Consider the following 286,901-nt stretch of genomic DNA (forward strand, 5'->3'; position numbering starts at 1 on the left):
TTCCAAGTTTTCTTCTCAATACATGTAGTTTACCTAGGGCCTTGTCATATATGTTATTTATATGAGTTTCCCAATTTAATTTCGTTGTAAGAGTGACCTCGAGATATGTGACCTCCTCGTATTTTCTTAGTGATATATTGTTTATTGTGTATGTAAACTGAAGCACATTTTTCTTGTGAGTGAAGGAGATACTGGTAGTTTTTGATGCATTCAGTTTCATCCCCCAAATGTTGCACCAATTTTGTACAGCAGCTAACGAATCATCTAGTTTTACCTGATCCTCTCTGGTATTCACTGTTGCGTACACTACGCAATCATCGACGAATAGGCGGCTGAACGCATGAACGAATATCATTGATGTAGATCAGAAATAGGAGGGGCGCGAGAACCGAGCCTTGTGGAACACCAGAAAAAACGTTGACGTAATCAGACGTAATATCATTCACAGCTACGCATTGCTTTCTGTTTTCGAGATAGTTCTTGATCCATGATACTGCTTTCTCGTGTACACCAATGGCAATTAGTTTAGTAATAAGCTCTGGATGAGAAACAACATCAAAGGCCTTTGAAAAATCTAAGAAAATGGCATCTATTTGGCTTCTGTTATTTATTGTGGTAGCTACATCATGGGTTAACTCAGCTAACTGAGTAATAGTACTTAGACCTGAACGGAATCCATGTTGCCGGCTGTATAGTAGGTTATTATTCTCTAAATGCAATATTATGGCCTTATAAATAATATGTTCGAACAAAAAAAAAAACTGGATGCACATGTTACTGGATGCACATGTTTACTGGATGCACATGTTAATGAAACAGATCTATAGTTACTTACGTCGAGTTTAGAGCCAGATTTGTGCACAGGTATTACTTTGGCCCTTCGCCAGTCGTCAGGTATCACTGAAGTTTCCAAAGATCGCCTGTAAATTACGTATAAGTATTTTGACGTCCAAACTGCATGTTTTTGCAAAAATGCATCTGATATGAGATCAAGACCACATGGTTTCTTTACATCCAGTTTTTGTAAGAGTCAAAGAATTCCTTGTTGGTCGATATCTATTTCAGGCATTGGATTCTTGAAATGATAATGTAGTTCTGTTAAATACAGATAGAAAAAATTCATTAAATTTGCTTGCTATGACGTCAGGCTGAACAAACGTCTCGTTTGAAACAGTAATCTGCGATACGGTGTGCCACTCCCTCAATAGGTAGCACCAGGATTTTTGTGGTTTATTCGTCATGTAAGAAGGCAGAGTAACAGTGAAAAAACGCTCCTTGGCCATATGTTTATCTTATATTGTAATAAGCGTACAAGATCTTGAAGGTCACGTGTGGTTTTCTTTCTGCGCTTCCTTTTAATTTTTCGTTTTAAATGTATTATTTCGCGCGATACCCAAGGATGTTCTCTGTTCACTCTTTTCTTTCTGGAGGGAATGTAGTTTTCTTCACAAAAGTGTACAATATGCTTAAAACGTAACCATAATACATTTAAGTCATGAAGTAATGAAACCTGTAGAAAGCAGGCGTTATATTCTGAGATAGCATTGTCATCCGCTCTTGAGTAATCCCTGATAACAGCAATCGATGGCTTAACGCGTTCACAGTTTCCTAAAATCGGACAGGAGAATACAATAGTTTTATGGTCCGAAATGCTATTTTCAACATTTAATGTGTTATTTTGAAATAGACTGCTTACGAACATCAGATCAAGCACAGAACATGACGGACCAGCTATTCTAGTCGGTTCGGAAACTAGCTGGTCTAGAGAGAAGGTAAATGACATGAACAATAGTGATTCAGCACTTTTTGCGTCGGAGCTGTTGTGCGAAAGATTAGACCAATTGATTCCTGGTAAATTGAAATCACCCGTGATAATAATATTGAAACGTGAATAAGTGTGTTGTGCAATGTAATCATGCATAACGTCTAGGTATTCAGGGGGCGCATTCGGAGGTCGGAATACGCCACCCAGAAATATGCTTTTTCCATTAAATGTAAGGTTACACCATACGCTTTCATGGTCAGGTATGCTGTTTAAAACTGTGAATTTTATGTTAGATTTAATTGCGACAGCTACACCTCCCCCCCCGCGATTCTCTGTCTTTCCGTATGAGCCGATAAGAAGGTGGAAACACTTCGGAATCCTGGACGCTTTCCTGAAGCCAGGTTTCCATGATGACTATAACGTGCGGTTGATGGGCTGCAACTATGCTTTCAAGTAGGCTTGACTTATTGACTACGCTGCGCGCATTCAGTGATAACACTCTGATAGATTTCGTGCGTTGTTGTCACATTCCATCGCAAGCTGCTGGGCCAGCGTGTGCAGAAGTTTTCGGTTTAGATAGATCAATTCTTCTGACCTCACACTCATTCCATATAAAGGTGTTGCCATTTATTTTTAGTTTATCAAATGACAGAGATACCTTTGCCCCTTTCGCCTTGTCACTTACTGCAGAACACCATAATTTAGCACGTGTGTCGCATACTTTCTTTGAGAAATCCTCGGATATTGAAATCCGGGTGTTTTTCACCTTGAAGCAGCTTGATAATATTTTGTTTTTCTCAGCGAAGTTGAATAGCCTGATAATAACGGGGCGTGTCCTTTGGCTTTGCTTTGTACCAATTCTGTGAACTCGTTCTATTGAGTTAATTTCTATTCCTAGGGTCTTCTTAAGTATACCGTGCACTTCTTCTTCAAGTGTTTTAACATCTTCATCAGAGCTCTCTCTTAATCCATAAATTACTAGGTTATTCCGCCTACTTCTATTTTCTAAATCATCGACCTTCGATGCCAGAAATTCTACTTGCATCATGGTAGATTTACAAGATTCCTCGCAGTGTACTATCCTGTCTTCGCATTCTTTCCATAATCCCCTTTCATTCTCAATAACTGTCATTATTTCTTGCAAATCTGCAACTATTGTCTCCACATGCTTGATATTTGAAGACAGTTGTTTCAGTGTTTTGTTCGTTTCCTTTTGTTCTCTTAGAATGTGTTTCATTAGTTCCCGCTGCGAACATTTATCTGAATCAGAGTAAGGGCCTGGATTTTGTTCGTCTCCGGATGTTAGTAACATTAAGCGGACAACATTAAAACAACCCCGCAAAATAGCAACACAGCATTGTGGACTTGGGAGCACCGTTAACGTTACGCCGTTGTCTCTAACTGAAGAGACTAAATGCTGGTCACTAACCTGTGCGATCAGCAAAAATTTGATCAGCATCCGTGCTCGTTAGGTGCTTCCAAGTCCACTGAAGGGAACGTCGAAAAGGCTGCTGCTTTTATCCGGGTGCCACGATGTCTCCGTCGACGTTACCGTGCTGGTCACGTGGTCCCAGTGCAGTGCACGTGGTACAGCTTCCTGCGACTTGTTTTGTCCGATGAAGCCAGCAGGGCAGACAGCCGGAGGTAGCAGTAGATAGGCCTGATGCAGTGCATGCTCAGACCCTGCGTCGACGAATCCGGTCCTCGGTCCGGCCATCTGTGCGATCAGAAAAAATTTGATCAGCATCCGTACTCGTTCGGTGCTTCCAAGTCCACTATGATATATGCAACTGAGTCTGTGTTAAATAATAATATGCAAGATAACAGATTATAATTGTATACTGGGAGTCATTTGACACAACTGTATTACAACTAGTTTCCATGTAATAACATGAAAATTTCTATATGTATTTGTGTTTAAAAAACTCTTATATCCACACTTTCTGCGTAATTGTATTGCTACACCAGCCGCTTCCGTGCCTGTCTGGGAGACCGGAACTTTGTCAAGCCGAAGAGATTTCGACTTTTTTCCCGGCTCTCCCTTTTTCACCTTGTATCCAGTGGTAAAAATAAAAATCATGATGATGATGATGTAGCAGAATATGATCACAGAACTGAAATGCCACTGTACTGAATTTTGTTAAACTGAAAGGCATTTGCATTGGGTTGAATGGGGTTTCGATGGGGGATACAAAAAAAGTTCGTACAGCTGAATAATTTGCTTAAGTGACGTTCAAGTGGTAGTTTACTGTATATTGGTTTTCTTGGATAAAAGATTTAGTTGGAAACAGTGCCTTGTATGTCCTCATTTTTTCTGAAACATTGCTCGATGAACAAGAGGCGCAAAGAGACGCCTTTCTATTTTGTCTCTTCCGACCTAACTGGCATTTGGCGAATACCTCTTGCGTGCGGGAGAAAGTAAGGAGGGGGGGGGGGGGGTATATTGGAAAAAATTTGGCAGCGTGTGGCTCCTCCTGGGGTGGTGTTAGAGGTGCGTATGAACCACTGCTTAGATAAATCGAACTCGGTACCTTTTTCTCAGTACAAACATTCGTGAATGTTAACTTCTTATTCCAGCAGTTTAAAAATGTCTGGACAGGCCCTATATCACAATGTCCCAAGCCTCCTATTTTTTTATTTAAAAGGACTTGAAAGCATTCGAACTTCAATGTTAATCAAAAGAATGTTACAACTTTCAATAGCAAGGGATTGCTATTATCAAGACTCCACAAAATGATGCAAAAAGGGCTGTTCTGCCATGAACAATTTTCAATATTGTAATTCTGAGAAGCGGTTATTAAGTTTTGAGGAGAAAGTTTGTTGAATGTATGTTCCAGCTTGTAAACCACGCACAAACTATTTGAGGGCGGTAAGAAGATTCTCTATTGTTTAATATCAAGAGTTGACAAACAGCCACAGTTCAGCAATGTCATGTGTTTTCTCATTTTGAAGAGCAAAAATTATTTCAACATATCTGAGCTATCAACACTACAATAGTAATGACGCTAGCCATTAATCAAGTGGGGTCCAAGATTACAATTTTTTTTCAGGGTGGGGGGCTCAGCCCCCCCCCCCCCTGAATATCTCCGGAGGGGGCTCGGGCCCCGGAGGCCCCCACATAGTCACCGTCTATACTGCTATGTTAACATGGATGGTATTATATGTGCATTTCTCAAGTGAATAAATTAAACAAAGTACACGTAGTTCATTTTCATGGGAAGTAACATTGAAGCAATCAATTTTGCGTCTTTCCATTTTAAGGTGAAAGCCTTAGATGCCTATGCTTTAAGGTCTCATTGTGAGGTACAGAAAATATCATGTGACCCAAGGAAGGCCAGAAGCGAACGAAAACATGTCCAGCCATGTATAAGACATGATTAATAATCATCAGAGTTATCACTATGTGGTACCTGTTTCCAAGTTCCTGTGATGATGTCAAAGGTTATTTCAGATACACCGCTTCATCACTATCATTATATACCGTTCTTTCATATGTGAATGCATAGCTTGTAGAAGACAGGTAGGTAGAACCATAATGCAGAATGGACCATTTGTTAAAGAATTGGTTTTCTTCAAATGACGATCCATCTATAAGATTTTTATAATGAGTGGGACGTTGCACCAAACTGGTAGCCCATGACGGTGAGGTGCTCATTGTTACCAACCTTCTAGTGAAAAAAATATACTTTCGAAGAACTCCCAAGAAAAGAAATGTATAGATATATATAGAGTGAAATGCACATTATTGCAGGGACCTGAACTTTAATCAAAGTGGTGACAATAGTGGTCAAAACTTTCTTATTATTTGTACTAATGCAATGTGAAGATGGGGATCACGATCCTGGCAACGAAAAATGAAAATCAATGATGACAGCGGTCATTGCCAGCTTAAAGAACTGTGTGGACAGACAGACATGGGAAACCAGCACTCACGTGGTGTCGGAGCAAAGCTGGAACTTATGGCTCAGCCAAATAACTTATAAGGGCTGTGGCGCACACGATAGCTGCGCGCGGGTATGATATACTAGAAATCATCAAGCAGCATCTGCCACATGGTGTTAGCGCATGCTGCCTGCACTAATAGATCTCCCACCGAGCTCCTACATCTATACGAATACACAGCTACAAAATGCATGCCAAGATGCAGGATCCATCCAGTAAAGGGAACAAATTCGCCAGTCGCTTAATATGACATTGACCGACACCTACAGAAGTCGCTTGATCATTTAAATAATTAGGTGAGAATGACTTGGTTCGACAGGCAAGGTTCTGACTGGTGTTGTCGCTTTTTGTGACTGTTGTCGCGGATCGCTTTTTAAGTCGCGACGATAGATTGGATTTTTTACAAGCACTGCTCCAGGAGGGCACATGCAACCGGAGGCCTCAGGAGAGGACCTGAGGTTATAATAAAGCAGGCGGCGCAGGATCCCCAGGGCACCCAAGGGGTAGTGGGGAGATCAAAGCTGGAAGCAGGATGGCCCGTAGGATTGGAGTGGCGGAGGCCTAAGCGTGCTGGACTTAAAATAAATATTATTACGTCCAGCCGCCAACTTGTGACGCCAAGACTTCTGCAACAGCAGTCAGAAGTTTGCCGTTTGACATACTAAGGCAGCAGCGGAAGCGGACGAAGACACAGAAACGTGAAAAAGAGACCCCACGCTACAAGTTAGTAGTATTTTAATATTTAAATTATGGCAATTGAATAACGCGCAACTGAGCCCTCTCGAAGCATTCGACGCATGGAAAAATTCGCGAGGACGGTAAGATACCAGTGTGACAGGGGCACAAACAAGGAACGAAAACGCACACACAGGGCAAACTGTGAAGATGCTATATATTTTGCTATATATGTAATATATGCTATATCTATCAAGTGACTAGTGCCATGCTATAATCTTCAAAGGTCGCAATGCTTTCGCAATGAAATTGTTGACAGTGTGCGCTGTGTGTGTATCTTGTGTTCCGGCTCACTGCTTATCGCGATCACGCCCGATCCTGATCGAATTTCGCGGTCGTGATTGACTTCTTTGGACAAAATGAGCGAGAGACCCAATAACAGTCGAGAATTTCGATCCGGATCGGTGCCGATCGCGATGAGAAGTATACGTGTGACACTGGTAGTGACAGGGCAACGCCATACCATACTCGCCTTCACGGGAGACCACTGACCAAACGACAACAATCGTTCGCGCCAGTGCACTGCGCCAGCAACACCCAAGGAGACGCACGAGGAAAACTTGTACGCGACGCTCAGATCGCCAGCCGACACAGGGCACGCCTAGGGACAGGACGACCAAAGAAACTGCTCCTCCGTGGTACCTAGGCAAAGGGAGAAATTTCAAGCGCGAAAGCCCCCAGATTTTCTCTCTCGCACCCGCTGAAACGACTGGCCAATCCCGTGAACTGGCGTTTCCTCTAATGACCGTCTCGTCGAAAAAGTGGGAACCACTAGGGCGTCGCCCTGTTGCTACTGGTCAATGTGGCCAGCGCAGTTCCTATTGAAATAGCTGAAAACAAGTACAAGCTACCTTATACTTTGTCATTTAAAAACGCATACCTGATGGCTTTATGAAGGTGATGCGTTAATATTAAGTTTACAGAAAGCGCTTGCTAAGTGCGCGACTTATGTTACTCTCGATGTACGTATTCATGCAATAAAGGATGACGCGAATTTCGGTTTTGAATCTGTTTTTTTTTTTATGCGTAGTAGTTTCGTACAGTTTAGGCTCGACATGCGATAGCGCGTCAACATCGGACGCTATGGCACATTCGTGCCTTTTGCGCCCCCCAAGCCCCGAAGTGTTCTGGCATATACCTTCACATGTAAGTAAACGAATGTACCTTCTTGTTCAGAACATCACGCGAGTAGAGAGCTCCTGTGATGCAGCACAATCGTTTGATAAGCATCACAGTAGAGCATTTTTTTAATGCGGAGCGGGGTTTTTATTTGCAGGTTTCCCTTAAGTAGGAAATTGCTGGACAGGTGCATCAGCGCACCGGAATTGTACTAGCGAATCCACAAGCAAGTCATAGAATCTTACTTGTTGCCCTTTGAACAGCCATGCTTCTGCAAACGCCACAGCAGAAAAACAGCCTGATGCCGAGTATTTCAGTGTCACGAAGCAATCAAGAGGCGCGTACCTAATACGGACGAAATCGAGTGCGTGAACCCACATATTAATAGCGTAGGCGTTTTATTAACTGTGCAATATTTTCAACACTTCCTTGCATGCCATTTCATGTAGCATATCTTTTGCGGTCACAAATTTGTGCAGCATGATCGACTCCGGGCCTGTATGGCCGTTCACTTGCACTTGATGCTGAGTCTTTTACATGTATCCATAAACTGCAAATATGCACATCAGATCCCTACGAGCAGTTTCAAAATTCAATTATTTTAGACAACATGCACATATGCAATACTCACATAATGTCAAATAACACAAAGCAGCTGGGACACATTTCTGTTGAGTATACTCACAGGTAAAATATCTACATCATGTGGACAGCTCCAGCTCATTTTCCTTAAATCAGTGTGTACAAAGGTTATGCAAAAATAATGTTTTGCTGGCGCACCGATTATTTTGCTGTATATTCAAGAGAAACCACGACGTTAGTGTAACATATGTTGTACATCACACTAATATGTGTTTTAATTTACCAAGTGAGATGAGTTACTTTTATGGCTCATTCAGTCAAATCACACTGCAAGCTGCATTCATCAATCATCTATTGGATTTTGCAAATGTTTAATGAAACATCTTTCCCTGTTATGTAGATATGCAATGGCAAGCCATTCTTTGGGTTCCAAAGGTAAAATTTAAGCTCTAAATTCGGCAGCAGGCGTTTGGTTTGTTGCGACACCACGTACCCGAGCACACGAGGGTTGGACCCTCCCGCGTGTAGCCGTGCGCGGCTTAGCCGTGTCTGGGGAAAGGGGGATCCTGGGGGTTGAGCTGATGCTGGGTGTTTGGACCTTTAAGGCCCCCCGGTGGAGGCAACACACCCCTTTGGCCTCTGCTTCACATAGACGGCACCCCCGGACTGACCCACCCGGGGGAAATCGTCAGTCGCCTCTTCCTGTCTCTCTCTACTCAAATCTTCGTCTTTCTCTCTCACTTTTGCCCTTTCCTGTCTCCTATTTACTTCATTTCATTTCCAAGATTCCGGGCGGCGAGGGTTAACCATGTGGGCGTGGCCTCCCTTGGTCATGGTTATATGGTTATAGCAGTTATGTATGGCTAGTGGTTTTTAATACACTCCCATGTTGGGCTCCATTGTGGGTGGCCAGCTTAGCTGCCGAAAGTATGCACAATTTCATGGATAGAACCCCCTCTTCAGCAAAACCTGATCGGAGGCCGAAAAGGCACCGGACCGAGGTAATGAACTTCAGTAAACCTAGTGATAGCTTCACAAAATTTTTTGTCATCACGTCTGAAACTGAACGAAAAATTCAAGACATATGTCCCCTTTCTTCATCGCCAAGGCACTTAACGAGTGTATTGGTGAGACCTACAAAGCAAAGAAAATGAATTCTGGAGACCTCTTGCTCGAAGTTATGACGGCTGAGCATAGCAGGCAGATTAAGAAACTTGAGAAGATCGGTGAGAACAGTGTGTGTGTCTCCCCACATCGTACACTGAACTACTCGAAGGGTGTGATTTCAGATGCAGAACTCCTAAAGTGCACAGACGAGGAAATCGAAGAAGCCTTGAGAGATCAGGGTGTTCTATGTGCAAGACGAATTAAATTTAGAAAAAATAACATTGAAACTCTGACCAAACACATTGTGCTGACCTTCAACTCCTTAACGCTTCCAAGTGCCGTTAAGGCCGATTACCTGTACCTTAGAGTAAGACCACATTTGTCCAATCCCCGCCGGTGCTTTCGGTGTCGGAAATATCGCCACGGATCCCAGTCATGTCGCGGACGAGCAACCTGTGCTAAATGCGGTCAATCAGACCATGGTGATGAAACGTGCACAAGCGAGCTGTGCTGTGCAAACTGCGCGGGCCAGCACGCGGCGTTTTCCAGGTCTTGTCCTGAGTGGAAAAAAGAAAAAGAAGTGATCGCATTGAAGGTACGGGAGAACATATCAAACATTGAAGCCAAAAAGAGAGTCGCGTTTGCCGATAGAGGTACTTATGCGCAGGCTGTGCATAGAGGGCGTGCGCCGCCGATGGTGTCAGTTGGAACACAAGTGGAGCTGCTGGACAAAGTGCCAGCACTCCGGCCCTCCTCACCCAGTGAAAAAACAGACGCTCGTAGCAAACCTCTCCCAAGAGGCCCAGAGGCTTCTGCTGGGGCTGACGTCAGTCAGCACGCGGTAGAGGCCACGAAGGTCTCACCATTGGTGCCGAAGGACCGCTTTCTTTCAAAGAAGTCGGCACCTTCATCAAGCACCATCAATGATGAACGCCCAAAGGGCGATGATATGATGGAAGTGTATCCGCCAGACACGAATCAAACAAAAGAGCCTACATCTGGTAGGCAAACCAAAAAGTCGGGTATTCCCCCTGGAAAACACAAAGAGGGTAGACTTCCGGTCATTCCCCCTGCCAAGGAGACGTGACCTGAAAAGCATTTTAGCAAGTTTCTTGCTCATTTACATATGTCGTCTTTGTGACCTTTTACATAGAATCTCTTCGTGAAGTACTTGATAATCCACATCATCAAATATGGCTACTATTGTGCAGAGGAACTGCTGTGGTTTAAGAACTAATATAGATGACATTTACGATCTTTTCGAGGACGCTGAGGCTTCTCTTATGTGTTTGCGAGAAACTCATTTGAAAGGTTGCCATAAACAACCTCTGCGTCGATATGGCATCTTTCGAAAAGATAGGGAACAGTCTTCAGTCGCATCCGGAGGAGTCGCTATAGTGGTTGCTCAAGGAGTCCCAGTACGTGAAGTGAAGCTTAACACCAACCTAGAAGCTGTTGCAGTAAAGGTTCAGATAGAAAAAACAATAACAGTATGCTCCCTGTACTTACCACCAGGTAAGAATATCACAAGAAAAGAATTAGAAGATCTCGTGGAAGAACTTCCAGAACCTTTCCTTTTGTTGGGTGATTTTAATGCTCATAATAACATCTGGGGCAGTAGCCACACTGACGCAAAGGGCAAAATGGTAGAAGAATTTTTAGACAACTGCAATTTGTATCTTTTTAATGATGGAAAGCCAACATATTTTATTGCTCAATCACAATCTACTTCAAGCATTGACCTCTCCTGTGGCACGCCGTCACTTGCTGGGTTTTTCACTTGGGACGTGAGGGAAAACCCACGTGGCAGCGACCGCTACCCTATTATACTCAAGCCGATCGACGCGCCTCCAACAATGCCAGCACGAAGACAGAGATGGAAGCTGGGTAAAGCAGACTGGTCTCTTTTTTTTTGGAAAGCTCCGAAATAAGGATTGATGATGTCATCGCACTCAATATTGACGACTTATGTGATGCTATAACGAAACAAATTTTAGATGCAGCTGAAAACTCCATACCACTTTCACAAGGGAAGCTTCCACGTAGACCAAAACCGTGGTGGAATGATGCATGTGATAAAGCTCGTAGGAAACAAAACTGTGCATGGTCTCGACTAAACAGGTACCCAACTTTCGAAAATTTATTGTTTTTTAAACAAAAGCGCAGTGAGGCTAGAAGGGAAAGACGGATAGCAAAAAGAATATCATGGGTGAAATATGTGAGCTCTATAAACAGTCACACAACAAGTAAAGTCTGGGAGAAAGTGAGAAAAATTGATGGTATTCATACAGAATACATGCTCCCTATATTTGACGAGGAAACGGAGCTTAATGGTCAAGCAAATGTACTTGGCGAGCGCTTTGCTGAAATTTCGAGTGACGCTCACTACACGCCCGAGTTTCTTAAGATAAAGGCCACTGCAGAAAAGAAAGATCTTCGGATATCACTGAATAGCACTAAGCCATATAACTGTCCTTTCACAAAAACTGAACTCTTCGATGCGATATATTTAGGGAAGAGCCATTCAGCAGGTCCGGACAACATACACTACGAAATGCTGCGACACCTACACATGAACACGTACGACACAATCCTTCACCTCTTCAACAGTTTGTGGGCGGAAGGCTATTTTCCAAAAGCATGGAAGAAGGCGATTGTTCTACCATTTCTAAAACCTGGAAAGCCACGCTCTGACCCTAACAGTTATCGCCCCATTGCCTAAACCAGTTGTTTTGGAAAAACATTCGAAAGAATGGTTAACAAACGGCTTGTGCATCTTTTGGAAAGTAACGGGTTACTTGATCAGTACCAGTGTGGCTTTAGAATCAATCACAGTACAATAGACCAGTTAGTCCGGTTAGAAACAAAAATCCGTGAATCTTTCGTCCAAAGGCAACATTGCGTCTCCGTTTTCTTTGACTTATCAAAAGCATATGATACGACGTGGAGACATGGGATTTTAATTGACTTGAACAGATACGGAATAAAAGGGCACATGCTTGGTATAATCAAAAGCTATCTGGAGGACAGAACTTTTCAGGTGATATTTGGCCCAACTTTCTCTAACTGTTTTATACAGAAGAATGGAGTGCCGCAAGGTGGAGTATTGAGCGTTACACTATTTTTAGTGAAGCTCAATTCGATAAGTACAGCTATTCCTTCTTCCCTAGTGTATTCCTTGTATGTCGATGACATTCAACTTTGTTTTTCCTCTTGTAATATGGCTACTTGCGAACGCCAACTGCAGTTACGTGTAAACTCTATAGTGCGATGGGCAAACGAAAATGGTTTTAAATTTTGCGCAGAAAAAACAATATGCGTACCTTTCAGTCAATACCGAAGGCTCACACCGGACCCAACATTACATATTAAAGGACAGCAAATCACAGTAAAGAATGAAGGTATAATCTTTGACAAGAAACTCAACTTCAAAGCGCACATCGCTTATGCCAAACAGAAATATCTCTATAAATTTAATAAAGCTCCTATCCCATCTATCATGGGGTTCAGATAGAATATGTCTGCTTCGCATATACAATGCAGTTGTCCGGTCCCAATTAGACTACGGATGTTTTGTGTACGGCTCCGCTCGAAAGTCCGCATTAGAGGTTCTTGATCCCGTGCATCATCTTGGACTACGTCTGTGTTCCGGCGCGTTTCGTACGTCTCCCGTACAAAGCTTGTATGCAGAAACCAACCAGTTGCCTTTGGAACACAGAAGACTATTTCTTGGAAACATGTACATAATGAGAGTACTGTCCTGTTCAACGCATCCTTGTAGACTACTATTTACAAGGCCGCGCTTTGAAATGCATTTTAGCAACAAACCGGCAATCATTCCTTCCTTTTTTATCCGGTACCGAAAGTTGAATGCGGACCTATGTTACGACGTAAGAAATAAATTCTTGCAAGATGAACCTTCTTTTGCTCCTTGGCAGATGAAACATGCGCAATGCGACTTTAGGTTAACAAAAAACAGAAAGCAATTTTCACCAAGAGAGGCGTTACTAAGCGAATATTTAGAAATCGAATCAGAATATAATTTTTGCATGAAATACTTTACAGATGGATCAAAAAGCAATGGCAATGTAGGCGCTGCAGTGACATCAAATCAATTTGAAAAACAAATGAGACTTCCAAGTCAGGCTACTGTCTTTACTGCAGAACTTCATGCCATTTCGTTAGCTCTTGAAGACATCCTGAAAAGAGGAAATAATTAATCTGTTATATTTAGCGACTCCTTGAGCTCTCTTCAAGCTCTCGCATCTAGGTTACCATGTAGAAATATTCTGCTGAAGAAAATACAAAATCAATACACAAAATGTCACAAGAGAGCTTTAAATGTCACTTTCTGCTGGATTCCTAGTCATGTAGGAATTCCCGGGAATGAAAGAGCAGATTTTATGGCAGCCCGTACCAAAGATTTGGAGCTACATGATGTTGGCCTACCTTGGCAAGATTATAAAGACACTTTAAAAATAGCAGTTGAGAAACAATGGCAGAAAGTGTGGGATCAAGAAAAACTTAACAAGCTTCATTGCATTAAACCTATTTTACGAGAATGGCGGAGTTGTCCCCATAGACAAAGATTTTATGAGGTTATATTATGTCGCTTGAGAATTGGTCACACAAGGCTGACACATAGTTACTTAATGAATAACAAACAACAACCAACATGGCAACACTGCGGTGAAATTTTAACCGTGCTACACTTTTTAATAGCATGTCCTGGCTTAGAAAAATGGAGGCAAATATATTTTAAGATCTTTTACGAGAAAAGAATCCCTATCCATCCCATGTTTTTATTGAGTGATGAACCACTCGAGCCATATGAAGATACCTTTAACTTTTTAAAAGCCACGGGAATTCTACAAGAAGTATGGCACATTTCACGTTTTATATTTTTACTTGGCCATTTACACCATTTTACAGCATTTGAAGAAATAAGCTAATCCGAAAAACATGTGTTTGGCGCATTATAGTCTGCACGGCTGCTGCGCCATAAAAATCCCAAATCATCATCATCATCAAGCTCTAAATTAAAGAAGACATCTCTAGTCGGAAACAACAAGCAAAAATGGTGAATGCATAGTATCAGAAGCCCAAGGTACAGAAATTATGAGAAATATCGAATGATCTTAAGGAAAGAATGGTATTTGAAGATGCAAGACTCTTTAGTGGAGGTCAAGCAAGTGAATATAGGTAGAATACTCTGCGAAATTATGCGAGTAATGGGATAGCAAACAAAGGGTCAGGAAATGCGTTGTTTTTCTACAAAACAAAAGCTGATGATTGTCATTACATGAGTCACTTTAGCATCATGAGACTGCTGCTTGATCAATTCAGAAACAAAACCAAAAACAAGCCACGCAAAAATAAAAAACAATTTAATGATGCTCTCTCCCCATGGGATAAATAAAAAGAAACGGATCACATCTAATGTGGACATATCATACACCTTGTGAAACACTAAAGGAAAAGTTCAGTTTCGAGCTATGGCACTTGCCGCATAGATGTGGGGGTCTTGCACCAATAGTGATAGTTACCATTACACTTAGAAATTGAAAGCATTCATGCAAACAAGGATGATTCTTTATATTTTCGGCTACCATTTCAAATGCCTCCACCAAGTGTTACAATGCTGCACGCAGCCATACTAAGAATCTCACCGCAACAACTGCAGGTAAAAATCAAAAGCAGTCAAAGTGCTGGTGTATTCTGGACACTACCTTTCAAAACTTTTAGGCAAGGACAATGCTAGGAGCAGACATGAGAACTGCATTTATTTCTATAATTCCCCATTTCAATGGCCTTTTTGCTTAGACAATGCCTACGCCTACCCTCAGCAGCTCCATCATGCAGACTCCGCAAGCAAAGAGGCCAGGAGGCAAATGCAGGTAAGGGGCAAGAAGCAATAGCACCGGTATTGACATTCATCGAATTTCTTTCTTTTTCTTACGCTGAGGCAGCCAGCACACCTCTAACAGCCATCTTGACTGCGGGTGTGTCATCAGATTCCTGTTGTACATATGTTCATAATAAACTTCAGTAAACTTGAACTTGAAAATAAACTTGAAGGCAAACGGGACATTGATGCACTGCTTTTTTTAATATTTAATGTACACATACAATATACGTTATACTTTGCAGTGGTATAGAGCGTATTTTGAAGCTTCCCTCTATTTTGCACCTTTAATTACGTATGTCTTTTGTGGCTCTCAATGCAGTTCATGCTGTAGCAGCTGCTTTGTTTGTGCATTGCACATTGGATTAAGCTTGTGATACCCACGTGTACAAAAAGTCTATACTTCTCTCATATATACAAAATAAGGTTCTATGTAGTATTCAGTGTTAAAAGTAAACAATCCCATAGTGGAATTTTCTTTGTTACAGCAATTCCTATGACAGTTATTGACAGGTTGACAACTTGAACTGGTCATTCCGTCATGGGAAGGAATTGTATGTATACATATAAAAAAGGGTATAGAATTGGGGCGGTACGAAAAAACGTACCAACACCGTCCTCTAGACCCACTCCTTTAAGGTACCGTAACAAAGCGTATCATGCATAAGGTTCATACAGGTAACTCTGATATTACTACATACGCCCGTGTACGCGAGCTACATATGCCATGACTCGCATTCGCGACTGCACTGAATGCCCTCCATATCGTTCTGGTTAATCGTGCTCACTGCACCGAGGCAAAAGAAAGATCATGAGCGCAGGTGCCGTAAAAGTATCTCGACCTTGCGAGGCAGCGCTGCGCGTGTGAGGGGAGCTGTCCGTGCGAACACCCTGGTGCACACGCGCCTCGGCGCACAAAACCTACGTACCGTTCTGTTTCGAGCTTTGATCCCCCCACTGTCCTTTGGTTGCCCTGGAGTTCCTGCGCCGCCTGCTTTATTATAATCTCAGGTGCTGTCCTGAGGCTTCCGTTTGTCGGTTACATGTGCCCTACAGCTGGATCAGTGCTTGTGGGAAAAGAAACCGATCTGTCATCGCGACGCTAGATTGTGACAGCTGCTTCTGCAGCATAACGCGCTTGGGCGAAGAGAATTACGAAACGCCAACGAGGAATCTGACCACAGCTTGGATCTCCTAACTCTTAACCTCGTCTAGTGACACTCCTGCAACAGGTGTAGGTGTAACCACTGAAAACCACATACCGCCGGAAACATCAACAGATCATCCTTCGGTTGCATAACTGTCACCTGCACGGCCAACATGGACCACACCCACACCATCCCGCAACATAGAATAAAGAACCAACTTATAAAGCCCGAACACACGGCTGCACCCACACAACAACACGACACTACAAGCGACACACCATGCTGCTACGCTGCTGCGATTTCCAGATTAAAACTGACTACTGTCACCAAGTCTAGCAAGCGTCTCAGGAACTGGCAACCTCGGCGCGTAGCAACATGGTGGCGCTCTTGGGCTTCCCGATTTCAATGCATGGGCCCTATGGGTAGCTTGTCCTCTAGAGTCAGTATAGTTACTCTATGGTTTGACGTCACACAGCGTTCCTCGTCGTTGCGCTCGCCTCCTCTCGATTCGCCAGCTGCGTCGCATGCCTGATAACATGTCGGAGGATTGAATAGGAGAGCTCGCGTGCACCGCAACCACAGTTATGGATGGATGGATGGATGGATGGATGGATGGATGGATGGATGGATGGACGGACGGACGGACGGACGGACGGACGGACGGACGGACGGACGGACGGACGGACGGACGGACGGACGAACGGACGGACGGGTGCTACACCCTTTGTAACGGGTGGCGGCTGGCGCAACCTAGCCTTTTACTGCTCCCTCTTTGTTTTTCCTTATATCCCCCTTCCCCTTAAACTGTGTGTTTTTACTCCCCCCTCTCCCAGAATAAATAGCTAAAACAGTATAGAAAACATTAGCTCCCCGATTTATGGTCTTATCTCATCGCTCCCTTGACTTCTTCTTCCAATCCTCTAGCCTCCCCTTCGTTACTGCCACGCTTTTCTTGTCTCTTTGCCCTCGTTCCACGGGAAAACCTAGTGCCCCCTCTATATCTGGCACTGTGCCCTCAGCCAGGGTAGGATGAAATTCTGTGCATCTCAGCACTATGTGCTCTGTGGTCTCAATTTCGGCTCCGCAAGCAGTGCTTAGAAGGTCCACGTCTTCAAATTTAGCCCTGTATGTTTTCTTTCTCAAAAACCCCGTCCTAGCTTCGAATAATAGTGAGCTGACCCACAAATAATCCTATGAGCTGTCTCTTTATCACCTGTTTTTGTGCCCTATACATAGCTAGCGCTAGCTTTCCGAGCATTCTCTCTTCCCACCTTTTTCTTTCCGTCTCCTTCACCTCCTTTCCCACCATAGGACCCTGTTGGGCCCCCTCCCTCGGCTGTAGGTACCCAAACCTCAGATTCCTAGTTCTGAGTGTCCACTTTGTGTTCAAACTTTTCATGTATAGATATTTGTGTACCTTTCCCGCCCATATTTTTCACCCAATGCTGCGAGTCTCTGTTCATATTTTCGCTTACTTATTGCCTCTCTACCTTCGAATGACGTCCGTCCCATGGCCCCCTGCGCTCTCTCGTTCGGTGTGTTTCCGTGCGCCCCTAAGGCCAACCTTCCTACGCTCCTCTGTCTTGTTTCCATGCATGCCTGAACTTCCGATTTCATGCACAGTACTGAATTTCCGAATGTGAGGCCATGTACCATAACCCCTTTCCGTACCGCCCTAACATCCTCGTACGTATTATACTTCCATAGTGCCTTGTGTTTCATTACAACTGAGTTCCGTTTCCCTTTTTCAATCATAACTTTTTCATGTTCTTCCAAGTACTTTTTGCCCTCACTTAGTCATATGCCTAAATTCTTGTATTTTTCAGCATGATCAATCTTAGTGTCTTGCATTACCAATGGTCCCCCCCTTTCTTCATTGTATACTATTATCCCACACTTCTCTCTACTGAATTGCAGTCCCAATTTTTCTCCCTCCTCTCCACATATCCTCATTAGTTCCTGTAGCCCTACTCAGGTGTCAGCAAGCAGTACAATATCAGCTGCATACATTAGTCTGGCTAGTACTTGAGTTACCTTCAGCCCTTCCAGCATATAGCTTATGTCGGTTCCTACTGTGCTCTGTTCTAGCCTCTTTTCCATTTGGCTCACGTAAATCATAAAAAGCAGGGTCGACAATGGACAGCCCTGCCTGAGACCACTTCTTATTTTAGCTGGCTTTGTAGTTCCCCCTCCCATGTTATCTCTACCTCGTTATCTGTATAAACTTGTAGGAATTCAACCAACTTTCTATCTAGACAATATTCCTTCAACTGTCTCCATAACTTTTCTCAATTTACATTATCATAGGCTCCTCTAATGTCTAAAAATCCTATCCATAGAGGTTCCTGCCTGGCTGCCGCTATCTCTATGCACTGTGTTATAACAAATAAATTATCATCTAGCCTTCTGTTCCTTCAAAATCCATTCTGCATCTCTCCCAAGATCTCTTCACATTCTGCCAATCCCTCCCATTCTCATTTTCGCCATCTGCGTTGCTAATCTGTATATGACTGATGTGACAGTTATTGGCCTGCAGGATTTAATGTTGTCCTTGCTTCCCTTGCTTTTGTAAACTAATTTTATTCTGCTCGATTTCCAATCCTGTGAAACATCTCCCCCTATAACTATTTGTTCCAAAAGTTGTCGTAATTTTAATTTACTTTTCTGGCCTAATATGCTTATCAATTTCTTAGGTACGTCATCAGTTCCTGGCGCTGTTCTCACGGGAACCTTGTGTTCAATTTTGTCCCATTCCCTACTTTTCATCCCTCTCTTCTCCTCCTCTTCTGTCCTGCCGTTGTCATTGTTCACTGTTTCGCTACCCTCTGGCTCTGCAAATGCTGCCTCTATTGTTAACCTAATATGTTCCTCAGCTTCCTCTCCCTCTACCTTTTTTCCTTCTAGTGTTGTCAGTGATTGCTGAACCACCTCCGTCTTCTTTCTCTGTTGCCTTATGTGTTCTCAAAACTTCTTAGAGGCATTTCTATCTTTCTTTAGTATCTCTAACAACCACTGTACCCCAGCTTTTGCTATCTTGGCTTGAATTAAGGCCGATGCTTTCTTTTTCATTGCAAGGTATTTCCCCCATATTATCTCCACATCTTCTGGTGGGGCTCCCCTTTTCTTTGCTGCTCTGTGTTTTCTGCACGCATCTTTGCGTCGCCCTATGGCCTCCTTAACTTGTCGGTCCCACCAGCTTTTCGGTTTATGTTTTCCCTGCTTACTTCCCAGTTTCCTAGTCTGTCTATTTTCTAGCTCTCTTTTAAAATACATACTAACTCATCGTATGTCCATGTCCTTTGCGGTTGCTTGGATATTATGTTTTCAATGTTTTTCTCCACTTTTTGCAACTGCCTGTCATTCAGTTTGCTTATATTTTTCCTTTCTTTAGTTGCTATCGGTGGTACTGCCCTTCCAAAACTGATTTTGATTCGTTTGTGACCACTTCCCAGGCTTTTTGTACCTTTCTCCTCAATTTCCATGCCTCCCAACCGTTCACACAGCTTGTAGGACATTAGGCAGTAGTCGATTGTCGAGTGGGAATTATTTCTTTCCCATGTTATCTACCCGTCGCATTTAATTTCAGTATTAACTATTACAAAATCATGGGCCTCACAAAAATCTACTAACAACTGCCCTGTTGCACCTGCGGCCTCGTCAAAGTATTCAAAATGTGCATTCATGTCCCCTAGGATGATTATCTCCTGTTTCATAACTAATTCCCTGATGTCCTTGGCCATACATTTGAAATGTTTTGCACTCTCCTCTTTCGAATAATGCCCCGTTTTCAGATACACAACTTCCACGATTGTCTCTACATTTCCCACGGTGCCATTGAGCCACATGTGCTCACTGCAGCTCTCCCTTAGCCTTTTCCAGTCCTGTCCCTTCACTAGCGCACCAAGGCCCCCTCCTCTGCGGTCTTTCCCTTTTAGAGCGCAGCTCTTTGGCGTCCGTTCCTGGGTTTCGCGTCGTCGTCGTCGTCGGCGTCGTCGTCGGCCTCGTAACCAGCTCCGCCCCCCTTTCATCCCCCCAGCGCTAGCAGCGACCGACTGATACCGCTGGATGCCGCTGACGCCGCTAGAGAGTCAAGATAACGTGACTGCATAGAACACCGTCGCCGCCATGCAGAAAGAGGAGGAAAGGGTCCCCCCCCCCCCTGTTCTTGTGTGGCGGATAGCTGGGGTTGACTCACTATCGCCGTCAGCGGCATCAGTCAGTCGCTGCTATCTCTTCCCTCCTCCCTTTATCGTGTTGTCCGCTTGCTGCGCGCGCTTCTGCCCCCATCGTTTGCCGCTGGGTGTACACGCCGCCCCCCTCCGCTTCCGCTTGTTGGTTGCTCTCGACGGCGGCGATGAGCCTCCGCTTCGGCGGCGCGAACTGCAGGGTCTTCTCGGCGGCGGCGATGAGCTTCTGCTTCAGCCTCGCTTACTGCTGGTTGCTCTCGACGGCGGCGATGAGCCTCCGCTTCGGCGGCGCGAACGGCAGGGTCTTCTCGGCGGCGGCGCTTAGCCTCTGCTTCCCCCACGGCTGTGACAACCTCGCGAGGCACTTGTATAGATCTCGTCTTTGAGAATCAAGCATTGGTGTACCAAGTCGAACATATATCAGTCTATTTCTCCGACCACAAAGCTTCCTTCATGACTGTCAAGAACTGTTAGTGGAGTCTTTGTTAAAGGAATACGTGTGAAAAATAAAAAAAAAATTATGTGATAGCGCATACATGTGTTGCTCGATTTCTTTGCCTCAATCTATCCAAAAGGTGAAACAGCTTATTTGCTGCGCTCAAATTTCGCATTAGGAAGTAACGTAATCGTCGGTAATTTTTTCTGTTGCACCCTACCCAGGTGTACCCTGCAATGAATGGTGGCTCTTCCTCATCTCTTAAATGGGTTTCGGCGACTCCGTCAACCTGAAAATTTTCCGTTTGTAATTGATCTTCTATTTCGTCCCACTTGATGCGATTTCTTCCCCCCTGCATGTTGATGAACCACACATTTACTGTCTTTTTCCTCTTCCTCCTCCGTGCTCCTGTCCTGCCCTCCTCCTCTGTCCTTTAGCGTTTATATTTTGGCATGCCGGGTTGCCCTGCGTGCCTGTAAGAAAATCTGAGCCCTACGGCCCACCCTCGTTCTTACCTGCCATCCCGCAGGTGTGGTGCAGTGAATGCCATCCGGGCCGAAATGGGGGAAGTTTGTCCCCCTTATCATTCTGTTCACATCCACTACATCACACCTGAGGGATCACCCCAACTACCTAATGATCACATTGGCCGTCCCCACCTGTTCTTCAATGAAAGGGCCCTGTCCCCTGACCTCTGGGACAGTACACAGGGCAACGTGCACCGCCTCAGAGGTCGTCCTTAGTTTCGCCACTCCCTGTTGAATCTGCCTCCCAGCATTCACCCCCTATTCTGTATGACGTCATTCACCCCAGCGTGCAATATTGCTAGGTTTTTTTCCCTCCCTATTTTCCTGCAGTTTGTTTTTGGTTCTCTCCGCCACAACTTCGAATCCCGCACCCGGCATGCATTCGACCTTCACCCGTCTGTCGTACTGAACTGTTCTGAGGAGTGCTGATTGCAGTCGCGATACATTGGAGCTTCCAACGACCCCGGCCTTTCTGTCTTCAGCCCTGTCTTCAATCAAATCCTGCCTCCCTCCTGTCTCTGTCCGCCAGGTCCTCCCTGCCTCCTCGCCTTCTCTGTATCCTGTCGTCTCCTCCCTCTGTTCCTCTGTCTCCCGCGGCCCCTACGTTAACGTGTCCGCCCTCCCATTCTGCTCCACTCGGTGATCCTCCCGCTTCCTTTTCCTTCAATTCCTGTTGTGCCTCCCTCTTTGCTTCTCTCTCTCTCACCTCTTTCAATTGTTTTTCCAACTGCTGTCTTTTCACTCGCTCCTCAGTCAATTTCCGCTCTAAAGCTTCCGTTCTTGAGGCATACTCCCTCTCGACCCTTTCTTCAAACTCTGCGCGTTTCGTTTTTTTTTTTTCTCCAATTCCTCCTTTGCCCTCTTCATTTCACTCTCTAGCTGCTTCTCCAACTTCTCTATCACTCAACACAGCCTGCACACGAAGCCGTTCCCTTCCGTCTCCACCACGGTTTTGAATACCGTTTCATCCAAATAATACCATCGTTCACAGCTCTCTCACTGGACGCACACTGGACGAAGTCCCCGCCTTCCTCCTTGGCTTTTTTAGCAGGCAGTCCCATGAATTCTTTTGTCCTACTGTTATTTAACAATGTAAAAGCTAGGAATAAAAATTTACTATAATAAAAGCCACTGGAAACCTCTCGAAGAACAAAGAAAGCTACTAAAGTAACTAAACCAACAACCAGCCCTAACAATGAATTTTTTAGTCCTAACTGTTATGTGTTGGTCCCGACCTGCTTTATCGCCCTACTTTGGCGGAGTGCTCACCTGGCTTCCTGGCGCCCCAATTCACTACAACTTACGTTTCTATGCTGGCCCTATCTTTATTCACATTTCCCGCCGCTGCAATTAGAATTCAAACAGAAATAAAATCAGAACTTAGCTGCCGTCATCCGTCCATCCGTCCATGCGGTCCTAACCATAGACCATGCTGCTACGTTCGCCACATTAAAACTGACTACTGTCACCAAGTCTAGTGAGCGTCTCAGGAGCTGGCAACCTCAGCGTGTAGCAACATGGTGGCGCTCTTGTAGTTCCCGATTTCAATGCGTGGGCCCTATGGGTAGCTTGTCCCCTAGAGTCAGTATAGTAACCCTATGTCCACAATAGAGCACATAATTTGTGCGAATCGTGCCACCATAAATTATCACGAGACGTTCATTTGAGGGATCGCCAGTCGTTTGTGCGTAGGCGTAAGAGCGGGCACGAGAGAGAAAATCTGGAGGCTTTAGGGCTTTAGCTCCCTGAATATATGACTCAGCTTAGGCACTACGGAAGAGGTTTCTAGCGCGTGTTGCATGCGGTTGTCCCCTAGACATGCCAGCATTGCGGAGTGGTCTAGTTTGTTTACGCTCCGCCGCTGGCTGCCCGCGCGGTGAGGAAGTGGGCACGGACGCCCCATTTGGGGATCGCTGTGTCTGAAGGGGTAAGGTTCTGAATGGTGTTGTATAAGTCGCGGGTCGCTTTTTTCGTCGCGACGATAGATTGGATTTTTTTACAAGCATTGCTCCAGGTGGGCACATGTAACCGGCAAACGGAGGTCTCAGGAGGGCACCTGAGGTTATAGTAATTAGCAGGTGGTGCAGGATCTCCAGGGCACCCAAGGAGTAGCGGAGGGATCAAAGCTGGAAGCAGGGCGGCCCGTGGGTTGGGACCGCGGAGGCCGAAGCGTGCCAGGGGGTGTTCGCATAAAAATTGGCTGTCCGCGATGGTGGACAGCCGTGCACGCGCAGTCTTCGGCGAGCCCCAACCCATGGACCAGTCCGGGTTCTAGCTTTGGTGTCCTGCAGTCTCCGACAATAATGCGAAATAATGACACGTTGTTAGAATTAGTAAAAAACACGATTGAGTAAATATAATTACGTCCAGCCGCCAACGTGTGACGCTAAGTTCAGCACTGCCGCACCCCGCGACTTCTGCAACATCAGTCATAACCTCGCCTCTGAGGGTACGTCGGACAGACTTTCTCGCGCCTGCGGTGCTGGTACTGGGTCAGTCATCGTTACCGGCGGCCTTTCAGTCACTTGCGTTCAAGCGCGGTTGCTAAGACGCTCTGCCTTCTGGACTTTCAATAATGCGGCCCGGCATATATTGAATATCTAGAGGGCAGAGCACAGCGCCTTAGCAACCGCGGTTTAACGCAAGTGGCTTAAAGGCCGCCGGTGACGATGACTGATCCAGCAACAGCGCCACAGGCGTGAGAAAGTCGGTCCGACGTACCTTCAGAGGCAAAGTTATCACCGGTGTTGCAGAAGTCGCGGGGCGTGGTAGTGCTGAACCTATAGCGTCACAATTTGGCGGCTGGACGTAATTACATTTATTCAATCGTGATTTTTACTCATTGTAACAACGTGTCATTATTTCGCATTATTGACGGCACCTCCGGGACACCAAACAACGCCTCTGCGCTTGCCAGCTAGGGGTGTACCAGCTGTCCGCTATCGCGGACAGGCAATTTTTTATGCGAACACCCCCTGGAACGCTTCGGCTACCGCGGCCTCAACCCACGGGCCGCCCTGCTTCCAGCTTTGATCCCCCGCTACCATTTGGGTGCCCTGGAGATCCGGCGCTGTCTACTTTAGTATAACCTCAGGTGCTGAGACTTCCGTTGCCGATTACATGTGCCCTCCTGGAGCCCTGCTTGTATACGTCCACGCTATCATCGCGACGAAAAAAGCGACCCGCGATTTATACAACACCAGTCAGGACATTGCACCTTCAGACACAGAGATCACCAAATGGGGCGTCCGTGCCCTGCCTGCAACCAGTGTGGAAAGAGCAGCCAGCAGCGGAGCGTAAAGAAACTCGACCGCACTGCGAAATGCCGGCATGTCTAGGGGACAAGCGCATACAACACGCGCTAAGAAACCTCCTCCTTAAGTGCCTAGACATAGTCATATATTCAGGGAGCAAAAGCCCCCAGATTTTCGCTCTCGCGCCTGCTCTTACTCGCGCATGCGCACAAACGACTGGGGATCTCTCAAATGAACGTCTCGTGCCTTCGCTTCTCTGGGGGCGAGCTCCACCACTGGAAAAGAAGGCGCCACCGTCGGCGTGACGTGGCATGAGGGATCACCTGGACACAGTGGCCGCTTCGGCTGCTTCGGAAGCGCCGCAGCGAGCTGAAAACGAGTTTAAAGTCCCACCTGCTGCGCTGCGGTTCTGATTTAGTGGTGAGGCTTTCCCGCCTATGCTGTCTGTTTAACAACATTTGAAATCACTATAATAGGTAGTGGCTGCCTTTGGAGGCGTTATTAGAGTTGTAGGACGATCTCGCCGCTGGCATCCAGTTGTAAGGTTTGTAATCGGGCATGAACTATGTGGTAGCTGGCCCATGCCGTCGTCCAACTCACCCACGCTTGGGACGTGGTTGTAGGAAGTAACTTGCTTTCATCGAGAACTAGGAGTACAGGATTTATTTACATTAAAACATGAGATACAATTCAGCAGTCTAGCATGACTCCCAAATGGAGCACGCAAGACGAAGCACACAGCACACGAGCTCCAAGCACCAAGCACACTCCTAGCAGCCGACGAACTGCTGCTTAAAAAGCCTCTGTCCTCCCTAGCTCGCTAGGGGAGGGAAAACTGCTGTCCAAACTTCGTCCAATCGGACCGCCCACAGTCGTTGGGGCGTAGTCGACGCGCCTTTGAGGGGGAGGGCTCACACACTCACATACGCACTTTGGATGCCTAGAACCCACCGAGTTTAGAGGGTCCTCGTAGCCAGATTGTCAAGCTTACCCCAGCCGGCGCCTCTTAATTCCAGAGCTGACTTCTCCGGTAGCCGACAGGAGTGTCAGCAGACTGTGATGAATCCTGGGGCCCGAAGAACGCACCGGAAAACACCCTTTGTTAGAGAAGCTCCCTTGCTGCAAATAGACCACGAAGGCCACGGCAAATCAACCAACAGTACGCGGTCCGCCAAACGTAGCCAGCACTGCTGCCGTCGATGACTCTCCGAAGGATGCGCATGGTGGATTAACGCTGCCGTGGTCTCCAGTTCTCCAAATGAAGTACATGGTCGGTTAGCGCTGTCGTCGTCACCGGTTCTCTGAAGAACGCTACCCCCGCGGGTAGATCGAAACAACTGCAGCGGGCTGAGATAGCTTTGCAGAGAAGTAACCCTGTAGGCCGATCGTAACAGCGTGCAGCATGGTAGGCTACTGCTCGGTGCCACAGTGCCGGACGTACGCAAAGGAGCCCGGTGTCAGCCTTATTCACACGTAGCCGCAGGACAAGAAGCTGCGTGCAGCTGGGCTTTCGAAACTTAGAACCGGTAAACAGCCATCGGCTACAACTCGGGTATGCAGCAAGCACAGACGCGAGTAATATTTCTGCTACGGCGCCGAGAGTGCGATGTTCGGTGAGTAGCAGAAAACGCGCAATGAGACGTTCGCCCGCGCTCAGCTGCCCGGCGCATGTCACGACGGTTTGGTCTATGAATTTGTTGATGCTAGAAAATGGCAAGTTTACTGGAATGTAAAGGGAGTAGTAAAATAAGAAGCACATTAAGCAAAGGCATATGGCATATGGTCATGTTTCTGTTATGATTAACGCACTGGATTACGAAAAAGAAGCAGCGCGAAATCGCCCGCTCACTGTATACAGTGCGACGCAACTTTAGAAATAATATTAAAACGTCCAAGAATTTGGAAGAAAAAAAATATTGAATCACCGTGACGGCACATCACAGTCGCCGTAGGCGTCGAAGTCCCTTGTTAAAAGAAGTTGTTTTTGAACAGCTCTGATAACATCCACGCAACAATGGTTGCTCGTGGTCTGTCAAATGCTCATATTATGCGACCTAAAGCTCACAGTACGGTGCGAAAACGCTCTCAGTGAAAGCGAAACATTGTGCGCGGATATGCATGCAGACGCGTAGTCTGTCGCCGCGAACCAGTGCGATCGCTGCATGCATTGAGGCTTCGTTCTGTTATGCGCCATTTCGTTATACAGACCGCCCACTATAAGAACATATTTCACATAGTTTGTGCTCAGCGATTGCCGACCTTTCACGCAAGCCGGTACGGGAGACTCCATCGCGGCGACCGCGCGCAGTGGCTTTCACTATACGTATTCGGTAAAGATATGGCGTCTGTAAACGATTCTGTGCTTTCGGTTTGCCCAAGGTTATTATTTCGACAGTAATAAAGTTCCCTCGTTTTGAGAGTACTTACAGAAATGTACAGGAGGGCTGCCGCGTGGTGTTCTTATCAAGCGCCGTAAGCCAAACCTGTGAGGAGCGCGCCGCGTGATCCCTCATGCTACGCAAGGGAGGCGCTTCCGACAGATGGCGACTCCGTAAGTCCTCGCCTGCGGCTCGCGGACGCTCCTGCGCTCGAGGCTTCAGCGACTTCGTTCGTAGCTAAGTACTCTTTTATCTTTATTAGCTAGTGTTTTGAAGTGTTTTCTTTTGCATGGAGTAGGGGCGCAAATTTTGAACTCTTAGTAAGAGTAGTAAACGTACCGGCTTTGTCTAGGTCTGCCGGCTCCCCCGTTAGGCCTAGGTGGTAGGAGGGACCTATTTGACAGGCTTATTTAATTCTTTCAGCTAGCTCTTCGGATTCTTACATGGGGTAGGGAGTGATAATTCTTTATTTTTGTTTGGGATAGCGGTCGAGGTCGGCTTTGCTTGAGTGATTTGGCGCACTTGCTCGTTGGGCCCAGGGACTTACCTAGCGATGAAATCGAAGAACGTGAAGGCCGTGGGGGACGGGGAGCAAGTGCAGTGCGACGAGTGCCTGCGATGGTGCTTCCTCGACGAGACTAAATCCAGAATTTAGCAGACGCGGAGGGGTCTAGCTTCACGTGCAGGTCGAGCGAGGGCGTCAGGGAAGCCGTCCAAAAACTGGAAGGGAATTGGGCGGCTAAGTTCGAAGAGCTTCAGGCAGACCTGCGGGAGGAGCAGGGGAAGCGGGTAGCACTGCAGGCGAAAGTTGACAATTTCGTCAAGGTGGAGGCGGCCCAGGCCGCGCAGTTAGTAAGGACCGTGGCTGAGCTTGAGGAAGAGAAAGAAAGGAGCGCCAAACTGGAAAGGCGGCTCGACGCGCTTGAGACGCGGGCAGCGGAGAATGTCGGGTCAGGACATCAAAGCGGTGGCAAAAACTCAGAAAGTAGGGTAGACCCTACAGGTGAAGTGGGAGGCAGGGAGCCAGAACAAGCGGCCGTCAGCTCGCCGCCGGTGTATCGGCACTGTTATAGTGAAGCAGCGCAACACGCCCCGAGTGAGGCGACGCTGCAGCCACAGGGGCGCCAGCGGGCGCAAATGGAGGGACAGCGGACACAGGCTGGAGGCGAACGGTTCGCAGGCAGAGGTGTCCTGGTGATAGGGGACTCCAACGTGGGGAGGGCTGAACAAGGCTTGATGGCGAGAGTGAACGCTGACGGGCGAGTACAGGTGGAGGCGCAAGCGGGCAAGGGCATGGCGGAAGCAATGACCAAGGCGCGGGAAGTGGTAGGGGACAGCACGGAGAGCAACAGCTTGGTCATTATGTATGCTGGGCTCAATGACGTGCTTAAGGGGAGACGCTAGAACCTTGAGAGGCACATTGAGACTGGGCTGAGTAAGCTTAGAGAGGCCTCCGGGAGGGTGCATGTGACCATATGCACTATCCCAGAGGTCCAGGCCCAGACTTACCAGGTAGAAAGGAGGGTGTTTGAGGCCAATCGGGTCATTAGGAGTCTGAGCGGACGACTCGGGTACAACGTGATGGAGGTCAACAGGGACGTATACGGAACCGGCTTCCGGCTATTTGTGCAGGATGGCATTCACTACAGTGGTACCACTGGCAAAAGGATAGGGGGCAGGATGGGTCGCCAGGCAACAGCTTTTTCATGGGGACCCCGAGCCCTGAAAAAAGCAGTGTATGCGTGGACGATTCGAGGCAGGAGCCACAAACAAGCAAACATCGGTACTGTAGGAGAGGCGACAGAAATAAGCACCAGAGCCAAATTAAGTCAGACATATGGTTCATTAACATGCAAGGTGGCAGAAATAGGCTAAAATGGTAGGAAATCGAAGAACAACTAAGGCAGGAGAACTTAATGGTTTATGGGTTTGTAGAGACACATCTTAGGGACATGGAACAACCGCCCTGTAACCCTGATTATGCATAGGAATACTGCAACAGAGTGCAGGGTAGTAGAAAGGGCGAGGGAATTGGAGCACTCATTCATAAATATACAAATTGGCAAAGGGTCAAACAGCAATGCAAGGAGCACTTATGGCTAAAAGGAAAAGTAGCAGGGGCGAAAAAACTTCTAGGCTTTGTATACCTTTGGACAGGATCAAATGCTAAAGAGGAAAACAAAAAAAAATGTTGGACTGTATAGCAGCGGACATCAATGAGCTAGGTAAAGGATGCGAGATAATTGTATTAGGAGGCATGAATGCGCCTGTTAAAGATATGGATGGGTACACAGACTCCACAGGTAACATGCTGCTGGATATGTGTGAGAGGCTTAACTTAGTTGCCTGTAACTCTACTGAAAAGTGTGACGGGATCATAACATGGGAGGTAGGGGGTCGACACTCGACAATAGATTATGCGTTAATGTCACATAGGATGTACGGTAGATTAGGAGCCATGATTATAGATGAACAGGGCTCCAGAAGTATAGGTAGCGACCACAAACGTATCAAGTTAAGTTTTAAGAGGGAAACTAAAGCACGTACGACGCGTGAGGAAATGCTAGATGTGGTTTTCTTACTCAGAAGACCAAGTGAAAATAGCAGCCGAACAAATTGAAGAGGAAATATCAGAGGGTACTGAAACTGATTGGACTTACCCAAAGTTAATGAGACTATTTGAGCGTGAGCTAGGTAAGGCGCGAGTCAGGAAAACAAGGCAAGGGATACGAAAACTCAAGAGATGGTGGGATGAAGAGGATAAGAAGGCCATAAAGAAACTTCAGGAAGCCTCCAGGGAACACAGGTATTCCAAAAGTAAGGGAGAACCTGAAGCAGAAGTATAGAGGAAGTGGGTAAACTACATAAAATGCAGAAGGGAAGCATCATATTTGATCGACGAGAAAATCAAGACAAAAGGGTACCAATGGCTGTCAGAAATAAGCAATAAACAGATAAACAGCCAGCTAGGAAATTCTGGCAACATCTGACCTCCTTGGGTAATAGGACAAGCCTAGAGCAGAGGTATATAGTAACAGCTCAAGGTACTCGGTTAGAAGAAAAGGAGGCAATGGAGTATATAGGAACCATGATGAGGGGAAAATTTACAGAACAGAGAAGTGGTACATGCAGTATGTCGGAGAGGGATAGCCCGGTCAATCCACTGCTTTCGCTTGGACAAAGAGAGTGGGAAAGGGCCGAGAAGAGGGTACCAAGTAGCACATCGGCAGGCCCCGATGGTATTCCAATTATGTTAATAAAGAAATTGGGCCTGAAATCTAAGAAAGCATTAAGGGAGGTGGTGAGCAAAATGCTAATGGATAGTAATGTACCTGACGAATGGAGGCTAAGTAGGATGAGAATGATATATAATGGAAAGGGGGACAAAGCGGACATAAATAACTACCGGCTTATAACAGTGACGTCAGCAGTTTACAGGGTGGTTATGCAGATTATAAAGGACAGACTGCAGGCATGGGTAGAGAACGAGGGGGTACTTGGAGAGCTACAGAATGGGTTCCGGAAGTATAGGAGGCTAGAAGACAATCTGTTATCACTTACACAGTGCATTGAAATAGCTGAAAAGGAACACAGACTCCTATGGCTGACTTTTTTGGATATCAAGGGAGCCTATGACATTGTACTTCAAGAGGGCTTGTGGGGCATTCTGGAAACTTTAGGAGTGCAAGATGGAGTAACCAATTTCTTAAAAGATATCTATAAATGTATACGGGTAATTATACAATGGGAAAAGCAGGTTTCAGTGCCTGTGATGATTCGGCGGGGGCTTAGGCAGGGGTGCCCATTGTCACCTCTGATGTTTATGCTGTACCTACAAGGTTTAGAGGCCAAAATACAGCAAAGCGGAGTCGGCTTCAACCTATCATTTTTCAAACAAGGAAAATTGATTGAACAGTCATTACCAGGACTGATGTACGCGGATGATATTGTATTAATGGCTGACAACGCAGAAGATCTGCAGGGATTGATGAACATATGTGGTACAGAAGGAGACAGATTAGGCTTGAAGTTTAGCAAAGAAAAATCAGCAGTGATGATTTTAATGATAACGTTTACGACGAGCATAGGATACAGGAGGCCGCGCTGGAGGTAGTCTATAAATACAAGTACCTTGGGGTGTGGATAAATAATGGCGTTGAGTATCTGACAGAGTACGAAAAATATCTAATGACCAAAGGTAACAGAAGTGCAGCGATTATGAAGAGTAGGGCACTGTGGAACTACAATAGGTACGAGGTAGTACGAAGGATAGGGAAGGGGGTAATGGTTCCAGGCCTGACTTTTGCCAATGCATTTCTATGTATGAGAGCAGAGACCCGGCAACAGTTGGAAACTAGGCAACGTGGTGTGGGTAGGCTCGCTCTGGGATCACATGGCAAGACACCAAATCTTGGGGTGCAGGGGGATCTGGGATGGCCTTCTTTCGAGGGCAGAGAGGCTAGTAGCAAGGTAGCATTTGAGGAGCGATTGAGAAAAAATGGGGGAAATGTGGTGGGCTAGGAAGGTTTTCAGTTACTTAGACACGATGAATGTTGACACATGGTGGAGGAAGCGAACTAGAAAATTGACAAGCAAATACTTGGGCAGCAGTGGGGGGACAGATAAGGAATCATCCGTCAAGAAAAAGGTTAAGGAGACGGAGAGGGGTATGTGGAAAACAGAAATGCAAACCAAATCGGCATTAGAGACATACAGGACGTTTAAGCAAGAAATAGACAAAGAAAATATTTACGATAACTCTAAGGGAAGCTCATTGTTGTTTGAAGCCAGGACAGGTGTACTGCGAACTGAAACGTACTGAGCCAGATACCAGGAGATAGATTTGTTGTGCGAGGCATGTGGAGAGGAGGAGGAAACGGCTGAACACCTGATACTTGCTTGTAAACAACTTCACCCTGCAGTTGAGTACATTGTAACGGAGAACTATCCAAAGCTTTGGGTTTTAAAGACAGTGAAAGTAAAACAGACTTTGAACGGGTAGAAATAACTAAACGGAGGCTATCTGATTGGTGGATAATATCAACGCAAAAGTAAAGGAGTAAATACGTAGGTATACATGCAGGCACGTACCCAAGTGAGGCCCGGGGGGGCCCGGGCCGCCCCCCGAAATTAAGTGGCATACCCCCCCCCCCCCTATCTGCCCACGCCACCACTCCTCACACACATTCCTAAAGCGCCGACAAATCAATCTACTCGGCAGTCAACATTTTGCTGCCTCTTACAACTAAAGCAGTGTATGACTAACTTCCGTAGTTTTTTTTTCGACGTCAGTTAACCGAAAAAATCTCCCTGTGAGCCATCCAGTGCAAAAAGGCTCCAAAGCACATACCCCTGTGGAATCGGGAACCTATAACGCGCCATTTCAGAATCTCTGGGATGGGCCCACGTACGGGGAGTGCTTCACCTCGACCGCGGCCCGGCATTGCACTACCTACCTTCGAGATGGACCCACGTATGGCGAGCGCTTAACGCCTGCTTCACCTCCGCCGTGGGTGGGCCCGGTATTGCAATATATTCAGGATCGGCCTACGTGTGGGGAGTTCTTAATGCCTGCTTCACCTCCGCCGGGGGTTGGCCCGGTATTGCACTATCTTCGCGATCGGCCTATGTATGGGGAGTGCTTAACGTGTGTTTCACTTTTGCTGCACGTCGGCCCGGTGTTGCAGTACTTACGGGATTGGCCCACGTATGCGGGGTGCTTAACGCCTGCTTCACCTCCGCCATGGCTAGGCCCGGTGTTGCACTACTTTCGGGATTGGCCCACTTATGCGGGGTGCTTAACGCTTGCTTCACCTCTGCCGAGGGTCGGCCCCTTGTTTCACTAATTTCGGGATTGGCCCAAGTACGCGGGGTGCTGTTCTATTCGGCTGGTCGGCCCGATATTGCACTATATTCAGTCCGACCCGCAGCGGAGGTGAAACACTTTGCTTTTCGTTTGAGATATTTGACTGTCGTCAGCTTTCGCTGCCATTCCATCTCCACAGAGTGGAAAGGTTGTCAAGTTTTTCACTCCTTTTGGATGGCGGTAGTTATCGGCATCTCCTGGGGTGTAGGGGCCAGTTTTCTCAGCGATTCGGTGCCCACGCGATAAACTCAATATGAATTCAGTTGTCACCATCTATTGCAACAGGCAGGGCGTAGTTTATTGTTTTAATCATAATATTTTACTTTATTTATGATGCCCAACACAATTTTTATGTCACCATCTATTCGACGATCACGCGCATCGCTGTTACTATGTTAGTTCAACCTTCTTTGTTTAGACTGCTCCAGGGGCCAGGAAAGGGACTCTGTTCATAGCCACCTGGTCTGTATGCTCGTGGAACGAGTTGTGGCCGGAGAAAACGCGAGTTGCGTTTAACTTTTCCTTTTGCTTCATTATTTCCTCGAGTGATGGCTCGCCGCGACGCTGGCAGATCCTCGGAACCATATATCCACGATATGGTTTAGATAAGGTGACAAATAAAATATTGCGAAACAGCGTCCATCATCAAACCCTGCATTGACCGTTCAACCCATAAGCAATATGACTGTCACCCCTTACCTCGTCTGGTTTTTCCCTAATTGTACAGCACTGTTCGTGCAAAATTGGCAACTGGAAATAAGAGTCGCAAGGAGATGAGAAATTAAGCGATCTACTAAGGGAGAAAGCTAAGGCAACAGCCAAACAGGGAGGACAAGCGAAAATGGTTTGTGAAAACATTTATGGATCAACATCTTTTTATTTAAAAAGGAAGTAGAGAAAACGCCGCCGGAAGTGGAGAATAATTATGTGTGTTTTGAATGACTCTTCTACAGTTATCAATCGAGTCGCCTGACGTATCTACTTCCTTGCTGTGCTAACGGGGGTGTTTTTCTAACCTTCCTCGGTGGGCGCAGTATGTACGTCTAGAACCGCAGCGTCCTGCGCTCTACGCCGTTGTACGGGACTGGTGACCTCGCATCCTTACGCAACTTCCCAAATAACGACACGAGTCGGTTTTGGCGCTTGGTAGAGCTGTATAGGAGGGATCCAAAAGAACTGTGATTCTTCCGCAAATATACATTTCTCTATAATTCTTCCAGAGCTAATTCAAAAAACGCTACTACAAATCTATATTTTGCACTTTCGCTGCTTAACTTGTTCTTGCCAAGGTTCTTCCTGCACATCATTCATGCGCGAGTCCATTTGATGTGGTTCTTCTTTTGCCAAGAAGAGGTGTATCTCACAGGTGTACCTGTGAGATACACGTAATTTCAATTCTCTTTTGCGGGTTTACGTGGCTTTATGGCGAATGGTAGGTACTTTTCACATTTGTACTTGTAAAAGTACCCTCCCCCTCATTTGCATAGAAAAGTTATCTTGGATTGCCCCCCCCCCCCCCCCCGAAAAAAAATCCTGTGTACGTGCCTGTATACATGCATATATACCATTCATGGCTAAATACAGAAAGAACGGCTTGTACGCAGCAGACGACGGAAGCAAGAAGCGTTTTCAACGGAATAATCGTACGCTTTGAGCTAACTGCTTTACTTTTACTGGAAAGGAAAACAGTTTTAATTTATCATGAACGTGAGGTTCAGTGCCTTCATTTCAGTTTTATAAGCAAAACGTCAAGTTTACGTCACGTTACGAAAGCAAAACAAAGACATCAGCGCCATTTTGTAAGCGTCGCGCCTACGTCACGCTTTGAAGAAAATGGCGGAATTTCCAGAATAAACCGTAGTGACTGTGGGTCACTTTAGCTGTGGTGAACGACATCATCGCCAGCACTATCGCCAGCGCTTGTGTGAACATTGTGCTAAGGAACGGAAGAAGGTATCCCGGTGCGTGTCGGCACAATGGCTTAATATGTGGTTTGGTGCCGGTGTGCGTTGTGCGACCTTCGTTCAATGATCGATGCCGTGCCGTCGTGCGCGAGTTCGCTCAAACAGGGTCTAGCCACTGGTCTAGTCTTTCACGACTCGAGTGGCGTGCAACAGCTGCATCATGCCAAAGGAAGACGCCGAACCGCCGCGCTGCGCCGTGTGCGGCCTGCAGCGCGCCCCGAACGCCGTGCTGCTCCCTTTCCCTGACCGGCGCCAGTCGAAGCTCTACGGCGCCTGGCTCGACTTCGTGCGCGGCTGCCCCGGCAAAAGCAACTGGCTGCCCGACAGTCGCACCGGCTTCGTCTGTACGTTGCACTTCACCTCCAAGTGGCTTAGGCGCACCACGGGCTCTGCCTACCACAACAATTCACTGTTACTTAGAACCGCCACGGTGCCCACGCTCTACACGAGCCCGGAGAAACGCCGCCGCATCGCCGAGGCCAGCAGCAGCGCTGCGCCCATCCAGGCGGTTCGGGGGCCGGACTTACAAAGTACCTCGCTCGTGAGTGTTCTTTGCAATTGGCTCGCTCGGCGTCGGGATTGGTTAGATTTTCCCTTACGAACAAATCTAGCGCAAGAGCGCCTTTGTGACGCAGGGTTTGGGTGCGGGCTAGTTGGTATTCCATTGAAAAATTGACTGCAACGTGTACATAAACAAAAGGACAGAAAGAACGACGACGACAAGCGCCCGTCGTTCTTCTGGTCCTTCTGTCTATGTACGCGCTGTAGCCAAGTTTTGTAAATATGGTCCCAGATCCGGTTGCACGTCCTTGCCATCAATCAAGCTTTCTTTCTACAACTCATTAAATACTTGCAAAATACCTAGACCAAAGCATATGCGACTAGCACGTGCTTGAATACAGAAAATGACATGCAGGTCAGTCACGCTCAACAAGTTGGAACATCATTTAAATGAACAAGGATTGCTTGTATGAGTAAGAGTTATGACATTGAATTGGACAAGTAGGAGCGTAAACATGCAAGGTCTAAGTGTTTGAGAAACGACATGGTCTTTTCGAAGAGTATGTGCACACAGGAATGTGGCGAGACTGCACTAGGAAGAAAGCATCAGGAAATAAAATGAAGCAGATTCAAAACACATGGAGTCTGAAACAAATGTTTGTGCGTTAATTTATGTACACACTGACTTTGGTACACATGATTATAGGAGGATTACTCAAGTTGTCTGAGTAATTTGTTTTTTTATGAGGCATTGTATAGATGTTTATTTTACATCTTGGCACTGAAAGAGAACACTGTCATGGTCATTTCGCAGCATGACACTTTTCATGCCATGGTAGTTAGGTCTTCCAAAGCAACCCGATGCATTTTGGGAGGAGATATTGCAAATATGGAAAGCAGAGGCCTGTGAATGGTGAAACACAAGTCGTCCTGGCATACATATATCCATAGTGCGCCACCTATAGAAGCGCCACTGATGGCCATCTAGTGGGTAGTTTCAAAAGCAAACTTCTGAGCAGTAGCTGATGACAACCCTTTGCAGCACTGATGACTGAAGTTTGCGGCTGCGATTCCTCTTTTGTTCGGGTGCCACACGGCTTGTTTTGTGGTGACAGCTGCAGGAAAGGCGCAAGCCTCCATGAAAGCAGACATGTACACAATGTTACCAGAGTTTGGGACAACCTAGTCCGCTTACATGGCAGATGCATCCTGCAGACAAGCATAACGAAGCCCGGTTACAAAGTGGAAATAGTGTTAAGTAGCCATTTCAATTTGTTAATTATATCTCAATCATTATCTTTTTTTTAATTCTACCCTGCTGCGTTACTGTTGATGCAGACTTGTATCTCAGACAACTCAGCTTGGTGCAATGCCGGCACACACTGTAGTGAACTTGCTAGCGGTGAATGCACATGACATCATTGAATAACTGCCATGAAAATTGCCTCATGAAGAGCAATTGTGAAATTGTTAATGCAAATGCATACATTAATCAGGCCAGTCACCAAACGCACAGATGAATAATAGTGTGAGTTAGCACTGCACCGCCGTTGCATACGCCAACAAACTGCCCTTCATAGAAATGTTTTCTCTGCTTGAAATTCTCTTAGTGACCTGCTTCGAAACTTACGAAGCAAACGTCTTACCAGATTATGAGTATATTTTTTTTATGTTACTGAAGAGAGAAGCCGTATGTTATATTTAAAGTCGGAGCAGCGCCAGCGAAGGTAAGTGGACGCTGGCGGCAAGGCCGTCCTTTCCAGCATAAATGTTGCACTTCTATGCCACAATGGATATTAACAAAAAAATAATATGATCACCAAGTGCACACGAAAAAGGCACCAAGCTGTGAAAGATACAAAGTACTCTGTGCGGTAACTCCGCAGACAGCAGCAAGCTTTATTGACTTCACAAACGACTTGGAATTCTTTCAGTGAAAGTGGAACAGCAATACCATATGGAGCAGCTAACAGCAATCCTCGTCCTGAGCTACCTCTTTTCTAAAATATTTTGTAACTAATCAGTGTCGAGGGTGTTGTCAGGCAAAAAGAATAAAGCTGTTAAAGAAGCACTTTATCATTCATTCATTCATCCAACCAGTCTGGTAAAACACAATGTGATTTAATCCAGCTGCAAATGAGGTGAGGTGAAAACCTTGTGCTTAAAAAAAGTTGACAACAGTTCTACAAAAAGGTGAGGCATGCAGACAGGACACAAGAGGAGAAGTGAACAACACGAACGCCAACTGTCAACTGATGGGAGCACCGAGGCGAAAAAAACAAGAAAGACACAAAACTCATCTGCACAAGCTCTGGAATGGTATCACCACGTGTCAGTCGGGTACATGTACCGTTCTACGGGAGAGATAACTGTTAAGGCACTTAAACTCTTCCTTATGTAAAGTAATCGAAGGCTTCGATTACTTTTTGCATAATGAATCCTTACCAACCAGCTCAGCTTTTTGTCGTTCTAAACAGTTCTGCATGAAACAAGTAGCAGCAGTTCAACATGTGCGAAGCCATGCATAAAATAGATCCAATAACATGAAGTGCATGACAGCTGGTGCGACAATTTAGTGCATTGCATAAAACCAACAAAACCAGTGCTTGCAGGCTGCAGCAGCTTTAACACACAACACAAAACACTCGTGCACTCCAGCTAGAGCAAAATAGTAAAGAGGCAGCAAACGGTAGCGGCAAGGCATGGTGGACAAACTGAACTGAAATGTGGCTATGTTGGTATCAACCCTGTCACTCACCCAAGTAAACATTGAGTGGGACAAGCTTCACAGTGACAGAAAGATAGCATGGGAACCAGAAGTTTTCTACCAAATGGTGGTGCTCCATTGCTCCCACACGTGAGGCCTCGCAGGGAATGAGAAGAACAGTGTCACTGGCGACCTTTTAGGGATTCGAGCACCTCATCACACAAGAGTTGCTTTTCAACATGCCTTGAAGCTTCAGCTACCACACACACGTGGTGGGTGTTGTTTATTTCACTTCGAAAATGGGAATAAAACAAAATCATGAGCAATGATGCAGAAAACAGCAGCCGATGGGTGCCTCCTTCCAGAGCGCACTTAGCAAGGCCATCACCAGTGGCGCATCCATTGGCACACTCTACACATATAATTCATGAGCACCCCTCACAGAAACACGATCGCTTGCTTCCCCCAATCTTTGTAGATAAAGGGGCACCAACTGCACACCACATATCTCTTGCATAAACACTGGCGGCCATTTGTTTTCAGGTTTATATAGGTCCACGTTGAAGTCACCCATGATGATGATGGACATCATCTTGTCCTATAAAGGGACACTAAAGGCAAATACTAAATCAAGCTAAAGTGATAGATTAGTGCTCGAGAATCTCTAGGGCATCAATATAATTGTGAACAGAGCCTTAATAATCGAAAAATTGAGGTAAATGCAAGACATGATTACAGACTCCCTCGGGACATGCAAGCACTTGCCCGATGATGAAAGCCCTCCCCAGTGAAATTCTGTCACTAGTGCTCAACTACTCATTGCTAAAAACATCCTGGTGTTATATTGTAAGACGAAAAAAAATGCTTCTTCGGTTCTATTTCATTTTTAGAAAAAAAGAACTCATTGACATTGCTGTTGACAACGACGCGAGCGGTCAAAAGGTGTCGTTTGCGCTCGACTTAATTAATTGATGAAATTATGATGATGATTAATCGGAATCATTGAGGTGCTGGGGAAATTCCTTGGGTCGCCACCAAAGTCCATCGGAAGGGCTCTATCTTCTTTTACCCCTTTCAGTGGGAGTGTGTTGCATAAGTAGTGAAGCATAACAAAGTATTTTCTTTTTGCAGGTGCGATGCTATTATATTTTACATTACACAGTCTTTTTGTTTGTGGGATCATTTATTCGGCTGCCCAGTCCTACATAAAGCCAACTTTGCCTTGAGTAGGCTGCAAAGAGTTCTGATTATCCATTTTCGAAAACCCGCCTTTACAAGTTGTGCACACAGCCTATGCTGTTTCGTAGTGTTTTTCTTCTGGATCCACACGGGCAGGCAAGGTTCACACACAACCATCTGTTACTTAAAGAACGGCTTTCAAAGATGCTGACTTCTCTTAACTGTGTTGCACATTTGAAAGACCAACTGCAACGAAAATTCACTTTTCATAAATTTGTTGTAAGCGAGTCATTCATGCTATTGAAGCAGTCTCGGAAAGGCTACAGGGCTGCTGTTTGTCGAATTTCCTTATCAAGATCCTTTGAGTAGCACCCAAGCAGGCGATGCATGCACCTGGTGGTTAGCAGAAGTCCGAGACCATGGCCTCGAATATTTGCAGTGCATGGTGTTCTGGAGAGTCATGCTGGCCCTCAGTGCTCTCAATTCTGCATCATAAGCTTGAGGAACAACATAAGCAAATTTTAGGAATGGAGGGTTCACTGGAACACATTTCTTCGAAGTACGACAGGCTACTGAAGGCAATTCAAACACAAAAGGAAGGGATTAAAAATCTGCAGACGACAACCGTGAATCGAGCTGCGAAATCAGACAGTCTGGCAGATGAGGTCGCACAGATGAAACTAACACTTGAAAGTTTAGAAGAGTACTCTCGGAGAAGTAATATGAAAATCCACGGAATACCTCAGTCAAACATTGAAAACCTGAGAGATATCTTGAACAATTGGGCTGGAAAATTGGGTCTGACTAAGCCAATGGATGGACAGCTAGAGGCAATTCACAGAATTATAGAGTTAGGACAGGGTCAACTCCGTCTATACTGGTTAGATTCTCTAACAGTTCAATTAGAGATGCATGGCTAGCCGAAAGACTTCAGCTAAAGTTCGATAAAATCTTCATTAATGAAAACCTGACATCATATGCGAGGAAGTTGTTGTGGATGGCGAATAATGCAGCTAAAGAAAAGTCGTACAAGTTTGCGTGAGTGAAGAATGGTAAAGTACTCGTTAAAAAACAAGAATGAGCCAGTGTTATCAGAATTGAAAATGAAGTGAGTTTAATGAAAATGACGTATACATGGAAGTAGAATCTAACTCAATTAAAGGCTGAGTAAATTACCGGCAGAGATACACCTGCGAGGTTAGATGGTTAGATCTGGTTAGAACTGGTTGGATGTGATTATCCTTACTGAAGTGAATGTAGATGAAACCAATGCTAAGTTATATCAGATAAAAAATTTTGAACAATTTTCGGTATGCCGTCACGAGAGAAGAGGAGGAGGTGTTATAATATACGTTAGAAACAATTGGCTATGCAAAAGACTGACCATAACTATTAAAGAAGCAGAGATACTACTGTTATCAGTCGAATGTGCACATACATCATTCATAATGAGCACTATCTACAGACCACCAGGTGCATATAGGCACATTTTTGGGGGAATTGCAGTGTCTTTTAACGACACTAGAGAAAAACATAACATAATTCTGGTAAGTGATCTCAACATAGATGCCTTTTCTACTACTAACAATTATGTCAGTGACTGTTTGACTCTCATTTCAAGTTATGGCTTAGAAAATAACTTCACAGGAGTCATGCGAGAAGAATTCTTGGGGAACAAACTTACGACGTCATGTATTGACCACATACTAACACGTGTTCCTAGCATGCAACCTGTAATAAGCATTGTAAAAGAAAAAGTTGCTGACCATTATTTAATTGCTCTCACAATGTTCAGTGAGGACTTCCCCCTTTCACATGGGGAAACTAAACAAGAATTCCATATCTTCGATAACCAGAAGATTGATAGATTAATTAAAGAATATCATTGGGACACTTTATTAACACTAAATTATTTACAAGCATATGAGAAGCTAACTGGCATATTTAAATCAATTTATGATAAAAAGCAAAAGATAATTACTATATAAAAAAGGAAAATTGAAGAACCATGGATTAACAATGAAATTAAAGAGTTAAGTTACATCAAAGAAAAGCTGTGGGTGCCAAAGCAGGGCTAATCAATTAGATGTACAGTTAAGAGAAGAATTTAGGCAAACAGGAAATAAGGTAACAGCTTCACTAAGGCTAGCAATGAATAAATACTGCAGTAATAAGCTAAACGAGTGTAAATTTAATTTGAGAAAATCGTGAAAGATAGTTAATTCGCTAACAGGCAGACAAGCGAAATGCAACATAGACGAAAGCATAAGACATAATTTCCCCAGAAGACAAATGGATGAAAGAGCAAACGACTTTAATAACTGATTTGCAAATACTGTTAAGAAACTTCAGGAAAATTCCCCTAGGGCTGCATGTGACATAATAATAATATCAAACGTCAACTCTGCATATTTGAGTGAGGTAACTGATCTTGATGTTTGGGATGCAAAACATGCACATGAATGTTTTATAGCCTCTTCTGCAACATATTGTCACATGCTATCCTTCTACTTGAAGAGGAAGGCCCTGTTTCGTTCTTTGAGACTTAAGCGCCATCCATGTCAAGTTATTATTCCAAATTCTGACACATAATTGCCAAATTTTCTTATTATGGTGTGTTTTTTTACAGGAAACAGCACAAAATATTTTAAGTGTGTATTTATTTAAAATCTCAGCCATTATTACAAAAGTGAAGTTTAACAGCATTATGCCATGTACTGTGAGATACTCGCTCTTACGGGTTATTCAAGTGGCAAAGTCAGAGCAGCTGACTTACTCTGCGAGTAGGCACCTCTTTCTGGCACAGAGCAGTGCCTCCAAATTCACAATTGGAACACAAGCCACACTGCTGGATGACGTAGTATGAGAGAGGGAGGAGTTCTCTACCGGATTCATAGTTACCCAGGATATCTTATCCATGGTCACACGCTTCCACTCTTCTCTACCAGTGTCATCTGCCTGTCTCTGGCAGCTTCAGCATCACTGTCTGCGTCCAATTCATTGCACATATCAGAACTTGAAGAATCTGAGTCTGGGATGTCACTATCAAACACCAGAAGCCATGCAGCACACCTTGACATGTCATGCATAGGGTCCGCCATTGGCACGAAAAAGATAATGCACACATAAAAAAAATATGTCATGCACAGTTCCAGTCCAGTCTGCCGATTTTCAGGGAGTGGCTTCGACTGCTCCATGGAATGATCACTGCTCGTAATCTGCTCTCAGTCTCCCACTGGAACATGCATTTGTACCCTCACTCTGTCATTTTAACACACTTGCTCCAAAAAGAGCTTCGTCTTTGCCATTAGAGTGCATCAGTAGAAGACGAGCTGACTGCATGGAGAATATCAGCGTCTTCTTCACTTGAAGAGCAGTGCACTCCACCTTCAGAATTCATTGGCGAAGTCATTTTTTCTTTTCTCTGAAGAAGCCAATGAAGTTTGAGCTGTTAGCAGCGCCATATTTGTTGCCAACTTGTTTTGCTTGCTTCACCAGAATAACTTATTTATAATAACTTACTTATAACTTATATATAACTTACTTATAAATAAGCAGTTATAAATAACTGCTTATTTATTTAGTTGGTAGTTGCTACAAGACATACTTGCTGCAAACAAGATGCACACAAAACAAAGACACATACATTGCCTGTGTTGTCGGATGCGTGTCTTTCTTTTGTGTGTGGTCATATGTGCAGAAAATATGTCTTACAGAATAATCTTGCTCCTGCTTTCACTGGATCGTCTGCTGCCAGAAGCACTGAGACGGAACCATCTCATTTATGACATAGCGAGGAAATAAAAAGTACTGTCGAGGAGCAAAGCTCAGCCTTGGCCATTTTCAGCAGAAACGCATGGACGAACACAGCTCATGCAAGGCACAGAAGGGGTTAAATTTTTGTGAGCCATGGGTGGTTTTATGTAAGCTTCAGCTGAGATATTATTGCATTTGTAACTTTTAGCCTGTAGGTATCAAGCAGCAGTTTGCCGCTGAGTTTTGGCGCCGTACGTTACAATGAAACCTGTTCTCGGCACACTATATTGTGCATGGTTGTTGCATAAAAAAAAAGTTGTAACTTTCTTTTTTTACCTACCATTGACACTTGTGAATGAATCAATAAAACAAAAAAATGCTATAAGTTTGGCAGAAACATTGGAGGGTGATTGTCATAGTCAAGTTGTAACCTCAAAGTATAGACCTGCTTAGATATGCTGCTGGGCACATTTATCAGTTATCTATGTTGGTCAGTGCTGTGAAGTGTGTGTTTGATGTAAAGTTGCCCTGCCTGCAGTATTTGCCTGAGTTACAAACCACATGAAAATCATTTCCAGGACAGATACCTTGCACTGGTATCACGGTCAGCCCATGAAGCCACAACCTTCGATTACTAGGACATGGACATTAGAGAAGCGCAAGCGGACAGCACTGATCCACAGCTGAACCTTTACTGCACAATGCATGAACACCCAAGGGAAACACTAAAGGTGCTTAAAAGAACCCTAAAACAGTTTGGCTCTAGACCAATTTAGAGTTAAAAAGAAAGAAATGTATCATTAGCGCATTCTTCCCCGTTGTATTTTTTTGCGCAGGAACCTTTCAATATGCATAGGCAACAATGTTCTGCCATTCCTTGCTTGACCTGCAGGCTTCTACGAACGCCAGCCACCGCCAGCTGATAGATATGCACGACGCAAACCAGCTCTCAGTCAACAGTGGCCAAGGCTGCTCTCGCACCTGGGACAGGAAGCCAGACAGCTGCCTGACAGTGGGCGGCCACTTCGCCAACTCGGTGGACCTCCCCACGCTGCACGTGAAGCAGGAACAAAGTGGTTGTATTTCCATAGCTAGTGGCAGTAGCAGCACCAGCAGCACCAGCACCACTGTGGTTGCCAAGGTTTGTTCAACGCCATATGTCTACACAGCCATTGCAGCCTTGAGTTATAGCATGTGAAGCATGCAGATCACTCATTATCATTGACAGTGGTGGAAAAGTTTGCAGATGACATTTCGACAGGTTTCCTTGTCAGAACGTTGACTTAATAGGAGTCTAGAGAGAAAAATAGGTTTAGCTGTATTCGTATTATGACGGGGCACCACATAGATGAAAGTGAAGCACAATTTATAAACAGAGACTGTTTGCAGGAATCAGCTAGCACAAGACCGGGGTAAATAGGCTCATTATGATGATAATGATGAATAAGGCACAGGCTGGCAAGGACAGCTATTGGGAATTGCTAAATTTTCCAAGTTAACATGGGCCAAATACACAATTTTTTGGTTCTGGGGTCAAGGACTTACGGAGTCGCCATCTGTCGGAAGCACCTCGCTTGTGTACTATGAAAGATATAGCACTGCGCTGCTCATAGGTTTGTCTGTCGGCCCCCATAATAACCAAGCGGGAGCTCTCCTGGACATTTCTGTAAGTACTCTTGAAATGAAGGAAGCTTGGTACTGTCAAAATAATAATCTTGGGCAACCAGAAAGCACAGAATGGTTTGTGGACGCTATCTCTTTACCAAGTACAGTTGAACCTCGCAATAACGAAATCGGCGGGGAATGCGAAAAAATTCACTTGCACGAGAATTTAATTGTTGCGAAATGAGACAGCGCAGATAGATAATGCGTCGCAGAACAAAACTTTACTGTCAAAATTCTGTTGGCCTACTTTACCAAGCTTGCTCAAGGATATCGTCATGTAGTAGTGGTGGCAAAAAAACACAGCAGCAAAACTGTGAATAGCTTAACCAACTTTCTGTTGGGGGAGCCTGTGCCCACAAAAGCAAGTTACACTCAAAGAACCCCGCAGGGGCATCTGTGTCAGCAGCGTTTGGTGCGTTGCGACACCACGTACCCGAGCACATGGGAGTTGGACCCTCCCGCGTCTAACCGTGCGCGGCTTAGCCGTGTCCGGGGAAAAGGGGATCCTGGGGGTCGAGCCGATGCCGGGTGTCTGGACCTTTACGGCCCCTCGGCGGAGGCAACACACCTCTTTGGCCTCGGCTTCACGTAGACGGCACCCCCGGACTGATCCACCCGGGGGAAATCGGTAGTTGCCTTTTCCTGTCTCTCCCTCCAGCCCTCGTCTTTCTCAAAATTTCCACCTTTCCTGTCTTCTCCTGGCTTCCCTTTACTTCCAATTCTCCAGGCAGCAAGGGTTAACCTTGTGTGAATAGCCAACCGAGGTTATTTCATATTTGGTTATAGTTATGACGTACAGCTGGCGTTTACAGGACCTGTTCATACACTCCCTGTAGCGTCCCCTTGTAGGGCTCCACGGTGGGTGGCTGGCGTTATTGCCGAAATTTAAATTTGTCTATGGCTAGCTCCTTTCCTCGCCTTCCCGATCGCCCTCAGAAAAGAGGGTGCACCGAAGATTTCTTCCAGTTCTTTGGACGCCAAAGCCTGAACTTTCCACGGTACCATGTGATCCATTCAGAAAAATCCGATAAACAAGTACGAAACATTTCCCCTTTTCTAGTTTTCAAGTCCTTAACTGATGTCCTTGGTCCAGGCTGCAAGGTATCAAGGCTTGCAAGTGGTGGTCTCCTGTTAGAGCTGCATGATCAGAAACAATACGAAAAGTTGCCCAGTCTAGTATCATTTGGGGATGTTCCATTGACAGTAACTCCACACCGCACTCTGAACACCACCCGCGGCGTTGTCTCGGATGATTTGCTCCAGCTAACAGAGACTGAGCTCTTGGAGGGCTTCAGTGAGCAGAATGTTGTCAATGTGAGAAGAATTAAGATGAGAAGGGATGGTAAAGAAATTCAAACGAAGCACCTAATACTCACATTCGGTTCAAGTATTCTGCCCGAGTCTGTAGAGGCCGGGTACATCAAGTTCCGTGTCAGACCATATGTGCCGAATCCCCTAAGATTTTTCAAATGCCAGCATTTCGGCCACAGTTCGCAGAGCTGCCGGGGCCGCCAAACTTGTGCGAAATGCAGTGCCCTTGAACATGCCACTGAAGCTTGTGAGAACTCTCTCCAGTGTGTAAACTGTGACCGGAATCACGCCGCGTACTCGCGGTCGTGCCCCTCCTGGAAGAAGGAAAAAGAAATTGTGACGATAAAAGTAAAAGAGAATATATCGTTCAAAGAGGCACGAAGGCGGGTAGCATACCTGCCAAAGGAAAGCTTTGTCGAAGTGGCACGTCAGGGGGCAGCGTCACAACGGCCTCTGGCGGCTGCCCGACCCACAAGCAGTGAGTCGGCAGTTACGCCATTTGCCCCCATGGTGGTCGCAGCTAGCGCTACTCCACCAACCCAGCAGAAGGGACCATCAACCCCGAATGTGGGCGCAGCCGAGACTGCCCCAACCTCCCCGGCCTCTTCCAGCGCTGACAACAGCCGGCGCAGCCAAATCCCTCAGGGAGCCCCATCGACTTCCGGGCTGGTGGGCGCAGGGGTCTTGCCCTCCAAGGCAGGACTCTCTCGGGAAACCTCTCGCTCGCAAGAGCACGTGTTCGGTGCCTCACAAGAGGCAATGGACACTACACCTATCCTCAAGGCGCAACAAGCGCCTAAGGAGCGGCGAGTCTCCCTCGAACGCTCCAAAAAGGGCAAAACCCCGGTTACAGGGCCTCGAAAGAGCTCTGTGATCTAATCTCTGAAATCTCTGTAATTAATACTTCTGTTTCCATATACACAGCACCTATTTACTTCCAATATGGATACACAAATAATTCAATGGAACATCAGAGGTCTTCTTAGGAACCTTGATGACGTACAAGAGCTTATCCAAAAACACAATCCAAAAGTGCTGTGTCTACAGGAAACACTCCTAAAACCACAACAGACAAACTTTCTCCGACTGTATGTCAAGTTTCGCAAAGATCGCGATGATGCTGTCGTATCATCAGGCGGTGTTGCCATTTTTATTCATAAAAGTATTTCATGTCAGCGTTTACAGCTACAAACACCCCTTGAAGCAGTGGCGGTTTGAGCTGTTCTTCTAAATAAACTCGTCACCATTTGCTCGCTTTATGTACCCCCCACACTACAAATTAAACGAACATGAATTTCAGTCATTTATAGACGAATTGCCAGAAATTTATGTTGTTCTTGGCGATTTCAATGCGCACAGCTGCCTGTGGGGCAACTTTCGTATAGACGTGCGAGGTCGTCTTGTTGAACAGTTCCTTTTTTCTTCAGGCGCGTGCTTGCTGAATAAGAAGGAACCCACATATTACTCTCTAGCAAACAGAACCTTTTCTTCAATTGATCTCAGCATAGTCTCCCCATCTATACTGCCCAAACTCGAATGGAAAGTTACGAACAATCCTTACGGGAGCGACCACTTCCCCATACTGATAAGAACATCTAAAGAAAACGAATATCCTCCACAAGCTCCTAGGTGGAAGATAGACACAGCCGACTGGGAGAAATTTCGAACTCTCACTAGCATCTCATGGGCTGACGTGTCTTCTTTAGAAATTTATGCTGCTGTGGAGTATCTTACAGCATTCATAATAGATGCCGCATCAAAATGCATATCCGAAGTAAGTGGTTTGGCATGCAAACGACGTGTACCGTGGTGGAACAGCGAATGTAGGACCGCCCGTAAGAATCGGAACAAGGCGTTGGGGTTGCTACGCGCTTCTCCCACTGCAGAGAATCTTATCAACTTTAAAAAAGTAATGCCCCAAGGCAGGCGAACCCGCCGACAGGCCAGAAGAGAAAGTTGGCACAAGTTTTTATCGGGTATTAACTCGTTTAGAGATGAGGCCAAAGCCTGGAACAGGTTTAATAGGATTAGAGGGTGGCAGAAATATTCAGTCCCTCTGGTAAACACACAGGGCGATACACTGCAAGACCAGGCAGACTCACTTAGGGAGTATTTTGAGAGCGTGTCAAGTTCAACAAATTATACACAATCCTTTCTCAAATACAAACAAATAGAAGAATGTAAGCCTTTCATCAGAAAATGTCGTCAGAATGAACCATACAACCGTCCTTTTAGTATTGCAGAGTGTAGAGCTGCCTTGAGCGCATGCAAGAGCTCTGCACCTGGATCTGACAGAATAATGTATGAAATGATCAAAAACCTACACAATGACACGCAAGTTACACTACTCACATAGAACACTATTTGGGCTGTGGGATACCTTCCAACTGCATGGAAACAAGCCATTGTGGTCCCCGTTTTGAAACAAGGCAAAGACCCTTCCTCAGTGGCAAGTTACCACCCGATAGCCTTCACAAGTTGCCTTTTTAAGGTATTTGAAAAAATGATTAATCGCAGACTTTGTGGGGATGCGCGACTCTCACGCATCCTCTGATATGTTGTTTTCCCGTGGGCGCGTCTCCTGTAATCCGGCTTCGCCGCGTGGCATGCATAATGCTCGCCGCGGTCGATGTCGTTGGGGCGCAGTGCAAGAGATGGCGCGAGTGTTGCGCTGCTAATGCCGCCTCACGGCAGGGTTACTTCGGGGCGCAGGGCAGAACGGGCTGTCTCTTTCCCGGCGGGTCAGCGCACGGCGTGGACGTCCTGCGCGCGCGCTGCGACCCATGCTTCTGCAAGACCGCCTCGCGTGGCCGCCTTCGAACGCACGACCGTTGGCGTGACCGAACACGTGAACGACCAGGCGTTGGGATCCAGCATGGGGCGAACATATTCGCTCGCGAGGTCGCGGTGAGTCGGACTTCTAGATTTGTCGCGCGCCCATCGGCATGTTTTGTGGATAGCAACTCGGCTAGCAGGCATTGATCTATGAAAGGTGCAATAAATGCCCTTGTGATTGTTTGCACTACTGTGTTGTCGTTCCTTTGTCCCAGGAGTACGGGAGGAGAACTCCACATCTGGCTGCTCAACGTGGGACTCTTGGGGCATCGGATGATAGTTTTAACAGTTTTGCTTCGTTCGAGACCTTTGTTTGAACCGAAGCGTAGGCCTAGCGTGAATTTTGATCTCTAGCGTCGGCGGCGTGCTTTCTTGAGAGAGGTGACGGTGGCTGTAGTGTGTTTGAACATGTCAACATGCTAAGCCTTTTCGCAAGTGTTTTTTTAATGGCATTCGTCGGTACGAGAGCCACGTGGCCTGCATCCTTTGAGAGCCAGGCATAGCGCCCGCGGAGCATATTGGCAAGCCTGAAGCGAGTGAGTACGGAAGCCTCGTGGGTGGTCCGAATTTCTTCTGTAAATAGCTTCTTCTATCTCTTTGACTCTGATGAAGCTGGGCTCTGGGAGCCGGGGGGCCGTGGGCCACGGGTGCCACTACGGGCTGACTGGTATTGCGGCCTGGCACCGGGCGCTCCGACACCGTCTAGGACGGTGGGGGCCGTCAACTCGGATGCTGTGTGCACCGAGCGGAATAGGACCACCTCACAGAGCTGACGTCTCCTCGCGGCTGCCTGTTTTGCGCTCATTTTGGGTGTTGTTTTTGGATGCTGGTTGTTGTCAGGGTAGCGACGCTTTAGGCTTAAGGCTTTACGAAGCTGCCTGTCGCATGTGGAGTGACACAACCTGGTGGACCGTGGCATTGAGGTGTTGCACTTTACGTCCCTAATTCTAGTTAGCCTCGCACGAATTGAAATTACTCGTTCGACTCAAGAAAGCGAGCTTCGTTCACGTGAACTTAGCATCTGAGTAGCTGCCCGATCTTTTGCTAGCCGAGTTGAACATCGTACCACGTGGGCGATGCACATGCAGAATTCCTCTCTCTTGCACTACTTCAGTGTTTGCCGAGTGTGTTAAGTGTACGCAGCGTGATTGGAGTCGCCCCTGGCTTGCTGTCACCTGCACATCGCCTGCGCTGCTGCCCCAGACTACGATCAAGCCACCCCGGGTGATGGTGATGCTGTGGCCAGTTCGGCGCAGCGACTTCGGCGGCCTCCTGCAGCCAGCTCGCAACCCTCAGCGGCGGACAAAAGAGCCGGCGGTCACCGACAGCTACGGCGGCTCTTCCCAGCAGGGCGCGTCGGCACGAGCGACGCTTGCTCGTACCGACTACTGCGTCGTCGTTTCCGGATTCCTGGCCTGGCATCGTGCCGTTGAGCCTGCAAAGCTGCTGCCGTAACCGGCGGACGCCAGCGGTGTACCCAGGGACAATGTCGGCTCGCATGCTATGGACAGCGTGTCGACATTTCTTCGGCGCGGCCTCTGTTGCATGTGCTACCTTTTTCGCGAAGCACGCATTGATGTTAGACCGAGTGACATGTTTTGCCGGAATAGGAAGTGATTTAAGGTTGGGGGGATGTGGGGATGCGTGACTCTCACGCATCCCCTGATATGTTGTTTTCCCGTGGGCGCATCTCCTGTAATCCGGCTTCGCCGCGTGGCCTGCGTGATGCTCGCGGCGGTCGATGTGGTTGGGGCGCAGTGCGAGAGATGGCGCGAGTGTTGCGCTGCTAACGCCGCCTCACGGCAGGGTTACTTGGGGGCGCAGGGCAGAACGGGCTGTCTCTTTCCCGGCGGGTCGGCGCGCGGCGTGGACGTCCCAAGCGCGCGCGGCGACCCATGCTTCTGCGAGACCGCCTCGCATGGCCGCCTTCGAACGCACGACCGTTGGCGTGACCGAAAACGCGAACGACCAGGCGTTTGGATCCAGCATGGGGCGAACATATTCGCTCGCGAGGTCGCGGTAAGTCGGACTTCTAGATTTGTCGTGCGCCCATCGGCATGTTTTGTGGATAGCAACTCGGCTAGCAGGCATTGATCTATGAAAGGCGCAATAAATGCCCTTGTGATTGTTTGCACTACTGTGTTGTCGTTCCTTTGTCCCAGGAGTACGGGAGGAGAACTCCACAACTCATACATTTCCTTGAACTGAACAACATGCTTGATCCCTATCAGTGTGGTTTCAGAGAAGGGCACTCCACAACTGACCATCTTGTACGCATCAAAGGAAACATCCGTGACGCATTTGTACACAAACAGTTTTTCCTATCCATATTCCTCGATATGGAGAAGGCATACGACACAACGTGGCACTACGGAATCTTAAAAGAGACTTGTCAGAAATGGGCATTCATGGTAATATGCTAAACCTAGCAGAAAGCTGTTTGTCCAATCGTACATTCCGTGTAAAAGTCTACAATGTACTGTCACGCCCTTTTACGCAAGAAACTGGTGTACCCCAGGGAGGCATGCTTAGCTGCACGCTCTTTATAGTGAAGATGAACACGCTTCGTGCTTCATTACCACCGGCCATTTTTTACTCTATCTATGTGGACGACATTCAAATAGCTTTTAAATACTGTAACCTCGCAGTGTGCGAGAGACAGGTACAGCATGGTTTGAACAAAGTATCAAAATGGGCAGAGAAAAGCGGATTTAAAATCAATCCTAACAAAAGTTCTTATGTTCTTTTTACACAAAAGAGAGGCCTGGTCTCGGATCCTTGCTTAGAACTGTGGGGAAAACAGATGCTTATCAACAAAGAGCACGAATTCCTAGGTATTATACTTGACGATAGACTCACTTTCATTCCACACATCAAATATCTGAAAGAAAATGTCTAGAAACAATGAACTTAATTAAACTTCTATCTAAGACTACGTGGGGTAGTGACAGAAAGTGTCTAGTGAATCTCTACAAGAGCCTAATACGGTCGCGATTGGATTATGGGGCCGTAGTGTATAACTCTGCTGCCGCGAGCGCGCTAAGGATGCTGGATCCTGTCCATCATCTAGGTATCCGCCTAGCCACTGGCGCTTTCAGAACAAGCCCGATCGAAAGCTTATATGCTGAATCGAATGAGTGGCCGCTACACTTGCAGAGATCATACATCAGCTTTACATTTTTTCTTAAAGAGCACTCCAATCCTGAACACCCATGTTTTAATACTGTTACCGATATGATGTGTGCTACTCTTCCACAACCGTCCGTCTATAAGACAGCCTTTCTCGCTGCATGTGAAGGAGCTTAGCGATGAAATGCATGTCCCACTCCTCGAGCTTCCCTTAATGCACCTAACCAAGCCCGTACCTCCTTGGGAGTAGCAGGTGATAGAATGTGACGTATCCTTTCTAAAAGTCGCAAAACACGCTCCAGAGGTCGAAATAAGAATGCATTTTCTACTACTTCAGTACAAGCACTCGTGCACAGAGTTCTACACAGACGCTTCCAAGTCACATGCCGGAGTGTCCTATGCAGCAGTCGGTCCATCCTTCTCGGAATCTGGTATACTACACCCAGAAACAAGTATCTTTACGGCAGAGGCCTACGCAGTATGGTCGGCTGTAAAGCATATAAGGAAATAAAACTCCAAAAAGCCGTAATATATACAGACTCCCTAAGTGTGGTGAAGGCCTTAATGTCACCCTACAAACAGAAAAATTCTGTACTTACTGAGGTCTATTCCGACCTGTGCAAAGTTTATCTATCTAGCCAGCATATCATCATATGCTGGGTACCTGGCCACAGAGGAATCGAAGGTAACGTTTTGGCAGACCAGATGGCTACGTCAATTGCACCCCCTAGTGTTATTAATAATACTGCTTTGGTGCCTCTCACAGATCTGAAACCTTACATACGAAAAAAACTGCGAAACCACTGGCAACGCATGTGGGATGCAGAAATAAATAATAAACTGCACATTATAAAGCCACAGTTAGGTTTTTGGCCTTCCCCAACAAAATCTCGGCGAGCAGATGTCCTATTCTGTCGCCTCAGAATAGGACACACATTTGGGTCCCATCATTTTCTGTTTACTGGAAGTGAACCTCCAACCTGTGGTAGATGCGGTGAGAGGCTGACCGTCCTCCATGTCCTCTTGGAGTGTCGGAAAGCCGAACCTGAAAGAAACATTTTCCGCTTGCATACCGCTATTACATCCCTCTACACCCAGCTATGTGTCTTGGCAAGGAACCGCTTTTTAACACCAAGGCAGTCCTTGACTTCTTAAAGCATGTAGTTCTACACGTTATAAGCCCAATAAATTCACAGAGCATCCTCGCTTCAGAGGATGCAGCTGCAATAATTGTTTTGAATAGCACGTGCCTCCAGGCCCTTGTGTTTCAAGGGCTCTAAGGAGGCAGTAGTGCTCTAGCATATCTTATATAACCTGATATATTTTTAGACATCGCATCCTTCTTTTTAAATGCGTCTTAATGTTCATAGTACACGTCATAAGTCATCGCCATAATCTTATTATACAGATTTTACCCTCTTTAGCGCGACCATTTTTAACGCCCCTCTACAGCCACGTCACACTAACATCATAGAACTCATGATTACTCTGCGAACTCAACTGCGAACTCATTAACACGGACATGGTGCTTTTTGGCCATACTTGGCCCTTGCGCCATAAAACATAAAACATTCATTCATACACTCAAAGAACAATAATAGCAGCGAACACAGTTGGTGATCGTCGAAATCTGATCAGGGGGTCAAGCGTGTCGGCTTCCATCGCTCGTCAAAGGTTCTGGTCTAATCGCTGGTGCCCGGGTGTCTTCCAGAAAGTACTATACTATTCGCATGGCTCGTACAATCAGATTACGCAAGCTTTGGTGACGGCAGACAATGGTAACTGTCATTGATAATATTCAAGAAGCTTCTGGTACATGCAGGCATGTCTTGCGCTGAGTGATAACATTTAGCATTTGAAAAGCAGTCAACCGAGAAAGATAGACAAGTACACGTGTCAATTAATATGGAACTGCATAGCCAAAAGCACAAAGTGTGCCGCATGCGCTTTCGAAGATGCGATCACTTTTGCGAGATCTTGCATAACTCAGCACCAGACGCAGAGCAACAGCACTCCATACATGAGCAGCATTTCTCCAGCGCACGTTGTAGCCTGTAGGCGCCAACATGTCCGGTGCCGACCGCAAAAGTGATCTTATCTCGTGTACCCGAAGGCAATTGATTGAGATTGCGGCCCCTGCGTGCAAATGTACATCCGGCACCGAATTATCACGCCATGCCTGTCGGGTGGCACCAAAACCAGCTTCCTTGAAGCAAGGGATGCGAATTCCTAGACAATCGCTCAATTGCGGCCCGATGCGTGGCACTCCATGCTGCGACCACCATCTCAAGCGACATAAACAATCCCATGTCAGTGGGATGTGTATTTCCTTGTCTTTGCTACATTTTTCTCACCATGGCGCACATAGTGCACTGCTCTACATGCGCAAAAACTGTCGTCACATGTCGATAGCAACATGCATGCCGCTTCAGACGGGTTATCAACAAAATAAATGCTGGCCACGACATGTTTCCAGCGCATGCGATCGCTTCTGGTGCTTGGTTGTTTTTGTAAACAAAAATGTCAGCGCCCATGCAGGTGTAATGTGGTGGTATTTTACATAATTTTGGTGCAGAGAAATTACGTTTGAGCATACTTCAGGGCCTGCTAGCCGTGTGTGAGTGGGTGATATGCAGGTTTACGTTCCGGCAAATTTCATTGATGCAGAATTGTAGTAAAGCGACATTTTGTTGTGGAGGGGTACGATATACATGGAATTCTATGGGTGTTCACCGGTGATACAAAAATATTTTGTTGTCGCAAGAATTTAGTTGTTTTGGGATATTCTTATCTCGGGTTTCAAGTGTACGTACAGTGAACACTCACTGCACGCAGTTGCCGCGATGGAGTCACCTGAACCGGCTTCTTGTCTGAGAGGTTTACAGTTGACAGGTGAGGTCGACAACAAATGGAGCATAACAGGTTCACGCAGGTTCGCGGTGTCTGACTGCACGTCTGCAAGCATGCAGCAGAGCACAATGTTTAGCTTTTGCCATGAGTGCATTTTGGCACCATGGCGTGAGCTTTAGGCTGCAGCATATGAAAATTTGAGAGTACACAAGCAAACATTGTTGCGTGGACACTATCAGAGCTATTCGAAAATAATCGCGTTATAAATATGGACTTCGACGCCTAGACAGCGACTTGTGATGTCCCATAATGACAATTCAATTGCTTGCTTTTTTTTAAATTTAAAGTCTTGGATGTTATAATATCGTTATTTCTCAAGTTGCATCGCACTGTATGTTTACTGGTTTTCTCAGTGAACAATAGTGTGCCCTCTGCTTTTCTTCTTAATCCAGTACGTTTCATTGTTTGGTGCTATGCAAGCATGAGCATATGCCATGTCTTTTTTAATGTACTTTTTACCATTTCATTTCCATTCCGGCGAACTTGCCACTATCTAGCATCAACACTTTCATAGACCAAAGCTTCATGACATTAGCCGGGCAGTACACGTGGGCGACCGTCTCAGTGTGTGCTTTCTGCTACTTGCTGAACATCAGAATCCTGAAGCCGTATCAGAAATATTCCTTGTAGGAGTGCTTGCTGCACACCCAAGTTGTAGCTGATGGCTGCTTGCCGGTTCTAAGTATCGCGATCCAAGCTTCGCGGAGCTTCTTGTCCTGCGGGCTCAGGTGAAGGCTGACACAGGGCTCCCTTCTGTACGTCCGACACTGCGGCATCAAGCAATAGCCTACCATGTTGGACGCCTTCAAAGGCAGCCACTACCCATTATAGGGCTTTCAAGTGTTGTCAATTACACAACCGAAGTGGGAAAACCTCCTCCCTTAATCAGAATCGCAGTGCAGGTGAAACTTTAAAACTTTCATTTTCAGCTCGCTTCAGCACTTCCATAGCAGCTGATGTGGCTGCTGTGTCCACATGATCCTTCATACTACGTCACGTCAGCAGCGGTGCCCGCTTTTCCAGTGGTGGAACTCGCGCCCCTTAACAGCTTGCTAGTCTAGACTTCCATCATTGACAATGTAATTGCAATGTCCAAAATAACAAATTAACCCAGCTTTCTGATTAATGCATGTGCTTATCATTATTGGCTATTCGATATGATATTCTAAGCTAAGTATTCATATTCGATTTCTGTAAGAAAATTTTGAAAGTCGCACCCCCTATCTTAAAGCATTAGCTGTTTTTAGCTCGTTGCTCAGTTTTGTGTCATTGGCACCATCCACAGTGGCGAGCCAATCCCAGAGATATTGGAGCCTACATTTCTTATGAGTATGTGCTACTGGGTATGTGCTATTTCCTCGGTGTTGACTTTACACCATCATTGTCGGCCATAGTTGCCATACAATGTCATCATTCCTGTCATACAGTTGTCGTCCCATTGTCTTCATTCCTTCTTCATCATTCCAACGTAATAAGGCTGTTGTCATTCAGTCGAGATTGTGGCACCATTGTCATGTATTCATTGTCATATACAGTTGTCATCGTGCCATGGTCAACATCTCATTTATTGTCATAGCGCTCAAGTGTCAGAGAGAAGCATAGCAGTTTAAAAAAGAACCCTATAAAACAACCTTCACACTGAAATGCCATGCAAGAGACAGGACCTTCACATCCCCAGACAATTCAGCTAGCTCGAGATTGGGAGCAAAGATGCCTATCCCACACCACAGCTAACACTTAAACATTCACTTCAAAATGAAAACCCGCCAACTTCTGAGAAGTGCCATGAACCACTTACAGTGACGCACATTATTATGACATGTGCACATACTGAAAAACAGAGACGAAAGCTTTTACAGAATCTCTATGACTTACACATCGCCTTTACATGCCTCCATACCGGGAGGTGATCCCCTGGTTTCTTTCACTGACTTGTTGAGCTTTTAAGAAGAAACCATTTTTTTGTACAGACTGTAAAGTAACGCAGCTTTCGCTGATTTAATATTTGATTTCTTAATATCTTGTGGCTGGCATAGCATGGCCTTAGTCGCTTTTGCGCCATTAAACCCAAATTACCTAATTAACTAACTTAAACATTCACGTTACACACTTGTAACTGCCCTGTGAGTTCTTTTTGATCGATGAAGATAAATTACATTGTGTTCTAGGAGAGCCAAAGGCTTACTTGCTAAGTTTCATAAATATTGAAGGCACCACAATGGCACAAATATGAAAAAATATTTTGAAATTCGTCACACTGGTGAACTAGTGCTGGGGTTTCGGTGCAAAATTTTGAAGAAACTCTTCTAATGAGCAACCTCTTACCACAAAAGATCGAAATAAAGTTTTGAAAGAATAGTTTATCCCTCTACAGTGATTTCTCTTAAGTGTTCCTTTAAGTCTCCCATGAACCCTTTGTCTTGTGCACATTGTGTTTTGCATCTTTGGGCTTGAACTTGAACTGCAGCCGTGATGCTGGTAGACAAAGTGGTACCACAATAATAAACACGGCATATAACAACACGCAGGAATACATATGGCATTGTGTTGCGCCATGCATCTTGGTCCTTGTAATGCTGTGAAGTTCCCCGTATGACAGATCAACCAGCCCACATCATCATCTTGAAGTTAGCTTGATGTTGGCTTGATGTTGTTTGCTCTTGCCCCTCACCAGGTTTGTGCTTTGCAAACAGACACGTGCAGTGCATGGATCATGTGGTAGATATCATGTCTGCAAAGTACCACGTGGCAGCACGACACTAAAGCTCCCAATATTTTGAACAGAAGCCACACATGCATCAGTGACATAGGATTGCACGGTATAATGAGATTAGGACATTTGAAAGTGTTGGTGGTTTATGCAAGGTCACTGCTGATGGCGATGCCGAAAAGAACTGTGGGCTGTCAGTCATGGACGAGGGGCTGGTCATGCAGGGTTTGTCATCCGACGAGAAGCTGGCTTTGAGTTTGTCACTCGGCAGGCTGAGCCATGTCTTCCAAGCTTTCTATTTAAGAGGAAGCTTTAGCTCGAGGCCAGCTCCAGCACCACCCATTCATCATCATCATCATCATCATCATCAGCCTAGTTACGCCCACTGCAGGGCAAAGGCCTCACCCATACTTCTCCAACTACCCCGGTCATGTACTAATTGTGGCCATGTTGTCCCTGCAAACGTCTTAATGTCATCCGCCCACCTAACTTTCTGCCGCCCCCTGCTACGCATCCCTTCCCTTGGAATCCAGTCCGTAACCCTTAGTGACCATCGGTTATCTTCCCTCCTCATTACATGTCCGGCCCATGCCCATTTCTTTTTCTTGTTTTCAACTAAGATGTCGTTTACCCGCGTTTGTTGCCTCACCCAATCTGCTCTTTTCTTATCCCTTAATGTCACACCCATCATTCTTCTTTCCATAGCTCGTTGCGTCGTCCTCAATTTCAGCAGAACCCGTTTCGTAAGTCTCCAGGTTTCTGCCCCATATGTGAGTACTGGTAACACACAGCTGTTATACACTTTCCTTTTGAGGGATAGTGGCATCCTGCTGTTCATGATTTGAGAATGCCTGCCAAACGCACCCCAGCCCATTCTTATTCTTCTGGTTATTTCAGTCTCATGATCCGGATCCGTGGTCACTACCTGCCCTAAGTAGATGTAGTCCCTTACCCCTTCCAGTGCTTCGCTACCTATCGTAAACTGCTGTTCTCTTCCGAGCCTGTTAAACATTACTTTAGTTTTCTGCAGATTAATTTTCAGACCCACCCTTCTGCTTTGCCTCTCCAGGTCAGTGAGCATGCATTGCAATTGGTCTCCTGAGTTACTAAGCAAGGCAATATCATCAGCGAATCGCAAGTTGCTAAGGTATTCTCCATCAACTTTTATCCCCAATTCTTCCCACTCCAGGCCTCTGAATACCTCCTGTAAACATGCTGTGAATAGCATTGGAGATATCGTATCTCCCTGTCTGACGCCTTTCTTTATAGGGATTTTGTTGCTTTCTTTGTGGAGGACTACGGTGGCTGTGGAGCCGCTATAGATATCTTCCAGTATCTTTACATATGGCTCATCTACACCCTGATTTCGTAATGCCTCCATGACTGCTGAGGTTTCGACTGAATCAAACGCTTTCTCGTAATCAATGAAAGCTATATATAACGGTTGGTTATATTCTGCACATTTCTCTATCACTTGATTGATAGTGTGAATATGGTCTATTGTTGAGTAGCCTTTACGGAATCCTGCCTGGTCCTTTGGTTGACAGAAGTCTAAGGTGTTCCTGATTCTATTTGCGATTACCTTAGTAAATACTTTGTAGGCAACGGACAGTAAGCTGATCGGTCTATAATTTTTCAAGTCTTTGGCGTCCCCTTTCTTATGGATTAGGATTATGTTAGCGTTCTTCCAAGATTCCGGTACGCTCGAGGTTATGAGGCATTGCGTATACAGGGTGGCCAGTTTCTCTAGAACAATCTGACCACCATCCTTCAACAAATCTGCTGTTACCTGATCCTCCCCAGCTGTCTTCCCCCTTTGCATAGCTCCTAAGGCTTTCTTTACTTCTTCTGGCGTTACCTGTGGGATTTCGAATTCCTCTAGGCTATTCTCTCTTCCACTATCGTCGTGGGTGCCACTGGTACTGTATAAATCTCTATAGAACTCCTCAGCCACTTGAACTATCTCGTCCATATTAGTAACGATATTGCCGGCTTTGTCTCTTAACGCACACATCTGATTCTTGCCTATTCCTAGTTTCTTCTTCACTGTTTTTAGGCTTCCTCCGTTCCTGAGAGCTTGTTCAATTCTATCCATATTATAGTTCCTGATGTCCGCTGTCTTACGCTTGTTGATTAACTTAGAAATTTCTGCCAGTTCTATTCTAGCTGTAGGGTTAGAGGCTTTCATACATTGGCGTTTCGTGATCAGATCTTTCGTCTCCTGCGATAGCTTACTGGTTTCCTGTCTAACGGAGTTACCACCGACTTCTATTGCGCACTCCTTAATGGTTCCCATGAGATAGTCGTTCATTGCTTCAACACTAAGGTCCTCTTCCTGAGTTAAAGCCGAATACCTGTTCTGTAGCTTGATCCGGAATTCCTCTAGTTTCCCTCTTACCGCTAACTCATTGATTGGCTTCTTGTGTACCAGTTTCTTCCGTTCCCTCCTCAAGTCTAGGCTAATTCGAGTTCTTACCATCCTATGGTCACTGCAGCGTACCTTGCCGAGTACGTCTACATCTTGTATGATGCCAGGGTTCGCGCAGAGTATGAAGTCGATTTCATTTCTAGTCTCACCATTCGGGCTCCTCCACGTCCACTTTCGACTAACCCGCTTGCGGAAAAAGGTGTTCATTATCCGCATATTATTCTGTTCTGCAAACTCTACTAATAATTCTCCTCTGCTATTCCTAGAGCCTATGCCATATTCCCCCACTGACTTGTCTCCAGCCTGCTTCTTGCCTACCCTGGCATTGAAGTCGCCCATCAGTATAGTGTATTTTGTTTTGACTTTACCCATCGCCGATTCCACGTCTTCATAAAAGCTTTCGACTTCCTGGTCATCATGACTGCATGTAGGGGCATAGACTTGTACCACCTTCAATTTGTACCTCTTATTAAGTTTCACAACAAGACCTGCCACCCTCTCGTTAATGCTATAGAATTCCTGTATGTTCCCAGCTATTTCCTTATTAATCAGGAATCCGACTCCTAGTTCTCGTCTCTCCGCTAAGCCCCTGTAACACAGTACATGCCCGCTTTTTAGCACTGTATATGCTTCTTTTGTCCTCCTAACCTCACTGAGCCCTATTATATCCCATTTACTACCCTCTAATTCCTCCAATAACACTGCTAGACTCGCCTCACTAGATAGCGTTCTAACGTTAAACGTTGCAAGGTTCAGATTCCAATGGCGGCCTGTCCGGAGCCAGGTATTCTTAGCACCCTCTGCAGCGTTACAGATCTGACCGCCGCCGTGGTCAGTTGCTTCGCGGCTGCTGGGGACTGAGGGCCGGGGTTTGATTGTTGTATTCATATAGGAGGTTGTGGCCAAGTACTGCACCAGGGTGGCCAATCCTGCTCTGGTGAGAGAGTGCGTTACCGGTTCTGGTCACCGGGATCAGGCCGCACTCCAGGCCTGTTTGTGCAATTTTCTCAACACACGGTTTTTTTTTTTGTATTTCCCGGTGGAGAATTGCGCGGCACCGGGATTTGAATCACGGTCCTCTTGCACTGGAGACGGATACTCTACCGTCCCCGCAGGAGTTAAATTAAAAATTGAATTATGGTGTTTTGCGTGACAAAACCACTTTCTGATTATGCACGCCGTAGTGGAGGACTCCGAAAATTTCGACCACCTGGGGTTCTTTAACGTGCACCTAATTCTAAGTACACGGGTGTTTTCGCATTTCGCCCCCATCGAAATGCGGCCGCCGTGGCCGGGGTCCGATCCCGCGACCTCGTGCTCAGCAGTCTAACACCATGACCACTGAGCAACCACGGCGGGTCCCGCAGGAGTTGTACGCCTCATTTAACCTACAGTGGTGCCCTATTTGATCAGTCAAGGTGGACCAATCTGAGCTCGGTTATACCGCATGGATGGCACTCGGCTAGAGAACCTGGTATTTATGACCTGCACATGTGTGGCCACACATAATTGAGGATATATAATTTTTTTTTTTTTAGGAGGGTTTCCGTACAGTGATAAAAGGAAGGAAAATACATTAAAAGAAAAACAAAAAAAAGGAAAAAAAAGGAACATAACATGTGATTTGAACTCGTGATCCTTCAATGTTGCCCGGAAAGGTAGCTCAGTCGGTTGGTTCGTCAAGCCAACGGTTACTTTCAAGCGCCAAAGCTCCTGCTCCGAGCCTCATACTTATGTGGAAAGGGACTGATGTTGTCCGCGGCAGTCGATTTTTGCTGATTCTGAGTGGTTGGAAGGCATAATTTCTTTGAAAAATGGCCGCCAGAGGAGCAGCGTGAACTCGAGCGGCTTTATAGACTAGGAAAGCTGCCTTAAAATATTCAGACTTGAGGGGAAGCTTCGTTAACAAACTATAACACGGCAATCAGCACTCGTATACGACGAGAGAAATTATTGAGACGTGGGAAATTCCCTTGAAATAAATCTGGTTTGCGAGACAAATGCTTGTATGTATTGAATCTCTTAAAAGATGAGGGGGGAAATATGCGCTCACCGAGAGGGCATCTTCAGCACGAGACCACCGCGAGGCACCTTACTGAGATGTAGAGAGCTTCGCGGCCGGAACGAAATCTCCCCTCTCCGTCGGCCCAGGGTGGAAAACGCGCTTTCCGATCGCTCAAGGTTGCGCGGATATTGTATGGCTCTAGCGTCTAGGAAAAAGCTTAAACAGGTGCGGGGGCGCCACGCATAGCGTGGGAAGCTAGCCGCCGGAATAGCTATCTCAAGTACTGCTGCTGGCGAGGGCGAAATACCTTCGTGTAGTTATAATAACCCTAATAGGACTTCTTTCAAAGAAAAAAAAACAAAGAGAAGAAAAAGAAAAGGGAAACGGCTCAGAAGGCTATACTACGAGAGCTATGACTGATACTTTTCTATATATATGTATTCATCTCATCTATGGGATCGCATGCGCGCGCTGTTGGTTTTAAAGCGCAACCGTGGTAGGGAAACGGAAGGCGATATAAGCATGCGTGTCCATGATACGCACACGACAAACTGCCTTACAATATTTAGAATTGATATATATATACACACACAAAAGCCAATATAGGCTGCTCGACACTATCTCGCGCGTTTTTATAGCGAAGTACATCAGAACCGACTCGTCATTCCACAACAACCATTTCCTGAGTGATCGCCAGATATGTGCCGATTAACTTCCTGTCATTCAATAAGAATGTCTCTCTTTCATGCAGCCTACCAATTCGCGCTGTTTCGGTTTAGACAAAACAATTTATCATTCGAGGCGCACTTGCCAAGTTTGCCTCCAGTTAAAACTGCCTGCGATGCCTATAGTGCAGCTCTTATCTCGCTCAACATACACAGTTCTATATACGTGCATCCGGTGCAATGCTTTCCGCTGTATCAGCAATTTCAATGTCATGGCCGATCATGTAAGCAAAAGTAGCTGTTTACTATTTACAATATCCAGAATTGATCAAACGTGAAGTTGTCACCGGCATTCTGAGTGGTTGGAAGGCATAATTTCTTTGAAAAATGGCCGCCAGAGGAGCAGCGTGAACTCGAGCGGCTTTATAGACTAGGAAAGCTGCCTTAAAATATTTAGACTTGAGGGGAAGCTTCGTTAACAAACTATAACACGGCAATCAGCACTCGTATACGACGAGAGAAATTATTGAGACGTGGGAAATTCCCTTGAAATAAATCTGGTTTGCGAGACAAATGCTTGTATGTATTGAATCTCTTAAAAGATGAGGGGGGAAATATGCGCTCACCGAGAGGGCATCTTCAGCACGAAACCACCGCGAGGCACCTTACTGAGATGTAGAGAGCTTCGCGGCCGGAACGAAATCTCCCCTCTCCGTCGGCCCAGGGTGGAAAACGCGCTTTCCGATCGCTCAAGGTTGCGCGGATATTGTATGGCTCTAGCGTCTAGGAAAAAGCTTAAACAGGTGCGGGGGCGCCACGCATAGCGTGGGAAGCTAGCCGCCGGAATAGCTATCTCAAGTACTGCTGCTGGCGAGGGCGAAATACCTTCGTGTAGTTATAATAACCCTAATAGGACTTCTTTCAAAGAAAAAAAAAAACAAAGAGAAGAAAAAGAAAAGGGAAACGGCTCAGAAGGCTATACTACGAGAGCTATGACTGATACTTTTCTATATATATGTATTCATCTCATCTATGGGATCGCATGCGCGCGCTGTTGGTTTTAAAGCGCAACCGTGGTAGGGAAACGGAAGGCGATATAAGCATGCGTGTCCATGATACGCACACGACAAACTGCCTTACAATATTTAGAATTGATATATATATACACACACAAAAGCCAATATAGGCTGCTCGACACTATCTCGCGCGTTTTTATAGCGAAGTACATCAGAACCGACTCGTCGTTCCCATTCAGATGCCCATTCAGATTCATGTAAAACATAAAAATGCTTTTCTGAGGCAACCTATGTACTGATTTGAATGAATCTTACTGCGTTTAACAGAGAAAATTAACTCCTAGTGGCTGTAGGTAGCATAATTTTTATTGAGGCCCTGGATTTCTTAACAAAAATATTCAAAAACTAGCAAGCTAAAAGAAATTAAACAAATATTACAAGCCCATAACTTTGCACCAAAAGCAGATATCGTAAGTCTGTAAACTGCATCCGTAAGAGCATCTAAAACACACAAATTTGTTGTATTAATTGATATCGTAGGTGAGTTTGTTAGTGTTTATGAGGGTCTTGCAAAAGTCCTATTTGCATACTGTTGGTGAATTTGAGAGCCTTGTATAATAGATTGATTTTGTCTGCTTTAAGTTTGCTTTAGGTGGGGTTAACAGAATTGTAATATCGGTTTCCATAGCCGAGTTACAGCATTGTAACCTTGATAGTTTCATTTTCTCATAATTTGCATTTTTCAACAATATTTATCAAAACAATTGACATCCTCAATCAAAAATTGGCCTCCAACGTTCACTAGAATTTAACTTTAAAATTGATGCAGTGGTTGCTGAGAAAAGCGACTTCTCCATTCCCATGTATTTAGATAGCAGCCCCAGAACTAAAGCTTCCTCTTCGCTTTTTTTTTTTTGGCAAGTGCATTCATTATTTTGCAGAGAAATTAACTTTGTGAACAGTCTACAGAAAAGATGCCAAGATCATAACTATCCTTACTAGGAAAGGGTGTTAGCAGTACTTTACTACAGTCATGCTTTCATTCCTTTTCTTTTGTTTGCAGACATGCTCTGACCCTAAGAAAACTGTGAGCAGCACAAAAAGCCTAAGCACACACAGTCTTCCAGATACAGGTCAGTGTTCTGTGGTCCCTTCCCATAGCATGACGACACTGGCTGGTGTTTAAATAGCCTTACCAGCCAGAAAAGCTTCCTCTTAAACAGCACGATCTTCAAACTTGTCATTACGCTGCACATAACACAGATTGCATCTTATTATCTAGCACAAAAGTGCTGCCTAGCCACTGTGATAGAGTGGTGAATGAGATTGGTAAAGCATTTCTTTTAATTCACAGGTCTGGTGATATGCGTGTTGACGAAAAGCCTTCCATCCTGCTACACAGGCTAGAAATTGATTTCCTTTCTGCATGACGTTAGCCCTTTAGAGGGGTACTTTGCATTATCAGACAGCCGTCATGCCTGTACCTAGTGCCATGCCAGAAATGCTTTATTGCTAAAAAAATTCACCAATTACAGTTAAACCTCGATAGAACATCATCATCATCATCAGCCTGACTATGCCCACTGCAGCGCAAAGGCCTCTCCCATACTTCTCCAACTACCCGGTCATGTGCTAATTGTGGCCATGTTGTCCCTGCAAACTTCTTCATCTCATCCGCCCACAACTTTCTGCCGCCCCCTGCTACGATTCCCTTCCTTGGAATCCAGTCCATAACCCTTAATGGCCATCGGTTATCTTCCCTCCTCATTACATGGCCTGCCGATGCCCATTTCTTTTCCTTGATTTCGACTAAGATGCAATTACCTCGCGTTTGTTCCCTCACTCAATCTGATCTTTTCTTATTCCTTAACATTACACCCATCATTCTTCTTTCCATAGCTCTTTGCGTCGTCCTCAATTTAAGTAGAACCCTTTTCGTAAGCCTCCAAGTTTCTGCCCCGTACGTGAGTACTGGTAAGACACAGCTGTTATACACTTTTCTCTTGAAGGATAATGGCAACCTGCTGTTTATGATCTGAGAATGCCTGCCAAATGCACCCCAGCCCATTCTTATTCTGATTATTTCAGTCTCATGATAAGGATCTGCGGTCACTACCTGCCCTAAGTAGATGTATTCCCTTACCACTTCCAGTGCCTCGCTACCTATCGTAAACTGCTCTTCTCTTCCGAGACTGTTAATCACTACTTTAGTTTTCTGCAGATTAGTTTTTAGACCCACTCTTCTGCTTTGCCTCTCCAGGTCAGTGAGCATGCATTGCAATTGGTCCCCTGAGTTACAAAGCAAGGCAATATCATCCGCGAATCGCAAGTTACTAAGGTATTCTCCATTAACTTTTATCCCCAATTCTTCCCACTCCAGGTCTCTGAATACCTCCTGTAAACATGCTGTGAAGAGCATTGGAGAGATCGTATCTCCCTGCCTGACGCCTTTCTTTATTGGGATTTTGTTGCTTTCTTCATGGAGGACTACGGTGGCTGTGGAGCCGCTAGTATAGATATCTTTCAGTATTTTTACATACGGCTCGTCTGCACCATGATTCCGCAGTGCCTCCATGATTGCTGAGGTTTCGACTGAATCAAACGCTTTCTCGTAATCAATAAAAGCTTTATATAAGGGTTGGTTATATTCTGCACATTTCTGTATCACCTGATTGATAGTGTGAACACTGTCTATTGTTGAGTAGCTTTTACAAAATCTTGCCTGGTCCTTTGGTTGACAGAAGCCTGCGATAACCTTAGTAAATACTTTGTAGGCAATGGACAGTAAGCTGATAGGTCTATAATTTTGCAAGTCTTTGGCATCCCCTTTCTTATGGATTAAGATTATGCTGGCACTCTTCCAAGATTTCAATACGCTCGAGGTCATGAGGCATTCCGTATACAGGGTGAGCAGTTTTTCTAGAACAATCTGCCCACCATCCTTCAACAAATCTGCTGTTACCTGATCCTCCCCAGCTGCCTTCCCCCTTTGCATAGATCCCAAGGCTTTCTTTACTTCTTCCGGCATTACTTGTGGGATTTCAAATTGCTCTAGAATATTCTGTCGTCCATTATCGTTGTGGGTGCCACTGGTACTGTATAAACCTCTATAGAACTCCTCAGCCACTTGAACGATCTCACCCATATTAGTAATGATATTGCCTGCTCTGTCTCATGGCACATACATCCAATTCTTGCCTGTTCCTAGTTTCTTTTTCACTGCTTTTAGGCTTCCTCCGTTCCTGAGAGCATGCTCAATTCTATACATATTATACTTCTTTGTGTCAGCTGTCTTACGCTTGTTGATTAACTTCGAAAGTTCTGCCAGTTGTATTCTAGCTATAGGGTTAGAGGCTTTCATACAATGGTGTTTCTTAATCAGTTCCTTCGTCTCCTGCGATAGCTTACCGGTATCCTGTATAACGAAGCTACCACTCACTTATATTGCACACTCCTTAATGATGCCCATAAGATTGCCATTCATTGCTTCAACACTAAGGTCCTCTTCCTGAGTCAAAGCCTAATACCTGTTCTGTAGCTTGATCCGGAATTCCTTTATTTTCCCTCTTACCGCTAACTCATTGTTCGGCTTCTTATGTACTTTCTTCCGTTCCCTCCTCAAGTGTAGGCTAGGCCGATTCCACGTCTAGATGTAGGCTGATTCCACGTCTTCATAGAAGCTTTCGACTTGCTGGTCATCATGACTGGATGTAGGCGCGTAGACCTGTACGAAGGTCAATATAACAAAGGGAGTAAAATTGGCACTTTAGTTCATTGTATCGAAATTGGACCTTTTACATTGATAAATGCAGTCGATGATGGGTTTTTGTTATGTGTAAGAGGTTGTTAAATTTTAATGTGACAGCGTTGAGGGCCCCGTGTCACAGAAAATCCAGTGTTGCCATCTGGCATCTGCCCCGGGCGTCCTGTTAGCGAAAATTGCCCTATATATTCTATACGGCACTAAAGTTCTATCGCTAAAGTTGCTCTGACCTTGTCTTATGCTTTTTACAAGATTATTCCTCAGAATTTTGAGAATGACAGCCCACAAACAAATGCCACGAGACAAAAAATGGACAGCGCATGCCTTTTATGTTAAATCGTGTCAGACTGAAATATTAGATGTGTGAAACAGTAACAGAAGATCGACCCACGCAAGAGGCTGCATTTCTACCAGAAAGCTCGTCTTCGTGCCTAGCGTTCACCGCCAGCTCTTCCCAGCAAATGTTACAGTTACGTAAGCTGTAGTGAGACGACGCTGTCAGTGGACCTCTCTCCATGCAGTCAGACCAGTGCAGCATCAAAACCGGTCGGATGCTTGAAAGAAAGGTTTGCTTACACAGGACCGAACCTTTTAGTCAAAATGGTGCCATAAGGGGTCAACGCACAGCTCTCGCCATCTATCAGTGGTGCGCGGAAGTACGCAACACGCCAAAATTCGCAAATGCATGCTTCTCTGTTGGAAATGTTGTTTCCCCAAATATTGGGCTGCCAAGTTGGAGATGCAGCTCTATAGACACTAGTCTATAGGGTAACCAAGTGAGAGAAACGAAAATGGAACTCATATTGAAATATACGCACATAAAATTAATGTCTGCACAGCTTTTCAGCGCCATAAGAAAAGTAAAGACTTTTTGAAATCTTTTGGCTTAGGACCCTGTTTTCTTCCTGAATAAGGACTGCTTTATGAAGGTCATTTTACTATGCCAGCAGATTAGTTGCGTGCAGTCATCTGCAGCAGTAAGAGACTTGCACGATTTTCAAAGACAGCTTAGCGAGATGTCGGTACTAGTGCTGCTGCTAGCATGCTGACATCCTGAGTTGCGCACTGTTTGGGCCTGTCGTGCAACGCGTAGAGAAAGTGCAGAGAAGAAAATGCAGTTGAGGATGGCAGCTGGCCAGGCAGTGTGATAAGATCTGCAACCTGTGGTTGGTCGACACAAGACGGGTAAATCAAAGATTCCTTTTCTCCTCCAGTGGATGTTAAATAGTCCTATGATGACAATGGTTAATGATTGTTCTAATGTGCAGGTCGTGTTCCCATCTATGCCAGTGTACGACGCACAGTTGGGGCTCGTCGTACTCTGTCTGAGGACACAGACGCAATGGCGGGAGCAGCACAGAGTGTGGGTGCCACGGAATTGGAGAGACCACGATTGGGCATCCTCACCAGGTTTGCACAGAACCTCGTGAAGAATGTGAAGAACTCTGAGCAACAGGAATCAAGCACAGGTGCACTGCTGCTTTTATTTTAGTCGACTTTCGTTATTTTTACAGACCGGACTGACGAAAGTAATCTAATTATCCGAGAGGTTCAGTTAAACAAGAGACAGAAAAAAAGAAAAAAAAAATTACGGAACACATGACCACTTCATTTGACAGTACATTGCTCGCTCCTAACACACCCCTGAATAAAATGTGCACCCACCATTTATTTGTTCAAATTAGGACACTAATGTAAAAATTACATTAGAGTACATTAGAGCGCTGCTTTATAGGACAACGAGACACATATGTGCCACTTCTTTTTTCTGAAAACTTGTTCTCCGCCATTGCCCATCACAACCAGTGCAGCATGACGGTGCTGCTAATCCAACCTTAGACATTCGAAGCTAAAAAAAAAAAATTTAACATGCTTTTGACAGGTGGCGGCAGTGCCACAATTCATTTGAATTTGTTCTGTTGTTTAGGAAAGCTTCTGAATTTTTCTCATGTTCACTTCAAAAGATACCTGCCATTTAACATGCTGGTCAAGTTACTCCTTTTGTGGTTCTTTAGAGAGGCAATTTTAGCTCCCAACCATCATCTGTTTTTATAAATTTGTGCATTAACTTGAGCGATAAACGCGTTAAAGCACAGTCGTCTGCAAAATTGCGACGTTTCTCTCTAAGCTTATTTGTGGTAAAGGGTGCTTGAAAATATTGCATGGGAATGAGCAGACATTCAGGGACAGCAGCAGTACTTGACTCTATCGATAGCGAAAGAGAGGAAAAAAAAATGGCCAAAAGTTGGTTGGCATACGCGATGAGGTGAGATTCACGGGAACAGACCACGACCCTTTGAAGGTTCCCAAGATACGCAGGTGGTGTTCCACTGCTGGAAATGAGGTGCACACAAGGTTCCTCCCCAGAACTTGTGAAGTGCCACTTTGCACCACTTGTTTCGAGCCGTTTCAAGCCAAAAACCCGGCAAAGTGGTTGCAAGATGGTGCCTCCATGAGTCAGTGGGACAATTATTTAAGGGAAAATGAGACATCCACCTAATTGTAGCATTTGCTGCAAAGGAAACCCATACGGGTCCCTCGAAAGAAAAGCCTCGCATTTGAAGAAAAATTTGTCCTGGTCTGGGACTCGAACCCAGGACCACTGTTTTTCTGGGGTAGCTCAGATGGTAGAGCGGCTGCCCTGGAAAGGCGGTGGTCCCGGGTTCGACCCTCTGCATATGGCTAACCCTCTCCATATCAGTGGAGAGGGTTAGCCATGTCCTAACACAGCTCCTGAACATGCACAAAGTTTCGGCCCGATGAGTGCCCAGACTTTTGACATTAGAGAACTAACGTCTGAGAGAATGTCACTCAGCATAAAATCTGCAACTGTTTGAAGCTGGTATTGATCTTTTTCTGCAGAGATTCGTTACAGTGGATGAAACTTGAGTGCATCATTTTCGTCCAGAGTCAAAAGAATCCTGGAAACATTGGAAACGTCCCACCTCCCCCCGCCCCAAAAAGGCAAAGGTGGTTCCATCCACTGGCAAGGTTATGCCATCAGTGTTCTGGAATTGCAAGGGTGTCGGTCTACTGGGATTTCTCCTGTGAGGTTAAACCATCAACATGGAATATTGTGCAGCTCAGATTCGTCATCAGAGGATGGCAATTAAGTAAAAATGGCAAGGGATGCTCTGGAAAGGGGTGCTGTTTCATCAGGACCATGTGCCAGTTCACACATCGGCTGTTGCGGTGTCTGCAATTCACTCCTGTGGTTTCCAGCTGCTTCAGAACCCGCCCTATTCCCCTGATTTGGCTCCCTGGGACTACCACCTATTCCCACAGATGAAAAAGCGCCTTGGTGGAAGTCGTTTTGTTTCTGGTGAAGCCGTCATGGAAGCCATAAAATAGGTTTTGGAGGAGCAGGAAGAAACATTCCACGAAAGTGGAATAATGAAACTCCAAGAGCAATGGCATACATGTGTGGCCCTCAAGGGAGGCTATGTTGAGAACTGACTGCAAAAGTTCGACCCACGATCACTACATCCGGGTCAGGCCACAAACTTTTCAGGTGCCCCCCCATTGGTAGACTTCTGGTATCTTCATGAAATGTCCATGCAACAATAGGTTACATGATGGTCAAAAAGTTGTCCATTCATTGAATTCTCCGCCGTCAAGCTGCCAGTAAAAGTCTGCACCTATAAGCTTGCTTATTCCAGGCTTTAGCAAGGTCTGAAAAACAGTGATACACATCATCTAAACGAAAGTCTTGACCGTCAATGCAGACATGTCATTGCATTTTTCTGCAGCCTTTGAAGCCTCGATCTCATGTGATTCTGAATGACACCAACTGTGTAGTGTGACTCATACTTTCTGCTGATCTGGCAACACAGTGTCTTTCAGCATCCTAGATAAATCTTTTGTGATAAAGCTGTGTTGACTGCAATCATCAATCGACATTCGTACAAGGCATTTGCTTCCACTTCCCTGAGCCCAGACTTTGTCATTTGCAGGTTCCTCAGCGACTTTGTTGATGAGATGGAGACTTTAGTCAGCATCCAACTTGGGTTGCACATCAGTGTGATATTTTGTTCCTTGCACTTCGCACAGCTTAGTCTGTTTCAGCTTCTGCATTTCTTTGCTCAGTGAAATAGTTTAGCGCTGTGGAAGCAGCATCCTAATTTCCGTAATCTTGCTCTTGTTAAATGTAATCTCAGCTAACATTTGACAAGGCATTCATCGACTGGTCTTTGTCACTGCACAGCATGCAGCCCTCAGGAGTACCACATTTACACGAGTCTAATGTGCACCCACTTTTCACTGGCTTAAAGTAGGCAAATAAAAGTGCACCTGAATGTAACAGGTGCCCAATTTATAAAAGAAAAACATAGCAGGTTTGCAATCGGAAATAAAAAAATAAAACATGCAGAATTTACCTTCAGAGAAGAAAATTTTTTTTATGAGCTTTCATGATGACAGTGGTATACCTTTAGTTACTGAAGTATTTTGCAATAGTCGTCTGCTTTTTCGCGTAGATTCCGGCTGACATCACAATTTTTCTTAACTCTTCCAAGTGGCCAATAGCTCGCAAACTGTCGGAAGTGCTCAGGCAAACGTCCTCCAATATCAAAAGTGCCTCCGTGACTTCTCGTGAGGTGTGATGAGGTCGTGGCTGCACCTCCTCGCATGTCTCTTCGTCTGAATCATGGTCTTCCCGGGCGCCTGTGACATCATTAATAATTTCTTCATCGGTCAGGAGACAAGTCGTGGCAACACAATCATCAATTGCGATGTAGTCCTGAAGGGTCACATCTGTGGGAAGGACAGCATCAAAGGTCAGGCAGTCATCATCGGTGGACTCGGCTGACATCTCGTTGGCTGCTGCTGCATGCTTGGGCCTCACAAAACCGCTGTGCCGGAAACAGTTGATGATTACTTGCGGAGGTGTATTCTTCCACACGTGGGCGATGATGTGCACTGCGCCGAGTAAGTCCACTTCGTACAGTTTTCCAACTTCTGAGCATAAGATCATTCGCTGTAGCAGGTACTTTCGGTACTTCGACTTCATGTAGTGAATGATATCCTGGTCCATCGACTGAAAGGCACATGTAGTGTTGGGCAGCAAAAAAACTACCTTGACACTCTTCAGTTCGACTGTACAGTTATGTGCACTGCAGTTGTCAACAACCATAATTCTGCGGTCTAACTGCTGCAGCCAGCCGCGAAAAATGTCCGAGGTCATCCAAGCCTTCCTAGGAAGTTTGCTCTATACTCGACAGGAAGGCTTTTGATGTTTTTAAAACAATGTGGCTTACGCGCCTTCCCGATGACAAGTGGCAAGTGCTCCGTGCCAGTCGTATTGGCGGCAAGAAGCACAGTTATCCGTTGCTTGCACTTCTTGCCACCAATGCACGGGTCCCCTTTGAAAGTCACCGTCTTGTCGGTCAGAGCTCTGAAAAATAGAGCAGTTTCGTCTGCATTGAACACGTCACTTGGTTCATATGCGGTGATGTGCTCAAGCAGCTTCACATTTTTCCACTGGGTGGTCACGCTTTGGTCAGCGCTGGCCTTTTCACCACTCACATTTCTGAAGACGAGTTCATGTCTCTCCTGAAACCTCGCGAACCACCCTCCTGAAGCTCTGAACGATTCAATGTTCATCATTGCAGCGTACTTCTCACCTTGTGCCATGATGAGAGGTCCGCTCAATGGCAGGTGCGCGTTGCGACAGTCAGTAACCCACTGGAGCAAAGCTTCTTCGAGCTGGGAATGAGCTGTGGTTTGCAACCGCTTTCTTGATGCATGAAACTTCTTGCTTTCAAAGGCTTGAAGAATCTGTTGTTCGTTTTTCATGTACGTTCCCAATGTGCTCCGCTAGTAGTACTTGGTCATTACGTGCTGTTGCGATTCTTTAAAGCCTGCAAAATTTCCACCTTAATCATGAAATTCTTGGCTTCGTACTTCTGCTGCTTTGCCGGCGTTTCCATCACTGTAGCGCACAATGGTGATGGCATACAAAACGTGGTCACATCGAAAAAAGAAAACTCTGCAAGAAGAGATGATGCCGACTCGACAACACAAGGGAAAACGGCGTCGAAGGCGCAGTGAAATGAAAAAAGAAGACACCAACGTTCGGTAACGCTACGATTGCCCCCCACTAATTGATAATGATGCTGATGCCTCTCAGGTTTCGGTTTCACTGCAGTAGTGCCAGTGCTGCTTTACCACACTTTCGTGTAGCGGCAGCTGTCAGCATTTGTCCAAATTAAGCGGTGCGGGGCCGAATTCTGACGAATTAATGAAGGTTTGGTCCCATAGCCCAACATGCGCTTTGGCCGGGACCAATAGAGCCATCCAAATTATCCAAATTCACGGGTGTTGAATTAACGAACTTTTACTGTACTGTCACAGGATATTACATGATTCTGAATCGTACCTGTCGAACTATGGGCCGATAGCAATCCCCGCACTGTGCACAGATAGCAAGTTTGGCACAGCGCCAGAAAGGGTGGTGGCCCCATATGCCAGCACATGCTGTGCAGAGTCACGTGAAATTCACAAAAGTGATCGTAGTGAAGCACAAAATGAATCCATGGCACTTTAAGAGAACATGCTCTGCTGCCCGATCATGATGGTTATGGTTTACACTGTGTCCGATAGCTCTGATGTTATGCTGTTGCCAACACTGCAAGTGCAATTTGGGACTCGCATTCGATTGTAACTTGCAGGGAATATTCAACCCCATTTTCTTGAAAAAAAAAAGGGTGCACGTTACATTCGTGCAAATACAATGTGTCACAGCTAACACAGATGCAGAACCTTGTTTGCTAGATGATCATTCAGATTTCCGTTTCGTAGTTAAGGCTTCTTCTCTCATGTCAAAAGTAATCCATATAGCCTGTTCTCGGCTTTGACGTTCAAGGCTTAAGAAGTTCAGAAAGATAGGCATTTCATCTGGTCTGTCATAAGGCTGCTCGTACATGTTGAAGACAAGATGAGCTGAGCGTAACGGAGTGCCATTTCTTTAGGCATTTTCTGTATTATAGCATAGTAGTTTTCAAAACCATGCCATATTTTAATTCAACGTCGAGGCTACAAAGGGATCTCATACGAGTCTGTGTAAGGCCCTTTGAAATCTTTGAAAGAGCAGACTGCATAAGTTTAGAAAACAATGCATGTGGTCATCAACAATCACTGACTCGTGGCCAAGTTATTCTTTGAGCAAAGTTCTGTAGCTCTGTTGTAACTGTCATTAGTTGTCGGCAGGCCACTCATGACCCCTTCTGCTGTATCCTCCAAGTAGCTCTGAAGATCTTTTGATTTGTCAGCATCTGTCAAATATCGGTTGTTCTGAATGGTAAACTGAAATTGATCCCAAAATTATGGCCATTTAATGGCGTTGCCATGGAACTTTGCCCTCTCATGCTTAGCTGGCTTAACCTGGTCACGTCATTGGTCAGGACATGCATAGTCATTCATTGAAGCTTCGATAAAATGCAATCATCAAAAAGTTTTACATGAAAGATCGCTTCTTGATACCGTCCAATGCTTTGAAGCTCCTCAAGATTACCATCCATAACCTGCTCTTCTACCTGGTTATCCAAGGTGTGTAAGTATAATTTCTTTTACCTTCAATAGGTGATGGGTTAATCAGCTGGCCAGATGGTGTCATTTCTGCCTGCATTAGAGCTGACATGTCATTAATGGCGACCACCGTTTGAACAGTAGCACATTACAATCGCAGTCTTCCCATGTTGTCGTTGGAATCAGGGCCCTTGCGATGACGCAGATCGTTTTTTGTTTCTTATGCTGCATCCGTGCTTTGATTGTGTTGGTTGGTTGTCCTTTTTGAAAGGCTCACTTCATTTTCAGGGATCTTTAGCTGCATATCACAATCCTGGTCACAGCACTATACTGTTGAAAACCAGAAAGCAGAGCCAAGGCAGAGGATGTTTTCTTTGACTCTTGAAAAAAAAGAAGAAAATAAAGTTGAGTCGAATACGGGCATGCACTCATGTCCTCACTCGCCTGTCATTTCTTTTTCTTTGATTGCTGAGTATATTTCACAGTGTGAAAGGTGAATTCTTGTTTATACCCAAAGCTTTGTGTAGTTATTCACTTGTTATAAATGAGTTGCACTTAATGCATTATCAGCCAAAGTGACAATGTGAGATTGCATCAGTATCAAGATGCTGGTTCAATTTTTGGCTCACCTCTCTGCGTGCTTCACTGCCAGTGACAACAATCACATATTTTAGTAGGCATTGCTGCGGCAAATAAATGCGGAATAATTGACGCACATTCACACTTATTACTGATGGAAGTTGCAAGATTCACTGTACTGGCAACCAGTGTTGCACCAGCAAGTGCAACGAGTACCCGTCGCCACACCGAAATGTCTCGTGATTGGTGCTGCTGGCACCTGGTGACACAGCTCACACCGCCACCATCACAGAAAATAAGTGCCGGCCTATACACACGTCCTGCTTCTGCGCCGCCACTGATTGGTTAGGCATGTCTGCAGCTCAAAACAACTGGAAGATTGAGCAGCCAGTGACTGAGTCAAAGCAGCCATTTGTGACTGGTTGCTCACCAACTTGCTCATGCAATCTCCGAGAGCCGCCAGCATGAATGAGCCCTCGGGCACCACATAGTTTGACACTTTATTTGGGCATCTTGAAGGTCTTGGTGGTAACCTCCATGCTCTTTCCGCAGGCCTCGCTGCAAGCAGAGACAACATTCGTGAATTGGATGCTGGAGGAGAAGACTTCACTGCTGCATCTAATGGTACGCAAGGACACCCACAACCTGTGCCTGCCGTGTGAAAGACCACCTTACTAGCTACTTTCATTTGCAAATGATTGCACTCTATGCAGCGCAAACATTGTTACTGTCAAATTTTGTATTGTGGTACAAAAATGCTTTTATAGACCTATGAAAGTGCTTTAACAACATGTCACAGTAGTAGTACACTTATTTTGCCTCATGCAGTGAAGTTCTTCAACCCTCAAGGCCAAAGCAACTAGAGGAAAGTGGTTACCAACAAACTCAAAACGATGGGAGAAATGCAGAAGCTTAGAGCTAAAATGCATGAACAGTTGCCTCTAATTGTGTTGGCAAAAACTGCAACAGTAATATGAAACCAAACCTTAACTGGTAAGAAGAACATAACAAAAACATAGAAGTACTAATGGGCAATACTTCTGAAACGTCCTTTTTTTATTTTAATATTTATTTTATTTTTCTTTCTTTTTTGTGTGTCCTTTTAGCTCTGTGTATGATGTTTGAACAAAATGTAAATCTGTAATAACAGCCATTTCGTCATATACTTTTACACCTTTTTGAACCATTTCAACACAGCGCGTGATAATGTGATTATGGTTGTTCATTTTTATCTCTCTCTGTTGTGGTTCATCACTTTTCTTATTTGCAGTTGGTCTTGACATCTTGGCCAGCGAGCATCGTGAACTCGCCGTGACCTACCCGATTTTAGATTCTTTGATGGGATAGCAAGTTACACTGAACTTGACCCGCAGATGGCGCTTTACTGTTGGCGCCAGCTACACGCAGAGTCGCATAATGCACAGTCCTTTCGTCCGTTGCACAGATTGACATTACGATAAGCCAATTGCTATAAAGTTAGGATAGCCCTTCTGCATTTAGGAGAAAAACAGGGAAGCAAAACTTTCAATGCAATAAATAAAAGATTGCCACAAAACACATGTCCACTATCAAGCTGAGAACCACATTGATGTTCAGTACAACAGAACATCACTACATTAGTTTCAGAGGAAAGAAAGCCCTTAATTCTATTTGATAGAAACTCTATTGACAAAAAAAAAAAAAACTTCTTTTCCAGACCTTCGTATGCTAGAACTGAGCTGTAGTCAGTGCTGGAATAGTAATTTGGTGTTTCCATTAATCAGAGTTGACTGCTCCCAGTGCGCACCTCGGTTTCTATGTGCCACTTGTATTATTCATGGCTTGCTATGCATTCTTGTTATGCAATGCTAGGAGACTCCTGAGCATGTGCAGCAGCACGTTTTCTTGCCCAAAATTTTGTGATATTCAATTCAATATTCAGCTTCTTTTTTTCTTGATTCAATTCAAAATACAGTGGAACCCCGTTCATACGTTTTTCACCGGACCGGGGAAAAAAAACGTAACAGCCGGGAAAACGCAACAGTGAGGAAAGCTCCGAAAATGAATGAAAAAAAGTGTAGCTTCAACTATAGACAATTTATTTCCACAGAGTGCGCTTAGGACCTAAAAAAAAGTCCAGAATTGTGGCTTGCCGTTTCTTTCGCTCGCTAGAAATCACCACACGTTTCTCAATAGCCTGGAAGGCCGCATTGCTGTCAGCGTCGCTGTGAGGTGCGACGTACCTGCGGAGGAGGTCCAGAGCCGCAACGGCTTTTCGAAAGCTACGATTTGGCAACTCCCCGGCATCATGCGGCTCGTGCATCGCAGTCTGCGACTTCACTCGCGACCGAGATCCCAACGATCTCGGCGATGCTCTGACACTCTGACGTCCCGACAACAACATCCACGGCGACGTAGTCGTCGTATGTGACCGCCATTTTGGCTTTTGGTGAGTTTTGGCCGGGCTTGGCTATGGAGCTGGCTGCAAGAAGCCGCACGCCAATTCGATGGCGGCCTCTCGAACTGGCGTGCGGCTTCTTGCAGCCAGTTCCATAGCCAAGCCCGGCCAAAACTCGTCAAAAGCCAAAATGGCAGTTGGAGCGCGTTGCCTACTTTAGCCCAGGCGGGTTCGGGGGGCTAAGTTGCGACGTAACAGCGGGGTTCCTTATACATTGGATCCTATGGAAGCTATGCCGGGACCGGATGAAAACGACGTAGCAGCCGGGAAAACGCAGCAGTGAGGAACGTAACAGCGGGGTTCTACTGTATACTATTCGCTATTCGCATACTCGTACTACTACAAACTAAACAAAAAATTGAATTAGCATACCCGTATGCATAACGTGATCTTTACATTTACTGACAGAGCCCTGGAGCGAGGAGGAGACCAAGCTGCTTCTAGATTACTACACGACGTACATACCCCAGGTTGGGCCCCACGACCGTTTCAAGACAAAAAAGCTCATGTACGAGGAAATTGCTCGAGAAATGTCTCGCGTGTTAAATGTTCAGCGGACCGGAGCGCAGTGTAAGTCTAGACTGTCCACTTTGCGAAAACAAAGGAGGAAGGCCGACAAAAATTACGAAACATCCGGCGATGCCAGATGTTCTGCTCCCTGTGGAGCGAAGTTTGCCATCGATGACGTCCTAGTGCCAGAGGTGCTCCTGGAGTGTGAAAAGTGACCTAAACCACTGGGACAGAAAACATCTGCCTCTGTGACTGCATCCACAAAAAGTAAGGGGCTACTGCAGGTGAAATGGGGACAGTGTATCGTTCTGTGGGCTTTCTTGGAACAGTGATTGTGTGGGGCACACGAGCATCTTTTCTTTTTTTTTTTTGAAAACATGCAGAGCATAGGAGAACCGGAAAGAGGAACGTGGTTGTGATAAATAATTATCAATAGTATGTTCTATTGTTATTATCGATAGTTTAGTCATTATGAAAACATCTGTAGTAACAACTATCAAAACTGGTTAGTGCATTTTCATTATTGATAGTACTATTGAGCACACTATGCGTGATGTAATATTGTGCAAGGTGTAGCATGTAAACACCGCAACGTTAACGTGGTGGCATTTCCCTGTTCCCAATTACATTAAATGAGTGTTGCCGATGGCCAGTCATTACAAAGTTTCTGATATCATTAACCAAGAATTGAAAAATTGTCAATTACACTGTCATTAGCCAAACTATGACAATACTGCTATAATAGTATCGTATACTACTATCAATTGTTTTAGTTGTGCTATTGATGGTTTCATAGCAAATATTGTAATATGTGCTATCTAAAGTGCTAATGATAGTATGGGGTTGGATGAAATATAAACAAGATCCTAAATATATAATTTTTGAAGCTGTAAGAAACAAACCAAGTACACATTATTTTTCCACATGATCTCCTGATTTATAAATGTATTCTCCCAGTGAATCAGTAGCTTTTTAATCCCGTCATTATAGAAAAAACTGGGTTGTGCCAGTTGCCCACATACTCCTTCACTGCATTGTCATCAAATCGTTGACTTCCCAGAGCTTCTTTTAGTGGCCTAAAGAGATAAACGAGAAGAAAGGAAACTGAGGGCCCAATTTTTATTTATCATATCATAAACACCGAAAATGAGCGCACCAAGGACAACACAGGGGAAATTACTTGTACTTACTAATTGAATTAAATAAATGTTAAATTATTCGAAATGAAAGTGCATGAAAAAAAAAAACAACTGGCTGCAGGTGGGGCACGAACCCAGGTCTTTACATTACGCGTGCGCTGCTCTTGCGAATTGAGCTACCGCAGTGTCATTTTCCCGTCCACTTTCTGGGGTACTTATGTTTATCTACTAAAACTTGACCTGGGAGTGTTAGCCAGCACCACACCTCATGGCCTTGACAGCGCAGGCTGTGAAGGCCACTCCACACCTCCGCCGTTGAGGTTATGAGGTGTGGCGCTGGCTAACGCTCCCAGGTCAAGTTTTAGTAGATAAACATAAGTACCTCAGAAAGTGGATGGGAAAACGGCGCCGTGGCAGCTCAATTCGCAAGAGCAGCGCACGCGTAAGGTAAAGACCTGGGTTCGTGCCCCACATGCAGCCAGTTGTTTTTTTTTCATCCACTTTCATATTCAATAATTTTTCATTTCTTTAACTCAACACACGTACAAATGCACCAACTTCTGTTCTGCAGTCAGAAGATGTGAGATCTACTAGGCAGACACTTTAGGATTCGTAGGACGTTCACCTTTGTGATTATGGACTGAGCGCTTCTTGAACTTCTCCCTATCTTTTCAAAGATAGGCATAAATTCTGAAAACAAACTTTAGACACATTCTAGCGTCGGTTGCCCTCCACAGGATTATGAACAGTTTGAATGCTCTACTCCATAATGCCCCTCCGTGGGCAACGATAATGGTTCTCATTTTCAATCTGTACAGCTTTCCATTAATTCTTTATGCCAGGCAAACACACGGAGCCTTGAAAGCGCTTGATTCCGAAACTGTGCCCTCAATTTGTGTAGAATTTTACACCCTCGCAAGTGAGAAACATAATGTGTTGTGCTACAGGCAGGTTTACCTCTTTCTCAGTCATCGATAGACATACTATCAGGGGAATGTAATGAGACCGGCTGGCTGCTCATGTGACTCCTGAATCGTCTACCTTACAAATTCTGAAAAGACAGCACGTGCCAATTGATAGAATGCACTCTACAATAAAAGCCTTGTTTCTGTTTGATCCACCTTCATAATACTATCAATAGTGTATTTCACACTATCAGTATTTTCATGAGAATGTTGATGCTATTATAGTCAATTTACCTATCACTAGAAGCACTACTGTGAAGGCAAAGAGAGTTGAAGTGTGAACAACACAGTCGGTAGCTCCCGAGGTTTACATCCAGAAAGCTGGTTTCACACAGCACATTAGGGGGTGTGGGGGATGACAACACTGGTCTTGCTTTTTTTTCCCTTTTTTTTAGTAATCTGAACAACCTTTGTAATCTAGTTCAGTATTTCAGGCTGATTTAAGAAATATACATATATTTTTTTTTCTCAATTTCAAATGATTTAACTATTGGGTTCATGGCAAATACAAAAAAAGAAACTTCTGAGTGTTACTATTGGCATATGCCTAGATACTACAAAGCATGAGGCACGCCATGGTAGGATTATTTTAATGCCAAAGCATTATATGCCCCATTACGCGAAAATGTTTTGGTGGTGGTGTGGCTGAAAGATGGTACCAAAAATGGCCAATGGCGCAAAGAGTAAAAACATGTCAAAAGATTTTCAGATTGACATCAAATTTCTGAAGGAGGTTTCTGTAAACAAAGTAAATTAATGGCTTTTAAAAGAATGTTTTGTACATTTCAGCCTGGGTGTGAATCTAACCCAGGCCTCCGGGTGCAAGACGAGCATGCTTCCCCGACGCCATGGCGGATCCATGGTTCTGGCTGACTAAAGGAGTGCCTAGTGTGTGCGTCCATGATGCTCCAAGAACTACAAAGAGTGTAATACTTAAGCAGTCTTAAGTGTATTTACTGTGTTTCTTTTTTAATATGGCAATTTTAATTACTGTATATCACTATGAATTAAAATTTTCAAATGTAGTGAGACAGGTGGAGTATTGTCACAGCATATAGAAACATCTTGTGCATTTTGTAGGGGCAGAACAGAAAGGTCTCTGTGTGAAAATAATAACATATAAAAAAAAATAGACTGACGCAACATTATCCTTGTATTTGAAAAAAACCATGTGCGCTACAATACAAACACTGTTTTGGGATCTTCGCAATAAACAAAAGATTTTGGGAAAAAGGTCCCCTTGCATCGTGGCAGAATTGAAGTGCAAAGCACCGAATTGTCAAAATACGAACATGAGGTTAGTGGAAAGAAGGACAAGCACAGGCACTTTGTGTCAGAAGGTCGTACCGGATGTTCTTGTTTCATTCTCGCCCCATTCTCGTTTTCAGTGCCCAGACAACGACTCTGGATTTCGGCACAATGTCTCTTGAAGGTCGCCGACAATGGAGGCTAAAAGGTTTTCAGGCTTAAAAATCTTTCACATTTACTACCAAACACCCCACACAAAATGCCCCGCCAAACATGGTACTGCCTTTGCTAAAGCGGTCATCTGAAGCAGTACATTTCACTCAGAAGTGAAATGGGTTTACTTTAGGAAAGCAGAATGTTCAATTTACTAAAAGCCTACTGTTCGTTGTCAATTCTTTGCAACCAGTGTAAAGATTAGAAGAATCCACAAACGTGTACGCCGTGACTGAAGGAGATAAGGCGGCTCGACCACCGTTTTCATTTATTTGTTTGTTGTATCTCTCGTGAGGGAGGAGGCTCTGGACATGGAGAGAAACTGCAATTCACATTTGTTATTTGCTATAGGTAGTTCTAAAAAAGGGCCTCACACCATTGGATATCCTATTTGATTTGCAATACTGAGCAGCTCTTTAATTTTTGTAAAAGAACTGCCAAGCTCGACACTCATGCCTCCCCTGATGCTGTTTTCCCCGCATGGCTATCCAACTTCTCTGCCTATCTAAGCCCCGGCGGCGGTCGTTGCAGCATGTCGCGAGATGGGGCGAGTGCTGTGCTGCTAACGCCACCCAGTGGCGGGGTTGCTCAGGAGCAACAGAGAGTTGGCTCTTCCTCTCGGGGGTCGGCGAGCCGCGCGCCTCGTCCGCGCAAGAGGCTTAGCAGCACAACACTGCTATGGACGAACGTGATGATTCAAACGTGCCTAGTGTTCGCGTGACCGTACACACGAACAAAAAGGTGTTGGTGTCTAGCACGCGGGCAAACATATTCACTCGCTGTCCGGTCGCGGTGAGTCGGACTTGCTCGATTTGTCCCGCACTCGTCAGCATTTTCTCTCAGTAATAATTCGGCTGGCTATAGATTGGTGTATCAAGGCGCAATAAATGTGCTTGTGATTGTCTGCACTACTGTGTTGTCGTTCCTTTGTCCCACGAGCATGTGTGAGACCCCACAAGCTGGCTTTCTCAAGAAAGCCACTGCAAATCATACATTCAGCATTTTGAAGCACTTGATCTATATACTGAATCCAGTGGTTGCTGTGCCATTTAACTTCACTATCGACATTCTCTTGTAATGTGTCTGCACTAAAAGAACTTAATGCATCTCATTCATTGCATCAAGAACATTTGTTAATGTAGCATAGGCATTGCACAGGCCTGATTGAAAATATTCAAACATAAACCTATCAGTCAGCAGTGCTACACAAACACACATACGAACAATATAAAACACTTTTCAGTGACACTTCAGGATTTCAAGATCTCTATGTTGGTTCACTAGAAGCTCAGTTTGGAAGTTACGTTCTGTGTCTGTTGATATTTAAATACATGTATCGAGAGCAGTGTTTATGCTCCCCACAATACGCTTGATTAGATTTCTAAGTCATGTGCATCCGAAACATTATACAGCACTTTGCAATCAGAATTCAGCACAAGTGCTCATTTCAAGCCATAACAGAACACGATGTCTGTGCAAGTTAGTGCATATTTATGAAGCCGGTGAGACATGCAGACGCATACACACTGCATTTCAATTTCAACTCACCTTACTTACCAGTTAGTTCTGGTTGGATGAGCACTCCACTTGTAATGTTTGCCTTTTTTGTTATAAACTGAGCGCTTGTCTCACTGGTTTCCCTATTACACAGGCATTTCACGATGCATACATGCAAACCAAATAGAGGTCGTGGAAAATGTGCACCGCACGGCACAATCAGAGTCAGTTGCACTACATAATATCACACAAAGTGACGTGCCAGCGACTACTTGGCACGTAAATTTCATGCGTGTGCATACAAGCACCCTTTTAACCATTCTAAAGTGAAGCAAGCGAACGCACAACATTCAGTCGTGAGCAAGAGAATTTTGAGAATGCTTAAGCTTCGCTTTTAAGAGTGGAACGCGACAGCATTCAAAGGTCCCCGACTGCTTCTCATGCTTCCCGGCAACTGCAGCGTATGCAATCGTAATGTTTAATGTGAAACGCTCGTGGCGAACACTATGCACGAAGGCGGACTTTCTTGTAGAAACGCGGCCTCTTGCGTGGGCCACAATGGATGGATGCTATGAGCATCTCGTTTGGAACGAGGCGATGGGTGGTGCCACCAAGGCCTTGTTGTTATATTGCCTAATGTCCTACCTTCGTTAAAAAAGAAAAAAAAAACACGAGGAATTCCAACCAAACTTTCTGAACCCCTATTGTGAACTTTGTTTTTGTATGCCTCAGTTGTTTGACGTTTCCCTACTTCCCTTCCACCAATCTTCCAATTGCCACTTACTAATCTCTACTGTGGACATGTTTGCTTTTCCCCTGCTCTCTCAGCCCAAGGGCTTCAAGGAGGCCAGAGATGTTTAAATTGACCGCTGAGCAGATATCTTCATGTTATAGTAAAGCATGCTCCATCCAGCTTTACCACAGCAAGGTCATGCTCCTTATATCTCTCTTTATAAGTGCGTGTTCCATAGCTGTGAACTCTTCCAAATTGTCCGTAAAATGTACGAATTTTGAGCAGTCTTACGATTTTACGAATCTTGCTTGAAATTTTACGGAAAACACTTTATTTGCCAGAAAATAAGTAAAGTGAAAATGTAGTAAAACTACGCCCTGCTACCTTGTGCCGCCACGAGAGGGCAACGCGTATGCATGGTATCATCATCAGCAGCTGCAAGGTCGTAGTGACTTCTGTCTTCTACTGGGGGGGGTCACAAATCCATATCCAAAGCTCGATAGCGCCCCTGCAAACCTGTTGCCATGCTGCTGCCTTTCTTCACGCAAGTGCGCAGGTTTGGACTTAGTCAGCCTCAGTCACTGCAGTGTTGGCCTCGCCTTTCATGTGACTAGCTGCTGCATCGGACGCAGTGCAACTCCAGCCTGTAGCGGCTTCGCAGTGCAATGGCGGGTTCGAAGCCCTGATAGTACTTCCAAGTGTTTTTGAAATCGTACACGGCAGAATTTCCGTGCTTCGTGCCATCGAAGAAGGGAGAGAAGTTCGGATTCTGCACCACGTGTGCCTATGATGTGAACATCTCGCATGGCGGCAAGTCTGACATCAAGGTCCACATCGCTTCAAAAAAGCATCAGGGATACGTGCAAGCCGCAGACAGCAAGCCAAGCCTAGCAAGTTTTGTACGCAGTGACAACGACCTCAGTGTGATTCCTGCAGAATGCCTCTTCACGGCGTATTTAGTTGAACGCAACATTCCGCTGAGTGTCAGCTGTTATGCCGGACCACTTTTCCGGAAGATGTTCCCCCAAGTGCAAAGAAGCGAAATGCTACACCTGTGAACGAACAAAGACAACGTCAGTTGGTCAGGAAATGGCCACCAATGCGGAGACTCCTTTGCTGGATGCTTTAAAGCAGCAAGTATTTTCGATCGCTGTGGATGGCAGTAACAATATGGTTACGCAGCTTTACCCTGTTGTTGCGACATATTTCATTAGAGAAACGAGTAGAGTCGAAATCTGCCTTCTTTGCCTCAGGATAATCCAAGGTGAAGCGACGGGTCACAAGATTGCAAATCTGGTTCTGGACGAGATGAAGTCTCAGAATTTGCTTCTTGGAAACCTGTTGGCTATGTGTTTGGACAATTCCAATGTCATGATCGGCAAGAAAAACAGTGTTTCTACTGTATCGAGAAAGGCTCAACCAGGTTTGATAGAGGTTGGTTGCCCGTGCAATCTTATCGACTTGGCCACCCGACAAGGAGCTTCATGTTTTCCTGTAAAGGTTGATGAAGCTTTGGTTGACATTTCTTTTTTTCCTAGAGGAAAGATTGACTTGAAGAGTTCCAAAAAGAAATGCATGACACCAAGGTCAGAAGGATGTTGAAGCCATGGAGTTTCTAAATAAATACCCGAGAGGGAAATGTGGCGCTAGTGTCTACAGGGGCTTTCATGAGCATTGCCTCAAGTACAGGCTTCGGATTGAGTTCGATCTTTAGACTAGTGGCGTTTGCTTGCAGCGCAGTAAAAGAAGCTAAACTCAAATATTATAGCGTAGAATTTAATTTTATTTCTGCAGTATGTTATATAATGTACAACATGCTACATAAACTTTGCATGACTTTTAGATGGAAGCATGGTTTACTATGGTTTATAACCAGGACACACCAGGGTATGCATTCTTGTGCGCTTCTGTTCCCGATTTAACGTCGGAGAACAATTATTAACGCGATAGCGTTAAGGAGCTCGTGTCGCAGAAAAGCCGGTGTCGGTGTCCGCGGCGTTGGCCGTGAGCGATAAATCACGGCAGGCACTTCATAAATAAAAAGCAACTTCCAAGATGGGCTGGGTGGGAATCGAACCAGGGTCTCCGGAGTGTGAGACGGAGACGTTACCACTGAGCCACGAGTTTGATGCTTCAAAGCGGTACAAAAGCGCCTCTAGTGAACGCGGTGTTGCCTTAGAAACGAGCTGTTTCTAAGGCTCAGGCGTGCGTCGCTTGCTCAGGCGCACATTTCGTTGTCGCGCCGAACGCTGCGTTGCTCGACGCTCACCGCGTCCGATGCGGGGCGCGTAGTCACTGCGCCGTTGCCCATCGTCTTACACCCCTTGGCGGGTCGACGGGAACGCTGTCACGTTCCACTCTTGAAGGCGAAGCTTAAGCGTCCTCCAATTTTTTATTTATTTTTGCAACAGCAATAAGAACCGGGCATGTACTTATATAAAAATACTCATCAAGTATTTGCAGAAATAAAAATATATTGCGAGAAAGTGTTGCGCCCTTGAGTGGAATGCTACAAGTGTCGTCTATGGCGCCTGCTCGCTGCAAACGCGGCTTTTCTTGCAAATGACAGGCACTTGCGAACTCTCGCTCTTTCGAAAGGCTGCATCAGCTGTCACGATTGCTGAACGTATTCAAGTACTTTTAAGCACATCTGCTGCAGTGCTAGCTAGGACACTAGTGGCCTCCTACGAGTATGCTGCATCATATTTTTTATTGACGTACCGCTTCCGAAGCGTTACGGCATGGCTTTGCACGTACCCATTTTGCAACACTAGGTTACAGCCAGGAAGCAGCAACCATTCCTACCACAAGCAAGTTTGTGTTCTCAAAGTCCTAAAACGCGCATTTCAATGAGCACATAAATGAGCAATGCATAATGAAGCCCTCAATAAAATTTGCTTGTCAAGCCACTAGAAGTACAACTGTATATGTCTTGTATCAGTAGTGCCTTCTTTTTCCTATTCTGAAGTTTCATAAAGCATGTAACGCTACAGCGCCAACCTAACACACTTAACAGACCAAGGTCCAAATGCTCAAAACATGTTCTTTCAACGTTTACGATGCCGTCACTTTCTCGTCAAGGCTTCGGCACCACACTGCGACACAAACATCGTCCCAGTCGCTGGCCCAGCGCGCTATCGTCACTTCGAGCGACGTAACAAAAGCTTTGTGTTGCACTGTCCCACTGCAGGTAATAGCAGTTGTGCTTGGAGCGAAACCAAACTGCCAGAAATACTTGTAGGCTAGTTCGCCAGTCAACAGAACGCCAATCCGAAGCCTGTACTTCCCATCATTCCCATGATGGTTGAACGATCGCAGCGCCAGATTTCCCTCTAGTTGTACTAATATGAAACTCTTATGTGTTGAAGCATTCACCGACAACGTTGGCTGTGGTTGGGAAAGTGTTCGAAGAGGCTGTTCATAGAGTGGGAACCACTACTCAGCTTTCTTTTTTATCTGAAACAAAGCAGTGCATGAGCAGAGGTCTGTTTGCGGCGGCGGCTGCGAATCGCGCTCATGCGTCACCAATGCAGTGCTTCTCGCCATTTCCCGATTAGCGAGGCAGTCACGCCACATTTCGCTCAGTTTGCAACGTGCCGGACGAGAAAGGTTGTCACACCAGTCAATATATATATTGTAGTGGGTAACATGCATGTGGCGCTGTGCGGACTGCCACCGCTGCGGCGCGAGACCTGAGCTCGGGCTGCTGATGCTAACGGCTAGGACTCGCGATCAAGAGCCACTTGCGATCCCGCGTACGAGCTGCAATAAACCCCCTTTCATTTGGTGGAGCTGCGGGGTAGACCTCGGAAACTGGAACTCCGAAGCCGGATGCTACCGACTGCTGCGACCATGCCTGACGAAACCACCCAGGAGGATGCACCACAGCCTCCGGCGGTCATCATTTCCGGTGTGTTGCGCCAGCGTGATCCTGCCATCTTTAGCGGCACCGATTGATGATCATGACGTGGAGGATTGGTTGTCATCTTACAAATGGGTGAGCCAGCATAACAAGTGGGACGACGTCACCAAGTTGCACAACGTGCTGTTTTACTTAACCGGCGTCGCGAACCTCTGGTTCCGAAACCACGAACACGATTTCGCAACATGGAGCACATTCAAAACAAGTTTCGCAGAAGTGTTCGGGCGCCCTGCTGTGCGCAAGCTTCGCGCAGAACAACGCTTACGGGGGCGTGCGCAACATCACAGTGAAACTTTCACAAGTTACATCGAAGATGTCATTGACCTGTGTAAGCGCGTGAATCCGTCAATGACTTTTGACTGGAACCAAGCATCATTAAGCCGCACAAGTACCGTCTCTCACCACATTGATACGGGACATCACGCACCATTACGCCAGCGTCCGTACCGCGCGTCATCCGCCGAGCGTTGTGTCATCACCGAGCAAGTTGAAGACATGCTTGACCGTGGTGTTATCAAGCCATCCTGCAGCCCTTGGTCATCACCCGTAGTACTCATTAAGAAAAAAGATGGCTCGATTCGTTTCTGTGTGGACTATCGTCGCCTCAACAAGATTACACGAAACGATGTCTATCCTCTACCGCGCATAGATGACACTCTGGATTGTCTACATGGTGCTGAATTCTTTTCTTCTTTGGACTTGCGATCGGGCTATTGGCAAGTGCCAGTGGATGAATCCAACCGCTCGAAAACAGATTTCATTACGCCTGATGGCCTTTATGAGTTTACAGTAATGCCATTTGGCCTCTGCAATGCGCCCGCGACATTTGAAAGAATGATAGGCAATATTCTGCGAAGCCTCAAATGGAACACGTGCCTGTGTTATTTAGACGACGTGGTAGTTTTCTCCCCCGATTTCACCACTCACCTCTCTCGTCTACGCGAAGTCCTTACTTGCCTTGCCACCGCCGGCCTTCAACTTAATTTGAAAAAGTGCCGCTTCGGCGCCCGCCAGCTGACCATACTTGGCCATGTCATTTCCAAAGACGGCGCCCTTCCCGACCCTGACAAACTTCGTGCTGTCGCAGAATTTCCGCGGCCGACTACACTGAAAGAGCTCCGAAGTTTTATTGGCCTTTGCTCTTATTTTCGACGCTTTGTGCGCAATTTTGTCTGCATCATCGCTCCCCTGACGAAGCTCCTGGCTGGCCCAGGTGACCTTCGCGATTGGACTCCGGCATGTGACCAAGCCTTCACCACTTTGCGTTGTCTGCTTACCTCACCGCCTGTTCTACGCCACTATGACCCAACTGCATCGACAGAAGTTCATACGGACGCCAGTGGCGTTGGTCTTGGAGCCGTCCTTGCACAACGCAAGCCTGGCTTTCCGGAATATGTGGTTGCATATGCGAGTCGTGCCCTTACGAAGGCAGAAACTAATTATTCTGTCACAGAAAAAGAACGTTTGGCTATAGTTTGGGCGTTAAACAAATTTCGCACTTACTTGTATGGCCATCCGTTCGATGTTGTGACAGACCACCAGGCGCTCTGCTGGCTTGCGTCACTGAAAGACCCGTCAGGCCGTCTTGGACGTTGGGCTCTTCGGCTCCAAGAATTTGACATTCGCATTATCTATCGATCCGGGCGCCAACATTCTGATGCCGATGCACTCTCCCGATCGCCCATGCGATCCGACGAAACGCCACCCTCACCCATAGAGTGCCCGGTTGCAACACTTGCTGTTACTGACATGCCGTCTGAACAGAGGAAAGATCCGTGGATTGTGTCTCTCATTGACATTCTTCACAGTTCTTCAACGGCTACATGCCCTCGAGCCCTTCGTCGCCAAGCCACCCATTTCATGCTACGGGACGCCATCTTGTACCGCCGAAACTATCAGCCGGACGGTCGCAAATGTCTGCTAGTCATCCCTCGCCATTTGCGCTCCGACATATGCACGTATTTCCACGCAAACCCACAACAAGCTCATGCTGGCGTCCTGAAAACCTACGAGCGGCTCCGCCAGCGCTACTACTGGCACAGCATGTATTTTTATGTCCGCAAATACATTCGGTCAGGTGTAGCCTGTCAGCGACGCAAGACATCTCCTCATACGACAGGCCCTCTGCAACCTTTACCATGTCCTGCACGTCCTTTTGATCAAATTGGCATTGACCTTTATGGGCCTCTTCCACCCACTGCTAAAGGAAATCGTTGGATAATTGTCGCAGTAGACCACCTCACAAGATATGCCGAAACTGCTGCACTTGCTTCAGCTGCTGCTCGCGACGTCGCCGCATTCATGTTACGGCATTTCATCTTACGGCATGGCGCACCGCGAGAACTGCTCAGCGACTGAGGCCGTGTCTTCTTGTCCGAAGTTATTAATGAGCTACTCGCCGCTTGCCGCACTATTCACCGCACCACTACGGCGTATCACCCACAGACTAACGGAACGGTTCAACCGCACTCTTGGTGACATGCTCACCATGTATGTTGCGTCTGATCATTCCAATTGGGACGATGTCCTCCCTTTTGCAACGTACGCTTATAATACCGCCGTTCAGGCTACCACAGGCTTCTCCCCATTTTTCCTTCTTTATGGACGTGAACCATCCACTACCCTCGACACCATGCTACCATATCATCCGGATGCCTCTGAATTCACCCCTCTTTCCGAAGTTGCTCGCCATGCTGAAGAGTGCCGCCAACTGGCTCGCTCGTTCACGTCGGATACCCAAGGAATCCACAAAGATCGCCACGACAACGGGCAGCCCACCACAGTCCTTCGCCGTGAACTCTCACGTCTGGCTTCAGCTGCCCTTCCAATCTCCAGGCCTTAGCCCAAAGCTTGCTCCGAAATATCAGGGTCCGTACCGGATCGTCGCGTGTACATCACCGGTGAATTATGTGGTCGAACCGGTGACGCAGCCGTGGCCACGAGACGGTTCACGTCAGCCGCCTGAAGCCATACCATGACCCCCTTATCGTGTCATCACCTTAGGTCGCCAGGATAGCTCCTCTTCGCTGCGGAGGCAATTGTAGTGGATAACATGCATGTGGCGCTGTGCGGACTGCCACCGCTGCGGCGCGAGACCTGAGCTCGGGCTGCTGATGCGAACGGCTAGGACTCGCGATGAAGAGCCACTTGCGATCCCGCGTACGAGCTGCAATAAACCCCCTTTCAATATAGATATTCACGATATATCGCGAAAACACGTATAGAGCTGCGTTCAAATTTTTATACAACATGATCAACACTATCATTTATGTCGCCTGTAAGAAGTAAATTCGGTTGATTTAGTTCATGCCGTCGATGCAACGGGCAAACGTGCAAGCCAAGCAAGCAGCCTTGCTCAAACAGTCTGTGTGTGCCGTCCACCTGTGAAATGCCCTCGCATCGTGGCTCTTGAGCAGGCATAGGTTCAAGATAACCTTACTGAATCGGTTACTATTTCTTACCAAAACCGATTGTAGCCAACAAGTAAGCTAAAAAGATGACTAATAATAATAATAATAAAAAAAACTTCTTGGATTTTACGTGCTTATTAGACACGCCATCCAAGGGCTCCAGATGAAGTTTGACCACCTATGGTTCTTTAATGTGAGCCTAAACCTAAGCGATCGTTTTTGCATTCAGCGACCTCAGTGCCACAGCCTACCACACCAGAAGGGTGCCTTGCTGGGAGAGTCTGTGCTGCATCCTAAATTTAGGTAGTGCGAAATAACATGCTCCGAGGAAAGGAAACGACAGCGCAAAACCACATCGGGCGTGTATACGACTGATACATTAATAAATATATAACGTTTGTTATGCTCCTAATGCCGGAATTAAAAAATGGCAGGCGACCCTAATCTTAAGACTTAGGTACGCGTCTCTTAGTGACACACGAAACGAACTCGAAGGCAGCTGTTTTTATTAATTGGCCAGTTATCAATTATTCCAGACACTTCAGCAACTCAATTTATAACTGAACTTATGCTCCAATATATCTATAATAAAACCCATGAACTTCGTCCCTGCTCATCTCGGTGATTTGTAATTATTCCAGACCCTTGTACGCAAGTCATCCAATGCTCCTGGAACTTAAAAAAAAAGGCATGCAAGCTGCACTGTCGTTGGGTGCAGCCAAATTACGCTGCGGTTGTCGAACAATGAAAAGCTACCCAGTTTAAGGAGCTGCAGCCTTTGGAACTTGCGCACGCGCTCCCCTATACTCTCTTAAGCAAATGTACATCCTTTGGAGTGTGCATTTACCACACAATAATAGTCTGTCTGGCTTGCGTTTCCTTCCTTGAAAACGCTGCGCTTGCCACTCTCCTGTCGAGAAGTATCGGGCTCACCGCGTCAGACGATTGTTGTTGTGTGGCAAAAGGGTGCAATTTTGCTTAGGAGTGTAGGATAATTCCTCGTGCTCTCTAGATCTTGGGCTGTGCCTTACAAAGAAACGAGTGCTGGTGCTTCTGAGGAGTGGGAAGCCACTCTTGCCCCTTTAACGCAGCACTCAGATAGTTAAATGAGACATTATAAAGTTATGCCTCGTTATAAATCATGCTTGCACGAGATGCAGCATAGTTTTTTCCACACAGATTGATTTCCTTTCTTGAGCCGGTTACCCTTTGCCCTTAATTTTCAGCCGTAGTGGAACGGCTTCCGTGGAGCACCAACCGTGATGAGCCAGCCGGCCGAAAGGCCCCGGTTCCCAGAGCTACCGTATGGGCATGTCGTCTCCCATAGGCTAAAAAAAAATTGGGCAGCATGCTAGGAATCAGTTTTTTTTTTTTGCAGCCCTGGAAAAGCTGGCAAGGCTCTGTTAACGTGTCAAAGTGCCCAAATCACATCGGTTGTTGCTCTGTTGAGCACAGAAAACATTTCGCAACACGCACAACCAATGTCCTTTACCAGATTCCCCGTTTTGCAGCAGTAAATATGTTGGACAGACAGGCAGATGCTTAAAACAATCGCGTAAGAAAGCACTACAACAATGTTCGTAACACTGTTCCAGGCCACTTCAGCATCCATTGCCGGGATTTTGGTTGCGTGCAAGGAAGTTTTAGCAAGACAGCTCATGTGGGAAATTATAGAAGCAGATTTCACAACTGGTTAGTTTGAGCATTAGTGCCTCCTCTAATGTGCCGAAACCTAATGAAGTAATTTTTTTCACGTGGCCATGTACATGGTGCAATATGCCTTGCTGTTAGAACATTCCTTGCGACTGCCTTTCATTTTCTGCACATGCCCCCGCTTGATATATACACGTGGCAACGCTACAAAATATTGTTGGAAGTGAGCACAGTGTTTGTAGTCTCTTGCAGTCCTTGTCCTTCGTGCTGTACGTCTTGTTTATCTGCACAGTTTGTAGCACGCTGGACGTCCAATCTGGCGCTTCACCTTTCCTCTCTGCCATGCCACGTAAGGCAGCAACAATCGAAGGATGAGGCAAAGAAAGCTTCAAGCATGCTTGGCATAAAAGAAACTATTGCTTAGAACACCGTGGCTCAACAACACAGACATTAGGAGGCCCATTATATTTGTCCTGCAGTTCGTATATAAAGCAGTTTCCACCAGTTCAGTGCTATCTTAGCCATGAATTTGAATGCAACAATTGACGCCATGCAGCTGCTACTGTCTGCTTTAAATACGCCATTGGCATTAACAGCGGCAAAAATCATGAAAGCTATAGACACGTCTCCTAGCTACACTGCAGGGCGTTGTACCGCTGCCCGCGAAGACAACCGTGCTGTGCAGCCCTCATCATAGTCACCGTACCAACACCCTCCTTCCTCTTCACATCCCATCTGCTGTTGCCCCAAACCCCTTCCGCAGCATGGAGGCTAGAGGCACTTCACTCAGGCCGACCTCTCCACCGTTCTGCCATTAAACATTTCTCGAAGGCTATGTTTTTGTTTCCTACTCTCGCCAGAATAGGAAACATGCCGAGACAGCCATGCTTCAGAACCACCAACAGAGAAGTGGGTAAAGCAATGGGGAAATGCAACACCTGGGTTAGTTCAGAAAGTGCCAGTGAATAAAATGGACCTATAGTACTTGGCACTCAATACTCTGGTAACTTTCTATAGCAATGATGTTCCGAAAAGCTACAGGGTCAAAAGCGGGTATTAGTGCTTTAAAAAAAGTTGCACTGCAATATGCACTCCCTTGAGCTGTGGCAAAAAGAAACTCATTTTTTCTTTCATTGATAACTGCTGTCAAAACAAATGCTGCATTTGCAGTCCTTTAAATGCCAAGTTGAACAACTTATAAATTTTATTCCAGTTGAAAAAAAAAAGTGTGACGTACTGAAAAACAACTAGATTACAAGGAATGCCAGAGCAAGACTCAACAGATCAACACTTTGAGCTCAATGGTCACATCTGCACACAAGTGCTTCCATCAAGTGTCCATTCCACTGAAGTGTGTTTGCAATTGAATCCACACAAATTAGGCTGAATTACTTGCCCAAAATATTGAGCACCTTTGCACTCAAGCAAGGCTTAATTGCAGTGAACTTGATGATTTGAGAGCACCAAACGTTTCAGTCCTGAAACTATGCACAAGGTAAACCATGTGTAATGCAGCTTCTCTACAAACATGCAAAGTTGAAGCCTGGGCAATTGTGGCGATGTTCAAGTGGCCAGTACAGCTTGGTTAAGTCTTGCTGAAAGGTGCAATTGGGAGTGTGGTGGACAGACCAAAACCTGCATAAAATTCATACCTGCCAAACTTTGAGAATGACTAAATATTTTATTCGACATGTGCCTTGATCAATCGCACCATTCATGTGGCCATGAAACGCACTCTAGTTTACCTCAAGACTAGACAAAACAGCAGATGCTTACAAGGAACGAATTTTAGCTCACAGTGGCCCTGCTACTGCAAGTTTCATTGTAATTAGCTTGCTCGAGTGAAGTTCTTTGATATAGGAGTGTCATGGGGGACAAGCAAAGCTTTTCACAAGAGTTTTCAGATAACTTAAAGCTACAGTAGGAACTTTGTAATGCTGAAGAAAATTAAGCATGGCAGGTACGAAAGTTGAACTGAATCATGGGACATAATTGAACCAAAAGCAGGCTTCGTTTGCTGGGCAGGCACTAGACAGAAGTCCCAAAAGCAGCAACACAGCCAAAGCATTGGAATGTGATGCACTTTATTCCAATTTCTTTTTGTTTCAATCACGGTGAAGACCAGAGTTGACAAACGTACTACAACCCGTCGCTTGACAAGCTATCGCTACATGCAAGGTGTAATGGCGGTGACATGATACTGATAGATATGCAAACACTTATTAAAAACACTGAACCGCTGTAGTTAGCCCCTCTTGACACGCTTGTACACAGATGACAGTCAACTTTCATCCAAGGGGTGCAAGCAAGAAAAAAAGTATGCTGAAGAGACTGGAAAGTAGTCTCGGAATAAAATAAAGATTTACAACCATGTGAAAACCAAGAAGTGTACAAGGCTGATTTTGCACGGTGGAACGTGGCAGTGGTAGACAAAAACTTTGAATGAAGCAATGTGAGCAGGCTTGAGATTGCGACGCCCTCGTGCAAACCATTCCGATCACAAACAAACAGCTCATGTTAAACCGAGCAGTGTTTGTATAGGCTGTACTCGCTGGAAAAGAAAAAACGCACCCACCTCACAGAGGTACATTTCGAATTGCACTTAATGACCAGCACGAGGGCCTCTGCCATCATCATTCCCCTCCGTTTTGTCCAGTCAATGCCTCGATAAGCCATTCCAAATGTGGAGGGAGAAATCGAGCAGGTAGCTGCGCAAGGTCCAATTTTCTTTTGTTAAGTACGCGTTTGTGCACTTGCAAAGAGGGGGCCCACTTGCAGAGGAATTGTGGACACTGCTGCATCCTTGCGGAGACACCCTTCACGGCTGTCACATGTGCAGCTTGCCAGATGCTTTGCAAGATCCTCTGCAAGCGGGCCCCCAAGCTGGTCTAGCAGACGACTGATGCAGCAGTGTCCCTGGCCCAGTGGCTGGGGCCATTTGTGCACGTGGCAAAGCTGCTGCAGTCCGCACTCCACCAGTCAATGCAACACTACACGATGGCATGATTTATGAAATGAAAACAGAAATGTAAACCAAGGGAGCTCAGAGACAAGGCAGTAGAAACTTTGGACTCCAAGAACTTTACAGAGTGCAGGCCAATGTTACCTCGAGCTAAAAAAAAAAAAAAAAAAAAGTACAGAGGACGTAAAATGTCTGCAAAGTGGGGGCAGCTCGGCGCAACCGAAAGTGGGATAAATACACAGCAGGGCCACAACACTGGGACGTTGGTCCACACTGCACTTCCTCTGGCTTGCGAGGGGGGTGGTGCGCAGCTGCATGCAGTGGTGTATGCTTGTGTGGCAATGGCAGGAACACCAGCCACATGCACGTACAGCAATGTGAACACATCCTCCACACGACACCAGGTGGCACTGGCGTGTGGACCCTGCTTGCTGCTAGACAACGGAGCTGGTTGGGCGCATGGCTGCCACAAGGGAGCAGAGACCGATGACGAGACGGAGGAGGAGCATGCGATGACGATGACGTGGAGAGAGTAGAGCAAGGACGACGAGCGGGGCAAAAGAAGAGAAGGAGTGTCTCCCTTTGCGGAGGAGCTCTAGGCACGCTCCCCACGGATCCGTCTGGCCAGCTGGATATCCTTGGGCATGATGGTCACACGCTTGGCGTGAATGGCGCAAAGGTTGGTGTCTTCAAACAGACCAACCAGGTACGCCTCACTGGCTTCCTGCAGGGATAAACGCAAAGGACACAAAGTCAGGGTCGGCAGAAGCAACACAAGTGCCGAAACGAGCGTGCCACTGCCGTGCTACTAACTGCTACTACTTTTGCAATGAATTCTGGGGTTGGACGAGGCCAAAACCACGACTCGTATATGAGGTGTGCCATAGTGAGGTACCCTGGATTAATTTGGTCGCCGGATCTTAAATGTGCCTCTCAATGCACGGGCCATTTTGCCTTGATCGAAATGCAGCCGCCACAGTTGGGATTTGACCCTGTAACCTCGTGCTTGGTTGCGCGCAACTAGAGCCACTAAGCAACGGTGGCAGGTCCCGCACAGTTTAGATGAATTGCAAGTTAAGGGCGTCTACGAAGTTGACATTTCCAAATTCCTTGAGTTTTCCAGGTTTCCCCCGAGTGACAGAACTTTGTTTTATGTCAAGGCAGGCTGACACCATGTCGCTCGATGCTGTCACTAGTAAGCATGTTAAAAAATAAAGAGACTTAATCTAGTTTGTATAATAAGTAGTAGTGCTTATATATTCAATAAGAGAACAGAAAGGGGGTGGGGTGGCTAGCAAAATTCTCAGCAAATAAAATGCCTTCGAAAAAAAAAAAAGCGGTAAAACCAATTGAGAATTACTTACAGTCCTCAAATAGGAATAAAAAGGAGATACGTACAGAAGCAAATATTTTCGAATATGAGCAATTTTTATCAATTGATTATAAGCTCATTGTTACGATGCCCACACTTTTTCACAAGCGAGATTCGCTCTCAACAGTGGTTAAGTCACCCTCAGTTGCCCATCCTCTCAGCCCATGCACAATGCCTGTGTTGCGTTTTGTTACTTGAAAGTTTATTTTGGTTTGAACGAGGGACACCTGCACCTCTGCGTCAGCCAACACTTTTTTATCTCAAGCTTCTTCAAAGAAGCGGAGGCAGGATGCTGCCTTTCCAATTCCTGAATGAGACAGTCCTTTCTGTGCTTGTCCTCCCTGCCAACACACGTGCGCTTCACGAACCATTTGAACCATCCTCTTGGTCAGCTGTACAGTGAACGTACAATTTTTAGTACTCCTAGGGGCTGTGAAATCATCCAAAAAAGCGGGCAGTTTCACAAAATAAATGCATGTCTTTCACTGCCCTTAAGGGCTCAAATCACCACAATCACATACGAAAAAGCTCTGAATGCGTGCCAGTACACTTCTTAGGCATATCGGAGCTCGTACTGCGACAGGCTAGTGTATGCGTGTATAATTAAGGAATACATACTGCATCCCGTGACAATTGGCCCTTTCGACGCTTGCTATGCATCACCGCAATACTTTTGCGTATGTTGCACTACGTAACACTACTGTACTGAGGCGAACGTTCAGGAGCCTGCCTTATGCAATGCGCCATGCTTTCCGAGCTTCGAAGCCAACAGCAAGGACCATAAAGGTGGAGTCGCATTGCTGACAGTGGCAAATACTTTCAATGAAAAACACGGCACCAAATGGCAAGACACTGAACAGCGAATGTGAAAGCAACTTGGCCTAGCGCTGCCGCAGTTGGAGGCGGCTGCAAGTGGACCTGCGTGCAAGAGCTGCTCGAGACTGTGAGGTAAGAAAATTGACAGCGATGGTGGCTTTGATGGATGCCGTTTTGGACCTGCAAAGAGTGCTTGCCTCCGAAATGTCAAACGTTCAGATACATTGACTCTAGGGGTACGTGGTGGTGCCACGAAGCAGTCTAAATTATCGGGAATCGGAGAAGTCTCGTTGCCTGTACACTGGTAACTCCTCCAGCTGACGACAAGGCATCATAGACAATTCATTTTGATTCCCGTCAGTTACTTGAGCCAGCATTACAGCGAATTTCGACAGTTTCAATAAAATTACAGCCAATTCTCCCAGTGTTCTGTCGAAGATTTCTAGACTACTCAGAATCCCCGAGAATTCCCTGATAATGGTAGTGCACTATGCAAAGGAAGATGTACAGCTGGCCTAGATAGCAAGAATGCGTGCACATGATCACATAGTGGGGTGCGATCTCCACATATCTGAATTTCCATAGTGGCCAACGTCCAACGAACAGCAAAGGCTACGAAGTACAGCCAGAAGGTGTGCAAAGCCGTCACAGAATATAGGAAGGCATGATGGGCAACAACAATGTGCAAAACTGGGCACCCTGGTAGAGAGACTAGCTAGGTTTGAAGCCGTGTGAAATACATAGGCAGGGCAGTAAGCTGGCCACTGGCATTTCGGGTGTAGAGCTATAGTATGCAAGACTGAAAGCAGCAATAATGACTCGTGTATCAACCACTGCTGAACTATGTGACAAGTGCAGGAAATTCAGCAAATTTAATACGACAATTTACATCTTACGTGAACTTGTTAAGTTGTTCACAAGAGTTCGGCAAAAGCTGTATTTCTATATTACTGAATTGTTTTAGATTCATGTGTAACATGTCAATTTTGTCTGCTCTAGATGTCCTATCAGATGCAATTCATAGAATTGTGATGCTTTCCCTTGTTGAGTTACAAACTGGATAGTTTCACTTTATGAAAATTTTGAATAAAAAATTGGCAATCTAAAAAAAGAAAGTGGAAACCAACAGTCGCTAGATTTTCAGTTTCTTTTAAATGCAACAAACTTCGTCAATTGGTGCAGAAATCCAATTCTCCTTGTAATGTACTTAGATAGGAGTGCACGAGCTAAAACATGAGCTTAAAGGAAAGCTGAAGAGAGTCTAATGCAATAAGACTCATATACGGATGCGGGAACCTTATAAACTATGCACATAGAATTTTTTGGGTGGGATTTTTCACTTAGGAATGAAGTAATTGCCGGTTAAAATTGCGGAACGCAAGCTCTCGAAATTTACCATTACCGTCTCACCAAGCCACAGCGCCAAACCACCTTGCTTCATGTGTGGCGGCCGGTCCGGATGAACACCAATGTTGACGTCATGAGGCGCCCGACCAATCACAGGCGGAAACAAGGCGCGCGAGCTGCCAATGGTGCTGCACTGTTCTTCGAAATAAAACCGGTTCGCACTTTCGATGCGATATTCAGATTCGGAGGGTTGAAAACCATTACGTACAGCTCTTCACTCATTTTCCCTGGAAAACTCTTCAGCTTCCCTTTAAATGAAGGACATCTTTGCATGCATTCAAATATTAACCTTAAAATTTCATGTTACAGCTAGTTGTCCAGACTAATTTACTTTGTAGTAAAGTGTGTACAGCATTTGCGAAATAGGTTTAACAAATTTAGATTGGCAATGCGAAAATTTGTTCACTTTTCATTTACTTATATATTGCATACTTTTATGCTGCTGTAGTAATTAATGGTGTACCACTCGTTAACCGAGTGGTCCCACTGCAGTCTGACTTGGGATGCTCGCGTGCATGCAACTACCAACTATGCATCTTGAATGAACACTCGACTGAAACATTGACATCACCATGAATCCGATGTCACCCCCACATTAAAAGTAAATACAGTGCGCAAGCTCTGCTTGCCAATGCCGTTTGTCGTATCACAATTTAACAATGTAGTGTGCCTTCAAGATGCACTGTATCAAACGAGCCGACATTAAGCGAATACAAGAAAGCTTGTCTACATTGCATTTGTTATTTCCGACTCGCGGACGCCATCAACAAGGCTAAGTTATGGATTGTGTACACCAGGTTATTTGGCATGCCAAGGAACAGTTTTTTGTCAACAAGAATCGGTCACACTACTCGCCCACCGCACCACTGGAGTTGCCGGCAGCTCTTTGAACAGTGAAAAGCGTCTGGTAATTTGTTGCAATATTACGAGCTGTGTCAATTTGTGCACTTTGCATAGCGTCAGTTTGTCGACCACATTACACTCACAACTGGTGCGGTACCTGCCGTACAAAACCCCTAGTAAGTTTCCACGGCCTTTTGAACTGCAACAGTTCCTGCAGAAATGGGGATTGTTGCCATGTGAAACACTGGACGACCGTTTCAGGCAGCAAATGCGGGCTGGAACCGTCAGCACAGAGAGCGCTCCTCCAATGGCAGTCGCTGCTGCAGAAGGGGATTTCACGCCGCCGTAGAGGCCCAATGTGCGAGCATTAGCAATGTTTTGAGTGAACTTCAAGCTAAATTTGAACCTGGCATTAAAGAGGCCCCTGAGCAGACTTTGCGAATGAGCGCTACAGTTACGAGATTGGAAGATGGCAGGAAGGATTACAAAGCAAACAGTCGTGGATATTCTCGACGAGACCCTGACACGGAAGTGCAGTTATTGCTGGGAACCTTCAGCAGGAACTTGGACCGACAAGGCACAAAAGCAAAACAGGAAGTGCTTAATATACCGTACTTTGGAGAAATATTCTCAGCTTCGCAGGGCCAGAAAATATGCGAAGGAGCCTGGTGGCGATGTTCGCTCAAATTTTCTGCAGAAGCTTGCTACACTCCAACGGCTAGTGCCCAGTTTGCCAATAGAAATTCACTACACTGCACTCGAAATTGGGCGAATACTGAACTTTGCAAGTCGCCAGGCCGTATGCACCACAAAGGCGCAAAAATGAGAAAAGTGGACCTACATCCAACGCTGGGCGACCTCTTGGGCTAGAAACAGACCCCCCCCGAGAGCGAAATTAACGGGAAGACTCCCGTGCGTCCGGCTAACCTGGAGAGCTCCGATGGCTGCGCTCTGGAAGCGGAGATCGGTCTTGAAGTCCTGCGCAATCTCGCGAACGAGGCGCTGGAAGGGCAACTTGCGGATGAGCAACTCGGTGGATTTCTGGTAACGGCGGATCTCCCTGAGGGCCACAGTGCCGGGCCTGTAGCGATGGGGCTTCTTGACACCGCCCGTCGAGGGGGCGCTCTTACGCGCCGCCTTGGTGGCCAGCTGCTTGCGGGGGGCCTTGCCACCAGTGGACTTACGGGCGGTCTGCTTCGTACGGGCCATTGCTGATGCGTCGAGATGAAGGCTGGGTTACCTGCGCGACACAAGGAAACAGGCTCGCAACACGGCATCTTGCTAAGTGTCAACAACCCGCAAGAAGGCCGCGTTGACCGAAACATGCTTGGTTTTCTGCACCTTGTCCGAACTCTGGTCCACACGAGTTCGGCAAATAGCTGCAGGGTTAAACCACGAAGTATAAATAAAAACGACATTGTCTTGGGGCGCGCCTCATTGGTTCATTGGCCGGAAAGCGCGGCAACCGCCTTCCGGCGTTAGCCACGCACGACGGCAAGCAACGACGGATTACGAGTGTAAGTGGCAGCGCACTGCATCCCTGAAAATGGCCGACGAATTATATTGAGAACGGGCAAGTTGCCCAGAACCATTAGGGATGAACAGGCCGCGAGAGGGGCATCTGAAACGGCAGCACGTGGTTGTGCTCGGCGTTCGCGCAATGCGTCAGTGACAACTCGCATAACCAAGAACGAATGTCAACAGCTTAAAGCAGACGGGACTACGCACAAGAGCACACAAATTAGCGCGTGCATTGCCCGCAGTAATCGGGCACGGAACGGAACGCATCTGGCGGCTGCAAGTTAGAACGCGCTAGCAGCTCGATAAATCGCGGTCTGCAAAACATCCTGCAATGCGCACGCGGTTTCCGATGGCTGAATCACAGCGCGAATGGAAGTTCGTTCCCGCCAATTAGAGAGAGCACGTACTGCGGCAGCGAGCGTACCTCGGACGCCGCCTGCTCGCAGCGAGTGTATGCGAGCGAACTAGCAGTATCTGAAGAATGCGCAGTTATCGAGCCCTAACTGCACTACAACACACGGCCAGGAATACGTGCCCGGTCGGCGACTAACGGAAGCGCTGCTGCGCAAAGTTAGGCCTAACGGAAACTAGCCTGCGTTCAGGACGACCCACAAACACAGTCTGATCCCCCGTAGCAATTTCGAGAATAAAAGTTCTGTGGCAGGTGCCCAGTACAGATGCTACAAATGCCGCCCCCGCACGCTACACGCAAACTCACCGCCAAAACCGCTGCACGGTCAGGGCCGAAGACTGGACAACGCGAAACCCTGGCAGAGAAGCTTTGTTTCAAAATGGCTGCCGCGGATATTTTGAGAGAAAGGCAACACACAATGAGGTGCGCTGCCGCCGGTGGGGGCAGACGTGGCAGCAACGCAAACGAGTCTCGGCAACGCTACACACTCACGCACGGCTCGGAAGACGAAAACGCGGAACGGCCCAGGAGTTTGTGCACAAAAACGCGCCACAAACCTGAAGCGAAAAATCCGGGGCACTTTCACGGGACTTGCGCTGCAGCGCGAAACAGCTCACAACATGCAAGCGTGCACACACAAGAAACAGAACTAGTAAAAAAAAAGGCCGAGCGCGAAGACTAAACAAAAAATATACGACAAAAAACCCCCTCATGAAACATGTGCAACGTCATAAGCTCCGCGAGCTACTACTGGTCGTTCTTGACGTCACGTCTCTTACTATTGGCTCTGATAAGCTAGTTTTCCATTGGTCGTTCGTTTGGCAGCTGCGAATCGCGATTGGCCCGCCTAGAAGCCGTCTGGATGTCGAAAATGGTCGCTTTTTGGGTACAGTGCTCGAATTCATTCGGCACGGAGAGCAGTTTCACGGTTGATATGCGTGTTTTACGCGCCACAGGATGTAAACTATCACGGAAGAACTAAGAAAATGTGCACCGACCCTATAAGACTGCACCGAAACACAACTTTTCGCCTACTTCCGCAAGCGGTCTGCTCAAAAGCCGCCGGTTTCAAGCTGACAGCTCATGCAAGACTCGTTTGCGCGATAGCGGCTCTCCGTCGAACAATATACCTGGTGCGTAAATGACTAAACAACGTAGAAGTTTGGAACCTTAGAGACATATGAACACAAGTAGAGGGAACCATATCAGCTGAACTTTCACTAGCGTTGACCAAACTTAACTGCCTTTTCTTTACTCACCTTACACGAACCGTGTCTCGAAGGTATACAGACGCCTGAGCGAAGGAAACCTTAGACGAGAGCCCTACGTGAATTCACACTGCAGCGTCCACACACCAACGGCACAACCTGACACAAACCGCACCGCAACGAACTTCTTAAGTAGGTCAGATCGACTCTCGCGCCGTCTAGTCCAAACACAGCTTTATATCGTATGTTTATGTCCTCATTAAAAAGCGCAATAACTCCAAAAAACTGCTAAATAAACATTTAAAGAAATAACGACTCTTTTATTGGTTTTCATGTGAGTTTTACAAGCCAGGGATAAGGCTAACCGATTTGATTTTTTTTATATGCGGGCCTTGCCGTTCAGATATTCGCGCTGCCAAGGCAACGCTAGTAAACAGCTGTCACTCGTGTTGCGGCCGTTATCGATAACACGGTGTGATTGGCGCGATATACCGATTATTTTGTTGCGTAATGCCTTATCGTGCGTAAACAGGAGGACTTGAGCGGACGGTCGCGCAATGCCGACGTTATTGAGGCGCGGCGGAGAGGACACTTTCAGGTGATCAACGGTTTCCGCAGCTGAGCTCCGAAGCGCGAAATTTCGACTCATCGAATCACGTGAGCACGGTTCCCCGTGTTATTTGTTCGATCGCCCGTGATATCGCTTTGTTTATTATCGAATGCTCATGAGGCGGCGATGCGACGCTTACGTCGTGTTTTGTGACTCGAGTTCGACCGCAGTTGTGTCACGTTGCTGAATTGGGCGAGTGAGGTGCGCCGAATGTAATTGGCAATTGGCTGAAAACGACGAAGGAAGCAAAGCTGTTTTCCTTGCGCGGAGTCGGCATCAAGAAGCTTGCGTGCATGGATGCAAAACAACAGCGCTTCTTTCATCCCAGTTCACGCTTACTTCCTAAAAACATCCGCAGCGTTGTGGTTGTGCGTCTGGCTGCGTTCAAAGCTACTACGGGCCGACCACTTAAGACGGCTGGGTCTGTTGTTTCTGATTATAGCACCTTCAAATAGCACCTCTCTTACGAATGCCCGAAGGCAGTGATTTTGTGGCGATTTGTAGACGTCAATGACAAGAGTATGTGCCACACCTTGCCGTCTATGTTATCTCATACGTGGGCGCTTCTACGTTCCTCATCGCACAAGTTGTAATACTGCTAGCGGGAAAAAAGAAACAATCTTCATGAACCACCCTTGATGAATTGCAGGGATTTCTTTCCTTCTCGAACAACTTCGAAAAGGCCAAGTTCGCGAAATAGATTATAACCCTCGTTTTCAGAAATGCATCTTAACTTGAAGCCCATGCTTGAGTTGATACGAACAACGCCTGATGCGAACGCGCCCATGATGCCTCATTGCGTTTCCGTTCGAGCATTCACCACAGGGGTGATTTAAATCAAGTTAAGCGTGGGCTTCAAGTTAACATGCATTTCTGAACAAGTCTCCGGAGGATTACAGTGAACAGGCAGCATTCAGGCGATCCAAACGGTTGAACTAAGGATGCCGAAATCACCGGGGTGAGAGCTGTACATCAGGAGGAAAGTGATAAGAATTGATGTTGGAAATCTGTTTGGCTGCTGGTGGACAGTGTAGTAGTTGGTTGTTTATTTTCATTTTGTAAAGGAAGGACAAAGAAAATAAATTGCTGCTGACTGCATAATAAGACTTTACCTGTACTTAACAGAATTAGTTATTCTTTTGTTTGAGGCCTCCACTCTTGGATTCAGTCGCAGGGATGTTGGCTCTCCGTCCAGAAATTTCCCGTGGAATTCAGCCAAATGCTGAAATCTGCATTTCTTTTCTTTTTTTTTGCGCACTTTTCAATTAATGATTATTGATTCTTCCTGCTATTATCACTTCCATTTTAAGAGATAATTTCACCTTCTATGGCACTTAGTCCATAGCAGCTTTGAAATTGTATTTTTTCATTATATATTGGAATAATTGACCCATTTCTTGGTTAATTCATGCTGTACGCATGTCAGAGCCACATGTTCGATGGGCAACAACTGTCTAGATTGTGCATCTGAAACCTGAACAGCTGCAAGCAGTGGGCACCAGGGCTAAATTATAAGGTGTAAAGAAAGCGTTGCAGAAAGGAACCATTGACGGCTACTTCCTAGTAGCAGTTAAAGGGACGCTAAAAAAAATTATTTTAGCTATGTTGGTAAATTAGACTCCCGCAATACCAAAAAAAAGAAAGCAACTTTTATTGTGAGAAGACGGTTGGTATGCCAGCACAGACGGAAGAACCAAAAACTGGTGGCGACCATGCCTTGTAGTTCCCACACGAGCCTTCTGCGACATTATAAATTTTGGCACCGTCCGCTTGGGCCTAGTTAAATATTTATTGCTCGAAGTGGACTGGCATAATATTATTTTTAAATCCCAAAACTGAATGTAGGAAGTTTTGTGAACCTTTGCTGAACCACCACGTACGAAATGTAAAAAAATGCTTTGCGACCTGTGGTGTAGTGGCCACGGGGTCCTGGCGCAAAATGCAAAACTGAAACATCAATCAACCTCACTATTACAGCAAAATCAATGAAAGTAGTGTTCTTCAAGAACACTTTATCAATATAAACTGATTCATTGTTTCTATTTAATGTCCCTTTACGTATGTTTTGGCCACAGCTTGCTTGCAGTGTCACTTGGCTGTGTTTGCATTGCAAGACATTGCTTCATTAGGAGCAATATGGCCCGATGAGTTGGCAATGACTACTCCCTAGCACGCTGCCAGGGAGCAAAATGAGTAGATGTCAAACGTCCAGCTACCATTATATTGCAGTGTTTGTTTTTAGTTTCCTGTTGCTATCTGAGTGGATTAAGCTTGCTACCGTAAGTTGGCAGAAAAAGCCAACATGTTTGCAGGCTATGTGCTCACTGACACTTCCACTTACTTTTGCTCGCTGACACCCACTTGCATTCACAGTCACTTTCACTCACACTTATTGGCACCCACTCACATACGTATACTTGCGTCCACTTGATTTCACCGTTGCCTACTTTTGTTTGCACTCGTGCTAACCGGCACATGCTGTCCACTCGCACCCTTCATCTCGTGCCTGCAAGATGAATGCATAGCAAGTATGAGTCAGTATACACGTCGTGTGTGGGTATGCCGACCTGTGCTAGCCGTGATGTTGGTTTACTGAATGTTTTGGCTTTGTTTGTCTCGCGCTTCAATCAAAAAATGTTGCTTCATTTCCATTGCTCTGTATTTTTTCATGCTGGTTCAACTTGCGCGCTTTATGACATGAGCAACTGGCGTTATCACAACTTGTATACACTGCTGACACCTCCAGAAAAAGGTATTGCAATGCGTATAACCTTTTTCTCTAAGGTGCAGAGAGATCACTAACTGCAGTGTCTTGCCTGCACTGTCCAGTGACGCAGGCGATTGACAGCTGTCATGGCAGAAGCAACGCAGCAGTGCTCGTACGTGTCCTGCATCAAAAGCTTTGGCAGGCCCATTTTGCCTCCTCTGGTGAGCATGCATGTTTGAAACAACTGGAATTTACGGAAATTAATGTATGTTACCTACGGGGACAAAGCATCAAGCATTACAGCGAGGCTGGCATTTGCACACACCACTCGCAGCTAACAAGCATTCTCTGCATGAGATGTTTACTGCTAAAGAAAGGCGAGGACAGTGATGGAAACATGAACTGTGACATGAAAGGTAAGTTCCAGCTGTTTTATTCAGGATGGGTATGCTGGTATGTACAGTCAAACCTCAATTTTTATAAAGTATGCAATGTAGAAAATGGAGCTGGGCAGGCCATGTAATGCATAAGGTAGATAGCTGGTAATCCTTTAGAGTTGCAGCATGGATGCCAAGGGAGAGGAGGCACTGTCAAGCGGAATTAGTTGGTGTGATTAAATTGGGAAACTCGCAAGTCCAGCATGGAATTGGCTAGCACAGCACAGGGGTAATCGGAGATCACTGGGAAAAGCCTTCATTCTGCAGTTGAAAGAAAAATAGGCTGATGATAAGTCCCACTGCATGCCTTTTGCAGTGCATTTTTTTTTAATGTGCGGCACTTCCTATGGAATAACAACTTGGTCTGTTACAACTACTGGACATCAGGTTACGTCGAATCACGAAATCTTTTGGGTGCCTTTGCGCTTCCAGTATGTGGCATACTGTGTTTTAGTCGTGAGTAAAAGTGTTGCTCTCTGGCCTCTGGTCATAGAAATGTGTCACTCTGCCCATTTGGGGGTGTACAGGGTCAAACAGGTGACGCATTGCGTGTGATAATTGCATCGCACTCCGCAGCCTATGAGACTTAATTTCATGTTGAATTAGATTATTACCTACATCTTTCTTTCATATGTGACTCACTATTTTCTTGTTTGCACATACAAGCAGTGAGAGAAGTCTCTAGCCTTCCTAGTGTTGCCTACTATGTATGAAACAGATAATACATGGATTATAAAGATGACAGCATTAAGTGCATGCATGTCGCTGTCATGTACATGAGGTGATTAGTTGACGAGTTTAGGAAAATTACAGGCCTAAGACAGCATACACTGATGCAAGACAGTCGATGTTCCTGGGAGAATTGTTTATCTTGTGCGAGATGTTTGTAGGGCTGCTGCTGGTGTTGATCAGGCACTGTCACTGAAGCGTGAAATAGGCGAAAAATTACTGCTTATATACTCAAAAAGCCTGGAGGCCTCTTGTAACTTCAGCAAGTTGGTCTGTAGGCGTAAGCTGCAAGGTGCCAAGGTTTGTTTCAACCACTGTGTGATATTTGAAATGTTGGTCAAAGTAATTGTGGCACGCTAAGTTTTTTACTCCTGCATGCAGATGACCAATGAGAAGCGGCTGCTTATGAGGCATTTCAAGGCACTCGCCTGTGAGAGGGAGGCAGCGCGTGCAAAGGTTGGTGGTTCACAGCCCTGTTGCTAGTGTCTTAGTCACCGTAGTAGTGGTTGCCAAACTTAAATGAAGAGAGCACGGATATAATGAATAACCATTCATGGTAACGAAGGGATAACAAAGACACTCATTGAGCGAGATACAACAAGTGCCAGCTAAAACTTGTTCATACGAGGAATGCATACACATATACATACAGGTGATAGGCGAAGCTGTTAAATATAAGAAACAAGAAAATGAAGGCATGGCATGGATCAAGTGACATCAAGATATGAAAATTTGCAGTTTGAAAAGGATACAGATGGACAGCTTAATCGCGCGTCATGGTTGTTAACCCTTCGAGGGTCAATTTTTTTTACCATATGCGACACCCAGGGTCGATTTTTTTGTTGCAGATTCCAATTCTTCTGAGGGACCTATTTCGAAAAAAATTGCCCTTAATTTTTCTAAGGTGACCATAAAGTGAGAAAAAAATATTTTGCATTGGTATATATGTACTGTTTATTCATGAATGACAACGATCAAAAAAGGAAATAAACATAAGAATTAAAAATTCTATGCATTATTATACACATAAGGCTTAGAAAATGCACACACGAGAATATTTCGCAAAGTGTCAAATGTTCCTGCTCTTGCACTAATATTTACGTCCATAGCGTAAGCGAACTGCATAGGTGAGCGCACTCAAGAAAACCGCTTCAGTACCTTCACTCCATCTTTGGACTGAAGTCCGATCACACTTCCTTTCGCAACCTTCGCTTCAGTGACATCTTTTGGCAGTCCTTTCCTCGTTGGGTGAATTGTACCGCGATTGAAAGTGTCCACCTTCAGAAAGCAAAGAGTGAGCGGCAAGCATGTGTGAACGTTGTCTATCTGCAGTGTGGGCCCAACTCCTTTGTAATTTTGCATGAGTTTCAAACTACATCTTCGGCCTGTCCTACGCCAACTTGTCGGTCAGACTTTCCAGCATATATTTCGACTTTTAGCATGTAACCGTCTTTTCTACATGCCTTGAAGAGGTTGACTCCGTACTTATGGGCTTTTCCTGGAATATACCGTATTTACTTGCATAATGATCGCACTCGCGTAAAGATCGCACCCCTAAGTTTTGTCCTCAAAATTCAATTTCTTTTCTTTCCAGCGTGATGATCGTATCTCGAACTTGCCGCAGCTATATGTCGTGTGCCAAGTCTTGCTAATGATGATTGCACTTATCATTTGTGGAATGCTGTTGAATGCTACGCTAATTGAATGCTACGCTCTTCAAGCCATGCCAAGCTGTTTGCACGCACCAAACGGATTCTTAAGCAGATGCCCCATTTCATTCCTTTCATCACTTTCCACACTTCCATAAAAAAAAAAAAGCTACGACCAAACTTGCCTTAGCGTTATTATTTGTAGGCTTTATAATGGTTGTGCTCCAAACAACCACAACAAAAAAGGCACCTTTCGATTCCTCTCGTCTGCACTTGGGGGCCGTAACAATTCTCGAGCGGCAACAACAGTAGCCACATTTACACAGATACATTAGAATTGTACCCTATTCATGCGCCTACCCTTCTAACACAGCTAAGATATTCGCCCACCGTTAGCAGAAACGTGCCATATTAGGATAATAGTGAATACAAGTGCCGCACTTTTCGCAGCATGCCCGTCATGTGTTTCTATCTCACTGGCAGCTAAGCGTGCCCATCTCTGTTTCTGTCCCTTCAAAGTGGACATGGCTACGTTATTGCCACAAACTTGCTGATATTAACGACATTATTAATTACTGATATGGAAGAAACCTTTGAATGCACATAATGTACTCATAAGAAGAAAAAATAATCAAGTTCGGTGCGTTCAGCGTGCTCCGCCGGCCGCCATATTTGTTTTAGTGTCCCGCACTGTTACAGTGGCAGCCGCCTGTTCGTTGAGCTGCTGTCATCCCGCAGCAAACGCAGGATGAAAAAAAAGAAAAGGTTTTCTTTTCGCAGAAAATTTAACCCGCTGTCAGGATTGGGGGCTCAATCAAATCGCTCGTAACCCATTGTCAAGATTGGAGTCCGGCATGAGTTAGAAGGTAGCTGGCCCATGCCATCGTCCAACTTATCCACGCTGAGGACGTTGATGAAGGGAAGGACTGCTTCTCATTGAGAAAGAGGAATATCGGTTTACATACAGTATCTACAACAGTCTAGCATAACTGCGAGAGAAAGTGCATCAGTTCTAACATGACTGCTAGAGAGGGTGTACTGAGCATCCGCACAACAGCAGTTTATAAACACTCGGTCCTCCCCCGATACCCAGGCGACGGAAAACGGCCACCTCCTTGCGCGAGGGCTTACTTACACACACACTCACACAGGTTCACGGAGCCCGCCGATGTCCGGCTGTCTTCGCAGAACTCGGGGCTTACTTCACGAACGGTGCATGGGAAGGGGTCTCTGACGACGTTCCCGCGGCACGTCCCCGCTCGCGGCAAGCCAGGGCGGTGGTGGCGAGTGCAGGCACAAAGCCTGCTTCGTCGAACTCTGCTCCAGCGACGGAGAGTTCGGGGCTCACGTATTGTTCTCGACACACAGTCGACTTAGTCACGCCCTGGCTAGAGGTTTGCGGCGACGCTCCAGGAAAGTTGCCGCCACTGTCGCAACTGGCCGGCAAAACTTGCACTGCAGCTGGCTGTTCTTAACACCGCATAGTGATTGTACTCCTGAATTTTCATCAATTTGTTTAACAAAAAAATGTTATCATTATGCGAGTAAATACGGTACTATCTGAACGAAAGTAGGCCGCACCATGGCACCATTGCTTCATCAATCCTGACCTTCTTTCCCGGCTCAAGCACAGTGGCAAAATTTTGGTTCAATTTCTCTAACAGAGGCCGGATCTTAAAAACACGATCTTGCGATTCTGCAACCAGTTCATTGTCCGCAAAATGCCAGAACCTCAAAAGCAGGAAAAAGCGGTCATGGCTCATATTTTGACGAATGATTTCAATGCCATACAGGTCTCCTTTTGCCAAGTAGCGACTCAGAGTAGGAAGACGGATGAGACCAATACAAATCAGTATTCCAACAGTATTTTGTGCCTTGGTTTAATAGCCATCTAATAAGTAAAAACGCCTCTACAGACAGGCCAACTTAAACAGGCAGTCCGATTCCTGGCAACGCTACAGAGCCTGCGTTAAGGAATTTCAGTCGGTGATGATAACTACTCGTCGCCATTTCTTCACACACGATCTACCATGAGTGCTAGCAACCAGCCCTCGAAAGATCTGGCAGACATTCAATCCTTGTAATAATCCCGATGTAACCACCACCGATGCTGTAGGAGGCAGTATTCCTGTGGCTGACTACGCTGAAATTTTCAATAAAGCATTCAGGTCAGTTTTTACCCGAGAAGAGGCCTTTTTAGCCCCTATCACAATGAATACCTCCAACACCTCAATGTACGAAATAGTAATTAGTGAGACCGATATCTTATCTTTACTAATGAAACTGAAAACTTCGTCAGCTTCTGATAACATAGGTTTCAACAACAAAATACTCGTGAATTCATCAGAAGGTATTCATCGCATTTTGTCCACTATTTCTTCAGAGTCTCTTTCATCTGTTTTTTATTTATATCCATTTGTTATAAAATTATATCCCATTTTGTTATATCAAGATTTTGTCTGTATTCACTATCAGTGTTCAACAAGTGTACATGTTCCTCTGACAGCGCAAGAGGGAAGCGTTTCTCCACACCTTGTGTGAGGCTGACCTTGAGCTGGACCACAGCGAGGACAGCAGCCTTGATGTGGCGCACACCGCCCCACCATCTCTGGGTGAGTGGAAGCTCTGAGACGTTGTAAGATGGGTCAGTTGGCATTAGGGTGGGTCAGCGTAGAGGCACTTATCCCGTTAGGACACCTGTTAATCCAGTGTGTTGAAAATTCCGCTTCAACACCTTGTTGTCATTTCTAATAGCTGTTCTACAAGTAGTACAGCAATACAACCAAGACAGTTTTCTGAACATTGCACATGGACAAAACATGGTAGACTAAGTGGAGCCATTTAGTGTCGCAGCACGTGCTTGTTGATGTGGCATCTTGGAGTACTTTTGTTGTGCATGCAGATGAGGATGCAAGAAGACGCACGTAGGCACATAGCACTGTGTGTGTGTCTTTCACATGTCTTCTTGCATCCTTGTCTGCATGCACTACAATAGCCCTTCAAGATATAGACTAAGCAGCCATGCGTATCTGACAATTGAACCGTGTGACCAGGACGTCTGGGCACTTTTAAGTTTGTGAGCGTTGATGTTTAATGCACCGGGACCACTCTTCACAATTGGCTTTCGCAAGAAGCAGGCAAAGCAACCCGGAACAGAATGCAATGGAGGAAAGTGCTTACATTTTGGATGGAAACTGAAAAGGTGAAAAGTGGCTACACAGACACATTCAGTGTGGAGATTGTCACTTGAATGCACGCTGCTGACAAGCAGTCGGAGCAAAACATGGGTTCCAACATCAGGCAGCTACACATGCTGCCCCGTCTTGGAGGCTACGAATAGAGGCTTCTCCATCACCCAGGCAATCCCTGCCCGCTTGCAGTCTATCATCCGCAGCATGTCTGCAGCTTTTTCCCTGCTTCTTAAAACGAGTGACTCATGCCACGTGACTTGTACGAAGCGTACAGAGCTTTTTTTCTGCTCCTTGTTCAATTGCTCCACATGCTCTCCTCCTTCGCATTGGTCTTATTGTGCTCTGATACGCTATACCCCGTTAGAAAGCGTGCCCAATGCTGTGCCGAGTTTTACCAAAAGTACCACAAAAAACCATGTACAGTACGGACTTGAATATAATGCGAGTTGATTTTCGGGGACAACAAAAACCATTAAAAAAGTTTTCATTCATGTATGACACAAGTGTGCGAAATTCAAATGGAAAGCAAACTACAACGTGAACGAGAGATGCAAGATAAGAGAGGTGACGACACTGGCTCTGAAAGAACTTGGTGAAGGCATTTCTAGAACTGGAGCTTTAGGCTGAAAATCGTTTTGTTCTGCATGTAATACGGGGGTGCCTTTGCAATTTCCGCAGAACTTTATGTCAAACTCTTTATGTCAAATGCCTTTGCTTCGAGGTGGTGATAAATTCAACTTTGCCCTGCCGTCTGCTAGCTGCCTGGTTAGCTCAGGTGGTAGAGCGGCTGCCCCAGAAAGGCGGTGGTCCTGAGTTCGAGTCCCAAAGCAGGACGAATTTTTCTTCAACTGGGAGGTTTTTCTTTTGAGGAACACATATGGGTTTCCTTTGTACCACTTTGCTACGTTTAGGTGGACGTCTGAGTTTCCCTTTATTAATTACTTCTCTCCACCTTGCAGGTCTGTGCAGAACTTTACGTCAAATGCCCAAGTTTTAAAGAAAAAAAGATATATTGCTACAGTCGAACCCACTTATAAGAATATTCAAGTGCCACGAAAATTCCATTGTTATAACTAATGATTGTTATAACTGGGTTGCATGAAAAAATCTAAATAGGGGGTGGCAGAGCTGATGCGAGAAAACTCTAATGGTGGGGAGGCCAGTGCCCCTACCCACCACCTTCCTCCATCTGGCTGCTTATTGTGTTCACTCATTTAACTGCTTCCTGGCCGCTCCAATTGCGTGCAACAAGCCGTGGCTATCAGCGCTAAAGAATGGCACTGCTATAAGAAATGCAAAGAGAAGTAATGGGTGGCAAGCGATATGCGAGCACCACCGTGGCATCGCTTTGGTGGTGCTCGCCAAACGGGGCCTCTTAAAAATGGCGAGAAGGTTGTCATGGCAGGTGGTCAGCTTGAGGAATGCAGAAGAAATGCTGAGGCGAGATTGCCACAAGCATCTCGCTATGTGCTTCTCACTAACTTGCACGAAAAAACCCTATGTCCACCAGCCTTGCATGCTTTACGGGAAGCTTTGCGACATCCTTCTCCAAGGCATCCAGATGCTTCACATAGTGCAGCACAAGCTTCTTTGTGAAAGCGAAGTACTGGAGGGACTGAATCATCTGCCGGACCTCCTGTGAGGACAACGTTCAGGCAGCCTGCCCTAATGCGTTATCACTGCCCTCGTCGCATCACTATCTGATGCAAGCACGTTCGCGGCAATTGCCTCATCGGTTAGAAGCACTCAGTTTCCAAATTATAGCCATGCGCTTTCTTTTCACCGGCAACGTCGTACATTGCCGACGATCAGCAGGCAGATCAGCCATCTTCCGTTTCAGCGGCAAGTCAAATGAGGCTGAGAAACCACGTGGCCAGGAACAATTTCGACGCAACCAACAAAGACGAATGCGAGCGATTATGCGGTTTGCAGAACTACACTGAATGATGAGTCAGTGATCAACATGTGAGCAGTGCATTTGGCATGGTCCATTTGTGTTTCAGAGGGTGGTGCGGCATAGAGGTATTGGCACAGTCCATTTGGGCTCGGAGGGGTGGAAGGGCAGTGGGAGAAAGGCGCAGAGAAGGCTGGAAAATGAGTGTGTAGCAGCTGTTGGAGCAGTGGGCCATCGTTTAGCGGCTCGAATTTCTCATTTTCTTTTTTTCTTTTCAAGGATCTTGCATTTCACTGTCTCTTGGCTCGGACACCCAGCAGCGAGACTTCATCGTTATAACCGATAATGCGGCATCACGGTGTTATAGTAAGTGGGTTATTTCACCATGGAAAACATAGAAAAGTTGACGGTGCAGCAGCTTTCTGTTGTTGTAACCGATATATTGTTAAGACCGGTGTCATTATAAGTGGGTTCGACTGCATATGTGGTTGTTTATGGCACCTTTGCAATTTTGAAGCATAATTGATTGGGCAGTGGAAGATTGCACAAGGTGTGTGCAAAATAGAACTGTACGCTATCTTGTGGCTGTTGTTTGGATCCGACTGCTGGTACGATCTGTTGGGAACTCGGCGCTGACGCCCGTGGTTGTACCTGGGTCGCAAGCCCCAAGGGTAGCGTTGGCCTGGCGGCCTGGGGTACAACTGGAAGCATCCGAAGGTCCCGGCAAAGCATGAGTCGACTGGTAACAACGAAACAACTTGTTTATTTTAACATCGCAAAGAGTTGGCGGTCAGGTTTGACCGTAGTAGAGAGACGGGAGAGCACTTCACTCAACAGAAGAAATCGGAGCCCTCCTTTTGGCGTCCGGGGGCAGCTGTTTTTATACTCTCGCAGTTGAGGGCAAGAAGGAACCCCTCAAAAGACGAGCACGTGAATGTACAATGGGCTAATGGTGACGCACACTGTCGTGGCGCTGCGCACGATCTCGTAGCACCCTGTCGTGGCGCTGCGCACGATCTCGTAGCACCCCGTCGTGGCGCTGCGCACGATCTCGTAGCACCCTGTCGTGGCGCTGCCGGTCGGACACAATGACTGGAACGAGATCCCTGCTTTGGCATCGCCTGTTTCGGGCCCAATAACTGGAATGAGATCCCTGCTTTGGCATCGCCTGTTTCGGGCACAATGACTGGAACGAGATCCCTAGGCGGTCGCATCGCCGCAGACGCGCCTGGAAACACCTGGCGATGAGTGTTGCGGCGACGACGATCGGGCCAAAATGTCCGCCGCCCCGCCGCAGTCGCGCCGGCAAAACCACGTGGCGCAGGCGAAACGCAACAGACCGCCCCGCCGGGGGAAGGAGATCCCGATGGACAGGGGACTGCATCCGCTGTCCGGAGGGATGTCGCTCGATGATGCTCATAACCGAAGTCGGGCGTCCCTCGACGTTTCTTGAGCGCAGCGCACAGAGAAGGCCTCGTTCTCTTGTTCAGGTTCGCACGGGACACTGCAAAGTGACTTCGGGAGAGTTCACCTTTTTTGTTCTCGTTCCCGGCAAGCGTTAGAACTACACTGAAACTCAACCGCTCAGTCAGCAAGCACGGCACAACCCTCACTAAGCCCTGCCAGGCTCTTTCCCCTTTTTATACCACTGCCTAGTTCCTTACAGTAGTCTAGCATCACTCAGAACGCGTCCACAAATTGAAAAATTGCACTAGAAAGCATATCATCACTTTGAAACACTAAACAAAAGCAATATGTTAAAAAAAAATCCTGCCTCAGGAAGAAAAACATCAGTAACAAACAATTTTGAGGCTGATTCCTACGTTAGGGGCTTCGACTTAAGCCATCGGCGTTACCGTTGAGACTCCCCTTTTTGTAACGCACCTCAAAGGAATATTGTTGTAAAGCGAGGCTCCAGCGCAGGAGGCGGCCATTTTTGGGAGAGATGGTCTGCAGCCATTGGAGAGGGCAGTGATCCGTCTCAATGATAAACCTCGAGCCGGCTAGATAGCATGACAATTTCTGAACGGCCCACACGAGACACGCACACTCTTTCTCGGTGGCGCTATACGCCTGCTCACGACTGGTCAGCTTACGACTAGCATACAGGACGGGGTGTTCTACCTCTCCATTTTCCCGTTGGCACAGTACAACGCCCATGCCTCGCTCACTAGCATCGCACTGAACAATGAACCCTTTTGTATAGTCTGGCGATCGTAGCACAGGCTGGCTTGTTAGGGCACTCTTTAGGGCGCTAAAAGCTCTTTCCTTTGTCTCGTCCCAGACGACTGTTTGAGGCTCTGTTTTTCTTAGAGCATCCGTCAGGGGAGCCGCGATATCAGAGTACCTAGGGATGTACCTCTGATAGTAGCCGGCGAAACCCAAGAACGACCGAATATCGGTCTTTGTGCGCGGTTGCGGAAAGTCTCGCACAGCGGCCACTTTTATTTCAGAGGGGCGGCGACGACCCTGACCAATCACGTGACCGAGGTAGACAACCTCGGCCTGTGCTATCTGGCACTTAGGAGCCTTGACTGTCAAGCCCGCTTCGCGCAGGCGGGTTAGCACTGCCCGCAAGTGTGCCATATGCTCAGACCAGGATGCGGAGAATATCGCTACGTCGTCTAGATACGGTAAAGCGAATTCTTGCTGTCCCCGCAACACTTTATCCATGAGACTTGAAAAACAGTATGGCGCGTTCTTCAAACCAAAACTCAACACTTTAGGACGGAATGTTCCCATTGGTGAAATGAACGCCGCATACCTACTAGCCTCTTCTGTAAGTGGAACCTGCCAATAACCCCTGACAAGATCTAGGGTGGAAATAAACTGAGCGCTACTAACTTTCTCAAGGCGCTCCTCGATGTTAGGGATCGGATAAATTTGATCCTTAGTGATGGAATTAAGCCTGCGGTAGTCGACGCAAGGACGAGGTTCCTTGCCCGGTACCTCAACTAAAATCAAAGGGGAGGTATAATCACTCTCACCTTCCTCAATAACACCGAGCTGTAGCATTTTCTTTACCTCAGCCTCCATAATATCGCTCTGGCGGGGTGACACCCGATACGCCTTGGATCGTACTGGCTCTGGGGAGGTAAGTTCAATATCATGAGTAAGTACAGAAGTCCTACCAGGCCTCTCAGAGAACAGACCTTGAAACTCTCGTAATAGCTGGTGTAGTTCGGTTTTCTGCTCAGGCGACAGCGGTGCTTTACTGATAAGGTCACTAATGACTTGACCGGTGTCTTCCCTGTTCGTCACTGAGCCTAGTCCCGGAAGCTCGACCGGAAGCTCTTCAGGAACGTTTACCATCATGCACACCACTGCTTCCCTTTGTCTATAAGGTTTGAGCAGATTACAGTGGTAAACTTGCTGTGCTTTCCGCTTTCCTGGCAGACTTACCACGTAGCTAACGTCCGACAGTTTCTGAACAATTCGTGCTGGGCCCTCCCACTGCACGTCTAGTTTGTTGTTTAGCGATGTGCGCAATATCATGACCTCATCGCCCACCTCAAAACGACGGGCCCTGGCTGTCCGATCATAATAAACCTTGGCCCTCTGCTGGGCCTTTGTCATTGCTTCACCTGACAACTCCTGTGCCCTTCTTAAGCGTTCGAGGAGTTTAAGCACGTACTCCACCACGACTGGGTCGTCGCCCCTACCTTCCCATGATTCTCGAAGCATGCGAAGCGGAGATCGAAGCGAGCGACCGTACACCAGTTCAGCTGGCGAAAACCCCGTAGCCGCATGCGGCGCGGTCCTTAAAGCAAACATCACCCCAGGCAGACACAGCTCCCAGTCAGTTTGATGTTCAAAACACAAAGCTCTCAACACGCGCTTCATGACGGAGTGGAGCTTCTCAACGGAATTCGACTGTGGGTGGTACACTGAGCTGTGTAACAGCTTTACCCCACACCTTTCGAGAAAAGTTGTCGTCAAAGCGCTAGTAAACACTGTGCCCTGATCTGATTGAATTTCCGCAGGAAAACCAACTCGCGCAAATATGGACAGTAGTGCATTAACTATCTCAACAGAGCTGAGTTCTTTAAGCGGCACTGCTTCAGGGAACTTTGTCGCTGGGCAGATCACAGTCAAAATGTGTCTGTACCCCGTGGCTGTTACCGGCAGAGGTCCCACTGTATCAATAACGAGCCGTCTAAAAGGCTCCGTAATGATAGGTACCAATTTCAACGGCGCCCTTGATTTGTCCCCTGGTTTGCCCACCCGCTGACAAGTGTCACATGTCCTCACGAAATGGTCTGCGTCCCGAAAACACCCTGGCCAATAGTACTCTTGCAAGAGACGGTCCTTAGTTTTCTTAACTCCTAGGTGTCCGGACCACGAACCCCCATGTGACAAGCGCAACAGATCCTGACGATAGCATTGAGGCACGACCAGTTGATCGAACTCCACTCCTCGGCGGTCTAGATACTTCCGGTACAGGACTCCACCTCTTTCCACAAAACGCGCAGTTTTCCTGGCGATACCTTCTTTGACATTGCAGCGCACGTTTTCCAGGCTGCCATCCTTTTTTTGCTCGGCTATCAAAGCCGACCGGCTGACTCTTAGCAACCTATCAAGTCCGTCTGACGTAGGCGCGATGAGCAAATCAGTAGATAGCTCTTCTAACTTTCCCGAATCGGGATTTTCCTCTCCAGTATCTGGCGCCTTTAACGTTACAGACTCAAGTTTATTCAGTTCGGGCGTGCTCGGAATATCAGCTTGCTGCGCCTCTGACCCTTTTTCGTTGTTTGATAACGTCGGCCCCGCAACTATCGCCTTTGCAGCGAGCTCCCGAACCTTCGATCTGGTTAAGGCCTGAACACTAGCTTCACCAAACAAAAGCCCCTTCTCGCGCAGGAGGTGATCTGACCTGTTTGAAAATAGGTACGGGTACTGGGGTGGCAGCATAGATGACACTGCCGCCTCTGTCTCAAGCGCTCCGAAAGGTCCTTCAATAAGCACTTTTGCTACCGGCAGACACACGCTATGAGCTTCCACGGCTTGCTTGATCCACGCGCACTCGCCCGTGAACATATGGGGTTCTACGTAAGATGGGTGAACTACATCCATCGTAGCTGCGGAATCGCGAAGCACTCGGCACTCTTTCCCGTTCACGAGGAGGTCTCGCATGTAAGGCTCGAGAAGCTTCATGTTCTCGTCCGTGCTGCCTATTGAAAAAAACACAACTTTTGGTGTTGTTTCCGGACACTGCGCCGAAAAGTGACCCGGCTTCTGGCACGTATAACAAACGCCCGCTCGCCTCATCTCGAACCGCTTTCTGCGTTCGGCTTCGGCTGCCGTCTCTTTACGTTTGGTCGGATTGCTTTCACTCGCATCCTCACTACGCGTGTCCCCCTTAAATCTCATGGGTGTGAACTTCGGCCTCTCAAACTTCGAGCCAAATTCACCCTTTTGACCGTCCTTAGCTCCGCGAGCTCGACGCGTCACAAACTCCTCGGCTAGCTCAGCGGCTCTAGCCACCGTACTCACGTCTGGCCTATCCAAGACCCAGTATCGCACGTTCTCCGGTAACCGACTATAAAACTGTTCTAGCCCGAAACACTGCAGAACTTTATCGTGGTCACCAAACGCTTTCTCTTCTTTGAGCCACTCCTGCATGTTCGACATAAGCCTATACGCAAACTCTGTATAAGACTCACTTTTGCCTTTCTCATTTTCTTGAAACTTCCGACGGAACGCCTCCGCAGACAGCCGGTACTTTTTTAGAAGACTCGATTTCACTGTGTCGAAATCCTCTGCCTCCTCTCTATCCAAGCGAGCGACTACGTCGGCCGCCTCGCCGGGTAACAAAGTGAGCAAGCGCTGTGGCCACGTTTCCCGAGAGAACCCCTGCTTCTCGCACGTTCGCTCAAAGTTAACCAGGAACAAACCAATGTCCTCTCCAAGCTTAAACGGCCGCATCAGGTCAGTCATTTTGAACAATACGCGTTCTCCTGCACCGTGTGCCTGACTTCCATTACGAGCGCGTTCCATTTCTACCTCAAGACGCTTCATTTCCAAAGCGTGTTGACGGTCACGCTCTTGTTGCTCTCGCTCTTTCTGTTCTTTAAGTTCGCGCTCCTGTTTCTCTTTTTGCTCTTTAAGTTCGCGCTCCTGTTTCTCTTTTTGCTCTTTAAGTTCGCGCTCCTGTCTTTTTGACCTCTCCTCAATAGTCTCAAGGCATTCCGACAGCTCGTCATCCTCAGCCTCTAACTCAAGAATAGCCTTTAGCAGTTCTGGTTTTCTGAGTTTGTCTGAGACATCCAGACCCAACTCTCTTGCAAGCTCCAACAATTTCGGTTTGCGCAACGACTTCAAATCCATGGCTGCTCTGAATGCTGCTTTCTCTACTGCTTACTATTGTCTTGCCGCAAACTAACCCGGCAGCAACGACAACCACAATTACCAGCTCTGTTTCTGACACTAACAAAAAGCCTGGCAAAGCTCAGAAGAAGAAAGTCCCGCACTCACCAAACCTCGCAGGCAGGAATTCCGCGCAGTCGTTCCGCTGCAGGCAACCAGTCGTCACACAGGGCTCGTTGCACTGCTCCCGGATCGTCGTTGAGCTGCTCAGCATACAGTCAACTGCATCTCTTCGCTGCTGGCCTCCGTTGTCGCGATCTCGCCGCTGGCAGACAGTTGTTTGAAGTCGTAGGCGATCTCACCGCTGGCAACCAGATGTTTGGATCCGACTGCTGGTACGATCTGTTGGGAACTCGGCGCTGACGCCCGTGGTTGTACCTGGGTCGCAAGCCCCAAGGGTAGCGTTGGCCTGGCGGCCTGGGGTACAACTGGAAGCATCCGAAGGTCCCGGCAAAGCATGAGTCGACTGGTAACAACGAAACAACTTGTTTATTTTAACATCGCAAAGAGTTGGCGGTCAGGTTTGACCGTAGTAGAGAGACGGGAGAGCACTTCACTCAACAGAAGAAATCGGAGCCCTCCTTTTGGCGTCCGGGGGCAGCTGTTTTTATACTCTCGCAGTTGAGGGCAAGAAGGAACCCCTCAAAAGACGAGCACGTGAATGTACAATGGGCTAATGGTGACGCACACTGTCGTGGCGCTGCGCACGATCTCGTAGCACCCTGTCGTGGCGCTGCGCACGATCTCGTAGCACCCCGTCGTGGCGCTGCGCACGATCTCGTAGCACCCTGTCGTGGCGCTGCCGGTCGGACACAATGACTGTAACGAGAAGATGGTCCCTGCTTTGGCATCGCCTGTTTCGGGCACAATGACTGGAACGAGATCCCTGCTTTGGCATCGCCTGTTTCGGGCCCAATAACTGGAATGAGATCCCTGCTTTGGCATCGCCTGTTTCGGGCACAATGACTGGAACGAGATCCCTAGGCGGTCGCATCGCCGCAGACGCGCCTGGAAACACCTGGCGATGAGTGTTGCGGCGACGACGATCGGGCCAAAATGTCCGCCGCCCCGCCGCAGTCGCGCCGGCAAAACCACGTGGCGCAGGCGAAACGCAACACTGTGCAAGATGCCACACACCGCAAGCATGACCTACTGCATGCATCTGATGGTGAACCAGAAAGGTGCTTGCTTCGAGCTAGTTTATACAGACAAGTTCCCAAAGCAGGCGCAATTGATGATAGCAGTGTCACAAAAAAAAAAAAAAACAAGAAAGGTTGCTGTGGTCTAAAAACATAGTGTTGCTTGTTGGTCTCTGCAGTTCCAAGTTCACTGCTGCTTGTCCGCTGTCTAAAGGTAAATCGATTGTAAATAAAGTGCATATGTATCCCACAACAAAAGGCCTATGCTCAAGGTCACCTTTAAATGCTGTACCTCCCTCGTAGTGTCATGTTTGCTGGATCTTTACACATCTAAAAGTTCACAGGTTGGCATGCATGCAGTATGTGATGTTGTATTATATTTTGGTTGTGAATGCACGTGTTGTGCTGTGGAAGCACTACAATGAATGCAGTCGTAAAAACATGTAGCTCTGCTCATCTTTCCGTGGCTAACACGTCCATCTCTGCTATGTCCTTTGTGCGGTGCCTGCACTTGTGACTGTAATATATGAAGTCAGTGTTGCATCAAATTACGTACTACGTTCCCATTTCTTTTGACTCGTATTTCATGCACTGTTTCTTTTTTTTTTTGTTTTTTTTTTTTTTGTCATGAGTGCAGGGAGGGTGAAGAATTGCTATTGTCTACTACGTATAAAATAGAATGTAGTACTGAACGAGAAGAAAGGCGGTTAACCGAGGGGCCCGACATTTATTAGACATATCATGAGAAGCCAACAGACACTGACACCAAGGACAACATAGGGGAAAGAACTTGTGCTTAATAAATGAAGTAAAGAAACAATAAATTCATGGAAATTAAAGTGGATGAAAAAAACAACTTGCCGCAGGTGGGAACCGAACCCACAACCTTCGCATTTCACGTGCGATGCTCTACCAATTGAGCTACTGCAGCGCTGTTTCCCCATCCACTTTTCTTGGGTATTTATGTGTCCTAGTAGAACCCTGGGAGTGTTAGCCAGCGCCACCACTCACAGACCTTGGCGGCGGACGTGGGACGTCCTTTTTGCCGCAGGCATCACAAGAACGTGATCGTTTTGGGTGAAGGCAACTGGTCAATAAACCCACACACACTACCTGAAGGCATCGATGTTGCTGGATTCGAGACCCTCGTTATGTAATAAACGAAAAGAAAGGCAGTTAACCGAGGGGCCCGATTTTTATTAGTCATATCATGAGAAGCCAACAAAAACTGACACCATGGACGACATAGGGGAAATTACTTAGGCTTAATAAATGAAGTACAGAAACGATACATTAATGGAAATTAAAAGTGTATGAAAAAACAGCAATGTGAGTGGTGGCGCTGGCTAACACTCCCAGGGTTCTACTAGGACACATAAGTACCCAAGAAAAGTGGATGGGGAAATAGCGCCGCAGTAGCTCAATTGGGAGAGCATTGCACGTGAAATGCGAAGGTTGTGGGTTCGGTTCCCACCTACGGCAAGTTGTTTTTTGATCCACTTTAATTTCCATTAATGTATCATTTCTTTACTTCACTTATTAAGCACAAGTAATTTCTCCTATGTTTTCCTTGGTGCCAGTGTTTGTTGGCTTCTCACAGAATGTAGTACTGATCACTTTAAAGGAGTGCTCGCTTACTTCAAAGGGTTTAGCATTCTACTGAAGTACTGAAGCGCCAAACAGACGACACAAGAAGAGACACGGACGAGCGCTTACTGACAACTGACAACCAAAAAACAGTATGCGCGACCTGCGGAACCCAGCATACCGATCCACTTGTCAGTTGCAAGGAAGGGGTAGTTTATCAAATTCCGCTCTCATGCAAAAAGGTTTACATTGGAAAAACGGGGCGGTGTTTAAATGAAAGGCTAAAAGAACATGAACGCTCACAGGAAAAAGGAACTGGTTCCAATGTGGCCATCCATTGCAAAGAGTGCGGGTGCAAGCCTCGCCCAAGAGAGACCATCGTTCTGGACAGAGGTCGAGACAGCGTTGCCCGTGAGCCGAAGGAAGCCTTCCGCATTAAAAGGATGGGCCTTGAATGCGTGAGCGAACCGTCAAAAATTCTGTATAAAAGTGAAATGTCCTTTTTAGAAGCCCTTAGTTAGAACTGGGCATGTTGCTGCGCTGCCTGCGCTTGGTGAGAATTCTTAATCTTTTAGTTTTTATGGGGTACTCCCTTACGGCGGTGTTTCTGTATCACGTAACCATTTTCATTTATAGTCATTTGGCCCTGTACACCACGTGTCATCTTCACGAACGTCACCTTCACAATCGTTCTATCGCCTTTTGCCTGGTTACCATGTGATTTTTGACAATGCGCGAGTTACGCCGCCAAATTTGCGTATATATATTTTGTGTTTCCATCAACAAAGCATCAGTTGTCAGTAAGCGCTCGTCCGTGTATTTTCTTGTGTCGTCTGTTTGGCGCTTTAGTACTTCAGTAACATGCACCAACTAGCCCTACAAAAAGTTCTGCTGGTTTAGCATTCTTTGGGAACTAACTGCAGTTTCTTGTGACTGCCTATTTTTGTGGGCTGGTTCTGAAGATAACGCAGTCTAACACAGTAGTAAAAGCCACACAGTGGCATGGTACTAAGGGAAGCGAAACAAGGGTACATGATCAACTTGGATGACGACGTTGTCTTCTGTTAGATGAAAGGAGTTGTGTTGCCACAGTGGTCTAAACCAGGACTCTTATAAAACATCACCATGCGGTCCGGGATGTTGATTACGGTGTCATATTCTTTTAGGAAATCCATTCCAGTAATCAAATCTTTACAGCACACAGGAAGAATGATGAAAGCGGCCACGAAAGAAGAATCCCAGATGTTAATTATAGCAGTATATCTTCCAGTAGGCATCAGTAATTGGCCGCCTGCCGTCCTTATGCGAGGTCCCATCCATGGTGTCCTTACTTTCTTCATTATAGAGAAGTCGGCACCAGTGTCGACTAACGCTGTCATTGGCTGCCCATCCACCAAAACATCAATGTCGGCGCTCACAATTTGTTTGGTGTCAGTATTGATCAGCTTCACGGCATTCTGCAGGGAGAGTGTTGGGGGCTTTTTATTGTCTTGCGGTGGGCCTGCAACCTTACCCCCAGAGGTAGCCGCCCTCAGTTTCCCCGACATGGGCTGGGCAATCTTCGTCTTCGTAGGTCAGCAAAAGTATGTCCAGTGGGTGAAGCCATCTAACGTGGAGGGGTTGGAGAGCGCGACCGGTGGCTGAAATTGGACCGATCATTGGGCATGAATTCGTCATTCGGGTGCACTATTGGAGGTCTCTGAAAAGCAGTGTCATCATGGCGTAGCATGGAGTCGTCATTTGCACGTTGACCATAGGACCATGAACGAAGAGGCTGAAATGATGTGTCACAATACCAGCAATGACGCGAAATATGGCTGGCACCTCTGGAGTGGAAACAGAGTGGGCACCTATCGACGATGTGCCATATGTCGGTTCTCCAAAATTGCAGCCGTCTTGTAGTGTCGTTTTGCTGTGTTGACCAAGGCGCGGCAAACGATGGCTGGCGGTATGACTGCAGCGGCATAACAGCTGCATGCATCAAAGCCTCCTCTTGTGGCAGCGACCATCGAGTGGCTGTCGGAGGCTGGTGGTACGGTGGTGTGGTTGTAACCGGTGGTGGACATCAGACAGCGGCGGCGTAACTCATGGGACGCTCGTAGTCTTGAAGATCGGCTGCCGGGAATGCCCATCTGATTTCATCGCGCACAACTTGGGCAATTCATGCTACGGGTCTATCCAGTGTCGGTGTTAGAACCTTTTGAATTTGATCTCTGATGAGCTCTCTGACCAACTCACGCAAGGAGTTCTGATACTCGGCAGTCACTGTGGCGGCATTATTTGTAGTGCTGGTGGACAGTCGATCATGCTGCCTGTATCGTCGAGGAAGGGCCCGCTCAATAGCCGAAGCCTCCTTGATAAAGTCAGCGACGGTGACTGGTGGATTCCGCACAAGCCCCACGAACAACTACTCTTTTACACCTCGCATGAGGTAGCGCAACTTCCTATCTTTGTTCATGTTCGGGTCGGCTCTATGAAAGAGGCGGGTCATGTCCTCAGTGAACATTGTGACCGACTCGTTAAGTTATTGCACCCGTAGCTCCATCATCTGCTGGGCGCAGTCGCATTGGCTGGCACTTGCTAAAGTATCCGTTATCTTTTGCCGAAAGTTATTCTATGTCGTTAGGCTAGCTTCGCGGTTCTCGAATCGTCAAGGGCGAAATAGACGTGATAAAGCTTTTGCTGCTCAGTCCACTGGTTAATCTGTGCGACGCATTCATATTTGTCCAGTCAGTCTTCAATGTCTTCGAAGACTGCTCCGATCAGGAACCAGCAGATGCAGAATGGTTACCTGTTGTGGACTGGGAAACTGACTGGTTTGGGGTGCTTGTGGTGCGCTGGTTTGGGCCATTGCGAGATGTGTGCAGCGCCTGGAGAGAGGTGGTTGAAGAGCAGAGAACTCCGGGGCAAGACCTAGCAGTCAACAACTAAAGCATTGCACAGGTGTTGTAACTGGTGACAATGCGTCTGGGCTAGATGAACGACTCCCAGAAGTACTCTGGAGCATCAGGTGTGGTCAGTACCCAGCACCTCCACCAGTGTCGTGGTACAACGCAGACAGAAGACAGGGAGATGTTCTTCAAGAACAGGACAACCTGTTCAAAAGCAAACAGAACAGAGACACGTCTTCTTCGTCCTTTCCCAATCTAACTGACCCACTAGACGGAGTCTGTTAATGCCCCCATCGTCGTTGCCGTCTGCATAGAATACATGTCATTTGTGCTTCCCTAAGAGAGCATCACCCCGATGCTAAACCAGAAATGTCACTTGCGGAAGTAGGAGTCTCTGGCATAGTTATTCACTCACATACGGCTTCATGCGGACAACGTGCACAAGTTCAGGATGGTGTGTGCGGCACCACTAACAATTGGGACTATCAAGAATGACCTCGTACGTGACATCACTGAGTCGCTGCAATACTTGATATGGGCCGAAGTATCACCTTGACAGTTTCTGTATGGGTGCCCAAACCCACATTCTGTCACCGACTTCACAGGTTACTATTCCACAGTGAAGATCATAGTGGCCTGTGTCGCAGTCTTGCTGCTGGCAAATCCACAAGCGTGTGAGCTGCGGAGCCTCTTCTGCACGTTGCGTAAACACATCGGCGTCCGTGTCTGTGTCGTCAAAGTCGTATGGAAGAATCGCATCCAACATCGTTCGTACATTCCATCCATGAACAAGGGTGAATGGATTCATGCGTGTCGTCTCTTGTTTCGCCGTGTTATACGCAAAGGTTATATAGGTAGGATGTCTTTCCAAATTTTATGTTCAACATCCACATACATTGAGAGCATGCCTTCAGTTGTTTTGTTTAGGTACTCTGTTAATCCATTGGTTTGTGGATAGTAGGCGGTTGACTTCCGATGAGCCATGCCACTTAGTAGCAAGGCGTGATCTAAAAGTGCAGCCATGAATTAGGTTCCTCGGTCTGTTATTATGATGGTTGGTGTGCCGTGTTGCAACACAACATGCTCAATGAAAAAGCATGCCACCTTAGCTGCTGTGCTTCTCTGGATTGCCTTTGTTTCAGTGAAACGTGGGATATAGTTGGTTAACAACAAAGCGGATAACAAAGCGATTCCCTGCAGTAGAAGTAGAAAGTGGGCCCAAAATATCCATTCCGATATGATCAAATGGTTTTCGAGGAACTTGGATGGGTTGTAGGAGGCCAGCTGGTTTTATCGGAGGCGACTTGTGCCTCTGGCAGTTGAGATAAGTGCGAACGTGATGTTTCACGGCGGTGGTAAGTCTCGGCCAGTAGTACCTTTGCTGCACTCTGGCCAATGTTCACGTGTAGCCTAAGTGACTAGAAGTCACCTTGTTCTGACAGGCTTGAAGAGCTGCAGGAATGATGAGCAGATAGGGGTACCCGGTCGAAGAGAATGTTCTTTTGTAAAGGACTTTGGCCTGTAAACAAAACGATAACAGTCCTCTTGCGAAAACTCAAGGCGGTCTTGCAGATCTTCCTTATAAGTAATTGATTAGTTCAAGCAACTCGGGGTCGTCCCATTGTTGTTGTGCAATGGCGGATGTGTCCAGAACACGAAGAAATGCTGAGTCTTCCTGTTCGGGTGGAGCAGGCGACTCTATCGGCGATTGAGACAGGCAGTCAGCATCCATATGTCGTTTCCCTGACTTGTACATAACAGTCGTGTAAAACTCTTGTAGCCTTAGGCCCCAATGCTGCAATTATCCAGAAGGATCTTTACGGTTTGTCAGCCAACAGAGCGAATGGTGGTTGCTCATAACTGTGTAGTGGCAGCCATACAAGTATGAGCGGAATTTCATAACCACCCATACCACGGCGAGGCATTCCTTCTCATTTGTGGAGTAATTAGCCTCTGTGCGTGAGAGTGTTCTGCTGGCATAGGCAAATATTCTTTCTGTGCCCTCCTGCTGCTGCACAAGAACAGCTCCCAAGCCAACATTGCTGGCATCAGTGTGGAGCAATGTAGGAGCGGTCTCATCAAAATGAGCAAGCGCTGCAATTGTCTGGAGACGTTGCTGCAAGTCAGTTAAATACAGCTTTCTCTTTGTCGCCCCATACAAAAGCAACATCTTCTCTCGTGAGGTGAGTTAACGGGGACGCAATGTGAGCAAAGTCTGCAATAAACCACTTGTAATAGGCACAGAAGCCGAGGAAGCGTCTGACAGCCTTTTTATCGGATGGTACAGGAAACTGTGTGACGGCGGCAATTTTTTCAAGATTCGAGCGGACACCTGCGTGGCTGATGACGTGACCAAGAAACTAATTCCGAGAAGTCAAAGTGACACTTCTCTGGTTTCAGGGTGTGGCAGGCGCACTCTATGGACTGCAGAACCGCTTCAAACCGTTCTAGGTGTTCTTCATGCGTTGCAGAGAACACGATGACGTTGTCGAAGTACCCTAAGTGTGTTTTCCACTTCAGACCCGAAAGCACAGTATCCATGAGGCAGTGGAAAGTAGCAGGGGCAGAACACAAGCCGAAGGGCAAGACCTTAAATTCGTATAGGCCGTCTGGTATCACAAAACAGTTTTATCACAGTCTCTCAGATCTACTTTGATTTGACAATATCCGCTTTTTAAATCCATTGAAGAGAAGTAACATGTGTGTAGAAGCCTGCTGAGTGAATCGTCTATATGGGGAAGTGGGTGCACGTCTTTTTTTGTCACCTGATTTAGTTTTTGGTAGTCCACACAGAAACGCAACCTGCCGTCTTTTTTCTTGACTGGAACTACAGGAGATGCCCAGGGACTCATTGATGGCTGGACCACACCGTCTTCAAGAATTTTCACCACTTGTTCTTGTAGGCTTCGCGTTTTCTGGGAGCCACATGACAATGATTTTGGTGAATTGGCCTTGCCGTATCCTCTGTAATTATTCGGTGCTTTGTTAGAGGTGTCTCGCCGACACTGGACGTTGACGCAAATCACTCGTTGAGTTTGGCCAATAGTATAAGGAGTTGTTCTAGCCCGTGCTGCGACAAAGCAGTGCTGATGTCAAGTACAGGAGCTGGGTCTTGTGTAGGTGCTTCTTCGAGTAGTGTACAGCAGCTGCAAAAATTTGCAAGACCGTCAAAATAAGCCACAGCCGTGCCCTTTGGAAGGCTCCATCACTTTTACTAAAGTTTGTTAGCAGCAGGTTCATGCGCCTGTCGGTGATATGCACGATTCCGCGTGTGACCGAGATACCGTGAGTAAACATCAACATGGTTATTTGATCGGCAACTCCTCCGCAATGAAACGGTACATCACATTATTCTGTTTTTGGGACAGCGAGCATTTTTGATATGCTGTTGTTCAGGACGCTGTGTCTTTGTTCACATCGTCTATGACCGGAAGTGCTTGCACACGCTATGCTGGGTTCTGGGCTGGTCCTGGAGAAAGTACCACTCGAAGTTGTCTTTCTTGTACATAGGCATGGTGATAAGGGAAGTGCCAGCCATGACACATAATGCAACCTAGTGCCACAAATAACCACCTCCCAAAGAGTGCTAAGCACATTACAGTTAAACCTCGATATAGAGAGTCGGTAAAATCTGCAATTTGCTTTGTTATACCGAAATTTTGTTGTATTGAAATTCAACCTTTTATGCAAACAAGTATAGGTGCCGATCAATTTTTTTTAACACGTAAAGGTGCCACAGAATTTTCAGAGTGATTGGGCAATAGAAAAAAACAAATTTGAATGAGAAAACAATTAATTTTCATAAATTTGGGAGTCGGCAACGAACAAAGCGGTTCCATGCCATGTACGTCGACAAGATCTTCTCGGCAATACGTATTAAGCGAAGTCAGCCATGCTTTCGCGTGCATTCGGCCTCCGCAGCTGATGCCGTTGTCCGTACTGAGACGACACTACCTTGAAAACTGCTGGCAGTGGGGAGCAAATGCTTCATCTGCCTCTTGCTCCAACAAGTCACTGAAACTCAAGATTACTCAACCTCCAATACTACAGTCAAAATCGTTCGTTATATTGAAATATTGTTGTAATGAAAAACTTGCGGTTATAAGCCAGTGGACAAACCTAGGAATTAAAATGACGTACCTTGGCAGTAGACGCGTGTGCAGGCAAGCATACTCTCAAATAAGGATGTTTCACTCACTTCGAAGCTGCTTCATTTGAAGAAATCAGTGAAGTTCTTGTGGCACGAGCAGCGCACACGACCTATTAGGAATGCGTCTAGATCTTCCACTTTGCATAATACTTTATCAGGTACGTCATTGCACCAAGCGATGAAAGTGTGGGCTTTGTTCATGCGCACTAAAATATCAATGTTCAATGTGATCTCATCTTCTGTGTTCAATGACCCATAGTCGTCTTCCTTCGGGTCGTTATTGCCATTGGAGACGTCGCGAATGCAGTTACCCCTTTCAGGGTCGATTTTTTGCGCCATATGCGACCACACAGGGTCTATTTTTTTATTGCACATTTAAATTCTTCAGAGGGACCTATTCCGAAAAAAATTGACCGTAATTTTTCTAGGGTGACCGTAAAGTGAGAAAAAGATGTTTTGCATTGGCATATATGCACTGTTTATTCATGGAAAACAATAAAAAATAGCAAATAAAGTTATAAGAATTAAAAAAGAAATTGGCACATTGTTATACACAATGTCCACACGAGAAAAATACACAAGAATAATGCGCACACGAAAATTTTTTGCAAGTCTCAAATGTTCCTCTTGCACTAATATTTCTTCAGCGTGTGGTAGTCCTTGAAGCATGGCTCCACACAGAGCAGTTTGTTGCACTCAGCGCACATGTACCTTGTGTCCTTGCAACGTTTTTGCTGCCGAGTGGTGTTGGCGCAGACGTGACACCTCCTCTGGGTACTGCTTCCCTGAACAGCCATGGGAGGGAACTTCTGAATAAAGTGCCAAAAAAGGAAATGCGTGCACGGCGGCATCCTTCGTATGCGGACCCCTGTGAGCAACAAACGAGCGAGTAACAGGCGGTCACCCTTTGAGTGATAAGAACGAGATAGCCATCAGTTTTGCGAGTGAAAGAAGCCGAAACCGTGTGTGGAACAAAACCAAAACTAACCGCCGCGCGCCCGCGAGGGCGCCAATGTGCAAGCGGTAGCAGACGTGCCGGAGCAAAAAAAACTATACAATGAAAACCTAAAGAGAGAGACACGAGAAAAAAATTCCATGTATTCCCACATAGTGGAAATTAGCGCGCATTTTAAACGTACAGACGGCGCCGTAAATATACAGCATCGACCATTTTCGGACCTGTTCGCGGCACCGTATATTTATGGCATCAACCCTCAAAGGGTTAACAATCTCTTCGGTTTTCAGGTCAGCCACCGTTAGTGCTGCGTTATCACTTTCCACGTAGTCGTCGAAGGAAGAGATGTCAGGCAGCAGTTCCGCAGCCTCGGTCCACAGGCCTCCTGGGTTGGTCACCTCCAAGTCATTGTCAAGCTGCACAGGCGCTTTGACAGCCCTGCCTTTCGCCGGCAGTTGCTAATGGTGGACGCCTTCAAGTTCCACCAAGCTCCTGTGAGCATTTGCGCTGCCTGACGAATATTGATTGCAGTCGGCTGCTTTAGGTGGAGGTTGATAACCAACCGCTGCACAAGGCGTGTATGAAATTCTGCTTTCACACTCTTTACAATGCCCTTGTCTAGGGGTTGAAGTAAGGACGTGTTGTTTGGCGGCAGAAACTCAAAGAGAATGTGCGTCAAGCGAACATTCACAGTGGGAGCAGAGTAGTTGTCGACAACCAGTAGAATTCTTCGGTCATCCCACCTCATTTGGTCGTCGAGTTTGATGAGCCACTTGCAAAAGCGTTCTCTGGTCATCCAGGCTCGTTTGTTGGCGTGGTAGTTGTATGGTAATGACATGACATTTTTCATGCAGCGAGGCTTTGCGTACTTGCCAATGACGAGCAGTTTTTCTTCATGCCGGTTGCATTGTAGCAGAGCAGGACTGTCACGCGAAGATGCGACTTTCCTCCTCCTTTGCACTGATGCCCTTTGAAGTGCATTGTCCGGTCTGGCAGGAGCTGATAAAAACATGTGGTCTCATCAGTGTCGAAAATATCATCTTCAGAGTACAATTCAGCTCCTCTAGAAAACAATCATAGCACCAGGGGTCCGCACCTTCTCTGTGAGCAGCCTTTTCCTCGCCCGAGGCTACCTGCCAAGTTATTTTGTTCCTTTTGTGGAAGCGAAAAAGCCAACCTGCACTGGTGTCGAACTCAGCTATTTCAAGTGCATCATCAAATTCGCGGGCTTCTTTTTGGAGCCTTGGGCCAAACACGGGAACGTTTTGCAGTCTGGCATCTTTGAACCATGTAAGAACAGCTTGGTCCACATTTTGAATGTTTCCCAGTCGCAGCCATTCCCTCGTAGGAGCGAGTTGCGATTCCCTGTGAAGCTTGACAATCTTGTCTTGTCTTTTCAAGATGGTCGCGACGGTCGACGGGGCAATGCCACGCTGTCCGCGCACGTCGATTTGCTTTTTCCCTGCATTGATTATTGCAATACGTCCAATTTGTCCTGCAGCGAACGCTGCTTTCGTTTCTTCTTGCCGCTGTTACTAGCTGCATTCATCGTTGGATCCCGCTTGAACATTGCCAAGCCTCTGTCATGAAGTTCTTGGTGAAGTTTGTGGTAAAGCAGTTAGCACTCAACATGGTGATGATTATAGCTAGTGCACTCATAGTTTCTGTTTCACGCGAGAGTTGCGGCACTTTTACTTTTAGCCGAATTCGTAATACTGATATTCCTCGGTTATAAAGGAGAAAATGAAGTACATGCGTTATTCTGAAATATGTGCTCTATTGAAATTCATAGATCTGAAATATTTTTACATTGAAGATATAGGCAATCTGGTGGGGATCTTTAAAATATTCGTAAATTTGAGAAATTCGTTAATGTGGGGTTCGTAGTAATGAGATTTGGCTGTAAACGCGCGGTAAGACAGCTTACATAGTGCCACGCCGTCTCTGCGCGCACAACATGTGGCAAATTACCTCTAAAGCAGGGTGCGCAGGTGCATGCGCGCTCAGCTCTGCTTACAGCCATGCGCAGCTATGGTGGAGACACACGCCAGAAATTGTGAAGCGCCAACTTACCCCCCCCCCTCCCTCACGCTCTTCCGACCCTCGTGCGCGCTTGATCGCGTTACCTCTAGCTCGCTCCCTTCCCTCTCTTTCCTTTGCTCGCGCAGGAAGGCAGCACTCGTGAAGCGACCATCTTCTTGTCTCACCCTCGCACACTTTTCACTCGTGCCTAAAGCACAGTTTGCGGAGCGTGATAGGATCTTATCGCACTTGGACTTTATATGGAACATGATGCGGCTCCACTTTGGCAGTTGCTCTTGTTGCGCAGCGCGTAACTTGAGAGGTGCATTTTCAAGCAGCCGCTTGTAATTCAATCATTTGACTGTCTGCATCCGTGGAAGTTTCCATTTATTTTCTCGGCTTTCCTTTGCAGCGGCAGGGAAATTTCATTATGTGGAAATCACATACAAATACAATTCATTGTATTGAGGTGCTAAATACACGGTGTTCTATGGATAAGAGGTTATGAAAAGTGAAATACTTGGTGTACCGAGAATTTCGTTATATTGAAGTTCGTTATATTGAGGTTTAACTCTCTTTGATAGCAACCAGGGTTGGTTCTTCATTGATATTCTTGGTGTTATAGCCTGACGCACTCTTCTGGTGCAAAAGAAAGATCACACTTAGCTAGTCTGATGGTCGGGAAACATAAAATGTATTAAATTGATGCTTAAGTCATCTTCAAATCCCAGACTTGGTGTCATCAATATTATGGTGAGGTCACGAGACGAACCAAATTTCGCTGACACTATGCAGCACTAATGCTAGGTGTGACGATGTCGCTTGTAAAAAATTAAACAAGAGTGGAGTATGCAATTATTCTTGCTGCATTTGCGCTAGGTGGCAGCTGCAGCATTCACAGGAACAGAGCAAGTCAGTGTATTGTGACATGATGATGCATCCACTACCTAAGTACTGAAGCTGGTTCGTAGCAACAAGTGTCATTAAACTCTTTATGGCACTTTGACATTCATAAGTAAATTTTCTAAGCTTTAGAGGGCTTGAACTGTCATGTACTAATGCCAATAAAAAGTTACGAGTTAAAAACATTGACAGAACTCCTTTAATGCAGGCTTGTTGGGTCACATGGGATCGCTGCTGTTAGACAAACGACCTTTGTTGCAACCTTGTGTTCTAGTAACCTTGGCAGGCTACCGCTATCCTTGAAAAGTTACAATCATTGCACTCTACAGGTACTAACATATGGGGCAGAAACTTGGAGGTTAAGAAAGAGGCTTGGGAAAAAATTGAGAGCCCTACAACGAGCGACGGAACGAAAAATCTCAAGCCTAATGCAATAAGACAGGAAGAGAACACCGTGGATCAGAGAGCAGACGGGGATAGCTGATACACTGGTAATGCATGGGGCGAGTAACCGGTTGTCTATTAGAATTACAGAATGGATGCCAAGAGGAGGGAAACACAGTTGAGGATGGCAGAGAATTAGGTGGTGGGATAAAGTAAGGAAATGGGTAGGCATAACACGAGGTCAGATAGCACAAGGCAAGAGTAATTGGAGATTGTTGGGAGAGGCCTTTGTTTTGCAGTGGACATAAAAAATGGCTGATTATGAAGATGTGTTGCGGTTGTGTTGTCCAGGTGGTGTGTGTGCTTTGTGCTTGTATGGTAAACGTTGATTGATTGAGCCTCTTGGTATTTAGCAGCTGCGGACAGTGGGGCATGTCTGACATTGCCTGTTGTGACAAGGCTAGGAAGAGACGTGCGATGGGCTGTGTCAGACACCCCCGAGACTGGCTCCTCGGCGACCTTGGTGCCCAGCAGCTCAGACTCGGAGACCAGTGGCACCAGCACGGCCGACTCTGTAGGCAGCAGGCATGATGAGGTAGCAGGTGAGTTCGGAAACTTTGCCTTTTCATACCCAACAAAATCCTAGTGACACAGTGCCTTTTAAATGAACAAAAAGTATAAGGGAAACGGAGAGACTTAATTTTGTTGTGATAATAATTATAGCAAACCCTTGCTGACTTGCGGTCTGATACCTCAAAAATATTGATTAAGGCTTATCTTTCCCCCTTTGTTGTGTCTAACACCGCTTGCACGCACTTGCTCTACTGCTTGCTACAATTTGTTGTTGCCTCACACAGCAGCAGTGAACTGGAAGCCAAAGTCATTTCTTTCCTTATCATTTAGGTTGATCTCGGTTGTGCATCAATTTGGTTACCGTGTATTAATTGTTACCTTGAGTAAGATGTTTGGCACTTTTGAGCAGGCATGGTTAGCCCTCGTGCTGCACTCTCAAGAAGCTGTGAGCCCACAGCATTGCAACGAGAATGCGACTTGATAAGGATGCTTTCTTCGTGCTAGCACAGTGGGGAGGCGTGAATGCAGCGTGACTCATGGGGCATATCCTAAAGGTGCGAAAATTACCCCCTTCTGATGTTCAGTTTCAGTTTCTGAAGTTAAATTGTCTGGAATTCATTATGATGCAGAAAGTAACAGCACCAGCATTTTGGAAGTCTGGAAGCGGTTATGCTCGGATAACTGGCTTCAAATATTGCATTAGGGTGAATTGTCCGGACTCTGTGCAAATTGCGCTATCTTGACACAGTGTCAGTAGTGGCATTGCTCATGGACACCTACATCCCCAGTGCTGAGACATGCGAAAGGGACCGAGAATAATACTGGCACCATTTTGGAAAGGCTTCGTGCGATCTATCCACAGTCACCGGGCTTCTATGTCGAGATTTTGTTTATTTCAAAATTTTTTTCCCCATTTTTGCAGCTTTTAGTTAAGCAGGAGTTTACTGCATGTAGACACTGAAGGGCACGCTTGTGCTGTCACACTATCAGTAATGCACGCATGGCCAGCATATGATGGAGGGTCAGAAGGTCTCCAGAGCCATCAAGTGCATGCAGTGCATTTGGTTGCAAAGGTGATGAAGCCAACTGGATGCACCGTCACGCTCCGCTCAGTCAGCTCTACAGCAAAGGCTTCTGCTGAAGCATTACGCACACAAACACCAGTGTTCCTGCTAAGTATAGACCACACCGTGGTACATGCAGCGGTCTCAGTGGAATAGACAGTAAACTTGAAGCTGTCAATACCGACAGTTTTCATATGGTCTTATCTCGTGCATCGTCGAGGTGCAGTGCCAATGGCTTGAGACTATGATCCCTTTGTTCTGCAAGGCAGGTCACTGTGGCTGATAACCATTATGGGGTGGGTTCGTTGACAAAATCTGCATTTTTTTACCAGGATGCATTGTTTTATCTAGCCATCTTGACAAACCTTCGCTTACCTGATTCCCATAGTGTGTAGAATCTGTATGATTCTTTTTTTACATTGAAGGCCATTGCTTCCTGGCAGCATTGTCTGTTGATAACTTTTCTTTCTGTGTTGCTTTTGCGGTGGGCAATGACCATAACTTCAGTTAGTTTTAAGTCGAAAGCTGTGGAATATACGGTGCAGCGTAGGGATAAGACTGCCAGAGGGCTGATTGGCAGGAACTCAACAGCCAGGTGGTACTTGTCTCGCTTTGAGCTGACCCAGTAAAGGAAGAAGTGGGCCTGCAGCTGCAGGAACCAAATTGCTGAGCTGTGCCCTTGGAAAAATGAAAGAGGTGGCAGGACCAGTTACAAATGGTTTTCACTGGGAGCCCCGTGCCTGGTTGCCATGATGGCCCTTCTCTGGGTCAACAATATTGCTACGGAATAGTGTTTACAATGACGAAGACGCGAGCATTAAGAAGACGACGACGATTGGAGGCTAGCGCAGGCTGTTGCCTCTTGGCCAAGTGTGGTGTATTCCCTTGTTAATATACTTGTATATAGCTTTTCGTTTGTGGTTTCCCTGATCCAGGCAGTTGTCCACCAGGAAATCGCAAACATGGGTCTTCACACCATCAGCTCGGCCCATCGCCCTGATAACCACCCGGCTTCATCGCATCGATTCGGCCCCGTCCCGCATCTTATTACCCACCACGTTTCCGCAACTCATCTGAACGGCGCTGCTGATGACAAGCCCATTTGTTTTCACTGCCGTCGAATCGGGCACATTTCTCGGCACTGTCACAGTCGCTGGAGTTCCCTGACCCAGTCTACTTATACTGACTACTCTCGCCCCTCAGGTGGCCCTTCTCGTCCCTATGTCGCACGCTCCGATAATGCCGCCACTGATTCTCCTGCGCCGAACCGCCCCTATTCTCGTTCGCCTTCGCCCCAACGACGACAATCCCAGCTTTGCTCATTCGAGGATTCCTCAGTAGCATCTATTGCAGTAGACGACAATTCAGCTGATCCTCCTCTACCATCGCAGTGGGTAACTTGTACCATCGCCGACTTACAGAAAATGATTGCACCCGACATACCATCCGAGCACGCTCGTGAGCTCTACCGCGTTCTGTTTTCCTACCACGATATTTTTTACTTTAACGATCGTCCTTTGGCCCAAACTACAGCTGTTAAACATCACATTAATACCGGCGATGCCCCTCCTATTCATCACTGCCCGTATCGAGCGTCACCGGCTGAACGTCAAGTTATTCACGCAGAAGTTCGCAAAATGCTTGCCAAAAACATTATTGGATCGTCATGTAGTCCATGGGCATCACCTGTTGTACTGGTAACAAAGGAGAATGGCTCATGGCGATTTTGCGTGGATTATCGGCACCTTAACAGGTTTACAAAAAGTATGTGTATCCCCTACCTCGGATAGATGACGCCCTTGACTGCCTCCACGGTGCTCGCGACTTCTCTGTTGACCTTCGCTCCGGCTACTGGCAAATTGCCGTGAACAATCTCGACCGCGAGAAGACTGCTTTTGTAACACCAAACGGTCTTTATCAATTCTAAGTGATGCTGTTCGGTCTTATGTAACGCTCCTGCCACTTTTGAGCGCATGATGGACTCCCTTCTTCACGGTTTCATATGGTCCACATTCCTGTGCTACTTGGACGACGTTATAGTTTTCTCCCCAACATTCGCTACGCACCTCGAGCGCCTCTCAGCAGTCCTGGATGTTTTTCGTCGAGCCGGTCTGCAACTCAACGCATTGAAGTGCCAATTCGGCCGTCACCAGATTACCGTCCTTGGACATCTCGTTGACGCGAACGGAGTGCAACCAGACCCAGGCAAGATCCATGCTGTTACGCAGTTCCCTGTTCCGAAGTGTGTCAAGGATGTGCGTAGCTTCATCCGCCTTTGTTCATACTTCCGCCGTTTCATGAGAAATTTCGCGGCCATAGCACGACCACTAACCGAGCTTTTGAATAAAGACGCCCCTTTTCAGTGGGGCGATAACAAGGCCTCTACATTCTCGCATCTAATCGACCTTCTCACAGCGCCTCCCGTTCTGGCCCATTTCGATCCTTCTGCACCTACCGAAGTCCGTACTGATGCCAGCGGTCATGGAATTGGCGCGGTACTGGCCCAACGCCAGCGTGGCAACGACTGTGTTATCGCTTACGCCAGCAGGCTCCTCTCACCTATGGAGTGCAACTATTCCATCACTGAGCATGAGTGTCTGGCCCTAGTTTGGGTAGTTGCGCAGTTCGACCCATACTTATATGGCTGACCCTTTTCCATTGTCACAGACCATCACGCGCTTTGCTGGTTATGCTCACTGAAAGATCCTGCAGGAAGACTTGGTCGCTGGGCCTTACGCCTCCAAGAATATTCGTATACTGTAACCTACAAATCTGGCCGACTACACAAGGACGCCGACTGCATGTCTCGCTACCCGGTAGACGAGCCTGACGACGCCGATAGTAGTACTGCCAACGGCATTTTCTCTGTGTCTGCCTTCGCTAACATCACCGATGAGCAGTACCGAGACCTATCGCTGCGAGCACTCATCGAGCGTCTGCGCTCTACACCTACCGACGCATCCGTTCGCCGATATGTCCTTCAGGGCGGCATTCTGTACAGAAGGAACTTCCTCCCTGACTGATCTGATCTTCTTCTTGTCGTGCCAAAACATCTACGACTGACTGTGCTCTTTGAGATGCATGACGCACCCACTGCAGGACATCTTGGGGTAACCCGCACGTACGACCACGTCCGCCGCCGCTTCTATTGGCCTGGTCTCGCTCGCTCCGTCCGACGCTATGTTGCTGCCTGTGATCCCTGCCAGCGTCGGAAAACACCTCAGGTGCTACCTGCCGGTCATCTCCAGCCGATCACCGTCCCTGTGGAACCGTTCTTTCGTTTTGGATTTGACCTGTTCGGTCCCTTTCCCACGTTATCCTCTGGGAACAAATGGGTAGCTGTCGCAACTGATTACGCCACCCGATATGCTATCATGCGGGCTCTCCCTGCCAGTTGTGCCACTGATGTCGCGGACTTTCTCTTGCGTGACATTATCTTACTTCATGGCACCCCGCTACAGCTGCTTACTGACTGTGGTCGTAACTTCCTCTCAAAAGTTATCACCGACATTGTGCTTTCCTGCTCCACTCAACACAAGCTGACTACCTCATACCATCCTCAAACCAATGGCCTGACAGAGTGGTTAAACCGTACTCTTACCAATATGCTGTCCAAGTACGTTTCCAAGGACCACAACGACTAGGACATTGCCCTTCCTTACGTCACATTTGCGTACAATTCTTCCCGGCACGACACCACCAGATTTTCTCCATTTTACCTACTGTGTGGTCGCGAACCGACCTTGCCCCTTGACACAGCACTTCCTCCTGCTGCAATCTCAACAAGCAAGTATGCGCGCGACGCCATCGCCCTTGCCGACCATGCATGCCAGCTTGCCCATGCTCGACTGACGGACTCGCAAACCACTCAGCAGCTTCAGTACAACGCCCGCCACCGTGACGTACAGTTTTTGCCTGGTGCGCTCGTGCTCCTGTGGTCGCCCTCTCATCACGTCGGACTTTCAGAAAAGCTCCTTTCGCCATACACAGGGCCCTACCACGTGCTGTGCCAGGTGATGCCTGTTACGTACGAAATCGCTCCTGTGTGTTCAACTTCGTTCTCTACTCTGGCATCGAGTGATGTCGTGCACATCAGTAGGCTCAAGGCCTACTACATTGCTTCTGAGTCTGGCCTTTAGTCGCTCCGGGACGGCGCTTTTGCCGCCGGGGCTAGTGCTACGGAACAGTGTTTACAGTGACGAAGAGGCGAGCAGTAAGAAGACGACGACAACGATTGGAGGCTAGCGCGGGCTGTTGCCTCTTGGCCAAGTGTAAAGTATTCCCTTGTAAATATACTTGTATATAGCTTTTCGGCTGCGTCTTCCTACGTAACAATATGTTGAGGTTGCGTTGAAGGTGACTGCAGCAACGACAAAGCCTCAGCGGTGGAGCAGCCTGGCATATCTCTTTTCCTTGGCCGCTGACTTGCTGGTGTTCTCCATGCCAGGCTGTCTTAATCTTCCTTGTACTCTGGTGCTGCAGCCGACATTAGAGCCACTTCAGGTATTGACGAGTTCCATGTATGCTGTTGGCAAAAGCAACACAAGAGGGTGCTCGCTGCCAATCACACGTGTCATGCCTTCCAGCTGCCGAAGACCGAAAAATTGTCATTGTTTGCAAATAGTAGACATGTATACTTACTGCAAAGCTAAGTTATCAATGCATTTTAAATAATTCGTCATCATCATTTTTATGTCCTCTGTAGGATGAAGGCCTCTCCCAGCAATCTCTATTTACCCCTGTCCTTTGCTAGCGGGTTTCAAGCTGTATCTGCAAACTTCCTAATTTCATCATGCTACCTGATTCTCTGCTGTCCTCGACTGCACTTCGCTTCCCTTGGCAACCATTCGGTAACGTTAATAGTCCACCGGTTATGGTCCCTATGCATTACGCAGCCTGTCCAGCTCCATCTTCTTCTCTTAATAGGGACTTTTAGCTTGTCCGCTATTCCGGCAAACGGGGGTTGTTTGGGCGGATTGCCGGATGGGTGGAACGTAAACGAGAGCGGCCGGAGTGGTGCAGCCGCCTAGTGGCGTAGAGCTCAACCAGAAAAACACAGCGATAAAATTGCAGTAACCTATATATATATATATATATATATATATGTATATATATATATGTATATATATATATGTATATATATATTTGTACCTATATTGCTATATTCTGCTTCGCTGCTGTCAAAAATTTATGCTAGCAGCTAAGCAGATTATAGTAATTGGCTCTGTGTTTGTGTGGTTGAGCTTTGCAACACCAGCTGGTGCCACCAATCTGGCCGCTCATGTTCGCGCCCCTGCTCAACGGCAAACCGCCTGCGCTTGCTGGAATACTGGACGCACTAAAATTCTCTAATGTCAGCTGTAGTGGGGTACAAGTTTAGAAAAAAAGGGGCGTTTACCCCTCACACACTCCTCACACTCTGCACATGAGCCTCGACCAATGGGCATGCACTCTAGACTAATGCCACGAGCCGGATGGCCGGTGAACCCCCCATCGGAGCAGATGGCCGCCTGCTCTTCGAACTGGCCCAAGTCACATCAGTCGTGTGCATCTGCCCCTCGTCAGAGTGAATTCCCAAACTGTTTGTGGTGGTCAATCATGCCAGAAATATTACTGTGAGCTTACGATGCACCATTTGTGCCATGTGCGTTCATTCTGAGCCGTGATCCGGCATTGAAAGATAGCAGCGAGCATTAGTAAGGCTGCACTACATGAACTGGTGAGACTGCAGGCTTGCAAAAAATTAAAAATAAATTAAAAATAAAGTGAAAAGGAACGAAAAAAAAACCTATCACATTCTTGGAAACAAGTTTGTGAAAACACAAAACTAAATAAATATATATTTTATGCTATTTAAAACCAAGAGTATTTCTTTAAAACGATAAATGAAGCATTTTGGTATGTTTCCTGCCTCGATCGTCTACTTGCCCCAGGTTTGTAATGGTTTCAATAAATGCATTGTTTTTTAAGTACTTGTTAAATAGCAACTGATTCATTTTAAGCTTGGAAAACAAGTAGTAAATGTGCCGTGTGCATTAAACCAGCACCAAGGCCATGCAGAGCTACTCTTTCTTCTTTGGTCCCGTCCACTGAAGCTAAAAAGCAGACAACGTGCAGCATTGTAGAAGGCAGGGGTTATTTTTCTCTCGCAGTCTGATATGTGTTGTTGCATTTAAATCACGAGAGCTCTATCAAACCAGTCATCAAAATACAAAAGTATTTATGTATACTGAGAATTACGTTTTTTAGAAGCATGTTTTTTCGAGCAGGACCATTTTAGTTGTGGAGACAATCGGTTGTCACACTTCGGTCATCTGGGCGCCGCCTCCCCTTTTTTCTAAAGCTGTACCCGACTATAGAATATCTACTACCCTCATTTGCTCTCTGATCCACTCTATTCTCTTCCTGCCTCTTAACATTTGCACCTAACAGTTCTCGTTTCATCGCTCTTTACATGATCCGTGGCTAGTTTACGTCCAAGTTTCTGCCCCATATGTTAGTACCGGTAGGCTGTAATGATTGTACTTATTTCTTTTCAGGGATAGTGGTGAGTTCCCTGTAATGATTTAGCAGTGCCTATGATATGTGCACCGACACATGTTTATTCTTCTGTAAAATTATGTCTCTTACATTTAAATTTTTGCCTTTTCTTTGAAGTTACAATAAAATTTACCCTGCATATTAGATGTAGCCCTCAACATTCCTTTGGTATAAGGGGAAAAAAAGTGAGTTTGTTATGTGAGTAAATATGATGTTCGTTTCTGTTCCGATATAAGGGATAACAACACCTACTGGAGTTTCAAGCAGGATAGACTGATGTAAGTGAGGACTGTTCTGAATAGTTTTGCTGCAGGAGAATCACAGTTACAAGATCCTGAGCAAATAGATGGGACAGAGAATCCTTGCTGAATAATTTCCAGACATTTAGGTAATAAGAATGACTCGCTCTTGGGAAGCTTTATACACGACTTTGTTGTTTCTATTTAGGCAAAGCAATTTATTGTTTAACCAGTCTCACCATATTTGCATCGGATTGAACAATGTGTGGGTCTTTAGTACAGCGCCGTACACTGCTGTGTAGAGCAGGCGAACGGCTCTGTGCGACGACACTTTGCGACAGTTGCTGGGTCCGAGATAGCGTGCCCAGGAGCATGCGTGGCCTAATAAACATGCAAACTTGCGCGTGTTGCATTTAACCAGAGGTGATATTCACCAACAGGCCTGCAGGCCTGGAGTGTGGCCTGATCCCGGTGACCAGAACCGGTAACGCACTCCCTCAACAGAGCAGGATTGGCCATCCTGGTGCAGTACTTGGCCACAACCTCCTATATGAATACAACAATCAAACGTCGGCCCTCAGTCCCCAGCAGCTGTGAAGCAACTGACCACAGCGGCGATCAGACCTGTGACGCAGCAGAGGGTGCTAAGAATCCCTGGATCCGGACAGGCCGCCATTGGAATCTGAACCTGGCAACATTTAACGCTAGAACGTTATCTACTGAGGCGAGTCTAGCAGTGCTATTGGAGGAACTAGCAGGTATTAAATGGGATATAATAGGGGTCAGTGAGGTTAGGAGAACAAATGAAGCATATACAGTGCTAAAAAGTGGGCATGTCCTGTGCTACCGGGGCTCAGCGGAGAGACGAGAACTAGGAGTCGGATTCCTTATTAATAAGGATATAGCTGGTAACATACAGGAATACTATAGCATTAATGAGAGGGTTGCAGGTCTTGTTGTGAAACTTAATCAGAGGTACAAATTGAAGGTCGTACAGGTCTACGCACCTGCATCCAGTCATGATGACCAGGAAGTCGAAAGCTTCTATGAAGACATGGAATCGGCAATAGGTAAAGTCAAAACAAAATACACTACTGATGGGCGACTTCAATGCCAGGGTAGGCAAGAAGCAGGCTGGAGACAAGTCCGTGGGGGAATATGGCATAGGTTATAGGAGTAGCAGGGGAGAGTTATTAGTAGAGTTTGCAGAATGGATAAAGAATACTTTCTTCCACAAGCGAGATAACTGAAAGTGGACGTGGAGGAGCCCGAATGGCGAGACTAGAAATAAAATAGACCTTATACTCTGCGCTAACCCTGGCATCATACAAGATGTGGTCGTGCTTGGCAAGGTGTGCTGCAGTGACCATAATATGGTAAGAACTCGAATTAGCCTAGACTTGAATGGAAGAAATTTGTACATAAGAAGCCAATCAATGAGTTAGCGGTAAGAGGGAAAATAAAGGAATTCCGGATCAAGCTACAGAACAGGTACTCGGCTTTAACTCAGGAAGAGGACCTTAGTGTTGCAGCAATGCACGACAATCTCATGGGCATCATTAAGGAGTGTGCAATAGAAGTCGGTGGCAACTCCGTTAGACAGGATACCAGTAAGCCATCGCAGGAGACGAAAGATCTGATTAAAAAATGCCAATGTATGAAAGCCTCTAACCCTACAGCTAGAATAGAACTGGCAGAACTTTCCAAGTTAATCAACAAGGGTAAGATAGCTGACATAAGGAAGTATAATATGGATAGAATTGAACATGCTCTCAGGAATGGAGGAAGCCTAAAACCAGTGAAGAAACTAGGAATAGGCAAGAATCGGATGTATGCATTAAGACACAAAGCTGGCAATATTATTACTAATATGCATAAGATAGTTAAAGTGGCTGGGAAGTTCTATAGAGATTTATTCAGTACCACTAGCACCCACGACTATAATGGAAGATGGAATAGTCTAGAGGAATATGACATCTCGCAAGTAACTCCGGAAGAAGGAAAGAAAGCCTTGGGAGCTATGCAAAGGGGGAAGGCAGCTGGGGAGGATCAAGTAACAGCAGATTTGTTGAAGGATGGTGGGCAAATTGTTCTAGAAAAACTGGCCACCCTGTATGCGCAATGCCTCATGACCTCGAGCGCACTGGAATCTTGGAAGAACGCCAACATAATCTTAATCCATCAGAAAGGGGATGCCAAAGACTTGAAAATTATAGGCCGATCAGCTTTCTGTCCGTTGCATAGAAAGTATTTACTAAGGTAATCGCACATTTCAATTCTTGTGATGGACCTATCCATAAAAAAATTTACCATAATTTTTCTAGGGTCACCGTAAAGTGAGAAACAAATATTTTGCATTCGTATATGTGTACTCTTTATTCATGCATAACAACAATAAAAAAAATGAAACAAACTTATAAGAATTAAAAATTTGATGCATTGTTATAGTTCAAGGCTTGGAATATGCGCACATGAAAATATTTCGCAAGTCTGAAATGTTCCTGTTCTTACACTAATATTTACGTCCACAGCGTGCCCGTCAAAAAAGCAAAACGTGTGAGAAACTTTTGCTAAGCATCATCTTATTACCAACCAGAGGGAATTAGATATCATGAGTCTCCCCAAAAAAAAGAAAAGAAAAGGAAACGCATGCATGGCGGCATCCTTCGCGTATGCGCACCCCTGTGAGCACTAAATAAGCGAGAAACAGGCGGCCGCCCTTCGAGCGATTAGTAATGAGATAGCCATCAGTTTTGCAAGCGCAAGAAGCCGAAACCGCCCGTGCAACAAAGCCCAAACTGCCGCCCGCGCACCCGCGCGCGCACCAATGCGCGAGCGGTAGTATATAGACGCGCTGGAGCAAACTAGCTCTAAAACAAACTATCTAATGAAAACCGAGAGAGGGAGGCACAATAAAAAAATTCCCTGTATTCCCACATAGTGGTAGCACGTGCCAGGGAAAAAAAGAAATTAGGAAATTGGCGCACTTTTTAAACGTACAGACGGCGCCGTAAATATACGGCATTGACCGTTTTGGACCTATTCGCGTCGTCATATATTTACGTCATTGACCCTGAAAGGGTTAAATTGAGGACAATGCACCGAGCTATGGAAAGAAGGATGATGGGTGTAATGTTAAGGGATGAGAAGAGAGCAGATTGGGTGAGGGAACAAACACGAGTTAATGACATCTTAGTTAAAATCAAGAAAAAGATGGGCAGGGCATGTAACGAGGAGGGAAGATAACCAATAGTCCTTAAGGGTTACAGACTGGATTCCAAGACCATTCCAAGATTCCAAGAATTAGCACATGACCAAGGTAGTTGGGGAAGTATGGGAGAGGCCTTTGCCCTGCAGTGGGTGTAGCCAGGCTGCTGCTGCTGGTGATGATGATATTCGTAAGCACCTTTGTTATCACGAACAGTTTGTGAGAGTGCTTAATTTGTTGCAAAAAGACCAGTACACATTATCAGCTCGTACGCTTCATTCTATGGCATTTGTTGTGCCACGAGCACCTTCAAAACGAGGGCAGATTAGGGTTGTAGCAGCGCGGCGATGGTGCAGCCATAAACAACTCCGCAGGGCAGGCCTCCCATGAGCGGACCTTCGTGAAGGCTGCGCACCAGGCACACAGACACATGATCCGACTCGCTGTGCCGAATGTCAGGCGCGAGGTCCCTTTTCTGATTACTTTATTTACTTTTCCTTTCGCACTAGGTCCACTCACCGCACTTCTCTCTGCTCCTTGTCCCTCTTTTTTCCTCTCTCTCGAAAGCTCTCGCCACTTCCGGTGTGTTGTGTGCCGGAAGTGGCGCTGTGTCCCATTTACAAGCTCTCTTAATATGAGACGCCTCACACAAATTGTGGTGCAAATGATTAACTTTAGCTGTACCCTACGCATCTGCAAAATTTGTCTGAACCGTTTCAGAGGCCCTTTAACAAACTTTTCGATTAACCTTTCAATTAACAAACCTTTCAGATTAACAAGCTGTTCTCTTTTTAATTTAGGTTAACTACTTACGGAATAATACGTTAAACCCTCGTTAACTCGAAGCTCTAAAATATGACAAAAATTTCAAGATAAGCCGAGTTTTGAGTTAAGCAAAATGCCAAAAATTTAACTGACCGGGTCACTGAAAGAGCCAGTAACAATCAGCACTGCTAACAAACACTCCATAGCACAAGGGGAGCTTTTGCAAAAAATGCAGAATTCCCAGGAAAAACTTCATTTAAGATTTTGGAAAGAAGAACTGGGTGATGCTTGCCTACTTTGTGTTGGCATTCGGCATGAGAAAAGCGTCCTCGAGCTGCTGAACGCACTGCATGAGGCGTTGTTCGTCGCCACTGCATTCGACTTTGTTGCGGAGCAAGCTTATTGTTTCAGCAGTTGTCGGCACTTCTCTACGTTGTTTTTCATCAGCGTGATCACCGTCGTTCACTGCCATTTCGACAATGTTGGCGTCGGACAACATTCCGGTAACGGGCACGTCTGACTCGTAGAGCGCATAGTCTTTAAAAGTGATTTCGCCGTCTTCAGCATCGCTGGCGCAGCCGGTAGCTTTGCGAACTTTGTCGCAAAGTTCATCGCAATCACTGAATGCGTCAGTGTCTGGCTCGAGCGATTTCTTGGCGCGCGAAAATCCTGCGTGCGCAAAACAATTAGCAATCGTGAATGGACGTACTTGTCGCCAGGCTTCAGCGATCAGGTGGTCTACACCCTACAAATCTATTTCATACTTCTTACCACTGTCATAAGAACACAAAATTCGGTGCAGGAGGCTCTTCCTGTAGAACTTGCGAGCAACCTCAATGACTCCTTGGTCCATCGGCTGGAGCACGGACGTCACATTAGCAGGCAGGTACTCCAGCGTGACTGCTTCCAAGTTGTTGATTTTTCCGTGGCTGGAGCAGTTGTCCACAACGAACAACACTTTCCGGCCATCCCTTGCCATTTTGTGGTCAAGAGCACGCACATACTCTTAAAGAGCGCTGCAGTCATCCAGGCCGTTTTATTGGTGCTGTAAGCCGCATCTCTCAGGAGCTGTGCATTTCGGAAGCACCTTGGATTGAGCTACTTACCGATAACAAGCAGCGGCAGTTTTTCATCGTCGGTGGAGTTGGCTCCGAAAAGTATTGTCACTTAGTCTTTGCGCTGCGTAGCACCTGAGCACGCTTCTCCCTTCAGCGTGTATGTGCGGCTAGGCAGCATCTTATAGAACAGTGCTGCTTCGTCGAGGTTGAAAATGTCCTTGCCCGCGTAAGCCTTTTGCAGCTCAGTGAGGTGGTGGTTGCGCCAGGTGTCGGCAGCCCCTTCATCAATGGTGCCGCTTTCACCGTGGATAGGCTTCGAGGCCCTGTCATTTTTCTTTTTAGATCATTGAAACCAGCCATTGCTGCAATGGAAGTCTGTGTGGCCCATCTGCAACGCCAGAGCGTCTGCCTTCTCCATCATCATTGGGGTTGTCACGGGAAGGTTGGCTGCCCTGACATTCTGGAGCCACATCAGTGCCGCTTCAACGTCCGAGAATTTCGAGGCCCGAATCCGCTTCCGCTTACTGGAAAAGCTTTGCTCGAAGCCATCCAAGGCCTTCTGCTGATTTTTTAGAACCGTCGAAAGCGTCGACAAGGGGATGCTGAATTGTTTGGCGATGCTTGTTTTAGACCTTCCTGCTTTCTCCACTTCCTTGATTAACGCAACTTTTTTCTCCAGCGTCAGAGATTTACACTGCTTGGGGCGGGACATTGTCGTCGTCCGTTGACCACACCACACACACACAAACACAACAAAAAAATCGCAGTCAACGGGTCGTGTGCATAGCGCGACGAAACAGAGAACTAACATAACCACACACGCACAATCACCTAAGAGCGCTCGCACGTGTGAAATGCGGTGTACCTTATAGCGCTCAGTCATTTTTTAATATGAACCAAAGCGATCAGACACACTAACCTCGTTGCAACACAGTCACATCTGTCGCGAAAATACATTCATAATACTGAATGTGTGTTTGCTGTATAGAGGTTTGACTGTTTTCAAGGAGGACGTATTCTTGGGTAGCTTCAGGCATTGTGGTCCGTGAGATATGCATGCTCGTATCTAGTGCTCTTGCACCGAAATGTGTTGGTACTGGTTGTGCGGAGTCATCTTACGACACCTAAAGTACTGTAATTACCTGAATCAGTGTGCAGTTCTGAAATAATGCGTCTTAAAATTCCTTGCGTATTACAATTTTACATGAAATCAAAACCACATTCACAGCATTCGCAACAGCCTACTGTCAGAACCGTCAGAGGCAGCATCACTGCCATCACAAAATGGAGGCAGGACAAGTTTTTGCGAAGGTTACTGTGGGTTTGATGGACTTGTCCATTGGTTAGCCTGTGAAAGATCGTGTTTACTCACTGCTTGGCAAGTGGCTAATGAATGGGTACCATACTTTTGTGCCAAACAATAGGTTGAAGTGTGCATCACTGGACAAGTTAGCTAATAGTCCAGACATGGACAACCATCCCATCCTTTCTAGAAATGTACGTCATGAGGATGACATGATGTGGTCAGTTGGCAGCGAGAAGGAGCTCTCCAACAGTGAAGACGGGCATTGTGAATAAATTTCTCTGCTGTGAAAGTAACCTCTGGGTGTCACATTTTTCTGATGAAGAACGTAGGTGCATGCTACATTTTTCTTTTCCACATTACATGTAACACATTCACGTGCACTTTTATTTTCTGACTTTGAACCCACAAAAATTAGGGGCATGTTAGATTCAGCGGTGTGTTATCATTAGTTAAATACCATATGTCTTAAGCTCTGTATTTGAGACAGCAATGCATTTTCTCAACAAAGTGTGTTGTTTATGACCAGCAGCTTTCTCTTGCTTGCACCTCTACGTCCACTGCCTGAAAGAATATTGCCACGCTTCACTGGTTTACTTTTTTAGCAACTATAATGTAGCCAAACCTCGATAAAGCGAACCTTGATTTAATGAAATTCGCCATGTAACAAACTATTTTCACTTCGCAGTCTTAGTTGCATTGAAAATGATGTATTTATTTTGAACGATTTAATGAAGTAACTTCGCGACACAGTTTTGATTTAACGAAGGTTTCGGGCATTTCAATCATCTACTTGGAGCCTGTATGGCTAGTAAATCTAGCAAAAAACAATGTTGAATGAGGCAAAAAGTATTTTAAGTGTCCTTCTGCAGGAAAATTTTAAGTGGCAAAACTGCTGTGAAAGCGTGCATGCTGGGAAGCGGTAGGCAGGAGACAGCGCTGTGCCATTTGTCATGTTGGTAAACAACACGAGAGCTGACGGCTCTTTCTGCCCAAGAGGAATGGGGAGAAAGGGAAGGAGTGGTAATGTGATCAAGCACGCGCTAGGGGGAGGAGGGGGGGGCAGGAACGTGCGTCTATCTGCCTTTTCATCCTTGGGCGCGTCCATGCACGGGCCACATGCAATATCGATCTTGGAGGTAATCTCTCTGTGGTAAGCCAAAATGGATGGTGCCTTCACGTGCATTTTGTTCCCGCATGTCTAGTGTTTGGCGGTCGGGTAATCTGAAGTTTCCGAGACTCGGTACGAAGCGCTCGCTTGCATTGTGACTGCGAGTTCGTGGTAGCATACGTGACACCAATAGAACTACGAACCTTACTTTGTGTAGTCTCTTTGCTATAGCCATCAATGCTCCACCTTTCCTGCGAAACTGACTTTTTTTTTGGCTCAGGTCCAGTATCTGTATCTTTTTACACTTCAGTTTTTAATTTGTGGGCACCAGCTGCGGGCACTAAGTGCTGTCAGCTATGGCGTCCAAGATTTACACGCAAATCTTGGATGCCACGAGCCACGTCGATGCATTGCTCTTGGTGCGTACTGCACTGCATGCGCTGGTGCTCCTAACCGTGCTGTTATGACCTGACCTTGTTGCGATTGGTTTATAAATGCTTACTAAGAAGATATTATGCATCCAGAATGCTCTGGGAATTTGGGAAGTTATATTTAATGCTGAAACTTTAAAACCTCAAATTAACGAAATTCATGTTACTACTGCAGTTTTTCGTTGCAAGTACAACTTCGTTATATCGAGGTTCGACTGTATTAAAGAGAGTTCTGCAGCAGTTTTCATGTGGCTGTGAAGGCCGGCGTGTGTGATGGCATGGTTGTTATAAACGAAAAGCCAGCAACGCAACCTATGTTGGAGCTCCGAATTTGCTTTAAGACATAATTATGAGTGTAGAAAAGTAGTTATCTTGCATATACCTCACTCAAATAGACAACTTCCTTGCGCAGTTTTGCTTTAGCCAGTACTTTGTAATTTTTGTTTCTTGCATCAAGTTTTACTGGCCTCATGTTGGAGGTCAGCTAGAAAAGCACATGGCTGTGGAAGTGAAAGCAGATGGCATGGTCGGTGTCAAATGTCAATGAAAGAGCAGTCCAGAAACACATCCAGTGAAGGGAGTCTTGAAGTATGAGGGCGTCGATGAGAACACATGTCCAGAGGCCAACGTCAGTGAGGAATCGTCGCTACAAATAGCCAACAGTGCAGCCGAACGTGGCCCTTGGTACGAGCAGACAGATGCCAGCCACAATAGAGACCGCACACAATATAGGAACAGGTGCCTGATATAATGCAGACTGTAGAAGCGCCAAGCTTGGCTATAGTGAAGTAATTGCAAAGGCTTGGGTGTAGCAAAGTAATTGCACTGGTTATAGGGAAGCATTTACAAATCTTGGGTAGATTTCTGGTAGTGGAAGAACAGACGACTAGGACTTCTGGAGGTTGAAACGACTTGCTTATGCAGCTGTGCTGTCTTTGATGTGTGAATTGCCTGCACAAGCATACACCTGTGAAGATTTTTTTTATGAGATTATCACTGTTGTCAACTTATCGCTTGGTGCAAAACGCACACAATGCGTCCAAAGTTTGTTGAATGTTGCCACCGATTCTGTAAGAAAAGATTATTGTCTAATTAGATTGCTTGCACGACGCAAACATTCTTGTGCATTCTCGAATGTATGTAAGCACCAACAATTACCATGGAGCATATGGCGATGCAATTACAAATATAGTGAACAGACTTGAAGTTTATATTACACCAACCGTTCGCAGTGCATGCTGTTGTTCTTGTGCTTTAACTATTACTTACTTTCCTGGGTGCTAGTTTGCCCAATAAAGTGCATAAGTGTTTAAGTTTAACTCACGGTATTGGTTGGCTTTGATTCTTTACCGTCACGACAGTGTGACGTATGAAACAAGTTGCACCTGAGGTGCCGTGATAAGAAGCAATGGCCACGAGCATCTTATGTTAGTTACTCTTGTGTCGGCTTTTGCACTTGCTGCCACAACACAATTTCCCTAATGATCTGCTTTACACAGCATTCTTTGTCCTGTCATCACTGTTCTTCCTTTGCATTTTCAGGTTTACTAGTTATGGAATACCAACTAGTCCACTTTTAAGTCATGCTTTACACGGGCTTCAGCATTTCTCTGGAGTTTTAACTAATCAGTGAGGCACAGAGGGCACTGTAAAATAGCAGTGTTCAAGGGTTTCCTGTATTGTTTGCACCTAAGCTTCCATTCAGCTTAATGCTCTTTCAGTTTCTGAACCTGATTTACAGCCCTGCACTTGTTCAAGAATTAAGCTGTCTGCTCTGTTATGCAGGTCATCAAAAGGATGGAACCAGGCTGTCCCCAGAAAAGGATTTAGTAGTGCCTGGTAACCAAGTTGGACAAACGGAGGTGCCCGTAACATTGACAGAGGCAACACGAGCAATGCCTCTAACAGCAACTACACCGAAGCAGTACCTAGAGGCAGCACCTACAACGATGCCAATGATAATGCCAATGACACTGCTGGAGGTGACAACGGAGATGACACTGACAACAAAACAGGTGACACCGGCAACAACACCGACAACGATGCCAATGACAACGCCACCTAAAACACCAGTGATGATGCCAATGACAGCACAATTGGTATCAGCTGCAACATCAACAACGATGCCAATGACAATACTTCCTAAAGAACCAGTGATGACAGCGACAACACAAATGACATCAGCATCAGCTGTGACATCAACAACAATGCCAATAACAATGCTGCCTAACGAATCAGCGATGACAGCGACAACACAAGTGACATCAGCATCAGCTGTGACATCAACAACGATGCCACTGACAACGCTGCATGAAGAACCAGTGATGACAGCGACAATGCAAGTGACATCAGCATCAGCTGCGACATCAACAGTGATGCCAATGACAATGCTGCCTAAAGAATCGGTGATGACAGCGACAACACAAATGACATCAGCATCAGGTGCAGCTCCCACAACAATGCCAATGGCAATGCCACATAAAACACCAGTGATGACTGCAGTGGCAACACAAACATCAGCCACAAAACCAATGACGATGCCAATGATAATTTCACCTAAAATGCCAGTGACAACACAAGGGACTTCAGCTGCAACACTAACAACAATGGCAGTGACAACACCCCTTTCATCACCAATCAGAGAGGAATGCTTCTCAACCAAAGTGTCGGTGCCCTCACTGTGCCGATCACGGTCGTTTGTTGTTGAGAGTCCGTCTCTGGCCCAGCTACTGCTGAGAGGACTGAATCGAGATGGTCGCAACAGCGTGAATGGAACCGATGCCAAGATTGTTCAGCCATGCAACTCGCCGACTAAGGATTCATTCTATGTGAACCCTCGCAGCAGTGAGAGAAATATGTATGCCGCAAGGGTGGGAGAACAAACTCGCAAAACAAAAGGCCTCAATATTTCAAAAACTTTCATCAAAGCTGATCGTAAAGTGAACTGTTCAAGTGTTATCTCACAGTCGACAGATGACACTACTGATGAAAGTAGTCACCGATTGGGTGGTGATGTCCAACCTCAGAGGAACTCTGTATGTGAGCAAGTGGGAGAGCAACATGACCTTGCTTCTTGTCGCAGTGATCCGGACATTCATGCACATGCAGATGAAAACACTGAAACCACTAGAGGATCCCCTCCAATTGTGAAGCCCACAGCTTTACGAGTGCCTGCATCACCTGACAGAATTGAACAAACACCAACCTTGCTGGGTAAATGTCACAGTGCCGATGCATGCTTCATTTCTCGTGTCTTCAGTGACACCCTAAAAAGTTTTGCCAGGACAAATCATCTTCCCACCCATGAGACACCCGACGGCAGTTTCAACATTCCTTTCGACAACTCGTCCAAAGTGACTGGACGTGTCGTGCCTTGGACTTCCTCTATACTTGACGTGGCCAAAGATCCTGCTGCACCTGTGAAAGACAGTGCTGCTGACAATACTTTGCACAACATACCTAATGTGCCTGGCGATGATTCAGCAGAGGAAACTGTAGTAGACGACGTGTTTACTGATGCCCTCGATGACAAATGGGCTGAACTGTCGTCTGCTTCATTGCCTGGATTTTTTACCGAAGACAGTGCTGCGACTGCTTATACCTTACCAATGTTTGGCAAGACTTTTCTTAGCGACTGGGGCCGAGGTGATGCTAGTTTTGTGCCTGCATCACCAAGCTCCAACAAACACTCTATCTGTTCCTCTATTAGCAGCGTCCGCTCGTCGTTTGATGCAGAACGTGATGTCCTGGCACTTACCCTCAACTCTTCGGGTGATGTTGAGGAGGATGAAGAACAGTATGAAGGTGTGGATGAACATCATGATGGCCAAGCGAATTCTTCTGCTGAACTGGGTGGATCTTTAGAAAGTAGCGGAAGCTCATTGGATGAGTCATCTGCAACTGCTGGCAGTGAACACCTAAAGTGAGTAGTGAGCTTTTTAATGGCTTTCACAAGTTATTGTGTGATGTGTCAACAATAATCAAATAAGGGTGAAAATTTTTATAGGGGCCTGAAGTGTCGGTAAGAAAGTGCTCCAGGTTAGCTTCACGCATAGCTAGCATGTTTCACTGGTAAATAGTTGGATATTAGCTTTTGTATTATGTTATATAGCTTTTTTTGTTTGGTACCCGGAAGTAATTTGTTCAGTCTCAAGCTATAGATGATGTGCATTAGCGCTTTGCTATAGTACTTGTTGATGGCTCAATAGCACCATTTTGAGTGCTCTTTTGCATTTGACGAAGGGACAAATTTCAACTTGAATGTATGTTGTAGTCCCCATTGTATAACTCATAGTACTTCACCATTCTTCTACATTTTAGAGCTTCTATATATATAAGAAACAGAAATTGAAAAGCGTGACTTTGTTTGCCGTGACGAATAGCTACATATGTGACTGGGTGATGGCCCCACATTTTTGTGGACTCTATGGAAATTTGACGAAGTTGTGCTTATTAGAATAGTATTAGAAAATTGTGTTCCACATTGGGGGTGAGCTCCACCACTTGAAAAGCTGGCACCACTGTCTGTGTGACATAATATAAGGGATCACGTGGACACAGTGGCCGCGTCGGCTGCTTCAGGAACACTGAAGCGAACTGAAAATGAAAGTTTAAAGCCCCACCTGCACTGCGGTTCTGATTAAGTGAGGAAGTTTTCCCACTTTGGATGTCTGCTTGAAAGCACTATACTAATAGATAGTGGTGCCTTTGAAGGAGTCCAACTTGGTAGGCTACTGCTCGGTGCCGCAGTGCCGGACGTACACATGGGAGCCCTGTGTCAGCCTTCACATGCACCCGCAGGACAAGTAGCTCCATGAAGCTTGGATCGCGAAACTTGAACCGGCAAGCAGCCATCGGCTACAACTCGAGTGTGCAACAAGCATTTCTGCGAGGAAGATATCTGCTACGGCGTCGGGGCTGCGATGTTCAGTGAGTAGCAGAAAGTGCACACTGAGACGCTCGCCCATGCGTGCTGCCCGGCTGTTATGAAGCTTTGATCTATGAACTCGTTGATGCTAGATACTGGCAAGTTCACTGGAATGGAAAGGCAAGGGCAAGAAGCACATAAAAAAAAGGCGTAGGATATGCTCGTGTTCATTTTAGCACCAAACAATTGCTTAATTTATGCTCAATTAAGAAAAAGAAGCAGTGGGAAATTGCTCGCTGTGAAGACCGATAAACATAGAGCGCGACACAACTTGAGAAATAATGACATTGAAATGTCCAAGAATTTAGAAGAAGAAGAAAAGGAAGATTGAATTGTCTCAATGGCACATCACAAGTCGTGGTAGGCGTCAAAGTCCCTAGTTATGACAAAATTACTTTTTAACAGCTCCGATAGCATCCTCGCAACAATGGTTACATGTGTGCTGTCAAATGCTGATGTGCTGCAGCCTAAAGCTCGCAGCACGGTGTCAAAACATGCCTGCAGACGTGCAGTCGTTCGCTGCATTGAGGCTTCATTCTGTTATGCTTCACTTGGTTATACAGACAGCCATATCATATTTCATAGATGTAGTTTGCTCTCCGTGACTGCCTACCTTTCACGCAAAGGGCCAGTTCGGGGGACTCTATCCATCGTGGCAACCGCGTGCAGTGGGCGTCCACTCTCGGTATTCAGTAAAGAGACCGCATCTGTAAACCATTCTGTGCTTTCTGCTTGCGTATTATTTTTGACACTGAAGAACTTCTCCCATTTCGAGAGTACTTATAGAAATGTCCAGGAGGGCTCCCATGTGGCAGTTTTATTGAGCGCCAACAGCCAAACCTATGAGGATCGCACCGCGGTATCTCTCATACTACGCAAGCTAGGCGCTTCCGACAGGCGGTGACTCTGTAAGTCCTCGCCTCCAATACCCATGATGCTTTAAAAAATTTAAAAATAAACAAGTTGTGACACCAGCTGTCTCAAGTAGCATGACAATGAACAGCTGCATCTTAATGAACAGCTTCAAACGAAACTTGGCTTGTGCTCTTTTCAGTACTCTCTTCTAGGTTGTCTCCATGAAACTTCTTGTCTTCAGAAGTCTGACTTGGCATTGAACCTTTCAAGGGACTAGTAGTGAATCACTATGCAATTAGCGACATAGTAATCACTGCCATGAAGGTCGCCATCTCGGATAATGTTTACAACTGCCATCAGGGGAGAGTATGTACGTTACAGATGGCTAAAACTGGTTCCGAAGTATTGAAGCACTTACTCTTGTTGAAGAAAAGAAAATTAATGTACTGTATTGATTCCTTCATGTTAGGTGCAAGACTTTCAAGTTTCATATTAAATCTTTCCTAGTGCCCCTTTAATACTGTATTTATTCGAATCTAAGGCAAGGTTTTTTCCCAGAATCCTTTGCTTCAAAGTCGCCACCCACCTTATTGCGAGGCTGATAGATTCAGTAGCCGTTTCAGTATGGCGGCAGCAGCGCCACATTTCCAGCGATCCTGAATGTAGATGGCAGTGCAAATTGTAGCAATTACTGAACTTTGGCAGGTGAGGCAGTTCCATACTATTGCACATAGACCGACGCTGAAGAGTTAAAGAAATTTAACAGTAAAAATGGAGTGAATATTATATGCAAATTTCACCTTGAGGTGTGGCTTCATGGCACTGCAAATTTTGCCTTATGGTGTGGCTTTATGGCAAATTGGCATGTGCTGCTTTGCCGTGAAGTCGTCTTTTTTGCACGTCCTGACTTTTTTTTTATTTTTTTTTAATTTTTTTTTTACGGATTGCTGCTGCTGTTGAGTCGGCTGATGTGCGGTGTGGCTCAAGGCCTTGGCCAGGCAGGTGTGGAGTGGTTGTGTGTTCTTGTTTGGAACAGCTTACATCAGTGTGTGTCATATACATACTATGTGGCAGGGATGTGTGTGTATCATACGAGGTCGGTTGGCACCTTGTGCTGGCACGAGAACTGTGGCCCTTGTGCATATAACCTGCACCGTTTGTCCAAATTATGATTATTTCGGGGGCTTTCAATTATTTAGCATTTTGGGCAATCCATGCTGAGTCTAAATAATAAGTTAGCTACATTATATTGCCTTATATTAATGGGTATGTTTTTTTTCTTGGGTCCCACAATTGCACCCTCTCCTTCTCATAGTGACTACCTCATAAACCAATAAATATGGCAATAATAATTTAAGTAAAAGCCTGTTTTCTCCGATTTAGAGTACATTCACGCAAATAGGTGAACCTTTAAGGGCCAGGGCACATCCTTAAAGGGGCCCTGAACATCCCCTTGGGCTTGGTGAAATAATATAGTCAGCGCGCAGCATACGCTGCTGTGAACATCTCGGCCAAGCTTTGCTGTCGTACGCGGTGCGTGGAGCTCTTAAGCGGATCGCAAGGTCACCTTTCTCTCAAATGCTCATTTTTCAACAGAAGGCCATGTCCTCACTCTCTTCTAGATGCACTATTTTGTCATCAGACACACTATTTTGTTATTCCCTTAGACGGCTGCTATTGGCTGATAGCTCACATCAAGCTGTTATTGGTTACATGGTGTAGATACTGCGGCCGCCGTAGTGTACCCCGCCACGAGTTCACTGGCTAAGTGCACTGCGGCTCGCTGAGGACAACCGGGTTTGGCTTATGTTCAGCGCGTCGTAGGCACCAAAGGCAGAAGTCGTTGCATCGATGTTAACATCCAAAAGGAAATTTGTGACTGTGCGCCACGGTGACGTTTAGAAGGCAGAGCATTGTGGGCATGCCCCACTGCACTGTAGCCCTCGCATTGCAAGGCACTGAAGAAGGAACGGGAGCAGAGTCGAGGCCGTGTTTGATTGTTAATAAGTCCGCTTCTGCTGAATGCATTGAAGTACTTTTTGCGGCAAAATATTTCTGAAATAGCCTATTTTCCCCTCAAATGCCTTTCTCCACTTCCGTAAAAAGTGGTTCAGGGCCCCTTTAATGGCCAGGATAGTTGTGCCCTTGCTGTGAGTAAACTGTGTTTTCTTGTCTTTTGTGTGGAGTTGTTGGGAGGAGCAAAAAGCTTTCAGGAGTCAAGAGAAAATGAATTCAAGGAAAACATAGGAAAAATCGAAATGTTGAAATAAGGTAAAGCAGTGATGGAACAATTGTGCCAATAGCTGTGCCTTGTGCCATCCTGCTCCGAAATGGCATTTTAGCGGAAAATTGCACCGTGCATGTGCCAAATGAAGCATTGGGACAAAACTCTCCTTATATTGATTCTGCGGCCTCAGTAGTAAAGCTGTAATCAAAGCCTAATTAAAGCACACTGCCATTATCATCGTCATCCTGAAAGTCAACGGCGCGGCCATAGCCATTGATGTAGCTAATGCCTTTGGTTCTCCATTTACTGTCATTACGCTTTTGGTGAATTTCTCACCAAAAGATGTTCCTGTCACTGTAGTGCAGTTGGGCTAGTGCCGTTTGTGCATTCAGTGTTCCTTGTTCCAGCATGGTACGGAGCTTGATCAAGGAAGTTGTCGGATCAAAAAGAAGTCTCAGAAAATGTCTGGTTGCACAGTGTTTAACATAGCTGTTGGCGGTGCCACTTTAAAAGTATCGTGTAATACCTGTACTGAACCACTGACATAGTAAATTAGGGACCTTACTTAGCCCTTTCAGGGTCAGCGACATAAATATACGGGGCCACAAACAAGTCCAAAATGGTCAATGCCATATATTTACGGTGCCGTCTATGTTTATAAATCGCGCCAATTTCCTAACTTTTTATTTCCTGGCATGTGCTGCCACTATGTGGGAATAGAGTAAATTTTTCTTGCGCCTCCCTCTCTCAGTTTTCGTTGCATGGTTTCCTTTAGAGCTAGCTCGTTTGCTCTGGTGCGTCTATATACTATAGCTCACGCATTGGCTCGTGTGCGGGGGGGGGGGGGGGGCAGTTAGTTCGAGTTTTGTTCCGCAGGCAGTTTCGGCTTACGCTTGCAAAACTGATGGCTTTCTCATTACTAATTGCTCAAAAGGTGACCACTTGTGACTCGCTCATTCGTTGCTCACAGGTGTGCGTATACGCAAAGGATGCCACCGTGAATGCGTTTTCTTTTTTCTTTTATTTTTTGAGACTCACGAAACCTAATCTGCTCTGGTTGGCAATAAGATGATGATTAGCGGAAGTTTGTCACATGTTTTGCTTTTTGGTCAACACACAACCACACAGTTTTCTTGAGTGCACTCACCTACGCAGTTCGATTACGCTATAGACGTAAATATTAGTGTAAGAGTAGGAACATTTGAGACTTGTGAAATATTCTCGTGTGCGTATATTCGAAGCCTAGAACTATGTTTATAACAATGCATCCAATTTTTAATTCTTATAAGTTTATTTCCTTTTTTGCTGTTGTTATTCATGAATAAACAGTACATATCGCTAAGGGGAGAAAAGATGCTTGACAATATATAATATATATACAGTGGGCAGACGACAGGCATACAAGATGGAGCCCATGCGCAGATGGAGCCCGTGCAGCATTGTAGATGCCGCGCCGGCATCTACAATGCCAACACTTGGCGGGGACGAGAATGCTTCGAGCAGGTCACCAAGCGTGCCTCAACCATTTGCCGCCACTCGCCTGTCGTCTTCACATAACCGCATGACCCAGGTACCTTTTCCTGCTCTGACAACATCGACGTTGAAGATTGGCTTCAACTAACTGTATGAACAGGTGAGCACTAGCAACAACTGGGACCTGACTCAGATACTAGGGAACATCATATTTTACCTGGCGGGCGTGGCACAAGTGTGGTTTCTGAACCACAAACAGAAACTTACGAGCTGGGAGGTATGTAAGCAAAAGCTCATCGATCTGTTTGGCAAGCCCATCGGAGCCCATCGGAGTCCTATGTGACGTACATCCAGGACGTGCTCGCGCTTCGTAGCAAAGTCAGTGACATGATGCTGGAAATAGAAAAGGTTGCACATATCCTCAAAGGTATCGTGGATGCCGCGTTTACACTTCTGCTTTTTAAGAACTCATCCACAGTGCAAGACTTCATCAATGAATGCCGACGCTATGAAGAAGCAAAAGGTAGCTGCGTTACACCAAACTTCACACGTTTTCCGAACCCAGCTATGACATCTACCTGCAAGGACCTCCGTCTCCCACCTGTTCCATCCATTCCTGCTGCATCCAACAATATTGTGTGCATCATCCGCCGTGAGATTAAAGCTGCCTCCCCAGTTTGCCTTCGGGTGCGTAACCCCGACGAGTCCCATGCAACCATTTCCCGTATCCAAACTGTTGTGTGCCAAGAACTAGCAAACGCAGGATTACAGATGCTTTGCCCAGTCAACGGACCTGGCTACTGCCCACCTGCCACACCTGAATTATACAAACATCCAGCCATTTGTCCTCGTGATCAGAATTCCACAGAATGGCGCACTTCCTATGACAGGCCCATCTGCTTCTGTTGTGGATGCATTGGACACATTTCCTGCCATTGTCGCAGTGCTTGGAACTCACAGCCTTGGCCGAGCTATCGAAACAGCCGACGTCCACGTGGTAGTTCCTGAATGCTGGTACACAATGATGACGACAATGCTCCACCATCATCGCTAGCACGATCAAACCACTCCTCTTCGTCGTCCCGACACCTGTCCCACTCACCTCTGCATCGTCCCACTCACCTCTGCATCGTCACTCTGTCACCTCATACTCCTGCCCCTCATCGGAAAACTGAGGGGTGCAGCTCCGAGAGGTGAGCCTGCCACAACGACCCGACCCAAAATTTTTCTGCTCACACTACCTAGACATTACAACCTGTCATCGTAGACGTGGACGGTATACCTGTCATTGCACTCACTGACGCCAGCACCCACGTATCGCTCATGAACTGAAACCTCCATATTCGTCTGAAGAAAGTTGTTACCCCTGCTCCGATCGCTGTAGTCCGCATAGCCTATGGTGCGATTCCGTCCGTGTCACTGTTGCCGGAAGTCACACTTCAGTTTTGTTTTACGTCTTGGTTCAGTGCCCACACACCATCATTTTAGGACTTGACTTTCTCTTGGCACATTCGGCTCTTATTGACTGCCCTGGAGGGGTGATCCAGCTTGCCTTACCTCATGCTGTTAAGCCTTCTGATCCTGAACCGAGTTGGCTGTGTTCCGCCGATTACATTTGTCTACCACATCTAGCTGTGATGTACATCGACATCTTTCCTGATCCCCCTGTAGACGACGGCGATTACATCGTGGTGCCCAACACTGCCGTCCTCTGTTTGCAGAATGTCATGTTCCCGCACTCGTTCATCAGTATAAAAAGCAATGCCGCATGTCTCCCTATTGTCAATTTTGGACTATGCCCTCAAGTGATACCCCTGGGTATCTCTCTTGCAACCCTAGCTCCAGCCTCCGACTATCATGTTTCCGTCTTACTGAGCCTGCTGCGCTGCCTCCTGCTGCTATTCATTCGAACCCCACGATGTTAGATAACATAATGAAGGTGATCACCACTGACCTTCCGGCCGAACGCGTACATGCGGTTCGGGGCCTGCTCATGTCGTACCAGGACATTTTTGATCTCATTGATCAACCACTGGGCCGAACAACAGTTGGCAAGCATCAGATTCACACCGGAAATGCCAAACCCATACACTGACGTCCCTATTGTGTCTCCTCCGCTGAGCGCCAAGCTAAACAAAAGGAAGTTGACAAAATGATTGCCCCGTGATATCATCAAACATTCTTCAAGCTCATGGGCATCTCCTTTCGTGCTCATTAGAAAAAAGGACAACAGCTGGCGCTTTTGTATCGGCTACCGGAAGCTTAACCAAGTAACAAAAAAAGACGTGTACCCCTTACCTCGCATAGGTGACGTTCTTGACTGTGTCATTGGTTCCAAGTATTTCTTTCCGATAGGCCTCCATTCCGGGTATTGGCAGATTGCAGTTGACGACATGGATTGTGAAAAGACGCCGTTTATTACACCTGATGGGCTCTATCAGTTTAAGGTGATGCCATTCAGGCTATGCAGTGCTGCCGCCACATTTGAACGAATGATGGATGCCCTCCTTCACGGCTTAAAGAGGTCAATCTGCTTGTGTTACCTCGATGATTTCATTGTCTTTTCGCCGACTTTTGATGCACACCTCGAGCGTCTCTCAACAGTTCTTTCAGTGTTCCACAAGGCGAGACTTCAGATCAATTCGACAAAATGTCACTTCAGCCGCTGGAACCTTACTGTGCTCGGACACCTTGTCAACTCTTCCGGTGTTCGTCCTGATCTAGAGAAAGTTCGCACGGTCAAGGATTTTCCTGTGCCCACCTGCACAACCCACATTCGAAGCTTTGTAGGCTTCTGCTCCTACTGCAGATTCATGCGAAATGTTGCTGACATCGCACGCCCTCTAATGGAACTTCTTAAGAAAGACGCAACTTTTGTCTGGGGTCCTGTCAAGCTAGTGCACTCGCAGCTTACGACGCGACTCACATCGCCACCAATTCTCGGCCACTTTGATCAACAGAGGTTCACACTGACGCCAGTGGCCCCGGTATCGGTGCTGTTTTGGCACAACGACTGCATCATAGTGTACACTAGCAGTCTTCTGTCACCAGCCAAATGCAATTACTTGATCGCCGAATGTGAATGCCTCGCCCTTGTTTGGGCAGTAGGTAAACTTTGCCCCTACCTCTACGGACGGCCTTTTATGGTTATCACCAATCACACGCCCTATGCTGGCTTTCGTCTTTAAATAATCCAGCTGGATGTCTTGGTTGGTGGGCTCTATGGCCCCAAGAGTACTCTTACACAGCTTTTTCTGCACAAACAAACAGGGATGAAGAAAAAAAGCAACATAAGGATGAGCGCTTTCTAACAACTGGTTTTATTTTCGAAGAACCACCTGCTTAAATACCCACAGATCTGCGCGATCTAGTCAACAGAGTACGCCTATAGCGTGTTTAACAACACTTGTGATGAAATGCCGCGGAACAATGCCACCCGGTCTACATAAAAACCGCAAGGTGCATAAAACAAGCACTTACAATGAAAACGCGTTAAAGATATGTTGACAGAAGTGAATTCTCTTTATCCAACAATGAAACAGAAGGATGGCTGATGCATTTTTCCTTTTGTTTTGCAATCCAGTGAGCTTCCACAATTTCTCTCACGGTTTGATTCCTAGGCCTAAACAAAATGTCGGTGCTACTAAGACAAGGTGAGTAATCATGTTCTTGACAATGCATTGCCAAATGCATACTAGGGCAACCTTTCAGACTAGACAAGTGTTCCCTTAGTCTCGTGTTAATGCATCTCGCAGTCTGCCCTACGTACACATGACCACACGTCATAGGAATCTGATACACAGCGTTTTTCGCGCAATTGACAAATTGTTTCTTGCGCGGATGTTTAACATTACATTCTTTCTTTGCATCATCCTTACTTTTGAACTTATTTTTTACCTTAGAACACAGACTACCTGTGTTGTTTTTTGCCGAAAACACCACTTTTACTTCGTAACTCCCACCCACCTTTTTTAAGTCTGTGTGAAAGGCCGTGCACATACGGAATCACTGAAACTTTGGAAGCTAAATCCTTCTGCCTTTGATTCTTTGTGCATAGTTCTTTATCCTGTTTAAATTTTTTCATTGGTCTAGCGCATGACGCCAAGCAATACAGCGAGCGGGTACCCAGGCTTTCTCAACCAATCAACTTGCTCAAGAAATGAAATGTTTACAGTGTGGTGACATGACTTCAACAACGCTGACCGGAAACAGAAAATGACTATACCATTCTTCACAAGCCTGAAAGGTCGGCCTAGTACACATTTGGCAATGCATTGTCAAGAACATGATTGCTCACCTTGTCTTAGTAGCACTGACAAATTGTTTAGGCATAGGAATGAAACTGCAAAAGAAATTGTGAAAGCTCACTGGATTGCAAAACAAAAGGAAAAATGCATCAGCCATCCTTCTGTTTCATTGTTAGAAAAAGATAATTCACTTCTGTAATCATATCTTTAACGCATTTTTATCGTAAGTGCTTGTTTTATGCACCTTGCTGTTTTTATGTAGACTGGGGGGCATTGTTCCGCGGCATTTTATTACAAGTGTTGTTATATGTGCTATAGGCGTGCTCTATTGACTAGATTGCGCAGATCTGTGGGTATTTAAGCAGGTGGTTCTTCGAAAATAAAACCAGTTGTTAGAAAGTGCTCGTTCTTGTGTTGCTCCTTTTCTTTGTCCCTGTTTGTCCGCGTAGAAAAAGTTTTCTAAAAATGAATCTGTTTCAACTAGGCTGACTCGCAGTTATACTCTTACACAGTGGTGTCTAAGACAGGCTGACTTCATGAGGACCCTGATTGCTTATCACATCATCCAGTAGACCCACCAGACCAGCCTGAGACTGGCGAGTCAACTTGCACCTTTGCACTTACCGCATTTTGGGACATCACCAATGAGCGACGACGTGACCCTTACCTGAGAGACATTATTCTCAGCCTGACGGACCTGCCAGCTTCACCTTCTACGCATATGTTTGTGCTGCAAGATGGCATATTGTACCATTACAACATGCACCCTGATGGCTCGAACTGCTACTAGTCGTTCCCAAACATATGTGTGAGACTGTGCTTGCACAGTTGCATGATGTCCCAACCGCTGGTCATCTAAGAGTCTCAAAGACATATGTTCATGTTCAGCATCATTTCTTCTGGCCCAGTATTTACCTTTCTGTTTGCCGTTATGTCACCTCCTGTAAATCTTGTCAGCACCGAAAAAAAACCAGCAGTCCTACCAGCTGGCTGTCTTCAGCCCCCCCCCCCCCCCCCCAATGATATACCATCTTCACCATTCTTTCGAGTGGGTCTTTATCTCCTTGGTCCTTTTCTTCTACTGCTTAGTGGGAACAAGTGGATAGCAGTTGCTATGGACTACACCACCCGGTACGCGATCATGTGGGCTCTTCCTACCACTTGTGCAACCGACGTCGCTGACTTCCTTCTTTACACAGTGGTACTTCACCACGGTGCTTGCTGACGACTCCTTACCGACCGGGCCACTACTTTCTCTCACAGGTTGCCCAGAACATCTTGCACACCTGCACTACAAAGCACAAGTTTACAATTGTTTATCACCCTCATACCAACGGCCTCACAGAGCGGCTGTATGGAACTGTCACTGAAATGCTCGCTATGTACATCTCCACTGACTACCCTGACTGGGACGCCGCTGTGCTGTTCGTCACATTCACCTACAATACGTCCCGCCATGATACTGCTGGTTTCTCTCTATTTGTTCTCTTGTATGGACGAGACCCTACACCACCGTTCGACGCAGTCCTCCCAGCCATTCTCCATACAGCGTCGGAATATGCCCGAGATGCCATATCTAGAGCGACCGAGGCATGTGATATGGCACGTTGGCGTCTGACCACTTTCCTATAAAAGCAATGATGCATATATGGCGCTCGTCACCATGATGCCCACTTTAACCCTCGTGACATCGTGCTTCTTTGGAAACTAGCCCTGCGAGTTGGTCTTTGTGAGAAGCTAATTTCACCCTACTCAGGCCCATACTGTATCTTGCGTCAAGTGACAGACGTGACCTACGAGTTACAACCTCTCGGTACCTCCACACCGCGATCCTCCTCTGATATCGTCCACGTCGCTCAACTGAAGCGATATCACTCAAACCTACCAAGTGTCGAGTTGCCACCGGGGGTCACGCTATGAGGCGCTGCAGGAGCGAAAGGTGGTGAGAGGACGGACAAAGGGGACGATCGCCTACAGTCGTCTTCGTCATCCTTCGCTCCTGCAGCGCCTTGTAGCAATATATACCAAAGCAAATTATTTTTTTCTCACTTTACGGTCAGCCTAGAAAAATTATCGTAAATTTTTTTCAATATGGGTCCCTCTGAAGAATTTAAATATTTAATAAAAATATCAACATTGGGCAATCGCATATGGCAAAAACATCTACCCTAAAAGGGTTAGAAATCCTGAAATCATGAAATCCTGTACATGGGCTATCTCTTTCCCACAATTAGTGTCCTGCAGCTATGCTTCAATCACCTGAACTGAAGAGGCTTGCAGATTTGCACATGTCTCTTGGAAGTTCAACCACAGCTTTACTCTTGCAATAAATTTTCTCTCCCCAGCGGGGGCATCTGCTTCATCAGGAATTTGGTGTGTGGCAACACCACGAACCCGAGCACATAAGGGTCAGACCCTCCCACGTTTAACCTTGCGTGGCTTAGCAGTGTTTGGGGAAAAAAGGGTTCTTGTGGTTTTGCCAATGCCGGGAGTTTGGAACTTTATGGCCCCTCAGTGGAAGCAACACACCCCTTTGGCCTTGAATTCAGGTAGACGGCACCCCTCAGACTGACCCACCTGTGGAAATTGGCATTTGCCTTTTGCTGTCTCTCTCTCCCTTCAACTTTTGTCTTTCCATCTCTCCTCTCTCCATTTCATTTTATTTCCAGTCTTCCAGGCAGCAAGAGAAATCCCTGTGCTAATATCCCTGCACCAAACTACGAACGCCAGCCATAGTGTTCTCTCCAATGATGACCTGATGCAGTTGACAGAAGCTGAACTGCTGGAAGGCTAGAGCAAGCAAAACGTGATCAATATTAAATGAATTATGTGAAGGTGCGTCAGGGAGGAGGTCAAAACCAAGCATCCAGTACTTTTGGCTCAAGCATCTTGCCCTAGACAATCGAGGCAGGCTGCGTAAAGCTACGGTTCACACCGTATCTTCTAAATCCTCTTCGTTGCTTAAAATGCCAGTGTTTTGGCCACATTTCCCAGAACTGCAGAGACTGACAGACATGTGCTAAATGTAGTGCCAGTGACCATGCCTCTGAAACTTACGAAAACGCTCCACACTGCATGAATGTGATCGCAAGCCACATACTTGCAGTCATGCCTGTCTAGGAAGAAAGAAAAAGGAATAGTCACATTCAGAGTTAGAGAATATATATTATTCAAGGAGGCTCGCAGGCGGGTGTCATACCTGCTAATGAACAACTTCGATAAAGTGATGCATCAGGGGGCAGTGCCACCAGGGCCCTTGGCGCCTGTCCGGCCCACGCGCAGTGAGCTGGCGGTGACGCCATTTGTCCCTTTGGCGGCTGCAGCTAGGACTGCTCCGACACCCCAACGGAAGGGGCCACCAACCTCCGGGCTGGTGGCCTCAGATGTCTGACAAACGGAGGCCTTCACGTCAAACGCAGCATTCACAAGAGTGCATGTCCAGTGCCTCTCAAGAGGCAATGAACACAACAACCAGCCAGACGGTGCTGCCAGCACCTAAGGAGCAGCAAGATTCTTGCGATTGCACCAAAAAAAGACAGAACATGCACATGGTGCCTGGAAAGAGCCTGTGAGCTAATCTTCATCACTTAAACACACAGCACAAACACCTTCCTTGTTATGGAGACACAAATACTACAATGGAATGTTAGGACTCCTTCATAATCTCGATGATATTAGAGAACTCCTACACAAACACAATCCAAAGTTGCTGTGTGTTTGAGAGACACGTCTGAAACCTACAAACACCAGCTGTCTTCATAATTACACCATTTTCCAAAAGGAGTGTGACAAGGTTAATGCTTCTGGTGATTTAGCAATAGTTCCTGTTAAGTCTGTAGCTTGTTGACACATTTTCCTTAAGATGTCCCTTGAGACAGTGTCAATTTGGGCCACATTTTTTAATAAATTGGTCACTGTATGTTCCATTTATATGCCCCTGAACCATCGTCTCGAAAGGGCGCTTTTATAACCTGATTAATCAGCTTCCTGAGCCTTACATACTCGTGGAAGATATTAAAGTTCACAATGGGATGTGGAGAGACTCGCAATGTGGCACAGGTGGTCGACTCATTGAAAACTTCCTTGTAAACTAAGGTGCCTGCCTCTTCAATAAGAAGGAACCAACATATTACAATCTTCATTATAATTTATACTCTTCAATAGACCTGTCGATTGTCTCCACTTCTAGCTTCCCTGATCTAGAATGGCGGGTAATTAAAAATCCATTGGAAATGATCACTTCCCAGTAAAGCTGAACCTAATAACCCAACATAACTCCCCTCGGCATGTCCTTCACTGAAAACTGGCCTCAGTTGACTGGGAACATTTTAAGGAATCCAACTACTTATCAGGAGATTTTATAAATAATTTTAGTATAGATCATACTGTACCATACTTTGCCGCTTTTATTATTGATGCCGCTAAGAAGTTCATTCCTCAAACAAGTGGTACTTTATTTAAAAGATGGGTTCCCTGGTGGAATGATAATGGCTGACAGGCACGAAGGAGACAATATAAAGCTTGGGGCAAGCAGCTATGTGAATGTTCTACGGCTGGAAATCTCATAGAATTTAAACATGTTAAATTCCAGGGAAGAAGGATGCGATGACAGGCAGAGAGGGCAAGCAGAGAGAGGGTATAAATTTGTATACTCAAGAGGCGAAAGTGTGGTGTGGACTAAGAAGACTAAAGGGACAAGAAATCCATCAGTTGCCCCTAGTGGACGATGAAACGAACAGCTTGGAGGACCTGAAGCTGACGCTTTTGGTGAACACTTTCAGCGCATTACTTGTTCTGATCATTATTCTGAGGCATTCCTGAAACACAAACAAGTTGCAGAATGCTAGGCCATCAACTGCAAATGCAGACAGAATGAACCCTTTAACCTGCCATTTAACATTGCCGAGTTGAGAGCCTCCTTGACTGCATGTCGGAGCTCTGCACCTGGTCCTGACAGGATCATGTACGACAGGATTAAACACCTCCCCAGTGATACTCAAATAACTCTACTCACACTTTTCAGTGCAATATGGGCTGCCATGTATCTTCCTACTGCATGGAAAGAATCATCATCCCAATTGTGAAACAAGGTAAAGACCCAATATTAGTAACGAGTTACCGCCGAATAGTCATCACAAGTTATATTTGCAAACTTTTTGAAAAAATGATAAGTGGTTGTCTTTTACACTTCCTTGAGTCAAACAAAATTCTCGATCCACATCAGTGCGGCTTCTAGAAGAGGACGGTCTACAACCAACCATCTCGTGCGCTTCAATGCAAACATTCGTGATTCCTTCATACATAAACAATCCTTCTTGTCCATGTTTCTTGATATAGAAAAGGTGTACGATACAACTTGACGTTACGGAATCCTGCATGACCTGTCAACAATGAGCATCCGTGGCACTATGTTAAACGTTATAGAAAGCTACCTATACAACTGTACATTTCAGCTGAAAATAGGTAATGCTCTGTCGCATGCATTTATACAGGAAACTGAAGTACCTATGTGAGGCGTAGTCAGTTGCACGCTCTTTGTCGTTAAGACTAACATGGTTTGTGCATCATTACCACCAGCTATATTTTATTCCGTCTACATAGACAACATACAAATGGGTTTCAAATCCTGCAATCTTACAGTGTGTGAGAGACAAGTACAACAGTGCTTGAACAAAGTGTGTAAGTGGACAGATGAAAACGGGTTCAAAGTGAACTCCCACAAAAGTTTTTGTGTTCTTTTCACCAGGAAGAAAGGGCTTGTTGCAGATCCCAGTATCGAAATGTATAGGTAACAAATACCTGTGAACACGAGAGTACAAGTTTTTAAGCATCATAATTGACTCTAAACTTACGTTCATTCCACACCTAAAATATCTCAAGGTGAAACGCTTAAAAACAGTTTACTTAATGAAATTTTTATCTTGCACATCATGGGGCAGCAGCAGGTGTGAATCTTCACAAGAGCCTCATTCGATCACGACTGGATTATAGTGCCGTGGTATGTAACTCTGCCGCCTCAAGCGCACTAAAGATGCTAGATCCCGTCTGCCATCTAGGTATCTGTCTGGCCACTGGCACATTCATAACAAGCCATATCAAAAGTTTATACATAGAATTGAATTAGTCGTCACTCCATCTGCAGAGACCAAACATCAGCTTCACCTATTTCCTCAAAGTGCACTGTAATCAAGAACATCAGTGTTCTGTAACTGTTAACGATTTTACGTGTGCAACACTTTTTTGTAATCACCCCTCTATAAGATGGCCTTTCTTGCTGCATGTGAGAGACCGTAGCGAAGAAATGGATGTCCCACTTCTCGGACATCGCCTAAAGCCTCCAGCTAAGCTGTTACCGCTCTGGGAGTGGCAAATGATAGAATGTGATGTATCCTTTGCAGAGGTCACAAAGCACGCTCCCAAGGCATTTCAGTGAACTTCAATCTTACTAAAAGTACTCTTGCTGTGAATTCTACACCAATGCATCAGTCATATGCTGGTGTATCTTGCGCAGCTGTTGGTCCCACTTTCTCCAAATCTGACATATTGAACCCCCTGACAAGTGTCTTCACTGCAGAAGCCTATACAGTACTGTCTGCAGTGAAACATATAAAGAAATTAAAATTAGAGAAAGCAATAATAATCAGACTCATTAAGTCTTGTAAAAGGGTTAATGTCTTCGCAAAAGCATAAAAATTCTGTTTTTATTGAGTTTTACTCACTCTTGTGCAAAATATATTTATTTCATATACATGTAATAACATGCTGGGTTCCTGGCCATAGAGGAATCGAGGGTAATGTGCTTGCCAACAAAATCACCAAATCAATAGCATCGCAAACTATTAATCTTTCTGCTGCTGTCCCTGCCACAGACATGAAGCCTTTCCTACAAAACACATTGCGAAGCCACTCACAGTGCTTGCAGGATGCTGAAACAAGCAATAAGCTTCATGTCATGGAGCCAAAGTTAGGTTTCTTGCACTCCACTACAAAAACACGATGAACTGATGTTCTAGTCTGTCGTCTCAGAATAGGACACACATACGGTGCTCACAATTTTGTATTGACTGGTAATGAGCCTCCAGCCTGTGGTACATGTGGTGAGAGGCCATCCTCCTTGTCTTCCTGGAGTGTTGGGAAGCCGAAAGAGAGAGGAAGATACATTTACTGCTCGCATACCGCTATTGTGTCCTGCTCCATCCTGCTGTGTTTCTTGGTGAAGAACTGCGTTTTAAAGCGAAGCTTTCTTTGCCTCTTCCTTTGACTCTCCCACTGCTGCTGCTGCTGCTGTGGGCTGCTGTGGCACACACCGCCTCGGGGAGTGGTTCAGAGCGTGTATATAGATCACAAGCACGAGTAAGAGAGGAAAGGCGACGGAAGAAACTCGTTTTCGCTCTAATGTGTCGAATGTGCACAATGCCCTCTGGAGCTTCCTGGCCATCGCCATATTAGCCACTTGACAGCTGTAATTATCCGTGACTCCCCTCAGAAGCATTGCAGAAAGTGCAGCGCTTCCCTTTTTACTAACGTGCGAGGCCAGAGGAGACACAGGTAGACCTGTAGAAGAGGCAGTTCCCATATAAGGGGAGAGGTGACGTTAGAAGGCAAGGAAAGCCCACTACTATACGACAGCGGTTGCGGGCAAACAGGAAAAGCTTAAGTTCAAGGTACGGAACAGTACGTTGCTGCTATTTCTGGAAAATAAACACCATGCAAATATGTCAGGCGGGCAACTTACATAGGGTGTACAAAAGTAGAGCCGCATTAATTAAAGTGCACCGCAGGGTCCAGGAGACACTACGGAAGCGGTTGACTATCAAATCAACACTTCTATGCCCGCCGCATTAGCTTTACGGCTATGGTATTGCTAGAGGTCACGGATTTGATCCCAATTGTGGCAGCCGCATTTTGACGGGGGCGAAATAGAAAATGCACGTGCACTTAGATTTTGGGATGCGTTAAAGAACATCACGATGTCCAAATTAATCCAGAGTCCGCCACCATGGCTTTCCTCATAATCTGAGTGTGGTTTTGGCATGTATAGCCCCATAATCCAATTCCAGTTCAGCACTTCTGTCACGATGCTATCTACCATGTGAGGAAATGACAACGCTCAACCCTCTCAGAGGTTATAAAATATGGCGCACAACAACCCTCAAACAGACACCTCTCCCTGTGTGTTCTGTGTACCACACAGAGAAACAGCAGTGTTGCATGCAAGCTAACATTTAACATCAACTCACCACTCTCGTGATAGCCTAAACATTGAAGAAATTAAGCTTTAGCCATTAACATCACCGCTAATTATCGTCAATCAAAGCATCCAGCACGGAAAGCTTCGCTTTCATAGATTCCCACAGGGCATGGGATCTGCATAATTTTTTAACTTTAAAGCACTCCTGGGTTTCCTGAACAATGTGGTCTTGCATGTTATTAGCCCAATAAATTTGTAGTGCATCCTCTCTCTAGATGGTGCTGCTGTGATATCAGTTTTGTATAGCACAAGCCTCCAGGTCTTTGCATTTCAAGGGCTCCGTTTCAAGTGCTCTGCCTCTAACATATTTCAGTATATCGTCATTCCTTTACAGTGTATTTTTAGTGTCCATAGCACACTTCATTATTCATTGCCACAATTTTACTACATATAGGTTTTACGCAATTTACAGTCACCATTTTTTAGGCCCATTTACAGCCTTGTCACATCCACCTCCCATAATTTATTGCTTCACTGCGAACTCATTAACACTGGCCTCGCACTCTGTGGCCATACTGGCCCTTGCGGCACAAAACACTACATTCATCATCAATGAATTTCTCTCCCTCTCTCCTGGAAGTGCCTTTAAGTGGCCTTCATAGGCGGTAAGAGCTGCCATTCAATTCTTGTTTGCTTAGTGTAGTCCACGACCTCTCTGTGAAGGCAGCAGTTCCTGGCCATTAAGCACACATGTTTCTATCTTGTTGATGTCCAGGTATTCTATTTTTAACATTAACAGAATTTTCAAAGAATCTCCTGTAACACATAGCACAAATCTGTTTATTAATCTGGATCACTCAGAGGAGGACATTAGTTACACTAAAAATCAAAATGTATAATTAACTACTTACTAATCAGCTTTCTAACTAAATACTTTAGGGCACATTGCAATGTATGAATTGGTGCTTGTGATTTCACAAGGCACCTCCACTTGGAACAAATCTTGTAACTAGCACTGGTTTTGAGATATCCGCAGTCAAAGCTGTGGTAAAATATACTGTTTTACTTACTTTACAGACCTGCTTTTTATGCATTAAAGCTCAGAAGTTACTGGAACACAAAAGCATTTTGTCGCAAACATTGGGAACACGTATCTTGAAACAGGTGGCACCCTCAAAACTCGTTCCAACTGGATATGACTTTCAAAGCCACCAGCTGCAATTAAGGACTTGCAATGTGCACCATAAAATAATCAGTTGTAAAGATAATTAGCAAATGCTAATTGATTAATCAAATATTCATTTTGATTTCTCAAGCGAATAATGTCTGCCTCTGAGACTAAATTAGCTCAAGAAGTGGAATTGTGCTGCCTGCCATGGATGATTTGTAAAAAATTCTGTTAACAATAATAGTAAATAAAAAAAACAGAAAGCACGCATACAATAAAAAACTCGCTATGCGTCACTCATGTAAACTTTTTTTTTTGCGATTGTAAAACATGGAACAGTGTTTCAGCACTAAATAATATGCAGCTTTATATTAAACTACATTACAGATTTTCCCAGCTTTTCAAGGAATGTGAACATTTTTTAGTGTCTGTTACGATTAGTCGTTCAACTCTAAATAGCTAAAGCCACTGGAAGGAGTTCCATCGGATGTTGGCTGACAAATTCAAGCATGGTTCTATATGCAACGATGGCCACTTTGGACCTTGATGCCAGGGAATCACCTCTAGGCGATTTCTCAGTAGTTTTTCACTGGCCATAATGGGAGTGCTTTTCCCTAGCCCGAGGTACAGCGGAGTGCTTTTATTCATCCAGTACCCATATTCGAGCATCGCAGCATTGGGTGACCAGTCTCGTGAGCAAGGTGTTCACATGTTACAATGCAGCCCTTCTCTCCAGCAAACACATTGAGCGAGTTTACATTGTCGCTCCAGATGTCTTCATCAGAAAATGAGCAAAGATAATTGAGGAAAGTTTTGAAAAACAATTCTTAGCAAAGATAAACAGCGTGAAGTGCTGCAGAGGACGCATTGAAAGAGCCAGGCCAGCTCATTCTATTTTCTGCATCTGGGCAGTATTAATAAAATAGAGAGGAAAGTAATGTTGAATCAATTACTTTTTAGTAATTGCTCAATTACTTTCATGAGGCAATGATTGGTGACTGTAACTAATGACATTTTTGAAATAATTCATTGCAATTGTAATCGGTTACCTTTCTTCTGTAATGTTTACAAGTCTAACCGTAATATACATAAAAGAAAAGTAAAAATATTAGAAGTAATAAAACTAGTCTATTTTCTTTAGCCAGAATACCTCATTGATGTGCATAAAGTCAGCTCTGCTGTATTTCACTTAAAACTTAAGGCCATATCTGGCATATAGATATATGTTGAACACTGTCAAAAGTGCTTGTCACTGTGCCAAGTCAGACTTGTGCCTGCACCAAGGTCTGCACCAAAAGGTCAGATGGCTGGCTGCTTCACCACTGGGTAAAGGGAAATGAAAGGGGACGAAAAATCAACTTGCCACCACTGGGAGCTGAACCCCCAACTCATCTTCATTTTAATTAAGGAAAAAACTAATGATTTCCAATGTGCTTTCTTTTTCTTGCTCATTTGTTGGCTTCATACTGTTGTAACCGACAAAAATTGGGCTCCTTGTTTCCTTCCCTTGCTCTCGTTCATGGCATGTCAAGGACAGACACAGGTTAGCATTCATAGGAGCCACATATTTTGTAATGTAGGAGAAGCAAAATGAGTGCTTTCTTGCCTCTTTCTTTGCAGCAAGCAGAAGTTACAATCTGAGCTAGGCACTGGGTCAACTCTGTTCATTGTTTTTGGTCACGTCACCTAGCAGGAAAATTATATCTGAACAAAAGACTGAACCAACAATCTTGCCATCTCCAATGTCAGCATTCTGAAGCCAGTGCCATGACCACATTGTATTGATGAACAGACAGTACCTTTATTGGCTGCTGCATAGTTTTCTACCTAGAATGACTGGAGGGAATTCTGATGCTGTGATTGTTCAACCCTTTTTATGGGAACAATGCATAGCGCATGAATTCGTCTGATCTTCGTGTGGGCAGAATTCTGACACTATTGTGTCTGCGTTGATTGCGTTTCATCTTTTTAAATTTCCAAGAAACGCTGTCTTTTTAGGTGACCCTGAGCACATGTGTAATCATTGCAAATCGATGCATTTATAACATAATATTTTGTTAAAGATATGTTTGCAGTGCCACAAAGCCATCTGAAGTCGGAAGGATGAAGTTTAGGCAAACCAGTGTGCTACATCATTCCGTACTGGTTAAACCACCATCACACTTGCCAAATAGAATGATTTTATCCTAAAATGCCCTATTTCTAGTGCCTGTTTACGAATGCCGCATTCATACAAATGTTTAAAGAATTTTTTATTTGTGTATAGTTTAGGGCATAATGAATTTAAAGAAGAAAAACAAATACAGTCACTAAGCGATTTTCAATGGCCAAATTTTTTGATCCCATTGATTATAAGGACCTACTCACATGGCAGTGACATTGACTGTTGGAACCAATGTATAATGGCAACGAAATCTGCTATGTCCATTGCATGAATATTTTGTTAATAACTTCACAAACATTTCTGCTTGTCCGCGGTGCAGATCATTGTCGCTTTGACTATATAAAACTGAGTGCCCATTCAAAGCGTCCACAAAGAAGAAAGTCCACAAATCTTTGGCAAACAGTCAACATAACAGTCCCATAAAATTCAACTTTTTTTTACTTTTACGGTGGTGTTTTTCAAGTTCTAAGGTTGGCACATCTGCGTCATGCTTGCAGCTGCTGTAGGCACCAGCATAGGATTTCTGCCCAGTAATTTTTATACAAAGCTCTATAGGACGATGACAAACACCAATGGTTTCTCTCCAGGATGCATGCAGCATCTGAGCACAATTACTGTGGCAGGCATTTTCTTCACCTGCATTCACATTGTTCTGCACACATTCTCTGCGAGTTCGGGAGATTCATATGTTCACGAAACAAGTGGGGAAAAAAAATGATTTGCAGCAGCAGCAGATATCTAGTGCTGTGTGCAGGGCTAGCTGCAGACTTCTTTGCAGGCTATCCTATTATCATTGACCAGGAGCATCCCGTAGTTCTTTAGGTGGCACCAGTGTTCTGTTTTCTGGGAGTACTAGGGGTTTCACCTCTGGAACATGCAGCTGTCTTTAATAAGTACACCCAGATACTTTCAAATTTGTAGAAAATCTACCACATGCTTCTTGCATGTAAATATACTACCCACATCGAGTATGAAAGTTGGAAAGCACATGTAAGATATTTTATATTTTATACTACGGTTGTCTCAAAATGTGGGACCTGGTGTCTCCATTTCATACTTGGTGTGCAATGCCATGGAAGCAAAATGTTATCAATGCGCACATTTCTTGGTCAAGTCAAGTGATCACACATGTTTGCATAAGCATGTGTCTGAGGCTGTGGCGCCCTCCCTTGGGTGGCGCCTAGAACCCAGATAGCGTGCGCCCACATGAGAAAGAAATAAAGAAGGCGCCTGGCCATGGCACACGAAACCACAGCGCGCGGTTGTGTTCTGGCGTCGGTTCGGGTCAGCTATCTCTTTCCTTCGCTCCTTAGGCATAAGCCTACAAATGGTGACCTAGAACGAACACAATGACTGATCCGCCCAGACGCTCCACGGAACAGGAACCATTTCTGCAGGATGTTCCGTTGCTGTATCTTTGCCTCTCACCCTTCTGGCCCCAGAACCCACAAGTTTAGTTTCACCAGATTGACGCGCAATTCTGCCTCTACAGCATCACCTCGCAAACAATGTGCTACTACCCCGTCACCTCAGTCCTTCCTCCTGATGTTGCCAGCGAGCTCTCAAACGTTTTCTCCACCTCTGTGGACACTACACTATATCAGCACCTCAAGACCAAGGTGATGGAGAGATTCATGCCCTCGGAACGCACCCGCTTCCAGCAGCTGCTTACTGAGGAGGCCCTTGGTGGCCGGCAACCCTGCCAACTGCTGCGCGAGATGTGACAGCTTCTCGGGCAGCGCGGTGTCCCCACCCACTCGGAGTTGCGACGAGAGCTTTTCCTTCAACGCTTTTCCCAGCCCATCTGCCTCACCTTCGCAGTGGCTGGTGACGTTGCCCTCAACTGCCTGGCGAAGCTCGCTGATCAGGTTCATGAGGTGACCTCCACGTCAGTCACTGTTGTCTTATTGCCTACAAACCCGGCAATTTCGTGCCTTGAGGCCCACATCGATGAGCTTGCTACCTCAGTCGCCGCACTCCAGAGCTCCCTCCCAGGGGACCCGTTCGCCTCGTCTTGGTCATCGCCCTCTTTCGCGCTCATGTCAAGCTCCGACTCCCAGCCCCTTGCCTCTCCACTGGTACTACCGGTGTTTCCGACACTGAGCCACAAAGTGCACGCTTCCCTGTTTGTGGCCGGGAAATGCCCGCTGGGATCACTGACGGCGTGTGGTCTCGATTGTCATCCCAGCTGCTTTTTTATGTTAACCGACAAATTCTCCAGCATCCGTTTCCTTATAAACATGGGTGTAGAAATCAGTGTGGTTCCCCCGACTAAGGCTGATTGTTTCAGATTACCAAGGCAGTCACTTCGTGCTGCCAATGCCCCATCTATAGTGACGTACGTACTCCAATCTCTCACCCTCGACTTGTGTACGGACTCCGATCTCACCCTCGAAAAGTGTGGCCTTCACTGCACTTTTTGATGGATCTTCGTCATCGCGGACGTGATTCACCCGATCATTGGCTCGGTCTTCCCCTCATACTTTGACTGACGTCAGCGGGCATCTGAACGCTGATACCTTCCTCTGCGTTAGAAAAAATCTTGGCGGATTTTTCACAGTTAGCAAACCTACGCAACCTCACTCAGGTGCCTAAACATATGGTGACACACCGCATTGTCACCTGTAGTCCACCAGCAGCTGCTCGTCCATGCTGCTTGTTTGGGGACTGTCTACCTATCACCAAACGGGAGAGTTCGACCACATGCTGCAGCTCGGCATTATACGCCCATCGTCCAGTGCATGGGCTTCTCTGCTGCATCTAGTGCCCCAGCGTGATCGCAATGACTAGCACCCCTGTTAAGACTATCGACTGTTCGATGCCAAGACTATCCACGACAGCTATCTGCTGCCTGACATCCAAGATTTTACATCACGCCTCGACGGCTGCGCCATTTTTAGCAAAGCGGACCAGGTGAAGACGTACCACCAAATTCATATCAAACCTGCCGACATACCTAAAACTGCCATCACGATGCCTTTGGGTTTGTTTAACTATGTGCGGATATTTTGGACTCCGCAATTCGGCTGAAACCTTCCAGCAATTCATTGCTGAGGTCACGTGGGGCCTTCCCCCTGTGTTCGCGTACCTTAATGACATCCTATCGCCAGCCCTACACCTCAAGATCATGAGCACCATCTCCGTGCTTTGTTCTAATGTCTACAGCAGTACAGCCTGCTTGTGAATGCCTCCAAGTGTATTTTCGGCATATCTGAGCTTGAGTTTTCTGGCCATCACGTATCATCCGAGGGTATACACCCTCTCCCGTCCCATGACAAGGCCATCCAGGATTATCCCCAGCCTACAACACTGCGCCAGTTATGCCAGTTCCTCGGGCTTGTGAATTTTTCCGCGCGCTTTATACCACCACACTGTGCAGAGCTGCTCCGCTTGCTTACCGACCTCCTTCATTCAACAGCTGGCTCCTCCCCTGCCACAGGCGGCCCTCAGTCCGGTTTCAACTTCTAGCCTAGGTGGGGGGCCCTGCAGTGCTCTCCTTTGGGTGGTGCTTAGAACCTGGATAGCGCGAGCCTGCATGAGAAGAAAATAAAGACAGCGCCTGGCCGTGACATGTGAAGCGATGGCTCGCGGTTCTGTTCTGGTGTCAATTTGCGTGAACTGTCTCTTTACTTTGCTTCTGAGGCATAAGACAAGGCTGTCACAACGAGCTGCTAATGAAAAACCCGAAAATGAAAGCAGTGATATTATAATGTTTTAGATAATTTTTATTAACAGCTGTATAATGCAGTTTCTTTTTATGGATTGAAACTTTTTTCTTTTATTACTGTGCTTAAGTATGGAACAGTTCACTTGATTGCTGGCAAATAACACCCAACTATTTCTTGTTTCGAGTGGAGATACCTCAAAAAGTCGTGCTAGCTTCCACAGTTTTGCATGGTCTGCATGCAACAGAGTGTACGTGTGAAACACTCCTGCCTTAAAACTACGGCAAAATGCATGTGAGCACTAGTAAGTGCGCAGTTATATTGCATGTGATGTATGAAACGCAAGAAAGCTTAAAAAAAAAGAAAGTAGTGAATGGTATGAGAGTTTCAGTTTGTTACATTGCATGACTGACATGACTAGAGTACTTTGTTTAAATCAACTCTGTGACCGGGTCACTTTTCTTCGGTCTCCATAAGAGATTTAAATGTGTGCAGGCACTGGTTTCAGTATCCTGGCAGATGTTTTGCAGGATGCCAGCACAGAGCACAGATGTCCAGTAAACATAAGATACTTTTCCATATCTTGTCTTTTGTTGTACTCATTTTGCGTGTATGGTTGTGTTTGCACTATGAGCTCATATAAGCTCCTCACATGGATATCTGTCATGCTAGCCGCACCTGATGTTTCCATGTGGTGCTTTGATAAACGCTCGCTCACTTCCCGGTGTTGCAGGTCTCTTGATCAGCGCATGACGGCAGACGACATGGTTGCTGCCCACGAGCTGAAGTTGCAGACTTTGTGCCAGACACTCGCACTGGACTATACCAGGGTCAACCGGAGTGGCTTTTCAGTTTTGCGAGAAGAAGCTGTTTCCATAGCATTGGGAGGGGAGGAGAAATCTTGTACAGATGACGACACACCACTGGAATCGCAGACAGCAGGTTCAATAATGCCTCCCAGTAAGTGGATGCCTCCAGTTTCTGTACCAAAGGAAGCGTCTCTATAACAATAATCATTGTTAAAATGACAGTTACATTGTGTTGGACTTTTAACTCCGAAGTTAAACTTCAGCTCCCAAACTGTGTCCTCTGCTCTGAAACATTTCCAAATCACGTGTGCTCTGTGCTCGGCTCCCCCTGCTCCATACATTCTGGGACCCAGCTGCACTTCAAGTGCGTTGCGGTTGCATCGAGCCTGCAATTCTTTCACTTGCTTAATGAAAGCAGCACCAACCAGAGAGATTGTGGTTTTGGCACGTAGAATCCCAGAATTTACTACATTTTTTTAACACCTACAGAAACGTTTTCGACTTACTGCCAAGGCACACATATGAAAACGATACCATGTGTAAACTGTGGAGATTGACTGTGCAGAACACATTTTGTTTTCCTAGACTGCTGCACGGTTCAACTGTGACATGAAAATGTTGTATATAAATTTTCTATCATGTCAAATGGGCTCAAATTTTGCCAGCTTGCTATGGGACATGTATGGTATTATGTGCAGTGTGTAATTCGAGCTTAAAAATTTGGTGTCAGGGCCCCTTTAATGCTACTAAAAATGGAGAGCAACCAGCGGTGCAGTTGTGGTCTGCTTCAATTCTTGCAACTTACGGTATTTACTCGAATCTATTGCACACTTTTTTTCTATAAATTGGGTCCAAGCATGGCGTGCGCACTAGAATTGAGTACGACCCTAAATCTGCGTTACCGTATTGCCATCGACATTTCAAAATGGCTGCCTTGTATGCACTTCGAGCCTAGCTGCTGTAGCTTCCTCCATGTGCTGTAGTACGCGTTGCACTGTCCGTCTTCCCGTTTTCTGCGTTTTAGCTATCAGCATGGAAGTGCTGACTACAAAGACATGCCGACTTCATCATGATGCCGCATTTAAAAGGAAAGTGACCACATGTGCGGAGACGGACAGAAATCGTGCCGCATCACGGGCGTTCGGAGTTCCCAAAACTTGCGTGTGGGACTTGCACAAACAGGAGATGTGTTCTACTACGGCGGCTGCTACGTACGGTGCGGCCGCGCGGCGCCTATCTTGAAAGCCATCTGCGATGGAGTGTCTACGCATATAGGCGCATTGCGCTGTGCTCTTATCACTTAGTTCGCATTGAAGCGAGAGGCCGCACAAAGCTCAGTTCGCTCCATGATTTGCTTGCTCCTGCTACCGCTGATAAAGAGTTTCCGTGGTCATTGTGCGATATGTGTTCATGTTTGCTTGTGCGCGTGTGACACCATGCTTGTTAATTTAGTTAGTAAGTGAATGTTTAAAAGTTTATACGGCCTATAAAACAACTATCCTTACTTTTCGTATAGCTGTCTACTAATTTGTATTCGCAGTCCATGCTTATCCTTTCAGGTGAAACTGAGACTTTCTTTATTTATTGCAACTTTAATGTATTGGGAATAAATCTTTGTTTTTCCAAATGAGAGAAAGTTGTATTTCTGTATGAAAGAATGAGGTGCATGGTGCTGTAAATGACTTTTCTTTAGGTCACGGCAAACGAGTTCGCATTACTATCGAGGATGTCTTGTTCCTTGTTTTTCGTCAGTAAAACAGGTGCGCGTTACAATCTAGGGCACACTAGAATTGAGTAAATACGGTACTTTCCAAAAGATGTGTTCGTGTGTGTGTGTGCATTTGAAAAAGGTCGTCCAGGAAATTAACGAAGCCCACGATGCATAATTTCTACTCAACACCTTTTCATTCTGTTTAGCACCGTAGCACACAGCGAATCACAACTGTTGAGTCATTCATCATCACAAAACAGAGTTCGTGTCACAAGAGGGTGTCCCATGTCTCAAGAGGGTGTGGCAACAAGATACCCAGATCCGAAGAACTCCAAATTGGTCTGAAGTTGCCAACCGTATCGTAAATATAAAACAAAAGTGATTGCGGGGTTGTGTGCTTCCACTCATACCCTTGTGACCGCTGCTTGTGCTGCTTGATCACCCTGCAGGTGCAGATGGCCACAGTCTTTGTGGCCACAGCCCTCGTGGCCGCAACTCTTCTGACCACACAAGCCTACCGGCTGACCTGTCCATGTTGAGGCACTCAGATGTGGACCACTCTCGAGTGGACTCGTCGCTGGCCAGCACATCCATTCACCTAGACTTGCTGTCGGAAACACGACAGGTGAGACTCGTAAGGCTTTGCTTTCTGTACTGCTAGGGTCCAAGGCAAGCTCCAGATCTAGCCTCACACAGTCGTTCCGTAGTACTCCCCTACCCGTTGCGCGTGTAATCGCAGCTACGTTGGGTTCGGACGAATAAAGGCAACCAGCGTCATCAACTCTAAAAATATTTATTGCTGCCAGTAATAAGCAACACTTGCAGAAAGAAGGGCCACACTCTAAAAATGTCCTAAATAGGCTTGCCTTGCTGTGCCTGATAGTCGGGCAGTGAGGTCACTCACGGGCTGTGGCAGCTATCCGCAAGGTTCACGTCAGGTCAGGTCAAGGTGCCAGAGAGGGCGTCTCCTTCATGGATGCTCTTTTATGTTTTTACTTTCCTGTGCTGAATGTTCTCCTCGCACGTTGGATACGTTTCCAAGTTTTCAAAAAGGGGCACGCATGTCACGAGAACGACAAAAAAACAGGGAGAGGGCGTAGTGTGCCTTTTCCAAGCCTGCCCACCTGCTCTTGGCATGCCCACACTGTGCAATTGAGCCGACTTGAGTATGGATGGATGTGCGTGCTCCCCACAGACTGCGGGGTGTTTAGCGACCTGGAAAGGTTGGGGAAATTTTGAGCACATGGAATTGTCAGGGACTATCTTATTTTAATGAGCAAAGTCGGGGGAAATGTCTGATTAAACTGCCGAAGTTGGAATTCATGTAAGTTGGTTCCCTGCAAGGTTATTAGGCTTTTTGCAACACTTCAAGTGAGATGTCCTGCACAGTTATTCTATTTTCTATCAATATGATAAAGGCATCGATTCATAAATTACGTGTAACACCGGCTTCTGGCTCAACACGAGTGCACTCTTAACCCCTGCATGCACTTGCAAGACAGTGCACCTTTCTATTGCAGTACAGTTGTTTATGCACAGAGCTTGGCCATACGTGAAGCACCTTGTATGTTGTGGTTACTGTTACAGGGATGTTGGGAGTATAGACAGAGTGTTTTTACAATAGATATACAAGCCGAGTCAATGTGTTCAAGATGGCTGACCAGCAGCAACACGCAGCAGCCAGCGTCTCACAATCTTCTTCTTCCTTCCTCATCTTTTATCCTTCCGTAAGAATATTAATAGTGGCAGGGGCAAATTTGACATGTATGTTGTGGGGTCCTCTCACACCCATGCTCTTGGGACAAAGGAACGACAACCCAGTAGTGCAAACAATCACAAGGGCATTTATTGCACCTTTCATAGATCAATGCCTGCTAGCCGAGTTGCTACCCACAAAACATGCCGATGGGTGCGCGACAAATCTAGAAGTCCGACGCACCGCGACCGGAAAACGAGCGAATATGTTCGCCCCATGCTGGACCCCAACGCCTGGTCATTCGCGTGTACGGTCACGCGGACGATGGCGCGTTCCAAGGCGGCCACGCGAGGCGGTCTCGCAGAAGCATGGGTCGGCGGCGCGCGGCACGTCCACGCTCTCAGCCGACCCGCCGGGGAAGAGGGAGCGCCTTGTCTCCCGGCGCCCGAGTAACCCCGCAGCGGCGCGCGACACTCGCGCCATCTCTCGCACCGCGCTTCAACCACATCGACCGCCGCGGGCGTCACGCAGGCCACGCGGCGAAGCGGGATTGCAGGAGATGGGGGGAAAACAAGATATCTGGGGACGCGCGTGAGTCACGCATCCCCACAATGTGTACTTTCCAACAACGAACCGAAGGCTTTAGTTTGCTACGGAGCAGTATTTCTTTTTCTGGGTGAGTTGATGCTGCATAGTGTCCACACTGTAGAAACGTAGTGTATTTACAGACAGTTTTTATTAGTGTAACAAATCCAGTCACTCACACAAGAGCTGTTGTGACTGTTGCACTCATTCTTCTTGTTAGACTCTTACAACCTGGTTGTAATAACATGCCCTCATTGGCTACTACAGGGCAGCTGTGTGGCTTAAATTAAAACTGCTGCAATGAAGTAAGATTCTTCTGCACCGATGGTAAGGGTCCAGATCTTTGAAGAAATGCCTGTAGTATACAGGATAAACTTTTACTCCAAATGCACATTTTGAGTAGAAGTTTTGGCGTCTAGTTAGGAAATGCAATAGGAAGAACTATGTGGCAGTGCGGTGAAAGCCACATGTTCGGCGCTCCTGCAGAGCTTTCGTATAACAATAAACACAATAAGCACATCAACTTCTCTCGAGACTGAGGCATGTATTGCAGTAGAGATGTACTGTAGATCAATGACAGTAGGTGTAGCAATGACAAAAAGTAAAATTTTTCTTGTGTAAAAAGATACTTTCATTGAACTCCCATAAACAAGTTATTATGGGTCCTGAAGTGTAGTGAACTATCACTGATATTTTTTGATGGCCCTAACAGTGTGCCATTTACAGCAGAACACACAGTAAAAGTGGCCTTTCCTTAAATATGGCTTCGAATATGGCCTTAAATAGGGGCCTTTTTTCTTTTCTGTTGTGTTTCTTGCATGACAAAACACTTATATATAATTATTTATGTATAAGACTGCCAATATCAGATCATAAAATGTTATGAAATGAAAAGCTAAATAATCTATAAACTTCAGACCTACTCCTAGTTGTACTTCATGATCCAACAATAAATACACAAAAATAAAATAATAGCCTCAATCAAAATGCAATTGCTCCAAAGTACTAAGAGAATACTTCTGTTCTCGTGAAATTGGGTGTAATATCTTAAAAATAATACATTGTACACCATCCACCTGCACTGTGAAGTTTGAATGATGCTGAGGTAGGCAAACATTTTTTTTTTGCCGGGAGTATTATGGGAATGTACTTCACTAAGTGCACTGGTTAGCCGTAACATTTTAAATATAAGTTAGAGGGGGCAGATTCATGGCTGGTGCATTTAGCTTGAAACAACTATTCTGCACTGATATTCAAATACAGTTAAACCTCGATATAACAAAGTCGGTAAAATTGGAAATTTGCTTCATTATATTGAAAATTCTTTGTATTGAAATTAGACTTTTTTTACAAACAAGTACAGTCACTGATTTATTTTTCTTACATAGAAAAGGACTGCAGAATTTTCCAAATTATCTTGCAATCAAAAGAAGCAAACTTGAATGAGAAAACAATTTATTATGATAAATTTGCGAGTGTGTAACGAATGATACTGTTTCGTGCCACGTATGTCGACCATATCTTCACATCGACAGTACGAACTAAGCAAAGCAATCCATGCCTTCGCATGCACTCTGCCCCCACAGCTGATAGTGGCGCTCGCACAAGAACGACGCTATCATGAAAAGTGCAGGCGATGCGGAGCGAATGCTTCGTCTGCCTCTCGCTCCAACGGGTCACTGAAACTCGAGATTACGCAACCTCCAACACTAAATGCGCAGGAAGACAGCTTACATGGTGCACGCCGTCTTGGCACGCCCACTCTTTGCACATGCGGCAGATTACCTTTAAAGCAGGGTGCGCAGCTGTCTATGTGCTCTGCCGCACTTAAAGCCATGCGCAGCCACAGCCCAGACACGTGCCAGAATTTAAAAGCAATGACACTCACCCCTTCTTGTCTTTGTGTCCGGCACAGGTACAGCGAAAATAGGCGCTCTCGACTGGAGCTGACATGTATTCAACTCATTCATTCTACCCTAAGTGCTGCAACAGATGCTGCCGCTACAGTGAAACCTCGTTAAACCGTAGTTGGCTGGAGCTTGGAAACAGTATGTACTAAATAGTAGTACTGCTTAACCGAAATAGCAAGAGATCGCCCACTTACCTGTCAAAAACGAAACTCAAAGAGAGTGCGATGAAAGCGGAAAAAGACATGCAGTATTTATTCACTTCGCATGACAAAAGTGTTATTGTTGTTTGATGCCACGGCGGCCTAGCAGCGACGACAGCAGCCTCAAACTTACTGAAGCTGCGAGCCACCAGCCCCCTCTTCTTGGCAAACACTCGCATGGCACATTCCTCATTGTCGTTACGTATTCTCCGTGCATGCCCGTGGTAGCGCTGCAGAAGTCGCGGGGTGCCTTTTTCATTGTGGGGTGCTGTTCTCGTCGTGACGATTGCATTCATGAAGCTGAAGTAACGCGCAGCTTCTTCCACTGTCGGGCCTGAATTGCCCGTTCTAGTCGCTAGTCGACACTTCAGCAACAACAGAAGCAACAATGGCGAAAAGTCAAACCTCATAGCCGACACCTCTTCGCGGTCGCAGCAGCACCGCCGAGCAGCTTCTTCGCATTTCAAATGCCACACACCGTAGTCAGTGCAGATCCCTGTCGCATGCTAGCGCCGACTTCTTCGTGCCACGTACGACAGCACGAACAATGTCTAATTTTTCTTCTATGCTGAGCACCCGGCATCTTTTTTTATTCAAGCTTTGGCACGACGTGAGTCCTTGGTTGCACGATGCCATAACGCTCTCTGGCATGGCGCTGAAATGATGTTCATGTTCATGTGGCTTCACGCGCAAACGCGCAGGGCGCTTGGAGGCTGTTGTTCCGCCAGGCCTACCCTCCGTGGTTGCTCAGTGGCTATGGTGTTGGGCTGCTGAGCACGAGGTCGCGGAATTGAATCCCGGCCAAGGTGGCCGCATTTTGATGGGGGCGAAATGTGAACACATCTGTGTACTTAGGTTTAGGTGCACATTAGAGAACTCCAGGTGGTCGAAATTTCTGGAGTTCTCCACTATGGCATGCCTCATAATCAGAAAGTGGTTTTGGCACGTAAAACCCCATAAGTTTTTTCTGTCAGGCCACCCTATGGAGATGACGCACCACCGTGTTTATGTGATGAAAAGTGGAACCACTATGCGTTCACTATACCAACCAATACATATGCAATAAGCTGGTACTGTTTATGCGGATACAAACCACATTATGTTCAATGGCCGCTGAGTCGGGGATTTGACTTTACTACTTTTTAAACGAAAGTGCTGTTTAAGCGGGTACAGTTTAACAAGGTTTTACTCTGTTGGAGTCATCACTGAGCTCACCATTTTGGTTAGGCGTGTGCGTGCTGACCAGCCAGCCAAGTTGGAATTATCTGGCAAAGGCCAATCTCGGGATCGAAATAGCAAACGTTTGGACCCATAGAAATGCATGGGCACCGGTTGGGACATTCAGTAGGGATCAAATTAACTGAAAAATTGAAATAACCAGAGTTTATTTAGTGGAAGTCTGCTGTCTAATTACTGTCAGTGTTGTGCAGCACCACATGTGATAGATTTCACTTGTTTCTCATTTTCAAGCTCCTCAGTTTACCTGACCTCCAGTTGTTAGTGGCATTAGACGTATCAATTAAGTAATGCAAATAAGCTTATCTTGCTGAAAAGATTCCAGCAACCTTGATACTTCACACTGTTTAGAAATAGAAAATTATACATATTCAATACATTGATTCAATACTCGAAGGTTGTTTTTCTTGAATGTTGTTCGTGTTAGATTTGGTTTGAGCGCCCCTATTAACCCTTTCACTGTCTGCTTTTTTGCAAGTGACGCAACACCAATGTTGTTTTCTTTTTTCTTGGATATTATGAAGCAAACACAACAGTTTATTTTCGCTTATGCAGAAGGGAAAAAAATGACGCAGATAATGGCAATTTCCCTCTTGATAGAGTCCTTACATTCCTATCTCTGTTTCTTACCTCCCACCCAGTCTCGTCTTGACGTGCACGTTTCTGTGATAGCGCTGCCGTGTCAAGGTAAAAAATTGGCGCGGTTGAAGTTTGTTCTTCCTCGGATGACAAGCTGTCATCTAAATATAATCTGAGCTTAGCTCGCATTCAAAGCCATCTCAATGCGGTCACGTGGCCATGTTCAAAAAAGGGGTGCTTTTCTTTATTCACACTTGACCAATTGGAGCAGAGAGAGCCTCAGATGGAACAGATGAACGACATATGACAGAGGGCAGAGCCATCTTGGAGAACGCACACCCACAAAGGGAGCACCTTCATTTCATTGCTCGAAAGGAGGCACGCTGCAGCAAAGACAGCGCAAGACAGGGGAAAAAAAGCAGAAAAAAAAAAGCCTTCTGTAAACTTGGGACAAGTGCGAGAACATGCGAGAGTGATGGCCTTGCGCTATGGTGAGAATATGGGGAAGGGAGAATTGCTGCTGTGGTAGTGTACAAAACCTGCGAAGGCGCCCACTCTGCACAGTAGAACCACACCCTCGAAGTGGTGTGTTCCCCAGTGTCACTCACAATATCCCTGACCGAGCAGACCCAAGGAGAGGAGAAAATATCCTCCCAGAAATGTACACATGTTGGAACTACCTCAGAGCCGTGCCAACTTCATGTTACTATGCACATGCAAGTGGAGAGAGTGGGGAATGTGCTGGTATGTCAGTGACATGGCGGTACAGAAATGGGGAAATGTACTGGCATGTCAGTGACACTGAAAGGGTTAATTCTGTTTACTTGTCTTCTCAGCAGGGCATTTGGGTCATTAGAAGTGACTAGAAGCCCGTGCATGCTTGAGATGCAGGTTGTCTTAGTATAAGCAAGGCCAATTCACTGACAGTGTGTAAATTTGCGTTATTTGCATTTGACGACTAAGGAGCCCATCTTGGCATTGACACGTAGCTTTCAAAGTTGGTACTGCTAGTACAAGGAGGTGTCTTTTTCTCTTAAAATAATGGAAAATGTTTTTTTTCTCATTTATTGCTGCTCTGTTCTCACTCAAATTTCACACAATTAAGCACTTTATATGGCCCGGATCGTTCGGTATAACACTTGGCGATGTTACTTGCCTGGTTCGTAAGAAAAATAAACTTTGAACTCGTCGTCTATGCCCCTCCCATTGAAGGATATTTAAAAAACATGGTGGCTCTATCACTTCCGGCAACTACAGCAACGCATGGCCTTCAACAACGCATGGCCTTCAAAATTAGTTTCCCCTCTTGGAGGCACATCAAAAAACGCTGATAAACAAATTCACAAGAAAGAAACTTTCTCTATGATATTATAGACTGCTGCTGCAGAAAAGCTTGTAGACCGTTCACGCAGCAAACGAACATGAGTGTGTGTGTGTGTGTGTGTGTGTGTGTGTGTGTGTGTGTGTGTGTGTGTGTGTGTGTGTGTGTGTGTGTGTGTGTGTGTGCGTGCGTGCGTGCGTGCATGCATGCGTGTGTGTGCGCACGCGCCCCAATAATTGCTGATATGGAATGCACACTGAACATGACCTGTGCAAAGGCAACGTGGGGACGAAAATCAGGCCGAACAAGTCCTGACAGTGCTTGTCCGATCTTGTTTTCGTGTTGCCTTTGAGCTGTTCAGATTCTGATACGTAATGTAGGTGTGCACTTTGTTGCATTGTGTATTCCACGGTCATCCTTCCATCCATGCCAGTCTTGGTAACTTGATGAAGACGTCGCTACATTTAGCAAGTTTTTGGTCACCTTAACGACAGCTTTGCTTTTCTTCGAGTCTTTGTATTTTTTAAAAAGGATAACATAACTGTAAATAGCTGGTAAATTGCCTGAGTAAGATTTCTCACATTATAATTTGGCTAAAAACATTGCTTCACCTAATTTTATTGCAAGGAATATATATGGCCCTCAGCTTCTTAAGGCACACTTCTGAAGCGTTTGTACTTTTGGAGACAAACTTAAATGCTTATTGGCGAGCCATTTGGGTGCATCAGAGCTGATTTTGTAGGTGAAGTACACTCTTTATATCCTCACAGCATTTTAAAAAGTTGGGGACTTTCTTTTGTGTTTTCACATTCCGACCCATCACTCGCCACTCCTGCAGGTAAAGGTATAGTTTAAAAATAGTATGCAAGGTGTGGAGGGCACTGAAGCACAAGTGGGTGGGGGGAGACACAATTTCTAAAATTCTAAAAGAGTCATAATGCCAAGTAAGTCATCAGTGTCATCATTGTCGTTATCGTTTTTCACTAGATTAAGTGTTTTGGGAGTGACCTGGCTTCATTGTACAAAAAAAAAATGACGTTGTAGATCTGCGCACATGTGATGCGACTTTTCCACTGAATATCTATTAAGTGCAAATAAGTGAGCTGTTATGTGTGTGCTGTACAGTCCCTGCACCCCAGGTGGCGCCGGTGTTTTGACCGACTCACCGCCATGGCTAGGGGCCACCTGACTCGGAGGCTGATGAAGACGCACCGTGTGCAGTCCATCATTCAGACCATCAAGGTCAGTGTAGCTCTGGCTGTTACAGTTCCATCTAAGAAGTGGCAGTCCATGCAGCTGGTAGTAGCAGGATACAAAGGGAATCGTGTCAGTGTTCTCGCAGAAGTGAACTTCGCAGTTGAAAAAAAATTCGTCCTAGTCCAGGGATTGAAGTTTTAATCTAGAGCAGTCAGTTTCTCTGCCATTTGAGCTAATGCAGAGGCTAGCAGGTTGTAGCACAAAACTGTCTTAATGACTTGAAGTGCTGGAAGGTTTTTTTGTCTCGAGGTCCCTCAACAAAATTATTGGAAATGAAATCTCTTGGATCTGCTGGTTTCTTGTTTGCCCCACCTGTGGTCCTGGCGGCGAATACAGAAAATCCTTTCAACTGCAAGTGCCACAAAGTATGGGAACTCGGAAGCATACACCATAAGCTGACCTCAAGGCACGTACTGTCCGGGGATCTTTCATGTGTTCGTGCCTTTTCGCGCCATCAGTAGCTTTAGCATGGAATACCATCGTGCCCAATGTACCGTCCTCTTCAAGGCGTGAAGGTGGCCAGGGATGAGAATGCTTGTTATGCAATGAGCATGGAGAATGAAAGGTCGAGGGGCTCGATTTTAGGTAAGAGTGATATGAAAAGCCTGAATGCGGGTGTTTTAACAAATAGGGGGAAAAGAACAGATGAAGTGTGTGATATGCAGGACACCTTGGAGTGTGCATTGTGCCTACATGGAGAGCCACACATACGCAGTGGACTGGTGACTCCGCAGGATGTCGAGCTGCACCAGAGGCTCATCACACAGGTAAGACAGGGAGCGAAAGCTCTTTGCTGTGATGCAGAGTGTCCGACCGGTAAACTGACTGTTGCATCAGTAACTGCACCAGATGTCACTTGATGTCATGTCACGAGATGTACTTGTCCTGCTTAACCACTGGCTGATCACCACTCAAATTTTGAACATAGGTAGCATAGGTAGCAGAATATAGGTAGAACTAGATAGCACATAGAACATAGGTAGCAGCAGGTAGATAACATAGCTACGAATATAACTTCAACAATACGGCTGTTTGCCAATGATTGTGTAATTTATAGACAGATAACCACCCCTGATGACATTGCCATATTACAAAGAGATTTAACCACATTAGCTTAATGGTGTCGCGTATGGAAGATGAAAATTAATGCAGGTAAAACTAAGGTCATGACATTTTATTCCAAGCTAACCTTTCCATCTAACGTATACACTCTACGCAATTGCATACTCGAACGAACCTCTTCCTTTCAATATCTGGGCGTAATTCTTACATCTGATTTAAGCTGGGCCATGCATGTTGAGCATATTACTAACAAGGCAATAAAAAAACTTGGCTTTTAGAACGCCGTCTGTTCCTTGCAAACAGTGACACAAGACTTCGTGCATACATCTCCCTTATCAGAACAACCCTCGATTACGCCTCAATTATTTGGAACCCTCACACAGCTAACCTTTCTGATTGCATCAAATCAATTCAAAATAAGGCTGCCCGCTTTATTTTGTGCTCCTACTCTCCATATCAAAGTGTGTCGGCATTAAAGCAGACCCTTAATCTTCCAGATCTTGACACACGACGGAAATATTTCCCTCTGTCTTTTTTTCACTCCCTTTACTATTGTGGTTCATCTTCTTCATCTGCTTCCATCTTACCCGCCCATTATCTGTCCACCCGCAATGACCATGTATGCAAAGTGTCTTCCATATTTGCTAGGACCAAAAAATTCCAAAATTCCCCTTTGGTGTTATCAGCGAATGAACGGAACGCCCTACCTCAAGATATTGTAACAATCACTGACCCGTCTGCTTACAATCAGCCCTACGCACATTTTTAAATGTATAAAATGTTCAGCTGCCACTTCTTGACTGGCCTGTGTTATATATATGTGTAAATTTTAAATGTACATTTACCCGCACCCACCTGCCACTTGTGCCTTGTTGAAAAGTGCATGTACAGTAAATATGAATTGTACCATGTACTCTCACCCCAATTACTTTTCGTTTTATTTTTTTCTCTTTTTTCATCTTTTCTTTTACAAAGTGTTTCTTCTACCGAAATCTGTGCTTGATTGTTTCCTTCAGTCATTTTTATTACGTTGAAATATCATGTGTGAATTGTATCCCCCCCTATGTAATGCCTCTCGGGGCCTTTAGGGTATTGGAAATAAATAAGTAAATAAAATTTTACAGTATGTTCAGTTCAATGCCACGTTTGTGCACGGTGCTCGCCTGTTTCATTAACAGTAAGTCCGAGTGCACATTGTTTGCAGTGACAGTGCTTAAGAGACCCTTCGCAGATGCATGCCAGTCTGAGCAACTGAAACTTAGTTTAGCTGTATAAGTGAGTTCTCGGACTCATTGGAAGTATTGAGGGTCCCATACACAAACATTAAGAAAAAAATGTAACATAGCAACAACAGTTGCAAAGTTCAGGTACACATTTTCGTCAAGTAAAAAAGGTCGTAGTTTGCGTCCATTTATTTCTTCTACCTTTGCACCTATATTCGTTTTCACAGGTTTCTGTTTGTACTCCTGTAGATCACGAGCATGTATGGACAACTGCTAAATTGCAAGTATTGCAAGTGCGGCGGCAGAAGAAACGTCAATAGCTTCCCCTCGAGGAGTGCGCAAACAATGTCTAACTGATTGCAAACGCATACACTATAGCTTAAAGGAGGTTTTCTATAAGCGCTTCCCAACCATAGGGCAAGGCTGCTCTTAAGGTTGCCTACTTTTCTTGGGCTCAGAACCATATTATTTGGCTGCCCGACTCGCCACTCTGAGGATTTGCCCTTTGAGCGAAAGTCTCTGCCGATGCACCCTTCTCTCATGTGGTGCCTCAGCCTTGGGCAGCGCTTCAGTATCAGATGCCTGAGATAGGCAGCCCAGACCATGAGCTGTTTGGTGTACCTCCATTCATACGCAACAAGTGAATTCCCAGTGAGCCCTGAAAGTTCTTTTCCTTCTTTTTCTCTTTTTTTTCACGCTACTTTTAAGTGCTGTTAAAATTCATTGAAAATATTTCGTGTATCTCGGTAAACACTGAAACCCTTTTCCTTTTTCTTTTTTTTCACACAAGTTTTAAGTGGTGTTCAAATGTGCTGAAAATATATAGTGTACCTAGGCGATTTCAAGGCCGCATGCGTGTCTGAAATTCGGGGACCACGATGTTAGGACCATTGAGAATAGGCACTTTATCGTGCAACATATGGCAATCAGCAAAACCCGCCGATGGCAAATAAATAAATGGATCTCTTAGGCATGTAGGCCCTTCTGGGCTGTACTTTTCGGCAATAAGGTAGCCTCGCTACCTGCGTGACCATCTGACTGAGCTATGTCGAATGGTCGGTTGCGATAGTCCGAAGTTCGAATCCTTCTATGAATTTTTTTTCTTTTTTTAATCTGACGATGGTGAGCTTGCGTTTGACCTGCTCCAGTGCACTACATCTGCAAGCTTGGAGCGACACCTGACACTGGCATAAGATTGCGAGAGCAAGTGGGGCTATACTAATCCAAATACAACCAAATTAGGAAGGCCCACTAAGCTTCAACAAAGACACTCCCTCACCAGAACAGGAATTGGCCTCCCTGGTGCAGTATTCGGCCACTCCCTCCCTCATGATTCCTCCAATTAACCCATGGCCATCATTCACCAGCAGCGGTTGAGCACCTGACCTGCACGGTGGTCAGACCTGTAACACAGCAGAGGGTGCTAAGGTTCTCCGTACGCGAACAGGAGGCTTTAACAGCCAAACTCTGTCGAGTGAGGCTAGCTTAGCAGGACTTTTTGAGGAACTATTAGACATTGTTTGGGACATGATTGGCCTTAGTGAGATTAGAAGAACTGGTGAGGCTTATGCAGTGCTGACTAATAGCCATGTCCTCTGCTATTGTGATCTCCCAGATAAGAAGCAATACGGGGTAGGATTCCTAATCCATAAGGACATAGCGGGCAACATTGACGAATTCTACAGCACTAGTAAAAGGGTAGCATTAGTCGTACTCAAACTTAACATGAGGTATAGATTAAAGGTAGTACAAGAGTACGCTCCAACATCCAGTCATGATGATGAGGAAGTGGAGCAGTTTTATGAAGATGTTGAATTAGTGACGAGAAAAGTGTAAACTCAGTATCCTGTAGTAATAGGCGACTTCAATGCAAAAGTAGGGAAAAAATAGGCTGGTGAACAAGCAATTTTGCAACTACGGCGTCAATTCTAGGAACACTAGAGGAGAGATGCTGGTAGAATTTGCAGAAAGGAATAAGCTGAGAATAATGAACACCTTTTTCAGGAAGCGTAGTAACAGAAAGCGAACCTGGAAAAGCCTTAATGGTGAAACAAGGAATTAAATTGATTTCATACTTTCTGCCGATACCATCATAGTGCAGGATGTAGAAGTGATAGGTTGGGTAAAGTGCAGTGATCATAGGTTAGCGAGAGCTAGGATTCACCTCAATTTGAAGAGAGAAAGAGTAAAGTAGGTCAGGAAGAAACAGGTCAACCTAGAGGCAAACCTTTCTGTGATCACTTAGCTACCTTTGCCTTTGACAAATTGCACCACCAGACAAATTCACAATGTCATCATATTTTACAACTAAAGATCTAAATAATTATATGTCCAATAATCACAAATCTATCATTCATTTTAACGCACAAAGCATACGCAGACGCTATGATAACTTTTCAAATCTGATCGCAACACTTTAATTCTCATGGTCAATAATTGGGATCTCGGAAACTTGGCTAAGTGGCCACGACAAGAACCTGTTTTGCTTTCCTAACTATGAAGCAGAATACTCAAATCGTCTGTACAGCTGTCATGGCGGTGCCGCAATCTAGACTTTAAGTACTCTTATGTACAAAAGAAGGCACAACCTTCTTCTCAGCGTATGTGACTGTGAGTCAGTATGGGTAGAACTTAAAAGTCACTTTATTAATGTGGACAACAAAAATCTGATAATAGGTTGTGTATATCTCTTGCCTTCATCATGTATGAATGATTTCTTCGCCGCACTTCATGTAGTGCTGAATATCCTTGCAGACGAGAATAACAATGTTATAATTATAGGCAATACTAACATTAACCTCACAGACAGCTCGTCTGCCTAGGCCCTACAATATTCAAATTGTTTCAATAGCTTCGGTTACGAATGCTTAATAAAAGTGCCTACGCGGTGCACTAACTATGAAGATGGTACAATAATCGATCATGCGCTTTCAAATTTGCTGTCTCCTCCAGACGTAGGCATCCTGTTACAAAATCTGACTGATCACTACCCAATATTTTTACACTATCAGAATAATGAAAACTCTGTCAAAGCCACTTACACAAAGCTGACACTTGAAAAAGAAGCTTTCATTTATTAACTGAGCCATGTTGATTGGTCTTCTATAGTAGATATGAAAGATCCACAAACAGCCTTCTCATTCTTTATATCTGTACTAAAATCATATTTTGACTGCTACACCCGCAAAGTCAAATGCAAAATAAAGTTTGCGTCCCCACAGAATCCTTGGCTGTCAGATAAGCTTCTAGCCTTGATGCGCAAAGAAGACAATTTGTATAAGAAAAAACTACGGCCATTTAACGGCAATTTGAGTAGTAGATACAAAACATTTTCCAACTTTCTTGCTATCAAACTAAAGAAAGCTAAAAAAAACTTATTACGAGAAAAAATTATTAGAATGCGGAAAAGACATTAGTAAGAAATGGAAGATAGTAAATGATTTTTTAAATAGGCAGAATAATCGCAATATTTTAAAGGAAATTATTCATAACGACAGAGCGTACACCTCCTCACAAGACATTGCTAATGCTTTTGAAGAATTTTTTTTAGCAGGGATTTGCGTATACCCACGCAATATAACCATTTAATGCAACACCTACCTCACTCATTCTTTTCTTTTCCAACCATACCACAGGAAATAGAAAACATTATAAAAAATTTAAAAGCAAAAAGTGCAGGTCTTGATAATGTGCATTCGAATCAAATCAAGCTAATTGTGCACCTAACCTCAGATGCTCTCGCAAGTATTATTAACCTAATGTTCAAGACTGGAACCTTCCCACAAGAACTAAAACAAGGTAGAATTACTCCTGTACTTAAAGAGGGTGACCATGCTATTTATAAAGGGTGACCGTGCCTTGATTAGTAATTATAGGCCAATACGCATTCTACCCTTTTTTAGCAAAGCTATTGAATGGCTGGTAGAAAAGCGCCTAAGTACCTATCTAAATTTAGTATTCTTTGACCATTCCAAATCGGCTTCTGCAAGGGCTATTCATCCGAACTTGCTCTTGTCACCCTAACTGAACAATTAAAGATAACAATTGATAAGGGCATGTATGCTGGATCAGTGTTCGTGGATATAACTAAAGCCTTTGATAAAATTAACCACCGCATTTTATCTTTTAAACTTAAATCTATCGGAATAACAGGTCCAGCTTTAACTTTGTTACAAAATTACTTAAAAATTATAACACAATAACTTAGAATTAATAGTGTTCTTTCTAAATCCATGATAACAAGCATTGGTGTACCTCAGGGATCCATACTTGGCCCTCCTTTGTTTTTAATATATGTTAACGACCTGCCTAATTGCCTGCTTTCTTTTAACTACATTCTTTATGCAGATGACGCAGCTATCTAACTCTGACATTTGTGTAGGGAACCTAGTTTCAAAACTTAATACGACTTAAACAATGTGTTAAATTGGTGCAATATTAACCAGCTCAATATAAACTCGTCTAAAACTAAATTAGTTTTATTCATGTCCCACCAACGTTCATCCGCATTCATTCCTTCGCTCTACCTTGGTAATAATCTTATCATGCATAGTATTTCCTGTAACTACTTAGGTGTAGAACTTGATTCTAACCTTAAATTTTATCAGCACATAGCCAACATTAGGCAGAGGGCAACATACGGAATAAGGACACCTTTAAAAGCTCGGTATGTATTTAACCAGAGAACACTACTCTCTTTATGCTAATTTATCCATTCACATATAAACTATTGCATTGCATGCTGGGGCAATACGTATCGTACCCACACAAGAAAAGTAGGAAGATACCTATAAAGAAAGGGGTTGGAAGAAGTATTCAAGCTATTAAACTGGGAAGGCTTAGGAGTAAGGATCGACAGCAAATATCTCAGCAACCTTCCGTTTGCCAATGATATTGTTCTATTAAGCAACACTGCAGACGAGTTACAACAAATGATTGAGGACATCAACAGAGAGAGTGCAAGAATGGGGTTGAAGATTAATATGCAGAAAACAAAGGTAATGATGAATAGCCGGGCAAGGGAACAAGAGTTCACGAATGCCAGTCAGCCTCTAGAGTCTGTGAAGGAGTACGTTTACCTATGTCAATTAATCACAGGGAACGCTGATCATGAGAAGGAAATTCATAGAAGTGTAAAAATGGGTTGGATAGCATACGGCAGACATTGTCAGCTCCAGACTGGAAGCTTACCATTATCGTTGAAAAGGAAGGTATACAATCAGTGCATTTTACCGATGCTGACATGGGGCAGAGACTTGGAGACTGACAAAGAAGCTTGAGAACAAGTTAAGGACCGTACAGAGAGTGATGGAACGAAGAATGCTAGGCATAATGTTAAGAGACCGAAACAGAGTGGTTTGGACCAGAGAGCAAACGGGTATAGCAATATTCTAATTGACCTTAATAGACAAAAATAGAGCTGGGCAAGTCATCTAATGTGCAGGTTAGCTAACCGTTAAACCATTATGGTTACAGAATGGCTATCAAGAGAAGGGAAGCGCAGTCGACGACGGCTGAAGACTAGGCGGGGCGATGAAATTGGGAAATTCGCAGGTGCTGGTTTGAATTGGTTGGCGCAGGACAGGGTTAATCGGAGATTGCAGTGAGAGACCTTCGTCCTGCAGTGGATATTGGTTGGCGTAGAACAGGGGTAATCGGAGATCGCTGGGAGAGACCTTCATCCTGCAGTGGACATAAAATAGGCCAATGATTGCTGGCTGTTCTTAGTGATGATTCATCTTGGATGCCTCCTGGGCAATCTCATTGATGCCTTTGTCACACAGCTTCGGAGCTTCCAAACAGACTGCCTTGCTAGCTGCTCTTTACTAACGCCGCCATACAGACTCACTGTGTGAAAATTGAATTCTCCCCGTTGCCGCTTTGCATGCATTGATGGCAGTTGGCGCTGATGATAGAGAGTTCTGAAAAAGGAGGCTCACTGGTAATTCGCGCGAATCTTCCCCCCCACGTCTTTTTTTTTTTTGTCTGTATCCATCTGCCGTCAGAGTAAGTGTGTTTGCAGCCAGGGGTCAGTGTGGTGTTACATGATATTGACACATGCACGTTGCATGTTTCTTGTGGACAATGCATGCGGGCGCCCCGACGAAGATGACGAACACTCCCTGGCTCTCGAGCTATCAGCTGAACTGACCAGCGCTGCATTATCCTTTGTAAATATACTTGTAAATAGTCTCCAGTTGTTAATCCTTCGTTCGCGTAACATTTTGGTGGAGGGTGCCGTTCCCCATCCTCGCTGCGGAGCTCCGCAGCGACCGCACCGTCCTGCTTTCCGCCATGGCTCCCGGTGACGACACCTCATCTGCTTCTATTCCTGGAACCCCGCCAACAACATACATTACTCTTACCAAACCCCGCGATCCTGGCATATTCTCCGGCCAAGATAATGTCGACATTGAGGACTGGCTCTACCTGTATGAGCATGTTAGCCAAAACAACCGCTGGGACCCCACCATTATGCTAGCGAATGTCCTATTCTATTTGGGCAGAGCTCCTCATGTCTGGTTCCGGACACACGAGGACGAGATCTCTAGCTGAGATGCTTTCAAGGAGAAGCTCAGCGACCTCTTTGGCAATCCCACCTGTCGGCAGCTGGCTGCTAGAAAAGCCCATTTGCTTCTGTTGCCTCCGCATTGGCCACATCGCTCGTCACTGCCGCACCGCCTGAACGTTGCCATATTCGAGCTCCTTTTCCCCGTCTCCTCGCCCATATGCCAATCCGCGCCGTTACTCGCCTTGCCGTATGCCTCCTACCTCAGGCGTATCTGTCGATCACAATTGTCCTGCTCACTCGCCGTCACCTCAGCGCCGTTGGTCTCCATCACCCCAGCCACGCCACTATTCGTCGCCACCCAATTATGGACCCTCCCTGATGGAACACTTGACCATGCAGATCCTAGGGGTAGTGCTGTATTTTCTTCGTTGTGTCGAAATCCTCCACTGACGTGCCCAACGAACCAGAACTTACTTGATGTTCACGTCAACGGTGTCCCTTTGAAGGCGTTAATAAATACTGGCACCCAGGTGTCCATAATGAGTTATAACCTCCATCGTCGACTGAAGAAGGTTCTCATGCCTCCTACTACTTGAGCCGTGCACGTGGCTGATGGTAGCACTGTTGAAGTCGCTGGAATGTGTACTTCCCGTATCAGTATTGCCGACCGCCACGTCCTGTTCTTTTTACAGTGCTGACCAATTGTCCCCATGACCTAGTCCTCGGACTCTACTTCCTTACGGTGCATTCCGCTTTGATTGACTGTTCTGCCGGTACCCTTTGCCTCGAATTTTCTCTACTTGTGCATATTCGTGCCGAACTGCCGAACAACTTTAATACGGCCGCCTTTGTCCGCCTGCCACCTAAAGCCTTGACTTTCGTCGATTTGCTATTGTCTTTTCCTGTACCCGATGGTGATTACGTCACCACATCTGTTCCTGATGTCCTTTTGATGTGCAATATCACTGTGCCTCACTCCGTCGTCATCGTCGCCGATAACCGGACATGCGTCTGCATCGTCAATTTTGGCCTGACAAAGGAAGTTCTACCCCAAGGCCTGTTGGTTACAACGCTGCATGCTATAGGAGATGACCATGTCATGACGTTTTCAGTAGACGTCTGCTCTTATTCTTCACTATGTCGACAGGATGCTGTTTGCCCTGACGCAACATTTCGTCGCATGATTGCTGCAGACCTCTTGCCTGAACATTGTTTCAACTTCCGGTGGAACGGGGAGGGGGGGTGTATCGTTCAAACTTTCAGGCAGTGTTTGGCGAGTGCTTTTGCAGGGACCTTGCAGTAGCAGATTTTACTCACTTCAAAAATTTGTCGGAGTAGCTTTGCTCAAAACATGGTCCAGACTGACGGCCCTTCACTAGCAGCAGGTGCTGGAGGGCTGTGTTGCACATCGATGAGCGTAATTCAGTCCTAGTTTTTTGCACCGTGCTAAAGATACTCTCACACACTGCGTAGCTATGCGGTATCGCGATTTAATCCAGCATCACCTTAGCAACTCGGTGAAACATGTTTTCCATCAGTGTTTTTCATTTTTCCTACCATAGACCACTGCACATCCCACCTTTCTTCATTCAGAATGTCCTCTGGAAGACTGTACGCCTGTAGAGTGGCAAACTCAGTTTCGAGAGCATCTAAAGCGTCTTCAGGAAATCCATTGGAATCTCGGGGCAGTAGATGAGGGAAACTCTGAATAAAGAAACGAAGACTCGAAAGCGATGCTTGTGAAATAAATTTCAAGTTGGCCACCTCCACATTCTTCAGAGTTGCGTCCACATCTATAACGCTTCGCCTCGTCGCATTTCGGAAACATTTTACATAGAAGAGGCCCAACGTGGTCGCTGACACTAAGGAGTAGGTTGCGTTCGGCGAGGAATCCCATAAACAGGCACTCCACACGTGTGACACTGTCGTCGCAGTTGTTTTGGAGAAAGTTCACTGTGTTGTCTTGCTGCTCAGCGGTGCGAACATAGCTTTGATGCTTCGCCATAGAAATGTGCAGTTTGAAGTCGCCTTTGCTACCGTGAGGCACGCTGACGTCGCATCCACACGTTGTATAAAATGCAAAATGTTCTCCTTTTCTTAATGTCATAAAGCACCGAAATTCAGAAGTGTAAGATCTCAAAAACGTCTGCGAATACCTTTTCTTGGGCTTTGATAGCGCCATGGCATCAAGCACACGAGGTTTTTAACTTTACATGGTTCACCGCACACACGGCCTAGCCAACACTAATCATACACACAAACAGCAGTAACAATGCACCATGGAGGAATGCATGCTGAACGCATGCATGAAATGCAAGAGCCAGGTTGGCTCTGGCATTGGTCGGCTTACTAGGCACCGTAGTCGGCTGCTTAGTCGATGATACCGATGGCGCTAGTGCAGCCGTTGGTGATACTGACGATTACGATGTGGCTGCAGATTCCACGGTGTCGGTTTCGCAAAAACCATTATTGCTCGAACAGGGACAACTTTTCGGGAGATATAAGACAGTCATCGTACAATCGCAAAGTTCAGTAAAAATCGGGAGTCTCCCGGGCAAATCGGGAGGGTTGGCAGGTATGTAGTGGTCACGGTATCGGAGCCGTCTTAGCCCAGTGCCAACAGGGTCAAGACCGTGTTATCGCCTACGCTAGCCACCCCCTCACAGCAATGGAGTGCAACTATTCGCTTACAGATCATGAATGCCTGGCTCTCGTCTTGGCAGTTTCCAAATTCACCCGTATTTGTATGGCACGCACTTATCTGTCATCACGAACCACCACGCGCTCTGCTGGCTTTCCTCACTCAAGGATCCTACTGGCCAGCTTGGTCACTGGGCTTTGCGGCTGCAAGAACATTTCTATGCAGTAGTGTACAAGTCGAGCCGATTACATCAATACGCAGACTGTTTATCACACTATCCAGTGGACGAACCACCGGCTGACCCTGACCTGGATGCCTGCGCTTGCGTTTTCTCCATTTCTCAGCTGCTACACATTGCTGACGAGCAACGCCGTGATGCCACCTTGCGTGCTATCATTGATGGCTTGGAATCTTCGTCTTCTGATTTGTCCCTCCACTTGTTTGTTCTCAGGGATGGTGTATCATACCGCCACAATGTACACCCCGACGGTCCTGCCCTGCTCCTCGTCATTCCTAAGCACCTCCAGTCAGCTGTTCTCCAAGAACTTCACGATTTACCTACAGCAGGTCACCTTGGCGTCTCCCGCACCTACAACCGGATTCGCCGATGCTTCTTTTGGCCAGGCCTTGCCCACTTCGTCCGGAAATGTGTTGCGGCGTGTGAGAAATGCCAGCGCCGAAAAACACCATCGACGCTGCCTGCCGGGTGCCTTCAGCCGCTCGACATTCCTTCAGAGCTGTTCTTTCACATTGTCCTGGACTTACTTGGCCTTTTCCCTCTGTCCACATCTGGTGACAAGTGGGTCGCTGTGGCGACAGATTACGCTACACGCTATGCAATCACCAGAGCCCTTCCAATGAGCTGCACCACAGATGTCGCCGATTTTCTTTTACGCGACGTGATTCTGCAGCATGGCACTCCACATCAACTGCTCACTGACCGTGTTTTTTCTTTCTAAAGTCATTGCCGACATCCTGGAGTCCTGCTCAACCAAGCACAAGCTGACTACGTCTTACCGTCCACAGACTAATGGTCTCATGGAGATGATGCTTGCATCAGATAGCGACGGCGACGAGGGCAGTGATAACGCATTAGGGCAGGCTGCCTCATGTTATCCTCACAGGAGGCCCGGCAGATGATTCAGTCCCTCCAGGGCTTTTTTCTCGTGAGAAACATTCCGCTGCACTACATGGAGCACTTGTATGCCTTGGAGAAGGATGTCAGCAAGCTTCGCATAAAGCATGCAAGGCTGACAGACATAGGCCTTTCTCGTGCAAGCCATTGGGAAGTACATGGTGTGATGCTTGTGGCGATCTCTTCTCAGCATTTCTTCTTGATTTCTCAAGCTGACAGACTGCCACGGCAGCCTTCTCGCAATCTTTAAAAGGCCCCTTTTGGGGCCACCAAAGCGATACCTCGGTGGTGCTCGCATATCACTTGCCACCCGTGACACCTCATTGCAGTTGTTGTAACAGTGCCATTCTTTAACACCGGCAGCTGTGGCTTGTTACACAAGATCGGAGCGCCCAGGAAGCAGTTAAATGAGTGAACACAATCAGCAGCCGGATGGAAGAAGGTGGTGAGGAGGGATACTGGCCTCCCCACCATTAGTTTTCGCACAACAGCTCTGCCATCCCCCTGTTTTGATTTTTTCATGCAATCCAGTTATAACAATGGAATTTTTGTGGCACTTGAATATTATTATAAGTGGGTTCGACTGTACTTACTTTCATTGGCAAGGCAGTCTGTCGGCTTTTCTTTGGCATGTGCGACCGCTGTGAATAGATCTGTATTGATACGGTAACCGTTAACTTAAGTCGCTGATACCTGATGACGAATCTCCTATTGGGCCTACTGGCCTAGAGAGTGTGACCAGTGTTGTGGCCGTGACGAAAATTCGCTTCCGGCGGACATGATAATGGGCCGCCAACTGTTCCGAAAAGCTTGTCTCTAATATGTTCCTATGTGTAGCTCATCTGTGACCGGTCGTAATATCCCATGTACAGGTTGGATTGACGACCGTTGAAGTGGAATTTGAGTCCGCAGTCGACCAGCCAGTAACCACCGCGAGCGTGCGTGCCAAGTTTGGCTGTGTGCGGGCATGTAGGCAGAGAGCTCCAAACTGTGGGAATCTGTGTGCGTGAACACTGAACTCGCAAAATCAATGCGATCAGCAAGTCTTCCAGTGGCTATTCACACCGATCTTTTTGCATGCTGTCATTCTTTGCATGTGTGCTGCTGTTGTAGATCCCTCTGTGCGTGCCGCATTAATAATGTCTGTCGGCATCGTTGATCTCGCTGAACCATGTACCAATAGAGATTCCACGCTGTGGGAGTGCTGTGCGCATCAAGGCACTGAACACGGCCAAGTCCTCCACTGAAGGTACCAATATTCGGAAAATATAATGTTCGACGAATCGAATACATATTATATATTCATTTTGCAATTTGATTAGAACATTCTCTATTTGATTAGAAATTGAATATTCGAGTATTCGCACACTCTTCTTCTTTTTGTTTGGCTGCACAGTCATACACTGCTTGGTGTACCTCATCATCTGATTAGAACTCCCGCCCTGTGCTTCCTTGAGGGGTCCAAACAACTGATAATGACTTGATGCGGGGTACTAGTTTAGTAGTTGAGAAGTTGATATACAGTCGATCCCGGATATATAGAACCCAGATGTATCGAATTATTGCCGATATCGAACAGTTGAAAAATCCCCTTGGGAATCCCATGCAAAAGTATAGTGCTATTGTTCGCATATATAGAACTCTCGTGCACCAGCATATCGATCTATCGAACTCCGTGCTGAGCTGCGCCCCGGCAAGTGCGCTTCTCCCACCATAATCCACTCCTGCGAGTGCGCTTCTCCCATCGCATCCCACCCCCGCAAGTGCGCTTCTCCTCACGACGCTCTCGTGATGTTCCCGCGATCTCACGCGCGCTGCCCTGCCCTGCACTCTGAGAAAGGGGAGTGTGGGTAAAAGGCACGGGACGAGGAGCACTTGGAGTGCGATTGGGTGTGAAAGGGAAGCGGGAGGTAGAAACCACGCTGACCGCAGGTGCCCGTTTCCTGTGTTTTGGTTGGCTGACACCACTGGCGCAGTGAGACGAACGAGGTCAGTGCAGCTTGGGCTTGTGGTAGTGCGGAGACGCGGAGTGGTGAGTCTTTCGATTCGCTTTGTTCCTTTTATTCACGAGGCCAACGTGAAAGCTTGAGACTCGTGTGGTGCAGTGCATTTTTCTTTCCGCTTTTGGCATGTGTTCCGGAGCCTTGGCCGGAAAAAACGCAAGAATTTGGATTTTTCAACAAAGGCGGACATCCTTCGACGGGTGGAGGCTGGCGAGAAAAAGTCGTCGGTCACCGCGGCGTTGGAAATTCCTCGCAACACCCTGAGTACGATCCTCAAGAACAAAGCCGATGTTAAGCTGAAGGCAGTGCAGTCCAATCGCCCTGGAGCGTGTCGTGTGCACGTCCCAAGCTTTGACAAGGTCGAGAAGGCATTGTACACCTGGTTTTTGGCGACATGTGCCAAGAACATACCTGTTGATGGCCCAATGCTCATGAAGAAGGCCAAATGGTTTGCTGTGGCTTTCGAAGAAGGAAGCTTCACTGGTGGCACTGGTTGGCAGCAGCATCGTTGGAAAGACCCTTTTGGGCGAAAGCGAGGCGACTAGCACAAGTCACATAGAGAAGTGGTTGTCCGAAGAGTGGCCAAATATTTCCGACAGCTTTTTGCCGTCGCAAATATTCAACGCAGATGAGACGGCACTGTTTTGGCAAATGCTGCCAAACAAGACTCTGCATCTGAAGGGCACTGCATGCCATGGTGGAAAGAACAGCAAAGTGCGCGTATCGATTTTGCTTGCTGCAAATATGGATGGGTCATGCAAACTATGGTCGTTTGTTATCGGAAAGAGCAGGTCGCCACGCTGCTTTAAGAACATGAAAGGCCACCCGGTTCGCTACGCATCCAATAAGAAAGCTTGGATGACACACGATTTTTTCGTTGAGTGGCTACAGGCATGGGATGCCGAACTGGAGAAGTCTGGCTGCAAAGTTTGTTTTTTTCTTGACAATTGTTTGGCCCATCATGTCGTCTGCCCATTAAAGCAGATCAACCTCAAGTTTCTGCCACCAAACACAACAGCAAAACTTCAGCCTCTCGACCAAGGCATTGTGAAAGCGTTTAAGGTTGGGTACAGACGACAACTGGTGCAGAGGCTCCTAATCAACCTTCCATTAGGAATCGAACTCAAGGTGGACCTCCTCGGAGCCATTCAAATGCTGGCTGGTGCTTGGAACAATGTGAAGAAAAGCACAATTGTGAACTGCTTCCGCAAAGCAGACTTTGTGATAGCCGCAGATAACGGATGTCTTGACAGCGAAGACGATGACGCTGGATGCCTGGACAGTGAATTTCGCGAGCTCTCGGCATTCCCAGGTGCCATCCCAGGCGGCGTTACAGCACGCGATTTCGTCAGCACTGATGACGGCGTGCAAGCTGTAGCATATCGCGCTGATGCGGAGATTGTGGCTGACATCACGGGTGACGAGGATGCAGACTCGAGCAGCGGCGAACGTTGCGACGAAGAAGTCCAACCACCATGCACTGCAGCTGAACTTGCATCAGCTTTCAGCGTCATTCGTCGCTGTTGTGGCACAATGGAAGGATCTGGCATTTCTCATTTGGACACTGTCAACAAGCTTGAGGACAGCTTAATGAACTTGATGGTGCAGAAGAAAAAGCAAGCAAAGGTCACAGATTTTTTTTTTTCCAATATAAAGTGCTCTGGTCAACACTCTGTGTTTTTGGTTTTTTTACGCGCCTTGGAGGCACAGATCGGTAAGTTCCCGTTAGTTACGACATCGGGAAACTGCCTTGAGATGTGCGGAGTTGTTAGAGAAGTTTTTGACATGCATATTTTAGATGTCGAATTATCGATATATCGAACTATTTCGTGATCCCCTTCGAGTTCGATATATCCAGGATCGACTGTACTCTAGAAAGAATCACTGCCCAAGCACTCCTACAGATTGTTAACCAGCTAAGCTGAAATGTGCAGCCCCGGTGTTTTATCACTAGGTCAATCCCGACGGTTCAATAAACAACAGCTTCGTAGGCTACTGGATCCTTGCTAGGCAGTTGCTGCTTGCGCTCTGCTGCATGAGCCTCTTGTTGTGGCCGGGCTGCAGCATCGGCATGGTGTGGACGAGCTTGTTCCTGGTTCTGCTTTCGGCATTGCTGATTGAAAGCTACCTGCTCTTCAGGAGTACATATGATGCTTGGCCTGCCCATTTCAGAGCTGGAGAGAAACTGCTGTGCATGTGCTCAGCTGCGACGGAGAGAAACGACGTCAATACTGGCACAGACAATTGCGTGCCTCTCTTTCTCTTTCTTTTTTTATTTGATTTCATGCATACGCATGGCGTTGCGCCGGAGGAGTTTTCGGCGTACAAGCAACAAATGGATAGACAAATGAATCAGCTACCCATATACAACTTTGCTGTAATAATCTAGTGACAGGTTGATAAAGAGAATGTAGCGGACAATCAAAGCACAGATGTCGAATGGTTTCAACCATCACATGAGCAGTATGAGGACAAGTGTCATTGTGCTCTGGCATCGCAACTTGATGGGATTGACTCGCATGACAAGTATTTTTCACAGACCTCACATGAATTGTGAGTTTTCCGCCCCACTGATACACTTGCTGCTATGACAAACATGCATTACCATACTGAACTTTCATTCTCCAATTAATTTCAACAGCTTCCATTTCTTTACTTGTCAAAAATCTGGTACAACAGGAATTGTGGTCACTTAGCTTACGTCTGAAGTGCGGTGACCATCTTTACAGTGACACTATGACGTTTGCTCAACTGTACGCTTGTGCCACCTTGTGAGCATTTCTTTCACTACAGTTGCACTTGATTATGACATACTCATGTTCAACATGAATGTACCTTAGTTATAACCAATATTTGTTATATATATGCATGATGATATAAAAAAAATTAAATTCTGGGGTTTTGTGTGCCAAAACTACAATATTGTTATAAAGATACAATCAATGAATTTGTTATTATGTTCCTCTTCGCATGCGGTACTTGCGATTATTTCTGGCCTTGTGTTTTTACACAGGCTCACCAATTTTTTAGGCGCCAAAAAACAATGTTGATGTCACTCATTCCAGGAGTCTTTTTTAATCTGTTGGAGAAGCTGTGTGTGTAAGGGATGACCAGCCTTTCTTTTGTTTATATTGTTGCTAGTATTGATATTGACATCATTGATTGTATGATGAGTGTAGTATACCGCATTCCTCTCGCATGTGGACGATCCCACATTGGTCAAACTGGTACAGTGAAACCTCGTTAAATTGTAGTTGGCCGGAGCTCGGAAAAAGTACATAATAAATGGTAGTACTGCTTAGCTGAAATAGCATGAGATCGCCTACTTACCTGTCAAAAATGGTAATCAGAGAGAGTGCGATGAAAGGGCAAAAACATGTAGTTTTTATTCCACGACCTCCTCTATAAAGTTTGTAGAGGAGGTTGTGATTTATTAACTTCGTGTGACAAAAGTCTCGTCATTTTCGTTTGATGCCGCGGTGGCTTAGCAGCGTTGACAGCGGCCTCAAACTTACTGAAGCTGCGAGCCAGCTTTTCGGTCATGCCCCCCTTCTTGGCAAACACTCGCACGGCAAATTCCTTGTTGGTGTTGCATATTCTCTGTGCACGGGCGCGGTAGCGCTGCAGGTGTCGCAGGGCGCCCTTTTCATTGTGGGGTACTGTTGTCATCACGACGATTGCGTTCATGCGGCGCACGTAACGCGCAGCTTCTGCCACTGACGGGCCTGACTCGCCCGTGCTATCGCTTTCCGTGTTGTCCTCGTCACTGTCGTTAGACGTCACTTCGACAACAGGGGCAACAATGGCGAAAAGTCAAACTTCATAGCCGCCATCTTTTCGCGGTTGCAGCAGTGCTGCTGAGCAACTTCTTTGCATTCCAAATGCCACATACCGTTGTCAACACTAGATCTCTGTTGCGTGCCAAGACTGACTTCTTCGTGTCGCATTCTATAGCACGAACAATGTCTAATTTTTCTTCTACGCTGAGCACCCGGCGTCTTCTTTTATTCGAGCTTCGGCATGACGCCAGTATTTGCTTGCACATGGCTTGCGTGCCACCGAAATGATGTTGACGTCGATGTGGCTTCACATGCAAACACGTGCACATGGCGCTTGGAGGTCACTTCTCCTGTCTCTGAGGCTTGCTGTTCAGATGGGGATGACGCACTGCTGTGATTGTGTGACGAAAAGTGGTAACACTACATGTTAACCGATACGGACGCAATAAGCTAGTACGGCTTATGCGGATACAAAACGCATTATGTTCAATGGCCACTGAGTCAGGGATTTGACTTTACTACTTTTAAAATGAAACTACTGCTTAAGTGGATACGGTTTAGTTGCATAAATTATAGGCTACGAGAACACAATAACAAAGTAAACAATGTGGCTGCTGACAGCTTTCTTGCCATCCATTGGCAAAGATGCAAATGCAAACTCAGATTTAAAGAAACAGTCATCATGAGTAGAAGCAGGTGTACGATGACATGCTTGATAATAGAAGCTAGACACATATCAACGTTTGGCGACGCTTGCTTCAGTAAGCCTTCAATTTCTTTATCCACTAAAGAGCTTGATTATCTCTGTTTGCATTGAACATGTACATGTCTGTCAATCTGTGTAGCAGAAAAGTGCTGCTGTGTGTGGCTCCCTGTTTTTTGTTCATGTTTACCGAGCTTTTACACATTTTGTATGATGTTGTAAGGGTATATGTTGTGATAACTTCTCTCCACCTTGTGAGTTTCTGCAGAACTATTGCGTCAAACTTTTGCCTTTGCTTTGAGTTGTTCACAAATTCGACTTTGCCCTGCCGTCTGCTAGCCGCCTAGTTAGCTCATATGGTAGAGTGGCTGCCCCGGAAAGGCGGTGGTCCCGGGTTCGAGTCCCGGACCAGGATGAATTTTTCTTCAACTGCTAGGCTTTTCTTTCGAGGAACCCATATGGGTTTCCTTTTCAGCAATTGCTACGATTGGGTGGATGTCTCATTTTCCCTCAACCCTTTCAGGGTTAATGACGTAAATATACGGCTCCGCGAACAAGTCCAAAATGCTCGATGCCATATGTTTATGGTGCTGTCTGTACGTTTAAAAAGCGTGCCAATTTCCTAACTTTTTATTTTCTCTCATGTGCTGCCACTATGTGGGAATACAGGGAATTTTTTTTTCGCACCTCCCTCTCTCGGTTTTCGTTACATGGTTTGTTTTAACGCTAGTTTGCTCCGGCGCGTCTGTATACTGCCGCTAGCGCATTGGCGCTTGCGCGGGCGGACGGCGGTTTGGGTTCTGTTCCGCGGGCGGTTTCAGCTTCTTCCGCTCACAAGACTGATAGCTATCTTGTTACTAATCGCTCAAAGGGCAACCGCCTGTTTCTCGCTCGTTTAGTGCTCACAGGTGTGCCCATAGGAAGGATGCCGCTGTGCATGCGTTTCCTTTCCTTTTCCTTTTTTTTTTTTTTTTTTTTTTTGCAGACTCGCGAAAACTAATTGCCTCTGGTTGGCAGTAAGATGAAAATTAGCGGAAGTTTGTCAAACATTTTGCTTTTTTGATGGGCACACAACCACACAGTATTCTTGAGTGTGCTCACCTACGCAGTTCTATTACGCTATAGACGTACGTATTAGTGTAAGAGCAGGAACATTTGACGTGGGAAACATTTTCGTGTGCGCATTTTCAAAGCCTTGAACTGTGTGTATAACAATGTGTCAAATTTTTAATTCTTATAAGTTTATTTCCTTTTTTATGATTGTTATTCATGAATGAAGAGTATATATATATATACCAATGCAAAATATTTTTTTCTCACTTTACGGTCACCCTAGAAAAATTACGATGAAATTTTTTTCGAAATAGGTCCCTAAGAAGAATTGGAATCTGCAACAAAAAAAATCGGCCCTGAAAGGATTAATTGTGATGAGAACTTGAAATGAATATATTGTTGAAAGTTAGTGCTGTGTCTGTCGGATGTGCCTTTCTGTTGCCCTTGTTGTTCAGCTTGTGCTACAACAAAATAGGAGATGCTGTACCAACAAGTCCAAGATTAATTATATCTGATATATTGTTATTTTGCATTCATTACATCAAATTCAACTATATGTAATACAGTTAAATATTGATATAACGGAGTAGGTAAAATCGGCAATTTGCTTCATTGTATCGAAATTTTGTTGTATTGAAATTCGACCTTTTATGCAGTCGCTGATCAATTTTTCTTACATGGAAAGGGGCCACAGAATTCTCCAAATCATTGAACAATTGAACAAATCAAATGTGAATGAGAAAACAATTTATTATGATAAATTTGCAAGTCTGTGACGAATGATACTGTTTCATGCCACATATGTTGACCATATCTTCACATAGGCAATATGAACTAAGCCAAGCCATCAGTGCTTTCGCGTGCACTCCGCCCCCGCGGCTGATAGCGTTGCTTGTACTAGGATGATGCTATCATGAAAAGCGGCGGCAGCAGGGAGTGAATGCTTCGTCTGCCTCTGGCTGCATGGGTCAACGAAGCTCGATATTACGCAACCTCCAATACTAAACATGCAGTAAGACAGCTTGCATAATTCCATGCCATTTCAGCACGCCCACTCTTTGCACATGCAGCGCAAATTACTGCTAAAGCAGGGTGTGCGGCTGCGTATATGCTCAGCCACACTTACAGCCGTGTGCAGCCACGGCCAAGATGCGCGCCAACTTGTCTCCACTGTGCCCCCTTCCCTGCCTTCCCGTGCCCGCTTGATTGTGAGCTCGCTCCCCTCCCCCTTTTTCCCTTTGCTCATGTGGGAAGGCAGCACTCTTGAAGCCACCATGCTTCTTGTCTCACCCTCTTTAACTTTCACTAGGACCTAAAGCACAATGTGCGTGGGGCGAGATAGGATCTTATCGCACTTGTATTTTATACGGAACATGATGCAGCTTCACTACCGCGGTCACTCTTGTTGCGTCGCGCACGATTTGAGAAATGTGTTTGCAAGCAGCTGTTTGTAATTAAATCTTTGACCCTCGGTGTCTGTGGAAGTTTCCATTTATTGTCTTGGCATTCCTTTGTGGCAGAGGTGAAATTTCGTTACAGTCGAACCTTGATATACCGAACAGTGCAGTGATTGCGAACTAGTTCGATATAGCCAGAATTCGATATATAAAATCACGTAAAAAACTTCTGCAAATCAATCAATGAACGAAGGGCGCGATCGGGGATCGCTGTTCGGAGCGAATGCACATAGGCCGCACCAACTTCGTCAGCTGTGAATGCATGGTCGATTGCGTCGCATGCCTGCCCCAAACAACGATCCCCGATTCTGCCCGAATCCTGGTGCAAGTAATACGCACTTGAAGCTTCGCACAAAGTATTTGTTTATTTGGCTGAAAGTACTGCAGCAGTGTAGCCTGCTTCTCATTGGCAGCTGCATGCTTAAACATGGAAATGATCCACAAGCGATATGCCGGTGCTCTCTATTGCACTGCAGTAGCGGTGTAGAAAGACCAAACCAGCTACGGGGCCCCACTTGAAGTCGGGAACGGGGCAACGTAAGCGCTTGCGGGATCAACCTCGGCAGCTTCTTCGTTTGGCCGCTACTTCTGCTGCGATCTCCATGTCCGTCAATCGAAGCATGTTGAAACACTCAATACCAATATCATAAGAAGCCAACAAACATTGACACCAAGGACAACATAGGGGAAATTACTTGTACTTACTAAATTAATTAAAGAAAGTATAAGTTCATGGAAATGAAAGTGGATGAAAAAACAACTTGCCACAGGTGGGGAACGATCCCATATCTTTGCCAAAACTATGCCATTTTCTGCCGTGTTCCAGCTCGTGATTGTGCTTTGCGATCCACATGTTCTGCCTGAATATTCATGTAGCACTAAATTGCACCACTAGTCACATGTCCTTGTGCACAGCGTGCAAAGTCGCGTGCTGCATGAAGCCAGACAATCAGAACAGCTCGCACGGGACGCCACCAGCGGAAGTGTGCAGCGCCAAGAAAAAAAAGAAACAAGAAAAAGAAAAGCGAGGAGAAAAAAAGAAGTGAAGGCGGTGCCTGTGACGTATGCATCACGTGATCCTTGAGGCCCAGTATGGGAGAATGCAGGGAAGGAATTTCGCTTGCTGAGGCTAGACGGGGCGAGTGGAGAGAGCGCCTATGTTTGCAGTGAAGCTCGCCTCCTGAAATCATGGGTTTGCAACATAAATATTTCTATCTCTGCTATTAATTAGCCGATTTGAAATTTTTTTTTATGGCAGAATACTCCCTAGAGGACACGTAACAGCTTCCAGTGTAGTATAACTAAAATTTGCTATGGCGCCTGGTGAGGGGCCCTATAAGCGGCATCTGCCAAGATGTCTATGAGCCTTGTGAGCATGTGCTGTCGCGTGTCTTTGTGGATGCAAACCGCCAGTCCTTGTGAGGTGCGGCAGGCGCAGAGTGTGGCCCCAAGAGTCAGTGCGACAAATGCAATGAGTCGTTGACGTTGTCGAACAAGCCAAGCCGCCGCATGCGTACGCTGCTGTGTTCAGATGGCACCCTCGGTGCGATCGATCTGTGTAGCTATAGTGCGCAGAAATCGGGAACGCCCATCACGCCACCGCTGTCTTCGAGGGTGTGCGGGAAAGCTCGCCGCCTGTCAACAGAGCGCACGTGGTCTGGGGTGGCGGAGCTCTATATATCCATTTTACGTCTGGCCCCATTCGAACTAAAAAATTATAAATGCCTGCAATTTTCCAGGTGTTCGATACCAGGCAAGTGTTCGATATACGCAATAATTAGGTATATCCGTGTTCTATACATCGAGGTTTGACTGTATATTGAAATCGCATACAAACACACTTCGTTATATTGAGGTTCTAAATACATGGTGTTCTGTGGACAAGACATGAAAAGTTAAATACTTCTTTATATTGAGAATTTCATTATATAGAGCTTTAACTGTGCTAGCGAGAGGTCATTGGCACAAAATTAGAAAATTTTCTTACAAATTTAAAGCTTTCAATTCAGTGGTCTTTGCACTATGGAATCAATTTCAGCTTTGAAGGCTGTGTGGTCGCATTCAAGTTAATTGGGGGTTGGCTTTATCCTTCTTTTCTTGATTCATCAACATGACTGATTGAGCAAGAGAAAACATAACATACATTCTTTAAAATTCGGTATGGTTTTGGGACTAAAATAAAATGTGCTGCAAAAGTGAAAGAAAGACCACAGACTTTTTTCGTCACTTCGTCTGAGTGCTACAGTATTTTGTATTTTAAAGCCAACATAAATTTGCAATTGTAATCAAAAGCTTGACTTGAGCACAGACTGTAAGCGTTGGTGACTCCATTGTGCATGGTAGTAAATAATGCTTATAATTTCATTCTTAATATATTATTAATACATATTGTACGTTATTGGGCATTGGGATCTCTTTCCATAATGCGCATTTATTTATTTTTTGCTTTAACCACAGCTCACGTCAGCGTGCTACGAGCTCCATGATGTGTTCTTCAACATTCCGGTTGCCGAGAGGATGCAGTTGATTGCACAGCTGCGTTCACAGAAGGCTCGTCCACATGTGCGAATCACCGAGGGCTCCACGGTGAGGCTTGGTCTTAAATTAGTAGTTCCAAGTCCAAGGGGCATGCTACAAGAGCACTCTTTCAAGAATGTACCTAAGAATAGCACCCCTCAGTAGAACCCTCCTCCTCCTTTAGTGCCTTGCACGTGATGGAAGATGGCGTGCTTCCTCTCTGCCTTCCTTCCTTGTGCCTGTAAGATCGAGCCACGACCATCCTCCGCTCACCCTCGCACACTTCCACTAGCACGGCTACAGCATGCAGTGCATGGCCACGATGTTATCGCACTTGGATTTATATAGGACATCACACTGACAACAATGCCAAAAACGTGCTTGGAGTGTCCATATAACTGCCTATATACAGTAGAACCTCATTGATATGTTGCCATTACGTATGTTTTCCCGGTGCCAACGTTTGCAATCGAGAACACAAAAGATGACCCAATGTACTTAAGCTCATTTTTTACCAGTTCATACATTCCCAGAAAACACGATTTTTCGACATCAACGCTCAGTACATCACCAAACTGCAATTGTATAATACATTTTCTAGCCGCGTATTCCATGTACACAAGATGCGCGAGGCCCGCGCGATCGAGAACAGTACATATTTGCCTGCCACGGCAGCTTCACCGCAATACTCGCCTGCCTGTCGCTTGAAAACGCCGGCGCACAATCAGTTTCTCATTTTGGTACGAGCATATCTTTACCAGGGTCGTTGCGCGTGGCATTCGCAACTATCACTGCCAATCCTATTGCGATGAACATCTTCGCCTATCTGTTTCACAGCACGTGGTGTCGTCCGAAGTGCAGTGCACGCTTTTAATAGGCAATAGGTAAATAGGAACGCGGCGCCGTTCCCTACTGCAGACTGCAATCGTGTACATTTTCTGGCTGCTAGATTCCATGTGAACAAAAAAAGCACGATGTGTATGCGATCGAGAACGGTATATAGCTGCCAATCTCGTGTGAAATCTACAGTGCGAACAGTTTCTTATTTTGGTACAGTGAAGCTTCATTAAACTGTAGTTGGCTGGAGCTTGGAAAAAGTAGGTACTAAATGGTAGTACTGCTTAACTGAAATAGCACAAGATCGTCCACTTACCTGTCAAAAACGGAACTCGGAGAGAGTGTGATGGAAGGGGAAAGAACATGCAGTACTTATTCACTTCGCGCGACAAAAGTGTTATTTTCATTTGATGCCACAGCGGCCTAGTAACTACGACAGCGGCTTCAAACTTACTGAAGCTGCAAGCCAGCATTTCAGCCAGCCCCCTCGGCAAACACTCACATGGCAGATTCCTTGTTGGCGTTGCATATTCTCCGTGCACGGGCGCGGTAACATTGCAGAAGTCGCGGGGTGCCTTTTTCATTGTGGGGTGCTGTTCTCGTCGCGGCGATTGCATTCATGAAGTTGATGTAACGCGCAGCTTCTGCCACTGTTGGGCCTGAATCGCCTGTGCTGTCGCTTCCCGTGTCAACCTCATCACTGTCGCTAGGCGACACTTCGGCAACAACAGCGGCAACGATGGCGAAAAGTCGAACCTCGTAGCCCACATCTCTTCGCTGTCGCAGCAGCACTGCCAAGCAACTTCTTGGCATTCCAAATGCCACACACTGTAGTCAGCACTAGATCCCTGTCACGTGCCAGCGCTGACTTCTTTGTGTTACATTCAATAGCACGAACAATGTCTAATTTTTCTTCTGTGCTGAGCACCCGGTGTCTTTTTTATCCAAGCTTCAGAAATAACGGTAGTCCTTGCTTGCACGATGCCACAACGCTCTTTGGAACGGCGTCGAAATTATGTTGGTGTTGATGTGGCTTCATGCGCAAACGCACAGGGCACTGAGAGGCCGTTGTTCCGATCTCTGAGGTTTGTTCTGCCGGGCCGTCCGATGGAGACAACACACCGCCGTGTTTGCGCGACGAAAAGTGGAAACACTACGTGTTAACCAATACGTACGCAATACGCTGGTACAATTTATGTGGATACAAAACCCATTATGTTTAATGGCCGATGTGTCGGGGATGTGATTTTACTACTTTTAAAACGAAACTACTGTTTAAGCGGGTACAGTTGAATAAGGTTTTACTGTACCAGCAAATCTCTGTCCAGGTGGTCGCCTAAACAACATATAGGTGCCTGCCGCATGCATAGCTATTGCAACCAAATTTACTGTGATAAGTATATTCACCTATCTGGTTTACAGCACATGGTGTGTAGTGTCATTGGTAGTGCACTGTGTGCTTTTAGTGGGTGACAATCCAAATGTGCCACCATTTTATGCCTGAGGTGATGCATATGTTGGCATCACGTTTTGCTTTGGTGGCATCCGGCGCTCCCCGCCAGCTCGATTTCGTCTTGGTTTCCTTTCACTTTCTTAAAGGGACACTAAAGGTTACCAGAAAATCAAGTTAAAGTGGTAGAACAATGTTCTAGAACGTCTAAGGCGTCAATATAATCGCGAACAGAGCTTTAGTAACCGAGAAATTGAGGTAAATGCATGACACGATTTGAGACCCCCCAGCGACATTCCGGTACTAGCCCGATGACGAAAGCACTCCTCATAATTTGTGTTACTAATACTCAACTACTCGTATTAAAAATATCATTTCATTCGATTATAAGACGGAAAAAAATGTTACTTTTCTACGTCTATTCGATTCTAAGAAAAAATAACATTTTGACGTTACCCTTCAGTAATATGGGTGTTCGAAAGGTTTCGTTTTCGCTCGACTCTGCGCCGCGCACGCTTTGGAGTTTCAGTAGTTTCGTTATCGCGTCGTGCTGTGAGGGTTCTGCTGGCTCGCGAAACTTTCATTTGGAACAAGCAGCGAGAATGCCACGTCCATGTGATGTCGTGGGAAGCCCTCGTTGCTTTCCCGCTCCGGAGAGCCGGTGTCGAGGCCGCCGTCGTAGTACGCAACGACGCCGGCAATGCGAGCCCTCAGCAGGAGGTCGCGCTCGTCGGTGCTCAAATCGCTGAAGTTGAGCCCACCATCGCGAGCCAATCTGTCAGTGTCAGGGTCCATTGCGACGGGCGTCGAAGTTTGCATCATAGAATGAAGTACCAGCTTATGGGCGTCTTGTGCTGGAGTTTGAGGTATAGTAGCGGCGCCTGGTGGCGGTGCGGGAAACGACATCTGGGTCGTGCCAGCTTGGGTCGTATTGAGCCCTGGCTGTGGCGAAGCACGTTTCTAGGCCGAGTTTTGCGTCGATTCGCACTTTTTTATGCCCTGTTGCGAGTGCGAAAAGGCTCGTCACTTCTCACAGACCACGCCAACCACGCTGCAAGCTCGCCGCAGCCTATAGTTTAACGAAAACGGACTCTCCGTGTGCCGTGGGACGTAATGCTGGGAGCAGAAGGAATCGGTGATGCCGATCCGGAGAGAACAAAAAGGCCTGAATCCCAACATCAGATTCTACCGTTTTCCTTCAAGGCCTCACGAAGTGGAGCGTCGGGCGCGCTGCATAGCTGCAGTTCGTCACGCTGAGTAAGCGAAACTTCGTGCCATGCTGACTGCTTCGCCTGTCTTGAAGCTTGCTTGATTATCGGCGTTCGAAATTTCGGTCTTTTGCACCTACAGTACCGACAGCAGACCAACATAGCAGCAGGCATGGCTGGTAATTCACTATTTGAGACCCGGCCACAGCGACAATTAACAATTCCACCGATGCGAAGTGGTGAAGTGTGTGCAAATGAGCACAAATGGTCGGGCTCATTCGATGACAATTCACTACTACTCTACGAGCATCACAGGTTAAGAGAGTTAAATGCGCTCATCCTTGATCTCAAGCCAGCACGTTGAGGCAGCGCAGCAAGGCAATATTGATTGCAGCACATCGATGTTCGAGCGCTGTCATTAAAAGCTACATCAAGCGAGCAGCGCACGAGCTCGCGCTGCAGCGCGATTCGCACGTACGTGCGAGCTCACATGCATTGCATCAGTTTAGCGGCATGCAGTCAACAAAGATTGCAGGAGGCCCGCCGTTTGGCGGCACGTCGAAAGACCGCTGCCGTCGCGGCGCGTACGATCGTGCGCTCGAGCTGTTCGTACATCGCGGTGCGTACCGTCGTGTGCTCGAGCAGTTTTGTACACACGATGTCTGCTTATCGCTGCTGTGGATTCATTTATAGCACGAATTTCCTCGCGTTTGCACGCCTGAATCTAGCAGCTAGCGTGCAAACCTTACCTGTAGTTCCACTTCGTACGCGACTCGCTTCACTTGCGATTGACACCGTGCTAAAACTTTGCCGCCTAATTCTTGAACGGCGTACACGTATTCAGCACTGCATAATTTCTTGCCTTTACGCAGCGTGCCACCCCTGAAAAAATCTTCGGCGCCCGATATACGCAGGAGGTCGTGCTACAACACAACCGAAAGTGGCGGGTCCACATTGTAAACGTGCTTTCCGAAGCAGACGACCGAGCTTGGTACGACCCATTTTAAGACAGAGGGCGCTTTTTAGCACCTTTCTCGCAGCGCCCCCTGGGCAATGCAAAAGCCCCATGGTCGCGCGTTTCTCCTTCCGCTAGCCACCATACTCCCGCTTTCGCTCTGCTGTCGGCTCTGTCTTGGCTCTGTTTCTGGCCGCGCGTTTGCGTTTTGCGTAGAAAAGCAGTAGCGCCGTCGGCGGGCACCGTTCTACTCACCGATGGCGCAATGTCACTATGAGACCATGATGTTAGTACTCCTCGATCGGAGGGCGGGCGATTTGAACTCCGCTAGAGGTACGCGGACGCTTCAGAACGCATTTTCTCTTAAAATAAGTCTCTCCTTGACACGAAACAAGCGTTTCGAGGTTTCTGTGATGGTATTTCAACAGTCCACGTTGACTTAATAGTAACCTTTAGTGTCCCTTTAAAACAGTGTGCAATAGGAAAGCAACAAAACGTGTCTTGGGCTGCCGGAGCAACACCTGCTCAATGCGCGTCGCCATCTCGTTCTGCAACGATCCGCGTGACGCCTCACGTTAGGTAAAATGTGAACAATAATTGAGCCTGTCCAATTTTTTTAGTTACTTCGGATCGCACGTTTTCCCAGTTAGTAAGTTTTTTTCTCAAGGTCTTTTCCAAATCGTATGAACGAGGTTCTACTGTATATAAATCAGGCGTCCAACATGCTCCCATGGGCAGTTTTCCGTGCTCGTGTACGAACATGTCCTGCTCTTGTGTTTTGTGGGAAACAGCTAAAACACCCTAGTGTACAGCATAGTCCTCTTCTAAAGGGAACACCTTATCATTACTTAAGTTAACATAAGTTAACCATATCATAAAACTCATAGAAAAGAAAAAAGAAGCACCTGTTGTGATGCGTTAGATAAACCTACAGTGTAAATAGTTGTTGCCAAGGCCTTTCCATCAAAACTGGGCAGTAATCAGTCCTGAATGGTACATTTTGATGTTTCTTTTAAGAGGAAGCATAAAACTCTGTTCGTCAAATATAAGTGGAGTTATCGCACCAATAGCTGGCTTTCTCCTTTTGTCTCTGCTAGCACGCTAGAAGCTCCACAGCAGAGACGCCACAGGGCAAAGCCTCGGCCATAAGTTGAATGTTGTGGCAGTGAAAGCGCTCATCGTGGCATTCTGTGGCGGTCGCGGTACTCTATGCTTAGTAGCACGCTGCTGCCACCTCAGAGGCCATGCGCAGCTGAGACAGCTACATGTAGCGCAAAGATGAAATGATATTTTTTTAGTTCACACATGCACACACACACGCGTGCACGTACGCACAGATATGTATATTTAGTTTATTTAACTCAATATTAGCAATTATGTATTGCTCTCGCGATCACAAAGTTGGCCAAAAGCATTGGTGGGTCCAAATGCTTTTGGTAATGCTCCACAACGGCGTTGTGGAAGTGAGAGGAAGCGATTTTTTTGTTTCTGACACGAGATTGTAAATTCGCTGCTGCATGCAGTGCAGTAATACTTGGCTTACATGTTCACAGTAGCCTCTATGACAGGTGAGCAACATTTTCTTGCTGTTGTGAAAAAGTGTTTCAGGGCCCCCTGAATTTTAAAAAGAAAGGCACATGTGCACATGTACGTGCATATGTGCGTGTGTGTGTTCGCACCTTGTGTTGTAATCCTCGCTTGCATTGCAGGAGCAGGCACCAAAGAAGCTCTCCTTGGCCACACAGAAGGTGCTCGAGAGACGGCTCTCCAAGTGAGTGCCTTCCTTTGAGTCACCAGTGGCACTGTTGAGAGAAGAGCCAGGGCGCTAGCTCATTGGCTACGGCATAGCGCTGCTGAGTTTGAGGTCTCGGCCACATTTTGATGGGGGCGAAATGCAAGAACACTTATGTACAGTAAAAGCTTGTTATCACAACTCGTTAATTTGAAATTTCGAATAATTTGAAGTAGCCGCCGTGGCCCGTCCAACAACGTATTGAAAGCAATATGTAATGCATCCCGCTAATTCACACTGAAATCCGCACTGCCACCGATAATCGAACTCCGTGCCGTCGTGTGTGGGGAGAGTGCTAGTGCCCAGGAGCATGTTAGTGATACTGGCGTCGTTGTGTAGCTTAGCTCTTCCCATCTGCCGCCCTTTGTTTAGGCCTGACTGGAGAGAGAGGCATTGTTGCAGGTTGGTTCTCTCCCCCTGTAAAGTCTTTCAAGATGAAAATGCGGTCGCGGTGCTGCACATTTTTTTTCCTCTTGCATCTTCGAGGCTCTTTGTTCTGCTGAGAAGCGGCACCAGGTAATGTCCAAAACATGGCGGCAGTGACATTTATTGGCTATCGCAGTACCAAAAAGCATAGCCTTTGAGATTTGTGGCTATTACTCAAAGGAAAGCATTGGTTTAGATGCCGCCTATAGCATGCAGCCATTCCAACTACGAAAGTATTATGGAGACGAACATCGCACCAGGTTGTTGTGCGTTTCGCGAGTGCATTTTGGAGCGCTGCTCTTGTCTCTGTGGCGAGCGTCAGTGGCGCGAACGTGCGTTTATAGTCCAATATTTTCGGCGCGTGTTGCTTGCTGCCAGTCACACTACGACATGTGCGCTGCGTCAGCAGAAGTGCTGTCTCCTCTATACTGCCTATAGCTCGACACACGCATACGCTGTCGGCTGCTCTGTTCAGAGCGTTCGCAGAACGATCCCCAACCGGCACTCCGCTTTCAACAGCTGTCTTGGACCGTCAGTGAAGCAGCGTGGGCACCTTTTTTCTCCATGTCATGCATTGTGGGTCGGTGCAACAAATGCACGAATGGAGCAAGAGCAATCTCGACGCTGTTAGATTTGTCGGACGATCCCACCACTGTTACCAGTTGTAGGATTTGTAGACGATCTCGCCGCTGCCAGCATTTGAAGGAGTTGAAGGTCGTAGAGAGGAACTTGGGAGGAACTAAGTGAACAGGGTTTATTTACATTATTTACAGTTTAAACAAGACATACATCAACAGTCTAGCGTGACTCCCAAATGGAGCCCGCAAGACAAAGCATACAGCAAACGAGCACACAGCTCACGAGTACATTTCGAGCACGACAACGAGCACCCTCTAGCAGCCGACAATCGCTGCTTATAAGCACTCCGTTCGACGTCATTGCAGACTACACGCCTTTTTGGAGGAGGAGGGCTCACACACACGTGCCGCACAGATTTCAGTGCTCTCTCGAGGGCCGACGACCTTTGCAGCGCAGTCGTCATGGTATCCATTGACCTGCGTCCCCGTAGTCAGGTGGTCACTCCCAAACCCAGCCGGCGCCCCTAAATTCCAGAGCTGCCGTAGTCCGCAGCTCTCCAAAGGAAGTTCACGGTTGGTTAGCGCTGTCCTCACTGGTTCTCTGAAGGGCGCCACCACCCCGGATCGATCGACGCACCTGCAGCAGGCTGAAATAGTTGCAGGCCGATCCTAACAGCTCCTCCATGGCCCGGAAAATCTCGCCTGGCCATTGCTGGCAACCGCTGGGCAGGAAGAGAATGGCTGGCGAGCAAGACGATGGCTTTGCTCTCTGCAACCCCTGTGCACTTGGAATGCCTTCAACCATCTCACAACAACTGGCACAGAAGAGTCGATCCCGGCAACACAATACCACTCAGCGTGCAAACGCCCGGAATCAGCTGTTAACCCACCAGGCTTCTTATCAAAATTTCAATGCAAGCCACTCAACTGGGAACCCCAAATTTTGCCCCAAAACTTTGTGCCGCCAAAGCGAGCGTTCACGTTCCCCCTGAGTTTAACCAGATCTGACCGTCGTGCTGCACAAGAGCAAAGGTTTACGCAGAACTGAACCGAAGGCTCTCTACCACCAATACCCGAACATAAGCAGCCTAACTTCACGAACAGCCTGTTCTTACGCTATCGCAGTGGCGTACTTATCTCATGTACGGTTGCCACTGAACCGTCTGGCCAACTCCACAGGTACATAATAATCGTGCTAGCTTTGTGGTCTCTATTCTGAACGCGTACTTGCGTCGTACATAAGCATTTCATCACGCTTACTCACATTTGTACCTTTAGTCCACACAGGACACATTCCTTAAACGAACAACCAAACTTGCGTAACCTACGCAAGGCAGGGGAACCTTTAAACAAATGTGTCTTCAAATACCTAGCTCTACGCACGCGTACTAGAGAAGACAGAATACGGCTGCCCTCAACACACACGAGCAACCCAGTCATAAACCTTCTGCTTCCTTCTGTCCGCACAGGACACGCGCTAATGGACCTAAGAGCTCTTAGTGCAAATCATGCACTTACTGAAAACCTACGCGCTTAACCTTAGAAAATAAAACAACATATAAAAAGAAGGTTAGCTAATACACACGCACATTACGATAGGCCTCTCAACGATAACCTTGACACTCAGGTTACTTACACACACAAAAAAGAAAGCCTATCTGCTCACTGATGAACACCTCGCAAAACTACATGTTTACATAAAACACCTCTTTCAAACTCAGAGCTTCTCGAACGAAAACACAAACAAAGCTCAAACCTTACACATTGAAAGAAATCATAGTCTCAATTCGCGAAAATTTTCAAATGCTAAAAAAAAAAATTACACAAAAGAACACGTTTCCCTTCTACGAAAGCTCTCTTGGCCTCCCGTTCTAAACGCTTACGACTGACTCAAAATTTTTGAGCCGTACTCGAGGTGGTCGCGGTTCAAAAGCTACTCTGGCTACTCAGGAACAACAAAAGGGCTGACACACTATCAGCTCCTTCAAGACATTATAGTCTCCTGCCAATTTGTGTCCTGGCGCCCCTCTTTCATCACGAACTCGACTGACCGTGTCGCGACTCCCTACCACCTGGTCTCGTCTTGCCACCTTGCGCTTCTTTGTACTACACTGAACTTCGAAAAGAATGATGGACTGACAAGGAACATAACTGCCCCATGCCCTTTGTCCGCGTCCGTGCAGAACATGCTTCTGTGTCTCTTTTTGACCGGTGGCCCTAACGTGTTTCATGCGCCAACGTCATCAACGACGACCGCACCTTTCTTCTCTTCGCGCCTTGGGTTTTCGTGCCTCTCGCCCCTTTTGGCTGCGCTACCTTATCTACGGCTTCCCAATTTTTACCGCGCTTCTTTCTGCGGCACTTTCTGTTTGAACTTGCTTTCATGTCGCCTTCTGGCCTCCTCGTGCTGGCCGGTACACATCTCGTCGGCCCGGATCGGTCTCTTACCCGCACAGTCTGAATGATTCCTAACTAAATCCTCCCTCTCTTGGCTACCTAGACTGGCGGAGAGCTGCACCGATCCCTTAAAAATGCAGTTATTCTCTCTTGAGCTACGCAGCTCGCAATCCTGAGAGCTGCCCTCAAGTGCATCGTCCAGCTCGCACTTTACTTCGGCACGCAGATCTGGCTCAACAGGGGTGCTCGTGTCCGTCGAGTCAACAGTACTCTGTACCTCACTAACGACCTCGATACCATGAGATGCGACGCACACGCGCGGTAACTGTGCCAATTTGTTCGCAGTTGGCCTAGCTGTCTCTACAGTCCTCTGTTGGCACAGCACCTCGTCGCTCTCACTCTGGCCTTCAACAGCCTCTGTTGCCACTAAGGCATCGTTAGCTGCTAGCACTTCAAGTTCACCTATGAACGTGCTGCTAATCTCACAGGTACTGCTATTTTCCTCGGCTTGCGACTGAAATCTGCTATCTACTTCCTCCCACTTTCCCAGCGTCCAGCCTACAGATTTCTCTAGCTGCTGTTGACTTTCCTCGATTAACTGCTCAAAACCTTCAATCTCTTTGTTCAATGCATCAATGTACTGCCTCGTTACTTGTGTTAGGCCTTCTTCTTTTTAATACTTTTTAGTTCGTGCCTAGCTTTTTCCTGTTCTTGCTTAAATTCTTACTGTTCTTACCTAATTGCTTCTTGTTCCCATTTTTTGCTTAGAATTCGGTTACCTATATGTTCGATGAATTTCAAGTCATTCTCACTTTCGAGAATTGTCTTACGAATTTCTGTTTCCGTCAAGTCCTCCTCTACGTATACCTCGATCTCCTCAGACAACCACAACAGGTCAGCTCTCGTCAAACACATTAGGACCATGGTCGCTACTTTAAGCTTTGGCTCTGCTGTCACGCAATACTTGCTGCGATACCCACGCAAATCAGAATACAAGTAAAAGATCCCAGCGAATCAAATCTACATACACAGAGAAATTGAAGCCTAGTAAATCTTACAGCCAAAACCAAACGCTTACCCACTGAAGTAGCACCATATCACCAGTCCTCCGCCGTATCCAGTCAGTTGCAAGAGGTGGTCAATCCCAAGTCGCCTCCAACGTGATCAGGATACCGGTCGGTCACCATGTGCCAACGTCCGTGAGCTGCCGTTGCTGCTTCCCGAGTCGTAGGCCTATCTACGAGCCGCAGGCCGATCTCACCGAGCTGTAGGCCAATTCCACCGCTGTCAACCAGATGTTATATTTGTCGGACGATCCCACCACTGTTACCAGTTGTAGGATTTGTAGACGATCTCGCCGCTGCCACCATTTGAAGGAGTTAAAGGTCGTAGAGAGGAACTTGGGAGGAACTAGGTGAACAGGGTTTATTTACATTATTTACAGTTTAAACAAGACATACATCGACAGTCTAGCGTGACTCCCAAATGGAGCCCGCAAGACAAAGCATACAGCAAACGAGCACACAGCTCACGAGTACATTTCGAGCACGACAACGAGCACCCTCTAGCAGCCGACAATCGCTGCTTATAAGCACTCCGTTCGACGTCATCGTTCGACGTCATCGCAGGCTACACGCCTTTTTGGAGGAGGAGGGCTCACACACACGTGCCGCACAGATTTCAGTGCTCTCTCGAGGGCCGACGACCTTTGCAGCGCAGTCGTCATGGTATCCATTGTCCTGCATCCCTGTAGTCAGGTGGTCACGCCCGAACCCAGCCGGCGCCCCTATATTCCAGAGCTGCCGTAGTCCGCAGTTCTCCAAAGGAAGTTCACGGTTGCTTGGCGCTGTCCTCGCTGGTTCTCTGAAGGGCGCCACCACCACGGATCGATCGACGCACCTGCAGCAGGCTGAAATAGTTGCAGGCCGATCCTAACAACGCCCGGCATGTCGGACCGCATTGGCCGCAACCTGTTACGTTGGCTGCGCCAATGCATTGAACTATAAACGCTCTGGCCAACGTGACCTAACGTGTGCAGGCACGTGCTCATGATGCGTCAGACTATATAGACGTCATAATCGAACTATTTCTTTCTCCGGCTCTCATTAGTTTGAATTTTGTATAATTAGAATTTTTGTGGCGTCCCCGCGGAATTTGAATTAATGAGCTTTTACTATACTTAGATTTAGGTGGATGTTCAAGAACTTCAGGTGGTCAATCAGATTGTGGTTTTGGGACATATGTACAGAATTGAATTGTTGAGAGGGGAAAGCATCGAGTTTGTACAATTACCTTAATGCGAAAGTGGTGCTAGGCACAGCCCCCTGACACTGCATGCTGGGAATTCGAGGAAGTGGTGGGGCTTCCGCGTGGCCTATTTCCCGAAGAGCCAAGACACCTTTGAAGCCACATCTGGCGACTAGCATTTTGTCTGTGACAATGACTCTTTGTATAGGAAAGCAGCATATAATATGCTTTTTTTGTTATATAGCCTATAAGTATGTATGCTCGAACCTTTTTATGTTGGATGTTGCTTCGTCATAACAAGATTGAACTCGGCAAGCATTTGTAAATAAAGCTCAAGTACTCGTGCTAGCTTCTGCACTTGGCTCAAGTAGTGTAAAGGCAAGGGCCTCTTTGGAGCAAGGAGCAGGCTTTGTCGTAGGGGAACGCCTTCAGAAGAATTGAGAGACAGTGCGTCAACTCATTTTCACTTTTATTTTTATGCCTTGTGCTGTGTGACTCCCATCTTCTTCCTTCTTTTTGTTTGAACACCCGTCTGTGTAGCGGACGACACTGCTTGAAACCCAACATTTCATCATACGGTACCATTGGTGAATTGCTAAGTTTGAATGAAGGACATTGTGTTCTGAGATATATTTGTTTGCTGGCTTGAATCGTACAGTTTCGTTCCGTTCTTCTTACTTATTTGTTGTACATTGAACGCAAGCTAATGTTGACGCAACATCCATTAAAGAATAGCCAACACGTTTTATTTGCACAGTTATGGCCACGTTTTGGCTGAAGGTACAGTGCTCAGTGATTGAAAGGCGATACTCGGAGCGCATGGCTGCTGGCACATTTTGTGCCACCGGCGGGTACTGGGGACACTGAGCTAATGCACTGTGGCACGCAATGAAAATTAGTGCCTTTGTGACGCATTGTGACTGCATTTGGCCCCGAAGCGATCACTCGGCACTCGCTGGTCGTGCAAGAGAGCACTGGCCACTATGTAATTTGATTCGAGCATTTGAATTGCTAGGTATGGTATTTAAAAAAATGTGAAATTTTGGGGTTTTACGTGCCAAAACCACGATCTGATTATAGGGCATGCCGTAGTGGGGGACTATTAAATTAATTTAGACCACCTGGCATTCTTTAACGTTCACCTAAATCGAAGTACATGGGTGTTTGCATTTCGTCCCCATCGAAATGTGGCTGCTGTGGCCGGGATTTGATCCTGTGATATGGTACTTTCAAGACAGCCTGAAGGTGCTATGTTCTTAAAGTGCCCTTAAAAGGGACATACTTTAAAAAGGCACTAACGTGATAAATTATTTGGAGCTGCGTTAGTAAATAACTCTCCTGTAATACCGAAACAGCCACTCTTATTGTAAGAAGAGGCTTAATGAGCCAGAAAACACACAAAAAAATGAAAGATGGCTGGTGGCACTGCCTTGATGTTCCTGCACCATTGCTGTGGCATCATAGATTCTGACACCTCTACTGGCCTAGTTCATCTTATTGGCAAACATGGCCTGTATTTCATTCTAAGCGTGGAAAAGGCGAGACTTGGCTAGTTTCAAGAACTTGTACTGCAACATGACAGCCCAAATACGAAGTAATACCACTTTGAAATTTCCGATGTCACTGTGGCTCTATATCATTGGGGTTTCAAAGTGATATTCAGGAAATGGGAGAGTTTGATGCTCATCTGTAATTCTAGTGTCCAGCTTCATTACTGAAAATTAACTAAAATAGAGTTTTAGAAGAATAGTTTACATGTCCAAGTTGATTTAGTGTATTTATTTACCGTGATTATGATGATTTATTGGCTTTCCCTTTGAAACGGGACGATGACAAATATTCACATAGCCCGCTTGAGTTAATCAGGTATGCTGTACGTGCTTTTCCTTCTAGCAGTTTTGTATACATCTCTTTAATCATTTTTCTCTTCCTCAAAACTTCTCTGTCCACTTTGTACAGCTACCTATGCCTGTAACGTATCCGGTCATATCAATCTCTTTCCTGCTCTTTTTTTATTTCACCACTTCTCTGCATGCATTGTTTGAGTTCCTGAAATGCATCGGCCTGCGGCGTTTCCCACTTGAACTCGACATCACGTTTAGTTAAATGTGTCAATGGCTCAATGATGCTTGAAAAGTCCTTGACAAAGTGCCTGTAGTAAGCACACATGCCAAGGAATGTACACACTGCCTTCTTGTTGATGGGTTGCGGGAACTTTGCGATGGCAGTTGTCTTCTGCGGGTCGGGGTGGACTCGAGATTTGCTGATGACGTGGCCTAGGAACAGAAGCTCATCATAAGCAAAACGGCGCTTTTCCAGCTTCAGAGTGAGCCCTGATGACTTGATGGCCTCTAGTACTGTCGCAAGCTGCCTGAGGTGATCATCGAAGTTTCCGGCGAAGACGACGACGTTATCCAAGTAAACGAGACAGGTCTGCCACTTCAATCCTGCTAAAACCATGTCCATCATGTGCTGGAACGTTGCAGGCACCGAGCACAGTCCAGGTGGCATAACCATGAGCTCATAGAGGCCGTCTGACATGATGAAGGCGGTCTTTTCACGATCTCTCTCGTTGACTTCTATTTGCCAGCAGCCAGGCTGAGGCTCGACGAGAAGTATTTAGCGTTGCAAAGCCGATCCAATACGTTGTCTATCCATGGGAGGGGGTATACGTCTTTCTTCGGGATCTTGTTCAGAAGACAATAATCGACGCAGAAACATAGGGTTTCGTCCTTTTTCTTCACCAGGACTACAGGAGATGCCCACGGGCTTTTCGACAGCTGAATGTTGTCATGCAGCATTTCGTCTACTTGTTGCCTAATAGCTTTGCGTTCTCATGTCGAAACTCAGTAAGGGCTCTAGCGGAGTGGTCGAGCACACTCTTGGGTTATATGCGATGCTTTGCAACTGGTGTTTGTGGAATCCTCGGTGACATCGAAAAGCAGTCTTTGTATCATCGGAGAAGAGTTCTGAGCTATTGCTGCTTGCTTATGGGGAGACTTGGATTGATGTCGAAGTCTGGTTCGGGAACTATGGTCGTTGCAGTAGATGCGCCAGCATCCGAGAGGACAAACACATTGCTGGTTTCCACTTTCCACAATTTCTTCATTTTAAACGATAGTCGTGCCCTTGTTGATGTGCTTGAACTCCTGGCTGAAGTTTGTCAGCATCACTTTCGCTTTCCCTCTGTACAGTTGAGCGATCCCTCTTGCAATGCAAATTTCATGGTCGAGCAGTAGACGTTGGTCGCCCTTGATGAAGCCTTCTGGGTCTGCAGGTGTAACGGAAATGACGTTGCTGGAGCGAGGTGGGTTGCTGACTTGTTCCTCAAGTATACTCAAGGCACGCTGACTGGGAAGCCTCTATGTCGGTATCGCCTGGTCTATGGACAGCGTTATCCACTTCGTCCTCAGGTCGATGATGGCCCCATGTTTAGGAAGTTCATGTCGAGAATTGTGTCTCACAAGCACTGTCGGAGGGCAACCAGCATTGCAGCGTAGGTCAGGTTATGAACTGTAATTCTTGCCGTGCAGATTCCCGTCGGGGTTATGTGGTGTCCTCCAGCTGCCTGAAGTTGAGGGCCGTTCCATGCAGTCTTGACTTTCTTCAGCTTGGCAGCGAACAATCCACTGATGACGGAGTAGTCGGCTCCTGTTTTCACTAAGGCGGTGACCGCGTGGCCATCAAGAAGCACTTCAAGGTCGGTTGTTCTGTGTCTTGTGTGGCAGTTAGGTCTTGGCGTCGGATCATGGCTGCGTTGTGTTCATGTGTGACTGGTATGTTGCCCCATCAGGCCTTTTTTTGTCGGTGTATTTTTCGCTTCTGGGCATCGTCAGGATGGCAGCATCTCATTGATATATCTTTGAGAGTCTTTTTGGTGTCTTCGTCGGTGGCGGAGGATCTTCGTTAGTTCGACGAACAGCAACCATACCTCCATCGGTTGCTGCTTTTAGTTTTCTGGATATGGGCTGACGGACCAGCCCCGGGTTGAGCTAGTGTATGGATGGCGCTGCGGCAACAGGTAGCGGCCTGGTGATGGTGAATGGGACGGTCGGCGAGGACTCCACTGAGTGGCGGCGAGGTAATCAGCGATATTTGCGAGGTCGTTTGCCAAGCTGTGGTCGTGGCGCGTTGACCGCTAACCCTCGCAGTCCCATCTCTCGGTATGGGCATCGACGGTAGACTTGACCCGCTTCTCCGCAGTGGTAACAGAACGGGCGGTGGTCAGGAGCGCACCAGACGCCTGTGTTCCTTGCGTAGTTTCGCTGGACAATGGGCGGGTGAGCTGGTGATGGCAGCAGCGGACAGCAGAACTGCATCGTTATAGCACCCTGGCGTGGGCACGGAGGGTTACTTTGATGATGGGCGATGGCACCGAACGTCCTCGCTTCTGGCTGAGGCTGCGGCGATTGAGGTACTCCGAGTGATTGTTGGAGTTCCTCGCATACGACATCGGCAATCAAAGCCACTTGAGGCTGTGATGGAGGGAACAGCTTCTGAAGCTCCTCCCGCATGACAGCTCTGACAGTCTCACGCAGGTCGTCGGTGGCCAGCGATTGCACTCCGGCGTAGTTTGTCGAGTTTGTGCGGTGTTTGAATTGCCGGTTCCACATTTCCAGTGTCTTCTCGATGCTGGTGGCCTCGTGAAGAAACTCATCAACCGTCTTCGGTGGCCTTCATATGATTCCGGCGAAAAGTTCCTCCTTCAAACTACACATGAGTAGGCTAACTTTCTTCTCCTCGGACATTTTCGGATCGGCGTGGCAGAATAGACGGCTCATCTCCTCCAGCAATGGTCTCATTGGGCAGCTGCACTCGGGTTTCTAGTAGAGCTTGGGCTCGCTCTTTGTGTACGACGCTTGTGAATGTCAGCAGGAAGCCGCTTAAGGTGGCCTCTTGATTCTCGAACCACATCCCGGCGGTGAGTTCCAATGTGAAATAGACATGTCGCAGCTTGTCGTCACTGTTCTGGCTGTTGAATGTGGCGATTCTTTCTTAAGTCTCCAGCCAAGTTTCTGGATCTTCAGTCAATTCTCCATGGAAGATCATTGGCTCCCTGGGTTGTTGTAGCACGATGGGGGATGCTGGGACTGCCATTGGCGTTGACTTGGTGACAATCTTCCTGGTCGTCTCAGGCAAAAGTGCGTGCTCTGGAGGCAGTCCTTGCAGCCTGCGGCTACCTTGCTGGTTCTTGGTGACGCTGGTGTTGTCGTATGCATTCGGGCTTGGGTCACGGCTTTGTGGGGGTGTCCAGTACATGAACGCAAAGTACCTCCACCAGATGTCACATAGTAGGGAAGATGAAGAAAGCAGAAAAATTTTTCTAGGCTGACCATAAAGTGAGAAAAAAATATTTTGAGTTGGTATATATGTAGTCTTCATTCATGAATAACAACAATAAAAAAGGAAATGAACTTATACGAATTAAAAATTTGATGCGTTGTTATACACATAGTTCAAGGTTTCGAAAGTGTGCACACCAGAATATTTCGAAAGACTCAAATGTTCCTGCTGTTACACGAATGTGTACATCCGTAGCATAATAAAACAGCGTAGGTGCGCACACTCAGGAAAACTGCGTGGTTGTGTGCCCGTCAAAAAAGGAAAACGTGTGACAAACTTCCATTAATCTTTGTCTTATCGACCAGAGGCAATTAGTTTTCGCGAGTGTCCAAAAAGAAAGCAACGGAAACGCATGCGCGGCTCTATCCTTCCTATGTACACCCCTGTGAGCTAATAAGCACTAAACGAGTGAGAGAGAGGCGGTCGCCCTTTGAGCGATTAGTAACGAGATAACCATCAGTTTTTCAAGCGCAAGAAGACGAAAGTGCCCATGGAACAAAACCCAAACTGCCGCCCGCCCACCCACGCGCCAGTGCTCGAGCGGTAGTATATAGACGCGTGGGAGCAAACTAGCTCTAAAACAAAGCATGCAATGAAAACCGAGAGAGGGAGGCGCGCGAAAAAAATTCCCTGTATTCCCACATAGTGACAGCACATAACAGAAAAGAAAAAGCTAGGAAATTGGCGCGCTTTTTAATGGTAGAGATGGCGCCGTAAATATACGGCAACGACCATTTTGGACTTGTTTGCGGCGCTGTGTATTTACGTCATTGACCCTTAAAGGGTTAAGGACATCATAACAGGCGATGAGACGTGGGTTTATGGCTATGATTTTGAAACGAAAGTGCAGTCATCGCAGTGGGTTGCCAAAGGTTCTCCTTGTCCAAAAAATGCACACGAGTCATTAAAAAATTAACGTGATATTGGTTGTGTTTTTTTACTGCAAAGGCATTGTCCATCAGGAATTTGTGCCACATGGTCAGACGGTAAACAAAGAAGTTTACCAGGGAATCCTAGCATGTTTGAGAGATTCTGTGCACAGTAAGAGGCCTGAATTGTGGGAAAATCAGGCTTGGATGTTGCACCATGACAATGCCCCGACTCATGCATATCTCCTTGTCCGCAGCTACTTAGCGAAACACCACACTCCTGTTGTGTCCCACCCACCATGTTCTGTGAACCTAGCCCCCAGCAGACTTTTTTCTATTCCCCAAGCTGAAAACCACCTTGAAAGGACGTTGTTTCCAAACTGTAGAGGAGATCCAGGACAATGTGAGAAGAGACCTGCGCACCATCCCAGAAAGTGCATTCCAGGAGGCTTTCCAAAAATGGAAGAAAAGATGGAAAGATTGCATTTCCAGTAGAGGGTACTACTTTGAAGATGACAGCACTTAGTGTTGTACTATAAGCAGTACAACAAGCAAAAGTTTGTTTTCTTTTTGAACAGACCTCATATGCTCGCATACTTTCAAAATAATTACATTTGACCAATGATTATTTACTTTAATGATTACTGTAGTGATTACCCCTTCAGCCACAAGCTCTGGGACTTCCTTCTGTATACTTAGCTAAGCATGTATATCCACTTATTAAAGAAACAAACTGAAATTAACTTAAATGAAAGTATGCGCTGACATCAGAGGCAGGTGAGGTCTACAGTTGCAATGCACAATCCTAAAAAAGAAAAAAAGAGTTTCGAGACCTGGCAGTGTTTAATGCACCGAGCAAAGAAGGGCAGAGATGTTGCTTAAACAGGTGCAGAAAAAAAGGGGATAAGCAAATAACTTCACTTGCAATGTCATGCAATATACATTCTTGGAATGCTTTACTGGAGTTATATTATTTATTGCATGAACATCTGTCCCTGCGCTAGGTGCACGGTGCTGCAGAGTGGGATTAAACTTGGCGTGCGTTGTGGCAAATGACACAGTTGTCACCACCCTGCACAAAGCGGCATGTCAAAACGACATTGAGGCACCCTAAACACCTACGTCGCTGGCTTAGTGTTTGCTACATAAGAATTTTGGTAATGGCCACTGCAATCTGAAGATCGCAAAGTGTAAAACAGATGCCTTGTAGTACACATTGATGTGCACTCTGTTCTTCAGCAACACTTTTGAAGAACTAAGGGAATGCCAGCTCAAGGCACAAGTACGAAGACTCAGCAATACAACAATGGGAAGGGCGCTCCTGGCAAAGCTAGGTCGGGAAGTAGAAAAACCACAAAGTAGCAGGGCCACAATACCAGACCCACTAAGAAAGAAACTACGCATACAACCTATCCCTCGCAACATGGACCCAAACCTCCATGCAAGTAGGAGACAGGCTAGGGCAGAGTTTTACGAAAAGACGATGGGACATCGGGACAATACAGTCTATACCGATGCGTCCCTATACTCACAAGCACACAAAAACAACGCGGCAGCGATAGTAGTAAATAATCAAGGAGAATTAATCACAGGACTCACAGCCGAGGTGGCTAACATAACCAAGGCAGAGGAAATTGCTGTCGCACTGGCAACGGAAGGAGGTTATAGAACAGGAATATCCCTCAATATTCTAACAGATTCACAAGAGGCGTGCCGGAGCTATATAAGAGGCAGAATTAGTAACACAGCACTCAAGATCCTCAGCAGAGTTCCAATCGCTGAGGGACAACCCACACATAACATTATCTGGATGCCAAGCCACGCAGGGATCAGGGGCAACGAAGGGGCAGACAGCCTAGCTCGAAGGATGACCAGCCGAGCAGGAACGTCAACCGCCCCAGAGGGGCCACAGATCAACTGCGGGAACAGCTATTCAGAGCTATTAAACCTCTATAAGGGGCTAAGATATCAATATCCCCCACCACATAAAGCATTAACAAAGGAGGAGGCTGCAGGATGGCGGAGACTGCAAACGGGCTCCTTCCCAAACTTATACATACTAAGTAGGATGTTCCCCACGCAGTATAGTGCAACCTGTCCGTAGTGTGGAGCTAAACCAACATTATACCACATTACATGGGAGTGTACAAGAAACCAGGCATTCCACAAACACAAAACACCAAGTGCGGAGCAATGGGAGAGCTGGCTCACCAGCCGCGAGCTAGAGGCTCAAAGAGCTTTAATAGCGCACGCGTGCGAGGCGGCCCGGCTCAGTGGAGCCCTGGACTAGGGGCCCATCCATGGCTGAAGAGGACCCAAGCTTCAAGAATGAAGACTTTGGCCTCGACTCGCTAAAACCTTAATAGAGTCAATAAAGTTTTCCTTTCCATTCCATTCCATTCCAAAATTTTATGGCAGATGGTCTATTTTATGCTCAAAGAAATGTTTGCACCCTCTTATTTATTTATTATTTATTTACAGATATTGCCCTCTTACATGTGCAAGACATTGCAGGAGTAGGTTCATAAATCTTGAAAACAAAAAAAGAGTAGCAAACATAATTGGGCAGTTGAATAACAAGTTGATCGAGAGGCCATTCATGCAAGCACGCTTCAAGGTTATTCCAAAGTTCAGTGTTGTAGGGGAAGAAGGAAAACCGAAAACAATGCTAGTGCCAATTTTGTCCCCCTCAAAAATATTCGTCACCTATCCTGTGTGACTATCCTTTCTTTAAAACTGCACCCAGTACTTCCAGGCCCAATGAAATGCACAGTGTCAGCGTGACAGCATTCTTGACAGGGGAGTAATGTGTGCAGAGTTTTCAAGAAAAGAAATGCAAGCAAGTGACATGATGGCTACTGTTCGTGGACAAGAACACCGCAGTGGGTGGAAACTTTTTGAAAGTGTTGTCCCAAGTCCCATTGTGACATCTGTCATAACTTGAGCATAGCTTGATGGGGTTGATTGGTGAGCCAGTCCACCTATTAAAATATCTTGCTGGCGCTTTGCCCCAGGCTGACTGGACGAGGCCAGAACCCGAAAGTGGAGGGCAAGCGACCGACAGCAGTGATCCGATCCCATACCTTCGTTGCGGCCGCTCCAGCTGACACATGTCACACGGCTGGAGTGGCACCCTCAGGTAAGATACGTTGGCAAGGCTGCTGTCAGAGAGCCCTTGGGTCAGAAGGTAAGTAATGTGTTGGACTGCCGAGTGATAACTCCTGTTTGTGTGCATTGAACTGGACGTCAGGTGCATGAAATGGAGAGAAAAACATGCCTGCCAACCTGTGAACCTTAAAGTTTCTTAAAAAAAAAAAAACATGGACAGTAACAAAAGGGCGGGGGAGGTGACAGCAAACATTCTATTAAAGGGTCCCCAAAGCACTTTTGGTCAGAGTAGAAAAATGCATTTGAAGTTAAAATAGAACATTTTAGAAATAATTTGCAGGCGGAAACTACTTTGGCATGTTCAGCAGAAGCTGGAGTTACTGGCAGTCAAAGTTTGGCTTTGATTCCCGTTGCAGTGCTCCCATTCCTCCTTCAGTGCCTCACACTGCGAAGCCTATGGCACAGCGGGGCTTGCCCACAAAGCCCCGCCAGCTGAGCACCACCGTGGCCTGCAGTTCAAATTTGATTTTAGATGTTGTTGTACACACCACTATTTCTGATTTTGGTGCCCATGACACGCCAGACAAACAACAAAGGAGGTGTTGGCCAAATGTGGTTGTCCTTGGTGAGCCGCGCTCAGCAAGCGGGCTCCTCGCGGCACCCTGCGGCGGTCACGGGATCTATGCTATGCGTCGGACTGCAGCCGCATGCAACTGTAGTCCGTATGCCTAGCGTTTGCTTTGTGCATGATGGGGCTGGAGTGTGCACTCACGCTCATGTGCTGCAGTCTGGCAGTGCTGCGTGGTGTGAACCAGCTTTGTCCTGCACCGGCTTGACCGAAGGATAGTAGCCACTTTCAAGTTGCACATTTTGAAGTGCTGTCAGTAACTCGCTACAAAGAGATGTCTGCCGAGGCGTCAAGCCAGGAGTGAGCGAATGCTGGCCTGACTAAGTTTCGTGTGGTTCAAGGCTAGTTTGAGTGTTCAAAAGTAATTGAAATTAGCGAGACCCAATGTCTATGATGCCAATAAGCAGGGTGGCCAAAGTTGAATTCCTTCGTGGGCGGCCGCAGTTGAGCACGAGCAGGCGATAGTCTGCTTCTTCTGGAAGTGCGTAATTCGTATTAAAATTCGAAAGCAGATTTTCACTTACTTTAGCTGATTTATTAAACTGCGTTAATAAATGTGTGCCGTAACAGTAGTAAGCCGCGGGTTGATCCAAACACTTCTTTTGTTTCGTGTCAGCTATCGGCCAATAGCAGCCATCCATGGGAACCTTGCACATGACTACATATGCAAGCCGCTAGCAGCTTCGAAGTGGGTCACTTGAAGAAAGAGTGTTTTGAGACATACCTGACTTCATGCTCTGCTTGTCAGCACTGTCTGCCGCACTTGACTAAAATTTGGCCGACACGTTCACTGCAGCGTGTGCTATCCGCAAACTACGTTTTCTTCCACCAGGCCCGAAGGTCAATTTTTCTAGTTTGCCTCGAGCATATGCCTTTTTACATACATTATTGTCGATGATTTACTTTTAGATGCAGTACGCAAGCCACAACGAACTTGGAACAGCAGAGACTGACAAGCAACACCACGTTTTTAGATCACAGAGGCTTTTTTGTGACTTTGCTGTTGCCAATATGGCCTGCTTCGGAACCTTGTCCAAATAAACTTGCTCAAAGCAAGTGCCTCTATGGAATGTGGCGTCTAGTGCTGTTACAAAAGAACGACACAGGTAGCATACAATTTATTTCTTGTATGCATTCCTTTTTTTTTTTGTAGCTGTGTTGTAGAACAGAATCGTCTTTTATAAATCTTGATGCAAATTAATAAAATTTTAGAACAAGCCAAGACTAATAAATTTTATGCAACAAATCAGCTGAGGTGGCAGGTATGCAACATGCATCTTTTTCGCCTGAAATGCTGGCTCTGGCAAATCTGCACTGAAATTTCTGACTGCAGTGGCATTTTCTGGTGCATTTCTTTTACGATAGACATGCTTTGATAAATCAAACGTGGTTATTGAATTATCAGCTATAACAAAGTAAATATAAAATATTTCTCATTGATATCAGCAGTGTAACGAATATTGCATATAACTAAGATATTTTATGTCATATGTCATTTCATTAACCGAGGTTCCTATGTACCCTGTTTATTTGCCTCGTTCATTTGGAATAAACTAACATTGTACATACCATGTGCAGCAATGCCCCCTCAAAATGTGGAATTTCTCAACACAGTACTGATGGCCTTCGGCTTTGTGAAGAGATGTGGCTTGCCACATTTTACCTTAAAGAGGACAGATCGCACCATCATTGATTGTATAAAATGATCACTATTGTTTACAAAAGGTCCTGAATGTGCCTGTTGCATTTTTAATACTATACTTTATGTCGCTTGCAGCTAGTTGATAGTTAGCCCAGCATCGTGCCATATTATGCTGTCTTTCAATGTGGCCTAGGGCACTGTGCTGCAGAGATTGAGGTTGCTGGTTCCGTGCTGGCCGCCGTGGCCATATTTTGATATGGGAAAAATGCAAAAATGCTTCAGTACTTATTTAGGAGCACACTAAAGTACCAACCTCGGGGAGTCAAAATTATGTCCGTAGTCTCCTACCACGATATGCCTCATAATTAGTTTTGGCATGTGAAACCCTAGAGCTGAATCGAATTTTTGGCTTTTCATTTTAATTTGTCGTTGCCTTTTTTTTCTCTGTCTCTGCAGGGACCACTCGCAAGATCTGTCGTCTACCAATGTACAAAGTCTGATGTTGAGTTGTCTTGATCATCCGCAGCCAGATATTTTTTCAGCTGCAGTGATATTTTCTCTTTGCTACGCCTTGCCAAATGTGCCTTTCAGTTGTTTGATGGCCAGGGGTTTGCAGCCAGGCTCCAAAGTTGAATAGAGGACCAAAGAGTGCTCGCATGGCAGATCTTTGATCATCGGGACCAGTCAATCATGTGGCAGATAATTTTAGTCTCACACAGTAAATAGCTCTTCAATGCGATCATGAAAATTTGCCTGTTTTATATCATTCAAGTGTTATGACTGATTTCTGAGCCTTCTGCATGTTGAGTCATCTGTTATAGCCTTATGTGTGTTCATTAGAGAGGTTTAATGTGTCTAGTATTCCGGTAATTGCAGGCGTTCTGGGCATTTGGCGGATGTGTGGAGGCGTAGAAGTGAGTGAGTTGAGTGGTGCAGCCACCTGTTGCCACAGAGCTCAACTAGACAGAGAGAGCTTGCAGTAACTAAGCATGTTCTTTTGGGCTGCTGGTTTAAATTTTCGCATTGGCATTATTGTGTCATGATTTGCTGCTGCCAAAAATTTATACCTGCAGCAAAGTAGAACACACTTGGTTGGTTCATTAGCTCTGTGTTTGTCTGGTTGAGCTGTATGCCACTAAGTAGAACCACCTGTCCAGCCGATCACATCTGTGCCTCCTGCCCATCTGGTGAAATTCCCAATCCGCCTGCGTTTACCGGAATACCGAGTAAGCTAAAACTATCTGTTCTTTTTCTTCGCGCTCACTTTTTTGAAGCTTTCTACTGAATAAAAATTTCAAACTGAAACTTCATGTGGCTGACTTCTTGTATTGAACCATGCGTAAAGAAAACTGCTGCCTTCATTCGCCTCACAAAATGTGGTTGCTTGGTAAAACCGATGTAATAAAAACATTTTATATAGCATTATTGCTCATATCTTTGCAACTGTACTAGCCACGCACTTTGGTCTTGATATGTAGAGAAAAGAAGTCGCTACTAGACTACGCATGTAGCATGCACAGATGTCACCATTGTCTTGTCACACATGATGCAATCGGAGCTAAATTTAGCCTCGTACACATCGTTCAATATGTTTGTTCACCTGAGCAGGAATAGTCGCATTCTAGAGAGCTCTCTATGCTACAGTGGATGAACACCTCAAGCTGGTGTTCATCCTGCTGGCCCGCAACTGTCTGAACGGGTCCAGCTCAGGAACGCTGCAGGAACTTGATGTACATGCCTTCAAAATGGCATTTCTTAGGTGGTGTATCCTAAGCCATTAAAATAATTTGCAATGTGAATGCAATGTATACTTGTAGGTGATTAAATTACAGTACTCGTAAAAAAATTTATTGAGTGCGAGAAAACATGAGACAGTAGTTTGTTTCCCCACCAAGTTTAAGTGCAGCAAGAATATTTCTGGCTGAAATATGAGCTTCACAAATAAATTCGGTAAAGTACTGGTCCAGAAGACGAAAGGAGCACGTGCCGTTCACATTAGGAGCTATGCTGACCTTAACTCTAGACTCTAGACAATCTAATCACTGTTATGTTACCTTGCGAAAATAACTTAGATGACCAATCACCGTTAGCTGCCAAATGACCTTAAGAGAAAGCTTTAGCTCGGGCCCAACTCCGACTTGGCCTATTCAAATACATGTAAAACGTAAAAACGTTTTTCTGAGATAACCCCTGAACCGATTTTAATAAAATTTGTTGCATTTGAGAGAGAAAGTTAAATTTTAGTGACTGTTGGTAGCAGAATTTCAATTTAGGTCCTGAATTTTGTTAAAGAAATTTTCAAGAATATTAAAAATATAGAAGCACGAAGTTTACAAATTCATAGCTCTGCATCAAAAACAGATGTCACGGTTCTGTAAACGGCGTCGATTAGACCATTCAAAGCGGACAAATTCTATATGCCATTTTATATCTTATGTAAATTTGTTACGTTGGTTACAAGGGTTCTGCAAAAGCTGTATTTCCATATTACTAATTTTTTTTATATTCATGTGTAACATATCAATTTCGTCCGCTTTAGATGTACTATTAGGTGCAATTCACAGAATTGTATTATCATTTTACGTTGAACTACAGAGTTCCAAACTTCATAGTTTCGTTTTTGAAAATTTTCGATTTTTGACAATTTTTAATAAAAAACTGGCGACCTAAATGAAAAATTTGAAACCAGCAATCACTAGATTTTAAGTTTTTCTTTTAACTGCAACAAACCTCGTCAAATTTGGTGCAGTGGTTGCCGAGAAAAATGAATTCTCCTTTTGCATGTATTTATTTATTTATTTATTTCACGTACTTTCAAGGCCCGAAGGCGTTACAGAAAGGAGTGGAGTCAAAACAAAAAGTAATGCAGTCAAAATACAAAAAGAAAGTATTAACAAAAAATATTAACAAAAGGCATTCTGAACGGCAGTCTTGAAGTTAGTAGGGTCGGTGATGAGTGCGATTGAGGCGGGAAGGCGATTCCAGTCCATGCTTGTCCTGGGGATGAATGAGTCACTGTACCGGTTTGTACGGCACAATGGCACCCCGATTTTAAGGCTGTGGTCAGTGCGGGCCGAAATATTCATGTAGATGCGTGCACCTAAATGCGAGGTTGATTAGAAATCGGGTATCATACGTAGAAGGTTTTTCACTGAATTTTCATTCCAATATTCCACCATAATGGTGACTGAAACTTGGAGCACTAATGAATGTTACGTCTTTTAGGCTGTCCAATTACAGGACATATTATTTAAATCGCATGCACAGCCATGATGGGGGTGTTGCTTTGTTGGTTTGCAAGACTGTTGAATGTTAGCTGTTGGATTATTTTACGCAGACAACCCCTGATTATGAAATGCTTTGTGTACGTGCAAGCAATAACGTGTTTTCAGTTTGTTATCGACCACCAAATGGCGGTATTGCAACGTTTCTTGATTTTTGTGATCAATTCCTTTCATTTATGGCAGAAAATAAATATACTATAATTGCTGGGGGAGACTTTAATATTGACGTCAGTTTTACAAGCTCTGTTAGCCGTGACTTTAATGCTATCATACTGTCTAATGGTTTCATAAACGCAATTAACATACCCACGAGAGTGGCGCTTGAATGCGAGTCAGTCCTAGACCTTTTTATTACAAATTTGTCTGAGATGAATATTAGGTCATGTGTTTTGTCATGTTGTATCGGTGACCATCTTCCAATATTTTTATGTGTGGAGCTATTGACACAAGGTACAGCGAAGTCTCGAATAATTAGGTTTCAGCTATTTAAACCTGTGGCGCTCAGTGCATTTCGTAGCAGTCTGTTACAGGCAGATTGGAGCGATATAAGGAAATCTCTAGACGCAAACAATGCTTACGATAAATTTATTGCAATTTTCACGTGATTATATCATTAAAAAAAAAGAGTGCAGATTAAATTGTAAAACACGAAAACCATGGATAACGCCTGAGATACGTCATCAAATGAAAACAAGAGATAAACTTTACCTAACATTCCTACATACTCATTTACCGGAGGCCTTCAAGTGTTATCGCAACAAACTTACAAAATGCTTGTGATCCCCCAGAACTCACTATCAATCCACATATCTTGAAGTTCCTGGCAATCATTCTGATGTACTGTGGCCTAGATTAAACACACTCCTTCATCGCAGCCACTTTACCTCCCCTGTTTCAAAACTATAAGTAAACGGTATAAATATGGATGAATCAGATTTGACTGACACATTTAATTTTTTCACTGATATGATAATGACCGGAACCTCAGCTGATGCGTGCGAATACATAAGTGTTCACAATGCTCAATCATTCTACTATTGTCCTGTCATCGCCCACAAAATCTTATCAACAATAAAAAGTACAAAATGTAGTTCCAGTTGTGATATTGACGAAATTCAAATACGTCCTGTCAAAGACATGTCTGATGTTATCGCGCCGATTTTAGCAGATATCTTTAACATTTAACTAACTCTGTCTTTCCTTTAAGTATGCAAATAGCAAAAGTGACCATGCTTTACAAAAAAGATGACTGAAATAACTTTGGCAATTATAGATCGGTGTCTATCTTGCCTGTGTTCTCAAAGGCCTTTGAAAAAATTCTGCACACTCGATTTTCAAATTTAGTGGATAAATATAATCTATTTACACCTAATCAATTAGATTTTCGGAAAATAAATCAGTTGAACTGGCGCTGCTGGAGCAAGCAGAGTATATTCTCAAACAATTTGAAAATAAGGCGCTTGTTCTTGGCATTCTTGTTGATTTTTGAAAGGCCTTTGATTTAGTAAACCATAAAATGTTGGTAATGATATTGCATTGCTATGGTATTCATGGACAAGACTTAACGCTTATTGACTCTTATTTATGAAACAGATAGCAGGTCGTTCAGATAAGCGACTCTACTTCCTGAGTGAAACCTTTGCCGTGTGGAGTGCCACAGGGCAGTATTCTAGGCCCACTATTATTTAACATCTGTCTTAATGACATTGTAAATATTAATTGCGAGGGGCCAAATACATAATATATGCTGATGATCCCAGCATACTTTTTTCAGGGCATGATATTCATGAGCTTAGAAGAACTTGTAATTGCACAATGAAAACGATAAGAGAGATAGTCAGCAGTAAATGCTATGCATATTAACGAAAATAAAACAAGCTGTTGTATTCTGACCAAAAAATAAAATTATTCCACCTCATGAAGACATAGTACTGAGTACTCACGCTATTGAAATAGTTGACCATTTTAAATGTCTGGGCATATTTTTTTCCACGAATATGAGCTGGGATTACCATGTATGACATGTCCTGCAAAAATTTGCTCAGGTGACAGGTGCAATTGGTCGGTTTCGACACTTACTTCCAAAAGGAATCGCTTCTGCTCTATCACTCACTCTTTAGCTCTCGTTTAAATTATTGCCAACTAGTATGGGGTACAACGACAGTCACTAATCTAAATCAAATATACTTGATTCAGAAAAAATGTATTAGGCATATTTTCAATGTGCCTTTTGTGGCATCTAGTAATGTTTTATTCTGCGATTCAGAAATAGTTAAAGTGCAGCAGACATACAATCATATGTTAAGCAGAAAATTCAAATTAGGAACTCGTAAGAACATAACAAATTTGCGCGTTCTGGCCAATTTAAGAACCAGGCATTTAAATTATTCTACGTGTCATGGAGAAAATTGGGAAGTAGACACAGTACGATTAAACTCTGGAAAAGAATGCTTGTCTTACACTCATCCCTCCCTTCTGCACTATGACCTTAACAATTTTGACTTGTTTGATTGTTCATATCAGGATATCCGCAAGTTATATACAGTGATGTATAGCTCTGAGATTTCTACTACTTAGCGCTTATTTTATTACAAACCTTGTCTCATTTATCAAATCCATAACCGTACCGAATTGTTTCGTCCAGTGGTATGTAACTGTTTGTAACAAGTTGATTTCTATATTGTTTTTTCCTGTACATTCAGTGTATTTATTCTAGATATTTGTAATTTGGTAGCATTTCAGATATTCATTTTTTCTAAGAAACTTTTGTATTTATTTTTATGACAACTGTAAAAACTGCTTGAACTTTTCTGTATTAACTTTACATTTCCATTACTTAGTGTGTGCCCTATTGTACTACACTGTCTGTTAAGTTTCAATTTTTTATTTATTTTACAGTAGTGCTGCTACTGCTCCGAAATTTTCCTATGGGGCTGTGACCTAGTCAAGCTGTTCTGACAAACAGCTTTTTGTCGCAGTCCTTTCTGTATTATTGACAGAATGAAAATAAATATTGTTTGATTGATTGAATTAATACATCCCAGCTTCTCTCTCATTTCCCCCATTTTTTTCACTATGGAGTCTTTGGTATACTAATCCAGTCACCTAGCTTATAATTTGTGGAAATAGGTGGCAGGTTGGATTATTTAGACAAACTTCAAAATGAGTAATTTAGTTAAGGTCTAAGCAGTAAATTGCTTATTCGATCCCTTCAAAGTGTTAAAGGGCCTCTCACCAGGTCTGGCCATATTGAGCTGACAAGCGCAGAGCAGACATTGCGCGATAACATTCGTGTATGCAAAGTATTACATCACTACGCGCCGCGGAAAGATCTGAAATTTCAATCCGAGCGCCGTTCCCCTCTTCACTCGCGGCCGCCGCGCTCCAAGCCGAGCGGTAACGTAATCGTGCCCCTGCGCATACGTAATCGTGGCCGTAATGTGACGTCACTCGTGGTGACGCGTGACTTCGAGAATTATTCAAGACATGTTATCTGTGCGATCTGTTGCTTGAATTGACAGATTGAAGTTTAGAGAAATAATAAAACACACAAACGGAATGTCCGCGTGTTTTTTGTTTTAGTTCGCACCGAAGCAAGAGGGATGTACTTCCGCTTCGTCTGCTTGTTCCCCCGGTCGTGCGCAGGTTCCGTAACTATGCCGTTTTCTACTGTGTTCCAAGGCATCACGCTCTGCGATCCGCTTGTTCTGCCCTGCAGTATTCGTGTAGTACTGAATTATACCGCTAGTCATGTTTCCTTGTGCACAGCGCGCAAAATCGTGCGCTGCATGAACGACACAACAGGTCGCGTGTGACGCCGTCGGCGGAAATGCATAGCGCCGAGAAAAATAAAAGCGAGGAGAAAAAAAAAAAGAATATAGGCGGTGCCTGTGACGTATGCCTGACACGATCCTTGATGTCTGGTATGGGAGAACGCAGGGAAGGAATTTCGCTTGCGTAGGCTATATGGGGCGAGTGGAGAGAGCTTCCCATTGGACCACAGATCTCCAGTGAATGTCCAAAGGACGTCTTACAAAGGATATTTTGATGTCCGTCGGACAACCCTAGAAGTCCCGATGATGTACTACGGATGTCCATAGGATCGTCCGACGCAACTGCACATCCCACGAACGTCCATCGTACATCTAAATCAAATATTCGGACGTCCGCAGGACCTTTGAAGATAACGCATTGGAGCACCAGCGTCCTACAGATGCCCAGCAGAGATCGAAAACGGCACATTCGGACGTCCCTGGGATTGACGTTCATAGAAACGTCACCCGAACGTCATAATGGGATATTCGGACGTCCAAGAGACGTTTCAATGCGGATTATTCTTATTGCATAACCCCGAGTGCATCCTAAGGACATTTTTGTCAGGATGTAGGACGCTTCTGGGACATTTTACCAATCGTCCAAAGGACATTTGTGGGACATTAGGTTGGGGATTTAGGATAACCACACGGCGTCCATATTACTTATAAATTACCATAATTGGGATGTTCCTCAGAATGGGCCCTACAGTGCAGCAAGCCTGCGGCAATTTACATACCATTAACACAGTAAGCTGGTTTTGTGATGACTTGTGGGCAATGATGAAAAGGAACTGCATGGCTCTTGAAGATCCATCCCAGCGGTCCAATAAGGCGACCAAATATTTGTCATGCAAAAGCTGAAGTACCAGGAGACATGCCAGGAATGCAGCCCACCGTATCTCAAAGCATGTTAAATGAAGGCTGCAGTGCAACTAAGCATTGTGCACATGGTTCCCTGCTACGCTAAGCAAATACATTACATACAACCTGATAAAAATGCTTTAATTCAAAACATATAGACATGCAACCTATACTTTTTGTGCTAACAGGGACGAAGCTACAGAACTAAGTTCTGCAGGCTGCTGAATCATTTGACAATCTCATTAAAAATACAGCGTTTATTTCAATAAAACAGTTGCAGGAAGATCACTTGTTGAACTCTAAAATGCAGTCAGCAGTTTTTAGTAAAACCCATCAATGCAAACAAATAAACTCGATAATTTCATCATACAAGCTCAGCTATTAGGAGTTATTTATACCGCACCATGGTTAGTAAAAGTGCACATTAATCAAACTCTTTACAAATCCACTTTGGGTAGCAAGAAAATTTAAGAATTCGCAGTGGGGCCACTATGGAACTTATCACGAGGCTTGCTGTGGGCTCACTTCCGTGGTAGTGGGCACATCAATGCAAAATTTGCTGAAAGTTTACATATGTTTTAAGTTGCCAGAGCCTTTCCCTAGGCCATATTCAGTAGTTACATACACGAACACGAGTTATGCTAAATTAAGACGTCACAACTACATTAGGCATTAACAAAATTACTCGAGGCTAGTTCAGTGGTCATATATAGCCAAACAGCTGCTGTATGAACATAAATTTACACTCTAAATGTATGCACCCTTTGGGGGGCATATTTGCCACAGAACAATAATCGTCATCTGTCTTGCCTGCATTTCCTTTCTTTAACGCTGCAAGCCCGGTACTTCCATGTCACGAACGGCATGCGCATTATCAGCATGACAGAGCATTCTCAACAGGAAAGTAACGAGCGCAGGGTTTTCAAGAAAGGAAACGCAAGCAAGACAGATAATGATTATTGCTCTGTGGCAAATTTACACCCCAAAGGGTGCAACTGTTCTTAGAGTGTAGAGCAAATGCACTGTGCATCCATTGAAAGTTCTGGAAAAGGTCACCAGAGCAAATATTGACACTTTTGTGTGTAGTGACAAGACCATTCGAGTTGAGCTAATAATTCGCAGATGCACCTTGGCCAGTAAAAGAAGCTTAAAAGACCTATGCAAGGGTGGGAAGGGGGAGGGTACAAAGGAAGTTAGTAGGAGGGCTACTGTGGGCTGGCTTACTTCAAAAGTCGCGGGCACATAAATGCAATATTTGCTGGAAAGTTCAGAGGTGTTAGCCATGATAGAAGCTACTCCACTTTCTGCAGGCTTCCTTCAAAAGTTGCACACAGTAAAAGTACTAAATATTTTATAGACACACTGGGCATTAAAAAAACACTAAAGGATCATTTAAGCAGTTGCAAACACGAACATTACTGGAGAGTTCACAGATACGAAAGCAGTTACAAGACACTTGCTTCAACAGAATACCAAACTGATTTCACAGGTACTAGAGTTACAAGACACTTGCTGCACTTGAGTGGTCACAAACACAAATTCAACATAAGTGTTCATAGGCTTGAAGGCCTCTAAGTAAGTAAACAAAAGCTGAATGCGACCTTTCCGTGGTCACAGCCAAACATTGCTGAACCGTCACAGGTACCTTGGCGACTACACAATTAACTAAAAGCTTGCAGCATGCTCGCTTCAGCAGTCATAGACAGAAAAATGCATTATATGCGTTCACCCATATGAAAAGCTAATAGAGGATTTGTGTGGGCTTGCTTCAGCGGCCACACATAAACACAATTTCATCCTAAAAATTCATGGGCATCAGACAGCCTCGATAAAAGTTACCAGAGGCAGAGCATGACTGTTCTTCCATGGCAGCAGTTGCAAATACTTCTGAAAAGATCACAGGTATCTTGGCGACTAAACATTTCACTAAGGCTCACTGCAGGCTGGCTCAGCGCTCGAAGACTACATTGCAGTTCACGTGTACTAAGAAATTTAGTGGGGCATTTCTGTGGGCTTGCTTGAACAGTCACAGAGACAAAAATTAACCCAGAGTTCACAGATACATCGGCCCAGAAGGAAGTCGCCACACGCTGAGTGGCAACTTCCTTCTGCCTTTCGTCCATAGTTTCAGATTCAGAACAGAAGAGATCATGGGTACGCTACACAATTTACTAGTCACCCTGAAGGATTGGTTCCTGTGGTCGCAGACATGAAAATACACTGTTGAGATCAGAGGTACTAAGGAAGCATATTTCCATGGGCTTGTTTCTGTGCTGATCCTCAACAAAGAATGATGTCGACCCAAAGTGACATCATGCTGATGGCAGGAACACAGCATGTCTGTAAAGTATGCAATAAAAACGTGTTAGAAATGTTTACGAAAATTGCTATCTTAACAATCTGCAGGTTCTGAGAGCAACTTTGCTTTTTTGTGGCTTAATACAAACTCGTTGAGCGAACAATTATCAGAAAAGAAATAATGATTTCAACTCTGTACAAAGATAAAATGAATTCTCCTAGTCACTACGTCAGCATGGCATAGTTTCATCCGAAAAGCGAAGCAGCGAATGGGACAGCAAATTACAAAACGGCTATATTTAAGCAGCTGTACTTGTTATCGCCACTTTAAATTACAATAAACCTTCGCTTCCTTATTAAATTAAGTGTCGTGCGCAAAGCCGAACATGACCACATCTCCCTGACGGTTAGCACGCTGTATGAACGCTGGCGTGAAGCGGGGCAGCAGCGACACGCGATCGCTTCTTGCTGCTTCCAGCCACAACGCATTTCCAGAGCCAAATTTACGCGAACTTCCACGCTAAGCTGCGCGGGAACAGCGCCCACGAAGCCACTACCCACCGCGGCGCACGTCCGCGTCAGCGGAATTTCATCAGGAGTGTCCGTACAATTTCTATCGCAATAATAATACAGAAATTAGGCGATTGTTGACTACATAACTCCAGTACATATACAATGACAATATGGGTATGCAACAGCTTCGTAATCTTGTCCAGCGCGTCGCACACACGTCAGCACATACGCTGGCCCAAATGATAGCAAATGCGGGAAAACGGAAGCAGCACGGTTGGTCAACCGCCCTGCGTGCGAGGTGCTGCCATTGAAATACAAATGCCTACAATATAGTTCCATTATTTGGAACTTCCGCGATTGTATTGGTCTTGCAAACGCGATTATGCAAAGAAAACTCAAACGGTAGACAAAACTTGGGCGACACGGTAGGTTACCTGACAGACTAAGTGAGTGAGTGAATAAACTTTTGTTAGGTCCAGCAAAACGCGATAAAACGTGCACCCGACAGAAATTTAATTACCATTCAACTTAAATTATGGGGTTTTTACGTGCCAAAACCACTTTATGATTATGAGGCACGCCGTAGTGGAGGACTCCGGAAATCTCGACCACCTGGGGTTCTTTAACCTGCACCTAAATACACGGGTGTTTTAGCATTTCGCCCCCACCGAAATGTGACCGCCATGGCCGGGTTTCGATCCCGCGACCTCGTGCTCAGCAGCCCAACACCATAGCCACTGAGCTACCGCGGCGGGTAATTAGCAGTCAAAAAGAGACAAACGTTCGCCATTACTAAAAAAATAAATTATTGGGTTTTAAGCGCCAAAACCACGATCTGGTTCTGAAGCACGCCATATTGGGGGACTCCGGAATAATTTGGACCACCTGGGGTTCTTAAGATGCACCTAAATCTAAGTACACGGGTGTTTTCGCGTATCGCCCGCATCAAAATGCAGGCGCCGTGGCCGGGAGGGACTCCATTACTAAAAATACGACAACGTGCGAATTCGGAGCGATAACCTAATAGGCGTAAACGATTCGATCGTTATACAGACATCTGAGACGTAAGCTTGACCTCACCATCATACTAGCATACACCTGAGAACGTGCAAATAAGCAGCAGTTCACAAGATATCGCCCAAAATTTCGTTATTCCCAGAAACGAACGTGTAGGGCATTGTATGACAGAAACGCGTGGGAAAATTCAGCAGCGCGGCAGGCCAACCATCACGTGCAACAAGTGCTGCGATCGCGGTACAAATGCCCGCAAATGTTATTTCAACCGCATGCCAATTTTCGATCGCTCTCGCAGTCGCGGTTACGCAAAGAAAACTCAAACGGCAGACGAAGCTCAATTGGCAACACGGTTAATCAGTGAGGGCGGGCGCGTGACGCAAATTTAGCAGTCAACGAAGTTCGACAAACGTTCCCCATTATTAATACGAAACGATACGACCACGTGCGAACGAGCTATAGTATAAGTAGCGTAAATGCGTCGATCATTACAGGAAGCTGAGGCCTAAGCTTGATCTTATTACCCTCATAATAGCACGCATCCGACCACATGCAGATAGGCAGCAGCCTAACAAGTCGTACAAAAGTTTCGTTATTTCGAAAAATGTGCATGTCACTGTTCGGCACATATATGTATGCTGTACGTAATGTTTAAGTAGCCGGCCGCACTGCTGAATTTTACCACGCTTGTCCATATATACGGCTGGTAAGTATACCAGCCGTAAAGCCAAGCCTGGTAAAGTTTAGCAGTACGGCCGCCCAATTAGCCATCACGCGCAGCAAGTGCTCCGATCGTGACACAGCTAGATGCCTACATCTGTATTCCACGTCCCAAGTTCACGTACAAACGTGCACGGTTATTCCTTCTTCTAAGGTCAGCGACAAGCTGTCCCATCATACTTCAAAACCACGATTTCCACTTATTATATAGAATCCCACCCCTCTTTGTAACGCCCTGCGTGACATTAAGAGTCATTGAAATAAGTAAATTCAGTTTATCCATCCTTACGCAGTTTTTACGATTTCTATTGCGATCGTTAAGCAAACAGATAGATAGATAGAACAACTTTATTGAAGAATAAAACGCTCAATGGTTGGAGCCCCTAGACAAGGGCCCCACTGGCTTCCGCACGCCGTTTCGCTTGTCGGATGATGGCCCTTTGGACCTCTTCCTGTGAGCAAACAGAACAGCAATGGCAGACGAAGCGACACAGTTACTCACTACGAGCGTGTGATGGAGTCAACCCTCACAAACTCTTATAATAAAAAAAATTGCTACCACGTGCGAGCGAGCTCATCAGCGCGCAGGTTTCGTCGTTACAGAGCTGAGACGTGAATTTGACCTTAACACCATACAAGCATGCATCCGCTCACGTGTAAATAAGCAGAAACCTAACAAGTCGCCCAGATTAAGACAACGTGCACAACACTGTTTGCTACAAACAATACCAGCCGTAAATACAGGAGCTGTTAAATTCAGCAATGCGACCGGTTATCACGGGCAGCAAATTCTCAAATCGCGATACAAACGCCAACAAAGTTCTATTATTCCGAACGTACGCAGTTTTACGATTACTTTGGCAATCGCTGTTACGCAAACAAAACGCCAACAGCACACGTACCGAAGTTTAAGCGACACCGTTATCACTACGAGCACGCGAAAGAATCAGTCAAGTGAGAAAAAGTTTCCCTGTTGCGTACTAAAAAATACGACCACATGCGAACGAGCAATTAAGTAGGCGCAAACGTATCGTTCGTCACAGGCAGCCGAGGAGTAAACTTGTCTTGAAGTCTAACAAGTCGCCCTAAAGTTTAGTTATTCCAAGAAAAGTGCATGCACTGTTAGTAATTAAGAATATAGCAGCCCTAAAGACAGGCGTATTAAAATTCAGCAGCGTTGCCGGCCATAACGTGCAGCAAGTGCCCCGACCGCGCTACAAATGCGTACAAAATTTCAGCTATTTCAACCTTATGCAGTTGTACGATTGATTGCTCTCGCAATCACGGTTACGCAAAAGAAAACGCAAACGAAGCTGAAGCAAGGCTATTCTGGACAGTGTGTCTCGGGAAGCTATTATAATTAATATTCATTTTCTTATTATTTGCCACTGTTCAGTAAAGACACCGATAACTCTCGCGGACTCATCCTGTGGGCTACATGGGAGTTAACGGTTCTAAAGTTTCAAATTCAGAATTTTTTTTCTGCGGATCTCAGCGCTGCGCAGAAATATAAGACGGAGTAAGCTCGGAACTTTGCAGAAAACTAGTACGATGCGACCAAACGCTACACAACGCATGGTCAATCGCCGATTGATGTTACCGTCGCTGCAAAAGATGGGGATGTACTACAATGCCCGTCATTCGATTATGCGCAGACACGACACTTGCAGGGCTGCTAATAGAAAAAACATTGATTTCATGAACTGTCACTTACCTCTTGATAGGCGTAAGACGTACAGGCGCCGCAGAAATGGAGCTCCAAAGCGCATGACAAAAACGTTCACCTGGAGCTGACCAACGCTCACCCTGAAACTCATGAGCACATGGCACAACGGTACAACCACCACGTTCATAGAAAGCGCGCGAACTGAGCGTGTGAGAGCGCGGAGCACACCAGCCCAGCTAAAAGCCCAGCAACCTTCAGGCCGAGCATTCCGAGCTTACGCAGCAGGGCGAAGAGATCAGACGGCGTCGTTAAGTCATGTGACCGACTACGCGCAAAACGTGCGTGTACATGCAACAGACAGTGGTGATTCGACTGGGTAAAGGCATAGAGTTTCCTACAAAATTTATGTAGGAAACTCTGGGTAAAGGCACTGCTCTGTACAACGGCAGGGGTTGCAGGCGTTGCAGAGGTTGCCGTACTCTTCTTTCTCTTTATATATATCTTCGGAGAGCGTAGGAGCATACGAGAGGAGCATGCCAACCCTAGATCTAGGGATTTTTTCTTTGCTTTAGGGATCTAGCGTCTTTTTGTGAAATCTAGGGATTTTAAGAGGCCGTATAATTGTTACTTTAAGCGGCCTCAAGGCAGGCGTATCTGATTATATTGCCTTCCAAACAGAAAATACTATGAAAAATGCTAGTTGCTGCTCATCTATTTTTGGTGTTCTGCCAAGCCGATAGATGGCTACAGGAGTTCTGCAACGCGAAATAATCGGCTGCTGCACAGTGAGGTAAAACGAAACCATATGACCACAGAACACCTATACAAACGTAGAGAAGGAAAACTGTACCTTCCACAGTGCTACGGAAATAAGCGTAGCGGTGGCGTCGTGAACTAAAGTATGCGACCACAGGTGGCGCTGTACAACAGGAAACGGAAACGGGGTTCTGCACAGTATGGCCGCTTTACCAGGTCTTCTGTGGCTTTACTGGGTTTCTGGCTGCTGCGCCTCAATCGTGCTCCCGCCAGTTTAGTTGCTGTGTGGCAAACGTAGCGCCTACATATATATGTAAGCGCTACGTTTGCCACACAGCAACCAAACACGAGACGGTCATTAGAGGAAACGCCAGTCCACGGGATTGGCCAGTCGTTTCAGCGGGTGCGAGAGAGAAAATCTGGGGGCGTTTGCGCCTGAATATTTCTCCCTTTGCCTAGGTACTACGGAGGAGCAGCCGATTTGCTTGTTTCGTATGCGTTTGTCCCTAGGCGCGCATTTTGCCGTGTGTCGGCTGGCGATCCTTCAAATCAATGTCTCAAACGTTTTTATGAGATAACCCCTGGACCGATTTTGATGAAATTTGTTGCATTTGAAAGAGAAAGTTAAATTCTAGTGACTGTTGGAAGCGCAATTCCGATTTGGGGCTTGAATTTTTCTAAAACGATTTTCAAATATTTGACCATTTGAAAAAAAATAGAAGCACGAAGTTTACAAATTGATAGCTATGCATCAAGAACTGATATCGCGGTTCTGTAAACGGCATCCATTAGATCATTCAAAGCGGACAAATTCAATATGTCATTTTACATCTTACATGAAATTGTTACGTTGGTTACAACGGTTTTACAAAAGTTGTATTTCCCTATGATTAAATTTTTTTATATTCATGTGTAACATATCAATTTTGTCCGCTATGGATGTACTTTTGGATGCAATTCACAGAATTGTATTATAATCTTTAGTGGTTGAGTTACAGAGTTGTAAACTTGATAGTTTCGTTTTCTGAAAATTTTTTATTTTTGCCAATTTTTAATAAAAGATTGACGACCTAACTCAAAAATTCGAAACCAACAGTCACTAGATTTTAAGTTTTTCTTTTAAATGCAACAAACCTCGTCAAATTTGGTGAAGTGGTTGCCGAGAAAAACGAATTCTCCTTTTACATGTATTTAGATAGGAGCGCTCGAGCTAAAGCTTCCTCTTAATGCCACGGCGTAATGCCGCGGCCACTAGGAGGATATACAAGACTTGAAGAAGAAATGAAGGATTAGTAGGCGTACAGCAAACAAGCGATGACGGAGAACACACAATAATGCATCGGGTGTGCTGTGACATCGGTTTGCGTACTTACGGTGTCATGGAGATCAACGGCATAAAAACATACCTTCAAGCGTAGTCCCTCAACCTCCGCCGCATTCATTATCATAATCAACGCCTAAACAAAATGAGGCACTATTTTTTGCCAAGAGTAGACCTCTTTACAGCAAGTCTATGTAATGACTCGCAGACGAAACCAGCATGCTTTCGAAAATGTTTTACCGCCGTAGTATTCGAACGCCAACGGCCAGGAAACACATCGATACCAATAGGCTGTCGGCTGTCGGTGGTTAAGTACAAAAACCTTGACGCTATGACTAAAAGCAGCTTGAACCATCATATTAAAAAATACACTGCCTATATGCCTGAGGTAAAAGAACATCCTTAGACACCTCGATTGTTTATGTCAATGGTTTGTGTAAAGTAAAAAATTCAGCATGTTCAGCGCCCCTAGCAGAAAAAGCACAAATTAAAGTATACGACCAATTACAGCTCCACTTGCGCGCTTACGCTGAAACACGCCTCGGTTGATTTTTCGCCCTCTGTGGCCATTTGTTGAACTTGAGAGTGTGCGGGGCCTGATATGACTTTCAAACTGTTTAATCGTGCGTGTGATCTCCGGCGCTACGAGTGACTGCTGCTCTACGAAAGAAAAAGTTGAATTTTGACTTGTAGTGTCAGCATCAACGCGCTACGTTTACGCTCACCGCGTACCTTCACCGTTCAAACGTGCTGCATCTCAGATGGCAACTTCTGGACCAGGAGACTTTGATGATGGTCAGCCAAGCAAAAAGAAAGCGAAAGCGTACGACCAAAAATATTTGACCAAATGGGAAGCGGATCCGAAGTACAGAGGGTGGTTGTCAGCCTGTAAAAAAGGGCCCTTGTACTTTTCCTGCAAAGCATGCAGATCCGATTGTAAAGGTGGAAAATCAGAAATCGACCGCCACCTTGCAAGCTCCAAGCACGAGAAAAGCGCTGCAAGCTTGCAATCGACCCGCACGCTGACATCCATGCCTTCAATAAGTGGGCAAACTCAAGTAGACAAATCGGTCAAAGAGGCTGAAATCAGACTTGCCCCGTTTGTCACGGAACACAATCTACCTTTTAATGCCATGAGGCATTTAGTTGATGTTGTCAAGGCGTCGTGTGACGACTCGCAGATTGTAAAGAACTTAAGTTGCCGCCGGACAAAGTGCGCTGCAATCATAAAGAATGTGCTTGGAGAGGAGAGTCGCGAAGAGCTCTGTGAGCTTTTGCGCACACAGAAGTTCTCCCTTCTGGTGGACGAATCCACTGACAAGGCTACGGTGAAGCATCTGTCACTTGTTGCCCGAGTAATGAACGCCGACGGCGGCATAATGGATGCGTTTTTGGACTTAGTACCAGTCAGTGATGCGACTGCCAGCTCTCTCTACACTAGCTTAAAGGTGGTGTTCAGTGCTACGGAAATTCCGTACGACAAAAATTTGATTGGTTTTACGGCCGACGGAGCGAACGTAATGATGGGTGCACATCATTCCGTCGCGTCGCTGCTACAAGCAGAAATTCCAGGCCTCTTCATTATGAAGTGAGTTTGCCATTCGTTCCATCTGTGCGCCTCGTATGCGTGTAAAACACTTCCAAGAGGAGTTGAAGATCTGGCACGCGATGTTTTCAATTACTTTTTGTCGCCGAAGCAGACATCTGCCTTCCAAGAATTCCAGAAGCTGGCAGAGGTGAAACCGCACAAGCTCTCAATTGCACACAAGCCAAACAAGGTGGCTGTCTCTCCAAGTTGTTGTGACACGCTTGCTTGAGCAGATGCCTGCCCTGATATTGTTTTTCAAAAAAGCAGCCACTGACGACCGCCTGCTTGCTGCAGAAGCCATTCTGGAAAAACTGACTGACCCGTCAACGAAACTCTACCTCGAGTTTCTTGAGTACGTCCTACCTTTTTTCACTAACCTAAATAAGGAAATGCAGTCGGAAGAAACCAGAATTCACTTGCTCCATGAAAAGGTTTCGGCCATGCTGAAATGCATACTGGAATGCTACATCAAGCGAGACTACCTGGAGGCCACGCCGTTGTCCGATGTGCGGTACAAAGACCCAGCCAAGTTCCTGCCACTGGAAGAAATTTACCTCGGAGCAAAGCCAACTGCCGCACTAGCCGGTAACACGCACGGCTTAAACGATAATCAGGTTCACAACTTTCGGCTGCGGTGTTTAGAGTTTTTTATTGAAGCAGCTCACCAGATCTACCTGCGGTTCCCCCTAAAAAGTGAACAGATGAAAAACCTTCGAGTCATAAACCCGAAAGTTGTCCTCGGAAAGACAGTACCATCAATCGCGTCGCTTGCGGTCTCCTTTCCCCTGATCGTGAAAGAAAATGAAGTGAACGAACTGGACAGGGAATGGCGACTTCTTCGCAACATGGAGCTGAGCGACCACGTTGACTTGACTGCGAGCCAGTTCTGGCACAAAGTGTCTCAAATGAAAAAAAGGAGACGGTAAAGCCCCTCAATCTCCCAAAGTAGCGCCATTTACTTCCCTCCTCCTCCGCTCGGCGCGGCCTCGATGCTGGCGCCGCCGGTGGTGTGCCTGCCGTAGCAGACGACGGCTAACACGCTACGGGAGGAAATCCGCAGAAAAGTTCGTTCGAGCCCTGCGGAGCAGTTTTTTCAATCGAGATCTTTCTTCGTCAGTCGGTAACTGGCCTTTAGAATTTCGTGTTGGAATTGCGGAAGAAATAGAGAAAAGGACCATTATTCAAGGCGTATTTAAGGCGTAAAGCGCGCGACGTTGAGAGTTCGTGTTGCTGAAACACGACGGAAGCACGCGGTGTACTAAAACACGCGCGTAATTACCAAAGTTTCAGGCGCTGACAGCGTGAAAGTATGTGTACGTGGCTTCGTAGGTTCATTTACGTACCTGCAGGATACTTTTGTTCGGCCGGCGCGTGAGAGATTCCGACTGTCTGCGGTCAGCAATGCCTGGCAACAGGGCCGCTTTTTTCATTGCGGGGTGCTTTGGTAATCGTGACGATTTATTTTTTTTACAAGTACTGCTCCAGGAGGGCACATGTAATGGCTAACGGAGGCCTCTTAAGAGCACGTGACATTACAATAATGCATGCGTCGCAGGGAGTGCTCGCATACAAAATTGGCTGTCCGCGATCTTATACCCCCTTGGCATGCACAGGCATCGACGAGCCCCATCCAGCCCTGGTTCTAGCTTTGGTGTTCCCGTTGCCACTTTGGTGCCCTGGAGGCGCCGTCAATAATACGAAATAATGACAAGGTGTTATAACTAGTAAATAAAATTTATTGAATACAATCGCACCGAGGCGCCAACTTCTAAAGCAGCGCTAGCGCGCCTGCGCGAGTATTATGAAACGCCAACGAGGAATTTACCGGCCCACGTACAACTCTACGATCAAAGTGCACGTTAAACATCCCCAGGCTAGCTAGGTAAAGTTATCCGGAGCCATCCACTACGACCTGCATCCTCGCTTTAGTCGCTACGGAACGTTAAAAACGTTAATCACCACAAACCAAATCAATACATGCGGGCGTACATTCGAAGCTAAAAGACCGCATCGTAAGTCATATTGAACCTTGCAAAAGCATTGAGAATGTGCTAACTATTGGTGGAGCTCAAAACACACCCTGAATAAGGTCGCTTTTGTGTCACAGGCTAGCTGCAGATGCGTGCATTTCACCGCAAGACGAAACTACATGAAACAAAGAGAGCATATTCGAAAAAAAAAAGTCAAACAACGCGCTAAAAAGCACGCAGAGCATGAACACACACTTTTTCGAATCGGAAGGCGTGAGCTAGGCTCGAAATAAGAGGTTCTGAGTAGCCGTGGCTCTTACTTCACTAAGCCGTGCGTTCTTTGCCACTTCCTCGAAGTCAGCCCGCCCGATCCTGCGAATCCACACTTCTTTTTGCGTTGCGCCCGCCGGACGGCAAAGCAGAAGCTTTTTGCCCTCGCTGCGTCTGTTGCGGCAACCGAAGGCGCAGCAGCATGGCATCGCAATTAAGTTCTCGGCCCTGCACATTCTATAACGCTAACGCACTATGCACGTATTTTCGTGGCGCAGGTCCAACAATGGAGGTCGGCGCGCGCTGGAAAGAAAAAAATATACAAAAGCGCGGCGCCTGCTCCGCGCTGGAAAGAAAAAATGTACAAAAGCGCGGCGCCTACTTCCACGTGACATAGATTGGCCAATGGGGGAGCGGAGGAGGCTGGGGCGACAGGAGGCGTGGAGGAGGACGCACCAGGGTGAGCGGGGTGGCGGAAAGATCTAAGAATGGCGCTACTTTTGAAAAATTGAGGGGCTTTAGGAGACGGATCACAAGAGCACCCCCTGCTGTCAAGTTTTATGAAGAACCTTTTGTGCCTACCACACTCCAGCGCTGCTGTCGAACGCGTATTTTCGCAAGTCAACCTGCTGAAAACAAAGCAAAGAAACAGATTGTCGACAGACGCGTTGTGCGGTTTGCTGCACGCAAAAAGAACCTTGATGGACAGCTGCTGTTACAGCTTCAAGATCACTCCTTCTCATTCGAAGAGGATGAACAAATATATGTACGATGATTAAGAGTTTAAGATTGTGTGCGCGTCTTAATTCCTTGTTTGTGTGCCATATAATAATTCTAGAGTGTTAAGAAACCTATCTTAACGCGTCAACATCGACACTGCACGCGCGTTTACGTTGTCTTTGCATACATGCAGTATCATTTGCGTCATACGTGTTTTTATGTTATTGAAGAAAGTGCTACTGTGCAGCGTTTCTTTTTTAAAGAAAAGCATTTTCCACGTATGCTAGACGACTTCGTTGCAACGTGCTGCGCAACCAAAACAACATATATATTCTCAGTTTTAAGGAACCATTTTCTGATTTTGTAATTACCAACTCTACATCCTAAAGGAGCACTGACACAAAAAATTGAAGTCTAGATAACTTGCGAGATCGATTTTAGTTGGTCACACACAGATCGTCTATAAAATATCAGCGGCGAATATCGCTTAGAACATATATAAAATCAATTTTAAAGTACGTGCGCGCAGCCAACCGCAAAACAGAGCGCCTCGCGACATTGACATCAACCGGGATTGTAAATAGCCAAGAAAACGCCACGTCATGTGGCTACGTCACGAATTTTCGTTGGCTGCCATGCGGCTTACATGTGCTCTTCTCCTCTGTTGTTGCGTGTTCCAGCTGTTGTACTTGTAGTGGGACGCTCTCCGTGTCGCTGCAACTGCAGTTTTTGTCGTATCCATCGGGATATTTCCCACACTATCAGCTTGACTGCGCTGCCACAACGTTCAACGCCGATTTGTTGTGTCTTACCATTGATTGTGGCCGATGCGAGGGTTTTGTTGAGGTTCGTCCTCGCCATCGCGGGCCGCAATATCTGAGTCGCTAAGTGATTGGCCACGTCTAAAGCGCGAGACACATTGCGCGATTTTCCGTGCGATCTGTAGTACGGCGCGTCGTGTGCGACTTGCCGCATGCGGTGATTCGGGACACATGGTACAAATGAGCGAGCGACGGCCCAGAACCGGCGCCCCTGCGTGGAAGTTCGGAATGCTGCGTAACTTCGAACAGAAAGCGAAAGCAACCGTATTTGCACAGCTATCTTGTTTGAAACAAACGATGACAATATAAACACGTCTATGCGAGCACTGTAGACGTGTTTCCGCAAGGCTGCGTTAGCAGTATCGGATCCGTTGACAGCCGCCGATGGCCAAAAGCCGGCAGGCATAGCTCGCTGGGCCATCGAATCCGACACCGGTTGCGCTTGTGACACGATCGCTTGCACCTCGTATAACGAAGCGCCTATGTTAGTCGGCACAACGCGTACACAGTAATGTCACGCTTAAATTGCAGCACATTTGATTTCATTGGCGCCGACAGAAGCGAACAAGCATGCCAGGCGAGCTTGCGATCGCTGGGAGACGATGTAGGCCTAGCTCGCCGGCCGTCTATCCGGGGCTGAGGGTCCTTGCGATGCGTCCGCAGCTCGTAATAAAGCGCCTAAATTCGTCAGCACAGTCAATGCCTGAACATTTATGTTTCTCTTAAGTGAAAATACAGTTAGTTTTCCCGGTGCCGTTAGTAGCGATGAGTAAACAGGCCAGTCAGGCGAGCCGCTTCGTGTACAGACGATTGCTGGCGCGTCTGCGCTTACCGTGTCCGAGTAGAAATCACGCCAACGATTTACTATTTCGCATAACGTTTTATAACTCGCACTCTTTCGAGGTCACTTTATTCTAGAAGTTATTTCGTGTCAGAAACAAATTTTAGCCCATTTATATGCCGCCGTCAGCGGCGAAAGAGGCCCGCGTTTCGACCAGGGAGAGAAAAAAAAAACAGACATGATCGGAGCGGCGAGGCGCCCGCTCGCCGGCCCCACCCAAAGCCACCCAGGTGGCTTTGCCCCACCCCGCCGGATGTACGTGGCCATGACGTTCACGCTACCGGCGCTGTCATTGGCTGCGGTCGTCCGACCGATGCGGCAGTCGCACGACAATAGGTTTGTTCGATTCAGAAAAAGGTGCGCGGCACCTCAAACGAAAAAGTGCAGGGGGTGCCGGGCTGCACCCACCCGCTGCAAGGTTCAAGGGTGCAGTGCACCGCGGCGGCACCTTGCATTGCACCCCGTTCAATCGAGCACGGAGGTGCAGGGTGCACTGCTGCACCTTGGGGAATCGAGGGTGTAGGAGCAGTGCACCGTGAATAGGTGCAGAAGGTGCAGAGAAACTTGGCTGAATCGAATAGACCTAATATTCAGCAAGTTGGTCGCGCACGCGCGTCAGAGCATACGTCATGGCTTTTTGCGAACACGTGACCACTTTGTTTACATTCCCGTTGGTCCCGTCTCGTTGCTCTCTGGAACCGAAACTTCGACTGGTCGCTACAAAAAAGACTGCAAATAATTACCTGTCGCGCTCTGAAGTAAATGAGGCTTCGTGCCGTGATTACTGGCTCATTAACTACTTATTAAAGCAGAAAAAACCACGTGGATTTTTTTTTGTGTCAGTAGTCCTTTAATCACTGCTCTATAACTAGCAAGATTACATTTTTGGGGATGTCAGTTTCTCGTGATGTCATTTCTTAGTCGCTCCAACTACTGTTTGACAATCTTTGATTGAGACTGATAAATAAAGAACTGTGCGGTAAGGTACGCTATTTCACCGCTTCTGAGTGTTCTATTTGAGGCGAGAAGGGGACTTTAACGAAGTCAAACATGTTCGTTTCTCTGTGAGCTGGCCTCATAAAAAGACGGTTAATGTTGTCTGAATAAAATACCTTGATGTGATGACGGGGCTTAGCAGACAATGTCCAGCTCTTTCAACTTGGGACCATCCTTTTTTTAAAGGGCTGCATGGGTTCTTTGCGCGTGAAGATGAGCCTGCTGAAGGAGCAGCTCGAAAGGCGGTGCGGCGAAACGGGAGTCGTCTGCTCGAATTTCACTTCAGATACAGAGGGAGTCAGCAGAGTGTCATTGCTGACTCCCCCTCTATCTGGTGGTGCCATCTGTCGACCCTCTATTCATGATAACTCTACCAAAAATTAAGAAAGGAGCTACAGATTCGGCTAATACGCATTTATTTATCTCTGATAAAATGTATAACAAATGGAACAAAGAGTGAACTGCACTGAGACTTTGTTAAAGCTGAAATTGCCACATTAACAAGTAAACAAAGAAAATGTAGGGATTTCTTAAATCTAGGGATTTCTGGGGGTTCATTTTAGGGATAAAACGTTGACCTGAGTTGGCATCACTGAGCATAGGACACGATTGATTCGGTTACGCCTTGCAGTAGGTGGTAATGCGCAGCTGTTCCGGCGTTCTGCCTGTCTCTTTGTGACGTTTCCTCCCAATATGCTTGTGCAGTTTCGGTCGTTCATTTCAACTTCTCCATTTATCGTTTGCATAGGAAGTTTGATTATGAGTGCAGCAACTTCACATTGCTGGCTGACATGTCTTTTCGGAAGAGCGTGCGCTGAAGGCGGTCGTGGTAGAGAATATGCCGCGATATGATCACGTAGTACGTGTTGGACTGTGTGTGTTGGTCCCACATATGGCCGGTATGGGACATCCCGCTGAAAACATCCTTCGGACATCCATAAGAATGAAGGTTTGGGATTTTGTTTAGATCCCAGAAGTTAAATTGTGTGGATGTCTGAAGGATGTCTAAAATAGGACGTCCCGAAATTAATGTCAACATGTTATCCACTGGACGTCCTGACCGGGACTTGGACGTTCGGATCTAATCGGGATGTCCAGAGGATATTCGTGGTCCAATGGGTTCTTGCTTGGCAGTGGAGCCCGTTTGCAGAAATCATGGGTTCACGGCACTGAAATATTTCTATGTCGGCTATTAATGAGCCGATTTGAAAAAATTTTTGCGACAGAACGTTCCCTAGAAGACACGTAACAACTTCCAGTCAGGGGCGTAGCCAGGGGAGGGGGGGGGGGGCTTATGGGGCTTCAGCTCCCCCCCCCAAATTTTTTCGTGCTGTCCATGCACCGCCGACCAAAGCAAGCCCCGGCGCCGGAAATCATTCTGAATTTTGTCTAGAACGTCTTTTTCATGCTCGAAAAGCCATTTCACCGCAAAAATTGCGAACTCGGGCTGGATTTCGCGGCAACGCCCATGCACCGGGAGTCACATAACGCAAGCAGCCCCATCCGAGCACAAAGTTTCAAGGACACTTTGATGGCGAACGGGCTCGCCGGGGCACCTCGCGGAGGCCGCGGAATCTACACTCTATCATGGAATCTACGGAGCGCGTGGGTGTCAATTCTGAAACTTTATGGGTATAAAGTTCTCATAAACTTTTGATGTGGAAGGTTCATTGGCATTTCCAAACGTGTGCTTTAGATTTTCAATTGCGGAACTTTGTAAGTTTAACGTTCCCATAAATATTTGACGCCAAAGGTTCATTAACTTTTCCAAAGTCGTACATCGGGCCATACAACGAAACAAGCCAAATCAACGCACTACCAGACAAGTTGACAAAGCCCGCAGCGAGGCCCAATGAGACGAAGCGTTGTGGTGGTTCTTTGGTGCCGTCATGTCACATAAAATGTATTAACTTTTTTTTCACCTGCGCCAAAGCATCCAGTGAAGATACTAAAGCCAGCCAAGGTAACTACGTTCCTATTTATTTTTTCTACTTTGACTTTTAATCGCGAGGGCACATTGAGCCTCTTCAATTTTTTTGTTCTCGCTCCCCTACCCGCGGGCTGCCAGAGCCAGCCAGAGCGCATGCGTTTTTCTCGTGTTGCCCCGACCACCGCGCGGCGCACTTCGGTGCGCGTTCGGTTTTCTCTGGCCGAGTGCATTTTCGCCTGGCAGAGTTTTGGACGCTTTCTAGCTAGAAGACGAGAAAAAGAAACTATGGTCGCTCGCCGCCATCACTGTGGGGACTCGATGGATTGCACCGCGTTCGCCTGAGCGCAACCTCTCCAGAAAGTCTTGTCTAGCCGATGTAGGATACCGAGCAGTATGCGTATGGTTCTCGGTGGACCAAGCGTCTCACGATTTCTTCGGTGTTCTTTCGGTAGCCAAATTAGGTGCCCAAAGTAGGCATTCGATTGTGGAGATACTTTCGTTTGCGTTTTTGCATTTCGGTGCCCCCGCCCCACAAAAGGAAAAAAAGAAAAGACAGTGTTGTGGCACAGCGAATTGTCGCATGGTGAAAGTTCGATTTTGTTGCTTCTACTTTTGCGGAAAGTAATGGACCATGGGACGCTTCAGCTGCTGGATACTCTTACTATATTATTGCGATAGCAATTATCCGGACACTCTAGGCGCATTCCTGCCGTTGCCGTCGCCCTCACGTTCCGCATAAAGTCCAAAAGCGATAACATCATGACCGCGCGCCGCATGCTGTATGTGCGAGTGAAAGCGTAGTGAGGGGGATGGGGGGCTGGAATGGGTGAGACGACGATGGTGGCTCAGTGGGCTTCTTCGATTTTCAGAGTTCTGGCAGCCCGCTGGGAGCCAGACGGCAGCCAGCTAGTTCCGGTTCTGACAGGAAGTCACGTGGGCTGGGATCCCAAGACAACCCGAACCTGCCCGAAGTTTGCAAAATCGAACGCCGGTACAGCTGGCCAAATGTAAACATGCTACCAGCATGGCAGCGCCCGTCGAGGCCGACGCGCGCTCGGCGTAGTCGGCCCATTTATGCGTTGCCAGCTTGAAGATATATTGTTGCATTCAGGAATACGATCACTTTCGCGCGATTTCGCGCGACTCGGCGCAGGACGCGTACTCGGCCAACCTCGCCTTGCGCAGCGCAACAGATGGCCTCCGACGAGGCGGATGACAAGACGCGAAATCGTGATCGTATACTCGAAAGCGATAGCTGGAGGATCCCTGCTCGCAGCGATCACGTCGACCATCGGCGACATTGATGAGTTGGCGTTGTGTCATCACAAGACATGAGAAAGCAGGTTATCGGGTACGTCTCACACGCATAAAATTTCGCGCCGACCTGCTTGGGCTTCGATTTCAGAAAGTTTGTTGTCGCTGATGGTGCTTCTCATTTATGGAGCTGAGGACGCGGCTGGCGCGCGAAAATGCACTTCGCTTGTGACCAGCGAAACGTTTCACACAAAAAATAACATTGGTCGCAATCATGAGAGCAATAAGCCAATGTACGTGTACGTGTCTAATGTACCGAGTGCAATCAGTGTATTCTTATATAAACGGCCTGCAATTCGAACACATATCGGTTTCGAGCTGCCACCCAAGCATACGACGGAGAGACGGAGCGAACACGGGCTAGCTGCAAAGCCTTCGCTAACTGCAGAAAAAGGAGATACCTCCGCATACATACGCGAGATATGTGAAAAGGAACACCACCAGTGAAAGACGAATCCAAAATGTACCGCAATGTGTGAATGAGCGCCAACAACTTGCGTGGAACACGATGCAGTTAACATGCACGCATGAGAGCGCGGCGCTCTGTTTACCTCCGCGAAGAAGCAATCAGGGGACAACCCCCCACACACATATACACACACACAAAAGCTTCAAACGGTTCACCACGGCTCGTATCACACCGCTTCGCGATGCGGAACGGAGCGTTAGCACCTGAAGAGATAACGCTAGAAGTAAGGAAATCCGAAGATGACCGTATACAGTTGGCTGAGCGAGGTAAATGTAAGTCCTCAAGCGCCCGCGTTGCAATCCGTGAAGTCCCAGCAAAGATGGCGGCGAGCGCCCATCGCCTGTTTTAGTCGTCTGCTAGCCAGAGAACTTCCAGAGAGCAGCCAGACCAAAATCGTCCTGGCAGGTTCTGGCAGCCCGCGGGTAGCCAGAACCGTCCAGCGCGAGCAAAACGAACGCCCGGCGGAAGTGCGTAGCGCGGTGGGCGGAGCAACCCGAGAAAAACGAAGACGCTCTGGCTGGCTCTGGCAGCCCGCGGGTAGCCAGAAGTGGAAAATCGAAGAAGCCCAGTCTTGTGTGCGCGAGGGAGAAAACAGAAGCAAGCGCGCCGCTTTCCGTCGCGCGCGATACATCGGAGGGAGTGGATGGAATATGGGAGGGATCTAGGATTCTGTGAATCTGTGATTGCGCAACATGTTTATTTGCCTTGTTTGACCCATTATATACCGTTACTTTTTCTTAGATACGTAGATTTATTGGAGGCTTATACGTACGTTTAGATATCTTCTGCGAGGTTTTGTGCATACGTGCCGTGAACTTTGTTTCGAGTGGCACTTTTTTGCCGTTTATCAAGCTGTATCTTGGCATTTGTATATTCCATTTTATCTTCGCGTTTCTAATTTACCAGGGCGAGTCAAATGAAAGTGAGCCCACCCATCCTGCGCAATTATGGTTCTGTTCATCATATGCAAGGCCTGCGCATAGCACGTAGGCATCTCTCATTTACAAAAGTGACACGCAGGTTTGAGGATAAATGTTCTTTAATGCGCTCATACACTGGGTTGAACATGGTTGCGAGACGTAATGGACGCTCCAGAAGTTGAGCAACGTGGTGCCGTGAGGTTTTTGACAGCTGAAGGTGTTTCCCAAAAAGAAATTAGTGACCATATGGCTGCCGCGTGTACATTGCAAGCAAGCAAGCAAGCAAGCAAGCAAGCAAGCAAGCAAGCAAGCAAGCAAGCAAGTAAAGTAAGTAAGTAAAGTAAGTAAGTAAAGTAAGTAAGTAAATTAAGTAAGTAAAGTAAGTAAGTAAGTAAGTAAGTAAGTAAGTGCTTTATTTCCCATATACAATATACACTTGAATATGGACAGGTCTTGAGCAAAGAAGCTGCGTCAGCAGCTTGACTAAGTCCTATTGAACATGGAAGAATGCATTGCATTGGCCACTGTCAAGCGTTAGAACAAACGGTTCAAAGAAGAACGTGAAAGTTGCAAAGACGATCCCAGACCGCACCAAAGCCATCGTGCTATCACCCCTAACAAAATTGCAAAGGTTGATGAGCTGATGACCCAAGAACGGAGGATAAGCATCGATGAACTGGCAGAGCGTGTGAACATCAGTCACGGTTAGGTTCACCGTCACCGTTCACGCCATAATTCATGAACATCTCGGTTATCGGCTCTTATGTGCGCTATGGATGCTCAAGATTTTGAACCACCGCCAGAGTACGGAGAAGTTCGGCGCTGCCTTTACTCATCTGATCAGGTATTACAATAAGGGTGACAATTTCATGTCTGCAATTGTGATCGGAGACAAACCATCATGCCACTACTACGAGTCTGAAACACGACGACAAAGCTTACAATGGAAACATTAGAATTCACCACCCCCAAAGAAAGCAAAGGCCGCCATTTCCGCCGGAAAGCTGTTGTTGACTATTGTTTTGATCGTCAGGGGCCATTACTGATAGAATTTGCCAAATCTTGAGAGACTATCAATTGTTTCCGATATTGTGAAACGCGGGATCGGCTGCATGTTCAATAAAGAACAAACTACGTGAAAAATTGACGAATGGGGTCATCTTGTTCCACGACAATGCCCGTGCACACGTCGCTGATGTGGTTAACACAAAACTGGCAAAGTTCAAGCGGGAAACGCTGCAACATCAGCCACACAGCTGAGACCTGTCGCCTTGCGACTTCCACATTTTGGGGCAACAAAAAAAAAAAAAACAGCTCAAGGGAACCAGATTCGTCTCGGACGATGACGTGAAAGTCAGTTGCAGACGTTTTGGAGCAACAACCCAAGGAGCTTTATGAGAGGGGAATTACGCGACTCGTTAGTCAATGGGACAAATGTCTAAATGCTCATGGAGGCTACTTTTAAATGAACCCGTTTGTCATATATTCGCATTGGCTCACTTTCATTTGACTGGCCCTCGTAAATTCTGCAGAACTTCTTTTTATACGTGCTGTCTGTTGCGACTATAATTTCGGTGCGATTACTCACGATACATGACCGGTGACAGCTGCTCCTGCGTAATACATTGGAACAAATGACAGCGTCATTGAGATTTTTCACTGGCCATTGCATATGTACAAGAATGTAAACAAGGATCTTGAATGACAAGGTTTCATTAACATATTTGTCCTCAACTTGTTCATTTCATGGCCTTTACATTTTTCATATCAGTGGCATGCACTGCTTTGCTGGTTTCGAACTGATGTAGTTCTAAAGCTTGTGTGAAATTTTCTTTACTTAGTAAATAGACAAAAACATGGAAGCATTGACATCAGTTATGTTGGGCACAATTTCTGGCTCATACGAATACAGTATTCTATGAAAAAAAAATACACAGTGCGTAGCGTTCAAAAATTCGTTTGCAGCATCTTTGGCAATGGAAATACAGTTATTATTCATGTATTTGATCCCTAGGCAAATTGTTTAAAAGGAACCTTTAGCTCGGGCCCAACTCCGACGCGGCCTATTCAGATGCATGTAAAACGCAGAAACGCTTTTCTGAGATAACTCTCGAATCGTTTTAGTGAAATTTGTTGCATTTGAGAGAGTAAGTTAAATTCTAGTGTCTGTTGGAAGCGGGATTTTGATTTAGGGCCCGAACTTTGTTTAAAATATTTGGAAAAATCCGAAACTCCGAAAAAAAATAGAAGCACGAAGTTTACAAATTAATAGCTCTTCATCAAGAACAGATATCATGGTTCTGTAAACGGCATCCATTACACCATTCAAAGCGGACAAATTCGATATGTCTATTTGAATTGTTATGTTATGTACAAGGGTTCTGCAAAAGCCTTATTTCCATAATACTTAATTTTTTGAGACTCATGTGTAACATCAATATTGTCCGCTGTAGATGTACTATTATGTGCAATTTATCGAATTGTGATATCAATTTTCACTGCTGATTTGCAGACTTGTAAACTTCATTGTTTCGTTTTCTGAAAATGTTCAATGTTTGCCCCTTTTTAATAAAATATTGACGACCTAAATCGGAAATTCGAAACAAACAATCACTAGAATTTATTTTTTGCTTTTAAATACAACAAACCTCATCAAATTTGGTGAAGTGGTTGCCGAGAAAAAAATGTTCCTTCTACATGTATTTAGATAGGAGCATCCGACCTAATGTTTCCGCTTAGGAGGTGGCCGAGCTGCATTGCGAGCCCCCCCCCCCCCCCCCCCGACCGAAATTTCTGGCTACGCCACTGGTTCCAGTGTACAATAAAATTTGCTTTGGGGCCTGGTGAGAGGCCCTTTAAGACAGTGTTTTAGAAACATCGTATAATTTAGCTAGCTGCGCTGGAACAACTGCAGCGGTCACTGGAACTAAATTTATGGTTGGGTGTTATGGTTGATGTGCATGTGAACTTTGAAGTTGGTGGATGAAATACACCCCAATTTGCTCAAAATTTTCTTGGCAAGTGCTCGAAAGCGTTATATGCAGGCAATGGTTCATATGGGTGAGTCGTATTAGGGCAAATTCTTAGACTTTGTGGCTTATAATTACCAGCAGCTGAGATTCTGAATGCGGCTGATAGAAAGGGACAGCTTTGGTGGAAATTCTGGTATTCTGCAAGGTTACATGAGTCAGCTGTCTTTTATATAGACCTGTGCAGATCAGGAGTACCTTTGAGTTTTTGGACAAGATTTATGCTGTTTCCCTGTATTTATTCTTAATTTATCCAAACAAACATAAACCAATTGAAGCCAATTTGAACCGTTACTTTAATTTTACTCAGGAGTTGAACTGAAACAACCATTTTCTCTGAACCAGAATGTAAAACCCATAACACGGAACAAAAAAATTGTTTCGGTTTGTCAATGGGTTTGAGTGCTGCAGCAGATACTCCTTAAAAAGGGCCCCTGAAACGGTTCGGACAAATTTTGTAGACGCGTAGGGTACAGCTTAAGTAGAACATTTGCACCACAATTTAAGTGAAGCGTTACGTATTAATGGAGCTACAAGCGATTAGAAGCTACCCTCCTCCCTAGCCATGCTTTTCCTCCTCAACTCGTTCGCCGAGCGAGTGGGGCTAAGCTCCGCCTTCACTGGCTCAGCGTCACGATGCGACGTCACATCGTCCACTTCCGGTTGTTTTGGAGCCCGCCCCCGCCCGCGCGAGACCGCTCCGCTAGCCGCTTGGCCGTCGACCCCAAGCGAGAGCTATCGAAGCAGCGTACGTTGCGAGCATTCTGTCGTAGCGCCGAACGTGTCTTGTATTCCGGTAACCACAGGCAAGCTGGTGATTTCGGCAAATGACTGTAGGCATAAACAGTGGCGTAGCAACAGGGGGGGCCGGGGGGCCGTGGGCCCCGGGTGCACGGGGCCAGTAGGGGGGGGGGTGTCATATACGTCTGAAGACACCCGAAAATTGTCGATATCCTCGCCTTCCTCGACTACAACCGGAGAGGGGGGGGTGACAGAAGAGCTAAAGGCCCCGGGTGCCAGACGACCTAGCTACGCCACTGGGCATAAACTCAAGCTGATGAAGGAACTTTAGCGTAGACGTACGTGAGCGGCCTGATCGGTCTGCACGGTCCATACACTTGTTGGTGCAGCGCTTAACCAGCCAAACAAAGCGCTAATATTGCTCTAACCAAGTGTAAAACATTTTAAACATTTATAAAAACAACGTGTTCATTATTACACTCCTGCGAAAAATACACACCAGCAGCAAAGAAGAATACACTTCGTTGCTGCTACTGTGTATGGTTGAGCTCTGTGCCACCAGGTGGCTGCACCGTGCAGACCATTCGCATTTGCCCTTCTGCTCATCTCATGGCTCATCCCGTTACGGCGAAGTCAAGCGGCCAGACTCTGTCCCCTTGCGCTTGCGTTTTCCCTAATAACGGACTCGGGAAACGCTATTGCGTTAGTAATCTTCCGGTGTAAAGTGACGGCCACAAACGCGCAAATCCTGGCGCCGATCGGATAGCGGCAGTCCGATGCGCAGCAGCTAGTTCGCTCGTACGCTGCCTTGCAGAGGGACACGATGTCGCAGCTTGACATATTGCCAATCGCTACGTTTGCAGTCCACAAGGCAACAAAGTCGAATCATAGTGCTCGCGAAAAGACTGAGACCGACTCTGACCGCGGAGCTCTCTTCAAGATGGAGTACGTTGTAACACAAGCAGACGACACATGCTGTGTGCCGGAAGTGCTTAAGTGTACTGAAAAATTATTCTTGTGCATTCTCTTTATGTTACTTTCTTTTCATAAAAACAAATTAACTAACATTCCAACTATTACGAAGATCATTTGTTTACCATAAAGTTGGAAAATTTATCGATCACGCGCTCTTGTCAGCCAATCGGATAGCTCGCCCCACTGACGTCGTATGGGTGATTTCGGTCATATGGGTAGGGGCGGCTTAAAATTCCGCCGAGCAGTGCGCTGCGATCGGCAGCGATGTGCATATTTAAAATCTTATAATAAATTACACGCTTTACGCGGAGCACTTAGATGTGTCAATTAATGATCAGAAGGACCTACTCTAACGACTCAATACGTTTGTAGAAAATCGTCAAAAGCGTTTCAGGGTCCCTTTAACACACACACTCTGGCACCCAAAGGCACAGCAAGGGCATTGCTGTTGCTTTGTGCTCACAATTATTTTGCTGCATGGCAAACGCTGCACAAATTAGAGGACGCCTGTGGAAACCACATCAGGCCAAGATGCAGATGCAAAAACAAAACCACACGCATACAGTGCAGAACAGAGTCAATTTCGTCACCTGTTCGTGTTCCTAGACTGATGTAGGATTTAACAGCAATAGGCAAGAAAAATTTATGTTTGCTAGCACACCGAATACACTGAAATTTTGCAATCTTTCTTTTGGGGGATGCATATTGGTTTAACATGCAATGCTTAATTCAAGCTTGAATATATGGTGTCAAGGCCCCTTTAAGTTCTATGTTTTGTAATAAAGCCATCGAATGTTAAAGTATATTTTCGCTCCTAAGGGCAGTGCTTTCATGCAATGTATTTTCTACATTTAATCTGTCAGTCCTCCATACCATTCATCCCAGACTCGTTCACTTTTCTCATACGTCTTGAAAGTAAATGCTGCTCAAATAATTCAAAATTTCGAATACGAATTCAATAATGTTTGCTATTAGATTCAATAGTTCACTATTTGGAATACTAGTTACTTTTTTGTATATCAATGATATAGAAATGCTTACTGGAGTCTACAGAAACAATGTAAATGGTGAGTGTTTCGTATGAGTTTGTTGCAGAGAAGTTGCAGTGGCTGCACAGAGGCACCAGTTCCTGAGTGAACGTATGGCACAGATAACATCTGCGGGGTAATATTTATCAAGCGATTTAATGGGGTGTATAGCAGCGCTTAGTGAAAGAGATTGATTGGCAGATAACAGGAAAGCTTGCTGGTCCTGCTGTAGCTATCTAGCCTGCAACTTACCCCTGAACATTGGTCAGCAGTGTGGGGAAAGTGTAGATGGGACGCATATATGTGACATACATAGGAATAAGGAAAAGGGGTCAGTTTTGGCTATTAGGCACCAAATATGTTTTTTGTTCATTCTGGCAAATAAATTTTTATTAGCCCATTTCCACCACATTTTGCATCCCGTTAATAGACCAGTGTGAAGTGTGTTTTCAATGAACACAAGATGGTATGTGTATGTTGTGCGAGTGCGTTTTCTCTTTTATTTCCTTTCGATAGCAATTATGTGGACACTCCAGGCCAATTCTCGTCATCGGCATCGCTGTGAGGTAGCGTATAAAGTCCAAGTGGATGAGCTCGCGGCCGCGCGCCGTATGCTGCAGGTACAAGGGTGAGCCAGAAAAACGGTGGCTTGACGCGCGCTCAAAAAACGAAAGAGGAAGGGGGCGCGGTAAGTCATCAAGCGTGCTGTCCGGGGGGAGGGAGATAAGAGCGCGCGTGTCCTAGCACTATAGCCCGACCGTGGCTGTGCATGCCGCTGCTAAGCGCGGGCCCGCGCACCCTATATTGGAGGTGCCTGCCTCCAAGATAGGGTGGAGGTACCTGTATCTTGGTGGCACATGCCTCCGGCGGGTGTGAAGTTTGTGTGAGCCGTGCGCGTGGCCAGTAGCTTCCTGCGCGCTGTGTTATTTCGCGCCTTGCCTAGTGCTGGAGGTCGCGTAATCTCAAGTTTCGGAGGCGTGTTGAGGAAGAGGCAGCAGGAAACGTTCCCTCGCCGCTGCTGCCGCTCATCATCATGCAAGCGTTGTGACAGTGGGTGTTCGCGGTCAACGAGTGTTATCTGATCATATTTGTCTATTGCGCGTGACACCCGGATAGTTAATTTATTTATAGCCGAACGTTTACGTCTATTTAAATGCCCGATAAGACTATGAACCTTACTTCGTATAGTCTATAATACTTTGCGATCCCTATGAATAATTAGCCTTTCGGGGGAAACTACGATTTCTTGTAGATACACTAAAGGCGAATATCGAGTCAACGTGTACTATTAAAGGTGTCCTGAACCGAATTTGCCGCAAAAAGTACTTCAATGCATTCAGCAGAAGCAATCAAACATCCCGTTCGCGGCGCTTCCGCTCCTCCTTCGATGCCTTGCTCTGCGAAGGCTACGGCGGAGCGGGGCGTGCCCTCAAGGCTCCGACTACTGAGCGTCACCGTGGCGCGCAATTTAAGTTTAAGTTCGAACGTTCACTTAAAGGGCCCCAGAAACGGTTCGGACAAATTTTGTAGACGCGTAGGGTGCAGCTAAACTTAATCATTCGCACCACAATTTTTGTGAAACGTCTCATATTAAGAGAGCTACGGACGATTACAAGGTATACCTTCCTCCGTAGTCATGCATTTTCTCTTCAACTCGTTCGCCGACTGATCAGAGTTAAGCTTCGTCTTCACTGGTTTTGCGTCATAATGGCACATCATGTCGAATTCCGGTCCTCTAGGAGCCAGCGCACGAAACCTCTCCAAACTATCCGCCAGCTGCTTGGCAGTCGACCCCAAGCGAGAGCTATCGAAGCAGCGTGCGTTGCGAGCACTCTGTCGCAGCGCCGAACGTGTCTGGTATTCCGGTAACCACAGGCGATCTGGGCATTTCGACGGAGCGGTGGAGGCATGAACTCAATCTGATGAAGGAACTTTAGCGTATACGCGCCGTGCACGCCGACGGACGCGCCACTGGTGGCGGCCTTGCGAGAATACGCGGGAGAGGAGCCTGGCGCGCGCCGTAGTTTGTTGTGTCGTTGATCGTGATTCTCTGTCTTATTCACGTTTTCAGAGCAAGATAGGCAACGCCATTCGCACGTGTGGGGTGGCCAAAGCTTCAGGGAATGTCGAAGAAGAATTGTTGCAGGGTGGGGGGGGGGGGCGGGGGGGGGCTCAAATACCGGTGAAAACGTGCCGGCGATACGGTTCTAATCATTCCCGGCAAAGCCTCATCAGCGGGAGCAACGGTAGCAAAAATGAATCGCCTCTTCGAAGGGAAATTTATTGTTCTCATCCTTTCCTTTGTCTCGTCGGTGTTTTTTACCACTCGATCATAGCTAGAGGCGTGAGCAACGAAGTTCGTCTGCAGTGCAGCATAAGGTTTAAAGGCATTTCGCTAAAGTTCGGAATGCTGTTTGCCGCTTATATTGTTTTCCGCTTCTTTACCGCGTTGCGCTAGCTTGGCAGCACGACTGCACGAGCGCATTGCGTTGTATGTTAAAGCTACTGAAGTTTGCAAGAACTGAAATTGTTGGTTTCATGTGGCGCGGTAAATCCTCGCACCAGCTGTCGCGCACTTCATGTTTTTACATCTATTTTATGCGTGGCTTTGCACATGTTTAACTGTTGCCAGCTGCTCCATACATAACTCTTGTCGGTTCTATTGAGCTGCTAAGCTTTCACCCTGCCTTGTTTGTAAAGGGTATAAATCACGCTGTGTCTTATCGCAATGATACCAAGGAAGTGCTTCTTTAACAGCTTTATTCTTTTCGCCCGAGGGCATCTTACATATTGTTTGCGTTTTTGGAAATGTGTTTAGAAAATAGGTAGTTCAAGGCGAGAATTGCTAATAGCTGCTGCATATGGTATTTTTGTTCCATTTCTCGCTGAAAAGTTCGCGTCCCGTTTGGGTAGTCATCACACCTCGATGCTGCCTGAGCAAACTTAACACGCCGAGTGATTTGTCTGTTTCACAACGTAGTACCCTCTTGCATGTGAGTTTTGTACTAAACTGAATTCTTATACTTACGCTGCAGACTAAACCGGGCCTTGCCGCCAGCGCTCATCTACTTTGACTGGCGCTGCTCTGACTATAAATATATCATGTGGCACCTCTCTCTAGTAATATAAAAGAGTACTGAAAAAATAGTCAGTTTGTACGTTGTACGTTTGTACGTTTCCAAGCAGCTCCCTTGGGGAATTTAAAATTGCACAAACTGCAGCGGGAATGGTATGTTCATCGGCGTATGCAGCAGAATTGCACCGGCGGTACAGCACTAACACGCGCTTTTATTAACCCGTGAGTTTGGTGACTTCGTTGGCTAGTGTACGCGTTTCCATCGATAAATTGGCAACTACTCTTCTTGCGGCGATTTCGACTGCACTTATTCAGCGATGTCACATGTATTCATCGGCAGAAAAATCACAACGGCATATGCGGAGATTACACCATGCGGATTTTTTTTTTATATAAGTCTGCACTAACGACGGGTGCTTATTATTCAGGTACAGAAGCTGCATTGCGGCAAGGGCAGAATAAAAAAAAACCATCGAGAGGTCGCATCATTCAACAAAATTTATCGGCTAGTGAACATGAACTCCACGTCATGTAAATGGGGTTCATGGCGTTTGTCTGCGGGACACACCTTGCGCGTATGTGGACCATGTTCTCCCAAACACCGGTAACATCGTGTTCATACCCGCTCGCACAGAGGTCAGCATCTTCCCTACAGCTGTCACCGCAGAAGACACAGCCCGGCACCCGAACAAAGGAGAAATCGCAGCCGCGAACTTCAGCCATCCTTGCTGCAAAGGGTTGTCGTCTGCTACTGCTCCCGCGTGTACTGTTGGAAGCGCCCGCTAGGTGGCTATCAGTGGCGCCTCTATAGGCGGTGCACGAGGCGTATACGCACAGAACACCTATACAAATTTAGAGAAGAGAAACTGTACCTTCCACAGTGCAACGGAAATAAGCGTAGCGGTGGCGTCTGGAACTAAAGTATGCGACCACAGGTGGCGCTGTACAACAGGAAACGGAAACGGGGTTTTGCACAGTATGGCCGCAGGTGTTCTGTGGCTTTACTGGGTTTCTGGCTGCTGCGCCTCGATCGTGCTCCCGCCAGTTTGGTTGCTGTGTGGCAAACGCAGCGCCTACATGTATAAATGTATGTAGCGCTGAGTCATATCGAGTTAAGGCACACTCTGAACTGACTTTTAAGGGCATCCCCAGCGGTTTTTCGTTTATTACGCCGCCGTTATCCCGAGTTGTGCCGCCGCGCTCCAGCTGTTGCATTTCGTGTAGGGCTAATGACAGAATGCGGTTTCCAGGCGGCACGATGACCTCGACTGGAATAAACACACACGACACCAAAGATTGAGTAAGCCTGAAAATATTTTATTTGCATTTTACAAGCACAACAAAAAGCACACGTCTACGCATCCACACAAACGCGGTTACATAGTCAAGAACATAGTCAAGAAATGGCTCAGTAATAAGGGTAGCACAAACGCACAAGAAAGAAGACCTAAGCTACAAAACGTACGGTCGGCTGCTAAGTATAATAATTTCCCTGTCACCGCGTGTCACTTTTATACAGCATCTTTACAGCACTACCAGGCCGGGTAGTTTGGCGGAAAGAACGCAACAGCTTACGGCCGTCAGCTGCCTCTTCTTTACGGGTGTCATAATTATCCTAATCTCCGCATCAACGTCGTGCAAGTCCGCATACAGGTATCTGTATCTGAACCATATGTGCCAGCTTAATACATGTGTAGTGAAATTATGATAACCACTGCGTCTTATCAAACATGTACTGGTTTTGCAAATGCGCATTACAGCTGACGGAACGACATACTGTAAGTGAAGCACAAGAGAACAAGGACAAAAGGAGGATACAACACTTGAGAAGAAATGAAGGATTAGTATGCGTACAGCAAACAAGCGATGACGGAGAACACACAATGATGCATCGGGTGCTCTGTGACATCGGTTTGCGTACTTACGGTGTTATGGAGATCAACGGCATAAAAACGTACCTTCAAGCGTACTCCCTCAACCTCCGCCGCATCATTATGATAATCAACGCCTAAACAATATGAGGCACTATATTTTGCCAAAAGTAGACCTCTTGATAGCAAGTCTATGTAATGACTCGCAGACGAAACCAGCATGCTTTTCGAAAATGTTTTACCGCCGTAGTATTCGAACGCCAACGGCCAGGAAACACATCAATACCAATAGGCTGTCGGCTGTCGGTGGTTAATCAAGTACAAGAACCTTGACGCTATGACTAAAAAACAGCTTCAACAATCCAATTTAAAAAGAAATCAACTGCCTATTTGCCTGAGGTAAAAAACATCCTTAGACACCTCGATTCTTTATGTCAATGGTTTGTGTAAAGTAAAAAATTCAGCATGTTTAGCGCCCCTAGCAGAGAAAGCACAAACTAAAGTATGCGACCAAATTACAGTAGCTCTACTTGCGCGCTTACGCTGAAACGTGCCTTGATTGATTTTTCGCCCTCTGTGGCCGTTTGTTGAACTTGAGAGTGTGCGGGGCCTGGTATACGTACGTGAGCGGCCTGATCGGTCTGCACGGTCCAGACGCTTGTTGGCGCAGAGCCTAACCAGCCAAACAAAGCGCTAATATTGCTCTAACCAAGTGTAATACATTTTAAACATTTACAAAAACAACGTGTTAATGATTACACTCCTGTGAAAAATTTAAACCAGCAGCAAAGAATACATTTCGTTACTGCTACTGTGTGTGTTTGCGCTCTGTGCCACCAGGTGGCTGCACCGTGCAGACCATTCACATTTGCGCCTAATTCTGCTCATCCCGAGAAACGACACGGTCAAACGGCCGGGCCCTGTCCCCGGACTCGCGAAAGGCTATTGCGTTAGAAATCTTCCGGTGGAAAGTGACGGCCGCAAACGCGCAAATCCTGGCGCCGATCGGATAGCGGCAGTCCAATGCGCTGCAGCCAGTCCGTTCGTCTGCTGCCTTGCAGAGGGACACGATGTCGCAGCTTGACATATTGCCAGTCGCTACCTTTGCAGTCCACAACGCAACAAAGTCGAATCATAGCGCTCGCGAAAAGACTGAGACCAACTATGACCGCGGAGCTCTCGTCAAATGGAACACAAGCAGACGACGCTTGCTGTGTGCCGGAAGTGCTTAAGAGGAAGCTTTAGCTCGGGCCCAACTCCGACGCGGCCTATTCAAATACATGTAAAACGAAAAATCGTTTTTCTGAGATAACCCCTGGACGGATTTTAATGAAATTGGTTGCATTTTAGAGAGAAAGTTAAATTCTAGTGACTGTTGGAAGCGGAATTTCGATTTAGGGCCTGAATTTTGTTAAAAGATTTTTAAATATTCCACCGTCTGAAAAAATTAGAAGCACGAAGTTTACAAATTCATAGATATCGCGCTTGTGTAAACGGCATCCATTTTAGATCATTCAAAGCGGACAAATTCGATGTGTCATTTTACATCTTACGTTAATGTGTTACGTTGGTTACAAGGGTTCTGCAAAAGCTGTATTTCTATAATACATTTTTTTATATTTATGTGTAACGTATTAATTTTGTCCGATTTAGATGTACTATTATATGCAATTCACAGAATTGTATTATCCTTTTTCGTTGTTGAGTTACAGGGTTGGAAACTTGATAGTAGAGAGTTTTAGAATAGGGGCCCCAAACGTTTTGGGGCCCCAAAGAAATAGCGTCGAAGCCACTGCGCATGCGCGAGACGCAAACTGCGTTTGGGTTTTGCGTTGGGAACGCTATTTCACCGATTTAGCGGGAGCCCAAATAGCGCTCCCAAAAGCTTTGCGTCAACAAACATGGCGGCACCCATCGAAGCGACGGCTCTAACCTAGCACCAAACTGGGTTTGATTCGCGGTAACGCGCGAAGTTCGCAAGCTAGGAGAAGTGACTGCGGTTATCGCTTTCTCTCAACTAGCGTGTGTTATGAAGATTGATTCATTAGACGCCGCTCATTTCGAATTCGAGTGTGGATTTTACGGCTCGTAGGCCTAACACGGCTAAGCTTGGCTGGTGAAGGCACGTAAAGTTGGGTTTGTTGCTCAAAACTAAGCGCAACTAATTGTTGGCTGCTTGAGTAATAACCTCTAAATTGTAATTAAACGCGAATACACGCAAGTCAAAATTACTATTCCTATCATAAAATGGTATATTTTATATAAATATTTCTAATAGCTTTTCTTAGACGCCGTAGTGGCGCTGTCAGCGCAAGACGCTATCCGCAAACGCAAAGCCCTATTCGAAAACTCTTCATTCCTGCGTGCCCCAACGCTAACACCCGCAAAGCTCTTTGGGGCTCCAATATATTGGGGCCCCTATTCTAAAACTCTCTAGTATCGTTTTTTAAAAACGTTTGATTTTTGCCGACCTTTAACAAAAAATTGACGACCTAACTAAAAAATTCGAAACCAGCAGTCACTAGATTTTAAGTTTTTGTTTTAAATGCAACAAACCTCGTCAAATTTGGTGCAGTGGTTGCTGAGAAAAACGAATTCTCCTTTTACATGTATTTAGAAAGGAGCACTCGAGCTAAAGCTTCCTCTTAAGTGTAGTGAGAAATTGTTGTTGTGGATTCTCTTTCTGTTAATTTCTATTTATAGAAACAAATGAACTAACATTCGAACTATTACAAACATCATTTGTTCAGCATAAAGGAGGAAATATTATCGATGACGCGCCCTGGGCAGCCAATCGTATAGCTTGCCCTACTGACGTCAACTGGGTGATTTACGTCATATGGGTAGGGGCGGCTGAAAATTCCGCCGAGCAGTGTGCTGCGATCGGCAGCGATGTGCATTTTTAAATTTTATAATAAATTAAACGCTTTACGCGGAGCACTTAGATGCGTCAATTAATGATCAGATGGACCTACTCTAACGACTCAGTATGTTTGTACAAGATCGTCAAACTCGTTTCAAGGTTCCTTTAAAGGGACACTAAAGGTAAATATTAAGTCAAGAGAAAGTGATAGATTAGTGCTCGGGAATCTCTAAGGCGTCAGTATTATCGCGAACAGAGCCTTAATAATAGAGAAATTTAGGTAAATGCAGGGCACAATAGGGACTCCCCTGGGACAGGCAAGTAAGTACTAGCCCGATGACGAAAATACTCCCCAGTTCAACTCTTCCACTGGTACTGAACCACTCGTTGCAGAAAACGTCCTTGTTTTATAAGACGAACTGAAATGCTGCTTGTGCAGTCATATTTCACTCTTGGAAAAAAAGAACTCATTGAAGTAACCCTGACAACGACGCGGGCGGTCGAAATGTTTCGTTTTCGCTCGACTCTGTACCGCCCGCGCTTAATTTCGCCTTTCAGTAGTATCGTTAGAGCGTAGTGCTAAGGTGGCTTTGCTGGCTCGCGAAACTTGCACAAACTGCAAGTAGCAGTGAATTCAACTTCCATGTGATGTCGTGGGATTCCGATTGGTCTACGCCACTTGACCAAAAACCAGCCGCAGCAGCGAATCCGCCGCTCTGTCTTGGCTTGGTACCGCCGTCTGTCAGGCGCAGTTTTACTCACCGACGGCCAACGTTGCCGACGGTAGCAAAGGGTGGTGATTAGTCACATGTGACTATCTGGGATGCTAAAGCTCTTCCTCCGCCTTCACATCTCGTTTTTCCTTTCTTTTCTGCTCCTTCCTCGACCGCGGCGCCGCCTACACCTCTCGAACGTAGCAGACAACCTTTTGCACAGTGAATGCGCGTGTGGCAAGGTGGTGTGCTTTAAGCGTTCGGGTTGGCTTTCTAGCTCCGAGTAACTTCGTGTACAGCATATAATTTCTAAATGGACGGTTATGCAAATTCAGTGACGGCAGCGTTTTTTCGGTTTTGATAGCTATTATTTAAAAAGTAGCTGAACGAGCGCTAACGCTGTGCCATGACGACTCCGAATGTATCGCGTGCGCTACAATTAGGTACGCAACATTTGTCAAGTGCATGTCGCAAGATCTTGTTGCGATTGGTTGTAAAAATCTTCTTTTTTCGCCTCAGTGCGATTTTGGTGGCTTTCCGTATTTGAATGTTAATTTTCTCTACCTCTACATTCTTCAGCGCGAGGTAGGGCGTACACAACACCTGGCAAGAGCTAGCTGAAGCTCACAAAGCCAGTCAATTAGAACGACTGAAGCTCACACCCACTGGAAGATCAGGGCTGCAACGGCTGAGCTACGGTGAAACCTTTATAGCCACCACGGACCGAAAAGAAAGAATTCCTTCAAACCTTCGCGAATCTCTGTGCATAGCCCCAATTCCACGCAACATGCACCCCACGCACCACAAGGAAAGAAGACAAGCCCGAGTGGATGCTCTACGGCGAAGACACAGGGAAGATCCGGACGCCAGATACACCAACGCAGCCAAATACCCGCAAAGAAACGCTCACGCCCTGGGCGTCGTAGATTCTGAGCGCAGATAGCTAGCGTCTGCCACAGTCCGTGCACAAAACGCCGAGACTGCAGAAGAGACGGCGATCGCCCTAGCGACTACCACGTGCATGGACGCAGCTGTCATCTTCTCCGATTCTCAAGCAGCTGTCAGGAACTACGCTAAGGGTCGCGTGTCGACAGAAGCGCTGAAGCTATTGAAGCACCGCAGTACTCCGATCCCCTACACCTGCGTGACATGGGTTCCTGGGCACGAGGGGCTGGAGGGGAACGAAGCGGCACACGCCGCGGCCCGAGGCCACGCCTGCCGGGCCAATCCTTCCTACTCTCGAGACGCCCGGTCTGCGCCAGCGGAGGCAGAGACCGTACCCATCACGTACTCAAGGATCCTTCAACATCACAGGCTGGAACGCAGGGTGTACCCACCACCTCACATAGAGCTCAACAAAGAAGAAAGCACTAGACTCAGAAGACTGCAAATTAATATTTATATCCACGGAGTCATCATGCATAGATTGTACCCAACGCTACAAGGATACCATTGCCCAATGTGCGGCGTACCGGACACCTTAGCGCACCTGATCCTCGAATGTCCATGACATCTAGACAAAGAGGCATTGCCTTCACCGAGAGACTGTTGCAACGCCAGATAAAGCGAAGACCTCATAGAAACGTGGGAGGCCAAGCTCGTTTCCGAGGACCTGGAACAACAACGACGTCTCGTCGCCAGGGCCAAGGAAGCCGCGAAGGCCAGAGGGTTCCTGGAATGAGGAGACCTCCCACCAAGAGTAGAACCGGGGCTTACCCCGGAATACTGTTTCCAAAATAAAAGTTTATTCCTCCTCCTCGCCTCAGTGCTTCCTTCAGTTGATAGTCGGCGTTCGTGTTGTCCACTTCTCTTGTGTCCGTGTCGGCACACCTTATCCCTTCTTTGCATTATGATCCCTTACCAATTGGCTCAGCTTTCTGTCGTTCTAAGGTTGTAAATAACACATGTACGATCGAATGCCAACATCCTGACCTTCAGCAAGCAGTAGCCTAAATAATCTGCGCTTTTCTTACCATGTGAATTCGCGGCGCGTATCAGCTATGACGTACAAAGTACGACAGAGGGCATGAACGAACGCTGCTCTAAAGGTTCAAAAGAGTATTAAAAGCTACAGTGCTGGCCAATGTGCGTGCTTGCCAATCTTCAAAGCACGCGTAAAGGCTTAGAGGTGAGCGCTTGTGCTGTTATGTTTCTTTTGCCTCAAAGTCGACAGAAATTTGCGCGGCCGATCATCGAGTCGCGATCCTACGTACATAGCGAATGAAATCAGTTTTTTTAGCAATCGTTCGCGAAGCGGGAATGAGGGAACAGCGTTTCCTTCAGGATCAAACAAGTGCATTGTTTTTTCAGGTTAGTGCCTCATCACGAATAACATTTCATCGTGCGTTAGCTCGTCCGTTCGCGCAGTGACGTACTTGTCGCGAACCGAGTTGCACTAAGGTGCATGCGCTGAGGAAGGTTGCGCTCGCTCCGAATTAACATTTGCGAGATATGACTTTAGTGACCTGATGACCGCGCAAAGAATTGCCGCGCTATGGCGCTGCCGAAATTGCGGCAAGTGAAATGGCGCAGTTGTTCATTTGAGGCACCATTTGTTCTCTCATTACGTGTGTCTCGGAGACATAGTGGTCGAACGAGGTAATAGTTGAACGAGCGAGTAAGCAAACTACTCAACGAACCAGCGAACAACGACTAAAAACCAGCCAGTGGACGAGCGAGCGACCGGATGTTTTCTTTTTTAGTGATCCACCACACCATCTTAGCCTACACACAATTTAAAGCTTACAAGAATTAACACGTACAGTCAACAGCAAAAGATTGCGGGATGCGCGAGCGCGTGGCAAAGCGACCCTCCTCCTCTTCTAGCGGTGAACCCCTGGCATAGAGTTACTATACTGACTCTAGAGGACAAGCTACCCATAGGGCCCACGCATTGAAATCGGGAACCGCAAGAGCGCCGCCATGTTGCTACGCGCCGAGGTTGCCAGCTCCTGAGACGCTTGCTAGACTTGGTGACAGTAGTCAGTTTTAATCCGGCAACCGTAGCAGCATAGCAGCATGGCGTCTCGCTTGTAGTGTCGTGATGTGTGCGTGCAGCATCGTGTTTGGTCTTTATAAGTTGGTTATTTATTCTATGTTGCGGGACGGTGTGGGTGTGGTCCATGTTGGCCGTGCAGGTGGCAGTTATGCAACCGAGGGATGATCCTGTTGAAGTTTCCGGCGGTATGCGGTTTTCAGCGGTCACGCCTGTTGCAGGAGTGTCACTCGACGAGGTTACGAGCTCGAACCTGTGGTCAGATTCCTCGTCGGCGTTCCGTAATTCTCTTCGCACGGGCGCGGTATGTTGCAAAAGCCGCTTTCGCGATTTATCGTCGCGACGATAGATCGTTTTTTTTTTCTTATTATAAGTACTGATCCAGCTGCAGGGCACGTGTAACCGACAAACGGAAGTATCAGGAGAGCACCTGAGATTATAATAAAGCAGGCGGCGCAGGAACTCCAGGGCACCCAAGGGACAGTGGGGGGATCAAAGCTCGAAGCAGAACGGTACGTAGGTTGGGGCCGCCGAGGCAGGTGTGTGCCAGGGAGTGTTCGCACGGACAGCTCCCCTGGCACGCGCAGCAGTGCCTCGCAAGGTCGAGATACATTAAAGGCACCTGCGCCCATGATCTTTCTTTTGCCTCGGTGCAGTGAGCACGATTAACGAGAATGATATGGAGGGCGTCCAGTGCAGTCGCGAATGCGTCATGACAAATGTAGCTCGCGTCGCCTGGCCTGTGTAGTAATATCAGAGTTGGTTGTATGAACTTTATGCATAATACGCTTTGTTACGGTACCTTAACGGAATGGGTCTAGAGGACGGTGTTGGTACATTTTTTCGTACCGCCCTAATCCTATACCCCCTACTACAAACACACACACATACCCCTTTTTTTATGTACACATACAATTCCTTGCCATGACGGATCATAGCCTCCTTTATTTTTTGAAAAATAGAGGAGGATTGACCAGTTCAAGTTGTCAACTTGTCAGTAATTGACGTAGGAATCACTGTAATAAACACAATTCCACCATCGGATTGTTTACTTTCACTTTTTATTGTAACACTGAGGACTACATAGAACTTTATTTTGTATATGTGACAGAAGTATGTGGATATCACGAGCTTAAGCCAATGTGCGATACACAGACAAAGCAGCTGCTACAACATGAACTGCACTGAGGGCCACACAACACATACGTAATTAAAGGTGCAAAAATATAGGGGGAAGCTTCAAAATACGCTCTGTAACACTGCAAAGTATAACGTATGTGTACAATAAATGTTCAAAAAAAAAAACAATGCATCAATGTCCCATTTGCCTTCAAGTTTATTATCAAGTTCAAGTTTACTGAAGTTTATTATGAGCATATGTACAACAGGAATCTACTGACACACCCGCAGTCAAGGTGGCTGTTCGAGGTGTGCTGGCTGCCTCAGTGTAAGAAAAAGAAATTGGGTGAATGTTGACACCAGTACCACTGCTTCTTGCCTCTGACCTGCACGTGCCTCCGCGGCATCTTTGTGCACAAGTGTGCTGGCGTGGCGAGGCGTAGGAGTCATCCGAGAGAAAGAGTATCGTTTACGTGGAGAAGTGGCTGTTCACATTGCCTGTCGCTTTCCTTCAAATGTTTCCTTGGCAACTAGGGTGACACACCCGCAGTCAAGGTGGCTGTTCGAGGTGTGCTGGCTGCCTTAACGAAAGAAAAGAAAGAAATTAGATGAATGACGATACCAGTGCTATTGCTTCTTGCCTCTTACTTGCATTTGCCTCCACGGCCTCTTGGCTTGCGGAGTCTGTATGAGGGAGCTGCTGTGGCTAGGTGAAGGCATTGTCTAAGCAAAAAGAAAAGGCCATTCAAATGGGGAAATATGGAAATAAATGCAGTTGTTATGTCTGCTTCTTGCACTCTTCTTGCCTAAACGTTTTCAAACATAGTGTCCAGAACACACCAGCACT

General features: G+C 46.0%; 3 protein-coding genes, 2 non-coding genes and 1 pseudogene across 20 annotated transcripts; 4 read left to right on the forward strand and 2 right to left on the reverse strand.

Annotated features, from left to right (window-relative positions):
• The first annotated feature begins 28,222 nt into the window (after window positions 1–28,222).
• Window positions 28,223–32,011, forward strand: LOC142591591 (uncharacterized; annotated as a pseudogene).
• Window positions 32,012–34,753: 2,742 nt separating this feature from the next.
• Window positions 34,754–83,018, forward strand: LOC142590638 (uncharacterized). 5 transcript variants are annotated; one of them, XM_075702989.1, is made up of 7 exons: window positions 34,759–35,456; window positions 43,951–44,199; window positions 64,796–64,865; window positions 68,764–68,964; window positions 76,151–76,222; window positions 78,444–78,812; window positions 81,439–83,018. In XM_075702989.1, the coding sequence occupies exons 1-6, from the start codon at window positions 35,076–35,078 to the stop codon at window positions 78,758–78,760; spliced, it is 1,290 nt and encodes a 429-aa protein (XP_075559104.1). In that variant the 5' UTR covers window positions 34,759–35,075; the 3' UTR covers window positions 78,761–78,812; window positions 81,439–83,018. The 5 variants fall into 5 exon arrangements, with proteins under 5 accessions (XP_075559108.1, XP_075559104.1, XP_075559107.1 ...); XM_075702992.1 differs by having other exon boundaries at window positions 81,461–83,018; XM_075702990.1 differs by having other exon boundaries at window positions 34,760–35,456; window positions 82,038–83,018.
• A 12,374-nt stretch (window positions 83,019–95,392) lies between these two features.
• LOC142590641 (histone H3.3A) lies at window positions 95,393–104,084 on the reverse strand. Of its 3 annotated transcripts, none has more exons than XM_075703005.1 (3): window positions 103,918–104,084; window positions 101,653–101,965; window positions 95,393–97,011 (listed from the first exon to the last, which is right to left on the reverse strand). In XM_075703005.1, exons 2-3 carry the CDS (start codon window positions 101,932–101,934, stop codon window positions 96,883–96,885), a joined length of 411 nt encoding a protein of 136 aa, XP_075559120.1. In that variant the 5' UTR covers window positions 101,935–101,965; window positions 103,918–104,084; the 3' UTR covers window positions 95,393–96,882. The 3 variants fall into 3 exon arrangements, with proteins under 3 accessions (XP_075559120.1, XP_075559119.1, XP_075559121.1); XM_075703004.1 differs by lacking the exon at window positions 103,918–104,084 and adding an exon at window positions 103,216–103,367; XM_075703006.1 differs by lacking the exon at window positions 103,918–104,084 and adding an exon at window positions 102,965–103,118.
• Window positions 103,403–243,046, forward strand: LOC142590639 (uncharacterized). Of its 10 annotated transcripts, none has more exons than XM_075702996.1 (15): window positions 103,403–103,791; window positions 107,306–107,404; window positions 108,731–108,805; window positions 112,505–112,610; window positions 115,363–115,449; window positions 135,894–136,082; window positions 153,558–155,694; window positions 181,423–181,649; window positions 183,659–183,834; window positions 191,862–191,978; window positions 192,659–192,760; window positions 216,018–216,146; window positions 222,237–222,298; window positions 237,194–237,318; window positions 240,014–243,046. In XM_075702996.1, exons 2-15 carry the CDS (start codon window positions 107,330–107,332, stop codon window positions 240,055–240,057), a joined length of 3,651 nt encoding a protein of 1,216 aa, XP_075559111.1. In that variant the 5' UTR covers window positions 103,403–103,791; window positions 107,306–107,329; the 3' UTR covers window positions 240,058–243,046. The 10 variants fall into 10 exon arrangements, 9 of the variants coding, with proteins under 9 accessions (XP_075559111.1, XP_075559118.1, XP_075559112.1 ...); XM_075702997.1 differs by lacking the exon at window positions 103,403–103,791 and adding an exon at window positions 104,263–104,523 and having other exon boundaries at window positions 107,261–107,404; XM_075702995.1 differs by lacking the exon at window positions 103,403–103,791 and adding an exon at window positions 104,263–104,523.
• Window positions 123,447–123,519, reverse strand: TRNAS-UGA (transfer RNA serine (anticodon UGA)). The gene has a single exon. It is a non-coding gene; the product is annotated as a tRNA-Ser (tRNA).
• Window positions 123,998–124,070, forward strand: TRNAS-UGA (transfer RNA serine (anticodon UGA)). The gene has a single exon. It is a non-coding gene; the product is annotated as a tRNA-Ser (tRNA).
• Window positions 243,047–286,901: the final 43,855 nt, after the last annotated feature.

The sequence above is a fragment of the Dermacentor variabilis genome, chromosome 8, assembly GCF_050947875.1.
Source record: "Dermacentor variabilis isolate Ectoservices chromosome 8, ASM5094787v1, whole genome shotgun sequence".
Lineage (NCBI taxonomy): Eukaryota > Metazoa > Arthropoda > Arachnida > Ixodida > Ixodidae > Dermacentor > Dermacentor variabilis.

Excerpts from the sequence above, each read along its gene's own strand:
- LOC142590638 (XM_075702989.1), top strand. The coding sequence starts at position 35,076 with ATGCCAAAGGAAGACGCCGAACCGCCGCGCTGCGCCGTGTGCGGCCTG. Across the intron at positions 35,457-43,950 it reads ACTTACAAAGTACCTCGCTC|GCTTCTACGAACGCCAGCCA; the intron begins GTGAGTGTTCTT and ends CTTGACCTGCAG. Across the intron at positions 68,965-76,150 it reads GCAACAGGAATCAAGCACAG|GCCTCGCTGCAAGCAGAGAC; the intron begins GTGCACTGCTGC and ends CTCTTTCCGCAG.
- LOC142590641 (XM_075703005.1), bottom strand. The coding sequence starts at position 101,934 with ATGGCCCGTACGAAGCAGACCGCCCGTAAGTCCACTGGTGGCAAGGCC. Across the intron at positions 97,012-101,652 it reads CAGCCATCGGAGCTCTCCAG|GAAGCCAGTGAGGCGTACCT; the intron begins GTTAGCCGGACG and ends TTATCCCTGCAG.
- LOC142590639 (XM_075702996.1), top strand. The coding sequence starts at position 107,330 with ATGGCAGAAGCAACGCAGCAGTGCTCGTACGTGTCCTGCATCAAAAGC. Across the intron at positions 108,806-112,504 it reads GGGAGGCAGCGCGTGCAAAG|CGCAAGAGGGAAGCGTTTCT; the intron begins GTTGGTGGTTCA and ends TTCCTCTGACAG. Across the intron at positions 115,450-135,893 it reads TGCGGCATCACGGTGTTATA|CAGCTGCGGACAGTGGGGCA; the intron begins GTAAGTGGGTTA and ends CTTGGTATTTAG.